The sequence below is a fragment of the Anomaloglossus baeobatrachus genome, chromosome 2, assembly GCF_048569485.1.
Source record: "Anomaloglossus baeobatrachus isolate aAnoBae1 chromosome 2, aAnoBae1.hap1, whole genome shotgun sequence".
Classification (NCBI taxonomy): Eukaryota; Metazoa; Chordata; class Amphibia; order Anura; family Aromobatidae; genus Anomaloglossus; species Anomaloglossus baeobatrachus.
This window is the reverse complement of record NC_134354.1, coordinates 198,851,509-199,139,866: the sequence shown is the minus strand read 5'-3', so window position 1 is coordinate 199,139,866 and position 288,358 is coordinate 198,851,509.

Below are 288,358 nucleotides of genomic sequence, written 5' to 3'. Positions count from 1 at the left end.
CAATAGCCACGTATAGGATGCCACTAGGTACACTGAGTGTGTGCTAGTATAATGGCTTAGTTATAATTAGTTGGAGTGTGCAACGCAGGCAGACGTGCTGCAAATGTCTTGGCACTAGTGGGACTATAGCAAAGTCCAATAGCCACGTATAGGATGCCACTAGGTACACTGAGTGTGTGCTAGTATAATGGCTTAGTTATAATTAGTTGGAGTGTGCAACGCAGGCAGACGTGCTGCAAATGTCTTGGCACTAGTGGGACTATAGCAAAGTCCAATAGCCACGTATAGGATGCCACTAGGTACACTGAGTGTGTGCTAGTATAATGGCTTAGTTATAATTAGTTGGAGTGTGCAACGCAGGCAGACGTGCTGCAAATGTCTTGGCACTAGTGGGACTATAGCAAAGTCCAATAGCCACGTATAGGATGCCACTAGGTACACTGAGTGTGTGCTAGTATAATGGCTTAGTTATAATTAGTTGGAGTGTGCAACGCAGGCAGACGTGCTGCAAATGTCTTGGCACTAGTGGGACTATAGCAAAGTCCAATAGCCACGTATAGGATGCCACTAGGTACACTGAGTGTGTGCTAGTATAATGGCTTAGTTATAATTAGTTGGAGTGTGCAACGCAGGCAGACGTGCTGCAAATGTCTTGGCACTAGTGGGACTATAGCAAAGTCCAATAGCCACGTATAGGATGCCACTAGGTACACTGAGTGTGTGCTAGTATAATGGCTTAGTTATAATTAGTTGGAGTGTGCAACGCAGGCAGACGTGCTGCAAATGTCTTGGCACTAGTGGGACTATAGCAAAGTCCAATAGCCACGTATAGGATGCCACTAGGTACACTGAGTGTGTGCTAGTATAATGGCTTAGTTATAATTAGTTGGAGTGTGCAACGCAGGCAGACGTGCTGCAAATGTCTTGGCACTAGTGGGACTATAGCAAAGTCCAATAGCCACGTATAGGATGCCACTAGGTACACTGAGTGTGTGCTAGTATAATGGCTTAGTTATAATTAGTTGGAGTGTGCAACGCAGGCAGACGTGCTGCAAATGTCTTGGCACTAGTGGGACTATAGCAAAGTCCAATAGCCACGTATAGGATGCCACTAGGTACACTGAGTGTGTGCTAGTATAATGGCTTAGTTATAATTAGTTGGAGTGTGCAACGCAGGCAGACGTGCTGCAAATGTCTTGGCACTAGTGGGACTATAGCAAAGTCCAATAGCCACGTATAGGATGCCACTAGGTACACTGAGTGTGTGCTAGTATAATGGCTTAGTTATAATTAGTTGGAGTGTGCAACGCAGGCAGACGTGCTGCAAATGTCTTGGCACTAGTGGGACTATAGCAAAGTCCAATAGCCACGTATAGGATGCCACTAGGTACACTGAGTGTGTGCTAGTATAATGGCTTAGTTATAATTAGTTGGAGTGTGCAACGCAGGCAGACGTGCTGCAAATGTCTTGGCACTAGTGGGACTATAGCAAAGTCCAATAGCCACGTATAGGATGCCACTAGGTACACTGAGTGTGTGCTAGTATAATGGCTTAGTTATAATTAGTTGGAGTGTGCAACGCAGGCAGACGTGCTGCAAATGTCTTGGCACTAGTGGGACTATAGCAAAGTCCAATAGCCACGTATAGGATGCCACTAGGTACACTGAGTGTGTGCTAGTATAATGGCTTAGTTATAATTAGTTGGAGTGTGCAACGCAGGCAGACGTGCTGCAAATGTCTTGGCACTAGTGGGACTATAGCAAAGTCCAATAGCCACGTATAGGATGCCACTAGGTACACTGAGTGTGTGCTAGTATAATGGCTTAGTTATAATTAGTTGGAGTGTGCAACGCAGGCAGACGTGCTGCAAATGTCTTGGCACTAGTGGGACTATAGCAAAGTCCAATAGCCACGTATAGGATGCCACTAGGTACACTGAGTGTGTGCTAGTATAATGGCTTAGTTATAATTAGTTGGAGTGTGCAACGCAGGCAGACGTGCTGCAAATGTCTTGGCACTAGTGGGACTATAGCAAAGTCCAATAGCCACGTATAGGATGCCACTAGGTACACTGAGTGTGTGCTAGTATAATGGCTTAGTTATAATTAGTTGGAGTGTGCAACGCAGGCAGACGTGCTGCAAATGTCTTGGCACTAGTGGGACTATAGCAAAGTCCAATAGCCACGTATAGGATGCCACTAGGTACACTGAGTGTGTGCTAGTATAATGGCTTAGTTATAATTAGTTGGAGTGTGCAACGCAGGCAGACGTGCTGCAAATGTCTTGGCACTAGTGGGACTATAGCAAAGTCCAATAGCCACGTATAGGATGCCACTAGGTACACTGAGTGTGTGCTAGTATAATGGCTTAGTTATAATTAGTTGGAGTGTGCAACGCAGGCAGACGTGCTGCAAATGTCTTGGCACTAGTGGGACTATAGCAAAGTCCAATAGCCACGTATAGGATGCCACTAGGTACACTGAGTGTGTGCTAGTATAATGGCTTAGTTATAATTAGTTGGAGTGTGCAACGCAGGCAGACGTGCTGCAAATGTCTTGGCACTAGTGGGACTATAGCAAAGTCCAATAGCCACGTATAGGATGCCACTAGGTACACTGAGTGTGTGCTAGTATAATGGCTTAGTTATAATTAGTTGGAGTGTGCAACGCAGGCAGACGTGCTGCAAATGTCTTGGCACTAGTGGGACTATAGCAAAGTCCAATAGCCACGTATAGGATGCCACTAGGTACACTGAGTGTGTGCTAGTATAATGGCTTAGTTATAATTAGTTGGAGTGTGCAACGCAGGCAGACGTGCTGCAAATGTCTTGGCACTAGTGGGACTATAGCAAAGTCCAATAGCCACGTATAGGATGCCACTAGGTACACTGAGTGTGTGCTAGTATAATGGCTTAGTTATAATTAGTTGGAGTGTGCAACGCAGGCAGACGTGCTGCAAATGTCTTGGCACTAGTGGGACTATAGCAAAGTCCAATAGCCACGTATAGGATGCCACTAGGTACACTGAGTGTGTGCTAGTATAATGGCTTAGTTATAATTAGTTGGAGTGTGCAACGCAGGCAGACGTGCTGCAAATGTCTTGGCACTAGTGGGACTATAGCAAAGTCCAATAGCCACGTATAGGATGCCACTAGGTACACTGAGTGTGTGCTAGTATAATGGCTTAGTTATAATTAGTTGGAGTGTGCAACGCAGGCAGACGTGCTGCAAATGTCTTGGCACTAGTGGGACTATAGCAAAGTCCAATAGCCACGTATAGGATGCCACTAGGTACACTGAGTGTGTGCTAGTATAATGGCTTAGTTATAATTAGTTGGAGTGTGCAACGCAGGCAGACGTGCTGCAAATGTCTTGGCACTAGTGGGACTATAGCAAAGTCCAATAGCCACGTATAGGATGCCACTAGGTACACTGAGTGTGTGCTAGTATAATGGCTTAGTTATAATTAGTTGGAGTGTGCAACGCAGGCAGACGTGCTGCAAATGTCTTGGCACTAGTGGGACTATAGCAAAGTCCAATAGCCACGTATAGGATGCCACTAGGTACACTGAGTGTGTGCTAGTATAATGGCTTAGTTATAATTAGTTGGAGTGTGCAACGCAGGCAGACGTGCTGCAAATGTCTTGGCACTAGTGGGACTATAGCAAAGTCCAATAGCCACGTATAGGATGCCACTAGGTACACTGAGTGTGTGCTAGTATAATGGCTTAGTTATAATTAGTTGGAGTGTGCAACGCAGGCAGACGTGCTGCAAATGTCTTGGCACTAGTGGGACTATAGCAAAGTCCAATAGCCACGTATAGGATGCCACTAGGTACACTGAGTGTGTGCTAGTATAATGGCTTAGTTATAATTAGTTGGAGTGTGCAACGCAGGCAGACGTGCTGCAAATGTCTTGGCACTAGTGGGACTATAGCAAAGTCCAATAGCCACGTATAGGATGCCACTAGGTACACTGAGTGTGTGCTAGTATAATGGCTTAGTTATAATTAGTTGGAGTGTGCAACGCAGGCAGACGTGCTGCAAATGTTTTGGCACTAGTGGGACTATAGCAAAGTCCAATAGCCACGTATAGGATGCCACTAGGTACACTGAGTGTGTGCTAGTATAATGGCTTAGTTATAATTAGTTGGAGTGTGCAACGCAGGCAGACGTGCTGCAAATGTCTTGGCACTAGTGGGACTATAGCAAAGTCCAATAGCCACGTATAAGGATGCCAATAGGTACACTGAGTGTGTGCTAGTATAATGGCTTAGTTATAATTAGTTGGAGTGTGCAACGCAGGCAGACGTGCTGCAAATGTCTTGGCACTAGTGGGACTATAGCAAAGTCCAATAGCCACGTATAGGATGCCACTAGGTACACTGAGTGTGTGCTAGTATAATGGCTTAGTTATAATTAGTTGGAGTGTGCAACGCAGGCAGACGTGCTGCAAATGTCTTGGCACTAGTGGGACTATAGCAAAGTCCAATAGCCACGTATAGGATGCCACTAGGTACACTGAGTGTGTGCTAGTATAATGGCTTAGTTATAATTAGTTGGAGTGTGCAACGCAGGCAGACGTGCTGCAAATGTCTTGGCACTAGTGGGACTATAGCAAAGTCCAATAGCCACGTATAGGATGCCACTAGGTACACTGAGTGTGTGCTAGTATAATGGCTTAGTTATAATTAGTTGGAGTGTGCAACGCAGGCAGACGTGCTGCAAATGTCTTGGCACTAGTGGGACTATAGCAAAGTCCAATAGCCACGTATAGGATGCCACTAGGTACACTGAGTGTGTGCTAGTATAATGGCTTAGTTATAATTAGTTGGAGTGTGCAACGCAGGCAGACGTGCTGCAAATGTCTTGGCACTAGTGGGACTATAGCAAAGTCCAATAGCCACGTATAGGATGCCACTAGGTACACTGAGTGTGTGCTAGTATAATGGCTTAGTTATAATTAGTTGGAGTGTGCAACGCAGGCAGACGTGCTGCAAATGTCTTGGCACTAGTGGGACTATAGCAAAGTCCAATAGCCACGTATAGGATGCCACTAGGTACACTGAGTGTGTGCTAGTATAATGGCTTAGTTATAATTAGTTGGAGTGTGCAACGCAGGCAGACGTGCTGCAAATGTCTTGGCACTAGTGGGACTATAGCAAAGTCCAATAGCCACGTATAGGATGCCACTAGGTACACTGAGTGTGTGCTAGTATAATGGCTTAGTTATAATTAGTTGGAGTGTGCAACGCAGGCAGACGTGCTGCAAATGTCTTGGCACTAGTGGGACTATAGCAAAGTCCAATAGCCACGTATAGGATGCCACTAGGTACACTGAGTGTGTGCTAGTATAATGGCTTAGTTATAATTAGTTGGAGTGTGCAACGCAGGCAGACGTGCTGCAAATGTCTTGGCACTAGTGGGACTATAGCAAAGTCCAATAGCCACGTATAGGATGCCACTAGGTACACTGAGTGTGTGCTAGTATAATGGCTTAGTTATAATTAGTTGGAGTGTGCAACGCAGGCAGACGTGCTGCAAATGTCTTGGCACTAGTGGGACTATAGCAAAGTCCAATAGCCACGTATAGGATGCCACTAGGTACACTGAGTGTGTGCTAGTATAATGGCTTAGTTATAATTAGTTGGAGTGTGCAACGCAGGCAGACGTGCTGCAAATGTCTTGGCACTAGTGGGACTATAGCAAAGTCCAATAGCCACGTATAGGATGCCACTAGGTACACTGAGTGTGTGCTAGTATAATGGCTTAGTTATAATTAGTTGGAGTGTGCAACGCAGGCAGACGTGCTGCAAATGTCTTGGCACTAGTGGGACTATAGCAAAGTCCAATAGCCACGTATAGGATGCCACTAGGTTCACTGAGTGTGTGCTAGTATAATGGCTTAGTTATAATTAGTTGGAGTGTGCAACGCAGGCAGATGCGCTCTGCAAATGTCTTGGCACTAGTAGGACTATAGCAAAGTCCAATAGCCACGTATAGGATGCCACTAAAAAACACTTAGTGTGTGCAAGTATAATGGCTTAGTTATAATTAGTTGGAGTGTGCAACGCAGGCAGATGCGCTCTGCAAATGTCTTGGCACTAGTGGGACTATAGCAAAGTCCAATAGCCACGTATAGGATGCCACTAGGTACACTGAGTGTTTGCTAGTAAAATTGCTTAGTTTAAAAAACTTGGAGTGTGCAATGCAGGCAGATGTGCTCTGCTAATGTCTTTGCACTAGTGGGACTATAGCAAAGTCCAATAGCCACGTATAGGATGCCACTAGGTACACTGAGTGTGTGCTAGTATAATGGCTTAGTTATAATTCGTTGGAGTGTGCAACGCAGGCAGATGCGCTCTGCAAATGTCTTGGCACTAGTGGGACTATAGCAAAGTCCAATAGCCACGTATAGGATGCCACTAGGTACACTGAGTGTTTGCTAGTAAAATTGCTTAGTTTAAAAAAGTTGTAGTGTGCAATGCAGGCAGACGTGCTCTGCAAATGTCTTTGCACTAGTGGGACTATAGCAAAGTCCAATAGCCACGTATAGGATGCCACTAGGTACACTGAATGTTTGCTAGTATAATGGCTTACTTAGAATGAGTTGGAGTGTGCAGAGGACAAGAGGGTACAGTGGCAGGATTGTGGTGCTCTGGGTAGAGGAATGGAAGCCTGCCTTTCTATTCCCTCCTAATGGTGAAATGCAGGGAGGAAATCCCTGACCTGGGCTACACAGACGCTGTTGCTGTTTGCAGGACCTGTCACTTATGGCTCTCTGACCCTGCCGCTTTGAGCCCTTAAAAGGACTGCTAGAATGTGCTCTCCCTAAGCTGTCTAACGCTGTGTATGCAGCGCATACAGCTGTATCGGCTATAGGACTCAGGAGGACAGAGCTGCGACACTGATGTCTGACACCAAAGACGCAGAAGGCAGATAATGGCGTTCGTGAAGAAAATGTCCGGTTTTATAATGCAGGGACATGTGACATGCAGATCCTATCACACATGCCGTTGCTTCTCTGGCTCAAAGTCCACTTAGGTGTGTGTGTGTCTGTGATTGGCTGACATGCTGGCCCGCCCCACAAGACGCGCGCGCTTAGGGAAGGAAGACAAGAAAAAAAAAAAAAAATGGCGATCGCCATTATAGAAACAGCAGTGATCTGAAGGCGCTGTTCACGCACACTATACACTGAAATGTGATAATAGTTTGATTCACAGAGTGACTTACACTATTACAGCAGAAACCAAGCTAGGATTTAGCTGTTTTTTGGCTGCTAGAACCGTTCTCGAACGTTTCTAGAACTATCGAGCTTTTGCAAAAAGCTCGAGTTCTAGTTCGATCTAGAACATGCCCCAAAATCACTCGAGCCGCGAACTGGAGAACCACGAACCACGAACCGCGCTCAACTCTATTTCAGACTAATATTATATTTTAAGCATTTTATTTTGTATTTCTTAAATTAATAATACACATGAAAAGGAGCAACTTTGTAATATACCTTATTAGACAAATTTGCTTCTTTCTCTGCCAGAATTGATCAGTCATTATCAAAATTCTCAATTCTGAGGTAAAATCTGTATTCAGTGAAGCCTTTCCCATTACTGAGATAGAAGATGGCAGCTGTTACTGATGAGATTCTATGTAGATAGAAGAGGGAGGGGGCAGAGCTATGATTATAGCCCCTCCCTCTAAATCTAGCTCCTCCAAAAGCCCTGAGCTCCTCCTAGGCATATAGCTTCTCCCTCCTCCTATTGTCATAGAATCTCATCAGTAACAGCTGCCATCTCCTATCTCAGTAATGGGAAAGTCTTAACTGAATACAGATTTTACTTCAGAATTGAGAATTTTGATAATGACTGATCAATTCTGGAGGATAAATAAGCAGATTTGCCTGATAAGATATATTACAGAGTTACTCATTTTCATGTGTACTATTGATTTAAGCAATAAAAACTAAGATAATATTAGTCTTAAAACATGAACAGTTGCTCATTTTCATGTGTACTATTGATTTAAGCAATAAACATTAAAATGACAATTCCGCTTTAAGTATAAATAAGACTTGCTTTTGGTCCTCTGACAACTGATACCAAGAAAGAAGAAGCTCCATTTACCCTTCTTGGAGAAAAAAAGAGTGCACATTGGCTCTCTCTGTTGGAATTATTTGAAGATTTAGAGCTAAAGGGTCTATAAATGGAGAGGTAACTATTATTTTGACAGAACAGCTCTTATGCTGAGTATTTTTAAAATTCCAACATTTTTTATTATGTAAAACATAAATGAAGTGAACAGCTAAGTTGCAAAAATATATCCTGAGGCACATAACTTTGCTGAATCGCACTCCTACCTAGATTTTTATTGTAGAGCTATAGTATTGCTATTTTAGCTGTGATTTTGATGATAATAAACAGATGATTCTTTAGCATATTCTGCTACAAACACCTCCATGCTGTTCCAGATTTAAAGTAAGTCAGAAAACTTAAGCTCAGTTCCCACAGAGAGCATTTGGTGTGTTTTTGTTGATTTCTATGTTCGCTGAGTAAAAGTGTATTACGGGTTCAGGGTTTGCTCCCACTAGAGAATAAAAATCAGTCCGATTTTCATCCTGAAAAGTTGGACGAGTTTCATGTATATTATTATTATTATAGTGCCATTTATTCCATTACACTTCACATGTGAAAAGGGGTACACATAGTAGGGACAAGTACATTAATTATAAACAAAGCAAGGCACATAAGGTACAGAAAATGAGTTTACCCTGCCCACGAGGGCTCACAGTCTACAAGGGATGGGTGAGGATATGGTAGGTGAGGGTAGAGATGATTGTGTGGCGCTGTATCAGACTGAGGGTTACGGCAGGTTGTAGGCTTGTCGGAAGAGGTGGGTTTTCAGGTTCCTTTTGAAGCTTTTCAAGGTAGGTGATAGTCTGATATATTGTGGCAGAGCATTCCAGAGTATGGGGGATGCACTGGATAAATATTGGATGCGATGGTGTTAAGAGGAGATGAGAGGGGAGTAAAGAAGGAGATCTTGTGAGGATTGAAGGTTATGTGTGGGTAAGTACTGGGAGACTAGGTCACAGATGTAGGGAAGAGACAGGTTGTGGATGGATTTGTAGGTCATGGTTCGTGTTTTGAACTGGAGTCGTTGGGCAATGGGAAGCCAGTAAAGGGATTGGCAGAGAGGAGATGTCGGGGAACAGAGGGGGGAGAGGTGGATTAGTCAGACAGCATAGATGTCGTCATGTACTGTATGTCATTCCGTATGTCCTGCGAGTTCTATGCGAGTGTGCTATTTTTTTCTTGCCGAGCTGTGAATGCCATCTTTATGACATGCAATTTTTTCTCAGCAAGTATTATTACACAATCCTTTACAGGACCATTTAAAGTGTTCTATGCTACAGGATGTTAATGTATCTGTAAAAATCGGATGGCATATGGATGGTCCATGTGACATTTGTTTATTTTCTTGCACTCATTGACTGCCCAGTCTTGGCATGTCACCATTAGAGATGAGCGAACCGGTCGCGGTTCGGCTCGAGGTTGGTTCGCCGAACGGACCTCCCGTTCGAGTTCGGTTCGTCGAACGTTCGACGAACCGAACTCGAACTGCATAGGAAACAATGGCAGGCAATCACAAACACAGAAAAACACCTAGAAAACACCCTCAAAGGTGTCCTAAAGGTGACAAACAACTCAAACACATTGGAAAGTGACAAGGACATATACTCATGCGAAAACAAAACAGCTGGACAAGGAAAAAGAGGAGGACACACAGATATAGGCATGGCACGCCCTTCTAAAATCATGTAAAACACCGCAAGGTGACTCCAAGCGGAGTCTCCCTTTTTTCCAAAAATTGGGCCACACACACACCCACCCCTTCAGTGGCAGCACTTGTGCCCCAGTTGTACACTTCACAGCTACATTTGCATCAAGCACATTCAAAAATACGCCATTCTTATCCGTCCCCAGGATGACACCGGGGTAGGTAGCAAAGTCTTTCCTGCTCCCAGCTCTGTTCATCTTGGCTTCTTTTAAAAACACAGCAAGCAAGGGTTACTCCAAGCGGAGTCTCCCTTTTTTCCAAAAATTGGGCCACACAGACACCCACCCCATCAGTGGCAGCACTTGGGCCCTAGTTGCAAACAGGATGTTTTGATTTGCATCAAGCACATTCAAAAATACGCCATTCTTATCCGTCCCCAGGATGACACCGGGGTACGTAGATAAAGTCTTTGCTGATCCATGACTTGTTCATCTTGGCTTCTTTTAAAAACAATGTAAGCAAGGGTTACTCCAAGCGGAGTCTCCCTTTTTTTCCAAAAATTGGGCCACACAGATACCCACCCCATCAGTGGCAGCACTTGGGCCCTAGTTGCAAACAGGATGTTTTGATTTGCATCAAGCACATTCAAAAATACGCCATTCTTATCCGTCCCCAGGATGACACCGGGGTAGGTAGCAAAGTCTTTCCTGATCCCAGCTCTGTTCATCTTGGCTTCTTTTAAAAACACAGCAAGCAAGGGTTACTCCAAGCGGAGTCTCCCTTTTTTCCAAAAATTGGGCCCACACACACCCACCCCTTCAGTGGCAGCAGTTGTGCCCCAGTTGTACACTTCACAGCTAGATTTGCATCAAGCACATTCAAAAATACGCCATTCTTATCCGTCCCCAGGATGACACCGGGGTAGGTAGCAAAGTCTTTCCTGATCCCAGCTCTGTTCATCTTGGCTTCTTTTAAAAACACAGCAAGCAAGGGTTACTCCAAGCGGAGTCTCCCTTTTTTCCAAAAATTGGGCCACACAGACACCCACCCCATCAGTGGCAGCACTTGGGCCCTAGTTGCAAACAGGATGTTTTGATTTGCATCAAGCACATTCAAAAATACGCCATTCTTATCCGTCCCCAGGATGACACCGGGGTACGTAGATAAAGTCTTTGCTGATCCATGACTTGTTCATCTTGGCTTCTTTTAAAAACAATGTAAGCAAGGGTTACTCCAAGTGGAGTCTCCCTTTTTTTCCAAAAATTGGGCCACACAGACACCCACCCCATCAGTGGCAGCACTTGGGCCCTAGTTGCAAACAGGATGTTTTGATTTGCATCAAGCACATTCAAAAATACGCCATTCTTATCCGTCCCCAGGATGACACCGGGGTAGGTAGCAAAGTCTTTCCTGATCCCAGCTCTGTTCATCTTGGCTTCTTTTAAAAACACAGCAAGCAAGGGTTACTCCAAGCGGAGTCTCCCTTTTTTCCAAAAATTGGGCCCACACACACCCACCCCTTCAGTGGCAGCAGTTGTGGCCCAGTTGTACACTTCACAGCTAGATTTGCATCAAGCACATTCAAAAATACGCCATTCTTATCCGTCCCCAGGATGACACCGGGGTAGGTAGCAAAGTCTTTCCTGATCCCAGCTCTGTTCATCTTGGCTTCTTTTAAAAACACAGCAAGCAAGGGTTACTCCAAGCGGAGTCTCCCTTTTTTCCAAAAATTGGGCCACACAGACACCCACCCCATCAGTGGCAGCACTTGGGCCCTAGTTGCAAACAGGATGTTTTGATTTGCATCAAGCACATTCAAAAATACGCCATTCTTATCCGTCCCCAGGATGACACCGGGGTACGTAGATAAAGTCTTTGCTGATCCATGACTTGTTCATCTTGGCTTCTTTTAAAAACAATGTAAGCAAGGGTTACTCCAAGCGGAGTCTCCCTTTTTTTCCAAAAATTGGGCCACACAGACACCCACCCCATCAGTGGCAGCACTTAGGCCCTAGTTGCAAACAGGATGTTTTGATTTGCATCAAGCACATTCAAAAATACGCCATTCTTATCCGTCCCCAGGATGACACCGGGGTAGGTAGCAAAGTCTTTCCTGATCCCAGCTCTGTTCATCTTGGCTTCTTTTAAAAACACAGCAAGCAAGGGTTACTCCAAGCGGAGTCTCCCTTTTTTCCAAAAATTGGGCCCACACACACCCACCCCTTCAGTGGCAGCAGTTGTGCCCCAGTTGTACACTTCACAGCTAGATTTGCATCAAGCTCATTCAAAAATACGCCATTCTTATCCGTCCCCAGGATGACACCGGGGTAGGTAGCAAAGTCTTTCCTGATCCCAGCTCTGTTCATCTTGGCTTCTTTTAAAAACACAGCAAGCAAGGGTTACTCCAAGCGGAGTCTCCCTTTTTTCCAAAAATTGGGCCACACAGACACCCACCCCATCAGTGGCAGCACTTGGGCCCTAGTTGCAAACAGGATGTTTTGATTTGCATCAAGCACATTCCAAATCCACAAGCATTTACTCTCCCCAGGATGACACAGGGGTAGTAAATTCCTTCTGGATCCATGACTTGTTCATTTTGATGAACGTCAGTCTGTCCACATTGTCACTGGACAGACGCGTGCGCTTATCTGTCAGCACACACCCAGCAGCACTGAATACACGTTCAGAGACAACGCTGGCAGCTGGACACGACAAAATCTCCAAGGCGTAACTGGAGAGCTCTGGCCATTTTTCTATGTTTGAAGCCCAAAAGGAGCAAGGCTCCAGTTGCACAGTCATGGCATCGATGTTCATTTGGAGATACTCCTGTATCATCCTCTCCAGCCGTTGAGTATGTGTCAGACTTGTTGTCTCTGGTGGCCTTGCAAAAGAGGGTCTAAAAAAATTATGAAAAGATTCCATAAAATTGCTGTTACCGGCACCAGATACGGTCCTACTGGTACGGGTAGACTGGTGAAGATGACGAGACCGTCCCATGTTTGTCAAGTTACAACTGGGAGATTCCCTCCCTGCACCTGCACGGTTGTTTAGTGGAAAAGCCGAGCTAAGATCGAGTAACAGCTTCTGCTGATACTCCTGCATACGTGCGTCCCTTTCTATGGCTGGAATTATGTCACAAAATTTGGACTTGTACCGGGGATCTAATAGTGTGGCAATCCAGTAGTCATCATCACTTCTAATTTTGACAATACGACTGTCATGTTGGAGGTAGTGCAACAAGAAGGCACTCATGTGTCTTGCGCAGCCATGCGGACCAAGTCCACGCTGTGTTTGTGGCATAGAGGTGCTAACCGTTCTTTCTTCCTCTGACATCTCCCCCCAACCTCTTTCAACTGAAATTTGACCAAGGTCTCCCTCATCCGCTGAGTCTTCCATGTCCATGGACAGTTCGTCCTCCATTTCTTCATGTTCTCCTGCACCTTGCTCAACATTTCGCCTGCTACTATGCGCCCTTGTCGATCCCTGTTCCCCATGGTCCCATGCCTGCTGCGTTGGTGATGATGAACGTCTGGATCTTGGTGATGTTGTTGTCCCTTGCACATATGAATCCTCCTGTAGTTCCTCCCCTTCATGTTGTCCCACCCCCTGACTCCGAATAGTGTTTAGCGTGTGCTCCAGCATGTAAATGACTGGAATCGTCATGCTGATAATGGCATTGTCAGAGCTAAACATATTCGTCGCCATGTCGAAACTGTGCAGAAGGGTGCATAGGTCCTTGATCTGAGACCACTCCATCAGGGTGATCTGCCCCACCTCTGCATCCCGTTGGCCCAGGCTATACGTCATGACGTATTGCACCAGGGCTCTGCGGTGCTGCCACAGTCGCTGTAACATGTGTAGAGTTGAATTCCAGCGTGTCGCCACATCGCATTTCAGGCGATGAACCGGCAGGCCGAAAGACTTCTGGAGCGATGCAAGTCGCTCAGCTGCGGCGCTTGAACGCCGGAAGTGAGCAGACAGTTTTCGTGCCCTGTTCAGAAGGCCATCTAGGCCGGGATAGTGTGTTAAAAATTGCTGCACGCCAAGGTTCAACACGTGAGCCATACAAGGTACGTGTCTCACCTTGCCCAGGCGAAGGGCCGCACCCAGGTTTGCAGCATTGTCGCACACGGCCTTACCAGGCTGCAGGTTGAGTGGAGACAACCATTTATTAAACTCGGACCGCAGAGCTGACCACAACTCCTCAGCTGTGTGACTCTTATTACCAAGACATGTCAAGCTAAAGACCGCCTGATGCCGTTGCGCTCGGCTGCCAGCATAGTAATGAGGCGTGCGTGATTCCTTCTGCGCAGTGAGAACGCTGGTGGCCTGACCAGGCAGGCTTGGGGCGGAGGTGGAGGACCCAGATGAGGTGGAGGATGCAGAAGCTGTGGCGGAACTTGGACAGACAGAGGATTGACACACAAGTCATGGGGATGGCAAGACTTGTGCAGCAGACCCTTCACCATCTATCACCATAGTTACCCAGTGCCCAGTCAGCGACATGTAACGTCCCTGTCCATGCTTACTGGTCCAAGTATCGGTGGTGAAATGCACCCGTTCACACACAGAGTTTCTCAAGGAAGCGGTGATGTTGTGTGAGACATGCTGGTGTAGCGCGGGCACACCTTTCTTAGAGAAGTAGTGGCGACTAGGCATCTGGTACTGGGGCACAGCGACAGACATAAGGTCTCTAAAATCCTGTGTGTCCACTAGGCGGAAAGGCAGCATTTCGGTAGCCAACAGCTTACAGAGGGATAGAGTCAACCTCTTAGCTTTGTCATGGGTCGGAGGAAGTGGCCTTTTATTTGACCACATCTGAGGGACAGAGATCTGGCTGCTGTGTGTAGACGGTGTTGAGTAGGGTGTCCCTGGAAAAATGCAGGTTTGTGAGGAAAGTGCAGGCGGAGACATGATGTTGCCTTCATCCAACGTTGGTGCTATCGATGTCTGAGAGAGCTGTACACACTCACTTGTTTCCCCTTCCAAACCAACTGACGACCTTACAAGCAAACTGCCTGTTGCGGTTACAGTGGTGGAAGTTTTGCGTGGAAAAACAGGTGTGACAGCTGTCCCCACAGTCCTAGAAGATGAAGAGCGCGCGGATGCACTGGAAGGGGCGGGCGGTGGATGGTTCGCTCCGCTAGCCGGCATTGCAGCACGGTGAGCTTCCCACCGGGACTTATGATATTTATTCATGTGACGATTCATGGAAGAAGTTGTCAAACTGCTGAGGTTTTGACCTCTACTAACAGAATCATGACAAATGTTACATATCACATGAGTTGGGCGATCTTTTTCGATGTGAAAAAAGGCCCAGGCTAGGCAAGGCTTAGAGGCCATGCGACCTGTTGATCCACCCCGAATAATGCTCATAGGCAGAGTGGTGGCTGAGGATGCAGTTGTAGACGTGCTACCAGTGCTCCGACTCTGTCCAGGAAGGCGCAAGGTAACTTCGTCGTCGGTTGCATCCTCCTCCACCGCCTCTGTTGACCTCCTCGAGTGCCTGACTGGGGGTTGACAGTAGGTGGGATCTAGAACGTCATCATCAATTGTTGTGTTTGCACTCCCCTCCCCCTCAGACCGAGCCTCTTCTTGCCCTGACCGAATATTTAAGTTGTCATCCCAATCGGGTATCTGCGTCTCATCTTCATCAGTATGTTCCTCATTGTCTATAACCACAGGTGTTACAGTTTGTGACAAAGGGTCAACATTATGCTCAGAAACTTGGTCCTCACGGCCTGAATCTGAGTCACAAAGGTTCTGGGCATCACTGCAGACCATTTCCTGTTCTGTACTCACTGTAGCTTGGGAGCAGACCTCTGATTCCCAGGCTATAGTGTGACTGAACAGCTCTGCAGACTCAGCCATCTCAGTTCCACCATACTGTGCAGGGCTGATGGAGACTTCAGAGCTGGGAGAAATCAAGTGTGATTGGGATGACAACTCAGAGGAATGGTGTTTTTTGGATGCGGTACTTGAAGTGGCTGAGAGGGCACTTGTTGGACCACTTGAGATCCATTCAAGCATTTTCCTTTTTTGCCCATCATCTACCTTTGTTCCTCTTGTTCGTGTCCGTAAAAAAGGGAGCACATCGGATTGTCCACAATAAGTAGTAGACATCTTACTTTTGCTAGTAGATGGTCTATCTTCAGCAGATGATAATGGAGCTTTGCCACCTTCCCCACTGACAAAACATTTTTTGCCTTTTCCACCACGCCTCTTCCCCTTTCCACCAGCATCTGTCATTTTGCCACTCATGTTGATTGCGACAAGATTGTGGACTGAAAATGTGGTAGTAAAAATTGAGAGGTGGTGAAGATTGCAGTGGTGGTCTAGCTTTATTAACAGCAGAATAATAAAGAATAAATATCCCTGACAATGTAACTTAGTTATAATTCGTTGGAGTGTGCAACGCAGGCAGACGTGCTGCAAATGTCTTGGCACTAGTGGGACTATAGCAAAGTCCAATAGCCACGTATAGGATGCCACTAGGTACACTGTGTGTTTGCTAGTATAATGGCTGAGTTTAAAAAACTTGGAGTGTGCAATGCAGGCAGATGTGCTCTGCTAATGTCTTTGCACTAGTGGGACTATAGCAAAGTCCAATAGCCACGTATAGGATGCCACTAGGTACACTGAGTGTTTGCTAGTAAAATTGCTTAGTTTAAAAAACTTGGAGTGTGCAATGCAGGCAGATGTGCTCTGCAAATGTCTTGGCCCTAGTGGGACTATAGCAAAGTCCAATAGCCACGTATAGGATGCCACTAGGTACACTGAGTGTGTGCTAGTATAATGGCTTCGTTATAATTAGTTGGAGTGTGCAACGCAGGCAGATGCGCTCTGCAAATGTCTTGGCACTAGTGGGACTATAGCAAAGTCCAATAGCCCCGTATAGGATGCCACTAGGTACACTGAGTGTTTGCTAGTATAATGGCTTCGTTATAATTTGTTGTAGTGTGCAACGCAGGCAGATGCGCTCTGCAAATGTCTTGGCACTAGTGGGACTATAGCAAAGTCCAATAGCCACGTATAGGATGCCACTAGGTACACTGAGTGTTTGCTAGTATAATGGCTTCGTTATAATTTGTTGTAGTGTGCAACGCAGGCAGATGCGCTCTGCAAATGTCTTGGCACTAGTGGGACTATAGCAAAGTCCAATAGCCACGTATAGGATGCCACTAGGTACACTGAGTGTGTGCTAGTATAATGGCTTCGTTATAATTAGTTGGAGTGTGCAACGCAGGCAGATGCGCTCTGCAAATGTCTTGGCACTAGTGGGACTATAGCAAAGTCCAATAGCCACGTATAGGATGCCACTAGGTACACTGAGTGTTTGCTAGTATAATGGCTTCGTTATAATTAGTTGGAGTGTGCAACGCAGGCAGATGCGCTCTGCAAATGTCTTGGCACTAGTGGGACTATAGCAAAGTCCAATAGCCACGTATAGGATGCCACTAGGTACACTGTGTGTTTGCTAGTATAATGGCTGAGTTTAAAAAACTTGGAGTGTGCAATGCAGGCAGATGTGCTCTGCTAATGTCTTTGCACTAGTGGGACTATAGCAAAGTCCAATAGCCACGTATAGGATGCCACTAGGTACACTGAGTGTTTGCTAGTAAAATTGCTTAGTTTAAAAAACTTGGAGTGTGCAATGCAGGCAGATGTGCTCTGCAAATGTCTTGGCCCTAGTGGGACTATAGCAAAGTCCAATAGCCACGTATAGGATGCCACTAGGTACACTGAGTGTGTGCTAGTATAATGGCTTCGTTATAATTAGTTGGAGTGTGCAACGCAGGCAGATGCGCTCTGCAAATGTCTTGGCACTAGTGGGACTATAGCAAAGTCCAATAGCCACGTATAGGATGCCACTAGGTACACTGAGTGTGTGCTAGTATAATGGCTTCGTTATAATTAGTTGGAGTGTGCAACGCAGGCAGATGCGCTCTGCAAATGTCTTGGCACTAGTGGGACTATAGCAAAGTCCAATAGCCACGTATAGGATGCCACTAGGTACACTGAGTGTTTGCTAGTATAATGGCTTCGTTATAATTTGTTGGAGTGTGCAACGCAGGCAGATGCGCTCTGCAAATGTCTTGGCACTAGTGGGACTATAGCAAAGTCCAATAGCCACGTATAGGATGCCACTAGGTACACTGAGTGTGTGCTAGTATAATGGCTTCGTTATAATTAGTTGGAGTGTGCAACGCAGGCAGATGCGCTCTGCAAATGTCTTGGCACTAGTGGGACTATAGCAAAGTCCAATAGCCACGTATAGGATGCCACTAGGTACACTGAGTGTTTGCTAGTATAATGGCTTCGTTATAATTAGTTGGAGTGTGCAACGCAGGCAGATGCGCTCTGCAAATGTCTTGGCACTAGTGGGACTATAGCAAAGTCCAATAGCCACGTATAGGATGCCACTAGGTACACTGTGTGTTTGCTAGTATAATGGCTGAGTTTAAAAAACTTGGAGTGTGCAATGCAGGCAGATGTGCTCTGCTAATGTCTTTGCACTAGTGGGACTATAGCAAAGTCCAATAGCCACGTATAGGATGCCACTAGGTACACTGAGTGTTTGCTAGTAAAATTGCTTAGTTTAAAAAACTTGGAGTGTGCAATGCAGGCAGATGTGCTCTGCAAATGTCTTGGCACTAGTGGGACTATAGCAAAGTCCAATAGCCACGTATAGGATGCCACTAGGTACACTGAGTGTTTGCTAGTATAATGGCTTCGTTATAATTTGTTGGAGTGTGCAACGCAGGCAGATGCGCTCTGCAAATGTCTTGGCCCTAGTGGGACTATAGCAAAGTCCAATAGCCACGTATAGGATGCCACTAGGTACAGAGTGTTTGCTAGTATAATGGCTGAGTTTAAAAAACTTGGAGTGTGCAATGCAGGCAGATGTGCTCTGCTAATGTCTTTGCACTAGTGGGACTATAGCAAAGTCCAATAGCCACGTATAGGATGCCACTAGGTACACTGAGTGTTTGCTAGTAAAATTGCTTAGTTTAAAAAACTTGGAGTGTGCAATGCAGGCAGATGTGCTCTGCAAATGTCTTTGCACTAGTGGGACTATAGCAAAGTCCAATAGCCACAGATAGGATGCCACTAGGTACACTGAGTGTTTGCTAGTATAATGGCTTAGTTAGAATGAGTTGGAGTGTGCAGAGGACAAGAGGGTACAGTGGCAGGATTGTGGTGCTCTGGGTAGAGGAATGGAAGCCTGCCTTTCTATTCCCTCCTAATGGTGAAATGCAGGGAGGAAATCCCTGACCTGGGCTACACAGACGCTGTTGCTGTTTGCAGGACCTGTCACCTATGGCTCTCTGACCCTGCCGGTACGAGCCCTTAAAAGGACTGCTAGAATGTGCTCTCCCTAAGCTGTCTAACGCTGTGTATGCAGCGCATACAGCTGTATCGGCGATAGGACAAAGGACGGAACTGCGACAGTGATGTCTGACACCAAAGACGCAGAAGGCAGATAATGGCGATCGTGAAGAAAATGTCCGGTTTTATAATGCAGGGACATGTGACATGCAGATCCTATCACACATGCCGTTGCTTCTCTGCCTCAAAGTCCACTTAGGTGTGTGTGTCTGTGACTGGCTGACATGCTGGCCAGCCCCACAAGACGCGCGCGCTTAGGGAAGGAAGACAAGAAAAAAAAAAAAAAAAATGGCGATCGCCATTATAGAAACAGCAGTGATCTGAAGGCGCTGTTCACGCACACTATACACTGAAATGTGATAATAGTTTGATTCACAGAGTGACTTACACTATTACAGCAGAAACCAAGCTAAGATTTAGCTGTTTTTTGGCTGCTAGAACCGTTCTCGAACGTTTCTAGAACTATCGAGCTTTTGCAAAAAGCTCGAGTTCTAGTTCGATCTAGAACATGCCCCAAAATCACTCGAGCCTAGAACTGGAGAACCACGAACCACGAACCGCGCTCAACTCTAGTCACCATATGCAGTATGCTACAGTTTTTTCCAAGGCTGAATACAGGGAAAAATTGCACTACCTTATTGAATAATATTGGTCTGAGTGCAATCTATTTCTTAATCAGATTGTACTTTTCTGATTTATATCCTAGTGTGAGAGAGACCTTATAGAAGTATACACAACAATATAAATAGTATATTTAATGCAAACAAGATAAGTGGATATTCTGAAATACATATACTGTACAGTAGATTAAGTTCCAAAAAGTTAACAGCCACAAAGAAAATATCTATAAAATGAATATTATTAATACATACAAAATGTAAAATCTTTACATTAAAAAGAAGAAAAAGAAGGGAGGCTAAATTAAAAAATGTTCTTGAAAAAAGTATCATGAACTTTCTTTTTGTTTATTTGGCCTTCTACATTTATAATGTAAAAATTTAAATTTTTTTAGGTATTAATAATATAACTTTTAGAGATAGTTTATTTGTGGCTGTTCACTTTTTGTAGGTTATTTAAAGAATTCTCATGCCCACTGTACTTTGCTTTGCAATGTAAACTGACTTGTTAGTTTTCTAAACCCGAAATATTCCAATTTCTCTTCCTTTTTTTCTGCTTTACTTACAGTTTTCCCCATAGATTTGAATGCAATGGCAAAATCCACAAGTAAAAAATGCAAAGTAAATACATAAAAAGCTTGTGTTATTATGCATAGGACTGTCATGAGTGTGTCATGCCCTGCTGAGACCTTGGGAGGGGGGATCTGGGATCAGATGGTCACAGCATTTAGTTGTTGATCACAGATCCTCTTCAGTGCCCACTTGTCATTTTTCCTGAGTTGGAGTGTATGTAATTATGTCCAGTACTGAAGGTGTTAAGGTTCCTTTCTATCCTGCAGTGATGACACATGTAGTTATAATCTCAGCTGCTGCCACTCCTTTCTCCTATAAATATCCACTCCTCATGCCTCCCTATGCCGGCTATAGTTCATTCTAACCTACCTAATAAGGAGCTACCTTTGGAGAAAGCAGTGGTGATCTTTCCAGCATATGGAGTGGAATCTTTCTCTGGAGAAGAATTGGAGTTCTGTGTTCAATTTGCTTTCCTTGCTTATTCCTCTTCCTCATGGTGTCTTTATAACAGAAGTAAGACTAGTGTCTTGATGGCTGGAACACTACACAGGGCTAGTCCAGGGGCAGCCAGGGCATGTAGTCATGCACGCGGGAAAATGCCCATCTAGGAATGTTAGGCAGCTAATATATCAGCCATAGGTGAGTTCAGGTGGTTTCCCCTCTCCCTATCATCAGGGTCTTATTTTACTTCTTCCCTGGTTTACTGCTTCTCTGGTGCTATACGGTGAATAGTCCTCGCTCTGGCATGACAATGACTTTATAAATAATATTTTATCAAAGCCAAATTTCAGGAAGTATCTAAAATAAAGCAATTTTATTTTAAACATGACACCAAAAACAGACAAAAACTGGAGCCGAAAAATTGTATTAAAAATGCATGTAAAAAAATCACTCAAAAATGCAATGAAAAAAACACAGGAAAGCAAATTTAGCTAAGACTGTTTGTAGACAGTGGGTTATCACTTTTTTGTGCATTTTTGAGTGTGCTTTTTTCACATAACTGCAAACAAATCCTGATGCCAGAAAAGTCAATTGGAATCCTGACGTATATTGCACACGTTGAGTATTTTCTCCTTGCAGATGTGCCTGTGTTTTTCATCTATTGAGTTAAATTGGAAAATGTTTGCAAAAACAGGAAGAATGAGGTAATAATGCAGCAAAAATGTATAAAAAAACTGAAAAAATATATGCTTTTCGCACTGCATTTTTCTTGCCAAGAGATGCAGAAATAGTGTAGAAATTTCTGCATCCAAATGCTCAACTTGTGCAGATATCCTAATTGATGCAAAAATGCTGTAGAGAATTTGAAGCCTAAAAAATTCACCAAATACTCATTGTGGGTACTTAGTCTAAGGGCTCATGCGTACGTAACTGTTGAATATTCTGCAGCGATTTGACAGCACATGTGTGCGTCAAATCGCTGCAGAAAGACTGCATAATGGATGCAGTTATTTTGTTAAAAAAGCCGATTTCATGCGCTCTGGCTGCTGCCCCCACCATAGACAGAGTGGGAGCTGCATCCAAAGCGCACAAAATAATTAACATGCTGCTTTTAGGAACGCACAGATTTGAGTCAAAATTTTAGCACCCAAATCGCTGCGTTCATAAAAGCAACGTGCGCACGTCTCATGCACAATCTTCATGGATTGTGCAGGGGACGCAGGACGCATGCATTTACGCTGCAGTGCAATACGCAGCATAAATGCATGTAATTACGCAACGTGCGTATGAGCCCTAAGGGTTCATTCAGACGTCAATGATTATTCTTGTATGCAAAGAATCGTCCAAGTTCATCAGTGTTTTTGATCAGTGTTTTTCTTGTCAGTTTTACAATCAGGATTTAGGCAGCATTTTAACAGTTTTTCTCGGATTAAAGGAAAAAATACTTAAGGATGTTTCTCATGCTTTTCCTATCAAAAAAACAGTGATCAACTAGCAGCACATAGATGGCAACAGTATACAGTACTGCTTTTTTTCATGGATCCATAGACTTGCAGTAGTAAGTTTGATCCAAGTTTGAGCAATATCACACAAGTCTCCATGCTTGGTAGACCACTGAAACTGAGGAAAATGTTGCACATGTGATCTGTCCTATAGATTAAAGGGGGCTTTATGCGCAACGACATCGCTAACGAGATGTCATTGGGGTCACGGAGTTCGTGACGCATATCCGGCCTCGTTAGCGACGTCGTTGCTTATGAAATGCACGAACGACTGCTAACGATCAAAACTACTCACCATATCGTTGATCGGTTACACATCATTCTAATCTCAAATATCGTTGCTGTTGCAGGACGCAGGTTGTTCGTCGTTCCAGCGGCATCACACATCTGTATGCATGACACCGCAGAAACGAGGAACAGCATCGTAATTGTGGCCGCCGGCAATGAGGAAAGAAGGAGGTGGGCGGGATGTTCCGGCCACTCATCTCCGCCCCTCCACTTCTATTGGGCAGCGATGTCGCTGTGTGTAAAGTGGCCTTAAGTCTTATTATATTTGTTTTTTTGGATTTGTTTAGCTTAGAAAAAAGACGTCTCAGAGGAGATCTCATTTATATGTATAAATACATGTGTGGTCAATATAAAGGACTGGCACATGACTTATTCCTTCCAATGACAATACTAAGGACCAGGCAGCATACACTGCGAGTGGAAGAAATGCGATTCCGGAAGCTAAATAGGAAAGGGTTCCTTATAGTTAAAGCAGTCAGACTGTGTAATGCCCTACCCCAATATGTGGTAATGGCAGACACTATAAAAACTTTTATAAAGGGCTGGATGATTTGCTCAGTACACATAACATTTTAGGTTATAAATTACATAAAGGGAACCTATCAGGTCCAATATGCACCCAGAACCATGAGCAGTTCTGGGTGTATATTGCTAATCCCTGCCTAACCATCTCTGTATACACTAGCATAGATAAATTGATCTTTAGAAAAAGGATTTCCAAAGATCTTATATCATATGCTACTGAGAGAGGGGACTAGTCCCCTGGGCATTAGTTCCCCTTGCTAGTCAGCTCCATTAGCATGTTACTACACCCCTGTGGGCGTACTAACATGCTAATGAATACGCCACGTCAAAGGATGATCTCACTCACCTCTCCACTGCCATTGTATCTGACACTGGATTTCGGCTCAGTGCACATAACCCTGGAGTTTGGGTCATGCGCACTACTTCAGTTTGAAGCCGGGACATGTCCACCTGGCTTCATAGTGCACATGACCGGAACTCTGGGATCATGCACACTGAGCCGATATCCAGTGTCGGGCAACGATAGTAGCGGAGAGGTGAGTGAGATCATCCTCTGATGCTACGCATTCATTAGCATGTTAGCACGCCCACAAGGACGAACTAACATACTAATAGAGCCGACTAGCAAGGGAAGCAATGCCCAGGAGATTAGTCTCCTTACTCATTAGCATATGATAAAAGATCTTTAGAAATACTTTATCTTAAGATCTCTTTATCTTTATCTATGCTACTAGATGCAGGGATTAGAAATATCCACCAGAACTGCTCATGGTTCTGGGTGCATATTGGACCTGACAGGTTCCCTTTAATGACAAAATGTATAATTGGTGGAGGAATGTTGAACTAGATGGACCTAGTTCTATTTTCAACCTATGTAACTATGTAACTATATGGAAAAAAAATACCTATAGCATTCGTATGGGAAAATCTGAATAAACTCTAAGGCAGAAGGGCACAAAATTGACACCTAGAATCTCACTATATTGAGCATAACCCAGGCACTCACTATTAATTCATATCAGTCTTTAAAAAAACCCTCTATCTTACATTTTTTCTCCTGTAATAGAACAGTAGACATTGAAAAAAAAAGTAGTTATATGGCTAAACCACATTTGTTAAATCACTTCTGTCAAAACTGCATCCCTGAATGCATATTCCGAATAACATGAGGTCCACCTGACATTTTGAGAAGTACTGTGCTAAACGATACTACACTGTAAGCAAAGTCAACCTTATTCTTCTCATTCTTCAGATTTATTGTAAATTAAATATGCAGTCTAAAAAGGATGAAACATGCTGTATCCTAATATTCATGTGTATACTGAGGGGAACATGTCAGGTCTGTTAAGCTTCACCCCCCCCCACCTTCAATGCCAAACATGACATTACATTGCCTATTTCTGCATTTTAATGAATCCCCTACCTCTCCTTTGCACGTGGAATGACCTGGCTTCATCAGGGGCACTGTGCACATTTGACAAAATGACAGTGCCAATGGAGATAATGGGAGTCACGCCTGGAAGGGTCAGGTTACAATATCTTTTAAGTTGACTACTCTGGGTGAAGCGATGGCCACCAGGACAGCTCTAACCTATTAAGCATGTGCCAAGCAAGTTTATTTAAAGATATTTTCAGAACAGACATGAATAGAACATTTGTTTGAAAAATAATGTAAAATAATTAAAATAAAGGAATAGAAAAAGTAATGTTACAGTTGTGGTTTGGGGCTTAAAAACCTGACAGATTCCCTTTAATTTACTCTTGAAGCAAAAAAACCCCCATAACTTTATATCAGTACAACTTAAGAAAGAAACTTTCTTTTATCGCTGATGCATACATTTCAAATAGTTCTTTCCAATTTCTTAGTCCTTTTACTTCTTTGACAGTTGCTTCAACCTATAGTCAAGATCATTATGTGTTGAAATCGAGTTTCCTTAATTGGTAAGAGTGTAACTAGCTGCCACTAGGTGAAAAACAGCAAAGTGGAAATCATGAAATAGAATCTGTAAGTGACCAGGAGATGTGTCATCTTAGATGTTAAGCATATTGATAACACTTGTGTAGGAAGAAAAGTAGCAAAGGTAGTTACTGTAAGCAAGCTTTTTTAACAAATGTAGAAGAAACTGGATTTTTGTATATTAACTCTTTTTTAGGCCTCTTTCCCACGTCAGTGATTATGATACGTATGTGACATTTTTTATACATACCATTAAAATCAATGGGTCTGCGCACACATCAGTGATTTTTCACTGACAGTGTCTCTGTGCAGTGTACATGCATGTCTGTGTTTCTGCATGGAAACAAGTCCATTTTTTTCTGGCATGACTGATGTTCCACGGACCACACTATGGTGTGATCCGTGAAACACTTACCAGAAAAAAACGTATCCTTGCACTAAAAATCTTTTTATACTCACTTTCTCCAGCAATGCTGTGTTCGGCTGCTGCTGCCTGTTGCTTCCTAGCCAGCTAATTACTCTCAGGAATATGCACTGCACCACGACCCATAAGTAGCAGCAGTAGTGACATAGTAGCGGCCAGATACAGCAGAGCGGGAGATTCCGCACCATGCACAGCAGGAGCAGTGACAGATGAGTTTGGAATACTTGATTTGCATGTGCTATCACTGATCACAGATCATGGATCATGGAAAGCACACAGAGAACACATGTCTGCCGGGAATTGTGACACATAGAGGGACATATGCATTTTTAACACGTCAGTGAAAAAGTCTGTGTTTTTCACTGATGTGGGAAACAAGCCTTAGAAAGATTTAAACCTGATCTCTGAAACATTATGAATTATCTAAAAGTGAATTGTTTGGAACATTTTATAATTAATTAAATGAACTTAAAAGGTCAATTTCCATTTAGCGGAAATGCTGATTTTTTTCACCATCTTTTTTGTGAAGAAAATCTGCATTTAACAATTAAAACAAAGTGGATGTGATTTAATCAAAATTCATACCCATTGTAAATTCAGAGGGTATCTGGCAGCAGGGTTTTGCTCCCTCATCTGAGAGCAGCATATTGTAGGAAAAGAGATTCTGATTATAATGATGTGTCACTTAGTTTTCTGGCTACATCATTTGTGAGTTTTTAGATGCAGCAGAGCTCAGAAATATAACCCCAGCACAACACAGCTTTCACTGTACATTGTCCATTGACAAAGATATGGGTGTGGTTGGACTAGTAGGCACATGAGCTGTAGTCTGGGCAGTGATAATCAAATAATGATAAATCTTTACTTGTAAGTAAACAACAGCGCACAGCCTGACCCCTGCATCATGATGTCCTCAGATTAAATAGCAAAAACCTGCTGACATTTAAAGCTACCATGGAACTTTACAATGTTAGTACATTTCTTCCTTATAGGCTTCTGAGGGGAGAAGGAGCACATTTAAAAAGTCTGTTCTGTCTTTTTTTAAGAGCGTAACCCCAGCATTTCTGCACTAAAAATACATTAAAACATTCTTGCATTAAATATTAACTAAATTACTATTAAGTTATTTGGTGTGGAAATTTGCAGAAAATGTAGAAGCATGGCTTTAGGGTCATATACTGCAAAATACAAGGCCTATTAATTGTATGTCTTTAGTCACACAAATTTTCAAGGTGCTTTTAACACATAATGTTTGACTTCTGCCAAAAATAAAAATTCTTAATAGATGTTTTTGGCCTTTTCTAGAGAATTTCCTAAAACAATGCCCCCTTAATAATAACTATAAAACTAATTGTATTTATAAAGCGCCAACATATTCCACAGCAATGCACAATTCAAAAATACATAAACAGACAATATCAGACATTACAGAGAAACACAGTCCAACAGAAACCAAGAGGAGCGAGAGTCCTGCCTTAACCACTTAGTGCCCTACAGGTACAGATATAAGCTATACGTCACAGACTTTGTATTCCACTTGCCCCCTGCATGTGCGATATACAACATACAGGTAATAATGTGAGCTGTGAACTCAATTTAAAGGGGTATTTCCATCTCACACATTCATGGCATATCCTATGGAGATGTGTAGCAGATTGGAGTCCCACTAATAGGACTTAAACCTATTTCAAGAACAAGATCATGATGTGCAACAGAAGAGAGGTATTTAGAATTCCCTTTCATACAGGTCATATTATAAGTACGCACACATCTACTATATCCTGTGGATATGCCATAAAAGTATAAGATTGAAAGAGCCCCTTTAAGGAAATGCCATCTCATGTTTCATTCAAATGAATGATGAACCATGTAATTGAAGTAGTGGATTCTAAAGCCATCCATGCCTTGTGTGAAACAAAATAGACAGAATATTCCAGGGCCATCATTAGACACAATTCATCAAAATCAATTGTTCTGAAATAATGCAGAAGTGTAGCTAGGCTGTCCTTCCTCCTGGGAAAAAAAATCTGTTTGGTGCCAGCTGCCACCTGAAACTGGCTATCATTCACCACCAATTAATGTCCTTGAAGACCTCCATGCTGCAAATCACAGAGCCAACTTGCTTTAATGGTGCCCCTTCCCATGTTGAGTGGATCAGCAAGCCTCCAATTTGCAAACTCGCGTATTGTATTTATGTGATTCCATTTTACCAGTCTGCACTGCAGTTCCAGCAACTCATTGGCTAAATGGAGAAACTCTGTTGTGCTACCACTATTGTAGCTAAATCTCACAGCTTTTTTAGGAAACAATTTTTTAAAAAATAAAAGTTAGCTTGAAAATTATTGATTGAAAACAACATCATCATACCGTGTCAAAAACTATGATTACGTAAAGAGCCACCAGGTAACAAAAGGTTAATTTTTATATTTTATTGTTTCTACTTCCCTGAGTATGCTATTGTTTGTTTGTTTAGTTTTTTTTTTCCTTTTTTAAATCCATCACAAGTTTCAATAGCTATGTGCCATTTTTTTTAGCACCAATTTTTATGGTTGTCACACAACTTTACACAATTTTAGGATTTTAGGTAGCTCTGCATTAGTAAAGGTTTCTTGATAAAGACAATAAAAATAAATTTAAATAAAAGTCCTATATCTTTGTAACCATGTTACATGGTGATTTAAAAAAAATGAATAAAACAAATAACAGAAAACTTGGGAGCATTGGAATTAAAATAGAGCAAAAATCATTCACTTTTCAACCAGTGAGAGGTTCTCTCTAAATGTAGTTTTATTATAAATAGTTCTTGCCAATAACGTTAACAAACCACTCATGGAACTTACGTAATTTTATAAGCAGGATTTAAGAAAAGAAGTTTCTTATAATTACATTAGTGGTATGTGAGCATGTTCAATACAAAGCGTTAATGCTTGAGTCCCCGCCCCACAATTTTTTTCATCTGTCTTTAGCGTCTAAACATGCGGGGATTGCTTCCCAATCACAGTAATGCCATATCCTTTTTAGCTACTGGCATTGCCCCGATTGCCAGGCTGCATCACATCATCGGGTCTTAAATGAGACCTGGAGGTGCGATACTTGGCACAGTGCAGTTTAGCTGTACTTTACTGCTAATCACAGTTGCCAGAGTTGCAGTCCTGCATTGTGGATTTTATCTAGGCTTCGTGGGAACTTTTGTTTTAATAAGTTAACTATTTTTATTCCTGTGTGTTTTTAATTTTACACTTACTGTGTTATTAATGGAGGAATCCGATAGATGCTTATCCATTACTAACCCCTGGGAACGATGCCAGCTGACATTATGCAGGTGATATCAATCCCATTAACCTATTACCCCATTTGCCTCCACACCTGAGCAATCAAAAGGAGTCAGGACAAAGCTTCACAATTTTCACATCTAGATCTGCTGCGGTGGCTGCTGGGCTGCTAATTTTAGGCTTGAAAGGGCTAAACAACTATAGACCTTCCTGTCCTAATAATACTAGCCTGCAGCTGTTTGCTTTACCTTTGCTGGCTATCATTAACAGCAGGGACCCCACGCCATTATTTAAAATGATTTATTATTTTATAGAAAAATAATAATAAAAAGTGTGGGTCTCTCTATTTTTGATTACCAGCTAAGATAAAGCAACCTTGGCTGGTTATCAAAAATTAGGGAACCCAACATTTTTTCTTTTAATTATAATTTTTTTAACTTTCCAGAAGCAGCCTAGGAGTAAAACATTCATCCAAGCATTGTCCTCATGCTGCTCTCATATGTTTTAAGATCTGTTTGTTTACATCCATTTCAGCTATTTTCCATCCTAGCCAGCCCTTCTAGGGGGTTTGCCAAAAAAATGCTTGCGTTCCCCATAGACTTCCATTATCCTCGTTACTCAATCAAGCAGGTCCAATCTGAGTAATGAGCACTTTAGCACTCATTCATCACTGAATTATATATTTGTTTCTTTTGTTGTTTTTCCACTATATTTCATATTTATCACTACTATTTCAGTTATGTTCCCATAATAGGTTTATAGTCTGCATGAAAAGAAGCAAACAATTCCTTGATGAGTTTTGCATGTTTGCCATGATAAACTGAATCTATAATATGTTCTAACCAATTAAAAATTGATAATTATTTACCTGCAGTAAGATTACCTACATTTTAAATTTGATTTATTCCTGAATTTTTATCATATTGTAATTTTTACATGTAAAAAACATTGCAAAATATTGTAATTCATTCTAAGTGTGAAATTGGGAGCTAAAACAATCTCATGCGATCTTCTTACACAAGTGTTTTATAAAAGAGTAAAGCCTTCATCACAGATGGATTTATTGTCATCCCATTGTACATCTGGAAAGTAAATATTGCTTTCTATAGCTAGGCCTGTTGTTCTATTCTCCCTGGATGTTACATGATGCAGAGAGTGTAGGAGGACAGTGAAAGCAAACAATTCCGACAGGTTGTTCAGTTAATAGATTTTTGATCCATGTTTGTCTGCCTTGTTGAATTAGGCTAGAATTTCTGCTGCGGGTTCTTATACGATGGCCTGGTGTAAAACATGGTTGTATGAAGACAAAAGGGTTCCTGTATTAACATATTACCAGTTTTAGTAATGACTAATGAGATATGGATGGTAAATAAATGATAATTTTATGAAAGAGGCAGAATTGTCATGGTTAGAGAAGAGCGAACTTGTTTGAAAAAGTTTCCAAATCTTAAATTTGAACATTTGCATGCTGATTCAGATTCCAGAACACTTTTCTCAAAATCAGCAATATTTGCCTTTGTTCAGTAACTTTTCACGTTTGCACTACTGGTTTTCTTCTACCTTATTATGAATTTGTCTAGGCTAGTGGTGCTGTATAATGAGCAGGGGGAGGAGAACTTACCAATCTTCACATGCGGCTGTCACACTGTATATTCACTCTTTTCTTTTCCAACCGTCTGTGACAATGTCTGTGATTGGTTGCAGTCGAAGTGCCATTGTGCCAGTGTGTATGATTGGTTACCATCATAGAGGCTGTCAGGGTACCTTAATGGAGTGAAAAAATTAATAAATGATTTAAACACAAAAACATGACAGGGTCTCCCGTATATTGATACAATGCACAGATAAAGCAAACAGCTACAGGCTGCAGCCCCCAGCTGTGCGCATTATGTTGGCTGTGTATCACAATATAAGGAACAACAAGAGTCTCTTTTTTAATTATTTAAATGAATAATTTTACAAATGACGTGGAGTCCCAGACAATTTTGATACTTGGCCAAGATAAAGCCGACAGCTTGGTTATTGGGCCCCCAGACTAAAAATAGCATCCCTCAGCCACACAGAATTGTCACATCCATTAGATGGGACAATTCCAGCACTTTACGTTGCTCATCCCGATTACCCTGATGCAGTGACAATCAAGACAATATAAAAAGTTAATGACAGCTGTGATTTGTCAAAAATCACAGCTGCCAATAAACCCTGGGATTATTATTATTCTTAAGTAAAAATAAACACAAAACACACAGAAACATTTTTAATTTGAAAAATCCCCCTCTTTCCCCAATTTATTAATCACCAAAACACCTAGGACAAACGTAATTCAGAATATGATGTCCCATGGCGATCCCGACTATGCTACATACTGAAGTTGCAGCACATGGGCACATTAGAGAACATGATTACCCTCTGCGGCTTCAGGCAAGATAATGACTGACCCACAGCTGTGAGCAGTGACGTCATTAAATTCACCTGGGGTCACAGCTGGAGGATCCCATGGTACCTCAACTGTGAACACATGTAAAAGCACCTCAGGTAAACTCATTATCTCAGTGAGCTCACTCATTGAACTCAGTGACCTCACCACAGGTAAACTCATTGAGTTCAAGGAGGAATTGCATCTTCTGGCAGAAAACTGCTGGGGTTGATGGAGATACTGTGCTGTAATTTATTCACCAAATACATGCATCAAATCTGCATCTCCTGGCAACAAAAAAATGCATTAAAACCGCATCATAGTTTGATGCATTTTTTGCCAGAAGAAGCAAAATTGGTGCAGGAATTTGGTGTATAAATTTCAGCACCAAATCTGCATCTCCTGAAAACAATGCAAATTAGGTGCAGTTTTCTGCGAGGAGATGCAGATTTGGTGCAGAAATGTCTGCACCAAATTTGCATCATGTGGCAGAAAACCGCACTCAAATGGCGTCAAAACCGTGTTTTTTTTGTATGGTTTTCTTCCAGGAGATGCAGATTTGGTGCTGGAATATCAACCAAATTTCTGCACCAAATCTTCATCTCCTAAAAAAAAACAACAACAACGCAGTTTAGGTATGGTTTTCTGACAGGAGATGCAGATTTGGTGCAGAAATATCTGCACCAGTTTTCTGCACCAAATATGTATGTCCTGGCAGAAAATCGCACTGAAAAGGTGTCAAAACCTAGTTTTTTATGTGGTTTTCTGCCACAAGATGCAGTAATGGTGCAGGAAATTGGTGCATAAATTCCAGTACTAATTCTGCATCTCTTGGCAAAAAACGCGGATTTCTATCAGGAGATGCAGGTCCCATTAGATTTATTGAGTTCATCCAAGGTGCATTTACCTGCAGTCACAAGTGGGATACCATGGAGACCTCCAGCTGTGAACAGGCAAACTCAGGTGCATCACCGCTCACAACTACGGCTCAGTCAGTGTCTGCCTGAAGCCACAGTGTGGGCGGTCCTGGTCTCCAATGTGCCCACGCTCTGAAACTTCAGTATGTAGCAAAGATGGTATTGTTGTGGGATGTCTTGATGGGGATTACATCGGACATGGGTGTTATGAAGGTTAATACATTGGAGAAAGAGGGTGTCCCTACCCATTACTTATCCAGGGTTTAGTGGCAGCTGTGATTTTTGACAAATGACATCTGTCATTAACCATTTATATTGCCTTTTATATTGCCTTAATTGCCACTGCAGCAGGGCAATTGGGATGAGCAGTGTAAAGCGCTGAATGTCCCATCAACAGTAATGAATGTGACAATTCTGTTTGGCTGAGGCCTGCTATTTTTAGTCTGGGGGTCCAATAACCAAGGGTCTTCCAAGCCTGACAATACCAGACCCCAGCTGTTGGCTTTATCTATGCCAAGTATCAAAATTGGCTGGGAATCCATGTCATTACTTAAAATTATTATTGTTATTATTATTATGATTAACACCAGAGCAGGGCAATTGAGATGAGCCAGGTAAAGCATCGAAATTGTCGCATCTGATGGATGTGTCAATTCTGGGAGGCTGCAGGCTGCTAGTTTTAGTCTGGGGAGGCCAATAACCATGGGCTTCCTCAGCCTGAGAATACCAACCCCAGCTGTCAGCTTTCTCAAAATTTGGGGGGAGCAAATGTTGTTTTTTTTATTATTTATTTTGAACCGTATTTCGATACACAGCCAAGATAACAAGCACGGCTCGGGGCTGTAACCTGTGGCCGACTGCTTTATCTGGGGTCGTATCAATATATGGGGGATTCTACGTCATTTTTTTAAGAATTAATTTTTTTTTACACTCCATAACGGGATCCAGACAGCCTCTGTGAGGTGCAAACAATCAGAGATGATGGCATGATGGCAGTCTGATTACAGACAATCACAGACGCTGTGTTAGACAGTGATACGGGTAAAGCAGTGAATATATATGAGATGTAATGAGTTGATCTGGAAGCAGTGTGACAGCTGCATGTATGGAGACTGTTAAATAATCCCCTTCCCTCATCAAAAACCTCCCTCTCGCTCAGCATACAGCATCTCTATACTAGTCAAAGTCATAATAAGGTAGAAGAAAAGCATTAGTGCAAACACAAACAGTTACCAACAAAGTGAATTTTTGCTGATTTTGAGAAAAGTATTCTGGAATCTGAATTTGAATCCGAATGGACAAGGCTCGTGCCGAATTTGAGATTTGCAAACTTTTTTGAACAAGTTCACTAATGTCTACTCCTAACACCAAGTATGTAATATTTCCATGAATTTCACAATCCCAACTTATCACCCAAATTATTATATTTAAATTATATATTGGGGCAACACTTTTTGTGTACTGAGCTCCCATTACTTATCTTTTAAGCATAGCAGAAATCTGCTACAGTCACCATAACTGAAATGTTGTTCCATACAAAACAAGTACAGTCACTGATGGGCATTAAGTATTTTGAGGGAGAGCAGTAAGCTGCAGGCAGGGAGAGGGTCTACGATGTGTGTGTATATCACACCAGAAAACTAAGACATGAACTTAGATAAGTAAAAGTTTTAAAAATAATTTACAAAATCATAATTAAAACTTTTTTCCTCACACATATTTGTCATAATTGCTTATGCATCACAGCACTGATCTGCACTTTAAATTTAACTTGTCACATACAGTATAAAAGTGAGACAGAATTTATAAACCATGATCTTGCACAAATTCTGCATCTTTTGGTAGAAAAAGCATCAAAACGTGATGCGGTTTTGATGTGTTATTGATGCAATTTTTTGCAGGGAGATGAAGATTTGGTGCAGGAATATGGTTTATAAATTTCAGCACCAAATGTCTATCTCTTAGAAAAAATGCACAAAAAAACAGTTTTGACACAGTTTCGATGTGGTTTTCTACCAGAAAATGCAAATTTGGTGTTGAAATGTCTGGATCAGATTTCTGAACCAAATTTGCATCTCCTGGGAGAAAAGTACACCAAATTAGTATGAAAACCACAATTTGTGTGTGATTATCTGTTAGGAGATGCAGATTGAGAGCTGGAATTTATAAACCTAATTCCTGCAACAAATATGCATCTTCTCATAAAAAATGCATCAAAACTAGAGATGAGCCAACCCCTAGAGTTCGAGTTCGGTTCGTCAAAAGGAGGACAAGTTCGTCGAACGTTCGACGAACGTTCGACGAACCAATTTGAACCCCATTAAAAACAATGGCAGGCAAACACAAACACATACAAACATGTAGAAAACACCTTCTAAGGTGTCCAAAAGGGGAGAAACAACTCACAAGACATCACAAATACATGGAAAAGTGACAAGGACATATACTCATGCGAAAACAAAAGAGCTGTATGAGTAAAAAGAGGAGGAGACACAGATATAGGCATGTCATGTCCTTCTAAAATCATGTAAAACACAGCAAGGGGACTCCAAGCAGAGTCTCCCTTTTTCCAAAAATTGGTCCACACACACCACTTCAGTGGCATCACTTGTGCCCCAGTTGCAAACTTGACATGTTGATTTGCATCAAGCACATTCAAAAATATGCCAGCCTTAACTGTCCCCAGGATGACACCGGGGTAGCAAAGTCCTTGCTGAACCATGATTTGTTCATCTTGGATCATTTTTAAAAATATAGCAAGGGGACTCCAAGCAGAGTCTCCCTTTTTTCCAAAAATTGGCCCACACACACCACTTCAATGGCATAACTTGTGCCCCAGTTGCAGACTTGACATGTTGATTTGCATCAAGCACATTCAAAAATACGCCAGCCTTAACTGTCCCCAGGATAACACTGGGGTAGCAAAGTCCTTGCTGAACCATGACTTGTTCATCTTGGATCATTTTTAAAAACACTGCAAGGGGACTCTAAGCAGAGTCTCCTTTTTTCCAAAAATTGGGCCACACACACCACTTCAGTGGCATTATTTGTGCCCCAGTTGCAAATTTGACATGTTGATTTGCATCAAGCACATTCAAAAATACGCCAGCCTTTACTCTCTCCAGGATGACACCGGGGTAGCAAAGTCCTTGCTGATCCATGACTTGTTCATCTTGATGAACGTTAGTCTGTCCACATTGTCACTGGACAGACGCGTGCGCTTATCTGTCAGCACACATCCAGCAGCACTGAAGACACGTTCCGAGACAACGCTGGCTGCGGGACACTACAAGATCTCCAAGGCGTAAGTGGTGAGCTCAGGCCATTTTTGAAGATTGGAAGCTCAAATGAGCAAGGCTCCAGTTGCACAGTCATAGCATCGATGTTTATTTGGAGATACTCCTGTATCATCCTCTCCAGCTGTTGACTATGTGTCAGACTTTTTGCCTCTTGTGGCCTTGCAAAGGATGGTCTGAAAAAATTATGAAACTATTCCATAAAACTGCTGTTACCACCAGATACGATGTTGCTGGTACGGTTTGACTGATAATGACGAGACAGTCCCATGCTTCGCAAGTTACAACTGGGAGATTCCCTCTGTGCACCACTGGTGTTTGGAGCTAAAATTGCTAAACAGCTTGTGCTGATACTCCTGCATATGTGCGTACCTTTCTATGGCTGGAATTATTTCGCCAAATTTGGACTTGTACCGGGGATCTAGGAGTGTGGCAACCCAGTAGTCATCATTACTTCTAATTTGGACAATCCGAGGGTCATATTGTAAGTAGAGATGAGCGAACCGGTCCCGGTTCGGCTCGAGGTCGGCTTGACGAACGGAAGTCCCGTTCGAGTTCGGCTCGTCGAACGTTCGACGAACCGAACTCGAACTGCATAGGAAACAATGGCAGGCAATCACAAACACATAAAAACACCTAGAAAACACCCTCAAAGGTGTCCTAAAGGTGACAAACAACTCACAACACAACACAAACACATGGGAAAGTGACAAGGACATATACTCATGCGAAAACAAAAGAGCAGGACAAGGAAAAAGAGGAGACACAGATATAGATATGGCACACCCTTCTAAAATCATGTAAAACACTGCAAGGTGACTCCAAGCGGAGTCTCCCTTTTTTTCCAAAAATTGGGCCACACACACACCCACCCATTCAGTGGCAGCACTTGTGCCCTAGTTGTGCACTTCACAGCTAGATTTGCATCAAGCACATTCAAAAATACGGCCTAATTAACCGTCCCCAGGATGACACCAGGGTAGGTAGCAAAGTCTTTCCTGATCCCAGCTCTGTTCATCTTGGCTTCTTTTAAAAACACAGCAAGCAAGGGTGACTCCAAGCGGAGTCTCCCTTTTGTTCCAAAAATTGTGCCCCACACACACCCACCCATTCAGTGGCAGCACTTGTGCCCCAGTTGTGCACTTCACAGCTAGATTTGCATCAAGCACATTCAAAAATACGGCCTAATTAACCGTCCCCAGGATGACACCAGGGTAGGTAGCAAAGTCTTTCCTGATCCCAGCTCTGTTCATCTTGGCTTCTTTTAAAAACACAGCAAGCAAGGGTGACTCCAAGCGGAGTCTCCCTTTTGTTCCAAAAATTGTGCCCCACACACACCCACCCATTCAGTGGCAGCACTTGTGCCTTAGTTGTGCACTTCACAGCTAGATTTGCATCAAGCACATTCAAAAATACGGCCTAATTAACCGTCCCCAGGATGACACCAGGGTAGGTAGCAAAGTCTTTCCTGATCCCAGCTCTGTTCATCTTGGCTTCTTTTAAAAACACAGCAAGCAAGGGTGACTCCAAGCGGAGTCTCCCTTTTGTTCCAAAAATTGTGCCCCACACACACCCACCCATTCAGTGGCAGCACTTGTGCCCTAGTTGTGCACTTCACAGCTAGATTTGCATCAAGCACATTCAAAAATACGGCCTAATTAACCGTCCCCAGGATGACACCAGGGTAGGTAGCAAAGACTTTCCTGATCCCAGCTCTGTTCATCTTGGCTTCTTTTAAAAACACAGCAAGCAAGGGTGACTCCAAGCGGAGTCTCCCTTTTGTTCCAAAAATTGTGCCCCACACACACCCACCCATTCAGTGGCAGCACTTGTGCCCTAGTTGCAAACAGGATGTTTTGATTTGCATCAAGCACATTCCAAATCCACAAGCATTTACTCTCCCCAGGATGACACAGGGGTAGTAAATTCCTTCTGGATCCATGACTTGTTCATTTTGATGAACGTCAGTCTGTCCACATTGTCACTGGACAGACGCGTGCGCTTATCTGTCAGCACACACCCAGCAGCACTGAAGACACGTTCAGAGACAACGCTGGCAGCTGGACACGACAAAATCTCCAAGGCGTAACTGGAGAGCTCTGGACATTTTTCTAGATTTGAAGCCCAAAAGGAGCAAGGCTCCATTTGCAAAGTCATGGCATCGATGTTCATTTGGAGATACTCCTGTATCATCCTCTCCAGCCGTTGACTATGTGTCAGACTTGTTGTCTCTGGTGGCCTTGCAAAAGAGGGTCTAAAAAAATTATGAAAAGATTCCATAAAATTGCTGTTACCAGCACCAGATACGGTCCTACTGGTACGGGTAGACTGTTGAAGATGACGAGACCGTCCCATGTTTGGCAAGTTACAACTGGGAGATTCCCTCCCTGCACCTGCACGGTTGTTTGGTGGAAAAGCCGAGCTAAGATCGAGTAACAGCTTCTGCTGATACTCCTGCATACGTGCGTCCCTTTCTATGGCTGGAATTATGTCACAAAATTTGGACTTGTACCGGGGATCTAATAGTGTGGCAATCCAGTAGTCATCATCACTTCTAATTTTGATAATACGAGTGTCATGTTGGAGGTAGTGCAACAAGAAGGCACTCATGTGTCTTGCGCAGCCATGCGGACCAAGTCCACGCTGTGTTTGTGGCATAGAGGTGCTACCCGTTCTTTCTTCCTCTGACATCTCCCCCCAACCTCTTTCAACTGAAATTTGTCCAAGGTCTCCCTCATCCGCTGAGTCTTCCATGTCCATGGACAGTTCGTACTCCATTTCTTCATGTTCTCCTGCACCTTCCTCAACATTTCGCCTGCTACTATGCGCCCTTGTTGATCCCTGTCTCCCATGGTCCCATGCCTGCTGCGTTGGTGATGATAAACGTCTGGACCTTGGTGATGTTGTTGTCCTTTGCGCATATGAATCCTCCTGTAGTTCCTCCCCTTCCTGTTGTCCCACCCCCTGACTCCGAATAGTGTTTAGCGTGTGCTCCAGCATGTAAATGACTGGAATCGTCATGCTGATAATGGCATTGTCAGCGCTAAACATATTCGTCGCCATGTCGAAACTGTGCAGAAGGGTGCATAGGTCCTTGATCTGAGACCACTCCATCAGGGTGATCTGCCCCACCTCTGCATCTTGTTGGCCCAGGCTATACGTCATGACGTATTGCACCAGGGCTCGGCGGTGCTGCCACAGTCGCTGTAACATGTGGAGAGTTGAATTCCAGCGTGTCGCCACATCGCATTTCAGGCGATGAACCGGCAGGCCGAAAGACTTCTGGAGCGATGCAAGTCGCTCAGCTGCGGCGCTTGAACGGCGGAAGTGAGCAGACAGTTTTCGTGCCCTGTTCAGAAGGCCATCTAGGCCGGGATAGTGTGTTAAAAATTGCTGGACGACAAGGTTCAACACGTGAGCCATACAAGGTACGTGTGTCACCTTGCCCAGGCGAAGGGCCGCACCCAGGTTTGCAGCATTGTCGCACACGGCCTTACCAGGCTGCAGGTTGAGTGGAGACAACCATTTATTAAACTCGGACCGCAGAGCTGACCACAACTCCTCAGCTGTGTGACTCCTATTCCCAAGACATGTCAAGCTAAAGACCGCCTGATGCCGTTGCGCTCTCCTGCCAGCATAGTAATGAGGGGTGCGTGATTCCTTCTGCGCAGTGAGAACGCTGATGGCCTGACCAGGCAGGCTTGGGGCGGAGGTGGAGGACCCAGATGAGGTGGAGGAGGCAGAAGCAGTGGCGGAACTTGGACAGACAGAGGATTGACACACAAGTCGTGGGGACGGCAAGACTTGTGCAGCAGACCCTTCAACATCTATCACCATAGTTACCCAGTGCCCAGTCAGCAACATGTAACATCCCTGTCCATGCTTACTGGTCCAAGTATCGGTGGTGAAATGCACCCGTTCACACACAGAGTTTCTCAAGGAAGCGGTGATGTTGTGTGCGACATGCTGGTGTAGCGCGGGCACACCTTTCTTAGAGAAGTAGTGGCGACTAGGCATCTGGTACTGGGGCACAGCGACAGACATAAGGTCTCTAAAATCCTGTGTGTCCACTAGGCGGAAAGGCAGCATTTCGGTAGCCAAGAGCTTACAGAGGGATAGAGTCAACCTCTTAGCTTTGTCATGGGTCGCAGGAAGTGGCCTTTTATTTGACCACATCTGAGGGACAGAGATCTGGCTGCTGTGTGTAGACGGTGTTGAGTAGGGTGTCCCTGGAAAAATGCAGGTTTGTGAGGAAAGTGCAGGCGGAGACATGATGTTGCCTTCATCCAACGTTGGTGCTATCGATGTCTGAGAGAGCTGTACACACTCACTTGTTTCCCCTTCCAAACCAACTGACGACCTACCAAGCAAACTGCCTGTTGCGGTTACAGTGGTGGAAGTTGTGCGAGGAAAAACAGGTGTGACAGCTGTCCCCACAATCCTAGAAGATGAAGAGCGCGCGGATGCACTGGAAGGGGCAGGCCGTGGATGGTTCGCTCCGCTAGGCCGCATTGCAGCACAGTGAGCTTCCCACCGGGACCTATGATATTTATTCATGTGACGATTCATGGAAGAAGTTGTCAAACTGCTGAGGTTTTGACCTCTACTAAGAGAACCATGACAAAGTTTACAGATCACATAATTTGGGCGATCTTTTTCTATGTCAAAAAAGGACCAGGCTAGGCAAGGCTTAGAGGCCATGCGACCTGTTGATCCACCCCGAATAATGCTCATAGGCAGAGTGGTGGCTGAGGATGCAGTTGTAGACGTGCTTCCAGTGCTCCGACTCTGTCCAGGAAGGCGCAAGGTAACTTCGTCGTCGGTTGCATCCTCCTCCACCGCCTCTGTTGACCTCCTCGAGTGCCTGACTGGGGGTTGACAGTAGGTGGGATCTAGAACTTCATCATCAATTGTTGTGTTTGCACTCCCCTCCCCCTCAGACCGAGCCTCTTCTTGCCCTGACCAAATATTTAAGTTGTCATCCCAATCGGGTATCTGCGTCTCATCTTCATCAGTATGTTCCTCATTGTCTATAACCACAGGTGTTACAGTTTGTGACAAAGGGTCAACATTATGCTCAGAAACTTGGTCCTCACGGCCTGAATCAGAGTCACAAAGGTTCTGGGCATCACTGCAGACCATTTCCTGCTCTGTACTCACTGTAACTTGGGAGCAGACCTCTGATTCCCAGGCTATAGTGTGACTGAACAGCTCTGCAGACTCAGCCATCTCAGTTCCACCATACTGTGCAGGGCTGATGGAGACTTCAGAGCTGGGAGAAAGCAAGTTTGATTGGGATGACAACTCAGAGGACTGGTGTTTTTTGGATGTGGTACATGAAGTGGCTGAGAGGGCACTTGTTGGACCACTTGAGATCCATTCAAGCATTTTTCTTTTTTGGCCATCATCTACCTTTGTTCCTGTTGTTCGTGTCCGTAAAAAAGGGAGCACATCGGATTGTCCACGGTAAGTAGTAGACATCTTACTTTTGCTGGTAGATGGTCTGTCTTCAGCAGATGATAATGGAGCTTTGCCACCTTCCCCACGGACAAAACCTTTTTTTCCTTTTCCACCACGCCTCTTCCCCTTTCCACCAGCATCTGTCATTTTGCCACTCATGTTGATTGCGACAAGATTGTGCACTTAAAATGTGGTAGTAAAAATTGAGAGGTGGTGTAGATTGCAGTGGTGGTCTAGCTTTATTAACAGCAGAATAATAAAGAATAAATATCCCTGACAATGCAACTACGGCCCTTAAACTGGCAGCATCAATTGCTAGTATAATGGCTTAGTTATAATGAGTTGGAGTGTGCAATGCAGGTAGAGGTGCTGCAAATGTCTTTGCACTAGTGTGACTAGACAACAGTCCAATAGCCACGTTTAGGATGCCACTAGGTACACTGAGTGTTTGCTAGTATAATGGCTTAGTTATAATGAGTTGGAGTGTGCAATGCAGGTAGAGGTGCTGCAAATGTCTTTGCACTGGTGTGACTAGACAACAGTCCAATAGCCACGTTAGGATGCCACTAGGTACACTGAGTGTTTGCTAGTATAATGGCTTAGTTATAATGAGTTGGAGTGTGCAATGCAGGTAGAGGTGCTGCAAATGTCTTTGCACTAGTGTGACTAGACAACAGTCCAATAGCCACGTTTAAGATGCCACTAGGTACACTGAGTGCTTGCTAGTATAATGGCTTAGTTATAATGAGTTGGAGTGTGCAATGCAGGTAGAGGTGCTGCAAATGTCTTTGCACTAGTGGGACTAGACAACAGTCCAATAGCCACGTTTAGGATGCCACTAGGTACACTGAGTGTTTGCTAGTATAATGGCTTAGTTATAATGAGTTGGAGTGTGCAATGCAGGTAGAGGTGCTGCAAATGTCTTGCACTAGTGTGACTAGACAACAGTCCAATAGCCACGTTAGGATGCCACTAGGTACACTGAGTGTTTGCTAGTATAATGGCTTAGTTATAATGAGTTGGAGTGTGCAATGCAGGTAGAGGTGCTGCAAATGTCTTTGCACTAGTGTGACTAGACAACAGTCCAATAGCCACGTTTAGGATGCTACTAGGTACACTGAGTGTTTGCTAGTATAATGGCTTAGTTATAATGAGTTGGAGTGTGCAATGCAGGCAGAGGTGCTGCAAATGTCTTTGCACTAGTGGGACTATAGCAAAGTCCAATAGCCACGTTAGGATGCCACTAGGTACACTGAGTGTTTGCTAGTATAATGGCTTAGTTATAATGAGTTGGAGTGTGCAATGCAGGTAGAGGTGCTGCAAATGTCTTTGCACTAGTGTGACTAGACAACAGTCCAATAGCCACGTTTAGGATGCCACTAGGTACACTGAGTGTTTGCTAGTATAATGGCTTAGTTATAATGAGTTGGAGTGTGCAATGCAGGTAGAGGTGCTGCAAATGTCTTTGCACTAGTGTGACTAGACAACAGTCCAATAGCCACGTTTAGGATGCCACTAGGTACACTGAGTGTTTGCTAGTATAATGGCTTAGTTATAATGAGTTGGAGTGTGCAATGCAGGTAGAGGTGCTGCAAATGTCTTTGCACTAGTGGGACTATAGCAAAGTCCAATAGCCACGTTAGGATGCCACTAGGTACACTGAGTGTTTGCTAGTATAATGGCTTAGTTATAATGAGTTGGAGTGTGCAATGCAGGTAGAGGTGCTGCAAATGTCTTTGCACTAGTGTGACTAGACAACAGTCCAATAGCCACGTTTAGGATGCCACTAGGTACACTGAGTGTTTGCTAGTATAATGGCTTAGTTATAATGAGTTGGAGTGTGCAATGCAGGTAGAGGTGCTGCAAATGTCTTTGCACTAGTGGGACTATAGCAAAGTTCAATAGCCACGTTAAGATGCCACTAGGTACACTGAGTGTTTGCTAGTATAATGGCTTAGTTATAATGAGTTGGAGTGTGCAGAGGACAGGAGGGTACAGTGCCAGGATTGTGGGTCTCTGGGTAGAGGAATGGAAGCCTGCCTTTCTATTCCCTCCTAATAGGGAAATGCAGGGAGGAAATCCCTGACCTTTGCTACACAGACGCTGTCACTGTTTTCAGGACCTGTCACCTATGGCTCTGACCCTGCCGGTACGAGCCCTTAAAAGGACGGATGGAAAGTGCTATCCCTATGCTGTCCAGCGCTGTGTATGGAGCGCATACAGCTGTATCAGCGATAGGACTCAGGACGGAGCTGTGCCAGTGATGTCTGACACCAAGGACGCAGAAGAGATAATGGCGTCCTGGAGGAAAATGTCCGGTTTTATAATGCAGGGACATGTGACATGGACATCCTATCACACATGCCGTTGCTTCTCTGGCTAAAAGTCCACTTAGCTGTGTGTGTGTGTCTGGGATTGGCTGACATGCTGGCCCGCCCCACAAGACGCGCGTGCTTAGGGAAGGAAGACAAGGGAAAAAAAAAAAATGGCGATCGCCATTATACAAACAGGAGTGATCTGAAGGCGCTGTTCACGCACACTATACACTGAAATGTCATAATAGTGTGAGTCACAGAGTGACTTACACTATTACAGCGGAAAGCCAGCTAGGAATTAGCTGTTTTTTTGCTGCTAGAACCGTTCTCGAACGTTTCTAGAACTATCGAGCTTTTGCAAAAAGCTCGAGTTCTAGTTCGATCTAGAACAGGCCCCAAAATCACTCGAGCCTAGAACTGGAGAACCACGAACCACGAACCGCGCTCAACTCTAATTGTAAGTAGTGCAGCAAGAATGCGCTCATGTGTCTTGCACATCCATGCGGACCAAGTCCTTGCTGTGTTTGTGGCGGCGGGGTGATAACCATTCTTCCTTCCTCTGAGATCTCCCCCCAACCTTGAACAACCGAAATTTGACCAAGGTCTCCCTCATCTGCTGAGTCTTCCATGCCCATCGACAGTTCATCCTCCATTTCTTCCTGGGCTCCTGCACCTTCCTCAACAGTTTGGCTGCTACCATGCGCCCTTGCTAATCCCTCTCTACCACCGTCCCATGCCTGCCGCCTTGGTGATGCTAAACATCTGGATCTTGTAGATCTTGGTATCACTTCCGCATATGAATCCTCCTGTACTTCCTCCCCTTCCTCTTGTCCCACCCCCTTACTCCCAATAGTGTTTTTAGAGTGTGCTCCAACATGTAAATGACTGGAATTGTCATGCTGATAATGGCATTTTCAGCGCTAAACATATTCGTCGCCATGTCAAAACTGTGCAGAAGGGTGCATAGGTCCTTGATCTGAGACCACTCCAGCAGCATGATCTGCCCCACCTCTGCATCTCGTTGGGCCAGGCTATACGTCATAATGTATTGCACAAGGGCTCGACGGTGCTGCCACAGTCGCTGCAACATATGGAGAGTCGAATTCCAGCGTGTCGCCACATCACATTTCAGGCGATGAACCGGCAGGCCGAAAGACTTCTGGAGCGATGCAAGTCGGTCAGCTGCGCCGGTTGAACGGCGGAAGAGAGCAGAGAGTGATCGTGCCCTGTGAAGAAGCACATCTAGGCTTGGATAGTGTGTTAAAAATTTCTGGACAACAAGGTTCAACACGTGAGCCATACAAGGCACATATGTCACCTTGCCCCGGCGAAGGGCCACACTCAGGTTTGCATCATTGTTGCACACGGCCTCCCCTGGCTGCAGGTTGAGTTGAGACAACCATTCACTAAACTCGGTCTCCAGAGCTGACCACAACTCCTCAGCTGTGTGACGCTTATTTCCCAGACATTTCAACGTAAAGACCACCTGATGCTGTTGAGCTCTGCTGCCAGCATAGTAAGGAGGTGTGCAGGATTCCTTGTGTGCAGTTACAACGTGGGTGGCCTGACCAGACAGGCTTTGGGTGGAGGTGGAGGACCCAGATGAGGTTGAGGAGGCAGAAGCAGTGGCGGAACTTTGACATACAGAGGATTGACGCACAATTTGTGGGGATGGCAAGACTTGTACAGCAGACCCTTCTCCATCCTTCACCATAGTTACTCAGTGCCCAGTCAGCGACATGTAACGCCCCTGTGCATGCTTACTGGTCCAAGTATCAGTGGTGAAATGCATACTGTCACACACAGAGTTTCTGAAGGAAGCGGTGATGTTGTGTGCGACATGCTGGTGTAGCGCAGGTACGCCTTTCTTGGAGAAGTAGTGGCAACTGGGCATCTGGTACTGGGGCACAGAGACGGACATAAGGTCTCAAAAATTCTCTGTGTCCACAAGACGGAAAGGCAGCATTTCTGTAGCCAACAGCTTGCAGACGGTGAAAGTCAACCTCTTAGCTTTGTCATGGCTAGGAGGAAATGGTCTTTTAATTGTCCACATCTGAGGGACCGAGATTTGCCTGCTGTGCAAAGACGGCGTTGAGTAGGATGTCCCTGGAAAACTGCTGGTCTGTGAGGAAAGTGCAGACAGAGACATGATGTTGCCTTCATCCAAAGTTGGTGCTTTCGATGTCTGAGAGAGCTCTACACCAGCATCTATTTCCCCTTCAAAACAACTGATGACCTGCCAATCAAACTGCCTGTTGCGGTTAAAGAGGTGGAAGGTCTGTGTCGAAAAGCATGTGTGACAGCTGTCCTCACAGTCATAGAGGATGAAGAGCGCGCGGATGACCTTTAGGGGCAGACGGTGGTTAGCCCACTCCGCTTGGCCGCATTGTAGCATAGTGAGCTTCCCACTGAGACTTATGCTTGTTATTCATGTGACGAAGTAGTCAAACTAGTGAGTTTTTGGCCTCTACTTACAGATTGGTGACAAATCTTACAGATCACATGAGTTGGGTGATCCTTTGTGATGTCAAAAAAGGACCAGGCTAGGGAAGGCTTACAGCCCATGCGACCTGCAGAGCCACCACGACTTTTGCTCAGAGGTAGAGTTGTGGCTGAGGATGCAGTTGTTGACGTGCTTCCAGTACTCCGTTTCTGTCCAGGAAGGCACAAGCTAACCTCGTCGCCAGTCACTTCCTCCTCCACCACCTCTGCTGACCTCCTCGAGTGGTTGACTGTGTTTTGATGGTAAGTGGGATCTACAAACTCATCATCAACCTGTATGTTTGCACTCCCCTCGTCCTCAGACCTAACCTCTTCTGGTCCTGACTGAATAGTTAAGTTGTCATTCCAATCAGTTATCTGAGTCTCATCATCATCATCATCAGTATGTTCCTCATTGTCTCCACCAAGAGTAGTTACAGTTTTGGAATGAGGGTCTACATTCTGCTTAGAAACTTCTTCATCAGGGCCTGAATCTGACTCACAAAGCTTCTGGGCATCACTGCAGATCATTTCCTGGTCTGTACTCGTAGCTTGGGAGCATACCTCTGATTCCCAGGCTACAGTGTGACTGATCAGCTCTGCATATAGAAAAAAGATTCCGGTCTTAGTGAGTGCTAGTAATAGATCTTTGGTGTTTGATCTTTTAAGAAATTTGGCTTTATTATTAAGAACATAAAGGGCACACAACCTAACCAGGTGAGCAATTCTATAATATAAATATACAGAAATCACTCCACGGGTGCTTCTCATATGCGCTATATTTTTATCTCTACAGTGAACAGCTCTGCAGACTCACCCATCTCTGTTACACCATACTCTGCAGGGCGGGTGGAGACTTGAGAGCTGGTAGAAAGCAAGGGTGATTGGGGTAACAACGCAGAGGACTGTTGTTTTTTGGATGTTGAAGTTGAGGTGGAGGAGAGGCCACTTGTTGGAGCACTTGAGATTCATTCAAGCATGTTCTTTTTTTGTGCATCATCTACCTTTCCTAGAGTTGTTTGGTTCCGTAAAAAAGGGATCACATCCGATTGGCCGTGGAAAGTAGTAGACATCTTACTTTGGATGGAAGATGGTCTTTCTTCAGCAGATGTTACTGTAGCTTTACCACCTACTCCATGGACACAAACTTTTTTTCCCTTTCCAATACGCCTGTTCCCCTTTCCACCAGCATCTGTCCTTTTGCCACTCATTTTGTTTGTGACGAGATTGGACACTTAAAATGTCATAGCAAAAATGGAGAGGTGGTGTACAATGCAGAGGTGGTCTAGCTTTATTAACAGCTGAAGAACCAACACTAACTATCCTAGACAATGAAACCTCTTAATGCCCCTTAAACTGGCAGCACTTTTGGCAATTAAAATTGAGTAGCACAAATGGACAGGTGCTGTACAATGCAGAGGTGGTATAGCTAAATTGTCAGCAGAGGAACCCTAACGTAGTATCCCAGACAATGAAACTATGGCCCTAAAAGTGTCAGCACTGTTTGCAATTAAAATTGCGTAGCAAAAATGGGCAGGTGTGTAGAATGCACAGGTGCTGTAGCTTGCTGGTCAGCAAAGGAACACTAAGTTAGTAGCCCAGACAATTTTAGTATGCTACTAAAGTGTCAGCACTGTTTGCAATTAAAATTGTGTTGCAAAAATGGGCAGGTATGTAGAATGCACAGGTGCTGTAGCTTGCTGGTCAGCAAAGGAACACTAAGTTAGTAGCCCAGACAATTTTAGTATGCCACTAAAAGTGTCAGCACTGTTTGCAGTTAAAATTGCATAGCAAGAATGGACAGGTGTGTAGAATGCACAGGTGCTGTAGCTTGCTGGTCAGCAAAGGAACACTAAGTTAGTATCCCAGACAATTTTACTATGCCACTAAAAGAGTCAGCACTGTTTGCAATTAAACGTGCGTAGCAAAAATGGGCAGGTGTGTAGAATGCACAGGTGCTGTAGCTAGCTGGTCAGCAAAGGAAGCCTCACTTTCTATCCCTGCCAATGAAACAATGCCCCAAGGAATTGACTGACCTGATGTAGCCAGACGCTGTGATATAAACCCCTGCACAGCGTTGGCACAAACTTGCCTAGCAGCAATGGCTATGAACGGCTGTAATGCAGCCCTGAAAAGGGCTGAAATTACAACTAATCCCTAATCCCTAAAGCACTGTGTAAATTGCACTGTATGGCTATAGCGCACACAGCAGCAGCGGGAGCGGTGACTGTCACCCACCCGCAGCAGACAGATAATGGTGGCGATGGGGAAAATGGCCGTGTCTTATAAGGCAAGGACATGTGACATGCACAGCCTATGACACATGCCCTTGCTTGTCTGGCAACTTTGCTGTGTTTGTGTCTGTGATTTGCTGACAGCCTGGCCTGCCCCTCTGTACATGCGGTTAGGGGAAAAAAAAAATGGTGATCGGCATTCTCTTAGCACTCAGCAGCAGCTCTGATCCAAGCCCTGCCCCCCCCCCCCGCGCACTATACGCTGAATTTTGATAATATCATGATTCACAGTGACTCACACTATTACATTGAAAAGCCAGCTAGTAACTAGCTACGCTTTTTGGTGATCGAACCATTCTCGAATGTAACTCGAACTGCCGAACTTTAAGCAAATCGTTCAAGTTCGTCGAACGACTCGAACACCCCCCAAAATCACTCGAACATGAAATTGGCAAACCGTTCGACTCGAACGTCGCTCAAGTCTAATCATAACTCAATACAATTTTGGTGCAGTATTGATGTGATGTTTTTGCTAGGAGATGCAGATTTGGTGCAGAGTTATGATATATAAATTTCAGCATCAAATCTGCATCTCTTGTCAAAAAAATTGGCAGAAATTTTTTTTGACCCCCTTTCAGTGCAGTTTTCTGCCAGGAGAAGTAAATTTGGTGCTCAAATGTCTTAGTCTTAAACTAAGTGACATCACCGCTCACAGCTGCAACTCAGTCAGTCTGTGCCTGAAGCAACAGCGTGTGGTCATGTACTGTGCCTGTGCAATGTGACTTCAGTATTTACAGTATGAGCTGGGATCATTGTGGGACCTCATGTAGATTATGTCTGAACTGGATTCCTGGGCTTAATAAATTGGAAAACAAGAGGGAGGGAATTTGTATTTATTTAAAAAAGGATTATTTTGGTGTCTGTGTTTATCTCTTTTCACTTAAAGTATTAGTAATGGGGGGTCTCAGAGTCACCTCCCAATACTAATCTAGGGCTTAGTGGCAGCTGTGAGCTGTAATTAACCCCTTATATTACCCCAATTGCCACTGCACTAGGGCAATCAGGATAAGCTGGGTAAAGTGCTGGGATTGGTGCATCTATTGGATGTGACAATTTTGGGCAGCTGCAAGCTGATAGTTTTTGGCTGGGGGGCCCAATAACCGTGGGCCTCCCCAGCCTGAGAATACCAACCCCTAGCTGTCAGCTTTATCATGGCTAGGTATCAAAACTGGGGGGACTGCATGCCCTTTTCTTTTAAATATGTAAATAATTAAAAAAGAAGCTGAATAGCATTCCTCTTATTTTGATATACAGCCAAGATAAGCACACAGCTCTGGACTGCAGCCTGAAGCCATATGCTTTATCTGCACAGGATAGCATAATATGGGGGGACCCAATGCCAATTTATTTATTTATTTATTATGCAATAGGTTCGCCTGAAATTCCACTCAGAGATGCTCTCACACAGGGTGGGACGTGGTGTGACTGCCACCAATCACAGATGCTAGCAGTGCTGGTGGGCAAGGGAAGCATTGAATATGCATGAGAGATAATAAGCAGACCTAGAAGTAGTGTTGCGCCGTGCAGAGACTTGTAAGTATGTTCTACTTTATACAATTTGCTTCTTTTTTTTTACAGTGATTTCCCTGGCCAAACACAGCCATGCCAACACTTAATATGGCTGTGATGGGGCCAGAAGTGGATAGTTTCTGCAATAGTTTAAACACGAACAGTTATCGAACCAAGCTGAACTTTGCCAATTTTTAAGAAAAGGTTTTTTTGAATCCGATCCCAACTGTATCAAACCAAGGCTCTTGCGAATTTCAGATTGGTGAACCTTTTTAGTTTGTTCAACTCTACTTAAGAGTGGTTTTCCCCCAAGACAACTATGAGTTACGCAGTGTGCATCACTGTTCTAGACTTCCAACCCCAGGAATGTCGAGTTGTCATCACAGAAACATTAGAAGCAGCAGTTTAAGTGGCAGAATCAACTTCTGTGACTTGTAGCACACATTTTTTTAGAATATCCTGTGCACCAGCAGAACTGAGTACCAGTCTGACAAATAGGGAATGACTGGAGAGAATGGTGCAGGAGTATCTAGAGCTCAAAAATGATGCCATAAAGGAATTGGACCCTTTTGCAGTTTGGTCTTCATAAAGGGAAGAGTGGCCTAAACTCGCCAATCATGCCTTGGAGGTTTTGTCATGGCCGGCAGCCAGCGTTCTCTCAGAATGTGTCTTCAGCACTGCTCGTGGTGTCCTGATTGATAAGCGCATCCAGCTGTACCATGAAAGTATAAACTGCCTAACTTTCATCAAGATGAACAAGTCATGGATCTCCAGTGACTTTTCTACCCCAGTGGTAAACTGTGAAGACTAGACGATTGTGTACTTCTCAATGTGCTGCATTGATCTTGAATTATTGCAGTCTGTGACATCTTTGTCATGGCTGCTCTTGCTACTGCTTCTGCTGTTAATAACAAGTGCCTTACTGGCACCACAATCAAAAGGTGTGTCCACCTCTGTTACGTTTACTATTTGGCTTCTTTTATGTAGGAAGCACCTAATATTCCTCCAATTCTTCCTCCTTTTGCTTCCTCCTGAGCTATGACAAGTAAGATTTTTTGTAAATCTAGACTCTTATTCGAGTCTCCTTGTTGTGTGTTGCCTCTAGTGGCAGGGGTCTCAGAGCACATATCCACAAAAGCATAATATCCACAAAATTAGTATTATTTAACAGTCAAAATAGAGAATTCAAGACATGAATTAACAACAAGCACCCCTGTGAAAAAAGGATTGTATTTTGGAATTTTAAGTCACTAAGTCTTTAAAATAAAAAAACACACAGTATTCTTACAGAAAATAATCTGATATCTATGGTGAACACAGAGTATCCCAAAGAAAAAAAACATTACTACTAAATGATCTATTATAATTAAGATGATTTAACCATCTAGATATTAGTTAAATAAGTTCTCCTGACCGTGCATAACAATAATACTAAGTGGTTACCTCATAAATATTAAGTATAGTACTTACCCATCAGAGCGTGCTGATGCTAAAACCACAGATTGGCCCTTGTTTTGCATAGGCTTTTTCAAGGGGTACTATGGATTTTAGTAGGGAGAGCTGCATATACCGTATTTTCTGGATTGTAAGATGTACTTTTTCCCCCAAAACTGGGGATAAAATGGGGGTATGTCTTACAAAATGGATATGGCTAACTGGGGCAGCGGTGGTGGAGCGGGTCATAGGAGGCAGGGTCAAAGGACAGGCTCGGGGGTGTTGCAGCGGGTATGTCACTGCAATGGAGCAACTCAGGAGAATCACAGGACAGAGTGTCTTGGTGGTGGGTGCATGGGGCTTACTGTGAGTTCCATTGAATCGTCCGGAGTTGATGCAATGGACTTCAAGAAAATGGCGCAGAGTCCTAGCTGAAAACGCGTCGCCTCCGCAGCCATTTTCTTGAAGTCCATCTCATCAATTGTGGGTGATTTAATGTAGCCCGCAGTCAGATCATTGGCACCCACCGCTAAGACAACCTGTCCTGTGACCCTTCTGAGTCACTCCATTGCAGTGTCACCCCCGCAGCCCTCCAGCAGATCATTGGCGCCCACCGCCGCAAGACTCTTTCAGCCCGCTGGCAGATCAAAGGTGCCTCCTGCTGCAACACTTCCGAGCCCGCAGTATTGCCAAACTTCCTGAGCTGCAACACCCCCTCCTCTGAGCTCGCAGCATCACCCTGCCTATTGTGACTTTCCTGAGCGTCTCTACCATTACCCCTTCCCCTGGTGAGCATTAGGATTAAGATGCACTAGAATTATGAGACAGACCCTCATTTTAACATTAAAAATTATTTTTTCCTATTTTCTTTCTTTAAATGTGGGGTGCGTTTTATAATCCGGTACGTCCTATAAAATGAAAAATACAGTATGACAGGTTACCTCTCATATTATTTTCTGTATAATAAACAAGCAAACATTTCCTTTGCTTGACTGGTCAGATAATCACAGACAAATAGAAAATATTAAGTAAGAACCATAAGACAACAATAAATAGTAAAAAGCAGCATACTATTATACCTCCAATGGATAGCTAAAACATAATGCATTGGGAAAACATGTCAAAAAACATAATACTTTGGCATACTGTATAATTTATAGATGACGACAACAATCTAAAATGTTTAGGCATCACAATGGGTAAGTCATACTAAACCTTCATTCATTTTAGGTCTATCTTGTCTGAGGATCTATTTCTATAATGGAAGTATCAATGTCTATCTCTGCATTCATTTGTCTCATAGCCTGTCATTAATGATCAGGCTTTAGATGCTCATATAATAGAGGGCAAAGTCCAATGGATCTCATCATAAGAATGTCTTACCTTGAATTTCTAAGTCATGTCCCTATCAAAAAGTTATCATCAGTAAAAGATTAGCCTAAAAAACATGTTAACTTTGTTACAAGCTGTAAAGAGGAGAAAGAATACCTGAAGGGGACTGCAACTGGGGTCTTAATTTACAATTCTGCAAATAATTACATTACATGCAAACACTATGTGTTTATATATCGATTTGCCAAAAGAAAAGCAAAAAATATTCTCGGAAATCCTTCAGCATTTTCAATAGAAAACACAAACACAAGCAATCAATTTCCCCCTTGGCTGAAAACAGCAACAAAACAAAAGGAAAATGTATAAAATTAATAAATAATCCTCAGTCCAGCACACAAAGATAATACACAATGTGAATTATTTATTACTGTAAGCCAAGAAACTCAAATTGAAATTAATGCAAGAGATAGGTCTCTGCAAATAGTCAGCCAGTGTTCAGGTATCCAATTTCTCTGTGCAAATTGCAGGCGACAGGGGGAAATGATAAAATTACTGTGTCCCCCCAGCCGTAGTGTTAGGTCTGGACTTACAATTGTGAGGGTGTGAAAAGATGGATATGCCTGCTTTCATTTTAATGTTTTAGCTTTGCCAGAAGTAAGAAACCAAGAAAAAAGAAGAAATATGGATGAAAATGAAATAATTCTAAGTTCTGTATGTAAAAGTTTTTGGTTGGTCTCCAAGGAGTACATATAAGTGCTGTTGAAGTTTTGCAAATTAGATTTTATTGAAGAAAATGGTAAATCAAGTTCAATGTACCCCATAAGATTAGGATATATTTCCTTTCTATTCCAAGGAAACAGCTATAAAATCTGATTCTGTGGAACAATTATTTGTTTTATGAAGCTTTTCATGAATGTCTGAGAGTATACTGCTTGTAATTTACTTGATATTATTCTCACTTTGACGGGCTTTTGAGTTTACTAGTATTTACCTATCTTGTTGAGTTATGATAGTTTTATAATATGGAAACATAGTTATTTTATTTATTTGATCTCATTATCAAAGTTAAAACTTGAAGTTAATTTCAATCTTCTAAGAAACTTCATAGTAGTAAAGGCAGATAAAAAAAGCTTTGTTGGAGGTGCTTTTTGTTGCTTATTACATAGGAATTGCATATCAATAGTGCAATGTGGCTGCAGTTTGCAATGCATCTGAAAATTTCAACATTAGTAATAACATTTTTTATTGTAAAATATCAGGCTTCAGTTCATATGTTCTAACAACTGAAAATATACAAAAGACAAATTTATGTTAAACATACATTTTGGACAAATTAAATTATTAGTTTCCATTTAGAGTACATTGCTTCAACCCTGTTCTGAGTACATTTATATCTGCTTAAATATATATGTAATTTTTCTGGACGCTTAGCTCAGGTGGATTGTAATGTCATATTGTAGGCTCAAAATGTAATAGATGGACGCAACTGGTGTTGGATCCAAAGTATGTATACATGACACACAAGGGGTCTCCCAGACAGAGCCTGCAGGGCTTCTTATATGTGGTCCTGTCCCTGCTGAATTTTGGTCTCTGACACTCAAGGACACAAGCCTCACACTCAGGATATGAAGGAAAGATGGATGAGATACTGATATCTATCAATCAAATGAACTGATCATAGACATATGGACTATTGCCTTGGAACTACTTCCCATATTGTAACGCCTGCCTGGATCAACAAACTCAGGGGGGATGCAATGGACAGACTAGAGGGAAGCCACTCACCAAGCAGGACCCCCAGAACCCTTAAACCCCTATACAGGGATTTGGAATTACACAGGGCCCAGGAGATCACTACCTGTGGAAGGCTGCAGTCCGATGAGAGTAGTCGTCAGGCAGGGTCAAACCAGGAACAGCAGAACAGTGACAGAATCGGCAGGCAAAGGCGTAAACAGAAAATGTAGCAGTGGTCAGATCCAGGTCGGGCAGCGAGGTACAAAACAGCAGGCAGAAGGGTAGTCAACAACAAGCAAGTCAGCGCACAGGAATCACAAAACAAACAGCACATGAGCCAGAATCAGAACTATCTCTGGCAGAGGCCAGCAGACAGGAGGGGGAATAAGAAGGGTGTGGTGTCTTCCCATTAGATGTAGCTGAATGATGGTACTTCAGCTGGGAGACACCCGCCACCTACAGTCAGCCAGCGGTACTGCACATCCCAAGATAACCCAGCCCAGTGGATGATCGGAGCCTGTGCCCACCGGTGCTGCTGGCATCAACTTCTCTCCCATCACCAGCACCATCCACGGCAGGAACATGGCTTCGCCTGGTGATCGGAGCAGAAGTAGCTGGAGAAGACTCCGGCGGTGACGTAACACATATTCTGTATTGTACTAAAATAATCCTTATTGAAAACAATCCAATAAAGCAATATATTTCTTTATAAGCATTATAATTGAAGTATCAAATCTATTAAATAAACATATATACAGTATATACACGACATGTATATTTAACCCCTTAAGGACAAAGCCAGTTTTGTACTGAATGCCCAGGCCATTTTTTGTATTTCTGACCAGTGTTACTTTATGAGATTATATCTCTAGAACGCCTCAATGGATCCAGATGATTCGGAGATTGTTTTTTCGTGACATATTGTACTTCACGTTAGAGGTAAATTTAGGATGATATTTTTGCTTTTATATGAAAAAAATCAGAAATTTGACAAAAACTGTGAAAATTTAGCAATTTTCAAAATTTTAATTTTTATGCCCATGAGAGTTATGCCACACAAAATAGTTTCTAAATTACATTTCCCACATCTCTACTTTACATCAGTGAAATTTTTAAAGCAACATTTTTTTGGGGTTAGGAAGTTAGAAGGGTTCAAAGTTCATCAGGAATTTCTCATTTTTTCAACAAAATTTACAAAATCATTTTTTTAGGGACCACATCACATTTGAAGTGACTTTGAGAAGCCTAGGTGACAGAAAGTGCCCAAAAGTGAGACCATTCTAAAATCTGCACCCCTCAAACTGCTCAAAACCACATCCAAGAAGTTAATTTACAATTCAGGTTACTCAGAGGAATAAAGCAATGTGGAATAAAAAAAATATATATTTTACCTAAAAATGTTGCTCTAGCGCCAATTTATTCACTTTTAGAAGAAGTAACAACAAAATTGAACGTAAAATTTGTTTCCTAGTTTCTCCTGAGTGCGCTGATACCCCACATGTGGTGGGAAACCTCTGTTTGGAGAAATGGGAGGGCCCAGAGCAGAAGGAGCAATATTTGAATTTTGGAAAGCAAATTTTGCTGAACTAGATTGCGGGTACCATGTTCCTTTTGCAGGGCCCCTAAGGTACCTAAACAGCAGAAACCCCCCACAAGTGACCCCATTTTGGAAACTAGACCCCTAGTTACCTAGGGAAATAGTGAGCATTTTGAACCCACAGATACTTTAAAGAATTTGATAACATTAGGCCGTCATATTGAAAATTTTAATTTTTTTAACAAAAATGTTTCTTTAGCATCAAATTTCTCACTTTCAATTGGAAACACCAAAAAGTGGACCACACAGTTTGTTATCCAATTTCTTATGAATGCAGGGATACCCCACATGTGGCCAAAAACCTCTGTCTGGACAAACGGGAGGGCTTTGAATAGAAGGAGCAATATTTAAATTTTGGAAAAGCTGAAATGGATTGCGAGCACTATGTTACGCAGGGCCCCTAAGGTACCTATACAGCAGAAACCCCCCACAAGTGACCTCGATTTGGAAAGTAAACCCATCAAGGATTTTGTTCAGTGGTATAGTGAGCATTTTGAACCCCCAAGGGCATCACAAAAATGTTGCTCTAGCAGCAAATTTCTCATTTTTAGGCTATGTGCCCACGATCCGGTGACACTGAGTCTGTGGAGATGTGAGTGTTGTCCATGGGAGAACGCAGCTGCCCATGACCACGATCCAGGTTCAGGCCGCTGTTGACTTTAGCTCTCTTCTCTCCATGGAGAACTCTCGTCTCCACAGCATAAATTGAAATTCTGCAGCGCCAGATGTGATTTTATACTGTGGAGAAAATAAGCACAGTAGCCAGATTTCTAAAAATCCTTCCACTGGATTGTGCTTCGACTGCACAGCACAGCATTATGAACACAGTGAAAACACAGTGTCCAAAATGCCTGAATCCCTAATTGCGGGCACCCACACTCCTCACATCGAGTGCAGACCCTCCATGTGAGGAGTATGGGTGCAATGAATCTGCACCTTCTCTCCCCGGGTCCACAGCAGCCATGGAATAAGCTTAGAATCTCACTGAACACAGGAAGCTGAGATGACAGCTGCTGAGCGCATGCGCCCAGCATTTATTTTGAAGGAAGAGGGATTGCAGGGGATCAATGCTGCACAAGGTACCAGGAAACACCGGGGAACACCAGCGGGGTATATAGGGTGGCCTAGCTGTTCCTGGGAAGGAGTTTTCTTTCCTTGTGTCATGGCACATGTGACATAAATCAGAGGACGAGGGTAAATGCGCTAATGTGCACGCCACCATCTTTAATTTTCGGGACGGGGTTGGGGCCCGGGGGAGTACTTTGGTGACACCAGGGGTCTGGAGGGGATTTATCTCCCATCTAACATGTTTGATCATGCCAGGTGGGAGAAAAATCATTTTTTACCGGCTCTGTCATTTACTATAACTTGATCACCGGTGATCACGTAACTGGGGACCAGAAAAACCGACCCGGATCGTGATCTCCAGGGTCTCAGCTACCCCCCGTAGCTGAAATACTGGAGATTTTCCAATGATAGGGGGCGCTATACACTTATTTTTGACTGCCGTAAAAAAGCGGCGGAAAGAAATAAGTACTTTCTTCTGCTGCCATTAAAAGGCGTATCGGCAGTCGTTAAGGGGTAAACATTTGAGGAACCCTGTAATATCTCTTATCTTGAAGAGAGAGGTAAGAAGTAGTGACCCACTGTCATTGCTTTACTCCGTAGCTCAATCCGGTGACCTCTGGTTGTGTGGTTGGTTTCCCTTTCTATTGGACAACAACCTGTTTTGTCTCTGTCCTTTTGGTAATAGTTCTCTGGTATTTTATTTCCTTTACTTTGCCTTTCTTTTTAATTCTATTTAGGTGTTTTCACTTCCTCATTTTGTTACCTCTATCACATCTTTGGAGGGGCAATTCATACTCACCATGCACATTCTTTCATTGCTGGCTATATTACAAGATAAATGGATGTTTGGAGTCCCAGATCTTCAGTTAAGGATTTTCTTGCTGAGTTATATCTATTGCTTTTCCATGCAGTTTGTTTGGGAGTTTCCCTTCCCAGCATTCTTTCTATTCTGTTACACTTAGGATTTGGGGGGTTTCCACACATTCCATAAGTCATTTGGATTTCTTCCATTTTTCTCCATGTTATCTGTATGTCTGTGTGAACACTTCCTTTACCCTGTGTCTCACCCTCTGCTTTTGTGCACTTCCTTTATGATTATTGTTGTTTTCTGTAACACTTTTTTTATAACTGAGGGTGCAGTTAAGGATACTCAGGGCCAGCCGACATTGTGTGTGGGTGCAATTTCCTTACCTTAAGGTGCCAACCTCCATGGTCAGGCAGTGATAATCATAGTGAGATTTAGGGCTTCTCCTAGTCTGAATAGGGACCTGTGGATTGCAGGTTTAATACATTTTGCCAGTTTGCTCATTCCCATGTGAGTAGCAGGGCTGATTCATAAAACACAAGCTCACAAAGAGTAAACCTTCAATGTATACTGAGTAAACCTAGAATTAACTTCTGAAGAGTACTGCAAAAGCCAGATTGGCTACAAGTGCAAGGATGATAGAAGACATGTTTCTGTAGCCTCTGCTGAAGGTGACCTTGTGTATTGTGACATAGGAAGTGAAGTAGGAAGAGACATAGGTGACGGAAGAAGGTCAATAGAAAAATATAGACTAAAAGCCACAGAAACCCAGTGCTGTTTAAAACTAGAGAATAATCTACTGTATTATGGTTGAGCAAAGGCATTCCAATATATGTTAAGAAAATCCATGTGTAGACATTTAGAGATATTTCTGATAAGGTTGATTTAACCAATGAGGAAAAAGATCAATAGTTTTAAATTTGGCTTCCTATAACACTTTCTAATGTGTTAAAAGTGTTTGTCTTGTGATATTGAGTCAAATGAGTATTTAAATGACATTCACAAATCCAGAAATTGGATTTGAGGTACAACAAATGAAAACTTTCCAATCTTTGAGATTCTTAAAGAATTAAAAATTGGCTGAAATGAATGTAGATTTGTATTCATGTCCACATTTGAAAGAACATACAAAACAATCATTGAAAATGTCAAATCACAGACAGTGATTAAGATACTTGTGGAAAAAGTTACAATGATTTGATTCTGTCACTGGCGCTCAAGCATCTCAAAAAGATTTGTTATTTGGAATATGTACAATTGCTAAATTTTGCTAAACAACATCAACATCTTGACAAACAAAGAAAAAGAGATAATTGTAAAAATCAGACATGGTAAGATCCTATCAAAAACAAGTGTCAAATTCTTCTAAAAATAAGTCATCAAAGTGATAAAGTGTATGAAGTTCATAAAAAACTACATATTTGCTATAAGCCTTTTCAAATGATTCTGTCATAAAAAGATTCTGTTTCGCAGAAAGAATTAAGTAATCAAACTGCTCATTTCATTTCATTAAAAAGATAGATGAAGACAGATACACAGAGGCAGGTGTTTTATCAGAGTCATGTTCCTACTGACATGGAAGGTAAACTGAAGACTGTTCAATTATCTGAATTCCTAAATTAATCTTTAAGTTAAAAAATTGGGATACTAAATAAAGACTTTAAAGACATTTTGGACAGAAAAATCAGGCATGGTTTAATATTTGACTAACTGATTGATTTGATTAGTAATGAGCGTCTATATTCGGCACTATTCATTACTCATACGAATACTAAAGGTTAGTGATAATAATAATAATAATAATAATCTTTATTTCTATAGCGCCAACATATTCCGTAGCGCTTTACAATTCAGGAGGATCATATACAAACAAGTAACAGTTATAGAAATACAATATTTAGAGGGGAAAAAAAAATACAACCCTGCTCGTGAGAGCTTACAATCTACAATGAGATGGGGGGAGAGGCAAGGTTCAAGTGCTTATTTACAATGACAATCCAACCATCTCACGGAAATGGGGCTGGATAATGGTTTCCTGGACCAGTGGGCCCGAGCCTTGAGATGCCTTTGGGTGCCATGGAGTTTGATGTGGAGCTATGTTGTGAGAGGTTGTAGAGGGACTATGTGAATCGAATCTGATGAGCGAGCATGCTTGTTACTACTCGGTACTCGCACGAGTATCACTGTACTCGGTCTACTCGGCGGGGACCGAGTAATCTCGCGATACTCGTGCTGTACTCGTGGTCTTCATTTCTGCATGTTGGCGCTCTTTTGAGAGCCAGCCCTCATGCAGGGATTGGCTGGCAGACCACTGCAATGCCACAGCCCTGTTAGTTGTGGAATTGCAGTGATTGGCCGGCCTGCACAGCGTGACCGAGCCTTTATACCGGCAGGCGCGCTGTGCTCTGCTCACAGCTAGCCAGACAGTCAGTGCAGGGAGAGTGTCGCTGCTTCAGGGAAAGGTTTGCGGCCCTTTATAACTATTTCCGTAGCAGGGCTGCAAACAGTGTGACCAAAAGTCCTTCTCAGGACTATTCTAGTTGTATACAGGCAGGCAGGGTATAGCCAGGTCGGAGTACGGTAGCAGAGTCCTTCTCAGGACTATTGTTGCTGTATACAGGCAGGGTATAGCCAGGTCGGAATACAGGCTAGTGACCAAAAGAGTCCTTGTCAGGACTATTGTAGCAGTATACAGGCAGGCAGGCAGGCAGGCAGGGTATATAGCCATTCCTAGTGGTGACCGTATACCAGCCTTCATCATATCTGGGGCTGGTGTACACAGTCTAAAACAGTCCACATAGTGTCAGAGTTCTCGTCATTAATTTTTGCTCCTAAAACCTGTTAGGTTCTTAGTGCGTCCGTGCTTGCATTTAAAAACCGCACGTGTGTGCCTGTCGGTGGCAGCGTACAGGTGCACTTGTGTGCGTTTTTACCAAACTATTATATAACGCACAAGTGTAGTGTATAATACACGTCAGTCAGCAGTGGCTGATAGTGTCAGAGTTCTCGTCAGTAATTTTTTCTCCTAAAACCTGTTAGGTTCTTAGTGCGTCCGTGCTTGCATTTAAAAACCGCACGTGTGTGCCTGTCGGTGGCAGCGTACAGGTGCACTTGTGTGCGTTTTTACCAAACTATTATATAACGCACAAGTGTAGTGTATAATACACGTCAGTCAGCAGTGGCTGATAGTGTCAGAGTTCTCGTCATTAATTTTTGCTCCTAAAACCTGTTAGGTTCTTAGTGCGTCCGTGCTTGCATTTAAAAACCGCACGTGTGTGCCTGTCGGTGGCAGCGTACAGGTGCACTTGTGTGCGTTTTTACCAAACTATTATATAACGCACAAGTGTAGTGTATAATACACGTCAGTCAGCAGTGGCTGATAGTGTCAGAGTTCTCGTCATTAATTTTTGCTCCTAAAACCTGTTAGGTTCTTAGTGCGTCCGTGCTTGCATTTAAAAACCGCACGTGTGTGCCTGTCGGTGGCAGCGTACAAGTGCACTTGTGTGCGTTTTTACCAACTATTATATAACGCACAAGTGTAGTGTATAATACACTTCAGTCAGCAGTGGCTGATAGTGTCAGAGTTCTCGTCATTAATTTTTGCTCCTAAAACCTGTTAGGTTCTTAGTGCGTCCGTGCTTGCATTTAAAAACCGCACGTGTGTGCCTGTCGGTGGCAGCGTACAGGTGCACTTGTGTGCGTTTTTACCAAACTATTATATAACGCACAAGTGTAGTGTATAATACACGTCAGTCAGCAGTGGCTGATAGTGTCAGAGTTCTCGTCATTAATTTTTGCTCCTAAAACCTGTTAGGTTCTTAGTGCGACCGTGCTTGTATTTAAAAACCGCACGTGTGTGCCTGTCGGTGGCAGCGTACAGGTGCACGATTTGCACAAACTTTGATATAACGCCCAAGTCTAGTGAATACACGTCAGCACAGCATTGCAAAATGCGCAAGGGCGTTGGCAAGGAACAAGGAAGTGGACGTGATGGTGGTGCAGGCAGAGGCCGAGGTCGTGGGCAAGCTCTAATTTTGCCACAACAAAGGGCCACATCTAGTCGCTTGCACGTCCTGTCCCAAATTCTTGGGGACCGCAGCAGTACACCGCTCTTGAACCAAGACCAGTGTCAACAGGTTGTTAGTTGGATAGCGGATAATGCTTCCAGTCAGATTGGCACCACCACAAACACTGTCTTCCACACGGTCAAGTGTCAGTAGCCGTGATACTGCACCGCACATTTCAGAACCTGATCCTCCTTCCTACCACAAGGCTGAGTACACGTCCTCGGACATTAATGATCCCACACTTGGACACTCGGAAGAGCTGTTCACGTTTCCATTCGCACATTCTGGCCTCTCGCCAGCTCATGTTGAAGTGGGTCATGAGGAGATCGTATGTACAGATGGCCAAATATTTGAGCAGCCACGTTCTCACGAAGTTGGCAATGTGTCTCAACAAGGGGTGGACGATGATGAGACACAATTGTCAGGACGTCAGGAGGAGGAGCAGGGTGCAGAAGAGGAAGACGACGTGGTGGATGATTCAGTAACTGACCCAACCTGGCAGGAGGATATGCAGAGCGAGGACAGCAGTGCACAGGGGGAGGGAGGCGTAGCATCCCAACAGGCAGTAAGAAGCAGGGTGGTGGCTCCAGGCAGAAGTCAGGCAACCGTTCCCCGGAACAACAACACGACACAAGGTGCCTGTACAAATGTTAGGTCTTCCCGAGTCTGGCAGTTTTTTAAGTTGGCTCCAGATGATTCTAAAAAGGCCATTTGCAACACCTGCCGTGCCAGCATCAGCAGGGGTACCAAAACTAGCAGCCTGACCACCACCAGCATGATCAGGCACATGTCAGCCAAGCACCCGACTTTGTGGGAAGTACAACAGAGTCGAGGAGCAGTGCTTGCTAATGTCACTGCTACGTCTTCGCTGGTTGTGCATGCGAGCCAATCCCCTGTCCATGCTGCCTGCGAACAAGCCTCCTCCACTCCTGCACCTGCAGTTGCCTACGCAGAAAGAACACCATCATCAAGCACGTCCTTGTCCCAGCGCAGCGTTCAGTTATCCATTCAGCAAACCTTTGAACGCAGGCGCAAATACACTGCCAACACCCCACATGCCACAGTTCTAAATGCTAACATTTCACGACTGCTTGCGCTGGAAATGTTGCCTTTTAGGCTGGTGGAGACAGAAGCATTCCGCGACCTGATGGCGGCAGCTGTCCCACGTTACTCGGTCCCCAGCCGCCACTATTTCTCCCGGTGTGCCGTCCCCGCGTTGCATAACCACGTGTCACAAAACATCACACGTGCCCTGAACAATGCTGTTTCACCCAAAGTCCACCTAACCACAGACACGTGGACAAGTGCTTGTGGGCAAGGCCGCTACATCTCGTTGACGGCACACTGGGTTAATATTGTGGAAGCTGGGACCCAGTCTGAGCGAGGGACGGAACACGTCCTTCCCACACCAAGGTTTGCAGGCCCTACCTCAGTCAGTGTTTCACCCACACTCTACAGCTCCGGAATGTCATGCTCTTCAGCCTCCTCCTCCTCCTGCGCATCCTCATCCACTGTACCCTCCACACCAGTCCCAAGCTGGAAGCACTGCAGCACTGCCTCGGCAAAGCGGCAACAGGCTGTGCTGAAGCTAATCTGCATAGGTGACAAACCCCACAATGCAGAAGAGCTGTGGACAGCTCTGAAACAGCAGGCAGATCACTGGCTCACACCTCTGAACCTAAAGCCATGAAAGGTCGTGTGTGACAATGGCCCGAACCTGGTGGCGGCTTTGAGGCGAGGCCATCTGACACATGTTCCATGCATGGCCCATGTGCTCAACCTCGTGGTTCAGCGGTTTCTAAAGTCATACCCAGAGCTGTCTGATCTGCTGGTAAAAGTTCGCCGCCTGTCTGCACATTTTCGAAAGTCACCTACTGCTTCAGCCGGCCTTGCCGGCTTTCAGCGCAGTTTGCATCTTCCGGCTCACAGACTGGTGTGTGATGTCCCCACGCGTTGGAATTCAACTCTGCACATGTTGGTCAGGATATGTGAGCAGAAGAGGGCAGTTGTTGAGTACCTGCATCACCTAAGCCGTCGGGAAATGGGTCAAACTCCACACATAACACCTGAGGAGTGGAGATGGATGTCCGACCTATGTACCATCCTCCAAAACTTTGAGGACTCCACCAAGATGGTGAGTGGTGATGACGCCATTATTAGCATCACCATACCGCTACTCTGCCTTCTAAAACGGTCTCTGCTCAAAACCAAACATGATGCATTGCAGGCGGAGCGCGATGAGTTGCAGCAAGAAACAGTAGTGGGTGTGGGTGATAACACACAGCCCAGCCTCGTCTCATCACAACGTGCAGTGGAGGACTATGACGAGGAGGAGGATGAAGACATGGAGCAAATCTCCGGCCAAATTGAGGATATGACATGCACACCAGTCATATCCTCGGTTCAGCGTGGCTAGCCAGAGGACAGGGTAGATGAGGAGGAGGAGGAGGAGGAGGAGGACAGCATGTTCAGTCAACGTGTTGGTCAGGCTACTGAAGTCCTGGCTGTTAAGAGTCTGGCGCACATGGCTGACTTTATGGTAAGCTGCCTGTCTCGTGACCCTCGCGTTAAGAACATCTTGGCCGACAATCATTACTGGTTGGTAACACTGTTAGACCCACGCTACAAGGAGAACTTTATGTCTCTTATTCCCGAGGCGGAGAGGTCAACCAAAATGCAGCAGTTCCGGAAGGCCATAGTCACGGAAGTAGGCAAAGCATTCCCCTCACAAAACGCTAGCGGCATAGGTCAGGAATCAGTGGACAACAAAGGCGTACAGCCGAGAGAGGCACAAGTCCAATCCGCCAGAGGTAGGGGAACAGTCTTTAAGATGTGGGACAGTTTTCTCAGCCCCTCACGTACCACAGCCCCTGAGGTGCTGGGTAGTGCCACAAGAAATCCTAAGTTTGCCCAGATGCTCAAGGAGTACCTTGCAGATCGAACAACTGTACTCCGACATTCCTCTGTGCCTTACAATTATTGGGTATCCAAGGTGGACACGTGGCATGAATTGGCTCTCTACGCCTTGGAAGTCCTGGCCTGCCCTGCCGCTAGCGTTTTGTCAGAGCGTGTTTTTAGTGCCGCAGGTGGAATCATTACAGATAAACGCACCCGCCTGTCAACTGAAATTGCTGATAGGCTGACTCTGATCAAGATGAACAAGGGTTGGATTGGGCCAGACTTCACCACACCACCAGCAAATGAGAGCGGAATTTAAAGTTTGTAACGGGAATTTGCCATATACCTCCAGTCACCCATGGGTACACACTTCTGGACTTTGGATAATCGCTGGACTGCTCCTCCTTCTCCTCATGCGCCACCATAATGACCGTTACAAGAGTTAGGCCTTTGTTTCAGGTATACCCCCAGTGGTACATTTTTTCGCCCATTCTTTGCAGAATGGACATTACAACGACAGGAGACCCGCTCCTTTGCAATGGGAACAATGTTTTGAGGCCCTCATGCACGTCTCTATGCAGGGACAACGTGGAGCCTCCCAATTTTTGGCTGCCCTGCCAAAGGGCTATACTATAATACACCCACTTCCTGACAATGGACACTTAATGTTTTGAGGCCCTCATGCACGTCTCTATCCAGGGACAACGTGGAGCCTCCCAATTTTTGGCTGCCCTGCCTAAGGGCTATACTATAATACACCCACTTCCTGACAATGGACACTTAATGTTTTGAGGCCCTCATGCACGTCTCTATCCAGGGACAACGTGGAGCCTCCCAATTTTTGGCTGCCCTGCCAAAGGGCTATACTATAATACACCCACTTCCTGACAATGGACACTTAATGTTTTGAGGCCCTCATGCACGTCTCTATCCAGGGACAACGTGGAGCCTCCCAATTTTTGGCTGCCCTGCCTAAGGGCTATACTATAATACACCCACTTCCTGACAATGGACACTTAATGTTTTGAGGCCCTCATGCACGTCTCTATCCAGGGACAACGTGGAGCCTCCCAATTTTTGGCTGCCCTGCCAAAGGGCTATACTATAATACACCCACTTCCTGACAATGGACACTTAATGTTTTGAGGCCCTCATGCACGTCTCTATCCAGGGACAACGTGGAGCCTCCCAATTTTTGGCTGCCCTGCCAAAGGGCTATACTATAATACACCCACTTCCTGACAATGGACACTTAATGTTTTGAGGCCCTCATGCACGTCTCTATCCAGGGACAACGTGGAGCCTCCCAATTTTTGGCTGCCCTGCCTAAGGGCTATACTATAATACACCCACTTCCTGACAATGGACACTTAATGTTTTGAGGCCCTCATGCACGTCTCTATCCAGGGACAACGTGGAGCCTCCCAATTTTTGGCTGCCCTGCCAAAGGGCTATACTATAATACACCCACTTCCTGACAATGGACACTTAATGTTTTGAGGCCCTCATGCACGTCTCTATCCAGGGACAACGTGGAGCCTCCCAATTTTTGGCTGCCCTGCCAAAGGGCTATACTATAATACACCCACTTCCTGACAATGGACACAATGTTTTGAGGCCCTCATGCACGTCTCTATCCAGGGACAACGTGGAGCCTCCCAATTTTTGGCTGCCCTGCCTAAGGGCTATACTATAATACACCCACTTCCTGACAATGGACACTTAATGTTTTGAGGCCCTCATGCACGTCTCTATCCAGGGACAACGTGGAGCCTCCCAATTTTTGGCTGCCCTGCCTAAGGGCTATACTATAATACACCCACTTCCTGACAATGGACACTTAATGTTTTGAGGCCCTCATGCACGTCTCTATCCAGGGACAACGTGGAGCCTCCCAATTTTTGGCTGCCCTGCCTAAGGGCTATACTACAATAGACCCACTTCCTTACAATGGGCACTTCAGGTTTACAGGCCATCATGCACATCTGTATGCAGGGGCATTGGTGAACCTCACAATTTTGGACTGCCCTGGCAAAGGAAAATACTACAAAGACTCAGTTCCTCAAAATGGGCACATTAGACTCAGAGGCCTTTATGTATGTCTCTACTCAGGGACATCGGAGTGCCACATAATGTTTTACGTAAAATCTTTCATGTATTGATCTCAAAAAGTAACATACATTAGCTCTATCTCACTATTGGGTATGTGCCCTTAACATTTCCGCCATGAAAAATCATTTTGGTGTCATTTTGGAAGGTTTTCTGGTGAGTCCGTAAAAATGGCGTAAAACGCGGACAAAATTGTTCACAGCTGTGACTTTTGAGTGATAAATGCTTCAAGGGGTCTTCCCCATGCTGTTGCCATGTCATTTGAGCACTCTTCTGAGACTTTTGTGCCATTTTTAGGGTTTCTACATGCTGCCGGTGGTCATTTCATAAAAATACTCGGGTCTCCCATAGGATAACATTGGGCTCGTTGCTCGGGCCGAGTACACGAGTATCTTGGGAGGCTCGGCCCGAGCTTCGAGCACCCGAGCTTTTTAGTACTCGCTCATCACTACTAAAGGTATTTGCGATATTCATTGCTCTTTGAGTATTTTAGTATTTGCCTTGTGAGTCTTGAGTCCCCTGCCCACATGTTTGATGCCTGATTTTCAGCTACCAAACATGCAGGGATTGACTGCTAATCATAGTAATTTCACAGCCATCTTTGCTACTAGCATTTCTATGATCATGAGGTGAAGTGAAAAAAAAAGTAGTGTGGTCATTAAATCAGGAGAATTCTATTCATTGAGTCACACTACTTTCGTGTCAGATCATGAAAGTTCATGATTATCCACTGCTTCCCCCGCCCACCCTCTGTAATATGGTCTGTGATTGTTTGCAATCCTGCTTAATTGGAAAATATGGCATAGGGTACCCTTATATTGATATCCAGGGCAGAAAAAATAGATGGCTTTAGGCTGCAGCCCTCGGCTGTGTGCGTTATCTTAGCTGTGTATGAAAATGCGAAGGACCCCATGCATTTTTTTAAATTATTTATTTAAAAAACATTGTGAAGTCCCACAATTTTGATACCCAGCCAAGTTAAAGTGAACAGCTGGTTGCTGAAACTCTCAGGCTGGGGAGGCTCATGGTTATTGGGCCCTCTACAGCCTAAAAATAGCAGATTGCAGCCACCAAGCTTTGTGGCATCCATTTTGTGCACCAATTCTGGCACTTTACCAGGCACTGAACTGGAGCAGTAACAATCAGAGTAATATAAGAGGTTAATGACAGCTGAAACTTCTTAAATCATCACAGCTGTCATCAAGCCCGAGGTTAGTAATGGGGAGGGTTTTATGATTATCCCTGTAAGTCGAAAGAAATTAACACAATGACACAAAAATCATGGTTGGAGGTCAATGCGGTGCACTTTATTTATCAATTTTCATTCCCATCTGTTCATTGGGTTTCATTTACTATTTAATAGCATATTTGCATTCTATACATTTCACTTATTAGGATTTTTAATAACTATTTAATAAATCAAGAGCTTTAAAGAGTGCACTTGTTTTGATTGTCTTTTTTTCTCCTTACCAATTAACATTTTTTTCTCTAAAAATAAAAGTGTTCTGGTGTTAATAAATTGGTGAAAAGAGTGTTTTCTTTATTTTAAATAAAGGAATTTTGTGTTTGATTATGTTTTATGTTAATTTCTTTTGACTTACAGGGTTAGGAATGGTGGGGTCTCATAGACCCCTCCCCATTACTAACCTCGGGCATCATGACATCTGTGATTTTTTTGACACCTCACAACTGTCATTAAACCCTTATAATACCCCAATTGCCACTGCTCCAGGGCAATCAGGATGAGCCGAGTAAAGCATCAGAATTGTCGCATCTAATGGATGTGATAATTGTGGGGCAGCTGCAAGCTGCTATTTTTAGACTCAGGAGGGCACAATATCCCTGAGTCTCCCCATCTAAGAAAACCAGCCAGCAGCTGTTGGCTTTTTCTTTACTAAGTATCAAAATTGAAGGGACTGCATGCTGTTTTTTAAATTATTTAATTAAATAATTTAAAAAACTAGATTGGGTACTCCGTATTTTGATACACAGCCAAGATAACATGGACAGCTTGGGCCTGCAACCTGTGGCCATCTGCTTAACTTTCAATATAAGGGGGACCCTATGTTATTTTTTCCAATTATTAATTTTTACACTCCACATCCTGCCCTGGAAATCTACTCTGCAGTCTGAATGCAGCCAAACACAGACGCTGTAACAGAGGGTGGGCAGGGGAAGCAGTAATTATGCATGAGATCTAATGAGGGGATCCAGAAATCATGTGACAGCAACAGGAATGTCATTAAGTGTAATATTCCTGATTTAATCCTCTTAATTCTCTTAAGGCTACTTTACACGCAGCGACATCGCTAGCGATGTCGCTCGTGAAAGCACCCATCCCCGTCGTTTGTTCGTCACGTGGCGCACAATATCTCTAGAACGCGTAACACTTACTTACCTTCCTAGCGGCATCTTTTTTAAGGGGGAGGTTTGTGCGCCGTCAGAGCGGCGTCACACAGTAGCCCGCCAATAGAAGCAGAGGGGCAGAAATGAGCCGCATTAACGACACGACCACCTCATTCCCGGAGGACGCAGGATTGCTGCTGTTCGTCGTTAGCTATGTGTGCTGCCTCAGGAACGACGAACAACCTGTGTCCAGCACCAGCAGCGATTTTTTGAAAATGAATGACATGTCAATGATCAAAGATTAGGTGAGTATTTTTGTTCGTTAACACTCGCTCATAAGTGTCACATGCAACAACGTCGCTAATGACGCCGGATGCGCGTCACGAATTACGTGACCCTAACGACATATCGTTAGAGATATCGTTGCGTGTAAAGCCCCCTTTACAATATTATTCCCAGCAACCAAATGTGAGTCAGAAATGCAACGAGGCATCTTCTCTTTGCTGTTCCCATTCAGTTTCAACTCTTTGGCATCCATTTTAGCATTTTTATCGCCAAGACTAACTTTCAAGGTCCTCCAGAAAATTATTTAAATTTCCAATTGACTTGCATTAGGTTTGCTATTCTGTATGAACACACGAATAATAGAAATTATTTGGCTCGAATATTTTAGCATTCACCCATCTGTAGTCAGAACCGCTGCACCCAGAAAACTAAGCAATATATCATTGGATTATAGGTTTCTCTGCATACATCATGCTGCTCTCAGGTGAGGTAACAACAACTTATTGACAGATTCCCATTAAAGAGAACATATATATATATATATATATATATATATATATATATATATATAGATATATATATATATATATATATCTATATATATATATATATATATATATATGAATTGTTCTATATATAAAATTTATTAAATCTTATATTCTATTTCTCCCTAGAATTTTAATTTTAAAGCAAGATTTAATGACAAATTACCTTGTGAATTTATGTCTTTCCCTACACAAGAAGTTGTAATAACTGCATTTTTTTGTTGTTATATTGAATACTTAAAAATAATACATAGCTAATCATTAGTTCAATGTGGGACTAACATGTCAAAGCTAAGACTTATATGAACTAAGGTTATTTTTGTGCTCACAATGCATTTTTTTACATTTTAAACGGTCATTTGCATCAAAAAAATATGGGTGATTGACAGAAGCAGCATGTAACATTTGAACTTATGAGTTAATGGTGAATACTATATGCCCTATCTTCTTGTTTCCATGTGTCTATTGATTGGTATGTAGAGAAAAAAAGTCTTATGTGTTATTTATATTTGGAGAATATTCAAAGAAAAACTTCATTTTCAAGTTAATAATTTTGCAATGCACATTAGCAATTAGCATAAAATGCTTAGGGTTAACATATGCACACCTTCTTATATGAAATATATGGTTAATCTGTAAATGAATGTGTAACAGACAGCATATAATTTATATACTTACATTTTGTGCGAAATAGTGCAAACAAGTTTAATGTTGAGATTATTAGAATAAATAATGAAATATAATATGTACAAAATATATTTCTACATTTCTTTATGCAAATATTCTTTTCATAGAAGAAGAGGACTTGGACTTTAGCGCCACCCATTGGAGCTAGCATTCCTAAAAGTCAATTTTGACTCTTTGACAAGGCTTAGGGGTACTTTACACGCTGCAACATTGCTACCGATATATCGTCATGGTCACGTCGTTAGTGACGCACATCCAGTGCCGGTACTGATATCGCAGCATGTAATACTAATGAGTGACGATCAACAATCGCAAAATCGATCCGAAACGATGATCTTTTACACATCGTTTATTTCCTTAATATCGCTGCTGCCACCGGTACAATGTTGTTCGTCGTTCATGCGGCATTACACATCGCTATCTGTGACACTGCAGGAGCGACGAACATCTCCTTACCTGCGTCCATCGACAATGCGGAAGAAAGTAGATGGGTGGCATGTTAAGTCCCACTCATCTCCGCCCTTCCGCTTCTATTGGCCGGCAGCTTAGTGACGTCGCTGTGACGCCGAACGCACCTCCCCATTGAGAGAGGGATTGTTCGGTGGTCACAGCGACATCACTGACCAGGTATGTGCGTGTGACGCTGACGTAGCGATAATGTTCGCTACGGCAGCGAGCACCAAATGTCGCATGAGCGACGAGGGCGGGTGCTATCACGCTCGACATCGCTAGCAATCGCTAGCGATGTCGCACCTTGTAAAGTACCCCTTACCATACAACTTAGAATAACAATAAACCAGATTCTAACACCATGTTTTGGGATGTTGCTTCCTCATCAGTGAAAAGCATAAGATCTGACTTAGCCGTATGAGAGGCTTTTGACATTGATCTAAATGGTTACATTTCTACTTCTGGAGAGTAACATGCCTGACATGTCAGTGTAAGAAAGCTTATAAGCCATGAAATGCTTTTAACAGAAAATAAAGATGCAAAATGCCTTTTCAGAGAAAGATAGGACTTGAATTCTAGTGCCACCTACTGAAAGTAGCAATCCTAAGTCATATGGGAAGGTTTGTTAAAGACTCAATATTGACTTTTAGAACTGCTTTTCCCAATAGGTGGCATGTAGAAATTTGCATAATTAACTTCCCCAAGGAGCATTGCATAGCTTATAAGCTTCCTTATATTCACATGGCAAGCATGCAGTTCTCCATACGGAGACGTGTTACCCCTTATATTTATTTAGCAATTATTTCCTTTAAATCCACAAGTGGTTTAGTAAGTATTTTACATTCTAGAATAGTTTATAAAATGGCAAATACTTTTATAAAATCCCATAGCTACACAAATCTTTTGACAAGTACAGCGAGGAGCAAAAGGGTAACAATGTTTTGAACTTTTTGAGTTAAAACTCCATATTTCACCATCCACTACATCTTTGAGAGCAAGACTACCTTATTTTTATAGTTATACCAAGTTGTCTACAGACATTTTTATAGACAATCATCTTGTTCCTGCATTGGTACTGTTTTGCTTCTGATGTTTGAAACGATTTTTTCTTCCTCTATACTACAAATTACAACCTGTTATCACATTTCCTAATAGCTCAGTGTTTTATAAGGTGGAAGGATATCCAAAACATTTGACCTAAGTCAATTTAAGGGCAATGGTACCAAATACTAATGAAATGTATGTAAACTTTTGTCTTTGCAGAAAGTACCGTATTTTTCGGACTATAAGACGCACCGGACTATAAGACGCACCCTGGTTTTAGAGGAGGAAAATAGGAAAATAAAACTTTAAGCAAAAAACTGTGGTCATGACACACTGTTATGGGGCGAGGATCTGCTGCTGACACTATTATGGGGGTAATGTCCCCAAATTCTCTACTAAGGTACCCCATCCTGGTAATGATCCTCCTGCCTTGTATATGATCCTGCTATAAACCCCCATCCTGCTCATATACCCCCATCCTGCTTATATACCAGCATCCTGCTCATATTCCCCCATACATCCTGCTCATATACCCCCATCCTGCTCATATTCCCCCATCCATCCTGCTCATATTCCCCCATCCTGTTCATATCCCCCCATCCTGTTCATATACCCCCATCCATCCTGCTCATATTCCCCCATCCTGTTCATATACCCCCATCCATCCTGCTCATATACTTCCATCCTGTTCATATACCCCCATCCTGTTCATATACCCCAATCCTGTTCATATACCCCCCATCCATCCTGTTCATAAACTGCCATCCTGTTCATATACCCCCATCCTGTTCATATACTGCCATCCTGTTCATATACTGCCATCCTGTTCATATACCCCATCCTGTTCATATTCCCCCATCCATCCTGCTCATATACCCCCCATCCTGCTCATATTCCCCCATCCTGTTCATATTCCCCCATCCTGTTCATATACCCCCATCCATCCTGCTCATATTCCCCCATCCTGTTCATATACCCCCATCCATCCTGCTCATATACTCCCATCCTGTTCATATACCCCCATCCTGTTCATATACCCCCATCCTGTTCATATACCCCCCATCCATCCTGTTCATATACTGTCATCCTGTTCATATACCCCCATCCTGTTCATATACTGCCATCCTGTTCATATACTGCCATCCTGTTCATATACCCCATCCTGTTCATATTCCCCCATCCTGTTCATATACCCCCATCCTGTTCATATACCCCCATCCATCCTGCTCATATACTCCCATCCTGTTCATATACCCCCATCCTGTTCATATTCCCCCCCTCCATCCTGTTCATATACTGCCATCCTGTTCATATACCCCCATCCTGTTCATATACTCCCATCCTGTTCATATACCCCCACCCTGTTCATATACCCCCATCCTGTTCATATACCCCCCATCCATCCTGCTCATATACTCCCATCCTGTTCATATACCCCCATCCTGTTCATATACCCCCATCCTGTTCATATACCCCCCATCCATCCTGTTCATATACTGTCATCCTGTTCATATACCCCCATCCTGTTCATATACTGCCATCCTGTTCATATACTGCCATCCTGTTCATATACCCCATCCTGTTCATATTCCCCCATCCTGTTCATATACCCCCATCCTGTTCATATACCCCCATCCATCCTGTTCATATACTGCCATCCTGTTCATATACTGCCATCCTGTTCATATACCCCATCCTGTTCATATTCCCCCATCCATCCTGCTCATATACCCCCCATCCTGCTCATATTCCCCCATCCTGTTCATATTCCCCCATCCTGTTCATATACCCCCATCCATCCTGCTCATATTCCCCCATCCTGTTCATATACCCCCATCCATCCTGCTCATATACTCCCATCCTGTTCATATACCCCCATCCTGTTCATATACCCCCATCCTGTTCATATACCCCCCATCCATCCTGTTCATATACTGTCATCCTGTTCATATACCCCCATCCTGTTCATATACTGCCATCCTGTTCATATACTGCCATCCTGTTCATATACCCCATCCTGTTCATATTCCCCCATCCTGTTCATATACCCCCATCCTGTTCATATACCCCCATCCATCCTGCTCATATACTCCCATCCTGTTCATATACCCCCATCCTGTTCATATTCCCCCCCTCCATCCTGTTCATATACTGCCATCCTGTTCATATACCCCCATCCTGTTCATATACTCCCATCCTGTTCATATACCCCCACCCTGTTCATATACCCCCATCCTGTTCATATACCCCCCATCCATCCTGCTCATATACTCCCATCCTGCTATATGCCCCCATCGTGCTCATATATCATCCTGGTATATGGCCTGTATCCTATAGCACAGAGAAAAAAAAACAAACATTTATACTCACCTTTTCCTCACTCCCTGCAGCACTGATCATCTTCCTCTCTGCGCCGCTGACCTGTGTGTGTGGAGCCGTTCCCCTGCAGCACACGATGTCTTCCTGTCTGTGCCGATCAGCTGACCGGCACAGATCAGCTGACCGGCACAGACAGGAAGACATCGCGTGCTGCGGGGGAACGGCTCCACACACGGGGACGGGTGAGTACACTGATTCACTACACCCCGCGCTGATGATGACCGCGCGGGGAGCAGTGAATACAGCCGCACATGATCACTCCAGGCTGTAATTGCCAGGGGTGATCATGTGGACCGGCTCTTTACTATGCGCGCGTCCCCACTCGTCCTCCCGCCCACCTGGCAGTGCCGGCTTCAGCGCTGAGAGATGGGTGGGAGGATGGGCGTGCATATGTAATGAGTGGGCTCACGTGGTCACGGCAGGCGCTGCTGCAGCCTGCTCGTGCCGCCGATGACCCGCTCCACCGCAGTACCCTTGTTCCTGGCCGCAGCCACAGTCAGACCATAAGACGCACCCCCAACTTTCCCCCAACATTTGGGGGGAAAAAAGTGCGTCTTATGGTCAGAAAAATACGGTAATATAAATTTCTTAAAACATTCTCTCTCTCTCTCTCTCTCTCTCTTTCTCTCTTTCTCTGCCTACTTTTTATGGTATTTGGCCCTCCTGCCAAATTATTATTTTTTTATTTTTCTATTGTTACCTACCAGGAGCTATAACTTTTTTAAAAAGTTAATTACCAATGGCATAATTTCTCTAGTACATAACATTTTTTAACCATCTTTTATAAACTCCGTATGGGAGCTGGACCACTGTCTTTAGTTTTACATTTTAGGCTGTTCACCATGCTCTACAAATAAAGTGTTACTTTTATGCTGTGGATCAGTACAAATATGGCAATAGCATATTTCTATAGTGTATTTTATGTTTTACTATTTTGTGCAAGAAATACACACTTGTAAATAAATTGTCTTGGTTTTATGTTGCCTTATTCTTAAAGTTATGTTATATTTTTAATCAGCAACACTATATGAGAGCTTATAATCTTGCAAGTTATATTGTAGGTTTATTGGTACCAATTTGTGGTATGTGCAGCCTTTTGAACTTTTTAGTACATTCTGTGGGAGGCAAAAATATTAATTCTGAATTTCATTTTTTGAACACCATTTATAATTTGGTATAATTACGATATATTTATTATATACAATCACGCCAGTACTAAATTTACATGGGTTTGAAACTTTATTTTTTTTTGCCAACACATACTAATACCCATCCTTTTTTTATTTTTCAGTAGATGAAGTTGAATGAGGTTGAGGTTTTGTCTGGTACCATTTAAAGGCACATAGGACTTTTTGATTGCTTTTTAATTTATTTTACAGTAGGATGCAAAGAACAGTAAAACTAAAATTGTTTTTAAATATTTTTGGGGGGCATTCACATTGCAGTTTCATTGACATGTTAATTTAAAAGTTTCTACAGTTATGGTGATACCACATTTATATGTTTTTTATGTTTAATACTTTTGCACAAGAAAATCCATTCTTCCTGCTATATCAGGACTTTTTTGGGGAATATGATGCATTGGTTCAACTTTAAGATACACATTATTTTTAGCACTTTTTTAAGGCAAGAAAAACAGAAACAGCAATTCTTGCTGAGTTGTTCATGTTTTTATTTTTACGCCCTTCCCTATGCATAATACAGGTACATACAAATATAGTGAAAACAAATATGTAATTGTCTGACCCAGGGCCATGGGGTACCCAGTCTTGGGCTTTTAGATTTCAGGGGATTGTCACAGGTGGCTGTGCCTGGTCCCGTGACCCTGGTGGAAGTTAAAAGAAGTCTGTTAAAAAATAGTAAAAATAAATAAATAAAAATGTCTTATGACGCCACCTACGGTTCCCGGTAATATTACCAGCGCTGCTTGCAGTCTTTCGGGTGATGATACAGCAGTTAGTTTGTAATGTTCCCCGTAAGTGGAGCAATGTCCCCGGGGCCCTTGGGAAGGATCAAGATTTTTACATACAGGCAAGCAGCTTACCACATGTGTCTTGATACCGGTTTCTTCACGGCCACTGATGTGCGGCTCCCCATGTTCAGGCAAACAAAGTCCATATTGAGAGCTGTACCTTTGAGAACATTAACTGTCACAAACACCGGGTCTTTCTTTCTGTACCTTTACTGATTTTATTAGCAAAGTTTAGTCCAGGGTACAGTCCGGGTGGTCAGGTGGAAGTTAGGACTTCATGAGTTATGAGACCTCCTTGTTACTGTATGTTTGTTTAAGTCCTGGGCGGTCTAAAACCTGGCCCTGACCTCTCTTGTATCTCTCACTTGTATAGCAGGTGATGAGAACTGTTCTCCTGGGCACCACTAACTCTGTTGCAGTCCCTGTCTCTACTGATAGCGGTGCTACAAGTGTTCCTGCGCCAGGAGACTGAAGGCCCCTTTGCTCTCCGGGCTTTTCTGTTGGGCCTGACTGAACCCGTTCCGACTCGGACTCTGGTATCTGGGTTGCTTTTTCTGGGGTGAACCGAACTGGTCCCTCTGCCTCTTTTCTGTATCGCCTCACCTCCGACCCTCACACAGGATCTCTCACACTTCACTCAACTCAACTGACTCTGCCAAATGTCTCTTTTGACTGACTCTGACTGGCACTAACTGGCTCTGACTAAAACTAACTGGCTTCCAGCCCTCTCACCTCAGGCACCTCACCCACTAACCTCCACCGCCAGGCTGCTTTCAGGGACAGTGCTCACCACTATACAAGTTCAACTGCACTAGACCCTAACCACGGTTTAGTGAAGTGTTGTGATGTGAGTCTGTGTGTGTGCGTGTGTCATGTGAATTCTCTTAATGTGGGAATCCCTTTCTGCCCCTACCAGGTGTTACTGTGGCTACCTAACCATAGGGTGCCACATTATATTTTTAGGATTTGAGTTTTCATTTACAATTAAAAGATTTTTAATTATCAAAACTGGTATTTGGGCTTAGATAGATAGACAGTGCCATGAAAAAGTAAGCATACCCTTGTGAAATGTTCCACATTTTTTCACGTTACATCAACAAAATTATAGCATATTTTTAATTTTTTAAGATGCACCAGATTATAAGACGCACCCCAAATTTAGAGTAAAAAAAAAGTTAAAAAAAATAAAAATGGGATCTGTCTTATACTCCGGTGTTGTCTTACCGGAGGGGGGCAGCAGTGGTGGTAAAGTGGGTCACAGGAGGCAGAGGTTGTGCTTGCAGCAGCAGCGGATCCGTGGCGGCATTGGGTCTGTGGCGGTTATAGTGGCGGCAGCAGCAGCGGCAGCAGTCAATGGCTGCGGTCAATGGCGGCAGCAGCAGCGGCGGTAAGTGGCCGCAGTCAGTGGCGGCAGCAGCGGCGGCCAGTGGTGGCAGCAGCTGCGGGTCCGTCGTGGCAGTGGCGACAACAGCGGCGGGTCAGTAGTGGAGCAGGCCGGTGCAGTGAGTGTCCCAGTGTCCGTGGTCCTAGTTCAAATGATGGCGCTGGAGTGGCACATGCGCAGATTGAGCTCCCATCAAAGAGAACCATCTGCGCACGCGCTGAGTCCCGACGCGGCGCGTGTGCAGATGCAGCTCTCATCCAAGGGCTCCATCTGCGCATGCGCTGACTCCCGGCGCCACCATTTGAACTGGGATACTCACCACACAGCCACCGCAATCCGTACAGCCACCTGCCCTCACGCACGCACAGAGTGGCAGCCAGAAGGCCGCCCGCCCACCCGCACAGAGAGGCAGCCAGCCTCCAGGACAGGCATCCGCACGCAGCCACAGGAACCCGACCGCCCGAACGCACTCGGTCGCTGCACAGACAGCAACCACGGTAACCTATATTCGGATTTTAAGACTCACCCCTCATTTTCCTCCAAAATTTTTGGGAGGAAAAGTTCATCTTTTAATCCGAAAAATACGGTATGCATTTTTGGGGGATTATATGGGTTATATCAACACTAAGGGGTACTTTGCACACTGCAACATCGCAGGTGCGATGTCAGTGGGGTCATGTCGAAAGTGACGCACTTCCTGCGTCGCTCTCGACATCATAGTGTGTAAATCCTAGATGATACGATTAACGAGCGCAAAAGCGTCGTAATCGTATCATCGGTGTAGCGTTGGCGAATTCCATAATTACGCTGACGCGATGGTCCGATGTTGTTCCTCGTTCCTGCGGTAGCACACATCGCTGTGTGTAAAGCCGCAGGAGCGAGGAACAACTCCTACCTGCGTCCACCGGCTATGCGGAAGGAAGGAGGTGGGCGGGATGTTTACATCCCGCTCATCTCCGCCCCTCCGCTCCTACTGGCCGCCTGCCGTGTGATGTCGCTGTGACGCCACACGACATGCCCCCTTAATAAGGAGGCGGTTCGCCGGCCAGAGCGACATCGCAGGTCAGGTGAGTGCATGTGAAGCAGCCGTAGCGATAATGTTCGCTACGGCAGCTATCACAATGATATCGCAGCTGCGACGGGGGCGGGGACTATCGCGCTCGGCATCACAGCATCGGCTTGCAATGTCATAGTGTGCAAAGTACCCTTAAGTAGTAAATATTTGTGAAGTCTAAAGAAAATTATACATGAGTTTCTGAATATTTTAAGGAGATCAAAGGGATGAGGCTTCTCCTTGTGGAGTATTTTAAGAATATAAATCTAAAACTTATGACATGCATTTTTATTCAGCCCCTCTGACTCAATACTTTGTAGGAACACCTTTTGCTGCAATTACTGCTGCATGTCTTTTGGGATTTGTCTCTACCAAGTATGCACATTTAGACATTAAAATTGTTTTTCATTTTTCTTTGCTAAATAGCTCCAGATCAGTCAGATTGAATGGAGAACACTTGTGAACTGCAATTTTTACATTTTGCCTCAGATTCTCAATGTGATTTAATGTCAGGACTCCAGTTATTCTGATTAAGTTTTTGGGCTTTTTTGCCCTCTTCCAAGATGGTGTCCCCTGCTTCATTTATCTCCATGTGTTTTTTGTCCTCTTACCTTTATAAACCACAGTCCAGCCTCCAGTCCTCTGCTTGAGTATTCTGCTTGGTTTCCTACTCCTAGTGGCATCTCAAGTAGAGATGAGCGAACCGGTCCCGGTTCGGCTCGAGGTCGGTTCGCCGAACGGAGGTCCCGTTCGAGTTCGGCTCGTCGAACGTTCGACGAACCGAACTCGAACTGCATAGGAAACAATGGCAGGCAATCACAAACACATAAAAACACCTAGAAAACACCCTCAAAGGTGTCCAAAAGGTCACAAACAACTCACAACACAACACAAACACATGGGAAAGTGACAAGGACATATACTTATGCAAAAACAAAAGAGCTGGACAAGGAAAAAGAGGAGGAGACACAGATATAGGCATGGCACGCCCTTCTAAAGTCATGTAAAACACCGCAAGGTGACTCCAAGCGGAGTCTCCCTTTTTTCCAAAAATTGGGCCCCAAACACACCCACCCATTCAGTGGCAGCACTTCTGCCCCAGTTGTACACTTCACAGCTAGATTTGCATCAAGCACATTCAAAAATACGCCATAATTAACCGTCCCCAGGTTGACACCGGGGTAGGTAGCAAAGTCTTTGCTGAACCATGACTTGTTCATCTTGGCTTCTTTTAAAAACAATGTAAGCAAGGGTTACTCCAAGCGGAGTCTCCCTTTTTTTCCAAAAATTGGGCCCCACACACACCCACCCATTCAGTGGCAGCACTTGTGCCCTAGTTGTACACTTCACAGCTAGATTTGCATCAAGCACATTCAAAAATACGCCATAATTAACCGTCCCCAGGATGACACCAGGGTAGGTAGCAAAGTCTTTCCTGATCCCAGCTCTGTTCATCTTGGCTTCTTTTAAAAACACAGCAAGCAAGGGTTACTCCAAGCGGAGTCTCCCTTTTTTCCAAAAATTGGGCCACACAGACACCCACCCCATCAGTGGCAGCACTTGGGCCCTAGTTGCAAACAGGATGTTTTGATTTGCATCAAGCACATTCAAAAATACGCCATAATTAACCGTCCCCAGGATGACACCAGGGTAGGTAGCAAAGTCTTTCCTGATCCCAGCTCTGTTCATCTTGGCTTCTTTTTAAAACACAGCAAGCAAGGGTTACTCCAAGCGGAGTCTCCCTTTTTTCCAAAAATTGGGCCACACAGACACCCACCCCATCAGTGGCAGCACTTGGGCCCTAGTTGCAAACAGGATGTTTTGATTTGCATCAAGCACATTCAAAAATACGCCATAATTAACCGTCCCCAGCATGACACCGGGATAGGTAGATAAAGTCTTTGCTGAACCATGACTTGTTTATCTTAGCTTCTTTTAAAAACAATGTAAGCAAGGGTTACTCCAAGCGGAGTCTCCCTTTTTTTCCAAAAATTGGGCCCCACACACACCCACCCATTCAGTGGCAGCACTTGTGCCCTAGTTGTACACTTCACAGCTAGATTTGCATCAAGCACATTCAAAAATACGCCATAATTAACCGTCCCCAGGATGACACCAGGGTAGGTAGCAAAGTCTTTCCTGATCCCAGCTCTGTTCATCTTGGCTTCTTTTAAAAACACAGCAAGCAAGGGTTACTCCAAGCGGAGTCTCCCTTTTTTCCAAAAATTGGGCCACACAGACACCCACCCCATCAGTGGCAGCACTTGGGCCCTAGTTGCAAACAGGATGTTTTGATTTGCATCAAGCACATTCAAAAATACGCCATAATTAACCGTCCCCAGGATGACACCAGGGTAGGTAGCAAAGTCTTTCCTGATCCCAGCTCTGTTCATCTTGGCTTCTTTTAAAAACACAGCAAGCAAGGGTTACTCCAAGCGGAGTCTCCCTTTTTTCCAAAAATTGGGCCACACAGACACCCACCCCATCAGTGGCAGCACTTGGGCCCTAGTTGCAAACAGGATGTTTTGATTTGCATCAAGCACATTCAAAAATACGCCATAATTAACCGTCCCCAGGATAACACCAGGGAAGGTAGCAAAGTCTTTCCTGATCCCAGCTCTGTTCATCTTGGCTTCTTTTAAAAACACAGCAAGCAAGGGTTACTCCAAGCGGAGTCTCCCTTTTTTCCAGAAATTGGGCCACACAGACACCCACCCCATCAGTGGCAGCACTTGGGCCCTAGTTGCAAACAGGATGTTTTGATTTGCATCAAGCACATTCAAAAATACGCCATAATTACCCGTCCCCAGCATGACACCGGGGTAGGTAGATAAAGTCTTTGCTGAACCATGACTTGTTCATCTTGGCTTCTTTTAAAAACAATGTAAGCAAGGGTTACTCCAAGCGGAGTCTCCCTTTTTTTCCAAAAATTGTGCCCCACACACACCCACCCATTCAGTGACAGCACTTGTGCCCTAGTTGTACACTTCACAGCTAGATTTGCATCACGCACATTCCAAATCCACAAGCATTTACTCTCCCCAGGATGACACAGGGGTTGTAAATTCCTTCTGCATCCATGACTTGTTCATTTTGATGAACGTCAGTCTGTCCACATTGTCACTGGACAGACGCGTGCGCTTATCTGTCAGCACACACCCAGCAGCACTGAAGACACGTTCAGAGACAACGCTGGCAGCTGGACACGACAAAATCTCCAAGGCGTAAGTTGAGAGCTCTGGCCATTTTTCTAGGTTTGAAGCCCAAAAGGAGCAAGGCTCCATTTGCAAAGTCATGGCATCGATGTTCATTTGGAGATACTCCTGTATCATCCTCTCCAGCCGTTGACTATGTGTCAGACTTGTTGTCTCTGGTGGCCTTGCAAAGGAGGGTCTAAAAAAATTATGAAAAGATTCCATAAAATTGCTGTTACCAGCACCAGATACGGTCCTACTGGTACGTGTAGACTGTTGAAGATGACGAGACCGTCCCATGTTTGTCAAGTTACAACTGGGAGATTCACTCCCTGCAACTGCACGGTTGTTTGGTGGAAAAGCGGATCTAAGATCGAGTAACAGCTTCTGCTGATACTCCTGCATACGTGCGTCCCTTTCTATGGCTGGAATTATGTCACAAAATTTGGACTTGTACCGGGGATCTAATAGTGTGGCAAGCCAGTAGTCATCATCACTTCTAATTTTGACAATACGAAGGTCATGTTGGAGGTAGTGCAACAAGAAGGCACTCATGTGTCTTGCGCAGCCATGCGGACCAAGTCCACGCTGTGTTTGTGGCATAGAGGTGCTAACCGTTCTTTCTTCCTCTGACTTCTCCCCCCAACCTCTTTCAACTGAAATTTGACCAAGGTCTCCCTCATCTGCTGAGTCTTCCATGTCCATGGACAGTTCGTCCTCCATTTCCTCATGTCCTCCTGCACCTTCCTCAACATCTCGCCTGCTACCATGCGCCCTTGTTGATCCCTGTCCCCCATGCTCCCATGCCTGGCGCCTTGGTGATGATGAACGTCTGGACCTTGGTGATGTTGTTGTGTCTTGCGCATATGAATCCTCCTGTAGTTCATCCCCTTCCTGTTGTCCCACCCCCTGACTCCGAATAGTGTTTAGCGTGTGTTCAAGCATGTAAATGACTGGAATCGTCATGCTGATAATGGCATTGTCAGCGCTAAACATATTCGTCGCCATGCCGAAACTGTGCAGAAGGGTGCATAGGTCCTTGATCTGAGACCACTCCATCAGGGTGATCTGCCCCACCTCTGCATCTCGTTGGCCCAGGCTATACGTCATGACGTATTGCACCAGGGCACGGCGGTGCTGCCACAGTCGCTGTAACATGTGGAGAGTTGAATTCCAGCGTGTCGCCACATCGCATTTCAGGCGATGAACCGGCAGGCCGAAAGACTTCTGGAGCGATGCAAGTCGCTCAGCTGCGGCGCTTAAAAGGCGGAAGTGAGCAGACAGTTTTCGTGCCCTGTTCAGAAGGCCATCTAGGCCGGGATACTGTGTTAAAAATTGCTGCACGACAAGGTTCAACACGTGAGCCATACAAGGTACGTGTGTCACCTTGCCCAGGCGAAGGGCCGCACCCAGGTTTGCAGCATTGTTGCACACGGCCTTACCAGGCTGCAGGTTGAGTGGAGACAACCATTTATTAAACTCGGACCGCAGAGCTGACCACAACTCCTCAGCTGTGTGACTCTTATTCCCAAGACATGTCAAGCTAAAGACCGCCTGATGCCGTTGCGCTCTGCTGCCAGCATAGTAATGAGGGGTGCGTGATTCCTTCTGCGCAGTGAGAACGCTGGTGGCCTGACCAGGCAGGCTTGGGGCGGAGGTGGAGGACCCAGATGAGGTGGAGGATGCAGAAGCAGTGGCGGAACTTGGACAGACAGAGGATTGACACACAAGTCGTGGGGACGGCAAGACTTGTGCAGCAGACCCTTCACCATCTATCACCATAGTTACCCAGTGCCCAGTCAGCGACATGTAACGTCCCTGTCCATGCTTACTGGTCCAAGTATCGGTGGAGAAATGCACCCGTTCACACACAGAGTTTCTCAATGAAGCGGTGATGTTGTGTGCGACATGCTGGTGTAGCGCGGGCACACCTTTCTTAGAAAAGTAGTGGCGACTAGGCATCTGGTACTGGGGCACAGCGACAGACATAAGGTCTCTAAAATCCTGTGTGTCCACTAGGCGGAAAGGCAGCATTTATGTAGCCAACAGCTTACAGAGGGATAGAGTCAACCTCTTAGCTTTGTCATGGGTCGCAGGAAGTGGCCTTTTATTTGTCCACATCTGAGGGACAGAGATCTGGCTGCTGTGTGTAGACGGTGTTGAGTAGGGTGTCCCTGGAAAAATGCAGGTTTGTGAGGAAAGTGCAGGCGGAGACATGATGTTGCCTTCATCCAAAGTTGGTGCTATCGATGTCTGAGAGAGCTGTACACACTCACTTGTTTCCCCTTCCAAAACAACTGACGACCTACCAACCAAACTGCCTGTTGCGGTTACAGTGGTGGAAGTTGTGGGTGGAAAAACAGGTGTGACAGCTGTCCCCACAGTCCTAGAAGATGACGAGCGCGCGGATGCACTGGAAGGGGCAGGCGGTGGATGGTTCGCTCCGCTAGGCCGCATTGCAGCACGGTGAGCTTCCCACCAGGCCATATGATATTTATTCATGTGACGATTCATGGAAGAAGTTGTCAAACTGCTGAGGTTTTGACCTCTACTAAGAGAACCATGACAAATTTTACAGATCACATAATTTGGGCGATCTTTTTCTATGTCAAAAAAGGACCAGGCTAGGCAAGGCTTAGAGGCCATGCGACCTGTTGATCCACCCCGAATAATGCTCAGAGGCAGAGTGGTGGCTGAGGATGCAGTTGTAGACGTGCTACCAGTACTCCGACTCTGTCCAGGAAGGCGCAAGGTAACTTCGTCATCAGTTGCATCCTCCTCCACCACCTCTGTTGACCTCCTCGAGTGCCTGACTGTGGGTTGACAGTAGGTGGGATCTAGAACTTCATCATCAATTGTTGTGTTTGCACTCCCCTCCCCCTCAGACCGAGCCTCTTCTTGCCCTGACCGAATATTTAAGTTGTCATCCCAATCGGGTATCTGAGTCTCATCTTCATCAGTATGTTCCTCATTGTCTATAACCACAGGTGTTACAGTTTGTGACAAAGGGTCAACATTATGCTCCGAAACTTGGTCCTCACGGCCTGAATCAGAGTCACAAAGGTTCTGGTCATCACTGCAGACCATTTCCTGTTCTGTACTCACTGTAGCTTGGGAGCAGACCTCTGATTCCCAGGCTATAGTGTGACTGAACAGCTCTGCAGACTCAGCCATCTCAGTTCCACCATACTGTGCAGGGCTGATGGAGACTTCAGAGCTGGGAGAAATCAAGTTTGATTGGGATGACAACTCAGAGGACTGGTGTTTTTTGGATGCGGTACTTGAAGTGGCTGAGAGGGCACTTGTTGGACCACTTGAGATCCATTCAAGCATTTTCCTTTTTTGCCCATCATCTACCTTTGTTCCTGTTGTTCGTGTCCGTAAAAAAGGGAGCACATCGGATTGTTCACGGTAAGTAGTAGACATCTTACTTTTGCTGGTAGATGGTCTATCTTCAGCAGATGATAATGGAGCTTTGCCACCTTCCCCACGGACAAAACCTTTTTTGCCTTTTCCACCACGCCTCTTCCCCTTTCCACCAGCATCTGTCATTTTGCCACTCATGTTGATTGCGACAAGATTGTGGACTGAAAATGTGGTAGTAAAAATTGAGAGGTGGTGTAGATTGCAGTGGTGGTCTAGCTTTATTAACAGCAGAATAATAAAGAATAAATATCCCTGACAATGCAACTACGGCCCTTAAACTGGCAGCAAAAATTGCTAGTATAATGGCTTAGTTATAATGAGTTGGAGTGTGCAATGCAGGCAGACGCGCTCTGCAAATGTCTTTGCACTAGTGGGACTATAGCAAAGTCCAATAGCCACGTTTAGGATGCCACTAGGTACACTGAGTGTTTGCTAGTATAATGGCTTAGTTATAATGAGTTGGAGTGTGCAATGCAGGCAGACGTGCTCTGCAAATGTCTTTGCACTAGTGGGACTATAGCAAAGTCCAATAGCCACGTTTAGGATGCCACTAGGTACACTGAGTGTTTGCTAGTATAATGGCTTAGTTATAATGAGTTGGAGTGTGCAATGCAGGCAGAGGTGCTGCAAATGTCTTTGCACTAGTGGGACTATAGCAAAGTCCAATAGCCACGTTTAGGATGCCACTAGGTACACTGAGTGTTTGCTAGTATAATGGCTTAGTTATAATGAGTTGGAGTGTGCGATGCAGGCAGACGTGCTCTGCAAATGTCTTTGCACTAGTGGGACTATAGCAAAGTCCAATAGCCACGTTTAGGATGCCACTAGGTACACTGAGTGTTTGCTAGTATAATGGCTTAGTTATAATGAGTTGGAGTGTGCAATGCAGGCAGAGGTGCTGCAAATGTCTTTGCACTAGTGTGACTAGACAAAAGTCCAATAGCCACGTTTAGGATGCCACTAGGTACACTGAGTGTTTGCTAGTATAATGGCTTAGTTATAATGAGTTGGAGTGTGCAATGCAGGTAGAGGTGCTGCAAATGTCTTTGCACTAGTGTGACTAGACAAAAGTCCAATAGCCACGTTTAGGATGCCACTAGGTACACTGAGTGTTTGCTAGTTTAATGGCTTAGTTATAATGAGTTGGAGTGTGCAATGCAGGCAGACGTGCTCTGCAAATGTCTTTGCACTAGTGGGACTATAGCAAAGTCCAATAGCCACGTTTAGGATGCCACTAGGTACACTGAGTGTTTGGTAGTATAATGGCTTAGTTATAATGAGTTGGAGTGTGCAATGCAGGCATAGGTGCTGCAAATGTCTTTGCACTAGTGTGACTAGACAAAAGTCCAATAGCCACGTTTAGGATGCCACTAGGTACACTGAGTGTTTGCTAGTATAATGGCTTAAATATAATGAGTTGGAGTGTGCAATGCAGGTAGAGGTGCTGCAAATGTCTTTGCACTAGTGTGACTAGACAAAAGTCCAATAGCCACGTTTAGGATGCCACTAGGTACACTGAGTGTTTGCTAGTATAATGGCTTAGTTATAATGAGTTGGAGTGTGCAATGCAGGCAGACGTGCTCTGCAAATGTCTTTGCACTAGTGGGACTATAGCAAAGTCCAATAGCCACGTTTAGGATGCCACTAGGTACACTGAGTGTTTGCTAGTATAATGGCTTAGTTATAATGAGTTGGAGTGTGCAATGCAGGCATAGGTGCTGCAAATGTCTTTGCACTAGTGGGACTATAGCAAAGTCCAATAGCCACGTTTAGGATGCCACTAGGTACACTGAGTGTTTGCTAGTATAATGGCTTAGTTATAATGAGTTGGAGTGTGCAATGCAGGCATAGGTGCTGCAAATGTCTTTGCACTAGTGTGACTAGACAAAAGTCCAATAGCCATGTTTAGGATGCCACTAGGTACACTGAGTGTTTGCTAGTATAATGGCTTAGTTATAATGACTTGGAGTGTGCAATGCAGGTAGAGGTGCTGCAAATGTCTTTGCACTAGTGTGACTAGAATAAAGTCCAATAGCCACGTTTAGGATGCCACTAGGTACACTGAGTGTTTGCTAGTATAATGGCTTAGTTATAATGAGTTGGAGTGTGCAATGCAGGCAGACGTGCTCTGCAAATGTCTTTGCACTAGTGGGACTATAGCAAAGTCCAATAGCCACGTTTAGGATGCCACTAGGTACACTGAGTGTTTGCTAGTATAATGGCTTAGTTATAATGAGTTGGAGTGTGCAATGCAGGCAGACGTGCTCTGCAAATGTCTTTGCACTAGTGGGACTATAGCAAAGTCCAATAGCCACGTTTAGGATGCCACTAGGTACACTGAGTGTTTGCTAGTATAATGGCTTAGTTATAATGAGTTGGAGTGTGCAATGCAGGCAGAGGTGCTGCAAATGTCTTTGCACTAGTGGGACTATAGCAAAGTCCAATAGCCACGTTTAGGATGCCACTAGGTACACTGAGTGTTTGCTAGTATAATGGCTTAGTTATAATGAGTTGGAGTGTGCGATGCAGGCAGACGTGCTCTGCAAATGTCTTTGCACTAGTGGGACTATAGCAAAGTCCAATAGCCACGTTTAGGATGCCACTAGGTACACTGAGTGTTTGCTAGTATAATGGCTTAGTTATAATGAGTTGGAGTGTGCAATGCAGGCAGAGGTGCTGCAAATGTCTTTGCACTAGTGTGACTAGACAAAAGTCCAATAGCCACGTTTAGGATGCCACTAGGTACACTGAGTGTTTGCTAGTATAATGGCTTAGTTATAATGAGTTGGAGTGTGCAATGCAGGTAGAGGTGCTGCAAATGTCTTTGCACTAGTGTGACTAGACAAAAGTCCAATAGCCACGTTTAGGATGCCACTAGGTACACTGAGTGTTTGCTAGTTTAATGGCTTAGTTATAATGAGTTGGAGTGTGCAATGCAGGCAGACGTGCTCTGCAAATGTCTTTGCACTAGTGTGACTATAGCAAAGTCCAATAGCCACGTTTAGGATGCCACTAGGTACACTGAGTGTTTGCTAGTATAATGGCTTAGTTATAATGAGTTGGAGTGTGCAATGCAGGCAGACGTGCTCTGCAAATGTCTTTGCACTAGTGGGACTATAGCAAAGTCCAATAGCCACGTTTAGGATGCCACTAGGTACACTGAGTGTTTGCTACTATAATGGCTTAGTTATAATGAGTTGGAGTGTGCAATGCAGGCAGACGCGCTCTGCAAATGTCTTTGCACTAGTGGGACTATAGCAAAGTCCAATAGCCACGTTTAGGATGCCACTAGGTACACTGAGTGTTTGCTAGTATAATGGCTTAGTTATAATGAGTTAGAGAGTGCAATGCAGGCATAGGTGCTGCAAATGTCTTTGCACTAGTGTGACTAGACAAAAGTCCAATAGCCACGTTTGGGATGCCACTAGGTACACTGAGTGTTTGCTAGTATAATGGCTTAGTTATAATGAGTTGGAGTGTGCAATGCAGGTAGAGGTGCTGCAAATGTCTTTGCACTAGTGTGACTAGACAAAAGTCCAATAGCTACGTTTAGGATGCCACTAGGTACACTGAGTGTTTGCTAGTATAATGGCTTAGTTATAATGAGTTGGAGTGTGCAATGCAGGCAGACGTGCTCTGCAAATGTCTTTGCACTAGTGGGACTATAGCAAAGTCCAATAGCCACGTTTAGGATGCCACTAGGTACACTGAGTGTTTGGTAGTATAATGGCTTAGTTATAATGAGTTGGAGTGTGCAATGCAGGCATAGGTGCTGCAAATGTCTTTGCACTAGTGTGACTAGACAAAAGTCCAATAGCCACGTTTAGGATGCCACTAGGTACACTGAGTGTTTGCTAGTATAATGGCTTAAATATAATGAGTTGGAGTGTGCAATGCAGGTAGAGGTGCTGCAAATGTCTTTGCACTAGTGTGACTAGACAAAAGTCCAATAGCCACGTTTAGGATGCCACTAGGTACACTGAGTGTTTGCTAGTATAATGGCTTAGATATAATGAGTTGGAGTGTGCAATGCAGGCAGACGTGCTCTGCAAATGTCTTTGCACTAGTGGGACTATAGCAAAGTCCAATAGCCACGTTTAGGATGCCACTAGGTACACTGAGTGTTTGCTAGTATAATGGCTTAGTTATAATGAGTTGGAGTGTGCAATGCAGGCATAGGTGCTGCAAATGTCTTTGCACTAGTGGGACTATAGCAAAGTCCAATAGCCACGTTTAGGATGCCACTAGGTACACTGAGTGTTTGCTAGTATAATGGCTTAGTTATAATGAGTTGGAGTGTGCAATGCAGGCATAGGTGCTGCAAATGTCTTTGCACTAGTGTGACTAGACAAAAGTCCAATAGCCATGTTTAGGATGCCACTAGGTACACTGAGTGTTTGCTAGTATAATGGCTTAGTTATAATGAGTTGGAGTGTGCAATGCAGGTAGAGGTGCTGCAAATGTCTTTGCACTAGTGTGACTAGAATAAAGTCCAATAGCCACGTTTAGGATGCCACTAGGTACACTGAGTGTTTGCTAGTATAATGGCTTAGTTATAATGAGTTGGAGTGTGCAATGCAGGCAGACGTGCTCTGCAAATGTCTTTGCACTAGTGGGACTATAGCAAAGTGCAATAGCCACGTTTAGGATGCCACTAGGTACACTGAGTGTTTGCTAGTATAATGGCTTAGTTATAATGAGTTGGAGTGTGCAATGCAGGCAGACGTGCTCTGCAAATGTCTTTGCACTAGTGGGACTATAGCAAAGTCCAATAGCCACGTTTAGGATGCCACTAGGTACACTGAGTGTTTGCTAGTATAATGGCTTAGTTATAATGAGTTGGAGTGTGCAGAGGACAGGAGGGTACAGTGCCAGGATTGTGGGGCTCTGGGTAGAGGAATGGAAGCCTGCCTTTCTATTCCCTCCTAATAGGGAAATGCAGGGAGGAAATCCCTGACCTTGGCTACACAGACGCTGTCGCTGTTTTCAGGACCTGTCACCTTAACTCTGACCCTGCCGGTTTGAGCCCTTAAAAGGACTGCTAGAAAGTGCTCTCCCTAAGCTGTCCAGTGCTGTGTATGGAGCGCATACAGCTGTATCAGCGATAGGACAAAGGACGGAGCTGCGACAGTGATGTCTGACACCAAAGATGCAGAAGAGATAATGGCGTCCTGGAGGAAAATGTCCGGTTTTATAATCCAGGGACATGTGACATGGACATCCTATCACACATGCCGTTGCTTCTCTGGCTAAAAGTCCACTTAGCTGTGTGTGTGTCTGGGATTGGCTGACATGCTGGCCCGCCCCACTACACGCGCGCGCTTAGGGAAGGAAGACAAGGAAAAAAAAAAAAAAAATGGCGATCGCCATTATAGAAACAGCAGTGATCTGAAGGCGCTGTTCACGCACACTATACACTGAAATGTCATAATAGTGTGATTCACAGAGTGACTTACACTATTACAGCGGAAACCAAGCTAGGATTTAGCTGTTTTTTTGCTGCTAGAACCGTTCTCGAACGTTTCTAGAACTATCGAGCTTTTGCAAAAAGCTCGAGTTCTAGTTCGATCTAGAACAGGGCCCAAAATCACTCGAGCCTAGAACTGGAGAACCTCGAACCACGAACCGCGCTCAACTCTAATCTCAAGTTTCTCCAGCTACTCCAGCTACTCCAGCAAATCCTGTGTGACGCACCTGTTCCTGCTCATTAGAGGTTCTGTCATCATCTGTTCACCTGCTGCTTCCAGCTGCTGTTGTCTAGCCCCCTGCTGCAGCTCTTGACTGATCTGCCTTGCTAACACGTAAGCTGGCTTGCTTAATTAACTGCATTGTTGCTTCCACATTTGAATTGATGCAGTAGCAGAGCATGAGACTGTTCTGGACATTATTAACTTCTCTGCATCTGTTTTCTGAACCTTATAAACTGTGCTGCATCTCGATCTGGACTTTTAGAGATTTCCTTCTGGAGCTTCAAACACAGCATTGCTGAATCACATAATCCTGTCAGGTTTTCAAGAGAGTTTCCTTAAAAACTTCATTTGATATATTCACTGTGTGTTTATGTGCTTGATTGTTTTTCCTCTGCAATTATTTGCTTATCACCATATGTTACAATACAAACTTTATCACCTATAAACTGGGGTCAGTTGTGTCTTTGCTCAACACAAATAGATTTCTGAGTTATCCATTATAATTATTACATCTAGGTCTGGACTTTGAGTTATTCAAGTGCATGGTTTGGTCTAAACCATTCCATTGCAGCTCCTGTAATATGTTTACGGCCGTTGTCCTACTGGAAAGTGAACCTTTTCCTCAGCACAAGTATCAAGTGTTTTGCAGTAGAGCTATCATCAGGTCATTACTGTCATTTCTGGTGTATGGGGTCTGGGCATACAAGAAAGAAACTGTCAATGTTTCGGGATTGGATACTTGACTAGGATCAATGGCTGTCTCAATGCTGAGCTATATGTGCGTATCCTACTAGATGAGCTACTTATTACACTCAACTCTTATGGATATGAAAAGGACTACAAAGTGTTACAGTGGGACAATGACCCAAAGCATACAACAGGATTTTTGAAGAAACGGTTCAATGATAATGAAGTAGAGGTGTTGAATTGGCACCCAAAGTCCCTAGTCCTCAACCCAATTTAACACATGAGTAGAATTGAAGAAAAAGCTGTATACATAGACAAGTAAGTTGTCCAGTATGCACCAACATTGGAACCATGTAGAAGAAAAGTAGGATCAGATTTTGGTTGAGACATGCTTGAATGTTATTGAGAGCGTGGTCAGAAGGATTCAGGCAATGCTGAAAACCAAAAATGAGTTTACAAAATGGTAGCAAAATCAATTATGTAATTTTCGTTTTTGTACCTTTACCCACATATACTTTTATTGTTGTGCCTTTTTTGGCAAGTACTGAATAATTGTGATTTAAATCATTCTCACAAGTCAATTGTAGAAATGTTAAAAATATATGGTAAAATAAAAAGTGGAAATGTCTATGACTGGAGTTAAATTAAAGAAAAAAATATATATTACAGCTACGAATGTGGGAGCAGTTAGAAACTGCAGAAGCGCCATGACCAGTACCACTGGCACAATTTTCCTCCCTTGCTTCCATCAAATGTATTAGTGGGAAAAAAGCCGAGGGTTTTATGGAATATTTGGCACATCACTTGATTATTTATTTCAGTTACAGCAGGATGATAATTACTTATTATGATGTTACATTTAAAAGCGACACAGGCAGGATGAGACTGTTATCTGTACAGAATGGTCTGCCTGTTTATAAATGACTAGGAGTGATTTATTTTTATTATTTTTTAAATATTTATAGCATGAAAACTCTGTTAGTGCACTGTTACTTATAAAATGTTTTGTTATGTGCCATCAGTTTCTATAGTGAGATCACTTTGTCATTACTTAGGGTATGTTCATGTTTATGATCTTAAAGAGGTTAAGTAAAGTCTTAAAGATTATCAATCTTACTTTTTTTAGAGAAATTAGAAGCCTTTCAGTTTTGCAATTTGCTGCAAATTGCCTATTTGTTTCAGGACAAATTTGGTGAACCTGTAAAAAATCCATTTTCAAAAGTTTTGTTCATCTCTATTTCCTCATCCTATAGATATCCAATATGGTGCTTTCTGAAGGTTTCAGATGGCTTGTTTGCTTTTTTAAAAGTAAGTATGATACCATCCAGGTTTCTAGGAAAGTGTAAACCAAAATATATTTTGATGGTTAAAAAGAGAAGACCCTCTAAATTAATCTATAACTATCTTCTACTCATTTGTAACTTGGTTGGCGCCCTTGAATCAAACCAGTACTGTACAGTCAGGGGCACAAAATCATTTTTTAGTCTATACATAAATAAGATTATTGCATGTTATTTTCTATGTTGCTTGCTTCTTTGTAGCTTTTCACAGATTTTCATTAGGACAAGGCTGTGATCTTTAAATTAGTTCAGAAATAGTAACCACATAGATTGTGAGGTATTTTGAGACAAACCGCCTGTCTAGTCACTGGTTCATGCTACTCCTTTATCCTTCTAGCTGATGCTATGGCTCATCATATTGGCTGCTGAAAATGAACCTGTTTTACAGGTTCTCAGATAGTCCGTGTATAGAGAGTTGGTTTCCATTACACCAAAGGTAGAATAATTGAAAAGTTTAGATTGCTAACACCAGTAAGAAAAAATGTAATTGCTGCATATGTAAAGAGATTATGGGCTCATTTGAACAAGTGTGTTAAAGCACACCAATCACCAACATTTTTTTTATATAACTTAAAGCCAGTGCTATGTTGGCACTATCAGGCTGATTCTATACATACCTTTAGTTGTTAGCTAGGATGTATAGGTTTGAAACAGAAGCAAGTACAGATGGTAAAATGAGCAGCTTTTTGATTTGCATTAGCTGCCGATCAGCTGATAACTGGGGTAGTATTCATACTGATTCCTTCCCCCTGCCTGTCCATCCTCCCCCTGATATTTATGCTAATTCTATTATAGAATCATTTTACTAAGTGACTAGAAGGACCTTTGCTGATATTATACCCATGTGACCATAAGGGGTGGGACCTCAGCCAACAGAAAAATAATGTTGCTTCCTGGTATCAGCTATGTTGGTTGAGGCCTCACCCCTTCTGGTCACATGGGGATGACATTAGCACAGGTCCTTTTAGTCACTTAGTAATATGCTTCTATAATAGAATTAGCATAAATTACAAATAGGATAACGGACAGGCAGGGGGCAGGAATCACTATGAATACCCTCCCTAGCTATCAGCTGATCGGCAGCTGCTGGTACTCAAAAAGCTGCTCATTTTACAAACTTTACTTGATTGTATTTCAAACCTATACATCTTAGCTGACAACTAAACATATGTATAGAATTAGCCTGATAGTGCCAGTATAGCACTGGCTTAATGTTATATAGGAAAATCCTGATGATTGGTGAGCTTTAAGCATCTGTCTACTGAGCAAAATAGGTAACATGCAACCAGCGTCAGACTGGCTACTGGAGGAATCTTCAGTAATGCCACCTGGATTCAGGTACCTGCATTGCACTCTAGAGCTCTCACCTGAGCTCCGGCGTGCAGCCAAGACTGTACCACGAGTGCCAAGTGATTGATTCCCCGGTGACTGCGGTTCAGTTCATGACAGCTGCAGACAGGCCGGGCTGATCTCCAGAGTTCAGGGAGAGCACCGGAGATCACCCCAGCCTGTCTGCAGCTGACATGAACTGAACCGCAATCACTGGAGAATCAATCCCTCGGCGCTCGCGGTACAGTCTAGGCTGCACTCCGGAGCTCAGGTGAGAGCTCCAGAGTGCAATGCAGGTACCTGATTCCAGACCTGGCATTACTAGAGATTCCTCCGGTAGCCAGTCCGACGCTGCATGCAACCAACACTATCACCAATCCAAGTCAATCCAAGTCAATGTGCTGCTTCACATGAATGCTCTTAGACATAGACCAATTGTCTGCATGTAAAAAAACACAGTATGACTCATTTTGTTCCATATTCAAAATAAGAGCTGCCCATCATAAGTCAATAGGTGTGCAAAGAATGGATGGCATATGGATTACCATCCTTATGTCATGTGTTTTTCATGAATCCACTACAATAATTAGTATAGGAATCTTTATTTGTCCATTATTTATTATTTTTATTGCTCATGTAAAAATTGTATCCTATATGTATGTAGAAAACGGACATCAGATGGTACATAGACATAAAAAATTGACACATGGATGCAACACGTATGTAAAAATCAGACATATAGAACACAATACAAATGTAAAGAAGTCATTTCTTCTGAACATCACCTTTCTAATTCTGTTTACTTATAATGAAGATCAATCTTGAACTTTCCATATGTGTGAAAACATCAATAAAGCATTTTTTTTGTGGTGTTCCTATTTCAGATGACTGGTTTTTGGCAAGCAACATTTTTCTCTATTTTTTACTAGTCTTCTAATAATTTAAGCAAGAGTAGACATTATAATTACTTTTTCTGTAGCTACATTTTTGCAGCCAACAATTTTAAAGAGCCGTCAGGCAGTAGGTAATTTATACAAACAATTTATGCTTACATTAATGAATTTACATTTTCTTTTTTTTTTAAAAAAATTGCACAATTGTGACCAAGGTCTTTTTTTGCCTCTTATTCTTTTTATGGAAAGTGCATTGAAGTATAACTTCATCTGCAATGTTATAATTGTTTTTCTGCCTATGTATGGCATGGTTGCAAGAGCTTTAATCTTTATTTTAATAAACATACTAATTAACAAAACATCATTCAGAAGCATTTAGTCAACAAACTACATTATTTTTTTAATACTGCAAAAGAAGGCATGGTGTTTTTTTCTGATAGGAGTTTTATTTCACTTTAAACTACTTTTACATTATTTTTATTGATATTTAAATTAAATGCATACATATATTTATTAGGCTGCATTCATACAGGTATAATTTTTCATCTATGTAAAACCTGTATTTAAATTATCCATATGGATGAGTGAATGTTAATCTTTTTCATATGTTTAAATATAGATTACATGTGTATTTAAAATACATGATGTCATTAGTAATTCTCAAATATAGCATTCATATTTCAATGAACCTGATTTATACTTGTCTTGTTCCTTCCAAGGAGACATTCCAAAAACATTACAGTGCCATTGAAATTGCAGTGTATTACAGAAGCAATCACATTATCACATTAAACAAAAAGATTTCAAGTTTGTTAAGAACTACAGATGAGTGGATCAACTGAAATTCTAATTTTCCAGCTTCTTAAACTTTACAGGCAAAAGAGAGGGAACCTCGAAAACCATGCAGGTGAGAGAAAAAAAGATAAAGAACCTCACTGAGCAAAAGAGCTTACACAGTACAAAAGAAAGCAGGAGAGGAAAAATAATCCCACTTACCAGAACATCTTATACTGTATTTTTCGTTTGATAAGCTGCACCAGATTATAAGACGTTCCCCAAATTTAGAAATAAAAAAAATGGAAAAAAAAGGGGGTCTGACTTATACTCCAGTGTTGTCTTACCGGAGGGGTGGCGGCAGCGGTGGTGGAATAGAGGCACAGGAGGCAGGGCCGGTTCTGGTGGGTTTGTGCCTGGCAGCGGTGGGGTCTGTGCCTGGCAGTGGTGTGTCTGAGCTGTGCTGTATGGGTGGAGCAGGCAGGTGCGGCAGGTGCCCCTAATGTTCTGTCGGCAGTCCGTTCTTCAAAGAAATGGCGACGTGTGACTCGCCCGCCCCAGGGCCTTAGGTGACTCGGTGTCGGGTCAGACTAGTCCGGGGTAGTCAGCGGTGGCGGGGCAGGACTCCGTGACTCGGGCAGAGTCAATTAAAGTGGTGGTATGGGGGAGGTGGTAATAAAGTTTATATAATATTCGTGACGCCACCTGTGGTATTTTGCGGCTATGAGGCCACAGCTGCTGGACGGGATATCCGGGGCTGGTATTGTGACAGCTGAGGTGTTTCTTGCTCCCCACAGGTGGAGCGAGTACCCCGGGGTAACCGTTAGAATAAAGTCTATGGTAGATATTGATGATGTGCAGGACAAAGCAGACGACACGGGGCTTGCGGTTAAGATGTTTTTACTCATTGTTTGTTCAATGCTGCAGCTGAACCGTGGTATGCCCGGATCCACTGTCGTGGGCCTCCACCGATCCCGGATAGTTAAAGGGTCAGTACCGGTGCACCCCTCAATGTGTCCTTCTTGGCCGTCTCACTAGCGCGGACCTTCACTAGACTGTCCTGCGCCTCCGCCACCGAGCCTGTCCAAAGGGTGGCTGACCTCAGTCTTATTATTGCTCCCCCTTGCAGGTGATGGGTGGCAGGTTGTGGCCTTAGGTGCCTGAAGCAACCTCCCGGGCCGTCGAATTGCTAAAGGAAATGTTTTTCTTCTGTAGCCTGGGGTCCACTCCCATTATTGCGACCAGATCCCTCCACCCCGGTGTTCTTGGTGGAACAAGTCCACGGAGGCCTCCCGCACATCCGTGGCACTCTGGAATCCATTCAGTCGGTGTCACCTTGGCCTAGCAAGACCCTAGGATCTTCACCTAAAACCTCCTTTTGGCTACATTGTTCTCTGAGTAGATCTTGTCAATTGTCACTTCTCTGACAGACTCCCTCACTCGGACTGAACTCCCCCTAACTGGTCGTAACCAGTTCTCCTCAACTGTTCACTTTTAAAACTTAGCTCCACCCACTTTTTCTACTGACCCACTGACTCCTCCTACACTCCCCCCACCAGGCTCCACCCCTTCAGGCCAGTGAATGGGACTTAAGGCTCCATAACCAGGTATACTGGTCGCTGCTCCTCAGCATTAATGGAGTACCTGCCTTAAACCCTGACCCAGTGTGTGACCTAACAATTAGTGTGTGCAGGTTTTGTCTGTGAACCGGTAGATGACCCCTTCTTACCCAGGATGGGATACCACACCTCTGCTGAGGTGCAGTACCTCTGTGGCAACAAAAGCCTCAGGGGTGCCACACATGCACAGATGGAGTTCTCAGCCGAGAGCTCCATCTGCACACATGCTGACTCCAGGCGCCATCATTTGAAGCCAGAGCATCTGGGACACCCTCCGCACAGCCACCTCAGCTTCCACTAAAAGAACAGGGAGTCCGCCGCCAAAACAGAGAGGCAGTCAGCTGGCCACCCATACAGAAAGGCAGCCAGCCAGCCACCCATACAGAGAGGCAGTCAGCTGGCCGCCCGCACAGACAGCCGGCTGCACAGAGAGCTGCCCTCACAGAGAAGTAGCTGACAATCCACATAGACAGTTACCCACATCAATTCTCACCTCCCAGTAAGGTATATTCAGATTTTAAGACAAACCCCTCATTTTCCTCCCAAATTTTTGTTACGAACAGTGCGTCTTATAATCTGAAAAATATGGTAATTTTTAGGTAGTGGATCTTTTAAAATTCAAATTTGGCGATTCCAACAAATTTTTCCTAAAATATTCAATTTGAAGCAAATACATTTCTTTGAATCTCAGCACTAGAAATCTTGCAGCTGCTCAGAAAATACACTTGTGAGAGATGAGACCATACAATCCTTCACAGTATAGGTGTCTTGCATGATTAGAGATGATTGAACCATAGGTTCAATGTTCAGTATTCGTACCAAACACAGGTTTTACAAAAAAAACAGTCTGGGGTTTGCTTTACATATGAAAATCATGCATGTGAGAATTGCTGTGCTCGAGTACACTTGGTGCTCAGCCCAGTGCAAGCCACTTGCAGTGTTTTAACAGCTCACACTGGGGATATAATGTGCACCAAAAAAATGGAAAAACCAGAGCTGCCCAATTAGTGACTTCAATTGGGGTTCAGTTCAAGTCTGCGTCCCAAATTGAACTTTAGCTAAAGTCCAGATGAACCAGCTAAACCTAACTTCCATGGGTCCGCTCATCTCTAGTCAGGATTAGGGATGGGTGAATTTTCAGATGTTTGGATTCAGTAGGTCTGGCTGCACCTAAAAAAAAAAAAAAGTCCAGTTCGGGATTGGACTGGAACCTGAACATCAGCCCAGAAGCCAAACCCCATATAAGTCTATGGAGACTCAAACTTGTGTGCAGTAAAAGGGTGTTAGTAAAGTCTTGGAGGGCTACAAAGCAGGGCAGTTTTACTTACCGAGTCACTCGCACGACAGACGCACTCATTCATATTCACTGCTTCTTCCATCCACCCTCTGTGACAGCCTCTGCGATTGGTTGCAGTCAGACTGTCATAGTGTGATTCATAGGGGAGTGTAAAAATAAATATGTAATTGTAAAAAAATGGCATACCGCATAGGTTTTTACACCCAGCAAAGAAAAAGCAGATGGCTACAAGCAGCAGCCTCCATCTGTTTGCGTTATTTTGGCTGTGTATCAAAATATGAGGGACCCATGTGGCTTTTTTTCAATTATTTCAAGAAATAATGAAAAAAAATGGTGTGCATTCCCCCTCAATTATGATACCCAGCCAAGGTAAAGTCTACAGCAAGGGCTGGTAATATCAGTTTAGGGAGGTCCATGGGTAATTCAACGTCCAACACAATCCACATGAGGTCCCAAGATAATCCCAGCTCTGCTACACCCTGAGGTCACAGTGTTTGGTCACTTTAGAAAATGTAACTGAATAGGATAACTGAAGTGAGCACTAATATATATATTATGAGTGCAAGCCAAAAATTACATACTATATACGGATAAGGCTGCACATCAAACTTAGATAATAGTATAATGCCTCAAGCATATGGACAAATATTGGAATATACAATGAAAAATGCTACTTGCTAATTTGAACATGTGAATAATGAATTGCATACCTGCCATGAATATTAGGAAAAAGGAGATATTTAGCAATCGCATTGATCAATGTAACTGAGCCCCAAGGCCTCGTCAAGGCATATCTCTATATTGGGGTCCCTAGCTCTGTGACCCTAACTGTGTGTCATCTCATTGCAATTAAAAACTGCTATGGTGGAGAGGGGTAACTAAGGACTTTCTTATATAGGAGATGGAAAAAACATGGCCGAAAGGGGCGGAGCTGTGTTCACATTCAGAAAAAAAACTACATGTAACTGAATAGGATAACTGAAGTGAGCACTAATATATATATTATGAGTGCAAGCCAAAAATTACATACTATATACGGATAAGGCTGCACATCAAACTTAGATAATAGTATAATGCCTCAAGCATATGGACAAATATTGGAATATACAATGAAAAATGCTACTTGCTAATTTGAACATGTGAATAATGAATTGCATACCTGCCATGAATATTAGGAAAAAGGAGATATTTAGCAATCGCATTGATCAATGTAACTGAGCCCCAAGGCCTCGTCAAGGCATATCTCTATATTGGGGTCCCTAGCTCTGTGACCCTAACTGTGTGTCATCTCATTGCAATTAAAAACTGCTATGGGTGGAGAGGGGTAACTAAGGACTTTCTTATATAGGAGATGGAAAAAACATGGCCGAAAGGGGCGGAGCTGTGTTCACATTCAGAAAAAAAAAAAACTACATGTAACTGAATAGGATAACTGAAGTGAGCACTAATATATATATTATGAGTGCAAGCCAAAAATTACATACTATATACGGATAAGGCTGCACATCAAACTTAGATAATAGTATAATGCCTCAAGCATATGGACAAATATTGGAATATACAATGAAAAATGCTACTTGCTAATTTGAACATGTGAATAATGAATTGCATACCTGCCATGAATATTAGGAAAAAGGAGATATTTAGCAATCGCATTGATCAATGTAACTGAGCCCCAAGGCCTCGTCAAGGCATATCTCTATATTGGGGTCCCTAGCTCTGTGACCCTAACTGTGTGTCATCTCATTGCAATTAAAAACTGCTATGGGTGGAGAGGGGTAACTAAGGACTTTCTTATATAGGAGATGGAAAAAACATGGCCGAAAGGGGCGGAGCTGTGTTCACATTCAGAAAAAAAACTACATGTAACTGAATAGGATAACTGAAGTGAGCACTAATATATATATATTATGAGTGCAAGCCAAAAATTACATACTATATACGGATAAGGCTGCACATCAAACTTAGATAATAGTATAATGCCTCAAGCATATGGACAAATATTGGAATATACAATGAAAAATGCTACTTGCTAATTTGAACATGTGAATAATGAATTGCATACCTGCCATGAATATTAGGAAAAAGGAGATATTTAGCAATCGCATTGATCAATGTAACTGAGCCCCAAGGCCTCGTCAAGGCATATCTCTATATTGGGGTCCCTAGCTCTGTGACCCTAACTGTGTGTCATCTCATTGCAATTAAAAACTGCTATGGGTGGAGAGGGGTAACTAAGGACTTTCTTATATAGGAGAAAGTCCTTAGTTACCCCTCTCCACCCATAGCAGTTTTTAATTGCAATGAGATGACACACAGTTAGGGTCACAGAGCTAGGGACCCCAATATAGAGATATGCCTTGACGAGGCCTTGGGGCTCAGTTACATTGATCAATGCGATTGCTAAATATCTCCTTTTTCCTAATATTCATGGCAGGTATGCAATTCATTATTCACATGTTCAAATTAGCAAGTAGCATTTTTCATTGTATATTCCAATATTTGTCCATATGCTTGAGGCATTATACTATTATCTAAGTTTGATGTGCAGCCTTATCCGTATATACTTTAGAAAATGTGACTCAGAACTGTGAGCTGCAAAATATACTGACGGAGACACAGCTGTGAGTGGTGTTGTCCATAAGGTCGCAGCTGGCGGTACCCCAGCTGTGACCCTAGGTAAACTGACCTTTGGTGAGCTCATTGAGCTCAGTGACCTCACCTCAGGTGGTCATAGAACTTAATGTCAGAATACCGGAATAGGTAATTTGTATACATTAGGTATTTAGTTGCAGACATTTCTACACCAAATCTGCATCTCCTGACAAAATAGCACCCACAACCGCCTATAGAAAAATTTAAAAACACCACTCTGGGTTTAATCATGTATTATTGGTGGCCCTAAAAAAAATTGTGAGTGCAGTATCTACACACTGTAGTTTGGCAATTTTCATCCCCTTTAGAAAAAATGTAAAACACCGCTCTGGGTATAACCGTGTATTATTGGAGGTCCTAAAAAAAATTGTGAGTGCAGTATCTACACACTGTATCTTGGCCATTTTAATTACCTTTCGAAAAATTTAAAAACACTGCTCTGGGTCTAATGATGTATTCTTGATTGACCTAGAAAAATTGTTAGTGCACTATCTACACAATATATCTTGGCATTTTAAATTGCCTGTGGAAAAATGTAAAAACACCACTTTGGGCATAGCCACGAATTATTGGCAGTCCTAAAAAATTGTTAGTGCAGTATCTACATACTCTATCTTGGCAATACAAATTGCCTGTGGAAAAATGTTAAAACACCGCTCTGGGTATAACCACGTTTTATCGCGGGCCTAAAAAAAATTGTTAGTGCAGTATCTACACACTGTATGTTAGTAATTTGAATTGCCTTTAGAAAAATTTAAAAACACTGCTATGGGTATAGCCACATAATCTTGATGGGCCAAAAAAAATTGTTAATACAGTATCTACACACTGTATCTTGACAATTTAAGTTGCCTGTAGAAAAAAATGAAAAAAAAAAAACGCTCTGGGTCTAACCACATATTATTAGTGGTCCTAAAAAATTGTTAGTGCAGTATCTACACACTGTATCTTGGCAATTTTAATTGCCAAGAACACACTAAATTGTACACAAAAAGATATCAAACACTAAAACTACTCAAATTCCCTTTTTTTCAATTTTTAACCTTTATTAATTTAGAATAAAAAGATCTAACTCGTTATTTTAGGGTGCCAACCTCCACGGCTAGGTAGAAATATAGGGAATTTACCCTGGGTCTCTTCCCCTCATGTATTTGTTCTTGTGTTTTTTGATTATGTAACATAATTTATGTTGCATGTTTAAGTTGCATCTACTCAGGTGTTTTTTTATTATAAATTAATGATTATTTATTTTATTTTTTTAAAGAAATTTGAGTAGTCTTACAATTTTAATTTCCTTTACAAAAATGTAAAATTACCACTCTGGGTATAGTCACGTATTATTGGCGGTCCTAAAAGAATTGTTAGTGCAGTATGTACACGCTACACGGGGGTTGGAGGTGTATGTGTGGGAAGTTCTTTTAGTCAAAGGTCTAGTGACCAAACACCGGCCCAGCCTGTCCCAAGAGAAATGGGAACAACTTATGTTACTGGATAGCCTACTATACTAGATTTCTTTGGCAGCCATACATTGATTCAACTTGGAAATGAGGCTCATCAACATCAGGTGGTAGATTGAGTTTCAAGCGCTGTGTGAAATAGCCTCTCCTTCTCTTCCTCTACCTCTACATCGCACACATTTAATTCCTCAGAGGTGCCACCCCAATTACGCTTGTTGGCACCCATGTCACAAATCTCCAACCTTCAAACTGACTGTAAGGAACCACAGATGGGTGAGTCTCGCTGTTCACACATTCTATCGCATGGAAATCTTCACAGGTCAGCTCCAAAGATTCCCTGACTGAACAGGAGGAAATCATCTGTACCGATGCCCAAAATAATTGTGAGTTGGATGCTGGCCCTGACGAAGTACTGTCCAAATAGTATGCAGACCCTCGTCAACTGTGAACCCACAGGGGGTTGAGGTGATGATGATGAGACTCAGATACCTGAAGTGCATACATATTGTGCTGTGATGTCAGGTCAGGAAGAGGAGGAGGTGGACAACATAAAGTATAATGACAAAGTTGGAGATCCAACTTTTTCTCAACCCATAGGCTTGCAGCTGAGTAGCTCAGCAGATGACGGAGGAGAAGGAAGCCGAGGATGTTAAAGTAGCGATTTCTGCTCAAACATGTAGTGATGCAAACATGAGAAGCACTGCAGTTGCAGGTCTGCAGTTCGCAGGAAGGTTTGCCTAGCCTGTGCCTTTTATACGACTGTGAAAGATGACCCAAATTTCGTTACCTTCCAGTGTTGTAAACAACAACTGAGTAGAGACAGAAATTGTAATAATTTAACCACTAAATGCATGACTAGGCACATGCGCAACCATCATGCATTACTGTAGGAATCTCACTTCAATAAAATGCAGACTACAGGCCTGGCTGAAATATCAACATCGTCTCCTGCTTCTTCCTCCTCCAGCATCATCACCGAAAATATTCGAACACAGGTCAGCAACCTCAGTAACTCATCTTGTTTACCCGCTACAGTCAGGAAGAGTGACGTACCATCAGGTGTTATGGAAGCGACCATGCCTGGTGTTTTAGATCGATGTGAGACATCGAGTTGTGGAACACTACCCAGGCCCAGTTTGATCAATCGCTGTCTCCACTGAACCTGGAGTAAGAGAAGGATGTGTGCAATAACGGTGCAAACCTGGTGACAGCACTATGCCTGGGCGACATCACATATGCACTGCATGGATCAACCTGGTTGTAATAAAATTTCTAGGGCACTATTCCAACCTGGATGAGCTGCTGTAGAAGGCACAGTCACTGTATGCTCACTTTTTAAAAATAAAATGCCAGCCCACTTCCTGCGTGTTGCATGGACCATACCTCTCCGGTGTGTAAACACACTATGGGAAAATGGAGGGGGCAATTGATACCAACAACTGTGCTGCTGTCTGCCTGAAATGGTTTTAAATATCAAGACCCCAAGATGAGTTTCCAAGTTGTGTCTTATCTGTACTAATAGGTGTATGGGAGCACCAGCCCTACACCTTTCTCTCATCTACCTCTATATTTTATATGTCAAAAGTCTAGAAAGCTATTGACTATTGATGCTCACTGTTAGTTCTGCAGACCCATAGGTACGCAGATGTGGCTAGCTACCACAAGTCAAAGAGAAAAAAATAAAGGTCCAGCACTAAAATTTTCCATAAAAAAAATCTTCTTCTTTATTGAGAAATCACATACATGATAAAATCAAATATGCGCCATGATGTGGACCTAATAAGACCAACATCTTATGCGTTTTAGAGATGACTTCTTACTCATAGGCATAAACAGATAAATAAAAATAAATCCATATTTCAAACCAACCTGGTACAAAACACACATGAATGCGATAATCAATTAACAACATTTCAAACATTAACCCTTTTGGAAAAACACCCCACTACCTAATTCTATAAAGTCCCACTATTTGTATACCTAAAAAGCTCTCTAAGCCCTAAAACACACATCCTTGATAACCACGCACGTGTAATACGGGCCATTTTTCATGTCCGCAATCCGTTTTTTGGTTCGTAAATAACGCACGTGTGGTGGCTGTGTGTTCGGCGTATGGTAACCACGTGTGCGTGTGGAATGGCCATGTGTGCGTGTGAAACTTAACTGACGTGTGTGTGTGTGTGTTGTCCGTATGAAATGTCCATATGTGATGTTAAATGTCGTTGATACATACCGGCTGACAGCAGACAGAGTCGCGCGCTGAGAATGAACTCGGGTGAACTTCACCCGACTTCATCCTCATACCGCGGCTCTGTCTGTGTCGCGTCCTGATTAGCGGTCACCCGTGAAGGACTCACTGGTGACCGCTAATCACCAGAGTGACTGAATGGAGTACCCCTCTTGCATACTCACCGTTCCCCGATCCCCGGCGCAGCGCTGCACGGCTGTTCTCTAAACTCCGGCGGCTTTTACTCTTTTAAAAAAGCCGGCCGCTCATTAATCAATCTCGTATTCCCTGCTTTCCCCGCCCACCGGCAAATATGATTGGTTGCAGTGAGACACGCCCGCACGCTGAGTGACAGCTGTGTCACTGCACCCAATCACAGCAGCCGGTAGGCGTGTCTATACTGTGCAGTAAAATAAATAAATAAATAATTAAAAAAAACGGCGTGCGGTCCTCCCAATTTTAATACCAGCCAGATAAAGCCATACAGTTGAAGGCTGGTATTCTCAGGATGGGGAGCCCCACGTTATGGGGAGCCCCCCAGCCTAACAATATCAGTCAGCAGCCGCCCAGAATGGCCACATACATTAGATGCGACTGTTCTGGGACAGTACCCGGCTCTTCCCGATTTGCCCTGGTGCGTTGGCAAATCGGGGTAAAAAGGAGTTAATGGCAGCCCATAGCTGCCACTAAATCCTAGATTAATCATGTCATGCGTCTCCCCGAGATACCTTCCATGATTGATCTGTAAATTACAGTAAATAAACACACACACCTGAAAAATCCTTTATTAGAAATAAAAAACACAAACACATTCCCTGGTTCACCAATTTAATCAGCCCCAAAAATCCCTCCATGTCCGGCGTAATCCAGGATGGTCCAGCGCCGCTTCCAGCTCTGCTGCATGGAGGTGACCAGAGCAGCAGAAGACACAGCCGCTCCTGTCACCTCCACGCAGCAAATGAAGAGAGCCGCGTGATCAGCTGAGCTGTCACTGAGGTTACTCGCGGCCACCGCTGGATGCAGCGGTGGCCGCGGGTAACCTCAGTGACAGCTCAGCTGATCGCGCTTTGGGAGGACCGCACGCCATTTTTTAAAATTATTTATTTATTTCTATACTCCATAGTGACACGCCCACCGACTGCTGTGATTGGGTGCAGTGAGACACCTGTCACTCAGCGTGGGGGCGTGTCTCACTGCAACTAATCATAGGCGCCGGTGGGCGGGGAAAGCAGGGAATATGAGATTGTTTAATGAGCGGCTGGCTTTTTCAAATTAGAAAAAGCCGCCGGAGCAGTGTGAACGCCATGCAGCGCTGGTGATCGGGGATCGGTGAGTATGAGAGAGGGGGGACACTTCAATCACTTGGGGGATTAGCGTTTACCGGTGAATCCTTCACAGGTGACTACTAATAAGTACACGGCACACAGACAGAGCCGCGGCATGACAATGAAGTCAGGTGAAGTTCACCCAAGTTCATTCTCATCCCGCTACTCTGTCTTCCGACATGTAGTATCTACATTTTGCATCACACACGGACATTTCTCACGGACAACATAACCACACATCCATGCAAGGAACGTTTTATTTGGACTCCCATAGGCTAACATTATGTCCGTGTGTGTGTGTTCCGTCCCAAAAATGAACATGCTTCCGTGCCAAACGGAACAAACAACGTGGGATGCACACGAACACACGGAAGATCAAAGAACACGCACGTATGTCTTTTAACATAGAACAACATATGTACACGTTTGGTCGTATCTCCGGTATGTACGGAAACGGACCAAACACGCACGTTTTCAACGGATGTGTGTTGCAGGCCTAAGGATCAGAGTAACAAATTCATCATATTAAACACACATTTTCCCAAGAATGAGGCAGATCATATAATATGCAATTATAAACATTTCTTCTGCCTGCATACCACACATGTTTGTAATATACATACAGAATTTTACAATTAAATAATTTTATTTCTTTCTTTGTCACCTCCTCTCTGAATTTATATTGCATTGGACATAAACTGTTTTTTAGTCTGATTGATGGTATACTGGATTGCCATGCTGCGGGCAAGGTCTAACAGGCCATTGTAGCCAGCAAACCCAGAGGTTCATACAGTCATATGAAAAAGTTTGGGCACCCCTATTAATGTTAACCTTTTTTCTTTATAACAATTTGGGTTTTTGCAACAGCTATTTCTGTTCCATATATCTAATAACTGATGGACTGAGTAATATTTCTGGATTGGAACAGAAAATGTGCAATCCGCATTTAAACAAAATTTGACCGGTGCAAAAGTATGGGCACCCTTATCAATTTCTTGATTTGAACACTCCTAACTACTTTTTACTGACTTACTAAAGCACTAAATTGGTTTTGTAACCTCATTGAGCTTTGAACTTCATAGGCAGGTGTATCCAATTATGAAAAAAGGTATTTAAGGTGGCCACTTGCAAGTTGTTCTCCTATTTGATAAGTGGCATCATGGGCTCGTCAAAACAACTCTCAAATGATCTGAAAACAAAGATTATTCAACATAGTTGTTAAGGGGAAGGATACAAAAAATTGTCTCAGAGATTTAAACTGTCAGTTTCCACTGTGAGGAACATAGTAAGGAAATGGAAGAACACAGGTACAGTTCTTGTTAAGCCCAAAAGTGGCAGGCCAAGAAAAATATCAGAAAGGCAGAGAAGAAGAATGGTGAGAACGGTCAAGGACAATCCACAGACCACCTCCAAGGACCTGCAGCATCATCTTGCCGCAGATGGTGTCAATGTGCATCGGTCAACAATACAGTGCATGTTACACAAGAAGAAGCTGTATGGGAGAGTGATGCGAAAGTAGCCGTTTCTGCAAGCACGCCACAAACAGAGTTGCCTGAGGTATGCAAAAGCACATTTGGACAAGCCAGTTACATTTTGGAAGAAGGTCCTGTGGACTGATGAAACAAAGATTGGGTTGTTTGGTCATACAAAAAAGTGTTATGCATGGAGGCAAAAAAACACGGCATTCCAAGAAAAGCACTTGCAACCCACAGTAAAATTTGGTGGAGGTTCCATCATGCTTTGGGGCTGTGTGGCCAATGCTGGCACCGGGAATCTTGTTAAAATTGAGGGTCGCATGGATTCAACTCAGTATCAGCAGATTCTTGACAATAATGTGCAAGAATCAGTGACGAAGTTGAAGTTACGCTGGGGATGGATATTTCAGCAAGACAATGATCCAAAACACCGCTCCAAATCTACTCAGGTATTCATGCAGAGGAACAATTACAATGTTCTGGAATGGCCATCCCAGTCCCCAGACCTGAATATCATTGAACATCTGTGGGATGATTTGAAGCGGGCTGTCCATGCTCGGCGACCACCAAACTTAATTGAACTGGAATTGTTTTGTAAACAGGAATGTTCAAAAATACCTTCATCCAGGATCCAGGAACTCATTAAAAGCTACAGGAAGTGACTAGAGGCTGTTATTTTTGCAAAAGGAGGATCTACAAAATATTAATGTCACTTTTATGTTGAGGTGCCCATACTTTTGCATTGGTCAAATTTTGTTTAAATGCGGATTGCACATTTTCTGTTAGTACAATAAACTTCATTTCAATCCAGAATTATCACTCAGTCCATCAGTTATTAGATATATGAAACTGAAATAGCTGTTGCAAAAATCCAAATTGTTATAAACAAAAAAGGTTAACATTAATAGGGGTGCCCAAACTTTTTCATATGACTGTAAATAAATTTAAAAATATCCCAAAAATTTGAAGCTTATCATTTTTATCATTGATGTATTGAAAACATTAGGGTAAAGAAGTATTATCACCTTGTCACTTGATGAGCACATCATCAAAAGCCTGTCATACCAATTGCAGTTGAAAGGATCTTGTGTGTGTTGTATGTAAAGTGTTCTTTCCCTTAATTTAGAAATCTGTTTCTAATAAATGGTGAGAATTTTGCCCCATAGAACAACCCTGACATTGCAAAATATTAACTTTTAAACAAAAAGTTGTATATAAATAGAACAAATTAATGTTGCCTATTCAATATATTCTATAAGATTGTTTGAATAATTTGTATATTTTTTTTAGCTGATCATTTACATCTGTAATGGCGAAGTAATGAGGAATAGAAGAAAAAAAACCCCAAACATTAATATCACATTTTATCCATATAAAATCTTCTGACCACTTCATTTGATCCACAATAGTAAGAATATGTTTGCTATCATGGATAAATATGCTATAAGTTGTAGCCTTTAGTACAGCCATGTACATACATTTTCTAATTTTGTCTTTTAACAAAATCTGGAAGAGAAACATGATATTGCACAGGATCAAAATGAAATTTTCCTGGCGTGGCTAATTTTTAGTTTTGGTGCTTTTTTCTTCCCTCTTATTTACCGCAAGTAATAACATTTTTATTTTTCCACTAACAAAGCCATAAAAGGACTTATTGTAGGTTGAGTTTTAGATTTCAAAAATACCATTCATTTTACAATACAATAAAAAAATGATTTGTATAAAATGGGGAAAAAAATCCAAGTGCATAGAAATTCTAAAAAAAACCCTGAATTATGCAATTTGTCTTTAATTTTGTTTTTATGGCAATCACTGTAGTGTAAAAATAATTCCACAGGCCTGTACAAGTACAGAGTTGCCCAACACATAGTTTATTTTTTTATTTTTTTCAGAAAATATTAGATAAGATCCACCAGTAGGACTTGTGTCTTGTTAAAAAGCCTTTTCCTAATTTAAACAATCATAAACTCATTTTGGAGCTTTGTCCTTAATTATTGGATGATTTTTTTTCTCTAAGTGGTGAAAGAGTTTTCAGGACGTTGTAAAAAAAATGATTTGCGTTACCATTTTCTGAGAGTAATACCTTTTTTATTTTTCCATTTCTGTGATGGCTTGTGTGCTGCTTAATGAACTGTTTTTTATTATTAGTATGCATATTAACTTCCAAACATTAGAATTGCAAATGTGAGGTGGAACATTGTGGAATTGTGGAACACACAGAATCAATAGACATGTTACTTATATTAAATGATTACAAAAATGAAAGACATCTAGATTTATTTAGTGTCTAGTATGAGCTCCACATTCTCTTTGCAATTGCTGAATATTGACACTTCAGATGGGTTTTATGATAGGCAAGTGTGGGCACCCTGGCAGCCATATTAGCGTATTTTGTCCACACAAGTAGCTTAGAGTAGCACTAAAAATAGAAGTTGTACCCGCATGATCGCTGCCAGCAGCTCAGTTTATGTGATAGCTGAGTTCTCGCCGTCACAGCTAAGGTTGGTGCTTGCACTGCCACTGGCTATTTAACCCTCTAAATGCTACAACCAATAGGGATCTCTGCATTTAGAAGGCAGTGAGAGGGATTGTGCTCCCTCCTCAACTGATTAGGACCCCCTGCGATATGATCATTGGATGCTGATTGTTACTGTAGCAACCTAAGGACAAATACAGTATCAGAGTAGTTAGGAGAAATTGCACAACAAATTGCATAATCCATTTTCTCTTGAAATCCTTGTAAAATGAAATATTTGGGATTTTTTGTGAGAAAAGGTATAATTTTTAGTTTTTTTTTTACCACATTGCTTTAGTTCTTGTGAATCACCTAACTAAAGGGTTAACTAACGTCTTGTTGCACTTTGTTGCAGTATTTAAAATGGTGTCAGGTTTAGGTATTTTTTGTCATGTAGGCCCCTCAAAGTCACTTTAAATGGGTTGTGGTGCCTAAGAAAAATGGTTATGTAAATTTTGGTGGAAAAATAAATTGCTGATAGACTTTGAACTCTGCTAACTTCCTAAAAAAAGATTCAACAATTGTGCTGGTGTAAAGTATACATGTGGGAAATGTTTTATATTAACTACTATCTGTAGTACCCGGGCGTTGCCCGAGATAGTAACTGTCTCTCTCCCAGTCTCTGTCTATCTGTCTCTGTCTGTCTGTCTCTGTCTCTCTCCCCGTCTGTCTCTTTCCCCATCTGTCTCTTTCCCTGTTTATCTCTTTCCCTGTCTCTGTCTATTTCCTTGTATTTTTTCCTTGTCTCTGTCTCTTTCCCTGTCTCTTTCCTTGTCTCTGTCTCTTTTGCTGTATTTTTCCTTGTCTATGCCTCTTTTCCTGTTTCTGCCTTGTTCCTTGTCTCTGACTCTTTAACTGTCTCTTTCCCTGTCTACTGCTGTCTGTCTGCCTATGTCCCTGTGTCTCTTTCTGTCTGGCTGGCTTTTTTTCCTGTCTCTGACTGTCTCTGTTTGTCTCTGTCTCTTTCCCTGTGAGCCTCTTTCTCTGTCTGTGCCTGTCTGTCTGTCTGTCTGTGTGTGTATGTGTGTCTCTCTCTCTGTGTGTCTGTCTGTCTCTGTCTGTCTCTACTGATATCATATTACGTCATAAGCTTCTTATACTAACAATTTCCTTTGTTCCTATAGAAACCACTCACAGCTGCTATTAATAACTTGTAGCTCACAGCTCCATTGACTTTAATGGAGGCATTTTTTTTAGAGAGTAATTGTAAAGTGTGGGGTTAAATTTTCCTGTCAAACATAGTTTACGATGTTCCCTGAGTCACATGAGGCGTCTCTGCAAACTTTCGTCATTATTAATGTGACGGTGCGGATTCCTTCAGTGGACATACATACACATACAGACACAAACACTCAGCTTTATATATTAGACTAGCTGTAGTAACCAGGCATTGCTCAGGATAGTAAGTGTCTCTCTGTCTCTCTTCCACTCTCTGTCTGTCTGTGTGTCTTTCTGTCTGTCTCCATCTGTCTGTCTGTCTTGTTCTGTGTGTTTCTGTCTGTGTGTCCCTGTCTGTGTGTCTGTCTCTGTGTGTCTGTCTCTCTCTGTGTGTCTGTCTGTCTCTCTTTGTCTCTTTCTTTGTCTCTCTGTGTGTCTGCATCTCTGTATGTCTCTTTCCCTTTTTGTCTCTGTGTATCTGTGTGTCTGTCTCTATCCATGTGTGTCTCTGTCTCTATCCATGTCTCTGTCTGTGTCTATTTCTTTGTCTGTCCCTGTATCAGTCTCTCTGTCTCTCTATCTCTGTGTCTGTCTTTCTCTCTCTATCTCTGTGTCTATCTGTCTGTCAGTCTCTTTCTCCATGTGTCTCTTTCCCAATCTGTGCACAAATGAAGAGTGGTCGTGCACCACTGCCTGTCACCTGCGGTACCGCATATGCCCGGGGTATTTACTTGCTGGTGATTCAGTCCAGAGCGGGGTACGTGTCACAAAACAATATCCAAGGATGATGATAAGGTAAGAAGGGTGGACCCATGGAAGCCTAATTGATAGGCAAAACGTCCGTCGTCCATAGCAGGAGCTGGCATACAGGTTGCCTCCAGCCTTTTACCTTGCACCTGTCTGAATAAAGTTTCCAGCACAGCGAAGGAGTGCGGTCCTCTTGCTTACCTTATTGTCTTTCCCCATCTGTCTCTTTCCCCATCTGTATCTCTTTCCATGTCACTTTCCCTGTCTCTTTCCCTGTCTCTTTCCTTGTATCTGTCTATTTCCCTGTCTCTGTTTCTTTCCCTATCTCTTTACCTGTCTCTTTCCCTTTATGTCTGTCTTTCCCTGTCTGCCTCTCTTTCCCTGTCTATCTGTGCCTGTGTCTTTCCCTGTGTGTCTGAGTCTGTCTGTCTGCCTCTGTCTGTCTCTTTCCCTGTCTGTCTCTGTCAGTCTTTCTCTGCCTGTCTCTTTCCCTATCTGCTTCTTACTCTGTCTGTCCCTATGTCTGTCTGTGTCTTTCTGTCTCTCTCCATCCGTCTCCTCACCGACATCTTATTACTTCACACATAAGCTTCTTATACTAATAATTTATTTTGTTGATATAGCAACCACTCAGAGCTGCTATTAATAACCTGTAACTCCTAGCTCCATTGACTTTAATGGAGGCAGGTTTTTTGGACAGTAACTGTAAAGTGTAGGGTTAAATTTTCCCATCAAAACAAAGTCTATGACATTCCCTGAGTCACATGGGGTGTCTGTGCAAAATTTCGTGGTTGTACATGTGACGGTGCGGATTCCTTTATCTTATCGGACATACATACATACACACACACACACACACACACACACTCAGCTTTATATATTAGATTTTGTGCTACATAATTCTCTGGGTTTTATTGCATAAAAATGAAAAGTTTGAAAATTGAGAAATTTTAAAAATTTGGCCAAGTTCTGATATTTTCACAAATAAATTGAAAACGTATTGGTCTAAATTTACCACTATCATGAAGTAGAATATGTCACTAGAAAACAGTCTCAGAACCACTGGGTTCTGTTGAAGCATTCCAGTTATTACATCATAAAGTGACACTGGTCAGAATGGAAAAAAGTTGGCCTGTTAAGGAAGGTGAAAACAGTCTCAAGTGTGAAGGAGGTAAAAAAAGGAAAAAAACAACAACAACAAACCCCCTCCCCCAAAAATATTAAAAAGTATTGGTTACCTTCTCCGCCTCTTCCACCTACACCTCCAAGTCCACCTTCACCGCCTCTACTTGAACCTCCTCTTAGTTTGACTTTATTTCTTGATCTATCTTAACATAAGTAATTTTTCTAAACAAAAACAAAACTGAAGAAAACCTCACAAAAATTAGTATTGGCTATGTTCTCCACCTCTTCCTTCTACACTACCCCTTCCTCCTCCACCTTTACCTCCACTTGTATCTTCTTCTCCTTATTCAAGCCTTTTTTAATTATATGCTATTTATAGTGTTTCTGGGTGCTGTGTTGGTCAACTGTGAAAACAGGCTCTTTTGGGGCTTTTGTAAGATTGTTGCTCTCTAAGAGAACTCTGCCAATCTTGGCTGTGTAGGTCAACTGTGAAAACAGGCACCGTAGGACACTATTTTAAAATTGTTGCCCTGCTGGGGAACTCTGACAATTTTGGCTGTGTGGGTCAAATCTGAGAGATCTGTAGGAGCCTTTTTGAAAATGTTTGCTCTGTTGGTGAATTCTACCCATCTTGCCTGTGTGAGTTAACTGTGAAAACGAGCTCTGTTGAGGCTTTTTTGAAAATCATTGCTCTGTGGGAGAACTCTGCTAATGTTGGCTGTGTGAGCTATCTTTGGAAACAGGCTCTGTTAGAATAGTGATGAGCGAATATATTCGTCAATATTCGCTATTCGCTGAATAGTATGGTATACGGGCTATTCGTCATATTGCAAGTAATGGGGTATTCGCCTTGCTATATTCGGATGTCCCATCCAGCTGTTTTGGCAGCTGATTTGCAGCCAATAAACATGCTGGGCTTCTTAATGAATCACAGTAATGCCACAGCCATTTTGGTTGTAGCATTACTGTGATTCCCTCACGGCTCAATGTCATAGGGTCTATAAAAAACCTTCCTCCGCCATTTTGCTCACATTGCATCCGGAGCCTGCATTGTATCAGCATAGGGAGGGAGCAACCAGCTGCTAGGGAGAGTGTAGGCCTCTTAATAACACAAAAATCCCTTTTCAGAACTACCTACAGTGAAGGTCAGTGTAGCATATGGAGGGACAGATTTGAAGGACAGTGTTTAAAGCAGTATGTGTCACTACCTCCAAAGTAACACCCAGAAACCAGAATACAATAGCTCTTTTAAGAGCTGATAGCAGACAGGCACAGTAAAGAGTGAGAGAATGTGGATTAGGTAGAGAATTGGGACCTGATTCCACAATATTTAGAGGTTACAATAATCCACAATAATCCACAATAATACACAGCTAGTGGCTTTTGCAAATAACTACAAAGCAGTACTCTAACAATTAGTGCTGCCTAATACAGAAAATGCACTGGTCCTGTTTCCACATTATTTAGGGGTTCACAGCCTTACTTGTGCCGTCCGTCCACATCAGCCATATTGATACGTTGCTAGTGGCTTTTGCAAACAGTTACAAAGCAGAACTCTAGCAGTACTGCTGCCTGATACGGTAAAGCACCATTCCAGTTTCCAAAATAGGACTCTACCATTTTGTGCTGCCTTGTACAAAGTACTCACTTGTACTTTGTCCACAATATTTTTGGGGTCAAAGTTTGCTTGTCTTTGGCTATCAACATCTACAAAATATGTCAGAAAGACCCAAAATGACAGAAAAGGCAGTTGTTAAGGGACAGCAACGTGGACATGGGCTTGGTGTTGTCATTGGTGGGCGACAAGGCACTGAGTAGGTATCAGGTCAGAAGAAACTTGATGCATCTACTATGTTCCTTGCCAAATTTCTCGGTCTGGAACATAAACATGTGTGGAAACCAGAAGATGGAGAGCAGATTCTGTCTTGGATGGCAGACAAGGCCTCTTCGAATTTGTCAAGCAGCAACCAATCTTCCACGACCACACAGTCTACTGTGAATACACAGAAGGGTAACCCATCGAATCCTGAACCTGGTTCTCCTTCCTCCCCCCATCATCAGTGACAGGAGACATATGACCCCAAGCTTGGCCACTCTGCGGATCAGTTTTGTACATATTCTTTGGTTGGCTCTGGCCTCTCACCATGCAGCATTGAAGAGGGATGTGAGGAGGTTGCTTGCATTGATGCACAAATATTTGAGAACCTATGCCTAGAAGAAAGCCATTTTGAGGAACATGAGTTACTGTCCCCAGAGGTGGAAGCTGATGACAATGAGACACAGTTGCCATCAGGTCGGCCTACAATCTCAAGTGGGAAGGAGGATGAGATGGAAGATGAGGTGGTTGATGATGAGTCCACTGATCCAACCTGGACCATTGACATGCATAGCCAGCACAGCAACACAGCGTAAGGTGTATATGTAGCACCAACACAGGCACAAAGGGTTAGTGGTTTGCCCATAGTGAGAACTGGGTCAACTGTTCCAAAGAGCACCTCAACTGTTGCCCAAGTCAGGGCATGGGGGCATTCGGCCACTGTCTGCAATTTTTTTTCTGAAAGTCCTTCAGAGAAAAACATTGTAATCTGTACCATCTGCCATATCAAGTTGAGCAGAGGCCTGGGTAAAGACAACCTGAACACCACCAGTATGTGGAACTCAATGGCAGCCAAGCACCCCAGTAAGTGGTCAGAACACAAGGGTACCAAATTTGTGTCTGCAGGTCAAAGCACTGCCATGTCACTTCTGATATGTCCTTCACAATTTGCTGTCTAGGAAGCAGACGCTCATACATCTGGCCCACGAGGTTCAATTGCACAGACACAGCTTGTCCAAGGGAAGTGTCCAGTTGTCCGTGCCTGAGATCTTGGAAAGGTAGCGTAAATACCCAGCCATGCACTCACAGGCACAAAACCTAAACTTGCACAATTTTCAAATTGCTAGCCATTGAGATGTTGCCGTTTAGGCTTGTGGGAACACAGTGATTCTGTGATCTCTTGGCTGTTGCTGCCCCATGATACAGTGTTCCAAGCAGCCACAATTTGACTATTTTACCATCCCTTTGTTATACAAGCCTGTGATAAACAATCTCAACCATGCTCCGACCAATGCCATAACCGGGAAGGTCCACATAACAACAGACATGAGGACAAGTTGTTGTGGACAGGGATGGTACATAACTGTCACAGCACACTGGGTAAACCTGGTGGAAGCTGGGACAAAGTCGCTGTAACATCACACATCCCATCCATGCAAAAAATAGCGAGCCCAACTTCTACCAGCATTTCCGCCTTATCATTTGCCACTTCCTGTCTCCCCTCTTCCTCCTCCTGCTCCTCATCCTCTGCTGAATTACCCTCCCTATCACTGCAAAACTGGGAGCTGTGCAGCAGCGCTTTGGCAAAGCAGTAACACGCTCTAGTGAAGTTTATCTGTTTAGGTCACAAACCACACACTGCAGCAGAGCTGTGGCAAGGTATAAAAGAGCAGACCGATCAGTGGATCTCCTCACTGCACCTCCAACCCGGCCTGGTCGTTTGCAACAATGGTCGTAACCTGGTGGCGGCTTTAAAGGTCGGCATGCTAATACAAATGCCATGCATGGCTCACGTGCTGAACATAGTTGTTCAGAAATGTATGAAAACATACCCTGACTTGCCGTACCTACTTGAGAAGGTGCGCAGTATTAGTGCCCAATTCCACCATTCCGCTACCACTTTTTCTGATCTTAGAGAGCTGCAAAAGCACTTTAATTTATCAAGTCACTGAGTCATGTGCAAAATGCCTATGCGGAGCAACTGTACATTCTATATGTTGGCGAGGATTACTGAGCAGCAGAGGGCAGTAGCTAAATACTAGCTTCAATATACCTGTCAGACTGAAAGTTAGCCACCACACATAACAACTGTTGAGTGGGTGTGGATCACTGACATTTGTGAGGTTCTTGAGACCTTTGAGTACTGCACCAAGCTCGTGAGCGGTGATCAGGCTATTATCAGCTTAACCATCCCACTGCTGTGTCTGTTGAAACAATCACTGTATAATCTCAAAGAGGAAGCTTTGAATGCACAGCATGTGGCTATGAACACAGATTTCCCAATGGGTGATACTACCCAGCCCAGCCAATATTCTGAGGAATCATTCCATGATGATGATGAGGATGAAGAGCATGAGGAGGAAGAAAACTTGTCTTTCTGTGCTACCCAGGGGACTCACAATGCTACACAGGGACCTCTCAACCCCAGCTTCATGTCTGTCCACCATAAATAGAGGAGGTGGAGGAGGAGGAGGCAAGTCAGCGTGAGGAGAGGAAGGGTATTCTTCCTCCTGGTGGGGACACAGAACCTTTGCCTGTTTGCAGATTGGCCCACATGGCACAATCCATGTGTAAGTGTCTGTGGCAAGACCCTTGCATGATACACATTTTATCCAACAACTTATACTGGTTGGCCACCTTTCTGGACCCACTGTACAAGGACAAATTTACTTCTCTCCTTTTGGAGTCACCAAAGGGTTGCACAATGGAATCCTTCAAGAGGATCGTTATAGATCAGTTGATGAAAACATCACCCTCAGACAATGGTGGTGGTAGAGCTACCGGCGGCAAAGCTACCGGCTGTTTTCAACACCAAGGATTAATGGGGGATATACCAACACCAAGTCCAGCAAAGGGGGTGGGGGAATGTGCGCAAACTGGGCCATTTTCAATAAAGCAGGACATCAGCAAGGGCTATCTGTACCTGTAATAATGCCAAGGAGGGAGACGTTGCCAACATGGTCAAAGGGTACTTAAGTGACCATGATATGGAAGGAAAAAGGGTTTGGGACTCAGCACCAATGCAGTAATATAAAACTTGGAGCTTTATTAGAAAATCTAAAACGAAGGTACACAGGTCATCCAAAAAATCACCATGCGATTTGCCTAGTGGCTTTACGCGTTTCGGACAAACATGGGAAATTAGGCCCGCTAGGCAAATCGCATGGCGATTTTTTGAATGACCTGTGTACCTTCGTTTTAGATTTTCTAATAAAGGTCCAAGTTTTATATTACTGCATTGGTGCTGAGTCCCAAACCCTTTTTCCTTCCATATCTACTCTGAATCACGGACCGGCCTGTCCGGGGGACTGCGGGCATCCATCCTTGCCTTGGAGACTTCATATGGGTGAGCTGAAACCTTCATTATTTTCCTACTTAAGGGACCATACCTGCATCCATTCTGACACTTCAGTTCCCTTTAATTCTTGAGTGTCCAAGCTGAACACTTTGCTCAACCTCTCCTTGGAGGTGCTGGCCTGCCCGGCTGCTAGGGTGATGTCAAAGCATGTTTTCAGTTCTGCTGGGGCAATCATCACTGATAGGCGCATACATCTCTCCACAAAAAGTGCAGACATACTTACTCTGATTAAATTCAACAAGGACTGTATTTCTCCACAGTTTGCTATCCATCCAGATAAACTAAATTCCCCCAAAAATGTTCATTATGACTACTGCTGTTAATGTCCTCCCCTTCCCATATAAAGCCATTTCTTTCATGTGTCAACCATGACTCAGCCCATAGGACTAATTTTTGTAAACACTATGCACATTGTGCAGTGGTGGACAAACTAGGACAATACTCTGCCTCAAGCCTAACTACTCTTTGTCACCAGAGGACCTTTTGTCTGTGACTCTCTGCGTCAACCATGACTCAGGCCACAGGGCTAATTTTTTTAAACAATGCACATCCGTGTGACAATCGCATCCGTTCCGTTCTGTATATGGTCAGTTTTACATCCTTGTGCCTTCCGGAATTTTTTTGCAGACCACATAAAAAATGGAAGGAGGGTTACATGCAGTCAAAAGCTAGAAAGATAGATAGCTGGATAGATAGATAGATAGATAGATAGAGAGATAATAGATAGACAGATAGATAATAGATAGATAGATACATAGATATAGATAGATAGATAGATAGATAGATAGATAGATAGATAGATAGATTGAAAGACATATATAATCTCCCACTCCCCTGCATTTTGTAATCTTGCAGTCTTTAGTGACTTTTATGTGGCACTAAAGGGTATTTAGTTTTGTTTTACTTTTATCGATTAGGAATATTACAGTACTCACTCATCTCTAGTTAGAACCTTATTGAAAATTGTTGCTCTGTGGAGAAACTCTGCCAATCTTGCTTGTGTGGGTCAAACCTGAAAGCAAGCTCTGTAGGTGCTCTGTATAAATGCTTCGCGGCCATGCAGTCATGCACCATCAACAGGAAAGTGCATCTTTTTTATTGGGCAGGTGGCAGGAAGTGTATAAGCTGCTTTGGTTTCGTTATTATTAATTGTTTTTTCCGTACATGGGATTGCATGGGGTCTTTTTGCATATGCTTGAGTGCGTTTTTGGCACAGGTTATTTTTTCATTGTTAGCACCTATTCATACTATTGCACTACGCACTTTTAGTTTGGATATATTCAAGATAAAATATGGGTGTATTATGAGCTCATATTTATTTACTGCCTAGGTACGGTGGATTTTTGACTGTGCCTTTACACGTAAGGAGATGATAGTGCCACATAAGGGATAGCCACCGAGGAACGAGAGTGTCAGTTCACATTAGGGTGTCAAACCCTCTGTTGCCAAGTAGGATCCACAGTATGGTATTTCCAGGGTTTGTATCAAGCAGTTTAATTGGTTATACCTATATGATATATTTTTTCTCTGCTGTGGTTGTCCTGACCCCTTCTTTCTGGCATCTTTTATATTGAGCACATAGTAACTTTTTCAAATTAAATATTGTTTTAAAGGGATTATTTTTGTATGTTAAATCATTTTCTGGACAAAGATTATGGAGAGCATCAAATAGGGGATGTGGCCATGGTGCTGCAGTTGGTGGAGGAGGTGGTGCTGCTGTAGGGAGTAGATCGATCTGTCGATCTGTGCCTGAAACACACCCAAAAGAAAAACACCTTGATTTAGTGCAACAGGATGTTCCTCAGCACACCACAACATCCAGCACCACCATATGATACCTGCCGTTTTAGCATGAAGCAGCATTTCAACAACATGGTGGAAGTCTATGTGTCCACTGTCCACAAGTTTTCATGTACGGAGTGATGGGTCTGCTTCATTTAGTTCCAGTTCCTTTGCATGGTCTTCCCTCTTAATCATGTTACCATTACCAACAAAAAAAATATAGAAACGGATACCTTTTCCGTTGTTTGTAGCCCTAGCATTAAGGCGTGGCTTCCTGTTTTCAACAATAATTTTTTTTCAAACTGAACGGTTTGTGCCCATGGGACACTTGGTCAACAGAATCATTGAGATGTAAAACAAAGACAAAAGGGTAGCAACTGGAGGAAGAAAAACTGGCTGGTGGATCGCCAGGTCGATACCAAATCCAACTACAAGCTTTTTAATTACAGCAGTTGTTGTGTACACTACTGGAGCTGAAATTTACGCTCTGTGAAATAGGGTCTGTGGTGGCATTCTTACAATTTTGGCTTTGGTGGGTCAACTATGAAAATAGGCTCTGTAAGGGCCTTTTTTAAATTGTTACTCTGTGGGTCAACTCAACCAATCTTGCGGCATCTTCAAACAGAAGGTGGAGGAGCACAAGGTCTCAGACATCCCCAGCTCCGTGATATCGTCATGGAGGAGTGGAAAAGGATTCCAGGGCCAATCTGTGACACTCAAGGACAGTGCTTTAAAATAATGATGGCCACACAAAATACTGACACTTTGGGCACAATTTGGTCATTTTCCCTTAGGTGGGTACTTATTTCTGTTGCCCGTGGATTAGACATTAATGATTGTGTGTTGAGTTATTTAGAGGGCACACCAAATTTACACTGGTACGAAAGCTGTACACTGGTTAATTTATATTGCATCAAAGTGTCATATCCTCAGTGTTGTATCATGAAAATATATATCTTTTTAAAAAAATGTGAGGGGTGTATTCTCTTTTGTGCTATTCTATATCAAATATATAGAAGCAATAAAAGGTTTAAGCGCTATTTATATTTCATATGCCAAAATTATTATTTCATAATGTATTGCCTTACGCATATTTATGGCACAAACTGGTATGACACATTCCAGTTCCTTTTACAGTATGAATAACAACTTCACACATAAATTAAATCTTTATTTTATTTATTTAATTATTCATTATACTATAATTTTTCATTCTACTTATTGTTATAATATTCCACTTTTTTCTGTCTAGTTCATGAAAATACTAGTAGCTTAATGGTAAGTCTTTCACTTATTGCATTACTTCCCCTTGTTTGTGGGTTTGCATTTCACCGGTTTAACTTAATTCTTTATTTATTTTTTTACCTTAGATGAAAAAAATGTAACCATTTTGTCAGAATTTTTATTCATTTTCCTTTTTTTTGTTTCCAATCCATTTAAATGTTAACAATGTTATTTGTTTAGAATTTTAACATGTTCGCTTCTATTTTTTTACTTACCGGCAATACTATTTTCTCACTCAATTTTTTCAATAGTGGGCAGTGATCCAGTTTGGATACTCCTATTTAAATCCCAATTTTTGGAATTCTGTATGGGATTATGTTTGGAATATCCGAAAGTGAGTTCCCAATAAATCACTTTCTGGATATGCCTAGATTGTCTCCATACATGGCAGCGTAGAATTTAACTCATTCATAGCGTCTTTAATCTCTAACTTCACGAAGGGCAGCAGCAGCCATGCAATATGTGCTGTATCAGTTGGTTGTGACTAGAAATGAGTGAATGTGTCAAGATTCGGTTTGGTTCGTGTTCGCCAACTTTCTGGTGTTCACCTAACAGCTTGTCAAACATAGCCAAACACCATTCAAAGGCAAACATTTTTTGTTAGTAAGAGCTAGGGAGCCAGTTATTAAGTAAGGACTAGTGTTAGTAAAGGTTAGAGGGGCTGCAAAAGAAAGAAAATAAGGAATAAAGCAGGACATTTACACTTAACAAGACTCCAGCATGGCTGTCACATTTCTTCTGGGTCTGTTCAGTAACCCTTTTATATATATACACTGCTTCCCCCACGAACTGTCAGTCACAGTGTCTCTGATTGGTTGCAGCTAGACTGTACCCCCAACCTGTGTGACAGCATCTGTGATTGGTTGGACACACTTGCTGTCTGGGTCCCCTAATGGAGTGTATAAATAAAGAAAAAAAATGGCCTAGGTCTCCTGTATATTGATAAAGCAAACGTTTGCAAGCTGCAGCCCCCAGCTATGTGCTTATCTTGGCTGTGTATCAACATTCGAGGGACTGCATGTGGATTTTTTTAAAATAGGAAAATATATAATTTTAAAATATGGCTTGCCATCCCCCCAAACTTTGATCCCCTGCCAAGATTAAGCCAACGACTTGGGATTGGTAGTCTCAGGCTGGGGACGCCCATGGATATTAGGCCACCCAGCCTAAAATAGCAGCACTCAGCCGCCCAGAGTTGTTGCATCTATTAGATGCAAAAAAACCGGCACTTTACCTGGCTCATACTGATTGCCCTGGTGCAGTTGGCAATCGGAGTAATATAAGAAGTTAATGACAGCTCACAGCTGCCACTAAACCCTTGATTAGTAATGGGAGGCATCTATGAGACCCCCTAATATTAATCTGTAGGGAAAAAGAAATAAACACAAACAGCAAAACATATTTTATTTAAAATAAAATGCAACAAAAATTTAGTTCTGAAATGTCTACCCCGAAATTTGCATCTCTTCGGAGAAAACCGCACTGAAACGGCATCAAAACCGTTTTTGTGTGGGGTTTTTTTTCCAAGATACGCAGTATTGGTCCAAGAATTTGGAGTATAAATTTCAGCACCAAATCTGCATCTCCTGCAAAAAAAAACACAGTTTTATGCCAGGACATGCAGGTCTCATTGAACTGAATGAGTTAATTTCAGGTAAAGTCACAGAGTTTTATGAGGTCACATGAGGTCAGTTTAGCTGCGGTCACAGGTGGGGTACTGTGGGAACCTCCAGCTGTGACTACAGATAAATTGAGTGGCATCATCACTCCCAACTGTGACTCAGTCAGTCGGTGCCTGAAACCGTAGCATGAGTTCATATTCTTTGGCCACTCTCTGTTACTTCAGTATGTAGCAGAGCTGGGATCATTGTATAGATTATATTGGAACTGGGTGTTTGGAGTTAATAAATTGGAGAAAGAGGATGTGAGTTTTTTCCATTTTATTTTAAATTAAGGATTATTTTTTTGTCTGTGTTTATTTCTTATCACTTACAGGAAAACTAATGGGGAGTTTCATAGATGCCTCCCATTACAAATATAGGGCTTAGTGGCAGCTGTGAGCTGTCAGTAACCGCTTATATTTTCCCCATTACAACTGCACCAGAGCAATTGGGATGAGCCTGGTAAAGTGCTGGGATTTTTGCATCTAATGGCTGCAACAACTCTGGGTGATGGTGGGCTGCTATTTTTAGGCTGGGGGGACCTCCTCAACCTGAGAATACCAACCCCCAGCTGGCGGCTTTATCATGGTTGAGTATCAAAAGTGGGGGTACCACACGTCATTTTTCTAAACTATTTATTTAAAATAATTTTTAAAAAGCTACAGAGGGTCTCTCTTATTTTGATACACATCCAAGCACATGACTTGGAGCTGCAGCCTGTAGCCGTCTGCTTTATTCACACTGGTTATTAAAACCTACGGGGGACCCTATGACAATTTTTTTATTTATTTATTGTCACACTCCATTAAGTGACCCAGAGAGCATGTATGATTCCAACCAATCACAGATGTTGTCACACAGATTGCGGGCACGGTCTGACTGCAACTAATCACAGATGCCAGGACTGTTGGTGGCAGAGGAAGCTGTGAACACATATGAGGATAAATGAGCAGACCTGGAAGAATGTTTACAGCTGCACAGAGACTGGTGAGTATGTTCAGCTTTAAGCATTTTGCTTCCTTATTTTTTTTCTACAATAATTTCCTTAGCCAATCACCACCATGCCATTGCTTGACAAGGCTATGATAGGGCTGGAAGTGGATGGTTTCTGCAATAGTGTAAACACGTACAGTTACCAAACAGAGCCATAGTTTGCAAAAGACTTTGTCTGCAACAATACAAGTATGCACCATATAAGTATGATGCATTGAATTAGGCCAGAGATATTATTATGATGCACATGGTATTCTACCATCACTTCTCTGCCATCATCTGATCACCATGTCTATCTCCCCACAGGTATGTCAATTCCTTCATCCTGCTTTTCCATGAACTGACCTGCTATCCCCTTCTGTCTGCTGTGTGTTTTAATACATGGTATGTCAATTCCTTCATCCTGCTTTTCCAATATATCTGACCTGTTCCCTCTTTGCTTCAATATCTCCCTGGCATGCTCCAGCATCTGTGACCTCCCCCCCATGTTCCCCCACCTTCCTTTTATGACCTTTGTTTATTTTGCCTATGTGATGCTGTATCTGGCTTCTTTGATTGAGTGATCAAGGGGTTCTTGTTGCACCCCACCCCCTTCACAGCTGAATGCACTTGTATGTGTATATACTGGGACAGCTCAAAGTCTGCCCAAAGACTTTGTCTGCACCAATACAAGTATGCACCATATAAGTATGATGCATTGAATTAGGCCAGAGATATTATTATGATGCACAATGGTATTCTACCATCACTTCTCTGCCATCATCTGATCACCATGTCTATCTCCCCACAGGTATGTCAATTCCTTCATCCTGCTTTTCCATGAACTGACCTGCTATCCTCTTCTGTCTGCTGTGTGTTTTAATACATGGTATGCCAATTCCTTCATCCTGCATTTCCAATATATCTGACCTGTTCCCTCTTTGCTTCAATATCTCCCTGGTATGCTCCAGCATCTGTGACCTCCCCCCCATGTTCCCCCACCTTCCTTTTATGACCTTTGTTTATTTTGCCCTATGTGATGCTGTATCTGGCTTCTTTGATTGAGTGATCAAGGGGTTCTTGTTGCACCCCACCCCCTTCACAGCTGAATGCACTTGTATGTGTATATACTGGGACAGCTCAAAGTCTGCCCAAAGACTTTGTCTGCACCAATACAAGTATGCATTATATAAGTATGATGCATTGAATTAGGCCAGAGATATTATTATGATGCACATGGTATTCTACCATCACTTCCCTGCCATCATCTTATCACCATGTCTATCTCCCCACAGGTATGTCAATTCCTTCATCCTGCTTTTCCATGAACTGACCTGCTATCCCCTTCTGTCTGCTGTGTGTTTTAATACATGGTATGTCAATTCCTTCATCCTGCATTTCCAATATATCTGACCTGTTCCCTCTTTGATTCAATATCTCCCTGGCATGCTACAGCATCTGTGTACTCCCCCCCATGTTCCTCCACCTTCCTTTTATGACCTTTGTTTATTTTGCCTATGTGATGCTGTATCTGGCTTCTTTGATTGAGTGATCAAAGGGTTCTTGTTGCACCCCACCCCCTTCACAGCTGAATGCACTTGTATGTGTATATACTGGGACAGCTCAAAGTCTGCCCAAAGACTTTGTCTGCACCAATACAAGTATGCACCATATAAGTATGATGCATTGAATTAGGCTAGAGATATTATTATGATGCACATGGTATTCTACCATCACTTCTCTGCCATCATCTGATCACCATGTCTATCTCCCCACAGGTATGTCAATTCCTTCATCCTGCTTTTCCATGAACTGACCTGCTATCCCCTTCTGTCTGCTGTGTGTTTTAATACATGGTATGTCAATTCCTTCATCCTGCATTTCCAATATATCTGACCTGTTCCCTCTTTGCTTCAATATCTCCCTGGCATGCTCCAGCATCTGTGACCTCCCCCATCATGTTCCCCCACCTTCCTTTTATGACCTTTGTTTATTTTGCCTATGTGATGCTATATCTGGCTTCTTTGATTGAGTGATCAAGGGGTTCTTGTTGCACCCCACCCCCTTCACAGCTGAATGCACTTGTATGTGTATATACTGGGACAGCTCAAAGTCTGCCCAAAGACTTTGTCTGCACCAATACAAGTATGCACCATATAAGTATGATGCATTGAATTAGGCCAGAGATATTATTATGATGCACATGGTATTCTACCATCACTTCTCTGCCATCATCTGATCACCATGTCTATCATCCCACAGGTATGTCAATTCCTTCATCCTGCTTTTCCATGAACTGACCTACTATCCCCTTCTGTCTGCTGTGTGTTTTAATACATTATATGTCAATTCCTTCATCCTGCATTTCCAATATATCTGACCTGTTCCCTCTTTGCTTTAATATCTCCCTGGCATGCTCCAGCATCTGTGACCTCCCCCCCATGTTCCCCCACCTTCCTTTTATGACCTTTGTTTATTTTGCCTATGTGATGCTGTATCTGGCTTCTTTGATTGAGTGATCAAGGGGTTCTTGTTGCACCCCACCCCCTTCACAGCTGAATGCACTTGTATGTGTATATACTGGGACAGCTCAAAGTCTGCCCAAAGACTTTGTCTGCACCAATACAAGTATGCACCATATAAGTATGATGCATTGAATTAGGCCAGAGATATTATTATGATGCACATGGTATTCTACCATCACTTCTCTGCCATCCTCTGATCACCATGTCTATCTCCCCACAGGTATGTCAATTCCTTCATCCTGCTTTTCCATGAACTGACCTGCTATCCCCTTCTGTCTGCTGTGTGTTTTAATACATGGTATGTCAATTCCTTCATCCTGCATTTCCAATATATCTGACCTGTTCCCTCTTTGCTTCAATATCTCCCTAGCATGCTCCAGCATCTGTGACCTCCCCCCCATGTTCCCCCACCTTCCTTTTATGACCTTTGTTTATTTTGCCTATGTGATGCTGTATCTGGCTTCTTTGATTGAGTGATCAAGGGGTTCTTGTTGCACCCCACCCCCTTCACAGCTGAATGCACTTGTATGTGTATATACTGGGACAGCTCAAAGTCTGCCCAAAGACTTTTTCTGCACCAATACAAATATGCACCATATAAGTATGATGCATTGAAGTAGGCCAGAATTGGGCCGGAAGTGACCGGAAGGTATTTGACCACATAGTCAATGTAAACCATGTTCGTGTGTCTATTAACTTTCACCTCTATGATACTTCACTTTCTATTTTCCCCTCTGATCCCTAAACCAAGTAATGAACTTTTCATCTCTCCTTCTATACTCCCCACCCATCTCACCTTCCCCTCAGACATTTTCCTCAATATTACACCCAGTGTCTCCAGACACTCACGGCCACCTCATGGCCTCTCCTGCTCTCACCTACTAACACTCTCACTGCTTCTCCTCACTGCTGGGGATATCTCTCCAAATCCTGGACCTCCTCACCACATCCCTATTGTCACTTCAAACCCACATCCACTACCTAACACAAATTTCCGCACCCTCTCAAACCTCATACACATTCACCCGACCCCCGCTCCCCCAGTCCCACTAAAAGGAGCTCTATGGAACGCTCGCTCTGTCTGCAACAAACTAGCCTACTTTCATGATCTTTTCATCACTAATAAACTCTCCTTCCTCGCCATCACTGAAACCTGGCTCACCCCCTCTGACAGTGCCTCTCCTGCTGCACTTTCTTATGGCGGTCTCCAACTCTCTCACACCACCCGCCCCAGTAACAAGCATGGTGGATGAGTTGGTTTGCTCCTGTCCGACCAATGCTCCTTTACACCAATTCCACTACCACCCTCGGTTACTCTCCCATCTTTTGAGGTGCACTCTGTTCGCATCTACGCCCCCTCCAACCTTCAACTGGCTGTCATTTACTGCCCTCCAGGGCCAGCCACTACCTTTTTTGATCATTTCACCACCTGGCTACTACACTTCCTTTCCAACGACATCCCCACCATCATCATGGGGGATTTCAATATCCCCATTGACACTTCCCACTCATCTGTCTCCAAACTTCTAACACTCGCTGCCTCCTTCGGCCTCACCCAATGGTCTTCTGCAGCTACTCACAAAGATGGCCACACGCTGGACGTCATCTTCACTCGCCTCTGTTCCCTATCTAACCTCTCTAACTCACCTCTCCCCCTGTCTGACCACAACCTACTCACATTCTCTTCCCTCTCTTCTCCAACTACGCAACCCCCCCTCCACAAACTTTCACACCCTTGCAGAAATATAAAACACATTGATTTACACGCCCTTTCTCAGTCCCTTCTCCCTCTCACAGACATTGCATTTTGTCACGCTTCCCGGTCCCCGTGCCCCGCTCTCCGGTCCCCATGGCCCACTCCCCGCTTCCCGGTGGTGTCCCCGACTCACCACTCCGGTCCCGGTCTCCTCTTCCTTGCCTGTGCCCTCCATGCGTCCAGCTCCCCGCTCCCGGCGCTCCTCAGCGACGTGGGACACCCTGCCGGGCACCCCTGCTTCCTCTGCACCGCTCCCTGGACTGGCTTCTGGCACACAGGCCTCGCGCATGCGCATTAGGGCGCGCGCGAGGTCATTGACCCTTTCTTAAAGGGCCAGCACCTTCAAACAGGAGATTACATAGACAGGTACAAGGTATATTAGGATTCTCTTTCCTGGTGGGCGGAGCCTGTTCTACGTGTTTAGTAAGCTAGGAGTTCAGGTCCCCGTATTGCTTTGCCCTGTAATTAACCCTGTCTGTCTCGCAGAGCCTGTCCTGCCACGCCAGCCGCTCCGAACCACGTCCATTCCTGACGGTGACTACGGCGGATGTTCCACCACCTCTGCAGCTCCGCCAGTCTCCAGTCCCTGGCTCCGTTGGGTGATCCGTCCCATCGCTCAGTAGGTTCCGGATCCCGCCTGACCCTTCAACCCGACCTTGGACCCTGAGCCTCGTCACCTGGACTACCATCCAGAACTCCGTGTGTTCAGCAACATCCACCTTTCCAGCTCCCCTACGGACTGTCTGGCTACCAATAGTGCTTTGGCTGCCGTGCATCAAGACCCTCTGGCGGGGTGACCGGCCTGGCTGCCTCCTCAGGGGAAACCGGTGTACGGTCCAGAGTTTCCACCACCCGGACGTAACACATTTCTACACGATGCAGATGCTGCTGCAACTTTATACAACACTACAATCTCTGCAGCTCTCGAATCAGCCGCCCCCCTCACACACACCAAAACCCGCACAATCAACAGGCAACCCTGGCACACCAGTCAGACTAAAGAACTGAGACGGGCTTCCAGAATTGCTGAGCGCAGATGGAAGAGGTCTCATTCCACTGAGCACTTCATTGCATATAAAGAGTCCCTCACCACTTTCAAGTCCACACTCACTGCTGCAAAACAAACCTACTTCTCATCCCTCATATCCTCTCTCTCTCACAACCCTAAACAGCTATTCAACACTTTTAATTCTTTCCTCCGTCCTCCAGCACCACCTCCCTCTCCTCTCCTCTCAGCTGAAGACTTTGCCTCTTTCTTCAAGCAGAAGGTTGACAACATCAGAGCAAGCTTTGGCCCACAATCACCACAGCCCCTCATCATAGCTACTCAGCCTTCTTCCTCCAAATCCAGCTTCTCCACCATGACAGAAAACAATCTTTCCACTCTACTCTCAAGATCACATCTAACAACCTGTGCACTGGACCCGCTCCCATCACACCTCATCCCCAACATCACCGCAGTCCTCATCCCAACCCTAACCCATCTCTTCAACCTATCACTAACAACTGGTGTATTCCCTTCATGCTTTCAACATGCCTCAATCACACCCATCCTCAAAAAGCCCTCCCTTGACCCATACTCTGTGTCAAACTATCGCCCCATATCCCTTCTCCCCTATGCCTCAAAACTACTAGAACAGCATGTCCATCTTGAACTGTCCTCACACCTCTCCTCCTGCTCTCTCTTTGACCAGCTACAATCTGGCTTCCGACCGCATCATTCCACTGAAACTGCCCTAACTAAAGTCACTAACGACCTACTAACCGCCAAAGCCAAGCGACACTACTCTATCCTCCTCCTCCTGGACCTGTCCTCTGCCTTCGACACAGTAGACCATTCCCTCCTATTACAGATTCTCTCATCTCTGGGCATCACAGACTTGGCCCTATCTTGGATATCCTCATACCTCATTGTTTGAACAAGTTCGCTCATCTCTAGTGGTGATTCGCACAACCCTTCAAGGTAAGCAGTACCTCTCTTTGTTTCTCTTTGTCCTCACTTGGATGATACTCTATTTGTGCTCCTTGTCTTCCAGCCCTTTCTGTTATATCTAATATATACAGTGAAGGAAATAATTATATGATCCTTTTCTGATTTTCTAAGTTGGCCTACTGACAAAGATATGAACAGTCTATTATTGAAGGGTAGGTTAATTTTAACTGTGAGAGATAGAATATCCAAAATAAAATCCAGAAAATCACATTGTATGAATTATATCAATTTATTTGCATTTGCAGAGAGAAATAAGTATTTGACTTTTCTGGCAAATAAGATTTAATACTTGGTGGCAAAACCCTTGTTGGCAAGCACAACAGTCAGACATTTTTTTGTTGTTGATGATGAGGTTTGTGCATATGTCAGGAGGAATTTTGGTCCACTCCACTTTGCAGATCATCTCTAAATCATTAAGATTTTGAGGCTGTTGCTTGGCAACTCGAGCTTCAGCTCCCTCCATAAGTTTTCTGTGGGATTAAGGTCTGCAGACTGGCTAGGCCACTCTATGACCTTAATGTGCTTCTCTTTGAGCCACTCCTCTGTTACCTTGGCTGTATGTTTTGGGTCATTGTTGTGCTGGAAGACCAAGCCACGACCCATTTTTAATGTCCCAGCAGAGGGAAGGAGGTTGTCACTCAAGATTTTATGGTACATGGCTCCATCCATTGTCCCATTGATGCGGTGAAGTAGTCCAGAGAAACACACCCAAAACATAATGTTTCCATCTCCATGCTTGACAGTCGGCAAAGTGTTCTTTGGGTCATAGGCAGCAATTCTGTTCCTCCAAACACGGCGAGTTAAGTTAATGCCAAAGAGCTCAATTTTTGCCTCATCTGACCACAGCACCTTCTCCCAATTACTATCAGAATCATCCAGGTGTTCATTCTGTAAACTTCAGACGGGCTTACACATGTGCCTTCTCGATCAGTGGGATTTTGCGGGCACTGCAGGATTTTAAGCCATTACGGTGTAATTTGTTACCAATGGTTTTCTTGGTGACAGTAGTCCCAGCTGCTTTGAGATCATTTAAAAGTTACGGCCGTGTAGTTTTAGGCAGATCTCTCACCTTCCTCATGATACCGGATACCCCACAAGGTGAGACTTTCAATGGAGCCCCAGATCGATGTCAATTGACAGTCATTTTGTATTTCTTCCATTTTCTTTCTATTGTACCAAGAGTTGTCTCCGTCTTACACAGTGTCTTACTTATGATTTTGTAGCCCATTCCAGCCTTGTGCTGGTCTATGATCTTGTCCCTGACATCCTTCGAAAGCTCTTTAGTCTTGCCAATGTTGTAGAGGTTAGAGTCTGACTGATTAATTAAGTCTGTGGGCAGGAGTCTTTTATACAAAACACAATTTAAGACAGCTGTCTTTAATGAATGTAACGAGTTGATTAGCAGCGTCTAACGGGTCTGTAGGAGCCAGAACACTAAGAGGTACTTTGCACACTGCGACATCGCTACTGCGATATCATCGGGGTCAAATCGAAAGTGACGCACATCCGGCGCCGGTAACGATGTTGCAACATGTAAAGCCTTGATGCGCCGATAAACGATTGCAAAAGCGTCGAAAATCGGTGATCTTTGTAGCATCGATCATTTTCATAATGTCGCACCAATAGAAGATACGATGTTGTTCCTCGTTCCTGCGGCAGCACACATCGTTATGTGTGAAGCCGCAGGAGCGAGGAACATCTCCTTACCTGCCTCCACCGGCTATGCGGAAGGAAGGAGGTGGGCGGGATGTTTATGTCCCGCTCATCTCCGGCCCTCCGCTTCTATTGTCCACCTGCTGTGTGACTTCGCTGTGACGCCGCACGACCCGCCACCTTAGGAAGGAGGCGGGTCACCGGCCAGAGCTATGTCGCAGGGCAGGTAAGTGCGTGTGAATCTGCCGTAGAGATAATGTTCTCTACGGCAGCTATCACAAGATATCGCATGTGCGACGGGGGCGGGTATTATTGCGCTTGGCATCGCTAGCCGATGCTAGCGATGTCGCAACGTGCAAAGTGCCCCTTAATAGTCGGCAGGCGATCAAATACTTATTTCTTTCTGAAAAATTCAAATAAATTTATATAATTTATACAATGTGATTTTCTGGATTTTACTTTTGATATTTGTGATATTCATGTCTTTGTCAGTGGGCAAGCTTAGAAAATCAACAAGGGATCAAATAATTATTTCATTCACTGTATATATATATATATATATATATATTTTTTTTTTTACGTATATACAGTATATATATATATATATATATATATATATATATATATATATATTTATATATAATATATATATATATATATATGTTCACACATGCACACATACACCACAAATATATATATAAATGTATGCAGCAGGTAAACCAGAGATTTGTAACGGTTAAATTTATTTTGCTGCACAGATTCACCTTCTCATAGGATTTGCTTCAGTGCCAGGACATTTTCTTCTGTTCAGCCGCCCTCTCATGCTCTTAAATAATGTGATTTGCCAACAGAAATCCCTTTTATCGAATTAAAAATCAATAATGTATTAAGTGGCTCAGGACACTATTAATCACTGAGTGAAACTGTGACCCAAAAAGCCAAGGTTGTTAAAACACATTCAAAGCCAACATCAATTTTGAAGTAACTGTATAAATCTGGTGGGTTTGTTTTCTTTGAAAGAAAAAAAGAAAGCATCATGGGGAGATAATTTGGGAATATGGGAAAGCAACAACTAAACTTCAAAATACAATTGCTCTTCTAGTCATACACATGTCCTGGTTATTGACTGGATCTACAGGGATATAGATCGCAAACTGCAGGTGTTGCATTGCACTGACAAAACTAAAACAAATGTTTCATACAAAAATTGTATTTTTATAGTTTTCTTTACAGCTCATAGAGACGCTATGTTCAGCAGCTGGTCAATACTCTGGGTCACAGGTAGTCAAACTGGCATGATAGACTGATCGCTAATACTAGTTCTATGCTACTTTCAAATTATGTACCTTTTAACATTGTTGATCACAAACAAGAGTCTTGCTTTATGCAAAGTCACTTCTATTTGATAATACTGCAGAATGAAAAATGAGAAATTCAAGCCTTTTATGTCATATAAGATAACATGTAGACAATGCTTGTTCCTTCATATAAATTTTGTAATCTCCAATATATTCTGAATGCAGCAACCAGGATCATATTTTCTTCCAACCACTACACTGCTGCCGGCACTCTGTGACAGAAATACTCATCTGATACATTGTACAACATAAACTTATATAAACTTAGCACTCATCCACAAAGCTCTCCGAAGATTCTTACTGTGGCACCTCTGAGGATTCAGTCACCACACATTATTGAAGCTCATTTAAGCTGCGGTATTCACCTCAAGGTAAGGAGGGGGTTAATCCCCAGTGTTCCACATTCACACTTTCCATAAAGCTTAGGAGCCTTCTCCCAGGGGTGATGGCTCAGGGTAGGCAGGGGCATGATCGTCATGGGACTTCCCCAGTCACTGAAGCTAGCCATCTGCGGGGTGGGTTCCACTTGGGGTAGAAGTAGGAGCACACTCAAACATTCATGAGTCAGTCTGCCCGGGACATCAGTTCCGGGACACAACACCATCATCTCTTTATTCTCTTCTCTTCACGTGGCTTGGGGCTTGAAGCGGAACGCTCAGCCCAGGTGTCTCAAAGCTGGAAGAGCAACTCTGAAAAAGAACTTTCTTCTTCTTTCAAACACTGGTGACTGCTTGTAACTTATCCGAGGTCAACAAGGCACATCAGAGCGGGTGACTGGTACTATCCAGGCGAGCGGCACAGACAAAGAGTGAGTAAAGACACATGGAACCACAGCCACTGACTCGGACTCTTATTTCCGGCAACGGCGCCCCACGCTTAAACGCCATCACTACTCCCCTCATCATCCTACCCGGGGCCCGCTCCACCTGTAGGGAGTGATACCATCTCTGGCTGCCACTACCATCCACCCCGGAGGACAGCGACAGCAGAGGCGGCTAAATCCCTGGCCGCATACCACAGGTGGCGACACAACATCCATCCTACTAACATCCACCTCTTATTCCCCCTTTTATTGTGGACAGCTCTGGGAATGAAACTGGGCCAGGCCACCTGTGACCTCGCAGAGACCTGCATCACCGACCGGTGCGGCGATGAGTAAAAGTAATCCCTTGCGCCCTGGGTGCTACATTACTACAATACATCTTCTCCCTCATCTCTTTCAATCATACTATAGATGCTCTCCAGCTTCAAGACTTCTTTTGTGACAGTTCTACATTTATCTGGATTGTGTTGCCCCAGACAATCCAGTTAATCCCCACTATCCATAGTTTAAGTGGGCACTAAAAAAGCATAAATCTCTGAAATATGTGATTTAGATAAATTTCTCAACAGAAAATTCACTGTAATGAGGCAGAGGGGGTCAGTTTGAACTCCCGTCTGTCCTGTGGTCCTGCAGCATCCATCCTTTTATGCGTCTTTTAAGGTATGCACAAAAGAACACTCATCAACAGTTTTGTTCACCTTTGAAAAGATGAATTCGCTGAACAGAGGCCAACACTGCGCATGCGCGCCACGGGCCCGGCCATTTTGGAAAAGGGCACAGAAAAGGGCAAACTGTATAACAAGCATGGATATGAAGAGAGGCTTTAAAAATAGCACGAACAATATCGGGGGGAACAACAAGGATCGATCCCAAGATGTCAGTCTATGCCAAATATAGATAATAAAACGAAAGATTTTGGGTGCCAACAAATGTATTCATCTCACCATTAATTCTTCCAGCGCACAAAAATGTGCATACTATCATGGCAGTAAGAATCGCTATAAAGATAAACATTGATACTATATACTTATGTATCTAGAACCAAAAAGGGGGGAACAAAAGAGGTACAGTTTGTCCCATTCTGTTTTCTAATTGGATATATGTCGCTGTTCATAGCAGTTTCCACAGGACACACAGACCATAAAGTGCACAAAGAAGTGTGGTTAACCAAAATCAATCAGGTTTTTAGTGAAAACCCAGAGCTTGTTTTTAATTCTGAAACAGAGGAGAATGCAAAAATGGTCAGCAGATTAAAACAACTGCTGAACCAAAAGACGAGATTATGGTGGAACATGACATTCATAGAGCGATACATTCAGAAGGGCCTCATCTCAAGGGGATTACGCATCCAGCTATTTACTTCCTTCGAAATAAAGGAAGATACTTTCAAAAAAGAATGGGAGGAGGCCTCTAATGTTTGTTCCATGACATTCATGAAACTTTTAGTCGGTCATAATGCCAGCACCCTTGAAGAGATAGAACTGGAAATCAATATGATCCAGGGGAACCTTATGGAGTGTTTCTCCAAAGAAAAATTAGCATCCCTCAATGCAGACCTGGATAAGGACTTCCTTAAATGGGAAAAAGAGATCACAGGAATAAAAACAAAAAAATATTAGAGGGATTTGTCAGATTATAAAAATGGAACAGTATATAGATGGAGGAGGAATCCAAAGAGAAAAAACAAAAGCATGAGTTCACGCTCCTTTTCATCCATGTCCTCTATGGAAGACGATGCCTCTATGGGAAGTGGTCTGAGAGATCAGTTTGCGGAGAGACTGGGTATACAGATGGGATCCAAGCATCAGGGGGGAAAGGAACTCCGAGATGAAAAGAAAACTGACTCCTCCACAGCCAAAAGATAAAAAGAGCAAGCAGGTGATGGAGGTAATAATCTGTCTAAACACAACCTAACTAAAACCCAGGTTGAGGTCTTGAGTCTGGGTTTATCTTTTGCCCCTGATGCGGATTTTGATCTTTTCACAGTGACCAAAGATTTACAACTATCTGCTAGGAAATTGGTCTTGCGCAAACTGCACTCGAAAGGTGATATGGACAATCAAGGACTAACACCTGAGGGCTTGGAGGTATTAAAAATCTTAAAAGGAGCTTGAGGAAGAATTTACTGGTACATCTTCAGGTAAATTCCCTACCTCGATTTATCCATGTTCTACTGCCTTTCCACCTTTCTCCCTTTGCCCGCAGGTCGATATTTTTAATAAGCTAGTTCTGGACGATCTACGGAACCTTAAGAGATCTACGGGTGGTCACAATCTCTCTTTGAAACATAAAAAAACAATTAATGAATTGAAATCATTAGAGAGAGTTATGATCAAACCTGTGGACAAAGGGGGAAATGTGGTAATCTGAGCCACGGTTATGTATGAACGTGAGGCCTTTAGGTAGTTATGAGATCGTGACACCTATATTCCACTATCCGGCAATCCCACAAAAGGGTTTGAGTCTGAATTAGAGGATATTCTTGAGGCGGCCTTACTACGTGGTGTTTTTACAAAAAAGGTATATGAGGGTCTCCACACCGAATTCCCAGTAATGCCCACATTCTATTTATCCTAAAATACATAAGAATCCTTTGTGTACCCCAGGACGTCCGATTGTCTCTGGCATCGGAGGGCTTTGCAATAATATTTGTAAGTTTATTGAATTTTATTTACATCCATTGGTTGAAACGCTGCCCTTCTTTGTCAGAGACACCTCGGATGTCCTGAGGAGGATCAATGGTATTTCTTTGGATAGTGGTGTGTTGCTGGTGACAGTTGAAGTGGAGACCCTATACTCATGCATTCGGCACTGCGATGGTATGGCCGCTACAAAATGTTTCCTCCAGATGAGCAATTGGGATGTTGAAATGCAGAACTTGATTTTGGAATTGTTGGAATATATACTTACCCACAGTTTCTTCTTGTTCAAGGATTGGTTCTTCCTCCAGAAGTGCGGCACTGCAATGGGTGCAGCGTGCACCCCATCATATGCCAACCTCTTTCTGGGGTCCTGGGAGAGGGAGGTCCTATGGTGACGGGGCCTGCGCTGCCTCCCCAGTGCAGTGCTGGCTAAGATATATTGACAACATCCTTATCTTCTGGAGGGTAACCGACCTTGAACTACAGGAGTTTGTCACATCCCTAAATTGCAATGATTTAAACATCAGACTCACCTATAAATGGGACCCAGTAGAAGTGGATTTTCTGGATATCAAGGTGATGACTTTACCTGTCCGAACAATCCAAACCACCATTTTTAGAAAAGAAACTTCTGTAAATAGTCTCCTGCACGCATCATCAGTACACTTGCCCTCCACAATCAGGGCAATTCCAACAGGGCAGTTTTTACGTGCACGGAGAGTCTGTTCTACGGACGAATCCTTTGAGCATCAGGCCCTGGTTCTAAAAGACTGATTTAGAGACAGAGGTTATAGTCTCAGGGACATTAAACGAGGCTATCATAGAGCCAAAACCACGCCTAGAGAACAACTTCTTTTACATAGTGACAAAAATAAACATCAGGAGACCACTATTCGATTCATTTCGACCTATAATAATCAGTGGGAGGAGATTAGGAGAATACTGTGTCAACATTGGTCAATCTTACAGAACGAACCATCACTTAGAACGGTGCTCCCCAAATATCCAGCATTGACAGCTCGGAAGAATCGTAACTTAAAGGATCATTTAGTACACAGTCACTATGTCCCCAAGACCTCGTTCCCCTTTGATGTTGGATCACCCCGGTGGGGATGTTTCCCTTGTGGAACATGCCTGTCATGTCGCAATATTGAGAGGACAAAAACTTTTGTGTTGGCGAATGGCAAAAAGGAGCTTTGAGATCAGACACTTCATTACTTGCAGTACTGAATACGTGATCTACGCAGCCAAATTTGGATGCGGACTGTTATACGTAGGGTTAACATCTAGGCAGTTCCGGGTCCGGGTGCGTGAGCATGTTAGAGACATCATTGCTGCAAAGGAGGTGTCTGATCTTGAGGCCCTGAAAACCATCCCCCGACACTTCAAATTATACCACTCTTGCAACCCTACCTCTTTGAAAGTAAGAGGACTTGACAAGCTAAAACTGGGAATAAGAGGGGGCAATCACAAAAAGGTTTTGGCGAAGTTAGAATGTCGCTGGATCATAACATTAGGGACAATGACACCATCTGGACTCAATGAAAAATTGTCCTTTGCACCATTTCTTTAATACTCAATTCCTAAATTATCATTATTCTCTCATCTGTTCTGTTTAATGGTGTGTTTACTATTCTTATTTTTCATTCCAATTTTATTTTTCATTTTTGTTAGTTGTTTTTCATCCATGATCAAGAGGGTTCTTTTTGGTCTTTTGGAAGCATTTGTCCTGGATATTGGACTTCTTGAATATCTCCAAGATGGCTCTCGAGCACTAATAAACGGGATGGCTCTCTCGCTGCATTATCGATTTTATGTACATAAATATTTGCCTATTATCTGTATATTGGATGTTCTTAATCATCTAGGATTTATACCTGGTATTGGTTTTTACCCTGTACGGTTGATATTTACCTTTGTGGACTCCGACCCTATCTCCACTATGTGGACAGGAGCCGTGGTTCACATCATATCAAATTCTTGATGTGTTTTTCCTTTCCATACTTTAGATATGTTTACATAAAGGAATAACATATGGTAGTTTATTGGGTGAATCTATCTGTACCTCTTTTGTTCCCCCCTTTTTGATGCTAGATACATAAGTATATAGTATCAATGTTTATCGTTATAGCGATTCTTACTGCCATGATAGTATGCACATTTTTGTGCGCTGGAAGAATTAATGGTGAGATGAATACATTTGTGGGCACCCAAAATCTTTCGTTTTATTACTAATTATCTATATTTGGTATAGACTTACATCTTGAGATCCTTGTTGTTCCCCCTGATATTGTTCGTGCTATTTTTAAAGCCTCTCTTCATATCCATGCTTGTTATACAGTTTGCCCTTTTCTGTGCCCTTTTCCAAAATGGCCGCACCCGTGGCGCGCATGTGCGGTGTAGTCTTCTCCAGAGTGTCTTTGAATGACGGCTTCCTTAACGGGATGGGGCGGGCACAGTGTGACGACACTATTGGTGCCCGCGTCATTTCCGGGAATGACCCGATGACTGACGCTCTAGACGAGATCCCACCCCTCATGCGGCCTGAATGGTCGTTCAGCGTTTTCCTGATAATTGGGCACAGATAAAAAGCCCCCTCTTGTAGCACACCATGTCGCAGTACCCTGAGGAAGACCACGAAACGCGTTGGGGTGCGGTGGCTGTTGGTCTGCATAGGATTCACCATGGGTAAGCAGAAATGTATATTATAATGAGGACATGTGCAACTATCACTATGATGTAATTGGCACTTGTCTGCTGTAACCCTGCTTTTACTCCCCATGATAATCCACCAGGCCTAACGCTTTGCTCTGGATTTTTATCTGTTATCTAGATGTGACTTACCTTGTAATTTTAGATCACTCTCTATGCAATTTATAATATGTTTATCTTTTTGTATTTAATAAAGATGTTGAAGCTTATTATATGAGTTGCTCTTGTTTGAAATTTACTTCTCAAACACATGACTCTGGTTGCTATTCCCTTTCCTTTCTCAGTTTTCTAAGTTATCCAGTCTGCTAGAGGGTGCATTTTTTGACAATTACAGAACGCAGCGTGCGCACATATCATTACTCAAATTTCTGTAAGTACATTTTACGGTCTCCAAAATAGTTAAACAGCTATTGCTTAGATGGCATAATTGATTTGTTGCAGTATTGTTTATTAAATAAAACACAAAAATGAACAATGGGATACAAAACACACTCATCTAAAATGAAAGTACTCCTTTAAATTTAAGACTTTGCAAAAAACCTGGAGTCACATCATCAATCTTGCAGTTAACTAATCAGAAACTCTGGGGGAGATAAGCAATGTGTTCTAAATACTTTCTTAGGCTACATTTGTGACCAATGTCATGTGCCTACACTCTAAAACTATGCTTCCTACAGTGATCACAATCAAGATGTATGCATCGGCATCCATCCACCACTAGCTCCCATCATTAAAAAAAATATACAATATGGTATAAGTTTCTTTACAAAAGCTCTCTATATAGGAGAGTTTATGCACAGTTCCACTCACCAGAAAATTAGTTTTAATGTACATTGCCAAATCCCATGAAAACAATATAAAAAGAGTTATACTATGTTAAAAATCTTTTAGATTTGCTCATTTCCAGTCTGTTTTCTTACACAGCAGTTTGAGTCATCTAATAGAGCACTGATAACAAAGTAGGTAGCTCGGCCATTTTTTTTAAAGCATACTTGTGTGTAAAACCATTCTTATGGCTCAGTTATTTCTCTCATTTTCCATTAAATATTGAATATATGCAGGTTTATCACATTCTGCATAGCTTGGTGGTGCGATATTGATAACATATTCCTTATTTTGCAGGTTGATATAAATGCTCTCCTTAAAAGATTTAATTTCAAATTCTATCATTATTCATATATTTATATACTAACAATTTTGAGCATAGATACAAACAAATGAGCATACAGTAATTTTTTTTCAACTGGAACACAAATGTTTGGACAGTGTAAAATCAGTAATAAAACATCAAATTAAGTACTTGTCCCCATGCTAAAGCCTAAAATAACTAGTGTAGACCTCCTATAGCTTGCAAAAACATTCACATTAGAATGATAATTCCAAAAGGTTTAATTATAAGGCAGTAATGTGCCCTAATGTGTCCTGGTCATAACTTGTCTTCTTTGTATTGCGTAGAAGTCCCATGTCTGAGCTTTCCATCTTGACACTCTGTAATAAGTCCTTCATTCGATCTAGGCTTGTTGATATTTATACTGTTTCATCTGCATTTTGACTACTGTCAAGTATGGCCAGAGCACATTTGAGATGGACCGCGATGAATTGGAAGTTGTAAAGTACTTGGACCGACTTAGATTAATAATCACTCAAGATGCAACAATGACATTGGAAGTTAATAGGAGAATAGGTAGGGGCAAATCAACAATGAAGTCACTCAATAAGGTCCTTAAATAGTTCACTGGTCACAGAGACAAAGTTCGTACATAGTCTGGTCTTTTCTGTAGTAATATGTGAATATGAGCCTTATCGATATAGAAACAAGACAGAAGAAGAATGAATGCCTTTGAAATGTTGTGCTTGAGAAGAATGTTATCCATACCATAAATAGCAAAAAAAAATAATAATATTGGAATAAATAAAGCCAGACATGTCATTCAAAGCAAGGATCACCAAGATATGACTTGCCAACTTTGAACACAAAAAATCCGGTAAAAACGCACCCACAATTTTACAGCGGTTTGCCGCGGATTTGCTGTGGTTTTGCCACGTGTTGGTCCCTGTCGTATTTTACCATTATCTATGTGACATGCTACTTATTTTTTACAGCAGAAAATCTGCAGAAATTCTGCAGCAAAACCTATAGCAAAAAAACCGTAGTGTGCGCACAGCATTTTGGTTTTCCCATAGATTTTGCTGGGGAAGGACTGTAGCAAGGTTATGAACAAAAACCGCACCTTTTCTGCAGCAAAAAGTGCAGCGAATCCGTTGCAAAAAATTGCAGTGTGCGAACAGGGTCTTACTGTTTCATTTTTCATTTTTGCATTTCTCACTGTTGCAAGTAACAGCTTAGAGGGAACACCAGGCCACAACTTCTGGTCACTTGTAGGTCACTGCACATCATTGAGGCTTTCTTGCTACCATAAGCCACAGCCAATAATAATCACCAGGCCAGAGATGCAACTCAACAAAGGCACAGAAAACCACATAGTGGACAGGGGACAACAGAGATGGCTAAAAAAATGAGCAGTGAGGTGTTCATGCTTATTTTTTCTTTGTAGCCTTTTTTCCAGCCGCTTACCATCCCCATTGCTACTTGCTTCCTGACTGTCCAAAGTTGCTGCGTAAAATGAATACTGGGCCGTAATTTCCAGCTAGATACCTTGGCGGTCACTGTGCATACAGTACATTACAAAATTGAGTACACCCCTCACAATTTTGTAAATATATTATTATATCTTTTCATGGGCCAAAAGTAAAGATTTGACACTTTGATCAAATGTAAAATAGTCAGTGTACAGCTTGTATAACAGTGAAAATTTGATGTGTCCTTTAACTAACTCAAAATACAGACATTCACGTCTAAACTGCTGGCAACAAAAGTGAGTACACCCCTAAGTGAAAGTAGTAAAATTATGCCCAATTAGCCAATTTCCCTCCATGGTGTCAAATTAGTTTTGCAAGGTCTCAGGTAGGAATGGGGAATGGAGCAGGTGTATTATAATTGGTATTATTGCTCACACATTCTATCATACTGGTCACTGGAAGTTCAACATGGCACGAGTGACCCGATCCTTGGTCACTGTGATTTGAGACAGAATTAACCACACACTTTTTCCCTACCTACATAACAATACTATTGATCAGAAAACAGCAACGTTCCTCATCAACCTTTATCTGGTCACTCCTGTCTTTTCCACGTTACCTAAGATCCATACATCTTTATACAGTGCACCAGCCCGCCCAATAGTAGCTTCAACTGACACAATTCTATCTCTTCTATCCATCTACCTGGAGAAGATACTCACTCCCCTTACCAAACACACAGTCTTACATCCTGGTCATTTCCTACAAAAAACAAATACAAGCTTACCTGTAACACTTGATGTTAATAGCTTATACACTTCAGTCACTCATGAGAAGGGCTTGGAGGCCATCTCCTTGAAACTAACCAACTTTGACATACACTACAATTCTATACATGCATACATACATACATGCAACAGGCCTCCTCCACTGAACTTGACAGTTCCTTCAATTTTTCGATCAGTTTATCCCTTTTTCCCATGTTTCTTCCAGACTAGAGATGAACAGACCCATGCAAGTTCGGGTTCTGTAAGTTCAGCTAAACTTTAAATAAAGTTCTGATCTGGACTCAAACTTGTCCCGAACCTTATTGAAAGTCATTGATTGGGTAGTTTGGTTTTCGGTCCACATACAGCCAGCCATAAAAAATACACTTCCATGGAAGGGGTGAGTCAGCATTTTTTTCTTAGTTTTTTGTACACAATACATCCAATAATGCTAGTTTCACCCCCACTGAGAGCCATTTAAACAATGCAAGTGGCTTGCACTGAGTGTACCCGAGCACAGCGATGCTCACTAGAGTGGTTTGCCTACACAAAGCACCCAAACTCCAAACTCAAACACTAATTTTCTTGTAAAGTCTGGGTTCAGTATGAACACAACTTTAAAGTTTGGGTCTGCAAATCTCTTTTCAAGATCCATTTGCACTCATCAAAGCCTAGTCGGGAGCAAAACAGTAATAATGCAATGACATGAAAATAATCTCCATAGATAATCATATGCTAAATAGTTACAAGTCAAATTTATGTACAAAATAGCCAAAATTATTGTCTGTGAAATTAAGGTAGACTCATGCTCAAAGATGTAGTGGATCGTGAGTTATGGAACCTAAAATTCAAAAGTTCAAAGAATTGTTACCCTTTTTGCTTGTAATTGTATGTCCTCCATTGTGGTGTATACTGTATATCCCCCATCCTGATATGTATGATCCCCATCCTGGTACACATGAGCCCCCATCCTGGAAAGTATGTTCTCATCCTGCTATATTTGTGACCCATCATAGGCCCATCAAGGTATACATTCCTTTTGTTATCCCGCACACATAAAAATAAACAAATATACTCATCTTCCCTCCTCTCTCAGCATGCCCATCTGAAACTAGCAACTGACGTAAACCAAGGCAGCGCATGACGTCACTGCCATGCAACCCCAATCACGCCAACATCAGTAGCCAGCTAATCCAAAATGAAAATTCACTGCTTCCACTGCCCAGCACTATGCGTGTTGGGAGCAGGGAATACTAATTTTCATTAATAGTGGACATACATTTGCCTCAGCCGTTGCAGAAACCTGGCAGCTGAGGCAAACCTGTGTGCCCCCTTTTAAAGAAAATTACTTTTCACTACTCCCCATACCCATTATCTCACCCACCTCTCAGTTCTAGATGCAGTGAAGAACACAGATGCAATTATCTCTATACTGTGTTCTTTCTCAAGCTTATACCCTGAGCCCTGATCTCATGGACTTCAACAAATTAGACCAGTGGTAAGAACTGTCTCAATCTGCTATGAGCATATTGTCCTTGACCATCCTCCAGTGTCATGCCAAAGAGGGTATTCATTGCGGCCCATAGATTTGATACCAAAGCAGAATAGGTTACCTGCCACAAGTATGGAAAACCTAACATTTGTACCAATGAATCAGGCATGGATCAGTCTAGGCTTTCATGCGCTAACTGATGAAGCCAATGATTACATCTTTCATGTCATATGTCAGGCTGCCTTTCCATTGACTATTTTATAAACCGACTCTTCAATTTGAAAACAGTTTATCTGTTTTATCTCCTGTGAGATTCTTGTGGGATTAGTGGATGAGTGCAGGTATATCTCACCCCGGTATCGGTCCTATGTGACTTAGCCTGGTCAGGATCACCTGGTTACTAATGGATTAATGGGAGGTGAAGGACTGATGTAAAAGGAGTCTGGGAAGTTGGGGGAGGCTGCTTCCAGCTGGGAACACAGAACGCCTGTCTGTGTAGGAGACACTTGTGAGTGGGAGCAGTGCTTTATGTCTGTATGGTTTAGCTGGAAGGGAGAAGCCCTCCAGTTGGTAGTTAGGATATCATCCTGTATAGTTAGCGCCGGACAGGCAAGGATTTATTTTGTTGGTGTTTTTCTTTTGTTTATGCTTCACTGCAATAAACCTGACCAAGCGTCAGTTACACCTTGAATTCGGCTGTCTGCCTGAGGTGAATACGTGCCCTTTGAACCCAGCAAAGGCGATCCCTGAGCGTGTTATCACACTCCATAAAGTGGGGATCATTTTTGGATGACTTGTAAAAAAGTATTTTTAATTGTTCATTCATTTTGTGATGCATATACCAATATCAATCTCCAAAAAAGGGAATATTTTTTACTCTTACTTGAGAAAGAACAACTTTTTTTACATTTAAATGAGTACACTTATTTAGTCTACGTAACTAAGGGTACCATCATACTTAAGCGATGCTCCAGCGATCCCACCAGGGATCTGACCTGGTCAGCATCACTGGTGCGTCGCTACATGGTCACTGGTGAGCTGTCAATCAGGCAGATCTCACCAGCGACCAGTGACTAGCCACCAGCCAGCAGCGACTCGTGGAAACGATGCTGCGCTTGGTAACCAAGGTAAATATCTGGTAACTAATCAAAATGCTTTGCTTGGTTACCCGATATTTACCCTGTTAACAGTGCACACCGCTTAGCGCTGGCTCCCTGCACTCGTAGCCAGGGTACACATCAGGTACTAAGCACAGCGCTTCACTTATTTACCTGATCTGTACTCTGGCTACATGTTCAGGGAGCCACTACTGGCAGCCTGAGAGCGGCGGACGCTGGTAACCAAGGTAAATATTGGGTAACCAAGCTAAGCGCTTCGCTTAGTTACCTGATGTGTACCTTGGTTACCAGCGTCTGCAGCTTCCAGACGCCGGCTCCCTGCTCCCTGCACATTCAGATCGTTGCTCTCTCGCTGTCAAACACAGCGATGTGTGCTTTACAGCGGGAGAGCAATGAGCAAAAACTGAACCAGCACTGTGTGTAATAATCAGCAATTTCACAGCAGGGACTAGGTCGCTGCTTAGTGTCACACACAGCGAGATCGCTAATGAGGTCACTGGTACGTCACAAAACCTGTGACTCAGCAGCGATCTCGCTAGCGATCTCACTATGTGAGAAGTACCCCTAAGGCACCGTACAGTATGTGTTTTATCTTTTAATTAGCTTTTATCCTTAGACATAAGATATGTGTCAACCTCACTGCCTGCAGCTCTTGTTGTAGCTGGTGTTTCCCTACTAAGGACATACTCCTGTTTTTCATTTACCTCAATTGTTAGCATTGCCCTGCCCTTCATATGCTAATGCACTCTATTTTCCTTTATTTACCACTTATCTGAAAATGAGAGGTTTTATTCACAGTTTATGTCCAGACAGGCCAGTTCTGGACTCATGGATATACACACGTAAAAAGTTATCTCATCAGTGCAGGGTGACTTGAACGTTGACCCACAAACTTAGGCTTGTGGGCTCTTTGATCACATGTCGTGGGGAAGTCAGTCATGTTACCTCCCCTTCTATATAGTGTGTGCTCACTGGACTATTCCATTAATGCCTGGTATAGTTTACCTACACTGGTCTTTTGAGGTGTTATGATGCTGACTTACTGGTGGTTATTGTGCACTATTGCAATGAGTGGTTGTGGTGCTTAACCATGTTGTCCTTTTGTTGCTGCCTTTCTGCTCTTGCTTTTTACTTTAGTCACTTACTGTTTATTCCTATGAGTTTGCAGTATGTATGAGTTTTGGATTAGGGATAGGAGGTATAAGATAGGAGGTAAGGGATAATTTTTGACTGGTTTGTGAAAGAGTCATCAAATCTTTGTTTGGCAAAATGCTAAGCTCTGGATACTGACCAAACAGGATTAGTGCTAACATTCAACTGTACAAAAAAAGCCAAAGCTTCTTCTATTTGCACCGCATATATTTAAGCAACAGCAAGGCATGCATCTGTGTTATAAAGAATAATTTTGGGACTGTTTATACTTACTAAGGATACTTACAGCATACAAGGTCTGAAACGGCTGTGCGTGATTAAATAGGCTACTGTTACAAATGCTAACCATGCATTTTACTCAGCCAGATAACCAGTTGGCAAGTTCAAAAGATCCGCTGATCTCTTGTGATATTACTTTATCCATCTGTACAACTGTGTAACATTTTGGTGCCACATGAAAACTTTTTCCTTTCAATATCTAGCTATATATGAATCTACCTGTAATGAACCAGTAGGGGAAGCTGGAACATAAGGAGAATGCTAGGTAGGGATTCCCCACTAGATGGCACTAGACTTAACAAACCAGCAGGAGGAGCTGGAGCCCCAGGAGAGTGCTGACAGCAATCCTCCACTTGAGGGCACAAGTCTCCCCAATGGAAGAAGTGGATGGTCGTACGGTCCGAAGTCAGAACCAGGAGGTTGACAAGGTACCAATGGTGAGACAGAGACAGAGTGTAGGGAGAGCTGAATCAGGAAGTGGAGAGGAAATGTCAAAGACCGGAGGAGCATGGAAACACAGAGATTATTCACAAGCTACAATCGGGAGCAGGAAGAGCAGGTAATAGCAGGGAGTACATGAGGACAGAACAACAGAGGAGGGAGGATGGGAGTCAGAGAGGAACAGAGATGGTCAGGATGGAAAGGAGAGGGGACGGAAAATCTGGACGGGAGGCAGGGAGAATGTATACAGGCAGGACAAGAGACGGGGGAGCAGACGCAGTCAGGATGTGAGGCAGGGAGGACAAATGTAGTCAGGACAGGAGGCAGGATCAGAACTTACAGGTACCAGCGGCACACTGCAGATCAGAATTATAACTGGTACCGCATGAACGGAAGTGCCCTGAAGAGAAAGGCGCCGTGATTCCAGGAATGAGACACGGAGGAAGGGGCGCTCCAGGAAACACTGACAGCCGGGGTCATGACACTATCTATCTCTCTCTGCCTTTCTGTCTATGTGTTAACACATTTGTTGTAATAATAGTACATATACACTGGACATATGAGGTTGCTCAATGGTCTACTAGAGTCTATGTCTATCCTTGTTTAACATCACAATACAAACTGGCAAACCATAATAAATGTTAATAAGTTCTATTTTATCTGTAGTGTGATAGCACTACCACTGTTGTGATTTTTGTTATTTTCATGGGAGTTATGGAGAAAGATGGGAACAGGGGCTCCTAGACTGGCCCTCAGCCTAGGGGGGCCTAGCCATCCGTGATCTCAGAGTTACCTCCGAAGGTGAGGATGTCTGAGCCACCACAACAGAGATAAACAAACACAGAAAGCACCGTCACACAGGTATAAGACAATAAGAGGAAAGGAGGAAAATAAGAGCAGGGAGGAAAGAGCAAGACAACTGGAGAATTCAACAACAATTCCAAGCACCACACAATATAATCACCAGCAGGACTGGGACAACAGCACACAGACCAACACAGCAATAAACCATAGTTGGAATGTGAAGAAAGATTCCACCATCTTAAATAGGAAGAGAGCCAATTTGGTTTCTAATAACATGTGATTCCAGAGGTTAACGCTTGCTAGCCTGATCATGAATGAGACCAAGGCTAGTAATTGCCTAAGTCTGCCTATGTGGCTCAGAACTACCAGAGAAACCATTGGGTGGAGTGTTAGGAACTGTAATGTGAACAGCGTTTGATGCCGCTATGACAATAGATGAGTTTTAAGCAAAACTCCCAGTGACAGTTTACATTAAAATGACAGTGTCAATTAAATCAGAGCTGTATTACTTTAAAAGAAATAAAGATAACATTCTTTTGACAAATAAACTGTCATGTGGTGCACCGGGAAAGGGACACAAATTATTATAGAATGATATATTACTTAATCTTTGCAAATAAGCTAGTGTTCATGAGCCACTAACCACTATATTTTAAATAATTTCTCTGGTCGAAAATACAATTTTATCTGCAGTTATTTGTACAACAGCCATAATTAGTTTTAGGATGACTACAACAGATTGCAGTAAAATGTGAAAAATAAACAGAAAGAACCAATAAAATATTAATGGATCAATGGGAATCGTAGACTTGACAGCTCCAGAAGTTTATCTTGACTGAGTAGGCAGTTTAAATTTTAAACAACAAATAATCCTCCACAAGCATTGAATCAGCTGAAACTTAACTTTATAAATCACATTTCTTGACATTTTTTCTGAATGAGTCGAAGTATGCAACTACATACATTTTTTATGATGTCATACAAAATTTAGAATTGCTTTAAACTTTGCGGAAGTAATGCTGAGAAGCAACTGGCAACTGCCCAGCATTTGGTGCAGTATTATTTCTGAACAGTGGGATATCTAACAGCAAAACTAATCATTTATACATATTTTGGAGCTTATTTAATAATAATAATAAAAAAAGGACGAATTAGTGCAGCTGTGAGGAACTGAAAAGTCCTTGACCTTTGGGTATATTTCAGTGGTGCTATTTGAAGGAGTGAGTTAGCAGCCCATATGCTAGCACCCTAATATAACATGCCTGCCCTGCATTCTATAGAACTGACAATTTTTGGAGAAGCTGAACAGTGGAATTTAGGCTGGAATCACACTTTCGAGTGACTCGCGTAAGTGTCGCATCGCATCACCCGACACAGCCTGCCACTCTTTGGACTGGAGCGGATCAGCTGCATGTATTTCTATGCAGCTCACCCGATCCTTTCGAGAGAGCAGCAGGCCATGCTGAGTCATTTGCAAGTGTGACTCCGGACTTATAGGAATAATTTAGGATTAAAAAAGGCTGTGCGTGTCTTAAAGGTTGAGCTACAGTATTGAAATGCTATAGTTTTACTTTATTACTATGCAGAGGATTGAAACTCTGAAAAATATTTGTTCACTGCTAGGAAGATATAATGGAAAATACACTCAAAGAATCTTTTATAGCTAGAAACAAAACAAAGAAACACATTTCACCACTCCACCAAGTTCACTTAGTTTATCATTATGAATGATTAAACAGGAACAGGAGCACTCTAATACAAAAATGGTTTGAAAGAAACTTCTTCATTACATCAAACATGAAAAAGACATGTTTCCACTCATATGAGTCTTTATCAAGATAATTAAATATGTCAAATGTTCAGATGTGTAAAGAGAATGTGACAAATAGTCAAAAGACCTGTCAACAGAGCTGAAGGTTTCACTGTCACAGACTACATCATCCTTATGTGTGTGAGATAAGCAATGGGACATATACTCCATTATGGCCTACACATAAGGGTGCTTTACATGCTGTGACATCGCTAGCGATTACTAGCGATGTCGAGCGCGATAGCACCCGCCCCCGTCGTTCGTGCGACATTTGGTGCTCGCTGCCGTAGCGAACATTATCGCTACGGCAGCGTCACACGCACATACCTGTGCAGCGACGTCGCTGTGACCGCCGAACAATCCCTCCTTCAAGGGGGAGGTGCGTTCGGCATCATAGCGACGTCACTGCGGCGTCACTAAGCGGCCGGCCAATAAAAGCGGAGGGGCGGAGATGAGCGGGACGTAATATCCCGCCCATCTCCTTCATCCGCAATGCCGGTTGTCGCAGGTAAGGAGTTGTTCCTCGTTCCTGCGGTGTCACATATAGCGATGTGTGATGCCGCAGGAACGAGGAACAACATCGTACCTGTGGCAGCAGCGATATTAAGGAAAGGAGCGACGTGTCAACGATCACTGTTTTTGAACGATTTTGCGATCGTTGATCATCGCTCCTTGGTGTCACACGCTGTGATGTCGTTACCGGCGCCAGATGTGCATCACTAACAAACGAGAACCCGACGATATATCAGTAGCGATGTCGCAGCGTGTAAAGCACCCTTTACTCCTCACTAATGCACTGGTCAGAGTTTGCAATGGAGGCTAAATGTGATTTGCATTGGGTATTACTACTGTTGAGATAGTTGCTGCCAGCACTTCCGCTTTTGTTAGAGTTGCTGCTAGCTGAAATTACATGCTTACCTAGATATTTGGCTATTATTCTATTGCTCTGCTTCATCCTTCGTCCATTCAGTGTTTGGGTTTAACATACATTTTTGACAAAAGTATAACATTTAATTTCCTCCTAAACTTTGCTAACAAACTTAACTAATTTTTGATTTACACTTCTCCCACCCTTGGCAAAGAAAATGTAACTATAAAAAAAAGCACGCAATATTGTTGTGTCATTGTTAAATGTGAATAGTCAAACATTTACAAAACCTTAAATTCATATTCTGTTTTCTTTATTTTTTTCCCAACAAAATGAAAAGTATATTAATAAAACCTTAAAATGTTGGATTGTGAAGCAGATACATGTATATTCATAACTAGAGATTACCGGACCAGTGAATGTTTGGATTCGCCAAATCCGCAATTCTCAGGCTGCTGTGGGCTAGTATTTTTAGGCTGGGAGGAGCCAAAAACAATGAGCCTTTTCCACAATGATAACACCAGCCCCCACTGGCCTGCTTTACAGTGGCTCCTTGTAAAAAATGGGGGGTGGGGGTACCCTACACCATTTTTTTAAATTACTTATTAAATTAATTTATAAAAAAAAATGTTATGGTATCCCCTCTATTTGTGATAAGCAGCCATGGTAAAGCTGACAGGTACGGGTTGCAGCCTATAGCTGCTGCTTTACCTGCATTGGTTATCAAAAAGAGAGCAGGACCTCACCTCTATTTTCTTTGTACAGTAGTGCACCAGCCAATCACAGCCATCCCAATACTTGACATGGCTATGATAGGCCCAGAATTGCCCACAAAGGAAAAGCTAGCTGAGTGGCTGCTCTGCAACCTTTCAACAAGCTTTATCCGGGTGAAAAACCTGAACAGTAATCGAACGTAAAGGTAAATGTCTGTGTTTGCATTTGAGACCCAAACTCCCAGTGTTCGATACAAATCCCGAACTTTACAGTTTGGGTTTGCTCATCACTATTCGTAAATATAGATGAGCTGACCCATGGAAGTTCGGTTCAGAAGCTTTATCTGGACTTTCGATAAAGTTTGGTTTGGGACCCAGACTTCATCTGAAAGCCAATGAAAGTCACTAATTGGGCAGTTTGGGTCTCTGCCCACATACAGCCAGACATAAACAGATCACTTTTAAGGGTGGGTGGTCGGAGTTTTTCCATTTTTTTTTTTTACTGCAGACTACATCTGATCATGCTCTTCTTACTCTCTGTGTGAACCGATCAAACACTGCAAATGGCTCATCCTGACCTGAGCACCAAGTGTGGCCAGACACAGTGATGCTCATGTGAGTGGTGTTCATATGTAAAGAACCGGATCTTCGAACGTGAACTCTGTTTTTTTTGTCAAGTCTGTGTTTGGTATGAACACTGAATACTAGAACCTTGGGTTTGCTCATCTCTATTCATAACAAATACAATATGTGGCAACAATAGCCTTATGTCCAGAGTACACAATTTAACCAGGTATCAGAAATAAAGACTTCTATTATATAAAAAAATAAAGAGAAAAATAAGGACATGTGCCTTTGCAAAAGCGGATGAGACCAGTAAATGTAGGTAGAATCACTTGCCACAAGCAAGCACATACAACTGGTCGCTTTACCCAAATGATGGGTGTACAACTCTAATTTTGGACATATTGGAAAAATATTTAAAAAAATCAAATATAAGAAAAATTAAAAAAGTCTACTTACCTTAACCAATTAGGATGACACCAGAAAATGAATCACATGACACAAACAAGCACATGCAACTGACTACTGTATTCAGGTGGCATGTGTACAGTTAGGTCCAGAAATATTTGGACAGTGACACAATTTTCGTGAGTTGGGCTCTGCATGCCACCACATTGGATTTGAAATGAAATCTCTACAACAGAATTCAAGTGCAGATTGTAACGTTTGATTTGAAGGTTTGAACAAAAATATCTGATAGAAATTGTAGGAATTGTACACATTTCTTTACAAACACTCCACATTTTAGGAGGTCAAAAGTAACCCATGGACATCACCAAACGCTGGGTTTCCTCCTTCTTAATGCTTTGCCAGGCCTTTACAGCCGCAGCCTTCAGGTCTTGCTTGTTTGTGGGTCTTTCCGTCTTAAGTCTGGATTTGAGCAAGTGAAATGCATGCTCAATTGGGTTAAGATCTGGTGATTAACTTGGCCATTGCAGAAGGTTCCACTTTTTTGCACTCATGAACTCCTGGGTAGCTTTGGCTGTATGCTTGGGGTCATTGTCCATCTGTACTATGAAGCGCCGTCCGATCAACTTTGCGGCATTTGGCTGAATCTGGGCTGAAAGTATATCCCGGTACACTTCACAATTCATCCGGCTACTCTTGTCTGCTGTTATGTCATCAATAAACACAAGTGACCCAGTGCCATTGAAAGCCATGCATGCCCATGCCATCACGTTGCCTCCACCATGTTTTACAGAGGATTTGGTGTGCCTTGGATCATGTGCCGTTCCCTTTCTTCTCCAAACTTTTTTCTTCCCATCATTCTGGTACAGGTTGATCTTTGTCTCATCTGTCCATAGAATACTTTTCCAGAACTGAGCTGGCTTCATGAGGTGTTTTTCAGCAAATTTAACTCTTGCCTGTCTATTTTTGGAATTGATGAATGGTTTGCATCTAGATGTGAACCCTTTGTATTTACTTTCATGGAGTCTTCACTTTACTGTTGACTTAGAGACAGATACACCTACTTCACTGAGAGTGTTCTGGACTTCAGTTGATGTTGTGAACGGGTTCTTCTTCACCAAAGAAAGTATGTGGCGATCATCCACCACTGTTGTCATCCGTGGACACCCAGGCCTTTTTGAGTTCCCAAGCTCACCAGTCAATTCCTTTTTTCTCAGAATGTACCCGACTGTTGATTTTGCTACTCCAAGCATGTCTGCTATCTCTCTGATGGATTTTTTCTTTTTATTCAGCCTCAGGATGTTCTGCTTCACCTCAATTGAGAGTTCCTTAGACCGCATGTTGTCTGGTCACAGCAACAGCTTCCAAATGCAAAACCACACACCTGTAATCAATCCCAGACCTTTTAACTACTTCATTGATTACAGGTTAACGAGGGAGACGCCTTCAGAGTTAATTGCAGCCCTTAGAGTCCCTTGTCCAATTACTTTTGGTCCCTTGAAAAAGAGGAGGCTATGCATTACAGAGCTATGATTCCTAAACCCTTTCTCCGATTTGGATGTGAAAACTCTCATATTGCAGCTGGGAGTGTGCACTTTCAGCCCATATTATATATATAATTGTATTTCTGAACATGTTTTTGTAAACAGCTAAAATAACAAAACTTGTGTCACTGTCCAAATATTTCTGGACCTAACTGTATATGTCTAATGTTACACTATTAGAAAAGTCACAAGGGCTCAAAAATATTTTCAAATGATAGACACAATTTAGCAGGTGAATATTTGTTTTTAAGGGCTCGTGCGCATGTTGCGTAATTGCATGCATTTACGCTGCATATAGCACTGCAGCGTAAATGTATGCGTCCTGCGTCCCCTGCACGTTCTATGAAGATTGTGCATGAGATGTGCGCACGTTGCTTTTATGAATGCAGCGATTTAGGTGCTAAAATTTTGACCCAAATCCGTGCGTTCATAAAATGAGCATGTCAATTAATTTGTGTGCTATGGATGCAGCTCCCACTCTGTCTATGGTGGGGGTAGCAGCCATAGCGCATGAAATCAACTTTTTTTGTACAAAAAACCACATCCATTATGCAGTATTTCTGCAGCAATTTGACGCACACATGTGCTGTCAAATCACTGTACAATATTCAAAAGAACAGAGAGTCCTCAGTGGTTGATACCTTTTAATGGCTAACTGAAAAGATGGTAATAATTGCAAGCTTTCGAGACTACTCAGGTCTCTTCATCAGGCATGGTATAACACAAAATCTGAAGAGTCACATATTTATATACAACAGGACTTAGAATAGTGCAGTAAAAAAAAAACTGCACTATTCTAAGTCCTGTTGTATATAAATATGTGACTCTTCAGATTTTGTGTTATACCATGCCTGATGAAGAGACCTGAGTAGTCTCGAAAGCTTGCAATTATTACCATCTTTTCAGTTAGCCACTAAAAGGTATCAACCACTGAGGACTCTCTGTTCTTTTAAACAATTTTTTTATCTCTACTGGCTAACACGGTACAAAGATATATTTTACTTGTACAATATTCAGCAGTTACATGCGCATGAGCCCGAAGAGTCCAGATTTTAAAGATTTTGCTTGAAAAAAAATGGTGGATCTCAAAACACAGGTATTGCTATTTCATTAACAATCAAAAGAAAACTTTGAGTTCAGATATAGTGGCAAAATCTCCAATGAGTGGTTTAATCCTTGCTTATGTAGCGCCCCACAGGGCAGGTGGTTAATTTATTAATTGCCGGAATGTCACGGGTGGCCTTGCCCGGTTCCGTTGCCCTGAGGCATACAGTAAATGGTGGGGGAAGCGGGTATTTGGGAGAGTTTGTTTTGACGCCATCTGTGGTATGCGGCCAAGGAATAGCCACCGCTGCCGGGTTCCTCACCGGGGCAGGTGTTAAGGCAGCCGGGATGGTATCGCTCCCCACAGTTCGAGCGGGCCCTGGGTGGATGATGAGAGTTGTAATGGCCGTTGGTGCCTAAGTAGTGGGCGGTGGCGCCGGTAAGGACAAGCCAAAACAGTCTCTGCGGCTTCAGGGAATAGTTTACTCACAACTTCAGCTGCCAGCCCAGTCACACTGGTCACTGCTGTATTGGGCTCAGGTCAATCCCAGATTCGGTAAGGGGTCACCACCGGTGCTTTAGAAGAGAAGGAGTGAGAGTCCTATTCCTAGGGTGTCCCCCTCCGCAGTTAGGTACCCAGGCTGAGCTCCTGCTCCAAGCCACAGGCCCAGTAAAATCCAGATTTTCCAGAAATGTCTTGCCAGAACTATGGTCCTGACAGGTCTGTAAGAGTCTGCTAAGAGTCTCCTCTAATGTGAGTGTGTTGCGCCTATTTCTACACCAGGTGGAACCCGCCTCCCAGGCAGCTGGCTTCAATGGCCGGTTAGTCCCATGACCTTTATGACCACCCCCCTGCCTACTATAACAGCAATCCACCCACTAATCAGGACCCTAAGGTACCCAGAAACTCTTTAACCCCTATACAGGGACCTAGAATTACTGCAAGGTACAGGTGTTCACTGCCTCTGGTAGGCTGCAGTCTAGAGATGGGGATAGTCAACAGGCCGAGGTCAAACCAAGATGTCAGGTGAGGTACAAAACAGCAAGCAGGAGGAATGTTTGGAAAACAGGCCAAGGTCAAACCGAGATGTAAGGCGAGGTACAGAACAGCAGGCAGGAGGGACGTCAATAAACAAAGCCAAGTTCATATGAGACATAAAGCAAGGTACACAGTACCAGGAAGGATGTGGCTGAAAGCAACACAAGACTATATCTGTCAAAGGTCCAAGAACACTGAAGGATATAAAAAGGGTGTGGTGCCTTCCCATAGGCTGAAGTACGAGCTGATACTAGCTGGAAGGCACACATCCCTACAGTCAGTCAGCAGTACTGCAAGTTCCAGCCAGACCAAGCTTGGTGAATGTGCGGCAATTACACTCACCAGAGCCACTGGAACTGACTTCTCCCCCATCCCCAGCACTGCCTGGTGTGTGAGCAGATCAGCACCTGGTAACCGGGGCAGACCTCACCGGAGCAGGCTCCGGTGGAGACGCGACAGTAGAGTGACGACTGGTGACCGGGGCAGACGTCACCGGAGCAGGCCCTGGAAACCTGACACCTACCCTAAACCAAACCACCCTATGTGAAGGCTCCTAAGCAGTATCTAGTGTGTGAATGTGGAACACCAGTGATTAACCCCATCCTTCCTGAGATAGATACCGCACATTAATTGAGGCGCAGTACCCTGTGGCAATTAGAGCCTCCGGGGTGCCACATTCCCCCACAGCAACTGGCAGCACTCCCGGGCTGCAACAAAACACAATTAAAACCTATTTTTATATATGCATGTAACAGGTTAACAAGAAAAACATTATTTTCCTCTTTTTGGGAAGCAGCATTGACTTCAAATGTTTCAAACATGTTCAACATTACCGGTCACAGGTCAACAAAACATTTCATATCAGAAAATATCAGCAATAAGAAAACATTCAGCATAGAAAAACATTAACAATTATTCTTGCTTGGTTGCTGGGGTTGTTTCCAGAGGATTGGTCTAGATCTCCTGGCTTGGCACGATCACTGGACATCCTCTGACATAATTTCCTGACTTGCCACACCGGCGGCAGATGGGCTGCCCGTCAGCATCATAACGATCAGTGGCTGGGGGTGGTGGGTTCTTCCCACGTTGCCGCCAGGGAAGATCATCAGTAGAGATCAGCGGTGTTCGAATCGAACTGTTCGCCAATCTCAAATTCGACCTGTTTTAGGCAATGTTCGAGTAGTTCGACGAACGCGAACAATTAGCTTCAAATTCGACAGTTCGAGGTTATGTTTGTAACAGTTCGATCACCAAAAGCGTAACTGGCTTTTCACATACAGATTTTGCTGCATGTTTTCTTCAGCAAAAGTAATTGCATATCAATTCTTTTCCGCAGGTCCCTGCGGTATTTCACTCCATTGTCTGTAATGTAATCCTGAAATACTGCAGGGAATAACGCAGGTAGCAAATTCTGTGCGTTTCATTGTGTTTTCCTATGTTATTCCCTGCGTTATTTCGTGTTTTTGGAACATAGTGATCATCACTTCCCTGCATTTTGCAAGAAAAAGATGTCACTAGAAGAGGAGTATGAAATTGATCAGATGGTAAACACACATATCACACTCACACACAGACACATACATGTACAGTTAGGTCCAGAAATATTTGGACAGTGACACAAGTTTTGTTATTTTAGCTGTTTACAAAAACATGTTCAGAAATACAATTATATATATAATATGGGCTGAAAGTGCACACTCCCAGCTGCAATATGAGAGTTTTCATATCCAAATCGGAGAAAGGGTTTAGGAATCATAGCTCTGTAATGCATAGCCTCCTCTTTTTCAAGGGACCAAAAGTAATTGGACAAGGGACTCTAAGGGCTGCAATTAACTCTGAAGGCGTCTCCCTCGTTAACCTGTAATCAATGAAGTAGTTAAAAGGTCTGGGGTTGATTACAGGTGTGTGGTTTTGCATTTGGAAGCTGTTGCTGTGACCAGACAACATGCGGTCTAAGGAACTCTCAATTGAGGGGAAGCAGAACATCCTGAGGCTGAAAAAAAAGAAAAAATCCATCAGAGAGATAGCAGACATGCTTGGAGTAGCAAAATCAACAGTCGGGTACATTCTGAGAAAAAAGGAATTGACTGGTGAGCTTGAGAACTCAAAAAGGCCTGGGCGTCCACGGATGACAACAGTGGTGGATGATCGCTGCATACTTTCTTTGGTGAAGAAGAACTCGTTCATAACATCAACTGAAGTCCAGAACACTTTCAGTGAAGTAGGTGTATCTGTCTCTAAGTCAACAGTAAAGAGAAGACTCCATGAAAGTAAATACAAAGGGTTCACATCTAGATGCAAACCATTCATCAATTCCAAAAATAGACAGGCCAGAGTTAAATTTGCTGAAAAACACCTCATGAAGCTAGCTCAGTTCTGGAAAAGTATTCTATGGACAGATGAGACAAAGATCAACCTGTACCAGAATGATGGGAAGAAAAAAGTTTGGAGAAGAAAGGGAACGGCACATGATCCAAGGCACACCACATCCTCTGTAAAACTGTAAAAAAAAAATGGTGTAGGCAACGTGATGGCATGGGCATGCATGGCTTTCAATGGCACTGGGTCACTTGTGTTTATTGATGACATAACAGCAGACAAGAGTAGCCGGATGAATTCTGAAGTGTACCGGGATATACTTTCAGCCCAGATTCAGCCAAATGCCGCAAAGTTGATCGGACGGCGCTTAATAGTACAGATGGACAATGACCCCAAGCATACAGCCAAAGCTACCCAAGAGTTCATGAGTGCAAAAAAGTGGAACATTCTGCAATGGCCAAGTCAATCACCAGATCTTAACCCAATTGAGCATGCATTTCACTTGCTCAAATCCAGACTTAAGACGGAAAGACCCACAAACAAGCAAGACCTGAAGGCTGCGGCTGTAAAGGCCTGGCAAAGCATTAGGAAGGAGGAAACCCAGCGTTTGGTGATGTCCATGGGTTCCAGACTTAAGGCAGTGATTGCCTCCAAAGGATTCGTAACAAAATATTGAAAATAAAAATATTTTGTTTGGGTTTGGTTTATTTGTCCAATTACTTTTGACCTCCTAAAATGTGGAGTGTTTGTAAAGAAATGTGTACAATTCCTACAATTTCTATCAGATATTTTTGTTCAAACCTTCAAATTAAACGTTACAATCTGCACTTGAATTCTGTTGTAGAGATTTCATTTCAAATCCAATGTGGTGGCATGCAGAGCCCAACTCGCGAAAATTGTGTCACTGTCCAAATATTTCTGGACCTAACTGTATAATACACAGACACATAGAAATCAGGCAACATACATTCGGAGGGCTGGTATTTGGCCAGATACTGCTCCCCATATAAAGTCTATGGGGACCAGAATCGGATGCAAAGGGGTAGGAGCAAGCGCTTCATACTTACCGATCACCGGGCGGCTGTCACACTGATCCTGTGGCAGCTCTTTCATCTTCCCGAACCGCCGCTCTTAAGTCACATATGCATGCCTTCCCTGCTCACCGGTAGCTGGGATTGGTTGCATTCAGATAAGCCCCCACACAGAGTGACAGCTGTCTCACTGGAACCAATCACAGCCGCCGGTGGGCGGGTCTATATCATACAGTGCAATAAATAAATAAATAATTTAAAAAAACGGCATGCGGTCCTCCTCAAATTTTGATACCAGTCAAGATAAAGCCTCACGTATGAAATCTGGAATTCCCAGGATGGGGAGCCCCACTTTATGGGGAGCCCCCCAGCCTAAAAATATCAGCCAGCAGCCGTGCGGAATTGCCGCATCTATTAGCTGCGACAGTCCCTGGACTCTACCCGGCTCATGCGATTGCTGTGATGCGGTGGCAATCAGGGTAAGAATGAGTTAATGGCAGCCCATAGCTGCAACTAAGTCCAAGATTAGAAATGGTAGCGTCTAAGACACGCCATGACAAATCTGTAAGTAACAGTAAATAAACATATACACCAAAAAATCTTTTATTTAAAATAAAACACAAAAAAATCCCCCTCTTTCACCACTTTATTAAAATCCCCAAATACCCCTCCAGGTCCAACGTAATCCACACGATGTCCCACGACGCTTGCATACTGATCCAGCGGCGTCTGACATAGCAATGAATGCAGCCCTGTGAACGAGGCTGCAGGGGTAACTCCAGGACATTTCTCATGGTCGGTGAGAAATAGAGTGACGTCACTGACCGGCAGTGACCCTGCGAGAACTCAGAACCAAGGTCTCACAGGGTCACTGCTGTATGAGAAATACTGTTGAGGGGGGAAACACATACATCACAAATAAAAGCTGTAATATCTATCAACAATTCCATTATCTATCTATCTATCTATCTATCCATCTATCCATCTGTTATCTATCTATCTATCCATCTATCCATCTATCAATCTATCCATCTATCATCTATCTATCCATCTATCTATCCATCTATCTATCCATCTATTATCTCTCTATCTATCCATCTATTATCTATCTATCAATCTATCTATCTTTTATCCTTTATCTTTCTATCTATCTTTCTATCTATCTATATATTATCTATCCATCTATTACAGTATCTATCTATCTATCCCTCTATCCCTCTGTCTATTATCTATCTATCTATCAGAAGGAAACAACACTTTTTTTTTTTTAATCAATGTGCTTTAATGCATTGAATGCATTAAAAACACATGTACCAACCTGCGGTAAAACCACGGCAGTACCGCGGCAATACCACGGTAAAACCATGTGTTTTCCATGTGTTTGTTGTGTCTTCTGAGTAGTTTGTCACCTTTTGGACACCTTAGAAGGTGTTTTCTATGTGTTTTCTATGTTTTTGTGTTTGCCTGTCATTGTTTTCAATGAAATGATGTTCGACGGTGTTCGAAAGTGTTTGACAAACGTTCGATGAACGTTCGTCGAACACACCCCAAGTTCGACGAACTGAACACGAACACAAGGGTGGTGGCTCATCTCTAATCATCAGCACTGGAAACCAGTTCAATGGTCACCGGTTGCTGAGTCCCAGTCTTGGTTTGCATTACCTTGATCACGCTGGCCATGCCCTTGCTCAGTACCAGGATCTAGGGCCGTAATTCGTTGATGGAATCTTTACCCAAGGCTTGTTCTTTAGCATCTGCTACCACTGGGGCAGCTGGTATCATCCCAGGTGGTTGCAGTACAGCGTTGTTTTGAGCCGGTTCACGCAGCACAGGGATGGCCTCATCTTTGAACTCTGCAAAGCTGAGGTTGCAGTGCTGCATAGCCAGGATTCAGAGCTGAGTGCGATGATTATCAGACAACAGTCCGTCAATAAACTTGTCAATTAACAGGCGGCATTCATCTGTTATTTCTCCTGGATACAGCTGTTGCACTGCTTTTATTGCTTCTTGAAGGTTGAGAGCATAATCTCGGATACTGCACTGTATCCTTTGTGTGCATCCATAAAATCGCCTGTGCGAGTGTGAAATGTTTCTTTGAGTTTAGCCAAAATATCTTTGAAAAGCCTCTTATTGGTCTCCGGCCAGGACTTAACTTCATGCCGAGCCACCCCGGTTAGTTGGCCAATAAGGATGCTGGTCTTTTGATCCTCCGACATCAGATACACCCGGAATAAACTGTACCGTCTCTCCTTAAAATCGGTCACAGTGTAGGCCTCCCCCAAATACTAGGGTAGCCAGGCTGCTCCTGGGAGGTACAGCATGGAAAATTGTATCACCGGAGCCACTACTGGTACTATGGCCTCAGCAGCAGGAGCAGCTTAATTTGCCTCCTCAGACATCCTTCCGGCAGCGGGACTCTCTCCTTTTGCGTGTTTATCTGGGCTCCTCCCACACCTTTGCGCTCTTTTACGGGCTCCGTCCACAAAGCACACCCCACCTTTTCCCACACGGAATAATAAATGGCGACTGTCCTTTTTGCAATTGAATGATTCAACACCAAAATATCCAGTTTAACACAAGTCTATAAGTGCACAGTACCCGGTTTAATGGGCACAATATCCTGTTCATGACTCCAAATGTAGCGCCCCACGGGGCAGGTGGTTAACCTACTCGTTGCCGGACCATTTCAGGTCGGGTTAGGCGATGTCACGTGTGGCCTTGCCCGGTTCCGTTGCCCTGAGGCATACAATAAATGGTGGGGGAAGCGGGGTATTTGGGAGGGGTTTGTTGTGATTCCACCTGTGGTATCCGGCCAGAGAATAGCATATGTGAAGGCAGCCGGGATGGTATCGCTCCCCACAGTTGGAGCGAGCCCTGGGTGGATGATGAGAGTTGTAATGGCCGTTGGCGCCTAAGTAGTGGGCGGTGGCGCCGAAAGGACAAGCCAAAACAGTCTCTGCGGCTTCAGGGAGTAGTTTACTCACAACTTCAGCTGCCAGCCCAGTCACACTGGTCACTGCTGTATCGGGCTCAGGTCAATCCCAGATTCAGTAAGGTGTCACCACCGGTGCTTTGGAAGAGATGGAGTGAGAGTCCTATTCCTAGGGTGTCCCCCTCCGCAGTTAGGTACCCTTGCTGAGCTCCTACTCCAAGCCAGGGTCCAGTAAAGTCCAGGTTTTCCAGAGATCTCTTGCCAGAACTATGGTCCTGACGGGTCTATAAGAGTCTGCTAAGAGTCTCCTCTAATGTGAGTGTGTTGCACCTATTTCTACCCCAGGTGGAACCCGCCCCCTAGGAGGTTGGCTTCAGTGACCGGGCAGTCCCAGGACCATTATGACCACCCCCCTGCCTACCCTGAGCCAACCCACATTATGTGAAGGCTCCTAAGCTGTATGTAGTATGCACCATAGGCCAGGTGGGTAAGCAAATGCAGCTCAGAGTGGGTGGCCCCACACGTATCGCTGCCAGAGCAGCTTCATCAGGGAAGATTAGAGATGGGGCCACGATTAGAGATGAGCGAATCGGCTCGAGCTCGGTTCGCAGAACCGAGGTCTGGTTCGAGTTTGGTTCGTCGAACCATTCGAACCCATAGGAAACAATGGGAGGCAAACACAAACACATAAAAATGCATTATAAATGTACACATACAGTTAATAAACATTGCCATAACACTTACATGTCCCCTGGATGCGTCCTGCACTCTGTCTCCCGCAGCTTTTCCATCGGTAATCGCTGCGTCCTCCGGGAACACCAGCAGTGATGCAGGACCTATCGTGACGTCAAAATAGTCATGTGACCAGTCCCGTGTCTATTATCTCATTGGCTACAGACTGGTCACATGACTATGACGCGTCATGCTAGGACCTGTCACTGCATCTTTTTGTTACACGGTGCACATTTGTGTATCGCCGTGTACCGGCGACATGCTCTAGCACAAGGTCGACTCCCCGCTCTGCTTCCTCGTTCCCTTAAGGTACCATCACACTAAGCGATGCTCCTGCGATCCCACCAGCAACCTGACCTGGCAGGGATCGCTGGAGCGTCGCTACATGGGTTGCTGGTAAGCTGTCACACAGGCAGATCTCACCAGCAACCAGTGACCAGCCCCTAGCCAGCAGCATGCGTGGAAGCGATGCTGCACCTGGTAACTAAGGTAAATATCGGGTAACCAACCCGATATTTACCTTGGTTACCAGCCCACACCGCTTAGCGCTGGCTCCCTGCACTCCTAGCCACAGTACACATCGGGTTAATTACACGATGGGTAGTCTGGCTATGTGTGCAGGAAGCCGGCACTGGCAGCGTGAGAGCCTGCGGATGCTGGTAACGAAGGTAAATATCGGGTAACCAAGGAAAGGGTTTCTTGGTTACCCGATGTTTACCGTAGTTACCAGTGTCCGCAGAAGCTGGCTCCTGACTGGCTGACACAGCCGGTCAATAACGGAGATCACTGTTGCCATAGCAACGCGCTTGGTAGCGGTGACGGTGACGTCCCGCTACCAGCATGCAGCGGCACCGGAATCACGTGATCGGAGCAGCGTTGCTATGGCAACCCGTGCCACCGCTTACAGCCGGGAGCCTGTGGTCACTCTCACAGAGTGATTTCTGCACGGAGCACAGCATCCTTTCTCCCATGCAGCTGTGCTGTCTGATGTAGCAGAGCTGCATGTGTTAAAGGAGAAAGAAGACAGAAGAGCAGGATCGTGGAGGGGTGACAGGGGGTAATAAAGATGGAGTCTCTAATGTGTCTGTGTATTTATTTCTATTAAAGTATTTTTTCTCTGTGTGGTGCTTTTTTTTAACCCTTTATTGGAGATTCTTAATGGCCGGGTCAAACGTGCCTGACATTAAGAATCTCTGACTTAATACTAGCTACTAAAACATAGCTGATATTAACTCATTATTACCCAGCAAGCCACCCAGCTTCATGGCTGCTGGAAGAGTTGGATACAGCGCCAGATGATGGCGCTTCTATGAATGCGCCATTTTCTGGGGCGGCTGCGGACTGCAATTCGCAGCAGAGGGGCCCAGAAACCTCGGGCTAACCTGTGCTGCACATCCAATCCCCAGCTGCCTAGCTGTACCCAGCTGGACACAAAAATGGGGCGAAGCTCACGTCGTTTTGTTTTTTTTTAATTATTTCATAAAATTCATGAATTAAGTAAAAAAAGGGCTTCCCTATATTTGTAGTTCCCAGCCGGGTACAAATAGGCAGCCGGGGGTTGGGGGCAGCCCGTAGCTGCCTTCTGTACCTGGCTAGCATAAAAAAATATGGCGAAGCTCACGTCATTTTTTTTGTAGTTTTTTGGCAAAAAAAATATAAAATGCTTCCCTGGATTTTCCATTGCCAGTGAAGGTAACACCAAGCAGTGGAGGTTAGCAGCCAGTAGCTGCTTGGATTACTTAGGCTACTTTCACACATCTGGTTTGAGCACTGCGGCTCAATCCGGCTGTGAAACCTATGCAACGGATGCGGCGAAAACACTGCATCCTTTGCATAAGTTTTTACATGCGGCCCGTCCGTTTTTTTCCGGTTGCGGCACGCTACTGAGCATGCGCAGTGGAAAAAAAAACGCATGCGGCGACCGGATGCGTTTTTTTCCGCTTCGCGCCGCATCCGGTGTCCATAGGCATGCATTGAAAAATGCGCCGCAGCGGCCGGATGCGGCGCGGTGCATTTTTTTTTGCCGGAGCAAAAAACGTTGCAGGGAACGTTCTATCCGGCCGCGGCATCGGCTAAATCTGCCGCATGCGGCAAAAACCGGACCAAACGCAAGCCCCTGCGGCACAATACGGCACTAATGTAAGTCTATGAAAAAAAAAAACGCAACCGACGTAAAAAAAACGGTTGCGGTTTTTCTGCAGAACGCCGTATTGTGCCGCAGAGCAAAAACCGGATGTGTGAAAGTAGCCTTAGCTAGCAATACAAAAAATGCAGTGGGAACCCATATATATATTTTTTTTTTATTATTTATTTAAATAACTAAAAACAAAAAAAGGCTTCCCTGTATTTTGATTGCTGGACATCACATTGCTGTAAAAATTATTCTTTAAAAAAAATGACGTAGCGCTCCGCGGTATTTTTGATTCTCAGCGCAGATAAAGCAGACAGCTAGGGGATGTCACCCCCATCTGCCTGGCGTTACCTTGGCTAGCAATCAAAATGCTGGGGAGCCCATTAATTTTTTTAATTTAAAAAATAGTTAAAAAAAATGATGTTTGGTCCCCCATTTTTGATAGCCAGCTAGGGTAAAGCAGACGACTGTAGCCTGAAAACCACAGCTGGCAGCTTTACCGTGGTTGGGGATCCAATGTGGAGGTCACCCTAGGCTCTTTTTTTATAATTATTTTATAACTATTAATAATTACAAAAAAAAAGTAGGGTCCCCCCCAAATTAGATCACCAGCCAAGGTAAAGCGGACAGCTGTGGTCTGGTATTCTCAGGGTGGGAAGGTCCATAGTTATTGGCCCTTCACAGCCTTAAAATAGCAGGCCGCAGGCGCCCCAGAAGTGGCGCATCCACTAGATGCGCCAATACTGGCGCTTCACCCCAGCTCATCTCGTGCCCTGGTGCGGTGGCAAACGGGGTAATAAATAGGATTGATACTAGCTGTAAAGTCACCTGACATCAAGCCCAGCAGTTTGTGATGTCATGGCGTCTATCAGATACCCGACATCACAAACTGTCAGCACTAACAAAACAAATAGACGAAAAAAAATGTATTTGAAAAAACACTCCCCAAAACATTCCCTCTTTCACCAATTTATTGTAAGGAAAAAAAGCGGTCCCACGATGACTCTTGTCCGTCTAGAATATGGGTAGACATGTTCATGGAACGTATCCCCCATTTTCTAGGAGTGCAGACCCTCCATGTGAGGAGTGTGGGTGCAATGAATCTGCACCCACTCTCCCCGGGTCCACAGCAGCAGAGTCCATGTCGTAACTGTTGCTACCAAAGCTGCAATGTCCTGCTCATGAGGTAAGGGCATGCCTAATCAGGAGAACTATTCTACATTTATAAGTATTGGTATTTGCTGATATTATTGCAATTCGACCTACTATATATTGGGGACAGGATCATGGAGATGGTATACCCCTTTAAGTCCAGTTATCCAGCTGAATGAATACTAAACAGAGCTCGCTTTTTTAGACATGATTTCTTGTGACGTATAACGGACTCTCATGTTTGGTAGTCGTTCAGCAGGGCAACAGAAATAGCAAATCTCTCCATTTGGAAATGTAGTATAGCTCTCCTGATCAACTATGTTCCTTACCTCATGAGCAGGGCATTGCAGTAGCTTACAGATGCATGGCTACCGCCACTCACTGTGTCTGAACATAGGAAGCTGAGCTGACAGCCGCTCTGTGCATGCAGCAGCGTCTATTGTGAAGGAGGGGGCCACGGGGGATCAACACTGCACAGGTACCGTGGGACACCGGGGAACACCGGTGGGGTTATAGGGGGTGACCTGGCAGGGCCTGGGGAGGAGTTTTCTGTCACATGTGTCATGGCACATGCGACAGAAATCAGAGGAGTAGGGTGAATGCGGCCAGCGCACTGCTGTGCGCGTGCCCATCTTGGATTTTCGGGAGGGGGTTAAGGGGGCACTTTTTCGACACCGGTGGACCGGGGAGGAGATTATCTCCCATCTGACATGTTTGTTCATGCCAGATGGCAGATAAATAACTTTTTACCGGCGCTGTCATTTACTGTAACATGATCACTGGTATACGGTGTATACTGGTGATCACGTGAGCGGGGACCGGAAAAACCGACCTGAATCATGATCTCCAGGGTCTCAGCTACCCCTAAAACCCCGGAGATTTTCTGACGCGGGGGGGGCGCTATTAACTTATTTCTACCTGCTGTTTATAAACGGCAGATTAGAATAAGGCTACATTCACATGACCAATCCGTTTTTGCGGTCTGCAAAAAAACGGTCTGTTTTTTTCACAGGTGCATCCGTGCGGCATCCGTTTCTGTTCCGTATTGTTAGGTCCGGGTGGTGGATCCACTGGGCCATGCACCCCACCGGAGGCCTGGGTGCTTGGTAGCCTGAGCACGAGCGTGGCAGGGACTGCGTCCCACAGGGGACGGGTAGAACAGTCACTGGGGCTTCAGAGTTCCTGGAGACAGTGCAGGAATCTGGCACAGGTGCCGGGTGGGAATGTCAGGCAATAATATTGATCACAGGACATGGCACAAGGGGGACCTGAGCACCTAGCTTTCAAGACAAGGCTTACAAGACACGTTGATCAAGCCCCGCCCACATGGCAAGGCCATGTATATACCCAGCACAGCCTCATGTCATATCCTGCTGCAGCAGTGCTGGGCCCGTAAGACCAAGTGAGTGGGCGCGGCCCGACTCTATACAGAAGCATGAGTCAGACACATGAGACTGGGGACAGGACACAGGAAAACACGAGCGGGAGCGGCAGCCGTGACCAGTGGACACGTGGACCGGATCAATGGGTAAGGAGCCGAGGCATCGGGAGCGTGACAGGTATACGGTCTGTATGTCATCCGTTTGTCATCCGTGCGCCTTCCGTTTTTTTAGCGTACTGCCAAAAAACTGAAGGAGGAAAATACATAAATTTGTACACTTCATATCAGTCTTTTCTGTCATTATAATGGCAGAAAGACACAAAATGTCCCACTCTCCTGCATTTTGTAATTTTGCACCCTTTGGTGTCTTTCATGTGGCACTAAGGGGTGCTTAGCCTTGTATTTACCAAAAAAAAAATAAATTTAAAAAAAAAATGACGTGGGGTTCCCGCTATTTTTGTAGCCAGCTAGGGTAAAGCAGACAGCTGCAGCCTGCAGACCACAGCTGGCAGCTTCACCTTGGCTGGTAATCCAAAACTGAGGGCACCCCACGCTGTTATTTTAAATTAAATAAATAATTAAAAAAAAAACACGTTGGGGTCCCCCCAAAATTGGATTACCAGCCAAGCTAAAGCGAACAGCTGGGGTCTGATATTCTCAGACTAGGGAGGTCCATGCTTATTGGACTCTCCCCAGCCTAAAAATAGCAGGCCGCAGCCACCCCAGAAGTGGCGCATCCATTAGATGCGCCAATCATGGTGCTTTGCCCCAGCTCATCCCGTGCCCTGGTGTGGTGGAAAACGGGGTAATATATGGGGTTAACACCAGATGTGTAATGTCACCTGGCATCAAGCCCTGGGGTTGGTGAGGTCAGGCGTCTATCAGATACCCAACATCACCAACCCAGTCAGTAATAAAAAAAAAAAATAGACGACAAACACATTTTTATTAGAAAAAACACTCCCCAATACATTCACTCTTTCACCAATTTATTAGAAGGAAAAACAAATCCAGGTCTGCTGTAATCCAAGGGGTTCCCATGACGATCCATACCATAGTCACTGTCCCAGTCCATGAAGAACAGAATGTTCCCCATTGGCTGGGAGAGCAATGCAGTGACCTGAGCTAACATCAATAGGTCAGCCCAGATCACTGCAGGGCATGACAAGTGCTGCTGTCAGGAGCGAGGTACATTACCTGCGGTGACAATCTCCTGCACTGCTGACAGCAGAGCTGTCACTGAGTTCAATGACCTTCACAGCCAAGTATCACGAGAGCCTGTGTCGTTACCGCTACTGACAGTCTCGGGCCGCAGTGATGGATGTGAAGCGGTGGCCATGGAAGACAGTGTCAGCGTTGAGGTTGGGTGGGTGGGACTTCATCACCGCAGGTAAGCCGAGCGGGGTAATGTGTGCGGAGTGCGAGGTGGGCGGAGTCTAGCGGGGTAATTTGTGCAGAGTGCCAGGTGGGCGGACCCTAGTGGGGCCATGTGTGCAGAGTGCCAGGTGGGCAGAGCCTAGCAAGGCCATCTCCGCCCCTCCGCTTCTATTGGCCGCCTGCCGTGTGACGTCGTTGTGATGCCGCATGACCCGCCCCCTTAGTAAGCGACGTTGGAGCGACGTTGCAGGGTAGGTGAGTGCATGTGAAGCTGCCGTTATGATAATGTTTGCTACGGCAGCAATCACAAGATATCGCTGCTGCGACGGGGACGGGGACTATCACGCTCGGCATCGCAAGCATCGGCTTGCGATGTCGTAGTGTGCAAAGTACCCCTTAGAATAGATCATCAATGTCTTATCCAACCGATCAGCTGTTCTTGGTCCCAATGGTGGCAGCAGGAAGCCAGTATTGCTCAGTTCTTGCGCTGCTCTGTCTTCTGATAGTGGCCAAGGCTGGTTTCTGCACATTCACGTCCTGTTGATATGAATAGGAGGCAGATATGCAGTACTCGTCCGCGGCAACTATGAGAAGATGGAGCAGCTCCTGAACTGAGAATTTCCGGCCACCTGCTGCTGCCACCAGGACTGAAAAGAGCTTATTGGTAGGGTTCCTGGGTGTCGGACCCCGGTCAATCAGACATTGATGACCTATCCTACGGATAGGCCATCAATGTTAAAGTAGTGGACAACCCCTTTAATTTAGAAAATTTGAATGCAAATAGGTAATATAATTTTTAGAAAATGTTGAAATACTTAAAGACATAAACTAAAACTATAATGAGAATTTATATCTAGGCTAATGATGGTTCTTATTGACTAGATCTAAGTGACTGTAGTAAACCTTTATGATGCTAAGTGTTATCCCAAAGCACTATGATGAGCTGAACTGTGGGTCACTATTCACTGGGCTGTTGGTGCCAATCCTCATGTATTCTGTTTGTACACAGGCAATGTTCTTACTTCAAAGCATTAAGTGTCATTTTTCTTTTCATCTGCCAAGCAATTAGAATGTTGATTGCTGGGACATCTCTGGTGTCTCTCATTTTCTTATGAAGGTCAAACTTGGGTGATGCGTCTGGGGATATACTGGCATATTAATTACTTGTGTTGACTCTGGTAAGAGTCTACGTGCTAAGTATAGTTTAGATATGGAATAGGAATGTGACAAACGTTTCATTGTTTCTTATAGAGAAATATGCTAGAACTACCATGTAGAAAGGGATATTGCTATGAATTTAGAATATCTCATACATCCTCAACCCAATCCAATTAGTGTAAGGCCGCTTTCACATTGCATTTTTACCTACATTCACTGGTCCTGTCGGGGCATCCATCCGAACTCCCCCTGTCCCTCCTGCAAAACCGGTTTTGGACACATACGCCAGTGGGGCCATTGACAATAATGGAGCAGATGGAGTCAGCGTGTGCTACTACATAGTCTATGTTTGGGTGTCCGCCTTCAGAAAACATATATGCCCGAAAATGGTGCAAGACCGAGCACACGCTGACTCCGCCTACTCCATTATGTCAATAACCCTGTCAGCGCATGCGTCTGAAACCCGTTTTATGGGGGGAGGAAGGGTTCGGACGGATGCCCCGACGGGACCAGTGAACGCAAGTAAGTACGCAATGTGAAAGTGAACCCGAACTGTATAGTTCAGGAATTGTACCAGACAACTAATGTACTGTGCTCAAATCTGAACACGGACTTCTCAGATGCTGAACAAAGCTTGTTGAAAAACTGCAGCGTATCCGATCGACTGTGGGCACTTTTGCAACCATGAGGACCATGTCAAAGATTGGCATGGCTGTGATTAGCTGGCGCATAACCTGACCCGGCCACTATAAGCGCTGGAACATGAGTGGCACAGCCATTTTGCTCTGAATATCATACGAACAGGACATTGCTTGACAAAGGAACAGTGTTAGATTACTGTGGGGGTATTTTAAAAAATGCTCTGTGTGTCCACTATGCACCAGGAACTGTAGGGTTACTTGTAAAAAAAGACCCTGTGTGGCCATACTACACCAGGCACTGTGGGGGTACTTTCAAAAAAGGCTCAGTGATACCACTTTGCATCAGACTTTGTGGGGTTAGTCTTAAAAAAGTGTTTGTGAGAATCCTCTTAAAAACAATTTGTGGATGTCCTCTTAAAAAAAAAAAATCTGTGTACTCAATCTGTATCAGGCTCTGTGGGGTTACTCTTAAGCGAGCTTTACACGCTGCGATATCGTTAACGAATTATCATCGGGGTCATGTTGTTTGTGACGCACATCCGGCTTCATTAACGAGATCTCAGCGTGTAACACTTAAGAGCGATCTTAAAAATCGTTTTCAGGATGTTAGCTATGTTGTTCGTCATTCCTGCGGCAGCACACATCGCTGTGTGTGACACCGCAGGAGCGACGAACATCTCCTTACCTGCCTCCACCAGCTATGCGAAAGGAAGGAGGTGGGCGGGATGTTTACGTCCCGCTCATCTCCACCCCTCCGCTTCTATTGGCCACCTGCCGTGTGACGTCGCTGTGACGCCGCACGACCCACCCCCTTAGAAAGGAGGCAGGTCGCTGGCCAGAGCGATGTCGCAGGGCAGGATAGTCCATGTGACGGGGGTAAGCGAGGTTGTGCGACATGGACAGCGATTTGCCCATGTCGCACAACCAACGGGGGCGGGTACAATCGCTTGCGATCTCGCTAGCGAGATTGCAGCATGTAAAGCCCGCTTTAACCTCATTATGATACATGAAGTACTGAGTATGACATGAATTGTGTCAGTAATAACCGCCAGCTGCTGCGACGAGCTGGCGGTGAGTCCCGCATAGGTCAGCTGATTTGAACAGCTGATATGTGCGGCTATCAGGCGCGGTTGGATGCTTGATCACTCACAACTATTAACCCCTTACCCGCTGCCATCGGAAGTCATATGACGTGATCACATGGAGCCGATGGTTGTCATGGTAGCACAGGGTCATGTGATTACGCCTGTAGCTATCATGAGTAACTTAGGCGGGCTTTGCACACTACGACATTGCAGGCCGATGCTGCGATGCCGAGTGCGATAGTGCCCGCCCCCGTCGCAGCAGCGATATGTGGTGATAGCTGGCGTAGCAAAAGTTATCGCTACGCCAGCTTCACACACACACTCACCTGCCGTGCGACGTCCCTGTGGCCGGCGACCCGCCTCCTTGTTAAGGGGGCGGGTCGTGCGGCGTCACTGCGACGTCACACGGCAGGCGGCCAATCAGAGCGGAGGGGCGGAGATGAGCAGGATGTAAACATCCTGCCCACCTCCTTCCTTCCGCATATCCTACGGAAGCCGCAGTGAGGCCGGTAGGAGACGTTCCTCGCTCCTGCGGCTTCACACACAGCGATGTGTGCTGCCGCAGGAGCGAGGAACAACATCGGACCGTCGCGTCAGCGTAATCATGGATTACGCCGACGCTGCACCGATGATACAATTACGACGCTTTTGCGCTCGTTAATCGTATCATCCAGCCTTTACACACTGCGATGTCGCATGCGATGCTGGAAGTGCGTCATTTTCAATTTGACCCCACCGACATCGCACCTGCGATGTCGCAGTGTGCAAAGTGCCCCTAACTCTTACAGCCAGCAGAGTGCTGACTGTTAGAGAAGAACAGCATTTTTGCAGATCAGAGCAATGCAGCTGTGATCTACAGAAACAAACAAGTGACCATTGTTCTAATCCTCATAGCGCCCTAGGGGAATAGTAAAATAAAAAAAAGTTAAAAAAGATTTAAACAATTAATAAAAAATAAAAAACCTAAAAGTTCAAATCACCACCCATTTGCTGCAATGAAAATTAAAGGGTTAAAAAAATAAAAAATATACAGATATTTGGTATCATCGCATTCATAAAGGCCTGATCTACCAAAATATAAAATCAATTAATCTGATCGGTAAACGGCGTAGCGGCAAAAAAAAATTCCAAATGCCAAAATTACGTTTTTTGGTAGCCTCTAATTTTGCAAAAAATGCAATAACAGGAGTAGAGTTGAGCGCGGTTCGAGGTTCGAGGTTCTCCAGTTCTAGGCTCGAGTGATTTTGGGGCCTGTTCTAGATCGAACTAGAACTCGAGCTTTTTGCAAAAGCTCGATAGTTCTAGAAACGTTCGAGAACGGTTCTAGCAGCAAAAAAAAACAGCTAATTCCTAGCTGGCTTTCCGCTGTAATAGTGTAAGTCACTCTGTGAATCACACTATTATGACATTTCAGTGTATAGTGTGCGTGAACAGCGCCTTCAGATCACTCCTGTTTGTATAATGGCGATCGCCATTTTTTTTTTTTTTCCTTGTCTTCCTTCCCTAAGCGCGCGCGTGTAGTGGGGAGGGCCATTATGTCAGCCAATCCCAGACGCACACACAGCTAAGTAGACTTTTAGCCAGAGAAGCAACGGCATGTGTGATAGGATGTCCATGTCACATGTCCCTGCATTATAAAACCGGACATTTTCCTCCAGGACGCCATTATCTGCCTTCTGCGTCCTTGGTGTCAGACATCACTGGCGCAGCTCCGTCCTGAGTCCTATCGCTGATACAGCTGTATGCGCTCCATACACAGCGCTGGACAGCATAGGGATAGCACTTTCCATCAGTCCTTTTAAGGGCTCGTACCGGCAGGGTCAGAGCCATAGGTGACAGGTCCTGAAAACAGAGACAGCGTCTGTGTAGCTAAGGTCACGGATTTCGTCGCTGCATTTGCCCATTAGGAGGGAATAGAAAGGCAGGCTTCCATTCCTCTAGCCAGAGCCCCACAATCCTGGCACTGTACCCTCCTGTCCTCTGCACATTCCAACTCATTATAACTAAGCCATTATACTAGCAAACACTCAGTGTACCTAGTGGCATCCTAAACGTGGCTATTAGACTTTTGTCTAGTCACACTAGTGCAAAGATATTTGCAGCACCTCTGCCTGCATTGCACACTCCAACTCATTATAACTAAGCCATTATACTAGCAAACACTCAGTGTACCTAGTGGCATCCTAAACGTGGCTATTGGACTTTTGTCTAGTTACACTAGTGCAAAGACATTTGCAGCACCTCTACCTGCATTGCACACTCCAACTCATTATAACTAAGCCATTATACTAGAAAACACTCAGTGTACCTAGTGGCATCCTAAACGTGGCTATTGGACTTTGCTATAGTCCCACTAGTGCAAAGATATTTGCAGCACCTCTGCCTGCATTGCACACTCCAACTCATTATAACTAAGCCATTATACTAGCAAACACTCAGTGTACCTAGTGGCATTCTAAACGTGGCTATCGGACTTTTGTCTAGTCCCACTAGTGCAAAGATATTTGCAGCACGTCTGCCTGCATTGCACACTCAAACTCATTGCTACTAAGCCATTATACTTGCAAACACTCAGTGTACCTAGTGGCATCCTAAACGTGGCTATTGGACTTTTGTCTAGTCACACTAGTGCAAAGACATTTGCAGCACCTCTACCTGCATTGCACACTCCAACTCATTATAACTAAGCCATTATACTAGCAAACACTCAGTGTACCTAGTGGCATCCTAAACGTGGCTATTGGACTTTTGTCTAGTCACAATAGTGCAAAGACATTTGCAGCACCTCTGCCTGCATTGCACACTCCAACTCATTATAACTAAGCCATTATACTAGCAAACACTCAGTGTACCTAGTGGCATCCTAAACGTGGCTATTGGACTTTGCTATAGTCCCACTAGTGCAAAGATATTTGCAGCACCTCTGCCTGCATTGCACACTCCAACTCATTATAACTAAGCCATTATACTAGCAAACACTCAGTGTACCTAGTGGCATCCTAAACGTGGCTATTGGACTTTGCTATAGTCCCACTAGTGCAAAGATATTTGCAGCACCTCTGCCTGCATTGCACACTCCAACTCATTATAACTAAGCCATTATACTAGTAAACACTCAGTGTACCTAGTGGCATTCTAAACGTGGCTATTGGACTTTTGTCTAGTCCCACTAGTGCAAAGATATTTGCAGCACGTCTGCCTGCATTGCACACTCAAACTAATTGTTACTAAGCCATTATACTAGCAAACACTCAGTGTACCTAGTGGCATCCTAAACATGGCTATTGGACTTTGCTATAGTCCCACTAGTGCAAAGATATTTGCAGCACCTCTGCCTGCATTGCACACTCCAACTCATTATAACTAAGCAATTATACTAGCAAACACTCAGTGTACCTAGTGGCATACAAGAAGTGGCTGTTGTACTCCATTAGTGCCCCACTGGTGCAAATCTATGTGCAGCACCTCTGCATGACACCCTCCTGCTCTGTTTTTAATAAGCTATAATGATAGCAAAAAATACTGCCATTTAGTGGCATCATAGAACTGGCTGTTGTATTCCATTAGTGCCCCACTGGTGCCAAGCTATTTCTAGCACCTCTGCATGACACCCTCCTGCTCTGTTTTTAATAAGCTATAATGATAGCAAAAAATACTGCCATTTAGTGGCATCATAGAACTGGCTGTTGTATTCCATTAGTGCCCCACTGGTGCCAAGCTATTTCTAGCACCTCTGCATGACACCCTCTTGCTCTGTTTTTAATAAGCTATAATGATAGCAAAAAATACTGCCATTTAGTGGCATCATAGAACTGGCTGTTGTATTCTATTAGTGCCCCACTGGTGCCAAGCTATTTCTAGCACCTCTGCATGACACCCTCCTGCTCTGTTTTTAATAAGCTATAATGATAGCAAAAAATACTGCCATTTAGTGGCATCATAAAACTGGCTGTTGTACTCCATTAGTGCCCCACTGGTGCAAATCTATGTGCAGCTCCTCTGCATGACACCCTCCTGCTCTGTTTTTAATAAGCTATAATGATAGCAAAAAATACTGCCATTTAGTGGCATCATAGAACTGGCTGTTGGACTCCTTTATTGTGCCACTTGTGCCAAGCAATCTCAAGCACCTCTGCATTCTACCCTCATGCACATTTAGCTATGCTAATTTTATAGCAAACTCAGGGAATTCCTTGCTGCATTTGATCATTAGGAGGGATAGAAAGTGAGGCTTCTTTTACTTTCCTGGTACCCACAGAACACGGCCACTGTACCCATCTGTCCACTTTTGCCACGCTATTTAATTTGCACAAAGAGCTGACTCTTTTTCTGCCTTCCTAAAATTGTCTGGAATACTAAGTTAGTGTTCCTTTGCTGCCAAGCAAGGTACAACACATGTGCATTCTGCACTCCTTTCCATTTCTGGAATGCAATTATTAACTGCAGGTAGTCCAGGCAATCTGTGACGAAGGTGCAGGCGTGGATATAATGTAGCCTGCATCCAATGATGGTTCTCTCGATGTCTGACAGCTCAACAATACGTTCTGTTTCCACTTCCAACACAAGTGATGACCTGCCAATCACACTCCCTGTTACGGGTTAAGGAGTGGAAGTTCAGTGTGAAAAACCATGTGTGACTGCTGTCCCCACAGTCACAGAGGATGAAGAGCACGCAGATGCACTTGATGGGGCAGGCGGTGGTTGCACAGGCACGCTAGGCCGCATTGTAGCACAGTGAAATTCACATTGCGACTTATGCTTCATTTTAAGTCGTGTACAGGGTGGGCTCCCCAGTATGCAGCAAACCCAGGCAACAGGAAAAGGACTCTAGGCAGTTGGGTTGATAAATGATTGTTTAACTTTACCAAAACAAACAATAAGAACCATGCATACAATTTAAATAATTGAACAATCTATTCTGTTGCCTACTACCTGCTAATCCCTCTGTGTAGCAGTAATTGTGTGTTTGTGCATGTGTGTGTGTGTGTGTGTGTGTGCGAACACGACTTACCAGTGGCGCATCACAAGAGCTTACAAGTTATCTACCTAAACATAGTCAAAACACATGACCCCCCCTGAATACCCTTGTTAGCTGAAGCCTCACAGATAATGCAGATGATAACAGTGTGAATGCAAACCACACAGCTCTGCAACACAGTCATGGAAATCTTGAAAAGCAACAGTCAATGCAAACATGTGTTGCTGTCCCTCTATGATTTAAACTGTATGTGACAATTTGACAGTGCAGAGGCAGCAAGTCTTATTGTCTATAAATAGTCGGCCTACCCAGAACAGATATGTGTTTTGCTAATAAAACAAAGTGTTGCGTGCCCGCATTATTGTCTGGGCACAGCCTACCGTACCCGGGTACTGTGATGTCCAGTTGCCAGAAATACAGACTTTACGCTCCTCTCACGGTAAACAGTATAGACAGCACCATAAGAATGTTGGTCTGTGGCACAGGATGCTGCTCACTGACGTTACAGTGCTCATCATCAAAGTACAACACAACTCCCCTCACAATTGAACGAAGTGTTTCCGCGGTGGCTCCTTGCTGTAACACACACCTTTAGCCTTTCCTTCTGTTCATAGACAGCATCTCCAAGTTCACACCCGAAGAGCAATTTTATATTGCTATAGTGACCAAAGGCAGATCCAAAAAAACAGCAGCCCCTTGTGTGTAGTCTGCAACAATGCATGCAATGAACGGCAAATAAGCATATTGCGTTGACAGTTGCTAAAGCTGAGCAATACACCTTCACGCTGTCAATTCATATCCATGTGATACTTCATGGAGGAAGTACTCAAAAGTGTGAGTTTTTGCCTTCTACTTACAGATTGTTGACAAATCTTACAGATTACATGACTTTGGTGATCCTTTGCGATGTCCAAAAATTCACAGGCTAGGAAAGGCTTACAGCCCATGCGACCTGCATAGCCAACACGACATCTGCTCAGAGTCAAAGTTGTGGTCCAGGATTCAGTTGTTGACGTGCTTCCAGTACTTTGTCTCTGGCCAGGAAGACGCAACGTAACCTCGTCGTCAGTAGCATCCTCCTCCAACTCCTCTGCTGACCTCATCGACTGGCTGACTTTGGTTTGACAGTAAGTGTTGTCTCCAACCTCATCAATAACCCTGTGTGTTTTCATTCCCCTCGTCCTGAGTCCTCCAAGACAACCTCTTCCTGCCCTGACCGAATAGTAAAGTTGTCCTTCCAATCAGGTATCTGTGCTCCTCATCATGTTCCCCATTGTCTCCACCAGGAGGATTTAATTTTTGGAAATGAGGGTGTAGATTAGGCAAAGCACCTTCTTCATTGGGGCCTGGATCCCAGTCACAAAGCTTCTGGCTATCTGCGCAGATCATTTCCCCTGTCTCATGGAACTCGCTACCTCAACATGTTAGATTATATGCTACACACGCAAGCTTCAAACTGAATCTGAAAACTCATGTGTTCAGAAATGACTATAACCTTCAATGACACCACCACCATGCGTACTTGACGCTCAACCTAAACAACTCCTACTGTCTCCTCCCAAAAATCCTTTAGAATGTAATCCCGCAAGGGCAGGGCCCTCTTCCCTCTGTACCAGTCTGTCTATAGTTACTTGTATATGTATTCTGTATGTAACCCCCTTCTCATGTACAGCACCATGGAATCAATGGTGGTCTATAAATCAATAATAATAAAAATAATAATAACTTCCTTGTCTGTACTCATTGCAGCTTTGGAGCAGACCTCTGATTCCCAGGCAATAGTGCGACTGAACAGCTATGCAAACTCAACCATCTCTGTCACCCCATACTCAGCAGGGCTGGTGGAAACTTGAGAGCTGTTAGGAAGCAAGTGCGATTGGATTGACACCACAGAGGAATGGAGTATTTGGGATCTTGAAATTGGGGTGGAGGAGAGGCCACTTTATGGAGCAATTCAGATCCATTGAAGCAGCTGCTGATTTGGCCTCATCTACATTTGTTAGCGATGGTCGTGTCCATGAAAAAAGGGATCATATCAGATTATCCATGGGAAGAAGTACACCTGTTCTTTTTGATGTTATTTGTTGTTACAAAACGGTGACGCCTTAAACGCAAGCAGCCTGCTGCGGTTTCAGTTGCGCCCAGGCATCAGCTGCCATTTAGGCCTGTGCCTTGGGTTGTCCAGCTGGCTGCTTTCTCCTCCACGTCTAAGTGTGGAGAGGCAGCTAGTGCGCATGCGTGTGCCGATTTACCCCAGCCGCAGCCTAAGTCCAGTGTTTCGCCTAGTGAGTATGCTCAGCCTGGCTGTGCAATTCCTGAGGCTAAGTCTTCATTTCGGGCTACAGCGCATGCTCCCACACTTAGTGCGAAAATCCTCTTTGCACAGGTACTTGCACTCTGTGCCGGGTCTAAGTCCTGTGTTGTGCCTAGACACCATGCTAAAGCTGATAGTCTTTTTTCAGAGACTGTATTTCATGCAACTGACCATGGTCAGGCACTTACTGCATCAGAAACTACGTCCGGTAATGAACTCTTTGGCCCTGCCCCTGATGTGGGGGGCCCATTTAGACCACAGGGCATCAGGTGTCCAGATGATGTGGCCAGGCCACTCCCAAATGGCTTGCAGAGGCCCGCCCCTATGACTTGTCACCTCATTATTGATGGTCAGACGATGACTGGTGAGGTGTTTGGGTCATGACAGCCATGAGGTCATCATTGAAGTTGCGGTTCCAAATAGGACGCTAGTTATGCCACTCATGACGTATCACTCTGCTTTTGTCTCCAGGAGGTGCATTGTGGTCCACCCTGGTTTGTGGCGGACCCAGGTTATAAAAGGGGCTGGAGACAACAAGGAGGTGCGCAGTCTTCTATTATGCTCCGAAAGAGCACACCTCCATGTGTTGAACCCATTGTGGCTTTAGGCCAGAGGTAGGCAGGGATAGGGCGTCGATGCAGGCCGCCACCACAGTTGGTAACGCAGAACGGTTAAGACCAGCTCCTGTCCTACAAGTCCTGCGTGTGCAGCCCAGTGGCATTAACAGGCCTGCTGCTGCTGATGCGCCTGCTGTTCACAGGTGTGGCCCCAATGCACACGGTCAGCGTCCTGAATGGCCCCTGTGATCTTAACAGTGAGTTCCTGGGCTGGGTGGGCGTGTGGACCCTGTTACGCTAACAGGGCTCCCAGTCTCAAGATCCGAGTGGCGTCTAACTTGGTTCAGGCTACCATTAGTTTCATAGCCACACAGCTCTGTATCCTCAACCGAACCTTCCAGTTGCCAACCTCTCCTTTTCCATCTGGGAGCACGGTGGACACTGACTGCTGATGGGGATATATACCTTTCTCTTTCTTTTCTTATTAATTTTCGTTATATAGCGGTAACATAGTATATACCACCTTATCCAAATCTGCCAGTCCCACCGTAACAGATGGTGTTTCTTCATCAAATGTTACTTTTGCTTAACCACCAAACCCACGGACCAAAACTTTTTTCCCCTTTCCAACACACCTGTTCCCCTTTTCACCCGCATCTGTCCTTTTTCAACTCATTTTGTATATGACCAAAAGTGCAACTCTGCAGGGACACCGTACTCAATGGCATCTCAGCACAACAGCCAGCCCTCGGTCCCTCTGATGTGGACAAGTAAAAGACCATTTCCTCCTATCCATGACAAAGCGTTGAGATTCACTCTGTGCAGCACTGGTGTTTAGTGGAAAAGCAGATCGAAGATTGCGTAACACCTTCTGAAGATACTCCTGTACACGTGCATCCCTTTATATGGCAGGAATTATTTCGCCAAATTTTGTCTTGTACCGGGGATCTAACAGTGTGGCAACCCAGTAGTTAGCATTACTTCGAATTCCTACAATCCGAGGGTCATGTTGTAGGTAGTGCAGCAAGAAGACGCTCATGTGTCTTGTGCATCCAGGAGGACCAAGTCCTTGTGTGTGTTGGTGGCAGAGAGGTGAGAATCGTGCCTCCTTCCTCTGCCCTCTCCCCCCAACCTCGCACAACCGAAATGTAAGCAAGCTCTCACTCATCTGCTGAGTCTTCCATGCCCATCGCAAGTTCGTCCTCCATTTCTTCATGGCTCCTGCACCTTCCTCAACAATTTTTGCTGATACTATGCGCCCTTGTTAATCCCTATCCCCCACCATAACTGCTGCCTAGGTGCCGCTTACCGTATGGACCTTGTAGATCTTATTATCCCTTCTGCATATGACTCCTCCTGTACTTCCTCACCTTCCTCTTGGACCAATACCTGACTCCGAATAATGCTTACAGTGTGCTCCATCATGTAGATGACCAGAATTGTCACGCTGAGAATGGCATTGCCAGTGCTAAACATCTTCGTCGACATTTGTAAACTGTGTAGAAGGGTGCATAGGTCCTTGATCTGACACCACTCCAGCAGCGTGATCTGCACCACCTCTGGATCAAGTTAGCCCAGGGTATACGTCATACCGTATTTCAGCAGGGCTCTGCGGTGCTGCCACACACGCTGCAACATGTGCAGATTCCAATTCCTGCATGTCGGAACATCGCATTTCCGGTGTTTAACCGCCAGACCCTAAGACTTCCGGAGCGATGACAGTTGTTGAGCTGCTGGGTGCGAAGGATGAAAGTGAGCACACAGCAGCGTGCCCGCTGCACAAGGCCATGTAGGCCGGGATGGTATTTTAAAAATTGCTGGACAACCGTGTCACATTGCCCTGAAGAAGGGTCGCAGACTGGTTTGCATCATTGTCGCACCCGACCTTCCCTGACTGCTGGTTGACTGTAGACAATCATTGATGAAACTCTGTCTCACTCTCCAGAGCTAACCGTACACAATTCCTCAGCGGTGTCTCACATTTCCCCTACATTTCAAAGTAAACATTTGACCGCCTGATGGCCTTGAGCTCTGCTGCCAGCATAGTAAGGAGGTGTGTGGGATTCCTAGGGCGCAGTTACAAGAAAGGGTGGACTGACCACACAGGGTTTGGGCCGAGGTGGAGGACCCACACGAGGTTGAGGAGGCAGAAGCAGTGGAGGAACTTGTACATACAGAGGAAGGATTGACACACAAGTCGTGGGGACGGCAAGACTTGTACAGCAAACCCTTCTCCATCTCTCACCATAGTTACCCAGTGCCCAGTCAGCAACATGTAACTCCCCTGTCCATGCTTACTGGTCCAAGTATCTGTGTTGAAATGCACCCTGTCACACACAGAGTTTCTCAAGGAATTGGTGAGGTTGTGTGCGACCTACTGTGGTAGCACGGGCACGCCTTTCTTGGAGAAGGAGTGACGACTGGCCATCGGCTCTTGGGGCACTGCAATGGGCATAAGGTCTCGAAAATCCTCGGTCTCAAAAGGGTGTAAAGGCAGCCTTTCTGTTGCCAACAAGTTACAGATGATGAAACTCAACCTCATAGGCATGTCATGCCCTTCGAAAATCATGTAAAACATAGCGAGGGGACTCCAACCACAGTCTCCCTCGTTTCCACTAATTGGGCCACACACACCCCACTTGACTGGCATCAGTTGACCCAATTTTCAAGATGAAAAAGATGCTTTGCATGAAGCACTCTCAAAAATATGCGTGCCTTTCCCGTCCCCTGGCTGACCCAGGGGAAGAAAAGTCCTCTGAGAGCCATGACTTGTTCATCTTGGTTCTTTTCGGAAACACAGTGAGGGGACTCCAACCACAGTCTCCCTCATTGCCACTAATTGGGCCACACACACCCCACTTGACTGGCATCAGTTGACCCCCCTTTTGAAAAAGAAAAAGATGCTTTGCATGAAGCACTCTCAAAAATACGCGTGCCTTTCCCGTCCCCTGGCTGACCCAGGGGAACAAAAGTCCTCTGAGAGCCATGACTTGTTCATTTTGGTTCTTTTAGAAACACAGCGAGGGGACTCCAACCACAGTCTCCCTCGTTTCCACTAATTGGGCCACACACACCCCACTTGACTGGCATCAGTTGACCGAATTTTCAAGATGAAAAAGATGCTTTGCATGAAGCACTCTCAAAAATACGCGTGCCTTTCCGTCCCCTGGCTGACCCAGGGGAAGAAAAGTCCTCTGAGAGCCATGACTTGTTCATCTTGGTTCTTTTCGGAAACACAGCGAGGGGACTCCAACCACAGTCTCCCTCATTGCCACTAATTGGGCCACACACACCCCACTTGACTGGCAACAGTTGACCCCCCTTTTGAAAAAGAAAAAGATGCTTTGCATGAAGCACTCTCAAAAATACGCGTGCCTTTCCCGTCCCCTGGCTGACCCAGGGGAAGAAAAGTCCTCTGAGAGCCATGACTTGTTCATTTTGGTTCTTTTAGAAACACAGCGAGGGGACTCCAACCACAGTCTCCCTCGTTTCCACTAATTGGGCCACACACACCCCACTTGACTGGCATCAGTTGACCCAATTTTCAAGATGAAAAAGATGCTTTGCATAAAGCACTCTCAAAAATACACGTGCCTTTCCCGTCCCCTGGCTGACACAGGGGAAGAAAAGTCCTCTGAGAGCCATGACATGTTCATCTTGGTTCTTTTCGGAAACACAGCGAGGGGACTCCAACCACAGTCTCCCTCATTGCCACTAATTGGGCCACACACACCCCACTTGACTGGCAGCAGTTGACCCCCCTTTTGAAAAAGAAAAAGATGCTTTGCATGAAGCACTCTCAAAAATACGCGTGCCTTTCCCATCCCCTGGCTAACCCAGGGGAAGAAAAGTCCTCTGAGAGCCATGACTTGTTCATTTTGGTTCTTTTAGAAACACAGCGAGGGGACTCCAACCACAGTCTCCCTCGTTTCCACTAATTGGGCCACACACACCCCACTTGACTGGCATCAGTTGACCCAATTTTCAAGATGAAAAAGATGCTTTGCATGAAGCACTCTCAAAAATACGCGTGCCTTTCCCGTCCCTTGCCTGACCCAGGGGAAGAAAAGTCCTCTGAGAGCCATGTCCACATTGTCAGTGAACAGACACGTGTGCTTATCTGCCAGCAGACTCCCAGCAGCACTGAAGACAGGTTCCGAGAGAACGCAGGCTGCAGGACACGACAAGATCCCCAAGGCGTACGTGGCGAGCTCAGGCAATTTATCAAGATTGGAAGCCTAAAATGAGCAGGGCTCAAGTTGCACAATAATGGAATCGATGTTTCCTTGCATATACTCATATATCTGTGTGTCCTCCTCTTTTTCCTTGTCCAGCTGTTTTGTTTTCGCATTAGTATATGTCCTTGTCACTTTCCCATGTGTTTGTGTTGTGTTGTGAGTTGTTTGTCACCTTTTGGACACCTTTGAGGGTGTTTTCTAGGTGTTTTTATGTGTTTGTGAATGCCTGCCATTGTTTCCTATGCGGTTCGAGTTCGGTTCGTCGAACGTTCGACGAACTGAACTCGAACGGGACCTCCGTTCGGCGAACCTACCTCGAGCCGAACCGGGACCGGTTCGCTCATCTCTAAACAGGGGATCAAAACGTAGCATCTCTGCAAAAATTGTACCATTAAAAATGTCAGCTCAAGACACAAAAAATAAGCCATCACTGAGCCCCAGATCCCGAAAAATGAGAATGTTACATGTTTCAGAAAATGGCGCAATAATTGCGCCACTTTTTTTGGACACATTTCTGAATTATTTTTAACCCCTTAGATAAAAGTAAACCTATACATGTTTGGCGTCTGCGAACTCATACCAACCTGAGGCATCACACCAACACGTCAGTTTTACCATATAGTGAATAGGGTGAATAACATATCCCAAAAAATAATTGTGCAATCACACTTTTTTTGCAATGTTTCTCCGCTTGGAATTTTTTTGCCGTTTTCCAGTACACTGTATGGTGAAAGTAATGATTTCATTCAAAAGTACAACTTGCACCGCAAGAAATAAACCCATAAGTGGCAAAATTGATGGAAAAATTAAAAGTTACGGCACTTGGAAGAAGGAAAGCAAAAAAAAATGGAAAAATGGAAAATCGTCCCGGGGGAAAGGGTTAAAAAAGGGTTTTTGGAGCCCTGTTAAAAAAAAAAAAAAATTGTTATGTAGTTTTTTGGGGTCCTGTTATAAAAGGGTTTGCAGCGTTAAGGCCGCTTTACACGATACGACATCGCTAAAGCGATGTCATTGGGGTCACGGAATTTGTGATGCACATCCGGCCGCTTTAGCGATGTTGTTGCATGTGAACTCTATCAGCGATTTTGAATCGTCACAAAAACGTTCAAAATCGCTAATCAGTGACATGCCCCCCTATTCTCAATTATCGTTGCTGCTGCAAGTACGATGTTGTTTGTCGTTCCTGCCGCAGCACACGTCGCTATGTGTGACACCGCAGGAACGAGGAACCTCACCTTACCTGCAGCTACCGGCAATAAGGAAGGAAGGAGGCGGGCGGGATGTTACGTCCCGCTCATCTCCACCCCTCCTTTTCTATTGGGCGGCGGTTCAGTGATGCTGCTGTGACATCGCTGTTACGCTGAACGAACCACCCCCTTAGAAAGGAGGCGGTTCGCCGGTCACAGAGATGTCGCAGAGCAGGCATGTGCGTGTGACGCTGCCATAGCGATAATGTTCGCTATGGCAGCGATCACGACATATCGGCCGTACTATGGAGGTGGGAGCTATCGCGCTCGACATCGCCAGCAAATGCTAGTGATGTTGCAGCGTGTAAAGTGGCCTTTACTCTTAAAAAAGGCTCTATATGGCGCTTCTGCACCAGGCTCTTTGGGGATACTTATAAAAAAGGCTCTGTGTCCCCACCTTGCATTAAGCTCTGTGGTGGTACTTTTAAGAAAGGATTTGTGGGAGAACTGTGCATACAGGCATTGTAATAATCTCTTGGGCAATCTCTTCCTCTGTATACAGGCCATGTAACACTTGCCACTTTTTTTGATGACAAGAAAAAAGGCATCAAAAAGGTGACATGGCCATATAAAAATATAAACATGAAAAATGGTAAAGGATTACTGCTATAGGGATACTATGAACAATGAAAAATACATTTAGCTATCTGTAAAACATAAATATATGAAAATGGTATTGCAAAATTGCTATGAGTATTTTAAAGTAGTAGCGATATTTAGCAAATGTATTTATCAAACCCAGCACTCCGCCCTGTTATCATACTCTATTCATGATCCTATACGGCCAGGAGCCTGTCTGCCCACACTTGCAGATTTTTAATAGCACATGGAGGCACTAAGGTTAGGTTCCCGAAAAATTAGAGATTACCTTGTTGTTGGTTTTCGGGCTCATTTACATTGATGAATACATTTGATAAATATCTCTTGTACTTTCAACTAATCATAGGAGTTTTGCAATACCATTTTCATATATTCATTTTTTCCAGATAGCTACATGTATTTTTCATTGTTCATAGTATCCCTATAGCAGTAATGCTTTACCATTTTATATGTTTATATTTTTATAGTGGTTAGTGTGCAGCTTATTATCTGTATTATAGCTGGTACATTTATTAATATATTTCCTGCACAATGGTATTTACTAAGACTAGTATTTACTAAGACATACTGTATTAGCAGCACCAAAAGGTTATCTTTACGCTAAAATCTGCAGTGTACAAATATGCACACGGATTTATTTGTTCCTGGTTACTTCCATATTATAACTGATAGGGCAATGAAATATGGAGCTGTGTGAGGATACTTTTGTAGGAAAGTAATTGCTATACAACAAGAAACAGGAGTGTAATTAAGGCATTTCTGTTATGGGATTGATGGCTTTGGAAGAAAGGTGAGAAAAATCCTAAGCGCAACCTGGGGTCCACCGTGCTATGGATGAAATATAGCTACTAAGAGCCCAGAGAGCGGGATGGACAATAGCAGATTAAAGGAAAGCTAAGTAATAATGAGCGCACAAGGTTCTATGTTAATTGCACAATGACTGCACAAGCAGTAGCAGAAAAGTAAGCAGAAAAGTGACCTGCCTACAGTGCTGGCCAAAAGTATTGGCCCCCCTGCAATTCTGTCAGATAATACTCAGTTTCTTCTTGAAAATGATTGCAATCACACATTCTTTGGTATTATTATCTTCATTTAATTTGTCCTCAATAAAAAAAAAAAAATTGTCATAAAGCCAAATTGGATATAATTACACACCAAACATAAAAAGGGGGTGGACAAAGGTATTGGCACTGTTTTAAAAATCATGTGATGCTTCTTTAATTTGTGTAATTAACAGCACCTGTAACTAAAGGCCCCTTTACACACTGAGACTTTCTAGCGATCCCACCAGCGATCCCAACCTGGCCAGGATCGCTACAAAGTCTCTGGTGAGTTGTCAAACAGGCAGACCTGGCCAACGACGCAACAGCGATCCGGACTTGCAGAACGACCTAGCTAGTCATTGGGGACGTTTTCAGACCTAAAACACACATCCATGAAAACCGTGAAAACCACCGTGAAAACCACCGTGAAAACTGTCGGCAGACAGCAGACAGAGTAGCGCGATGAGAATGAACTCGGGTGAACTTCACCTGACTTCATTGTCATGCCGCGGCTCTGTCTGTGTGCCGTGTACTGATTAGCGGTCACCTGTGAAGGATTCACCGGTGATCGCTAATCCCCCGAGTGACTGAAGTGTCCCCCCCTCTCTCATACTCACCGATCCCCGATCACCGGCGCTGCACGGCGTTCACAGTGCTCAGGCGGCTTTTTCTAATTAAACAATCTCGTATTCCCTGCTTTCCCCGCCCACCGGCGCCTATGATTGGTTGCATTGAGACACGCCCCCACGCTGAGTGACAGGTGTCTCACTGCACCCAATCACAGCAGCCGGTGGGCGTGTCACTATGGAGTATAGAAATAAATATACAGTATTAGAAATAAAAAACACAAACACATTCCCTGGTTCACCACTTTTAATCAGCCCCAAAAAGCCCTAAAGTGGTGAACCAGGGAATGTGTTTGTGTTTTTTATTTCTAATAAAGGATTTTTCAGTTGTGTGTGTTTATTTACTGTAATTTACAGATTAATCATGGAAGGTATCTCGGGGAGACGCCTGACATGATTAATCTAGGACTTATTGGCAGCTATGGGCTGCCAATAACTCCTTATTACCCCGATTTGCCAACGCACCAGGGCAAATCGGGAAGAGCCGGGTACTGTCCCAGAACAGTCGCATCTAATGTATGCGGCAATTCTGGGCGGCTGCTGGCTGATATTGTTAGGCTGGGGGGCTCCCCATAATGTGGAGCTCCCCATCCTGAGAATACCAGCCTTCAGCCGTATGGCTTTATCTGGCTGGTATTAAATTTGGGGGGAACCGCACACCGTTTTTTTAAATTATTTATTTATTTCTATACTCCATAGTGACATGCCCACCGGCTGCTGTGATTGGGTGCAGTGAGACACTTGTCACTCAGCGTGGGGGCGTGTCTCACTGCAACCAATCAGGAAAACATTACAGGATCGTAAAAGATCTAAGTTTATACGGGACCAGGAGGATTACTCCAAGAACCGTGTCTACAAATGGCGCTTTCAGGACTCTCAGGACCGTAGACAGTCATATTATGGACCATACTCGGGCACCAATAGCTCCGACAGCGACCATAGTCAATCACGTGGACCATCGTCCTCTTTTTTAGGACCCCGTCGCCCTCAAAGAGAAAGACGAGGAAGGGGAAAGGGAAATCAAGGGGCCCCCTACAAGGTGACGACTCGTTCTCAGGTAGGACAAACATATTGTACAACATTTCATCCTACCACTTATCACCCACAGAGTCGAACATATTACAGAAGGGTCTCTCCTTCTGCCCCACCCCAGCTTTCAATGAGTTCACTCTTGACCAGGAGCTCAGACGTTTCTTCTGGTCCCTTAGACTGAAGACACATTTTTCCACACTAAATCCCAGTGAGCTCACCCCTCCCACGGATATCCTGGGCACTTTTAGACTTAGGGATCTTAAATTAACTATTCCTAGTACTTTTCAGCCCCCTAAAACACATCATCCAGTTGAAACTTTCATTGGTTTTGTCACGGCGGACACAAAGAAAGTCATTAGTGATATCAAAAATGGTGATTTGCACATTCGTAGTAATCTTACACCTGAGGAGTCTCATGCCCTCAATAATTTGAAGAGTAACCAGAAATTGGTAATCAAACCGGCTGATAAGGGCGGAGCAATTGTCGTGATGGACAAAGATTATTATGTCTCGGAGATACTGGGTCAATTGGAAGATCTTACAACATACAGACCAATTCCAAGAGATCCTACGAATAAGATTAGGGAACTTATTAGACATCTTATTGATGAACATTTAGGACTTGGTACTATTGACAAAAAATTATCAGAGTTCCTTATAAAAGATTTTCCAATTACTCCAGTATTTTATACGTTACCAAAAATTCACAAGAATCTTAATCATCCTCCGGGACGCCCTATCGTGGCCTCTACGGAGTCAGTGTTATCACCTCTGGCGATCACTCTCGAAAGAATTCTCACTCCCTTGATACCTTCTATCTCTTCGTACATCAAGGATACTAATGACTTTCTTCAATTTCTGCGCACCATTAACAATATCTCTCCTGACGATTTTCTAGTGACACTTGATGTCACTAGTCTCTACACAAGCATTAACCATCAACAGGGGATAGATGCAGTTTCCTCTTTTCTTGATCAGCGTGATAGTATATCCCTTCAACAGAAAAAGTTTGTAATTGATCTCCTGACAGTAGTGTTACATAATAACTTCTTTCTCTTTCAGGATCAGTTTTATGTACAGGTACAGGGGACTGCTATGGGATCAAACGTAGCACCAACTTATGCCAATATATTCATGTCCCATTTTGAAGAAACTTTTGTTTACACTCATCCAATGTATTCTGCGCATGTGGTCACATGGCGCAGATACATTGATGATATTTTCATGGTGTGGCATGGTGACAGATCCCAATTGGAGACATTCCATTCTGATCTCAATGCATGTTTACCGAAACTAAAATTTACCCTGAACTTTGACCAGCATAAAATGAATTTCCTGGATGTTCTCATTTTGAAATCTACTACAGGGACCATCTCTACGGACCTTTACACTAAGCCTACAGATAGGAATAGTTTGCTGCACTATACCAGTGCACATCCTGCCCATATCAAAAAAGCGTTACCAATCTCACAAAAAATGCGGGTGGATCGGATCGTATCTGATCCTGGTACCCGTGAGAGACGCCAGACGGAGATGAGTGAGAAATTCATGGCAAGAGGGTACCCACAGCAGATTGCTACTGCAGGGACCTCATACACACGAACAGATACAATACAGGGCCCGCGAGCAACTTTTGTTGCAACATATCATCCCTTCCAAGCACACATTAGGGGTGCTATTCTCAAACACTGGTCGTTGTTGGGAAGGGCCTATCCTGGCATTCCTGAATTCCAGAATAGACCCCTCTTTTGTAATAAACGCCCTAAGAATTTGAGGGATAGATTGGTACGGGCAGACATTGGGTCACAGACCAGAACAATACGGCAAACCACCTTACAGACAACTCGTACTGGCACTTACCCGTGTCTGCATTGTATCCAATGCTCCAATATCACGAAAGGGAGTACTTTCACTCACCCTCGTACTGGCATGGTTTTTCATATTAAGAACTTTTTCACATGTGATTCATCATACGTCGTGTACCTAATTAAGTGTCCGTGCGGTCTCGGATATGTTGGGGAGACTACCCAACATATCCGAGACGGCATAAGTAAACATAAATCTACCATTAGGTGTAAGCAGACACTCCTACCCATCCCAGCACATTTTCATCAGATGGGTCACACGGTAGCACAACTTAGATACCAAGTTCTCGAACATGTGTCACAACCTAGGAGAGATGGCAACAGGATACAGAAATTAAAAGAACGGGAGGCTTTTTGGATATATACCTTACAAACATTGGAACCATTAGGTCTTAATCGTGAATATGAGGTCTTTGTTTAGAATAAGGAATTTTCTATATTTGGTATTTATCCTCTATGACACCCCCTTTTTTTCCCCCAACCCCCCCCTTTCCCCCCCCCCCCCTTTTTTTCTGTTCTATCATTTTTTCTTTCTTTTTTTCTCTATTTTCAGTTTCTATTTTTTTTTTTTTTTTTTTTATTTTCTTCTTCTTACTTAGGTTTTTTCTCTTTGGTTTAGACATCTTGACGAAGTCATCTTTTAGCTCTGACTATTCTCCTTATTTCTTTCTTTTAATTGTAGAATGTTATTTATCCTTTATTATTTATTTTATTCCCTATATTTATTTTTATTTACATTTTAATTTTTAGGTCATTTTTTCAATTTTTTGTTTTATTTTTTATTTTTGATTAAGTTTTTAATTTTTATTTATTTTATTTTTTATTTTTTACTTATTTCTGTTTATTTCATTTTATTTCATTTTATCTACTTTTGGCTCTGTTCAATTTTCTTATGTATATTACAACTTTTTGTCACTCATCTTTTCTTCCCCCTTTTTGTTTCTTTTCTAAAAATATTCTTTTTCTCTCATTTCTTCTTTTTCTCATCTTTGCCTTCCTCTATTTTCTTCTTCGCTTTTTTTCTTTTATAATAACTTCTTTAATTCATTTAATATTGTCGTTCTGTTTTTTTTCACTTTCCACTCTAATTAATTTTATTATCTTCTTCTTTTCAGGCGCAGTGACCTTTGCACGATCTCACATCACAGGCGAAATAGTTATCACACGGATCGTCATGACTGCTTCACGTTAATGGGGAGAAGTGAGCCCGCTCATACGTGGTCATGTCCTTCACGACGGCCAGTCTGCGCGTGCGCCCGGCCCGTTTCTCCTCTTCCCCATTAGTCTCGGATGTTCGCCGCTTGCGCATGCGCCGATCGGCCTTGGGGGCCCTTCTGCGCATGGGTGATCGGGCGTTCCACGGTGCGGTTCACAGACCGGATGTCCCGCCCCATTGACACCGCTCGGACTTATGGGCTGTCTGTGGACGCGGCAGGCGCATGCGCCGATGAACCTCACTGGTTTCTCCGCGCATGGGCAGCAAGCGCCACGGCGAGCCCTGACGTCACATATTTTGAATCACAGCTGATCTGGCTTGTATAAAAAGGCGGTTTTCCTCTTATCCTGTGCACCACGTCGATTCACATGGAGATTGCTGTCACCACCTATGCTTTTGAGATTTTCTCTTATCCCAGGTACTGTTACGTCTATGGTCCTGGCTGACTTTTTCTTACTGTTGGTTATCCTCTATCCCTCACTTATCCTTTATTTCTAGGAATGTGACAAGCTCTACTTAAATCCTCTCATCTTTGATCTTTGTCAGCATACCAGGTGTGTTATAACGTCTTTGCATTTCCCTTTTTTTCTCACTCTCTTTGTGCTTATGCTGTTGATCTGATATTGCGATTTGTATGTGCGTCTTTCAGGCAGCACATTGCGATACATTGTAGTACTTCAACCATCAGTGTGATTATTGTCCAAGGTGCCCATGAGAACTCAGCTTACTTTTAAGCGGTATGTATTACCGTATAATACTTGAGATCCTCTACTGGAGATAATTATGTGCACACGTTGATGTATACATCTCTTTATTTATAGTTTACTGATAGGAGAACATCAGTCATAATACCAGCCATAAGGATTGCAGTATCACCAGCAGACTCATATAGATCTGTATCTATGCACACTTGAGTGGTCTGTAGCCTCTTATATCACCATATGGTTGTTCTTCTTTTGGGGATATGCACCTTTGTATTTATATTCATTTATAATGTTAGGTCTCAGTACGTGGACATCACGTTATCTCTGTATTCTGAGGAGGTCACCTAATTTTCAGTATATACCCTTTTGGTACGTATATTCTTTTATAGCACCATTCATGGTCTATGCAGCTGTATGACACCATACAACTTACTTTGTATATTTCTTATCACAGCACTATTTAGTGGATACCACAATACCTTTGGTCATCTGTGGAACAGGTGCCCTCACCCCCGTTTCTTGATATACTAATATTGATCAACGGCAAAGGTAGTTCTATCCAGATCTATTTTGGTTTCCTATGTTGTCATTCTATCTCTATTTTTCTTTCTGTTTACCTCCTTTACTATTTTTTTCCCCCTTTTCCTTTATAATCCTTTTTGGTTTTCTCTTTATCATGTATTCTATGACCTCACCTCTGTATCTGTCACCATACCTCTGATTTTTCCCTTGCCGCTTTTCCCTGTAGAGAAATTAAAAGGTTTTTTTTCTCTCTATAGCAAATTTGCCCAGAAAGACATGCTGGGTTTCAATACTTTCTCTAAAAAATCTATGTCTATTTTTTAGGCAAATTAATAAAGTCATATCAGGACCTCCTTTATGTGGGAATTATACATATTTATCTTCTCTGATCATATAGGTACGTTCGCATATTTATCTCAGTGTGGTTGTTTTCTCCTTTGTTTATGAAATTTATGAAATACTAACATACTGTATATGGAATACATGACTCTTTATTTCTTGTCTTGTTTTCATGTCTTATTTATTTTTTGGTTTTGGTACCTACTTTGTACATGATTCATCATGTTTATATATGTTGCGGTTGAGTGATATCATGATTATGTCTTTATAAACATGTTCTTTTTTCTTTCTGTATACTTTCATTATAGACTTCTCTGACGAAGGCCTATAGACTGAGGCCGAAACGTTAGAAAAAAAGTGAATTGAATAATTTTGACCTTTGCACCAAAATAAAAAATAAGCAGATTGTTTCACCAGCAGCATTTTGTCTCAGACTTTCATTCTGTGTGCCTGAGCTAATCTTTTTGCAACCAATCATAGGCGCCGGTGAGTGGGGAAAGCAGGGAATACGAGATTGTTTAATGAGCGGCCGGCTTTTTCAAATTAGAAAAAGCCGCCGGAGAAGTGTGAACGCCGTGCAGCGCCGGTGATCGGGGATCGGTGAGTATGAGAGGGGGGGGACACTTCAGTCACTCGGGGGATTAGAGGTCACCGGTGAATCCTTCACAGGTGACCGCTAATCAGTTCACGGCACACAAACAGAGCCGCGGCATGACAATGATGTCGAGTGAAGTTCACCCGAGTTCATTCTCATCCCGCTACTCTGTCTTCCGACATGTAGTACCGACATTTTGCATCACACACGGACATTTCTCGGAATATCAAATAACACGCACGTGTGCCTTTAAACATAAAAAAACATATGTTCTCGTTTGGTCGTATCTCCGGTATGTACGGAAACAGACCAACCACGCACGTTTTAAACGGATGTGTGTTGCAGGACGAAAGCAGCTTTTTGAAACGGAAGTCGCTAACGAAGTCGCTGTAAAGTCCCCTTTACACACTGAGACTTTGCTGCACAGCGGGAAACAAAGGACCAAAGAATGGTCCTGAAGGATTTGTAGCGATCAGCAACTTCACAGCAGGGGCCAGGTCGCTGATGTGGTTCACACACTGCAATGTCGCTGGGGAGGTCGCTATAACGTCACAAAACTGGTGACGTTACAGCGATGTCGTTTGCGATGTTGCAGTGTGTAAAGCCACCTTAACTCACCTGTGGCACCTAACAGCTGTTGGCAATAACTAAATCCCACTTGCAGCCAGTTGACATGGATTAAAGTTGACTCAACCTCTGTCCTGGGTCCTTGTGTGTACCACATTGAGCATGGAGAAAAAAAAGAAGACCAAAGAACTGTCTGAGGACTTAAGAATCCAAATTGTGAGGAAGCATGAGCAATCTCAAGGCTACAAGTCCATCTCCAAAGACCTGAAGGTTCCTGTGTCTACGGTGTGCAGTGTCATCAAGAAGATTAAAGCCCATGGCACTGTGGCTAACCTCCTTAGATGTGGAAGGAAAAGAAAAATTGATGAGAGATTTCAACACAAGATTGTGCGGATGGTGGATAAAGAACCTAGACTAACATCCAAACAAGTTCAATCTGCCCTGCAGTCCGAGGATACAACAGTGTAAACCCGTACTATCCGTCGGCGTCTGAATGAAAAGGGACTGAATAGTAGGATACCCAGGAAGACCCCACTTCTTACCCCGAGACATAAAAAAAGCCAGGCTGGAGTTTGCCAAAACTTACTTGAGAAAGCCTAATACATTTTGGAAGAATGTTCTCTGGTCAGATGAGACAAAAGTAGAGCTTTTTGGGAAAATCCATCAATATAGGGTTTACAGGAAAAAAAAAGAGGCATTCAAAGAAAAGAACACGGTCCCTACAGTCAAACATGGAGAGGTTCCCTGATGTTTTGGGGTTGCTTTGCTGTCTCTGGCACTGGACTGCTTGACCATGTGCATGGCATTATGAAGTCTGAGGACTACCAACAAATTTTGCAGCATAATGTAGGGCCCAGTCTGAGAAAGATGGGTCTTCCTCAGAGGTCATGGGTCTTCAAGCAGGACAATGACCCAAAACACACTTCAAAAAGCACTAGAAAATGGTTTGATAGAAAGCACTGGAGACTACTAAAGTGGCCAGCAATGAGTCCAGACCTGAATCCCATAGAAAACCTGTGGACAGATATCAAAATGGAAGTTTGGAGAAGGCACCCTTCAATTCTCAGGGACCTGGAGCAGTTTGCCAAAGAAGAATGGTCTAAAGTTCAAGCAGAGCATTGAAAGAAATTCATTGATGGTTACCGGAAGCGGTTGTTCGCAGTTGTTTTGGCTCAAGGTTGTGCAACCAAGTATTAGGGTAAGGGTGCCAATACTTTTGTATGGCCCATTTTTGGAGTTTTGTGTGAAATGATCAATGATTTGATTTTTGTTTCATTCTCTTTTGTGTTTTTTCATTGCAAGCAAAATAAATGAAGATAATAATACCAAAGAATTTGTGATTGCAATCATTTTTAAGAAGAAACTGAGTATTATCTGACAGAATTGCAGGGGTGCCAATACTTTTGGCCAGCACTGTATGTGCTGTGTACAGCACGCTTAACCAGCATACACACCAGTACTAAAGATGAAATTCAAGTGACCTGCCTATATACGGTGCAAAGCACGCTTAGCCTACGTACACACCGGTACTATAGACACAATTCAGATGACCTGCCTATATGCCGTGGACAGCACTCTAATTAACCATCGTACACATTGGTACTATAGATGAAAATCAAGTGACCTGCCTGACACCTTCACGCCATAAGGCTGTAAATGACTGAGCACCATCCAGCATCGGCGGTGTCCTTATATAACTTAAGCATCTGCACTTAGACTCTAGCTGAAAAGATTCAGACCGCTCATGTACAGTGGCCCGTTTTCTGCACTTAAACTCTGGCAGAGCAGATTCAGCCTGCACATGCTCAGTTTCCTATTTCCTGCACTTTCTGCAGAGCAGCCAGCAGAACGTCACGAGGTTCAGCTAGTCGCTGAAACAAGCGCCTAGACGGAGGAGTGGCCGCAACCATAGAGGGAATCTCGGGCAAGGGAGAGACAGAAGGCACCCGGAGTCTGACCCGTGTGGGAGGCCGCCTAAGGTGCATAACAATTTCTCTCCTCAGAAGAACATTTTTACAATATTGTTTATAATATGTAGGGAATATTAAAGAATTATAAAGAGTGATAATTTTTGTATCACTGTTGTAAATGTGGCACCTCTGACCTGGTCAGGTGCCACTGAGTACTGCACCCATGCTCGGGCAGCACTTCCAGGTAATACTGAAGGCTGGAAAAGGGTGTGTATGCACAGACACATAGCAGCCAGGTCTTCCACACCATTAGATGGGACCCTTGGGCAGACCCAAGAGGGGGCTTGCCTCCACATCTCATCAAGGGGTGTAGTGGAGGGGCTGGGATCTAAAGTTGCAGAGGCTGTCAGGAAAGTAGGAGGAGAGCCAGTCTGGTAGCAGTGAGCGGTGGTTGCTAGGAGACGCAGATGCGCGCACACTCTAGTCAGACCCTGCACGTGAAGTAGCCGTTAGTGGGGAGGACAGTTAACAGTCAGTCAGAAAGACGCTGAGGGAGTCAGTCGGTCAAGTATGGAGACTCCTAGTGACTAGGCATGCACGGTGAACAGGTCCCTAGAGTAGACATCCATTTATTGATCTGCTAAACCTGCCGGTGAGGGGAACTACAAGTCCCTCACCAACCATCTAAAGTCCGAGCCTCAGCAGCAACGAGGGGGCCCATAAGAGGGATCGAGCCTGGAGCCATCTCACTTGGTCCCTTAGACTGGATTAAAGGTTACCTGGTTTCACCTGGTTTAATCTCAGCATCACCCGGGTACCTCACAAAACATCTAAAAGGGAGTAAAGATCAGTTGTAAGAAATTTTGGACTGAGAATGAGTTATTCTGGGACCTGTTGTTCTACACACCCGAGCCCCTGGGATTATTCTCACTCACGGGAGGCCACACCATCCGACTGCAGACTCCATCAGCCCCAGATGCTCGTTAAACCTGCAGTGGCGGTCACCCATATCCCTGACCGCAAACCGTGAGTGGCGTCACGACTCATACATATACAAAACCAACATACCTGTTGCCAGAAATACCAAAGTGAGGACCCTGTGGCGTCCCTGAAGGTGGAGTGATGTCCCTGGGGCGACTACTGCAGGTGGGCTCAACATCTGGTGTAACGAACAGGATCAAAGACTAGACCTGTTTAGACAGAAGACAGTGTGCCACAGCGATCCGATCGAAAAATTTAAACCGCCGCCATTTTGTTGCCGTTAAAAGCGCGCAATTTTAAAGTTGCAGCCCGCACAGAAGAAAAGGTAACCGCTCACGAAGAGGAGTGGCTGACCCAACATAGGGGGAGTGCTCTGACACAGTGGAAGGAGAAGATGGGGCGGATCTGTCCCCGGACCGCAGGGACGTCCCAGTCCTGTGGGAGGAGAAAAACCAAAAACGAAACTAAGACAGAGGCGTTACCAGAAACTGCTGAGTGGAGATGAGCGAACCGGTCACGGTTCGGCTCAAGCTTGGTTTGCCGAACGGAGGTCGCATTCGAAATCAATTCGGCGAACCGGTTCGGTGAACCACTCGAAACTTATAGGAAACAATGGGAGGCAATCACAAACACATAAAAACACCTAGAAAACACCCTCAAAGGTGTCCAAAAGGTGACAAACAACTCACAACACAACACAAACACATGGGAAAGTGACAAGGACATACACTCATGCGAAAACAAAAGAGCTGGACAAGGAAAAAGAAGAGGAGACATAGATATATGAGTATATGCAAGGGAACATCGATGCCATTACTGTGCAACTTGAGCCTTGCTCATTTTAGGCTTCCAATCTGGATAAATTGCCTGAGCTTGTCACGTACGACTTGGGGATCTTGTCGTGTCCTGCAGCCAGCGTTCTCTCGGAACCTGTCTTCAGTGCTGCCGGGAGTGTGCTGACAGATAAGCACACGCGTCTGTCCACTGACAATGTGGACATACTAACATTCACCAAAATGAGGAAGTCATGGGTCACAGAGGATTTTTCTTCCCCTGGGTCATCCAGGGGAGGCGAAAGGCACACGTATTTTTGAGAGTGCTTCATGCAAAGCATCTTTTTCATTTTGAAAAGGGGGGTCAACTGATGCCAGTCAAGTGGGGTGTGTGTGGCCCAATTAGTGGAAACGAGGGAGACTGTGGTTGGAGTCCCCTTGCTGTGTTTCTAAAAGAACCAAGATGAACAAGTCATGGCTCTCAGAGGACTTTTCTTCCCCTGGGTCATCCAGGGAAGGCGAAAGGCACGCGTATTTTTGAGAGTGCTTCATACAAAGCATCTTTTTCATTTTGAAAAGGGGGGTCAACTGATGCCAGTCAATTGGGGGGGGGGTGGCCCAATTAGTGGAAACGAGGGAGACTGTGGTTGGAGTCCCCTCGCTGTGTTTCTAAAAGAACCAAGATGAACAAGTCATGGCTCTCAGAGGACTTTTCTTCCCCTGGGTCATCCAGGGGAGGCGAAAGGCACACGTATTTTTGAGAAAGCTTCATGCAAAGCATCTTTTTCATTTTAAAAATGGGGTCAACTGATGCCAGTCAAGTGGGGTGTGTGTGGCCCAATTAGTGGAAACGAGGGAGACTGTGGTTGGAGTCCCCTCGCTGTGTTTCTAAAAGAACCAAGATGAACAAGTCATGGCTCTCAGAGGACTTTTCTTCCTCTGGGTCATCCAGGGGAGGCGAAAGGCACGCGTATTTTTGAGAAAGCTTCATGCAAAGCATCTTTTTCATTTTAAAAATGGGGTTCAACTGATGCCAGTCAAGTGGGGTGTGTGTGGCCCAATTAGTGGAAACGAGGGAGACTGTGGTTGGAGTCCCCTCGCTGTGTTTCTAAAAGAACCAAGATGAACAAGTCATGGCTCTCAGAGGACTTTTCTTCCCCTGGGTCAGCCAGGGGAGGCGAAAGACACGCGTATTTTTGAGAGTGCTTCATGCCAAGTATCTTTTTCATTTTAAAAAGGGGGGTCAACTGATGCCAGTCAAGTGGGGTGTGTGTGGCCCAATTAGTGGAAACGAGGGTGACTGTGCTTGGAGTCCCCTCGCTGTGTTTCTAAAAGAACCAAAATGAACAAGTCATGGCTCTCAGAGGACTTTTCTTCCCCTGGGTCAGCCAGGGGAGGTGAAAGACACGCGTATTTTTGAGAGTGCTTCATGCCAAGTATCTTTTTCATTTTAAAAAGGGGGGTCAACTGATGCCAGTCAAGTGGGGTGTGTGTAGCCCAATTAATGGAAACGAGGGAGACTGTTGGAGTCCCCTCGCTGTGTTTCTAAAAGAACCAAGATGAACAAGTCATGGCTCTCAGAGGACTTTTCTTACCCTGGGTCATCCAGGGGAGGCGAAAGGCACGCGTATTTTTGAGAAAGCTTCATGCAAAGCATCTTTTTCATTTTAAAAATGGGGTCAACTGATGCCAGTCAAGTGGGGTGTGTGTGGCCCAATTAGTGGAAACGAGGGAGACTGTGGTTGGAGTCCCCTCGCTGTGTTTCTAAAAGAACCAAGATGAACAAGTCATGGCTCTCAGAGGACTTTTCTTCCTCTGGGTCATCCAGGGGAGGCGAAAGGCACGCGTATTTTTGAGAAAGCTTCATGCAAAGCATCTTTTTCATTTTAAAAATGGGGTTCAACTGATGCCAGTCAAGTGGGGTGTGTGTGGCCCAATTAGTGGAAACGAGGGAGACTGTGGTTGGAGTCCCCTCGCTGTGTTTCTAAAAGAACCAAGATGAACAAGTCATGGCTCTCAGAGGACTTTTCTTCCCCTGGGTCAGCCAGGGGAGGCGAAAGACACGCGTATTTTTGAGAGTGCTTCATGCCAAGTATCTTTTTCATTTTAAAAAGGGGGGTCAACTGATGCCAGTCAAGTGGGGTGTGTGTGGCCCAATTAGTGGAAACGAGGGTGACTGTGCTTGGAGTCCCCTCGCTGTGTTTCTAAAAGAACCAAAATGAACAAGTCATGGCTCTCAGAGGACTTTTCTTCCCCTGGGTCAGCCAGGGGAGGTGAAAGACACGCGTATTTTTGAGAGTGCTTCATGCCAAGTATCTTTTTCATTTTAAAAAGGGGGGTCAACTGATGCCAGTCAAGTGGGGTGTGTGGAGCCCAATTAATGGAAACGAGGGAGACTGTTGGAGTCCCCTCGCTGTGTTTCTAAAAGAACGAAGATGAACAAGTCATGGCTGTCAGAGGACTTTTCCTCCCCTGGGTCATCCAGGGGAGGCGAAAGGCACGCGTATTTTTGAGAGTGCTTCATGCCAAGCATCTTTTTCATTTTGAAAAGGGGGGGTCAACTGATGCCAGTCAATTGGGTTGTGTGTGGCCCAATTAGTGGAAACGAGGGAGACTGTGGTTGGAGTCCCCTCGCTGTGTTTCTAAAAGAACTAAGATGAACAAGTCATGGCTCTCAGAGGACTTTTCTTCCCCTGGGTCATCCAGGGGAGGCGAAAGGCACACGTATTTTTGAGAGTGCTTCATGCCAAGCATCTTTTTCATTTTGAAAAGGGGGGTCAACTGATGCCAGTCAAGTGGGGTGTGTGTGGCCCAATTAGTGGAAATGAGGGAGACTGTGGTTGGAGTCCCCTCGCTGTGTTTCTAAAAGATCCAAGGTGAACAAGTCATGGCTCCCAGAGGACTTTTCTTGCCCTGGGTCATCCAGGGGAGGCGAAAGGCACGCGTATTTTTGAGAGTGCTTCATGCCAAGCATCTTTTTCATTTTGAAAAGGGGGGTCAACTGATGCCAGTCAAGTGGGGTGTGTGTAGCCCAATTAATGGAAACGAGGGAGACTGTTGGAGTCCCCTCGCTGTGTTTCTAAAAGAACGAAGATGAACAAGTCATGGCTGTCAGAGGACTTTTCCTCCCCTGGGTCATCCAGGGGAGGCGAAAGGCACGCGTATTTTTGAGAGTGCTTCATGCCAAGCATCTTTTTCATTTTGAAAAGGGGGGGTCAACTGATGCCAGTCAATTGGGTTGTGTGTGGCCCAATTAGTGGAAACGAGGGAGACTGTGGTTGGAGTCCCCTCGCTGTGTTTCTAAAAGAACTAAGATGAACAAGTCATGGCTCTCAGAGGACTTTTCTTCCCCTGGGTCATCCAGGGGAGGCGAAAGGCACACGTATTTTTGAGAGTGCTTCATGCCAAGCATCTTTTTCATTTTGAAAAGGGGGGTCAACTGATGCCAGTCAAGTGGGGTGTGTGTGGCCCAATTAGTGGAAATGAGGGAGACTGTGGTTGGAGTCCCCTCGCTGTGTTTCTAAAAGATCCAAGGTGAACAAGTCATGGCTCCCAGAGGACTTTTCTTGCCCTGGGTCATCCAGGGGAGGCGAAAGGCACGCGTATTTTTCAGAGTGCTTCATGCCAAGCATCTTTTTCATTTTGAAAAGGGGGGTCAACTGATGCCAGTCAAGTGGGGTGTGTGTAGCCCAATTAATGGAAACGAGGGAGACTGTTGGAGTCCCCTCGCTGTGTTTCTAAAAGAACGAAGATGAACAAGTCATGGCTGTCAGAGGACTTTTCCTCCCCTGGGTCATCCAGGGGAGGCGAAAGGCACGCGTATTTTTGAGAGTGCTTCATGCCAAGCATCTTTTTCATTTTGAAAAGGGGGGTCAACTGATGCCAGTCAAGTGGGATGTGTGTGGCCCAATTAGTGGAAACGAGGGAGACTGTGGTTGGAGTCCCCTCGCTGTGTTTCTAAAAGAACCAAGATGAACAAGTCATGGCTCTCAGAGGACTTTTCTTCCCCTGGGTCAGCCAGGGGACGCGAAAGGCACACGTATTTTCGAGAGTGCTTAATGCAAGCATCTTTTTCATTTTGAAAAGGGGGGTCAACTGATGCCAGTCAAGTGGGATGTGTGTGGCCCAATTAGTGGAAACGAGGGAGACTGTGGTTGGAGTCCCCTCGCTATGTTTCTAAAAGAACCAAGATGAACAACTCATGGCTCACAGAGGTCTTTTCTTCTCCTGGGTCATCCAGGGTAGGCGAAAGGCACACGTATTTTTGAGAGTGCTTCATGCCAAGCATCTTTTTCATTTTGAAAAGGGGGGTCAACTGATGCCAATCAAGTGGGGTGTGTGTGGCCCAATTAGTGGAAACGAGGAAGACTGTGGTTGGAGTCCCCTCGCTGTGTTTTACATGATTTTCGAAGGGCATGACATGCCTAAAAGGTTGAGTTTCAGCCTCTGCAACTTGTTGGCTACAGAAAGACTGCCTTTATACCCTTTTGCGACTGAGGATTTTTGAGACCTTATGCCCATTGCAGTGCCCCAAGAGCCGATGGCCAGTCGCCACTCCTTCTCCAAGAAAGGCGTGCCCGCGCTATCATAGCAGATCGCACACAGCATCACCGATTCCTTGAGAAACTTTGTGTGTGACAGGGTGCATTTCACCACAGATACTTGGACCAGTAAGCATGGACAGGGGAGTTACATGTTGCTGACTGGGCACTGGGTAACTATGGTGAGAGATGGAGAAGGGTCTGCTGTACAAGTCTTTTCGTCCCCACGAGTTGTGTGTCAATTCTTCCTCTGTATGTACAAGTTCCTCCCCTGCTTCTGCCTCCTCAACCTCGTGTGGGTCCTCTACCTCGGCCCAAACCCTGTGTGGTCAGGCCACCTTTCCTTGTAACTGCGCCCAAGGAATCCCACACACCTCCTTACTATGCTGGCAGCAGAGCTCAAGAGCATGATGCGGTCGACTCTTTACTTAGAAATGTCTAGGAAATGTGAGTAACACCGCTGAGGAGTTGTGAACGGTAAGCTCTGGAGAGTGAGACCGAGTTACATCAATGGTTGTCTCCACTCAACCAGCAGCCAGGGAAGGTCGGGTGCGACAATGATGCAACCAGTCTGCGGCCCTTCTTCAGGGTAATGTGACACACAAGCCTTGTATGGCACACGTGTTGAACCTGGTTGTCCAGCAATTTTTAAACCACTATCCCGGCCTACATGGCCTTCTGCAGAGGGCACGGTGTAACGCCTTCCTAGATTGACACACTCAGACGGGCTGTAAAGGATAGGCTAGAGGGAAGCCACTCACCAAGCTGGACCCCCAGAACCCTGAAACCCTTTAACCCTTTTACAGTGATTTAGAATTACACAGGGCCAAAGTTGATCAATACCTGTGGAAGGCTGCAGTTCCAGAGAATAGTAGTCAGGCAGGGTCAAAACATTAATTGAGGAAGAGGAACAGAATGGGATGGCCAGGACTTAATCAGAAAACAAGCAGAGGTGAAATGCGGATCGGCCAACAAGGTGCATAAACAGCAAGCAGGAAAAGTAGTCAGGTAACAAGCACACAAAATCATAAAACTGAACTGGGGGTAACAGTAACAAGAGGTTCATAGCTTTGTCTGGCAGTGGTCTGCAGACAGGATGGGCCTAAAAAAGGTTTTGGTGTATTCCCATTGGTTGTAGCTGAATGATGGTACTTCGTCAGTGAGATACCCACCACCTACATTCAGCCTGTGGTTCTGCATCTGTCAAGGTAACACAGCCCAGTGGGTGAGCATAACCTGTGTTCACCTGCGCCGCTGGCATCGACTCCTTTCCCATCATCAGCACTATGCACGAAAGGAACACGTTGTCACCTGGCGACCGGAGTACAAATTGATTGAGCAGACTCCGGTGGTGACTTAACAGCCGTGTGCGGCAATGATGCAGACCTGGCTGCGGGCCTTCGTCAGGGCAATGTGACACATGTGCCTTGTATGGCTCACGTGTTGAATCTGATTCTCCAGCAATTTTAAAAACACCATCCCGGCCTACATGGCCTTGTGAAGCGGGCACACTCACTATGTGCTCACTTCCATCGTTCGCACCCAGCAGCTAAACAACTTTCATCGCTCCAGAAGTCTTTTGATCTGGCGGGTCAACGCCTGAAATGCGATGTGCCGACACGCTGGAATTTGAATCTGCACATGTTGCAGCGTCTGTGGCAGCCCTGCAGAGCCCTGCTGAAATACGTTATGACGTATACCCTGGGCTATCTTGATCCAGAGGTGGTGCAGATCACGCTGCTGGAGTGGTGTCAGATCAAGGACCTATGCACCCTTCTACACAGTTTACAAATGTCGACGAAGATGTTTAGCACTGGCGATGCCATTCTCAGCATGACAATTCTGGTCATCTACATGATGGAGCACACTGTAAGCATTATTCGGACTCAGGTGTTGGGACAAGAGGAAGGGGAGGAAGTACAGGAGGCGTCATATGCGGAAGGGATAACAAGATCTCCAAGGTCCAGACGGTCAGCGGCACCTAGGTGACAGTCATGGTACGGTGGGGGGAGAAGGATTAACAAGGGCACATAGAATCAGCAAAACTGTTGAGGAAGGTACAGGAGCCCATGAAGAAATTGAGGACGAATTGGCGATGGGCATGGAAGACTCAGCAGATGAGTGAGAGCTTGCTAACATTTCGGTTGTGCGAGTTTGGGGGGAGAGGGCTAAGGAAGGAGGCACGATTTTCACCTCTCCGCCACCAACACAGCAAGGACTTGGTCCTCCTGGATGCACAAGACACATGAGCGCCTTCTTGCTGGACTACCTACAACATGACCCTCGGATTGTACGAATTCGAAGTAATGCTGACTACTGGGTTGCCACACTGTTAGATCCCCGGTACAACACAAAATTTTGCAAAATAATTCCGGCCATAGAAAGGGACGCACGTATGCAGGAGTATCAGCAGAAGGTGGTACGCAATCTTAGATTTGCTTTTTCACTAAACACCTGTGCTGCACAGAGCGAATCTCAACGCTTTGTCATAGATAGGAGGAAATGGTCTTTTACTTGTCCAGATCTTAGGGACCGATGGCTGGCTGCTGTGCTGAGACGGCGTTGAGTACGGTGTCCCCGCAGAGTTGCACTTTTGGTCATATGCAAAATGAGTTGAAAAAGGACAGATGCTGGTGGAAAGGGGAACAGGTGTGTTGGAAAGGGGAAAAAAGTTTGTGTCCGTGGGTTTGGTGGTTAAGCAACAGTAACATTTGCTGAAAAAACAACATTTGTTATGGTGGGAATGGCAGATTTGGATAAGGTGGTATATACTATGTTACCGCTATATAAAAAAAATTAAGAAGAAAAGAAAGAGAAAGGTATATATCCCCATCGCCAGTCGGTGTCCACTGTGCTCCCAGATGAAAAAGGAGAGGCTGGCAACCGGAAGGTTAGGTGGAGGATACAGAGCTGAGTGGCTATGAAACTAATAGTAGCCTGAACCGAGTTAGACGCCACTCAGATCTGGAGAGTGGGAGCCCTGTTAGCGTCATAGGGTCCACACGCCCACCCAGCCCAGGAACTCCCTGTTAACAACACAGGGGACATTGGGTACGCTGTCCGTGTGCGTAGGGGCCACACCTGTGGACAGCAGGCGCATCAGCAGCATCAGGCCTGTTAATGCCACTGGGCTGCACTAGCAGGACTGGTAGGACAGGAGCTGGTCTTAACCGTTCTGCGTTACCAACTGTGGTGGCGGCCTGCATCGACGCCCTATCCCTGCCTATCTCTGGCCTAAAGCCGCAATAGGTTCAACACATAGAGGTGAGCTCTTTCGGAGCATAATAGAAGACTGCGCACCTCCCTGTTGGCTCCAGCCCCTTTTATAACCTGGGTCCGCCCCAAACAAGGGTGGACCAGAATGCACCTCCTGGAGTCAAAAGCAGAGTGACACGTCATGAGTGGCATAACTGGCGTCCTATTCGTAACCGCCACTTCAAAGATGACCTCATGGCTGCCACGACCCAAACACCTCACCAGTCATGTCTGACCAACAATAATGAGGTGACAAGTCATAGGGGCGGGCCTCTGCAAGCCAGTTGGGAGTGGCCTGGCCACATCGTCAGGACACCTGATGCCCTGTGGTCTATATAAGCCCCCCACATCAGGCACAGGGCCAAAGAGTTCATTACCGGACCTAGCCTCTGATGCAGTAAGTGCCTGAGCATGCTCAGTAGCATGAAATACAGTCTCCGAAAAAAGACTATCCGCTTCAGCATGCTGTCTAGGCACAACACAGGACTTAGACCCGGCACGGAGTGCAAGTACCTGTGCAAAGAAACTTTTCGCACTAAGTGTGAAGCCCCACAGGTGTTGTGTCGGTGCGTTACCTTCAGGGACTCCACGTGGAGGAACAGTCTGGTCATAGGTATAAAGGTTGCTTCTTTATATGTAGTTTCGTGACGCCACTCTCCGTATTGCGGTCAGTGGGGACCGCCACTGCAGTGTAAGGGGACACCTGGGGCTTATGTTGGTTGCAGTTAGTTGTAGTGGCCTCCCGAGAGTGAGGCAAGCCCCAGGGCCCTGTGTAAGTGTGTGGAACCACAGGTCGCAGAATGACTCAGGCACAGTCCAAACGAGCATGCACTGTAGCCTGAAATGAAGACTTAGTCTCAGGAATGGCACAGTCAGGCTGAGCATACTCAGTAGGCGAAACACTGGAGTTAGGCTGCGGCTGGTGTAAATCGACACACATGTGCATGTGCATGTGCATGAGCATGTGCACTACACATGTGCACTACATGTGCACTACACACTACATGCACATGTGCATGAGCATGTGCACTAGCCGCCTCTTCACACTTAGACATGGAGGAGAAAGCAGCCAGCTGGACAACCCAAGGTACAGCCCTAAATAGCAGCTGATGCCTGGGCACTACTGGAACCGCAGCAGATTGCTTGCGTTTACGGCGGCACCGATTCGTAACAACAAATAACAGCCAAAATAACAGGTGTACTTCTTCCCGTGGATAATCTGATATGACCCTTTTTTCACGGACATGACCATCGCTAACAAATGTAGATGAGGCACCAAAACAGCAGTGGCTTCAATGGATCTCAAGTGTGCCATAAAGTGGCCTTTCCTCCACCTCAAGTTCAATATCACAAATACTCCATTCCCCTGTGGTGTCAACCCAATTGCACTTGCTTCATAACAGCTCTCAAGTTTCCACCAGCCCTGCTGACCATGGGGTAACAGAGATGGTTGAGTCTGCAGAGCTGTTCAGTCACACTATAGCCTGTGAATCAGAGGTCTGCTCAAAAGCTGCAGTGAGTACAGACAAAGAAGTTATTATTATTATTTATTTATGGAGCACCATTTATTCCATGGTGCTGTACTTGAGAAGGGGGTTACATACACAATACATATAAAAGTAACAATAGACAGACTGGTACAGAGGGAAGAGGGCCCATCCCTTGCGGGATTACATTGTAAAATATTTTGGGGAGGAGACAGTAGGTGGGGTGTAGGTTAGGCGGCAGCTACGCACGGTGGTGGGGTCATTGAAGGTTGTAGTAATTTCTGAACAAATGAATTTTCAGGTTCCGTTTGAAGCTTACGGGTGTAGCAGCGAGTTCCAGGAGACAGGGTAAATGATCTGCATAGATGGTCAGAAGCTTTGTGAGTCAGATCCATGCCCCGATGAAGAAGGTGCTGAGCATAATGTACACCCTCATTTCCAAACCGTACATCATCCTGGTGGAGACAATGAGAAACATGATGAGGAGACTCAAATACCTGATTGTAATGACAACTTTGCTATTCAGTCAGGGCAGGAAGAGGTTGTCACGGAGGACTCAGGACGAAGGGAATGGAAACACACAGGGTGATTATGAGGTTGGAGACCCCACTTACTGTCAAACCAAAGTCAGCCAGTCGATGATGTCAGCAGAGGAGGTGGAGGAGGATGCTACTGACGACGAGTTTACGTGGTGTCTTTCTGGACAGAGACAAAGTACTGGAAGCACATCAACAACTGAATCCTCGGCCACAACTCTGCCTCTGAGCATAAGTCATGTTGGCTATGCAGGTCACATGGGCTGTAAGCCTTGCCTAGCCTGGGACATTTTGGACATAGCAAAGGATCACCCAAGTCATGTAATCTGTAACAATCTGTAAGTAGAAGGCAAAAACTCACAACTTTGATTACTTCCACCATGAAGTGTCACATGGATATGAATTGATAGCGTGAGGATGTATTGCTCAGCTTTAGCCACTGTCAATGCAACATGCTTATTTGCCGTTCATTGCATGCATTGTTGCAGACTACACACAAGGGGATGCTGTTTTTTTGGATCTGCCCTTGTCTGTTTGGTCACTATAGCAATAGCAAAATGGTCTTCGGGTGTGGACTTGGAGATGCTGTCTATGAACAGAAGGAAAAGCTAAAGGTGTGTGTTACAGCAAGGAGCCACCGCAAAACACTTCGTTCAATTGTGAGGGGAGTCGTGTTGGAGTTTGGTGAGGAGGACCGTAACGCTAGTGAGCAGCATCCTGTGCCACAGACCAACATTCTGCCGGTGCTGTCTATACTGATTACCATGAGTGGAGCGTAAGGTCTGTATTTCTGGCAACTGGACATCACAGTACCCGGGTACGGTAGGCTGTGCCCAGACAGTAATGCGTGCACGCAACACTTTGTTTTATTAGCAAAACACATATCTGTTCTGGGTAGGCTGACTATATAGACAATGAGACTTGCTGCCTCTGCACTGTCAAATTGTCACGTACAGTTTAAATCATAGAGGGACAGCGACACATGTTTGCATTGACTGTTGATTTTCAAGATTTCCATGACTGTGTTGCAGAGCTGTGTAGTTTGCATTCACATGGTTATCATCTGCCTTATCTGTAAGGCTTCAGCTAACAAGGGTATTCAGGGTGGGTGATGTGCTTTGTCTATGTTTAGGTAGATAACTTGGAAGCTCTTGTGATGCACCACTGGTAAGTTGTTTTCACACACACGCACAAACACACAATTACTGCTGCTACGCAGAGGGATTAGCAGGCAGTAGGCAACTGAAGAGATATTTCTATTATTTCAATTTTATGCATGGTTCTTATTGTTTGTTTTGGGAAAGTTAAACAATCATTTATCAACCCAACCGCTTAGAGTGCTTTTCCTGTTGCGTGGTTTTGCTGCATACTGGGGAGCCCACAAAGTACAAGACTTAAAATGAAGCATAAGTCGCAATGGGAATTTCACTGTGCTACAATGCGGCCTAGCGGGGCTGTGCAACCACCGCCTGCCCCATCAAGTGCATCTGCGTGCTCTTCATCCTCTGTGACTGTAGGGACAGCAGTCACACATGCTTTTTCACACTGAACTTCCACCCCGTTACCCGTAAGCGGGAGTGTGATTGGCAGGTCGTCACTTGTTTTGGAAGTGAAAACAGATGGTATTGTTGAGCTGTCAGACATCGAGAGAACCACCATTGGATGAAGGCAACATTATATCCACGCCTGCACCTTCGTCAAAGATTGGCTGGACTACCTGCAATTAATAATTGTGTTCCACAAATGGAAAGGAGTGTAGAATGCCCATGTGTTGCACCTTGCTTGGCAACAAAGGAACCCTAACTTACTATTCCAGACAATTTTAGGATGGCAGAAAAAGAGTCAGCTCTTTGGGCAAATTAAATAGCGTGGCAAAAGTGGGCAGGTGGGTACAGTGGCCGTGTTCTGTGGGTACCAAGACAGTAAAGGAAGCCTCACGTTCTATCCCTCCTAATGATGAAATGCAGCAAGGAATTCCATGAGTTTGCTATAAAATTTGCGTAGCAAAATGAGCAGGAGGGTGTAATGCAGAGGTGCTGGAAATGGCTTGGCACCAGTGGGACATAAATGGAGTACAACAGTCACTTTTTGGATGCCACTAATTTTCAGCATTTTTTGCTATTATAATACCTTATTAAAAATGAGCAGGAGGGTGTAATGCAGAGGTGCTGGAAATTGCTTGGCACCAGTGGGACACAAATGGAGTACAACAGCCACTTTTTGGATGCCACTAAGTTTCAGCATTTTTTTGCTATTAAAATAGCTTATGAAAAAAGAGCACAAGGGTGTAATGCAGAGGTGCTGTAAATTGCTTGGCACCAGTGGGACACAAATGGAGTACAACAGCCACTTTTTGGATGCCACTAAGTTTCAGCATTTTTTGCTATTAAAATAGCTTATGAAAAAAGAGCACAAGGGTGTAATGCAGAGGTGCTGGAAATTGCTTGGCACCAGTGGGACACAAATGGAGTACAACAGCCACTTTTTGGATGCCACTAAGTTTCAGCATTTTTTGCTATTATAATAGCTTATTAAAAATGAGCAGGAAGGTGTAATGCAGAGGTGCTGGAAATTGCTTGGCACTAGTGTGACACAAATGGAGTACAACAGCCACTTTTTGGATGCCACTAAGTTTCAGCATTTTTTGCTATTATAATAGCTTATTAAAAATGAGCAGGATGGTGTAATGCAGAGGTGCTGGAAATTGCTTGGCACCATTGGGACACAAATGGAGAACAACAGCCACTTTTTGGATGCCACTAAATTTCAGCATTTTCTGCTATCATAATAACTTATTAAAAATGAGCAGGAGGGTGTAATGCAGAGGTGCAGGAAATTGCTGGCACCAGTGGGACACAAATGGAGTACAACAGCCACTTTTTGGATGCCACTAAGTTTCAGCATTTTTTGCTATTATAATAGCTTATTTAAAATGAGCAGGATGGTGTAATGCAGAGGTGCTGGAAATTGCTTGGCACCATTGGGACACAAATGGAGAACAACAGCCACTTTTTGGATGCCACTAAATTTCAGCATTTTCTGCTTTCATAATAACTTATTAAAAATGAGCAAGAGGGTGTAATGCAGAGGTGCAGGAAATTGCTGGCACCAGTGGGACACAAATGGAGTACAACAGCCACTTTTTGGATGGCACTAAGTTTCAGCAATTTTTGCTATTATAATAGCTTATTAAAAATGAGCAGGAGGGTGTAATGCAGAGGTGCTGGAAATTGCTTGGCACCAGTGGGACACAAATGGAGTACAACAGCCACTTTTTGGATGCCACTAAAATTCAGCATTTTTTTACTATTATAATAGCTTATTAAAAATTAGCAGGAGGGTGTAATGCAGAGGTGCTGGAAATTGCTTGGCAACAGTGGGACACTAATGGAGTACAACAGACACTTTTTGGATGCCACTAAGTTTCAGCATTTTTTGCTATTAAAATAGCTTATTAAAAATGAGCAGGATGGTGTAATGCAGAGGTGCTGGAAATTGCTTGGCACCATTGGGACACAAATGGAGAACAACAGCCACTTTTTGGATGCCACTAAATTTCAGCATTTTCTGCTATCATAATAACTTATTAAAAATGAGCAGGAGGGTGTAATGCAGAGGTGCAGGAAATTGCTGGCACTAGTGGGACACAAATGGAGTACAACAGCCACTTTTTGGATGCCACTAAGTTTCAGCATTTTTTGCTATTATAATAGCTTATTAAAAATGAGCAGGATGGTGTAATGCAGAGGTGCTGGAAATTGCTTGGCACCATTAGGACACAAATGGAGAACAACAGCCACTTTTTGGATGCCACTAAATTTCAGCATTTTCTGCTATCATAATAACTTATTAAAAATGAGCAAGAGGGTGTAATGCAGAGGTGCAGGAAATTGCTGGCACCAGTGGGACACAAATGGAGTACAACAGACACTTTTTGGATGGCACTAAGTTTCAGCAATTTTTGCTATTATAATAGCTTATTAAAAATGAGCAGGAGGGTGCAATGCAGAGGTGCTGGAAATTGCTTGGCACCAGTGGGACACAAATGGAGTACAACAGCCACTTTTTGGATGCCACTAAAATTCAGCATTTTTTTACTATTATAATAGCTTATTAAAAATTAGCAGGAGGGTGTAATGCAGAGGTGCTGGAAATTGCTTGGCAACAGTGGGACACAAATGGAGTACAACAGACACTTTTTGGATGCCACTAAGTTTCAGCATTTTTTGCTATTAAAATAGCTTATGAAAAAAGAGCACAAGGGTGTAATGCAGAGGTGCTGGAAATTGCTTGGCACCAGTGGGACACAAATGGAGTACAACAGCCACTTTTTGGATGCCACTAAGTTTCAGCATTTTTTGCTATTATAATAGCTTATTAAAAATGAGCAGGAAGGTGTAATGCAGAGGTGCTGGAAATTGCTTGGCACTAGTGTGACACAAATGGAGTACAACAGCCACTTTTTGGATGCCACTAAGTTTCAGCATTTTTTGCTATTATAATAGCTTATTAAAAATGAGCAGGATGGTGTAATGCAGAGGTGCTGGAAATTGCTTGGCACCATTGGGACACAAATGGAGAACAACAGCCACTTTTTGGATGCCACTAAATTTCAGCATTTTCTGCTATCATAATAACTTATTAAAAATGAGCAGGAGGGTGTAATGCAGAGGTGCAGGAAATTGCTGGCACCAGTGGGACACAAATGGAGTACAACAGCCACTTTTTGGATGCCACTAAGTTTCAGCATTTTTTGCTATTATAATAGCTTATTAAAAATGAGCAGGATGGTGTAATGCAGAGGTGCTGGAAATTGCTTGGCACCATTGGGACACAAATGGAGAACAACAGCCACTTTTTGGATGCCACTAAATTTCAGCATTTTCTGCTATCATAATAACTTATTAAAAATGAGCAAGAGGGTGTAATGCAGAGGTGCAGAAAATTGCTGGCACCAGTGGGACACAAATGGAGTACAACAGCCACTTTTTGGATGGCACTAAGTTTCAGCAATTTTTGCTATTATAATAGCTTATTAAAAATGAGCAGGAGGGTGCAATGCAGAGGTGCTGGAAATTGCTTGGCACCAGTGGGACACAAATGGAGTACAACAGCCACTTTTTGGATGCCACTAAAATTCAGCATTTTTTTACTATTATAATAGCTTATTAAAAATTAGCAGGAGGGTGTAATGCAGAGGTGCTGGAAATTGCTTGGCAACAGTGGGACACAAATGGAGTACAACAGACACTTTTTGGATGCCACTAAGTTTCAGCATTTTTTGCTATTGTAATAGCTTAGTAAAAATGTGCAGGAGGGGAGAATGCAGAGGTGGTGGGACTTGCTTGGCACAAGTGGCACAATAATGGAGTACAACAGCCACTTTTTGGATGCCACGTACTGGCAGCACTCTTTTAAATTAAAATGAGTTTGCAAAAATGTGCCGGAGGGGAGAATGCAGAGGTGGTGGAACTTGCCTGGCACAAGTGGCACAATAATGGAGTATAGCAGCCACTCTTTGGATGGCACTAACTGGCAGCACTCTGCAATTAAAATGGCTTTGCAAAAAAGGGCAGGAGGGTACAGTGTCTGGGTTGTGGGTCAGTGTAAAGGAAAGGAAGCCTCACTTTCTATCCCTCCTGGTGGTGAAATGCAGAAAGGAATTCCCTGAGCTTAGCTACACAGACGCTGTTATCTGAAGCTGAAAAAAGCGTTTCCACGGACCTTACTGTCACCTATGGCTCTGAGCCAGCTGTAATTAGCCCTTAAAAGGGCTGAAATAAACTTCTGTCCCTAATGAGTAGAGCGCTGTGTGTATAGCGTACACAGCAGGATCGGCGACAGGAGCTGCGTGAGCGGTGACTGACACCCAGACGCAGAAGGCAGATAATGGCGTGCTGGGGGAAAATGTCCATTTTTATACTGCAAGGACATGTGACACGGACAGCCTATGACCCATGCCCTTGCTTCTCTGGCAAAAAGTACACTTAGCCGTGTGTGTGTTTGGGATTGGCTGACATGCTGGCCCACACCACTACACGCGCGCTTAGGGAAAGAAGGAAAAAAAAATAAATAAAAAATGTCGATCGCCATTTTCCCAGCAGCTGTGATCTAAACGCGCAGTTCTCCGCACACTATACGCTGAAATTTGATAATAGTGTGAATCACAGAGTGACTCACACTATTACAGTGAAAAGCCAGCTAGTAAGCAGCTTGGCTTTTTGCTGATAGAACTGTTCTCGAACGTAACTCGAGCTAACGAACTTTTAGCAAAAAGCTCAAGTTCTAGTTCTATCTAATCACAGAAGTTATTATATTATTTCTTGAGGTGCGCCCAACTTATGTGTGCCCTCTTGTGTATGGATATGTGGCGCCCCTGACCTGGTCAGGCACCACTGAGTACTGCACCCATGCTGGGGACAGTACAATACAGGTAATCCAGAAGGCTGACCGGGGTGTGGAACACAGGCGCATAGTGATCAGGTCTCACACATGTACCCATGAGAGGACCCCTGGGGATCCCAGGAGGGGGAAAAGCCTTCACCTTCACTGGAATAGTGGAGGGGGCCAAAAGCCTCCATCTCCTCTCAAGGGGTGTGGTAAGAGAATCTGGTTGCTAGGTGGCGTAGGCAGGCACAAAAGGGAAAAGAGAAGGAGGAGTAAAGAGTCTAGAGTCTGCAGCAGAGTGTGGAGGAGTGAGGAGCAGGAAAGTGAAGCTCAGACAGGAGCAGCAGTGAAGGTCCCAGATGTGAGCCGGTTCAGGGCAGAGTCCAGGGAGCTCGAGTGAGGAGCAGATCCCGTGGGCTGCTGTAGTCTGACAGCGTCCGCGCAGTGGCTACCGACGGGGGAGAACGGTCAACTAGGAGGGCTACCCGAAATCCATCTTCAGCTAAAGAGAGAGCACGGAGTGGGAAGTAAGGAGACTGCTAGAGAGTACCAGGCCCAAACGGGCGGCAGATCCCGAAGCGGAGATAGATCCAGCTTTCTTTTGCTAAACCTGCTGGTGTGGGGCTCTCCAAGCCCACGCCACAACACCACAAAAGCCGCAGCCACGTAGCCACAGTTAGGGCCCATAGGTCACAGGAGGCAAGCAGCTGGAGTGGCCTGGTCCAGGCGACAAGCAAACGGCAAACGAAGGGGAGAGAGGCTGCAGCATCTTCCCTGGGTGACCCCCATAGGGACTAAAAGTCGGGGTTACCCCAAACCACCAAGGGCTAAGGAAGGCGAGTTGGTAGTCACCCTCACAAGTCAGCCTGAAGGACACTTGGTTCCCACTTGGTTCATCCCAGCTACGCCCGGGTTACTCACCCTGCCACCAACTGTGAGTAAAAACCCTGAAAGACATCCTGCCTGTGTTGAGTCATTCTGCGCCTTGTAGTTCTACACATCTACACAGGGCCCTGGGGCTTGCCTCACTCTCAGGAGGCTACTACAACTGACTGCACCCACCATCAGCCCCAGGCGTCCCTTAACCTGCAGTGGCGGTCCCCACTGACCGCAAATCTGAGAGTGGCGTCACGACAAACTACAAAGAAGGTTTCCTACCTGTGACCAGACAGATCCATCTACGTGGAGTCCCTGAAGGTAATGCACCGACACAGCGTCCCCGGGGCTCCACATCTGGCGTCACGAACAGGATAAGGACTAGACCTGTCTAGACAGGTGACCATGTGCCTGGGCGGTCCGCTTGAAAAATTGGAAGCGCCGCCATATTGCCACCATGAAAAGCGCGCTGAAAAACAACAGCAGCCCGCGCTGGGAGAAGTTACCACCCACGAAGAGGTGTGGCTACCCAGAGATCCCCTGCAGAGTTCTGACCTCGCTTGTGAAGAGAGCGGAGGCGTCCAGAGACGTCGGGACAGAAAGGGAGCCAGAAGCCTGCTGCTGGGAGAGGAGCTGCTGAAAGAGGCAGAGCGGAAACTGAACAGCTTGCTACTAGAGGCAACGGCGAGTCCACTGCTGGGAAATCGTGCAGAAGAGGGCGCAGAAGAAATGGCGTCTGACCGCAGAAACCCAGAACCGGGCTCCGCTGCCTGGTGGTATCGGGAGCTGGCCCAGTTCTGCGACCGACTGGAGACCCGGGTCGTGGAGCAGATCAGGGAAGAACGCATGGAACTTCTGGAGATGGCTGCCGCGGTTCAGGCCTATGAGAGGGGAACCGCACGACGAGTGCCAGACCGGACGGCGACGACTCAGACCCCGATGCTGCCACCGATGGGTGAGTCCAGTATTACCCCTGCCGGCCCGGATGCCCCGACCCCTGCTGCCACGCCCGCGGTCCCTGAAGAGGCGCCCGGCGCGGCGACGCTGAGCCAGGCCGCAGCCACGCCAGGTGCGGCCCGCCAAGCCCAGGCCGCCGCAGCGATGCCCTGCTCGGCCCGCCAAGCCCCGGCCGCCGCAGCGATGCCCTGCTCGGCCCGCCAAGACCCGGCCGCCGCAGCGATGCCCTGCTCGGCCCGCCAAGCCCCGGCCGCCGCAGCGATGCCCTGCTCGGCCCGCCAAGCCCCGGCCGCCGCAGCGATGCCCTGCTCGGCCCACCAAGACCCGGTCCCTGCAGCGACGCCCAGCCCAGCCTGCACAGATCCCATCGCAGCTGCGACGCCGATCCAGGCCGCCGCCATACAGGGCGCGGCCCGCCTAGACCAGGCCGCCGCCATACAGGGCGCGGCCCGCCAAGACCAGGCCGCTGCCATACAGGGCGCGGCCCGCCAAGACCAGGCCGCCACCATGCCAGGCGCGGCCCGCCAAGAGATTGCATCACCATTTTCCCCGGCCTGCAAGGCCAGAGCAGACACCGCTCCCCAGTCCAAAGAGGTCCCTGCTGGAAAGCCCACGCTGGGGGAGGACCCCGCATACTGGCAGCTGAAGGCTGACATGGAGGCCAAGTTTCCACAATGGTTGGTGGACCAGTACATGCTCCCTCCGCATACCCCCAAGAGGATTCCAGCAACCCCTGCAGCAACCACGCCAAAGAGTCCCCCGCCTGGGCCTGCTGAAGAAAGCCCATCCCCAGCACTGCCACCAAAGGAGTGCCAAGAAGAACTAAGGGGGAGAGGAGGCCAGGAAGATGAGGAGCTGACTCAGGAGCCACCAGCAGTGGATCCATGCCCCGAGCCAGAGATGCTGCCGTATTCCCGCTGGGATGAAGAAGACCTGACACCTTCTGCTGAGGAAGATCTGCCCCAAAGCCTCACCTGGGAGCTTGTAAGCTGCACTTCGCAGAATCCAGCCCGCAAGACACAGCGCCGCAGTAGAACCCAGTCTTTCCCTGCACCGCCATCCCCAGAGCAGAGAGAAGTCACGGCCAGAGACCTACAAGAAAAACGGTTCCTGAGAAGAGCCAAAGCACAGGTCAGAGGACCCCTTTGTAGGGGAGTAGTGGAGGACTTCAGCCTAAAGTCAGGATACGGGTTCATTGTTGCACCTGGTATCAAGGAAGGTATCTTCGTCAATAGGAGAGATGTGAGAGCTCATCTGCCCAGAGGACACCCTGGCAGAAACTTAAAAATGGGAGACTCCGTACAGTTTACCCTGCATCGAGGCGAAAGAGGCTGGTACGCGCTAGATGTAGTACCATGTCCCAAAGAAGAAAGGAAAGACAGTAATAAAGAAAGAAAAGACCAAAGACCTAATGATGAGACCACTACAGATGAGGAAAAAGGTCAAGAAACCAACAGGTGCCGCAGCCCTACAGGCCCAAGCCCTGGTGAAGAGGAGTCTGCATAAGTTTAAGTAAAGTACAGCAAGTTTTGACCAGTTTGGAAAGTTTGTTTTGCAACGTTTTAAAGTTCAAGAATGTGCCCACATAAACTATTGTGAGAAATAAACCTTAAGGCTATGAACTGGCTATAGCCACAAACTCTCGCAGTGTAAATAGTTACACCAAAAGGGCACCACCACCACCAGAGTCAGCCTGTTTAGGGGCTTGGCTCGTCTGCAACCAGGAGGAGCCCGTCCGTATATAGGGCCTTGGCTCGCCTGCGACCAGAGAGCATGCCTGTTTATGGGGCCTGGCTCTCCACCACAAAGAGGGTACCTGGTCAACACCAACTGTGGAGGCCGCCTCTACATCCTGCCAGAAGTGGCTGAAGGCGCGGATCCACCAGGCCAGGTATACCCTGAAACCACCAGCCCATGAAAGCCGCCTCTACATCCTGCCAGAAGTGGCTGAAGGCGCGGCCAACGTGAGAGGGTTTTGGGTGGGTTAACGGACTTGTGGGTGGAGGGTGGTGATGTATGGTACCTGGTGCTTTTAAAAATGTTTTACATGTTTTAATGTTTTATGCATTTTAAAATGTTGTCTTGCAGCCCGAGGACGTGCTGGTGATAACTAAGGGGGAATGTGGCGCCCCTGACCTGGTCAGGCACCACTGAGTACTGCACCCATGCTGGGGACAGTACAATACAGGTAATCCAGAAGGCTGACCGGGGTGTGGAACACAGGCGCATAGTGATCAGGTCTCACACATGTACCCATGAGAGGACCCCTGGGGATCCCAGGAGGGGGAAAAGCCTTCACCTTCACTGGAATAGTGGAGGGGGCCAAAAGCCTCCATCTCCTCTCAAGGGGTGTGGTAAGAGAATCTGGTTGCTAGGTGGCGTAGGCAGGCACAAAAGGGAAAAGAGAAGGAGGAGTAAAGAGTCTAGAGTCTGCAGCAGAGTGTGGAGGAGTGAGGAGCAGGAAAGTGAAGCTCAGACAGGAGCAGCAGTGAAGGTCCCAGATGTGAGCCGGTTCAGGGCAGAGTCCAGGGAGCTCGAGTGAGGAGCAGATCCCGTGGGCTGCTGTAGTCTGACAGCGTCCGCGCAGTGGCTACCGACGGGGGAGAACGGTCAACTAGGAGGGCTACCCGAAATCCATCTTCAGCTAAAGAGAGAGCACGGAGTGGGAAGTAAGGAGACTGCTAGAGAGTACCAGGCCCAAACGGGCGGCAGATCCCGAAGCGGAGATAGATCCAGCTTTCTTTTGCTAAACCTGCCGGTGTGGGGCTCTCCAAGCCCACGCCACAACACCACAAAAGCCGCAGCCACGTAGCCACAGTTAGGGCCCATAGGTCACAGGAGGCAAGCAGCTGGAGTGGCCTGGTCCAGGCGACAAGCAAACGGCAAACGAAGGGGAGAGAGGCTGCAGCATCTTCCCTGGGTGACCCCCATAGGGACTAAAAGTCGGGGTTACCCCAAACCACCAAGGGCTAAGGAAGGCGAGTTGGTAGTCACCCTCACAAGTCAGCCTGAAGGACACTTGGTTCCCACTTGGTTCATCCCAGCTACGCCCGGGTTACTCACCCTGCCACCAACTGTGAGTAAAAACCCTGAAAGACATCCTGCCTGTGTTGAGTCATTCTGCGCCTTGTAGTTCTACACATCTACACAGGGCCCTGGGGCTTGCCTCACTCTCAGGAGGCTACTACAACTGACTGCACCCACCATCAGCCCCAGGCGTCCCTTAACCTGCAGTGGCGGTCCCCACTGACCGCAAATCTGAGAGTGGCGTCACGACAAACTACAAAGAAGGTTTCCTACCTGTGACCAGACAGATCCATCTACGTGGAGTCCCTGAAGGTAATGCACCGACACAGCGTCCCCGGGGCTCCACAGATATATATACATGCTCTTGGGTCACACTTGCTACTTCCCCTGACGAAGCTGCTTGCCAGCGTAACGCGTGGGGCTTTTCTCCATGGCCTCATCCTGCTCCATATACTCCTCTACTCCAGCATGCAGCTTTTTTGACCATACCAGGCCTGGTTGGTAACTATGTCACTCTGACCTCTTTTTACCCTGAGTGAATCCCAGCCTTTGCACTATTTTTTTTTGATCTGACTCTGCCTCTGCAGGATCATGTTTACAGCAGTGTGCATGATCCACAATTCTGACTGGCTGCTCATTATAGCATGACTCCTCCTATAGCTGGGTTTATGATACAACTCCGTCTGTACACATTGTTATATTCTCTATCTTACTACTGAGACATTATAAGTTTGTATTATCTGGTATTGTTAGTCTGAATTTTTTTGCATGCTTCTGGTCACTCTTGCACTGTGCCTACCGTTTATCATTTTGGGGTTTAACTATTATTTGCCATATAATCATAGCCACTCTTAATGTACATTGATATTCATAGTTTTTAAGGTTGAAGGGAGACTCTAAGTCCATCTAGTTCAACCCGTAGCCTAACATGCTGATCCAGAGGAAGGCAAAAAAAACCTCAATGTGGCAAACAAGCTCCAATGGGGAAAAAAATTCCTTCCTGACTCCACATACGGCAATCAGACTAGTTCCCTGGATCAATACCCTGTCATAAAGTCTAATATACATAACTGGTAATATTAAATTTTTTAAGAAAGGCATCCAGGCTCTGCTAAAATGTTAGTAGGGAATCACTCATTACAACATCATGCGGCAGAGAGTTCCATAGTCTCACTGCTCGTACAGTAAAGAATCATCGTCTGTGGTTAAGATTAAACCTTCTCTCCTCGAGATGTAGCAGATGCCCCCGTGTTCCAGTCGCAGGCCTAGGTGTAAAGAGATCTTTGGAAAGGTCTCTGTACTGTCCCCTCATATGTTTATACATTGTGATTAGATCCCCCCTAAGCCTTTGTTTTTACAAACTAAATAACCCCCAAGTTTAATAACCTGTCTTGGTATTGCAGCCCACTCATTCCTCTAATAATCTTGGTCGCTCTTCTATCTACCTGTAAGATTATGCTATTTATAACCTTCTATACTTTTGCTATCAAGAAAAGCATCCATTCCTCTCTTAATTTCATTCAGTGTGTTGGCCATCAGCACTTCCTCAGGAAGAGAGTTCCAGAGCCTCACTGCTCTTACCGTGAAGAACCCTCTTCTATGCTGATGTAGGAATTCTCTTTCCTCCAATCGAAGAGAATGCCCCCTTGTTCTTGTCATAGTCCTTAGTACAAACAGATCATGGGAGAGATCTCTATATGGCCCTCTGATATATTTGTACATATTTATTAGGTCTCCCCTAAGTCTTCTCTTTTCTAGAGTAAATAGACCTAATTTTGATAACCTTTCCGTGTATTGTAATGCACCCACTCCATTTATTATTTTAGTAGCCCGCCTCTGAACCCTTTCAAGTTCAGTAATGTCTTTCTTGAGCACCGGCGCCCAAAATTGCACACAATACTCCAAGTGTGGTCTGACGAGTGATTTGTACAGAGGGAGAATGATGTTTTCATCTCGTGCCCCCAGACCTCTTCTAATGCATCCTATCACCCTATTTGCTTTGGTGGCTGCTGCATGACACTGGGCACTCCAATTTAGCTTCTTATTGACTAATATGCCTAAGTATTTTTCCATGTCTGATTTCCCCAGCAGTTTTCCATTTAGTAAGTAATCGTAGCATCTGTTTCTCCTTCCCATGTGCATAACCTTACACTTATCGGTGTTAAACCTCATTTGCCATTCTTCAGCCCAATTCTCCAATTTACTCAAATCCATCTGTAGTTGCAAACTGTCCTCCTTTGTGTTAACTACCTTACATAGTTTTGTATCATCTGCAAATACTGATATTTTACTCTGTAAACCATCCACCAGATCATTAATAAATATATTAAATAGTAGGGGGCCCAATACAGACCCCTGTGGCACCCCACTAGTAACCCTGGCCCAATCTGAGTATGCGCCATTAATAACCACTCTTTGTTTTCTATCACTAAGCCAGCTACCTACCCATCTACACACATTTTCCCCGAGACCAAGCTTTCTCATTTTACTTATCAGTCTTTTATGTGGGACGGTGTCAAATCCTTTACCGAAGTCGAGATAAATGACATCCAATGATTCTCCTCGGTCCATGTGAGAGCTTACATCCTCATAGAAGCTGATCAGGTTAGTTTGACATTGAACCAAACTATGTTTGTAGTACTAATTAAGAACCTTGATTCTATATGAGTGGATATCTACTCTTTGCAGTGTTTGCAATGTTTTGTAATTCTGTCCTCTATCCCCATTGGTAACTCAATCTGCTCAGTGTCCCTCACACATTTGTGCATACAACTACTGCATGCTGCCTGTATACTTTGTTAACCAATTTGAGGAGTACTAATATATTTCTGTAATATTGCTTGAATTTTCAAGATATTTATTTCTAATAGTGGTACCAATTGGTATATGATCCTGGAGCCATATGATGAGATTTTGAGGCCTTGTTTGTCATTTTCTGTCCTTTTAATGGTTTTTAATTGTGTTTTTTCACTTTTTGACCCAATAAAGATATTTAACATATAACAGAATTTATTATATTATTTCTTGATGTGCGCCCAACTTATGTGTGCCATCTTTTTCCATTGTACTAGTTCTATCTAGAACACCCCCCAAAATCACTTGAACCGCGAACTGGAGAACCATGAACCGCGCTCAAATTTACTGATGAGCAACGTTAGAGACAAGATGGCATTAGCGGCAGGTGACAAGGGAGAGCAGGGATGGACCAGGCCCATGACTGCAGAGGAGCTGGAGGCAGAAGTGGGAAGAATCGCCGATGGTATGGAAGAGCATAGCAGGTGAGAGATAGCCGCTTGGAAGAAGAAGATGACAATGGCAATTAGAAACTTGCAGTTGTCAGTACAGCAGGCCCGCCTGGAGGCACCGCCCATGCTCAACTGGAGTCATCGTCGGCAATAGCGACCCTGCTACGGGATGTCTCCAGCATGAATCTGAGCGAGTGCAAAACCGCCCCTGTACCACCTGGTATGCTGACCCCACCGGCATTGTCATTAGAAGCCGGTGCGATGCCTGATGCGATGCCTGATGCGATGTCTGGTGCGATGCCTGATGCGATGTCTGGTGCGATGCCTGATGCGATGTCCGGTGCGATGCCCGATGCGATGTCCGATGTGACGTCCGCGGTCAGACCTGAGCAGGCCACAATGTCTCCTGTTTGGTTGCCCAACCAGATATGGTCACAGCACCCGTCGCTGACTGAGGATCCAGCTCCTATCCCCAGACCTGAGATGGTCCCAGTACCCCAGTCGCTGACTGAGGATCCAGCTCCTACCCCTAGACCTGAGATGGTCCCAGGGCCCCAGTCACTGACTGGGGATTCAGCTCCTACCCCCAGACCAGAAGCGGTCACAGCGCCCCAGTCGCTGACTGGGGAACCAGCGTTTGCGCTCCGACCTGAAGCGGACAAAGAATTGGCTCGGCTAAAGAGAGATTTGAATGCTCTGTACCACACACACCTGGTGGAGAGGTATCTGATCCCCAAGCTGCCATCCCGACCTGAAGTGGTCACAGCACCTTCTACGCTGGAGAGGGATTCATCGTCCTGCCTGGCTGCTGAAAGCTCATCCCCAGAGCTGCTACCCAGCTGACTGGAGGAGGACGCAGCACCCTCTGAGAGAGAGGGAGGCCAGGAGGCCACGCTGCTGTTCCCCCAACGACCGGAAGAGGTCGCAGCACCCTCCACCAGGGAGGGAGATAAGGTTCAGCCACGATCACTGCTGTTCCCCAGCCGACCAGAGGATGTCGCAGCACTCTCTGAGTGAGGGAGAGGCCAGGAGGCCACACTGCTGTTCCTCCACCAATCGGAGGAGGTCGCAGCACCCCCTGCCAGGGAGGAAGAACTGGTAGCATATAGTCCCAGCATGTTTGTTACCTGGTTGCCTGCTGATAACCAGGTGATAGTAATGCGGAGACCAGCCCGCAGAGAGCGGCGGCGAGTAAGAGCTAGACCCCCACGCCCCATTGTAAATTTCACCCTGGATCATGAGAGAAAGCAAGTGGAGACCCGGGACTTGCAGGACAAGCAGTCCCTGCGGCGGACCAGATTCCAGTCTCGAGGTCCCCTCCAGAGGAGTAGTGGAGGAGTTGAACTGCCGCATAGGGTATGGCTTTATAGTGGAGGCCGGAGTGAAGGAGGGGATCTTCGTATCCAGGCGGGACGTACAGTCCCACCTACAGCGGTGTCACCCTGGTCGTGATCTATATGTGGGGGATGTAGTTGAGTTCACGAGACATATGGGAGAGAGAGGCTGGTTTGCCTTGGATGTAAGTGCAGTGTCCAAGGGAAACCTTAGTTAGCCCAGGCTCCACCTCCACCACTTCTACCAGGTCCCCAGAGTCATCACCACCAGGGGAAACCCAAAAGCCAACCTCCAGGTATCAGAGCACTGAAAACATGAGCCTTGGTCTTGAGAGGAGAAAATCTGTCTAGTTTAAAATGTCTATATAGCAAAACTTTAGTTTAAAATGTTTAAAAATGTTTTTCTGAAAGTTAAGTAACGTTCAAAAAATTGTGCTCGCAAGGACGGTTGCGAGAACTTGTTAAAATATTCCTTAGCACCTGGCTATGTGCACCTTAAAAATGGACCACAGGTTATGAACTGGCTATAGCCACAAACTTTCGCAGTGTAAAAAGTTACCCCAGAGGTACCAACCCCAGAGTGTGCCTGTTTATGGGGCATGGCTCTGCACCACCAGGGAGCATGCCTGTTTATGGGGCCTGCTCTCCAACACCAAGGGAGCACGCCTGTTTATGGGGCCTGCTCTCCAACACAAAGAAGCTGGTATGTCTGTTTAAGGGGCCTACCCTACACCGCCATCCTCAGGAGAGGAAGATTGGAGGAAAGGTCTGGGATACAGATGGCCCAGACCTGGTCACCAAGGAACTGGTGACCTGCCTCCTGGAACTTTCTGGGTGGGTCCAGGACGTGTGGGTGGTGGGTGGTGGTGTAATGGTACCTGGTATGTTTTATATGTAAATAACTCCCCTGTATGGGAAAAGATTGTATTTATTCTTTTCTTGTCTTTGCAGCCCGAGGACGTGCTGTTGATAACCAAGGGGAATGTGGCGCACCTGACCTGGTCAGGAACCACTGAGTACTGCACCCATGCTGGGGCAGTACTTCCAGATAATCCTGAAGGCTGGAATAGGCTGTGTACGCACAGACACATAGCAACCAGGACTCCCACACCATTATATGGGACCCTTGGGCAGACCCAAGAGGGAGCTTGCCTCCACTTCTCATCAAGAGGTGTAGTGGAGGGGCTGGGAGCTAAAGTTGCAGAGGCTGTCGGGAAAGTGGGAGGAGAGCCAGTCTGGTAGCAGTGAGCGGTGGTTGCTAGGAGATGCAGATGCGCGCACACTCTAGTCAGACCCTGAACGTGAAGTAGCCGTTAGCGGGGAAGAACGGTTACCAGTCAGTCAGAAAGACGCCGAGGGAGTCAGTCGGTCGAGTATGGGAACTCCTGGTGACTAGGCACGCATGGGGAACAGGTCCCTAGAGTAGACATCCATTTATTGATCTGCTAAACCTGCCGGTGAGGGGAACTACTAGTCCCTCACCAAACATCTAGAGTCCGAGCCTCAGCAGCAACGAGGGGGCCCATAAGAGGGATCGAGCCTGGAGCCATCTCACTTGGTCCACGCTGCCGGCAAACGGGCCAAAAAGGGGAGAAAAGGCAGTATCGACTTCCCTGGATGAATCCCACGGTACTTCAAGTCAGGGGTTATCTGAAACAAGAAGTGCTAGGAAGGCGAGTTAATGGTTACCATTAGACCGGCCTAAAGGATACCTAGTTTCACCTGGTTTAATCTCAGCATCACTCGGGTACCTCACAAAACATCAAAAAGTGAGTAAAGATCAGTTGCAAGACATTTTGGACTGAGACTGAGTTATTCTGGGACCTGTTGTTCTACACACCCGAGCCCCAGGGGTTAGCCTCACTCACGGGAGGCCACACCATCCGACTGCAGACTCAATCAGCCCCAGATGCTCATTAAACCTGCAGTGGCGGTCACCCATATCCCTGACCGCAAACCGTGAGTGGCGTCACGACTCATACATATACAAAACCAACATACCTGTTGCCAGAAATACCAAAGTGAGGACCCTGTGGCATCCCTGAAGGTGAAGTGATGTCCCTGGGGTGACTACTGCAGGTGGGCTCCACATAAATGTTACCAATTTCAAGGACAGGTCTCTGAAATTCAGAGTTGCAATGGAGTTGTTACTACTGGACTGGCAGATATTGCCAAGTGAACTTCCATTTACAGTAACTGTGTTATTGAGACACATTTTCATCCATCACTGTAGTCAAGTGAGGAACTTAAGATGCCTCCATTTTTTTGGTGTGTGTGTGTGTGTGTGTATGTGATGTTAGTTGGGGGTCCTAGCTGTGGGACTCCAAGTGTTTAACAAGTTATCACATACAGTTGAAACTAAAAGTTTACATACACTATCTAAAAAGACACATCTGCATGTTCTTCTCATCATCTGGCATGAAATCAGAAAAAACATTTACCATTTTAGGTCAATTAGGAACCAAAATGATTTTTATTTGCCAAATGCCAGAATATTGAGAGAGAGAGAGAGAGAGAATGTTTTAAAGCATTTTTATTACTTTCTGCAAAGTCAAAAGTTCACATACACTAAGGGGTACTTTACACGCTGCGACATTGCTACGGATATATCATTGGGGTCACGTTGTTAGTGACGCACATCCGGCGCCGGTAGCGACATTGCAGCGTGTAACACTAATGAGCGACGATCAACGATTGCAAAATCGTTCCAAAACGGTGATCATTGATACGTCAATCATTTCCTTAATATAGCTGCTGCCTCCGGTACGATGTTGTTCGTCGTTCCTGCGGCATCATACATCGCTATATGTGACACCGCGGGAGCGACGAACATCTCCTTACCTGCGTCCACCGGCAATGCGGAAGGAAGGAGGTGGGCGAGATGTTATGTCCCGCTCATCTCCGCCCCCCCGCTTCTATTGGCCGGCAGCTTAGTGACGCCGCAGTGGCGTTGCTATGACGCCGAACGCACCTCCTCCTTGAGGGAGGGATTGTTCGGCGGTCGCAACGACTTCGCTGACCAGGTATGTGCATGTGACGCTGCCGTAGCGATAATGTTCGCTACGGCAGCGATCACCAAATGTCGCACGAGCGACGGGGGCGGGAGCTATCGCGCTCGACATCGCTAGCAATCGCTAGCGATGTTGCAGTGTGTAAAGTACCCCTAAGAGTACTATGCCTTTAAACAATATGGGACAGCCCATATGATGATGTCATATCTTTAGTAGCTTTTGAAAAATGTATTGGCAACATCTGAGTTAATTAGAGACACACCTGTGGATGTGGTTTAAAGCACATCTGAAACACACTGCTTCTTTGTGTAGAGTCATTGGAAAGTTAAAAGTAATCAGCCAAGATCTCAGGAAGAAAATCGTGGGCATATGCAAGTCTGATTCATTCTTGGGTGCAATTTCCAGATACCTGATGGTGCCTCATTCATCTGTACAAATAATTACATGCAAGTACAAACAAGATGGGAATGTCCAGCCATCATACTGCTCAGGAAGGAGACGGGTTCTGTGTACCAGAGATGAACGTGCTTTGGTCACACATGTGCATATCAACCCACGAAAAAAAAAAGTGAAAGACTTTGTGAATATGCTGGTGGAAGCTGGTAAGATTCTGTCATTATCCACAGTGAAATGAGCACTCTATCAACATGGGCTAAAGGGCCACTTTACCAGGAAGAAACACAAAAAGAAACACAAAAATCTAAATTAATGTTTGTAAATGCACACAGGAAAAAAGACCTTAATTTTTGGAGACATTTCCTGTGATCTAACAAAACTAAAATTGAACTGTTTGGCCATAATAACCATTGTTACCTTTGGAGAAAAAAAAGGAGAAGCTTTGAAGCCTAAGAACACCATCCCAACTGTGAAATACAAGAGTGGCAGCATCATTTTGTGCGGTCGATTTTCTGCAGGAGGGACTGGTGCACTTCACAAAATAGATAACATTATGAGGAAACAGAAGTGTCAGAGTTCCGGGTTTTCCAGTTTTCTTTTGAAAGAGCTTGCCCTTTGTTAACATGGAGTTTTCTGTTCTGTTGCCCTACTTCCTGTCCATCTGCTTAAAAGCCGCCCCTAAAGCTTAGTCCAGTGCTTGAGTATATTGCTTCCTGTGTACTCCTGCCCTGCTGCTCTCATCTCCTGATTGCTGTTTGGATTCAGTGGAAACACCAGACACCAGCTCTGGACTTCACCTCTCATCCAACTGTGCTCGGACTCAGTCTGCTGTCTCTGGTCGGCATTTCTGCCTGGTCCCTTCCGTTCATATCCACCCTAGGACTCACATCACGTACGGACATTTTTTGGACTATATCTGTTGCCCTTTTTGTGTCCCGGCTGCTGTGCATTTAGGCCTTCTGGGGTGATTGCCGGACAGCCCCTGTATAGGGGTTCGCTCCTGGTGGTCTCCCTGGGGGAGTCCGGTGTGCAGCCCCGGGAATTCCCTTTTGCTCTGAACCCAGCAGGTATTTACTGTGTTTATGTTCCACTGTGTATATACTATTCTGTGTGCATATTGCGGTTACATGTTACTGTGTATATCTTGTTCTGTTTACATATTGCGGTTACTTATTATTGTGTATATTCTGTTCTGTGCACATTTTGCGGTTACATATTATAAAACGTCTTTTGCACCAAGAACTCGTCTCTGGTTGTCATTGCCCTAAAGCAATCGAAATCCTCAGTACATACAGTAGTATTACAAGAAGATTATGTAGCAATACTGAAGCAACAGCTCAAGACATCAGTCAGGAACGTAAAGCTCGGGGGAAAATATGTCTTCCAAATGGACAATGACATGAAGCATACTGCTAAACTGGTTACATAGGGGTTTAACGATTACAAAGCTAATGTTTTGGAGTGCTATCACAAAGCCTTGACCTCAATCCTATTGAAAATTTATGGGCAAAGCTGAAAAGGCTGGTGCGAGAAAGGCTACCTACAAATATGGCTCAGTTACACCCGTTTTTTCAGGAGGAATGGGCCCAAATACCTTCCAACTATTGTGAGAAGCTTGTGGAAGGATATCTGAAAATTTTGACCTAAGTCATACAGTATTTGGGCAATGGTACCAAATACTAATGAAATGTATGTAAACTTTTGACTTTGCTGAAAGTAATAACAAAAGAATAGATAATGAAGACCACTGTGCTACCCACATGTGCATATAGTGGGAGAAACTTAAAAGTGAGTCAAGAGGCTCCTGATGATCTGTATATATACACAGTATATGCAAAAAGGTCAGATAAATTAAAAGTCAGATTAAGTAATATGAGCAGCAATATTCAAAATCAGCAAAATATTTAAATACCTGAATTGGTGACTCTGTAAATGCCTTGCTAACAGGTATGGTGGTTTAATCAGTATACCAGTGTGGCAGCTGATAATAGTTTTAAGAAATAAAGTTCAATAAATTGAAGAGTAAATAATGAAAAAATATAGTTGTCCAATTATAAAGGATACATCAATGCAAATGTCCAGTTCAGGACTTGATGGAGTTAAATGGTCGTTGTGATCTGAATGTATACTACTAGTGATGACTTGTTTGAAAAATGAATGATAATAGGTTATGCAACCAATTTGGTTGATCCCAATAGGGCTGCTGTGCACCTGAGAAAAAGATAGAGTGAGATTTAGAAAGAACCCAAAGGGTTAATGCACAAACAGATGAACGCTGAGATGTATATAAACAGGATGAAAACGAAAGTGAAACCGCTTGTTGTGTATCTTGATAATAGCCCAAAGTGTATTTCACATTGTATTAGCCTCTTTAATTGAGGCTGGGATAGATTCACAGTATTAGTATAAGGCTGGGGCCACACGGGCACTACTGCGATCCACTTGCATGACACTCGGCTCGTGGTGGCAGTACAGCAGAGCCGAGTGTCATGCCTGTGTCTTTGCAACTGAGGTCCGTTCGTGCGAGCAGACCTCAGCAGCGGGGGGCGGGCCGGCACTGAGGAGGGGAGGGAGGGATTTCTCTCCCTCTCTACTGCGTAGCCGGTTATTGCCATTCTCGTACTGCACTAGCAGTACACCGGTGTACCGCGAGTGCAGTGCGATTTTTCTCTCACCCCATTCACTTGAATGGGTGCGAGAGAAAGAGACTCAGCTTACAATCGCAGCATGCTGCGATTGTTTTCTCAGTCCGATTAGGGCTGAGAAAATAATCGCCCATGTGTGCTGACACACAGGCTAGAATTGGTCCGAGGGGAATGCGATGTTTTATCGCACTCCACTCGCACTGTTTTTCTCGCCGTGTGGCTTAGCCCTTAGAATTCAATATGCATCTTGTAAACAATGTCCAGGATACACAAACAGATCATAACGTGGCTTTACTGCAGGCACCCTAGTGCAGGTGAGAATGGATGGAAGTAAATGCAAACTCACCGTTACTTGTGGCTGCAATGACAGGGGTCTGTATATTTGCTGTAGTGGAGGGGCGGGTGGTCGCTCTGTTGCAATGGATACCCCCCACTGTTTGAGGAGCTAGGCTGCTGGGGATGGATGTGCGCTGGCTGTGTCCGGGCACACCGGCCGGATGTAATCCCAGACACTCACCTAGCGCGCGATCAACTAACCGAGTGACGTCACACACACGTTGAAAGCAATGAGCTACAGAAGCTCACTGGGGACAAAAGGCTTTCCAACGCGTTTCGGAGGGAAACGTACCTCCTTCCTCAGGGAATGAACGCAGCCTGTTCCAAAGGATATTTACAGTTAGGTCCAGAAATATTTGCACTTCCCTGCATTTTGCAAGAAAAAGATGTCACTAGAAGAGGAGTATGAAATTGATCAGATGGTAAACACACATATCACACTCACACACAGACACATACATGTACAGTTAGGTCCAGAAATATTTGGACAGTGACACAAGTTTTGTTATTTTAGCTGTTTACAAAAACATGTTCAGAAATACAATTATATATAATATGGGCTGAAAGTGCACACTCCCAGCTGCAATATGAGAGTTTTCACATCCAAATCGGAGAAAGGGTTTAGGAATCACAGCTCTGTAATGCATAGCCTCCTCTTTTTCAGGGGACCAAAAGTAATTGGACAAGGGACTCTAAGGGCTGCAATTAACTCTGAAGGCGTCTCCCTCGTTAACCTGTAATCAATGAAGTAGTTAAAAGGTCTGGGGTTGATTACAGGTGTGTGGTTTTGCATTTGGAAGCTGTTGCTGTGACCAGACAACATGCGGTCTAAGGAACTCTCAATTGAGGTGAAGCAGAACATCCTGAGGCTGAAAAAAAAGAAAAAAATCCATCAGAGAGATAGCAGACATGCTTGGAGTAGCAAAATCAACAGTCGGGTACATTCTGAGAAAAAAGGAATTGACTGGTGAGCTTGGGAACTCAAAAAGGCCTGGGCGTCCACGGATGACAACAGTGGTGGATGATCGCCGCATACTTTCTTTGGTGAAGAAGAACCCGTTCACAACATCAACTGAAGTCCAGAACACTCTCAGTGAAGTAGGTGTATCTCTCTCTAAGTCAACAGTAAAGAGAAGACTCCATGAAAGTAAATACAAAGGGTTCACATCTAGATGCTAACCATTCATCAATTCCAAAAATAGTCAGGCCAGAGTTAAATTTGCTGAAAAACACCTCATGAAGCCAGCTCAGTTCTGGAAAAGTATTCTATGGACAGATGAGACAAAGATCAACTTGTACCAGAATGATGGGAAGAAAAAAGTTTGGAGAAGAAAGGGAACGGCACATGATCCAAGGCACACCACATCCTTTGTAAAACATGGTGGAGGCAACTTGATGGCATGGGCATGCATGGCTTTCAATGGCACTGGGTCACTTGTGTTTATTAATGACATAACAGCAGACAAGAGTAGCCGGATGAATTCTGAAGTGTACCGGGATATACGTTCAGCCCAGATTCAGCCAAATGCCGCAAAGTTGATCGGACGGCGCTTCATAGTACAGATGGACAATGACCCCAAGCATACAGCCAAAGCTACCCAGGAGTTCATGAGTGCAAAAAAGTGGAACATTCTGCAATGGCCAAGTCAATCACCAGATCTTAACCCAATTGAGCATGCATTTCACTTGCTCAAATCCAGACTTAAGACGGAAAGACCCACAAACAAGCAAGACCTGAAGGCTGCGGCTGTAAAGGCCTGGCAAAGCATTAAGAAGGAGGAAACCCAGCGTTTGGTGATGTCCATGGGTTCCAGACTTAAGGCAGTGATTGCCTCCAAAGGATTCGCAACAAAATATTGAAAATAAAAATATTTTGTTTGGGTTTGGTTTATCTGTCCAATTACTTTTGACCTCCTAAAATGTGGAGTGTTTGTAAAGAAATGTTTACAATTCCTACAATTTCTATCAGATATTTTTGTTCAAACCTTCAAATTAAACGTTACAACCTGCACTTGAATTCTGTTGTAGAGATTTCATTTCAAATCCAATGTGGTGGCATGCAGAGCCCAACTCGCGAAAATTGTGTCATTGTCCAAATATTTCTGGACCTAACTGTACTAGATGGATTGCAGCTGGTGTAGGATACTTGGTGCTGTGCCCTAGTTATTGCTCCTATGGCCATTTAAGATTATTGTATATATTGGGCCCTAAATGAGATACATCCTGCAGCAAAAATTATAGTTATATGTAAATAATGAGAACATGAACCAGAACAAGTGAAAAGATGAAGTGTACACATATAGAGATATAATTGTAAATTATATGTATAAGAAGGTATATGTGAAAATAAGAGGGGGGGGGAAGAAGAAAGGAGATATAAAAAATATATATGTATATAAAAATGTGTATTTTCTCTAAAAAGAAGACAAAATGTATAGAAAACGCCAGTTTTTTAAAAAAATATAATTATTAAATATTCATCTAAAAAATAGATATGAGATAATAGATATAATAGAGCATGAAAAAATATGTATTAAATGCAAAATATATAAGAAATATATAAAAATATATACATTTATTAAAAGAGGGGGTAGGGTTACCTCTGTACCACAGAACTAAGTACATATATATACGCATATATATATATATATATATATATACATACATATACATACCCTTGCGACATAAGCGTGCACGCATACATGCACACACGCGCCCCCGCACATGCGTGCATGCACACCTGAAAGAGCTTAAAAAATGACACAGTGTAATCTAAAAAATCTGATCATAGTAGTTTCCCTGTTGCCTATTTGGATTAAAGGTATTTTAATATATTATAGTGGTAGACACTCCTGTTGTTTAGTCAAAGGCAAAAATCCCCATTTCCGAGTTCAGGCCTTTCGGTATTAGAGTATCTAATGTAAATATCCATTTGGATTTGACTCTGGATAGTTGTTTAATATAATCACCACCCCGCCAATGTTTTGGAATTTGTTCAATACCCCAAAATTTAATATTTTTGCATGATTTACCATGTATCAACGCAAAATGTAATGAAAGGGGGTGACCAGAAAAGCCTTTCTCGATATTTTTAAAATGTTCCTTAATTCTGATCATGAGGGGTCCCTTTGTGCGTCCTATATATAATTTCTTACATGGACATGTGATGGCATATATCACACCTTTAAGGCTGCTTTACACCAGACAATCTATCGTGCGATAGATCGTCGGGGTCACGGTTTTTGTGACGCACATCCGGCATCGCTGGCGATGCCGGCCTGTGTGACACCTCCTAGCGACGCAGTATCGCTCACAAATCATGAGTCGTGTACTGGTCGCTAGGTTCCATAATATCATTTAATTTAGTTGTTCATCATTTCCGTGGTAGCACACGCCACTCCGTGTGACACCCCAGGAACGATGAACAGCAGCTCACCTGTGTCACGCGGCCGCTGCCGGCTATGTGAAGGAAGGAGGTGGGATGTTTACATCCCGCTCATCTCCGCCCCTTCGCTTCCATTGGCCAGCGGCCGTGTGACGTCGCTGTGACGCCGAACATCCCTCCCACTCCAGGTAGTGGACGTTCGCCGCCCACAGCGTGGTCGCACAAGAGGTAAGTACGTGTGACGGGGGGTTACCAACTTTGTGCGACATGGGCAGTGATTTGCCCGTGACGCAAAAAGGACGGGGGCGGGTACGATCGATTGTGAAATTGCACAATCGGTCATACCATGTAAAGCAGCCTTTAGTGTTACAATTGATGTTTTGATTGATGTGATAGTGGTCACTGACTATGGAATTAGTAAATGACGTTGTTGGATATTGTTTTTGTTTTCTGCAATTGTAGCAGAAGCCGCATGGAAAAAAAACACTAGTATTGTGTGTCGCTCCATATATAGTATTAATCTGCCCGAGTGATGAATCGAGTTTGGTTTTATTAGTTTTTTTGGTTGTGGGGGCTAATAAGCTTTTCAATGTCTGCGTCTTACTGAAGATGAAGGGTGGCTTCTCCGGCATCAAACGGCCTATGATTTTATCCTCTGATAGGAGAAACCAATATTTATTCACAATCTTTCTAAAGACACGATTATTATCATGGTACTCCATTATGATGGCCAATTTGCTGATCTCAGAGGCAATATCGGAGTTGTCCGCTGATTTTATTGAGTCAGCAATAAGGGTGTCCCTACACATAGAGGAAACTACAGAGAGTTCCCTCTCAACATGAGTAGGGTCATATCCCTTACTTATGAATTGTGCCTTGAGTCGACTTGCCTCCTCATGAAAGTGCTGCAGATGAGTACAGTTTCTGCGGACTCTCATGAATTGACCTCTTGGAATATTCAATAGCCAAGAGGGTAGGTGACAACTAGATCTATGAATAAAGCTGTTACAGTCAACTTCTTTATTAAATGTTCTTGTGGATAACTTAGACTCCTCCACAAAAATGGTCAGATCAAGGAAGTTGACTTGAGCATTGCTGGTAGTGACAGTGAACTCCAGCCCATAGGAGTTGTTATTAATCATGAATTAGAACTCTCCCAGGGAACCCGTTGAGTTGTCCCAAATAAAAAGGATATTGTCGATAAATCTTCGCCATAATACTAGGCCCTCAATTAATTTATTGTCTTTGAAGATATGTTTCTCTTCCCAACTGCCCAAGTAAAGGTTGGCATAGCTAGGGGCGAATCTAGTACCCATAGCTGTACCCCACATTTGACGGTAATATTGTTCATTATACATAAAATAGTTGTGGTCTAATATAAATGAGATTCCCTCTATGATGAAATCAATCTGAATTTGTTTATAGGTAGTTGTTTTTAAAAGGGCTGAATGTGCAGCTTCACAACCCTTTTCCTTTTCTATCACTGTATATAGGGATTTGATATCCAACGTGCCCAGAATAAACTTAGATTCCCATTGAATCCCATTGATGACCTGAATGGTATGTTTGGTATCTTTCAGGTACGCAGGTAACTTGGTGACACATGATTGTAAATGGCAGTCTATATATTTTGCTAAATTGGCTGTTAGACAGTCTATTCCCGATATAATGGGCCGTCCTGGGGGAGTATTTTAATTTTTGTGTATTTTGGGGATGTGATAGAACACTGCCAGTTTTGGGTTCTTATTCCAAATGAAGGCTGCTTCCTTTGTATCCAAAATACCTAGGGCTAGACCTTTTAGGGTAAAATCGCCTAATTCCTTACAAAATGATATGGTCGGATCTGCTGGTAATTTTTGGTATGTTTTTGTGTCTCCTAATAGTCTGTTGGACTCAGTAATATAGTCCGCTGTGTTCATTAATACAATCCCTCCCCCCTTATCAGCAGGCCTGATAGTTACTTCTTGATTTTTCTGTAGAGATCTAATGCTCAATCTCTCTGCTGCAGTTAAATTATGGCAAATGTATCTATTATTTCTGGGTTTAAGATTCCGGATCTCCCCTGTCACCATTTTTTCAAAGGTAGTAAATGCACTAGAATATTCATTACTAGGGTTAAAATTGGATTTGTTTCTCAATGAGGTGTGTGAATTCAGAGGTGCCTGAATAAGTACACCCTTTGAAAACAGGTGTTTTCTTGATGAAGTACTTTTTTAAGGCTAAATTACGGAAACACTTCTTAATACCAATATATAGTTGAAAAGGTTGTGGTTCTCTTGAGGGAGCAAATTTAAGACCTTTTTTGAGAAGTGAAATTTCCTGATGTATAGGGATATAAGAGCTGAGATTAAATATGGCTTGTGTGTCTGCTGTATCTAAATCCTGTGTTATCTTATGAAGTGATTTCCCCGCCCTGGTTCCTCTCCTGGTTTTCTCTGTCGGGCCTTGAAAAAATCCTTCTTGGGAGGTAATTGTGCTTTCATGGGAGCTCTACTGGTGGTTTGTTGGGTAGAACCACCAGCTCTGTGGTTAAGCCACGTAGGTTTGTGGAATCGAGAACCTGTAGCACTAACATGTTTATTACTCAATACCCTAGTAATTTTGGTTTGAGTAGTGCTCTTGACTGCTTGCGAATAGGATTTACTGTTAGTGTGATTACTTTGGGACTGGGTAATAAGTTGAGAGGTTAGTTCCTCTACCACCGATGGCAGATTGCGATATCTGTTTGTAGTTGGGATATTGAAGATATCATTATTTACATATAACTATAATTTTTGCTGCATGATGTATCTCATTTAGAGCCCAATATATACATTAGTCTTAACTGGCCATAGGAGCAATAACTAGGGAACAGCACCAAGTATCCTACACCAGCTGCAAACCATCTAGTATATAAATATCCTTTGGAACAGGCTGCGTTCATTCCCTGAGGAAGGAGGTACGTTTCCCTCCAAAATGCGTTGGAAAGCCTTTTGTCCCCAGTGAGCTTCCGTAGCTCATTGCTTTCAACGTGCGTTTGACGTCACTCGGTTAGTTGATCGCGCGCTAGGTGAGTGTCTGGGATTACATCCAGCAGGTGTGCCCGGACAAAGCTAGCGCACATCCATCCCCAGCAGCCTAGCTCCTCAAACAGTGGGGGGTATCCATTGCAACGGAGCGACCACCCGCCCCTCCACTACAGCAAATATACAGACCCCTGTCATTGCAGCCACAAGTAACGGTGAGTTTGCATTTACTTCCATCCATTCTCACCTGCACTAGGGTGCCTGCAGTAAAGCCACGTTATGATCTGTTTGTGTATCCTGGACATTGTTTACAAGATGCATATTGAATTCTAATACTAATACTGTGAATCTATCCCAGCCTCAATTAAAAGAGGCTAATACAATGTGAAATACACTTTGGGCTATTATCAAGATACACAACAAGCGGTTTCACTTTCGTTTTCATCCTGTTTATATACATCTCAGCATTCACCTGTTTGTGCATTAACCCTTTGGGTTCTTTCTAAATCTCACTCTATCTTTTTCTCAGGTGCACAGCAGCCATATTGGAATCAACCAAATTGGTTGTATAACCTATTATCATTCATTTTTCAAACAAGTCATCACTAGAGTATACATTCAGATCACAACGACCATTTAACTCCATCAAGTCATGAACTGGACATTTGCATTGATGTATCCTTTATAATTGGACAACTATATTTTTTCATTATTTACTCTTCAAGTTATTGAACTTTATTTCTTAAAACTATTATCAGCTGCCACACTGGTATACTGATTAAACTACCTTACCTGTTAACAAGGCATTTACAGAGTCACTATTTCAGGTATTTAATTATTTTGCTGATTTTGAATATTGCTGCTTATATTATTACTAGAGATGAGCGAACCGGTCGCGGTTCGGCTTGAGTTCGGTTCGAACGGAGGTCTCATTCGAGTTTGGTTCAGTGAACCGGTTCGGCGAACCACTCGAACCGCATAGGAAACAATGGGAAGCAATCACAAACACATAAAAACACCTAGAAAACACCCTCAAAGGTGTCCAAAAGATGACAAACAACTCACAACACAACACAAATACATGGGAAAGTGACAAGGACATATACTCATGCGAAAACAAAAGAGCTGGACAAGGAAAAAGAGGAGGAAACACAAATATAGGCATGGCATGCCCTTCTAAAATCATGTAAAACACCGCAAGATTACTCCAAGCGCAGTCTCCCTTTTTTTTTAAAAAAACTGGGCCACACAGACACCACTTCAGTGGCAGCACTTGTACCCCAGTTGTACACTTCACAGGTAGATTTGCATCAAGAACATTCAAAATTACGCCATCCTTAACTGTCCACAGGATGACACCGGGGTAGGTAGCAAAGTCTTTGCTGAACCATGACTTGTTCATCTTGGAACCTTTTAAAAAACACAGCAAGCAAGGATTACTCCAAGCGGAGTCTCCTTTTTTTCCAAAAATTGGGCCACACACACACCCACCCCTTCAGTGGCAGCACTTGTGCCCCAGTTGTTCACTTCACAGGTAGATTTGCATGAAGCACATTCAAAAATATGCCATCCTTAACCGTCCCCAGGATGACACCGGGGTAGGTAGCTAAGTCTTTCCTGATCCTAGCTCTGTTCATCTTGGATCATTTTTAAAAACACTGTAAGCAAGGGTTACTCCAAGCGGAGTCTCCCTTTTTTCCAAAAATTGGGCCCCACACACACCCACCCGTTCAGTGGCAGTACTTGTGCCCCAGTTGTACACTTCACAGGTAGATTTGCATCAAGCACATTCAAAAATACACCATCCTTAACCGTCCCCAGGATGACACTGGGGTAGGTAGCAAAGTCTTTCCTGATCCCAGCTCTGTTCATCTTGGATCATTTTTAAAAACACTGTAAGCAAAAGTTACTCCAAGCGGAGTCTCCCTTTTTTCCAAAAATTGAGCCCCACACACACCCACCCCTTCAGTGGCAGTACTTGTGCCCCAGTTGTACACTTCACAGGTAGATTTGCATCAAGCACATTCTAAAATACGCCATCCTTAACCGTCCCCAGGATGACACCGGGGTAGGTAGCTAAGTCTTTCCTGATCCCAGCTCTGTTCATCTTGGATCATTTTTAAAAACACTGTAAGCAAGGGTTACTCCAAGCGGAGTCTCCTTTTTTTCCAAAAATTGGGCCCCACACACACCCACCCCTTCAGTGGCAGCACTTGTGCCCCAGTTGTACACTTCACAGGTAGATTTGCATCAAGCACATTCAAAATCCACAAGCATTTACTCTCCCCAGGATGACAAAGGGGTAGTAAATTCCTTGTGGATCCATGACTTGTTCATTTTGATGAACGTTAGTCTGTCCACATTGTCACTGGACTGACGCTGGCAGCTGGACACGACAAAATCTCCAAGGCGTAAGTGGAGAGCTCTGGCCATTTTTCAAGATTTGAAGCCCAAAATGAGCAAGGCTCAAGTTGCAAAGTCATGGCATCGATAATTATTTGGAAATACTCCTGTTTCATCCTCTCCAGCCGTTGACTATGTGTCAGACTTGTTGTCTCTGGTGGCCTTGCAAAGGATGGTCTAAAAAATTATGAAAAGATTCAATAAAATTGTTACCAGCACCAGATACGGTGCTACTGGTACGGGTAGACTGTTGAAGATGACGAGACCGTCCCATGTTTGTCAAGTTACAACTGGGAGATTCACTCCCTGCACCACAGTTGTTTGGTGGAAAAGCCAAGCCTAGATTGAGTAACAGCTTCTGCTGATACTCCTGCATACGTGCGTCTCTTTCTATGGCTGGAACTATGTCACAAAATTTGGACTTGCACCGGGGAACTAATAGTGTGGCAAGCAGGTAGTCATCATTACTTCTAATTTTGACAATACGAGGGTCATGTTGGAGGTAGTGCAGTAAGAAGGCGCTCATGTGTCTTGCGCAGCCATGTGGACCAAGTCCACGCTGTGTTTGTGGCATAGAGGTGCTAACCGTTCTTTCTTCCTCTGACATCTCCCCCCAACCTCTTTCAACAGAAATTTGACCAAGGTCTCCCTCATCCGCTGAGTCTTCCATGTCCATGGACAGTTCGTCCTCCATTTCTTCATGTTCTCCTGCGCCATCCTCAACATTTCACCTGCTACTATGCGCCCTTGTTGATCCCTGTCCCCCATGGTCCCATGCCTGCCACGTTGGTGATGATAAACATCTGGACCTTGGTGATGTTGTTGTCCCTTGCGCATATGAATCCTCCTGTAGTTCCTCCCCTTCCTGTTGTCCCACCCCCTGACTCCGAATAGTGTTTAGCGTGTGCTCCAGCATGTAAATGACTGGAATTGTCATGCTGATAATGGCATTGTCAGTGCTAAACATATTCGTCGCCATGTCGAAACTGTGCAGAAGGGTGCATAGGTCCTTGATCTGTGACCACTCCATCAGTGTAATCTGCCCCACCTCTGCATCTCGTTGGCAAAGGCTATACGTCATGACGTATTGCACCAGGGCTTGACGGTGCTGCCACAGTCGCTGTAACATGGGGAGAGTCGAATTCCAGCGTGTCGGCACATCGCATTTCAGGCGATGAATCGGCAGGCCGAAAGACTTCTGGAGCGATGTAAGTCGCTCAGCAGCAGTGGTTGAACGGCGGAAGTGAGCAGACAGTTTTCGTGCCTTGTTCAGAAGGCCATCTAGGCTGGGATAGTGTGTTAAAAATTGCTGGACAACAAGGTTCAACACGTGAGCCATAAAAGGCACGTGTGTCACCTTGCCCAGGCAAAGGGCCGCACCCAGGTTTGCAGCATTGTCGCACACGGCCTTACCAGGCTGCAGATTGAGTGGAGACAACCATTTATTAAACTCAGTCTCCAGAGCTGCCCACAACTCAGCCGCTTTGTGACTCTTATTTCCAAGACATTTCAAGCTAAAGACCGCCTGATGCCGTTGTACTCTGCTGCTGTAATACTTATTATATGTTCTGAGGATTTCGATAGCGTAGGGCAATGATCAGCAGAGACGAGTTTTTGATACAAGATGTTTTATAATCTGTAACCACGGTAGATAACAACGGAACAAACACAGCAGTACAAATACACAAATATCTTCCCGAAACGGAGCGGAGGGAATTCCCGGGACCACGCACCGGACTCCCCCAGGGAGACCACCAGAGCGAACCCCTATACAGGGACTGTCCGGCAATCACCCCGGAAGGCCTAAATGCGCAGCAGCCGGGACACAATGGGCAAGCGGTAAAAGTCCAGGAGTGTCCGTACGGGATGATTGTCCAGAGTGGTTACGAACCAGAGAGAACCGGGCAGAGTGCTGACCGAAGATGGCAGACGGAATCCGGGCACAGCTTGAGAAACCGGGTAAGGTCCAGAGTCGGTCGGTCGGTAGTCTTTTAGGAGGATCCAAAAGCAATCAGGATTAGCAGCAGGAGCACACAGCAAGCAGTATACTCAGGCACTGGACTGGGCTGAGAGGCGGCCTTTTAAGCAGCTGGACAGGAAGTAGGGCAACAGAACCTTAAACTCCATGTTAACTGAGGGCAAGCTCATTCAAAAGAGAACTGGAAAACCTGGAAACCTGACAGCTGCCAGCATAGTAATGAGGGGTGCATGATTCCTTCTGCGCAGTTAGAATGCTGGTGGCCTGACCAGGAAGGCTTGGGGCGGAGGTGGAGGACCCAGACGAAGTGGAGGAGGCAGAAGCAGTGGCGAAACTTAAACAAACAGAGGATTGACACACAAGTCGTGGGGACGGCAAGACTTGTGCAGCAGACCCATCACCATCTATCACCATAGTTACCCAGTGCCCAGTCAGCGACATGTAACGTCCCTGTCCATTCTTACTGGTCCAAGTATCGGTGGTGAAATGCACCCGTTCACACACAGAGTTTCTCAAGGAAGCGGTGATGTTGTGTGCGACATGCTGGTGTAGCGCAGGCACACCTTTCTAAGAGAAGTAGTGGCGACTGGGCATCTGGTACTGGGGCACAGCGACAGACATAAGGTCTCTAAAATCCTGTGTGTCCACCAGACGGAAAGGCAGCATTTCGGTAGCCAATAGCTTACAGAGGGATAAAGTCAACCTCTTAGCTTTGTCATGGGTCGCAGGAAATGGCCTTTTATTTGTCCACATCTGAGGGACAGACATCTGGCTGCTGTGTAGACGGTGGTGAGTAGGGTGTCCGTGAAAAAATGCAGGTTTGTGAGGAAAGTGCAGGCGTAAACATGATGTTGCCTTCATCCAATGTTGATGCTATCGATGTCTGAGAGACCTGAACACACGCACTTGTTTCCCCTTCCTAGAAGATGAAGAGCGCGCGGATGCACTTGAAGGGGCAGGCGGTGGATGGTTCCCTCCGCTAGACCGCATTGCAGCACGGTGAGCTTCCCACTGGGACATATGATATTTATTCATGTGATGATTCATGGAAGAAGTTGTCAAACTCCTGAAGTTTTGCCCTCTACTAACAGAATCACGACAAATTTTACAGATCACATGATTTGGGCGATATTTTTCTATGTCAAAAAAGGTCCAGGCTCGGCAAGGCTTAGAGGGCATGCGACCTGCTGATCCACCCCGACTAGTGCTAAGAGGCAGAGTGGTGGCTGAGGATGCAGTTGTAGACGTGCTACCAGTACTACTCCTCTGTCCAGGAAGGCACAAGGTAACTTCGTCGTCAGTAGCATCCTCCTCCACCGCCTCTGTTGACCTCCTCGAGTGCCTGATTGTGGGTTGACAGTAGGTGGGATCTAGAACTTCCTCATCAATTGTTGTGTTTGCACTCCCCTCACTCTCAGACCGAGCCTCTTCCTGACGTGAACCAATATTTAAGTTGTCATCCCAATCTGGTATCTACGTCTCATCATCATCAGTATGTTCCTCATTGTCTATAACAACAGGTGTTACAGTTTGTGAATAAGGGTCAACATTATGCTCAGAAACTTGGTCCTCACGGCCTGAATCAGAGTCACAAAGGTTCTGGGCATTACTGCAGACCATTTCCTGGTCTGTACTCACTGTAGCTTGGGAGCAGACCTCTGATTCCCAGGCTATAGTGTGACTGAACAGCTCTGCAGACTCAGCCATCTCAGTTCCACCATACTGTGCAGGGCGGATGGAGACTTCAGAGCTGGGAGGAAGCAAGTGTGATTGGGATGACAACTCAGAGGACTGGTGTTTTTTGGATGCGGTAGTTGAGGTGGTGGAGAGGGCACTTGTTGGACCACTTGAGATCCATTCAAGCATTTTCTTCTTTTGGCCATCATCTACCTTTGTTCCAGTTGTTCGTGTCCGTAAAAAAGGGAGCCCATCGGATTGTCCACGGTAAGTAGTAGACATCTTACTTTTGCTGGAAGATGGTCTATCTTCAGCAGATGTTAATGGAGCTTTGCCACCTTCCCCATGGACAAACCCTTTTTTTCCTTTTCCAACACGCCTCTTCCCCTTTCCACCAGCATCTGTCATTTTGCCACTCATTTTGATTGCGACAAGATTGTGCACTTAAAATGTGGTAGTAAACATTGAGAGGTGGTGTAGATTGCAGCGGTGGTCTAGCTTTATTATTAGCAGAATAAACAACAATAACTATCCCTGACAATGCAACTACGGTCCTTAAACTGGCAGCATAGTTTGCTAGTATAATGGCTTAGTAACAATGAGTTTGAGTGTGCAATGTAGTGGTGATGCAAATAGCTTTGCACCAGTGGGACACTAATGGAAGTCCAACAGTCACTCTTAGGATGCCAGTAAGTTTACTCAGTGTTTGCTAGTATAATGGCTTAGTAACAATGAGTTTGAGTTTGCAATGCAGAGGTGCTGCAATTAGATTTGCACAAGTGGGACATTAATGGAAGTCCAACAGCCACTTTTAGGATGCCACTAAGTTTACTCAGTGTTTGCTAGTATAATGGCTTAGTAACAATGAGTGTGAGTGTGCAATGCAGAGGTGCTGCAATTAGATTTGCACTAGTGGGACAGTAATGGAAGTCCAACAGCCATTTTAGGATGCCACTAAGTTTACTCAGTGTTTGCTAATATAATGGCTTAGTAACAATGAGTTTGAGTGTGCAATGCAGGGGTGCTGCAAATAGATTTGCACTAGTGGGACACTAATGGAAGTCCAACAGCCACTTTTAGGATGCCACTAAGTTTACTCAGTGTTTGCTAGTATAATGGCTTATTAACAATGAGTTTGAGTGTGCAATGCAGAGCTGCTGCAAATAGATTTGCACTAGTGGGACACTAATGGACGTCCAACAGCCACTTTTAGGATGCCACTAAGTTTACTCAGTGTTTGCTAGTATAATGGCTTAGTAACAATGAGTTTGAGTGTGCAATGTAGTGGTGCTGCAAATAGCTTTGCACCAGTGGGACACTAATGGAAGTCCAACAGCCACTTTTAGGATGCCAGTAAGTTTACTCAGTGTTTGCTAGTATAATGGCTTAGTAACAATGAGTTTGAGTGTGCAATGCAGTGGTGCTGCAAATAGCTTTGCACCAGTGGGACACTAATGGAAGTCCAACAGCCACTTTTAGGATGCCACTAAGTTTACTCAGTGTTTGCTAGTATAATGGCTTATTAACAATGAGTTTGAATGTGCAATGCAGAGCTGCTGCAAATAGATTTGCACTAGTGGCACACTAATGGAAGTCCAACAGCCACTATTAGGATGCCACTAAGTTTCCTCAGTGTTTGCTAGTATAATGGCTTAGTAACAATGAGTTTGAGTTTGCAATTCAGAGGTGCTGCAATTAGATTTGCACTAGTGGGACACTAATGGAAGTCCAACAGCCACTTTTAGGATGCCACTAAGTTTACTCAGTGTTTGCTAGTATAATGGCTTAGTAACAATAAGTCTGAGTGGGCAATGCAGTGGTGCTGCAAATAGCTTTGCACCAGTGGGATACTAATGGAAGTCCAACAGCCATTTTAGGATGCCACTAAGTTTACTCAGTGTTTGCTAATATAATGGCTTAGTAACAATGAGTTTGAGTGTGCAATGCAGAGGTGCTGCAAATAGATTTGCACTAGTGGGACACTAATGGAAGTCCAACAGCCACATTTGGGATGCCACTACGTTTACTCAGTGTTTGCTAGTATAATGGCTTAGTAACAATGAGTTTGAGTGTGCAATGAAGTGGTGCTGCAAATAGCTTTGCATCAGTGGGACACTAATGGAAGTCCAACAGCCACTTTTAGGATGCCACTAAGTTTACTCAGTGTTTGCTAGTATAATGGCTTAGTAACAATGAGTTTGAGTTTGCAATGCAGAGGTGCTGCAATTAGATTTGCACTAGTGGGACACTAATGGAAGTCCAACAGCCACTTTTAGGATGCCACTAAGTTTACTCAGTGTTTGCTAGTATAATGGCTTAGTAACAATGAGTTTGAGTGTGCAATGCAGAGGTGCTGCAAATAGATTTGCACTAGTGGGACACTAATGGAAGTCCAACAGCCATTTTAGGATGCCACTGTTTACTCAGTGTTTGCTAATATAATGGCTTAGTAACAATGAGTTTGAGTGTGCAATGCAGAGGTGCTGCAAATAGATTTGCACTAGTGGGACACTAATGGAAGTCCAACAGCCACTTTTAGGATGCCACTAAGTTTTCTCAGTGTTTGCTATTATAATAGCTTAGTAAAAATGAGCTTGAGCGTGCAATGCAGAGGTGCTGCAAATAGATTTGCACTAGTGGGACATTAATGGAAGTCAAACAGCCACTTTTAGGATGCCACTAAGTTTATTCAGTGTTTGCTAGTATAATGGCTTAGTAACAATGATTTTGAGTGTGCAATGCAGAGGTGCTGCAAATAGATTTGCACTATTGGGACACTAATGGAAGTCCAACAGCCACTTTTAAGATGCCACTAAGTTTCCTGTGTTTGCTAGTATAATGGCTTAGTAACAATGAGCTTGAGTGTACAAAGGGCAGGAGGGTACAGTGAGAAAAACCACAAAGAACTATATAAAAAAAACACCAAAAAAGGAGCCAAGACAAATGATATGTGCACACACAGAATGTGGTGAGCCTTCCTCATAAAGATGGCTGCAGCCAAGGTGCAAGATGCTGATGTCACAGCCACTCAACCTCCACACCAAAGGGGAGGTGCGACTGCTTAGCATAAGACATGCACACTAATAAGGCTTGCACTGGGAACCCATCATATAATGAGTGAAATGCACAGTGTCTGAACTGTAACCTATAAATGACGCCAGAAACCCAGGTCAGGCGGGCTAAACAGCACTATATAGGTGCATCTCGCACGGATACACGAGACGCACAGTGTCTGAATTAAGGCCTATAAATGACGCACAACACCAGGTCCAGGCGGGTCAGTTAGCACTATATGAGTACATAACACATGACAGGCTCACCATTTAACCACCTGAATTCAAAAGGTCTACACACATCCTGCAAAAATGGATAAAATGTGCCATACCTCATATAGTGAGATATTAGTTTATATTTTGGCCCAAAATATGTAAGCTCGCAATCCGTTCATCAAGGATTCTCACACTTGCGAGTCCCTACACTGAGTTAGTTAGAAAAACCACAAAGAACTATATAAAAAAAACACCAAAAAAGGAGCCAAGACAAATGATATGTGCACACAGAGAATGTGGTGAGCCTCACTAACTGTCAGCACTCTGCAATTAAAATGGCTTTGCTAAAAAGGGCAGGAGGGTACAGTGGCAGGGTTGTGGGTCAGTGTACAGGAAAGGAAGCCTCCCTTGTGTGTAGAGCGTGCACAGCAGTTTCGGAGACAGGAGCTATGCCAGTGGTGACTGACACCCAGACGCAGAAGAGATTATGGCGTCCGGACGGGCAGATACCCGTTTTTATAATGCAGGGACATGTGGCATGGACATCCTATCACACATGCCGTTGCTTCTCTGGCTAAAAGTCCACTTAGCTGTCTGTGTGTCTGGGATTGGCTGACATGCTGGCCCGCTCCACTACACGTGCGCGCTTAGGGAAGGAAGACAAGGAAAAAAAAAAAGTGTCGATTGCCATTATCCCAGCAGCAGTGATCTGAATGTGCTGTTCCCGCACACTATACGCTGAAATTTCATAATAGTGTGAGTCACAGAGTGACTTACACTATTACAGCGGAAAACCAGCTAGTGATTAGCTTGGCTTTTTGCTGCTAGAACCGTTTTCGAACGTAACTAGAACTATTGAGCTCGAGTTCTAGTTCTAGAACAGCCCTCATTATCACCCGAACTGCGAACTGGAGAACCACGAACCGCGAACCGCGCTCAACTCTAATTATTACCTAATCTGTCTTTTTATTTATCTGACCTTTTTGCATATACTGTGTATATATACAGATCATCATATTTTGGTCAAAGTCACTAGGAGCCTCTTGACTCACTTTTAAGTTTCTCCCACTATATGCTCATGTGGGTAGTGCAGTGGTCTTCATTATCTATTCTCTAGTTTGTATCCAGAGGGTGTTTTGCACGCAACCCTCCCTTGACCTACTGCAGCTCCACATAGTTCCCATATTTAGTGCCTCAGCGCTGCCGTTTTTAATATATGTATGAAAGAAATAACAATTGCCTTAAAACATTTTCTCCCTCTCGTTATTCTGGCAATTGCCAAATATAAATAATGTTGGTTCCTGCTTCACCTAAAATGGAAAAGGTTTATTCTGATTTCATGTCAGATAGTGAGAAAAACATGCATATATGCCTTTTTAGATAGTGTATGTAAAATTCTGGTTTCAACTGTATTATCTAAATAGGTAAATTGCTGAAAAGGGATTAAAGGGGGCTTTACACGCTGCGATATCGTTAGTGAATTATCGTCGGGGTCACGGTGTTTGTGATGTACATCCGGCATCACTAACGATATTGCAGTGTGTGACAGGTACAAGTGACCTTAAACAATCGCATAAGCAGTCAAAATCGTTTGCCGCGGAGAGGTCGTCCTGAAACCAAAAATCGTTCTCTGCTTATTAGCGATGTTGTTCCTCATTCCTGCTGCACCACACATCGCTGTGTGTGACACCGCAGGAGCGACGAACATCTCCTTACCTGCCTCCACCGGCAATGCGGAAGGATGGAGGTGGGCGGGATGTTACGTACTGCTCAACTCCGGCCCTCCGCTTCTATTGGACGCCTGCCGTCTGACGTCGCTGTGACGCCGCACGAACTGCCCCCTTAGAAAGGAGGCGGTTCACCGGCCAGAGCGATGTCGCAGGGCAGGTAAGTCCGTGTGATGGGAGTAAGCGACGTTGTGCACCACAGGCAACGATTTGCTTGTGTCGCACAACCGACGGGGGCGAGTACAATCGCTTGCGATCTCGCTAGCAAGATTGCAGCGTGTAAAGTACCGTATACTCTATATGGTTGCTTTGTCATGATTGTTTTCTGAATTTAGTTCTTCTTCAAAATAAGTATATATATTTATTTTCTAAAAACATAAATGCAAAATATCTACCTTTTCAGATGATATCAATTATCATTACAAAAAAAGCCAGTAGCACATTGATCTCTCAAAGAGGATCTGTCATCACCAGCTTCTGAGAGGGAAAATTGAGGCCTCAATAATTAATTTATAAAAAAGACTATTGCCAAGGGGTAAAATTTCAAGTCTGACTTTCATATATCTCTACAGTACACTTTGCTTAAAAAAATTAATTATCTTTCCTAGATAAAACAAAGTATTCCTATTTTTATCAATTATTCATTGAAAAGATGGATTGTAGTTTGATTTGCATTTGTACTTGATATACCCATCTACCCTAAGAAAAAAATTACATTTATATTTACCGTATATAATTTTATTTTTATCATGTAATAATAAAAGATGAGCTAATTTATTTGAAAGGAATTGAAGTGTACATAAATATACAAAAAAAACTAGTAAGAAACATCTCACGACTTCGATACAGTACCAATTTTTCAAGTGTTCAGACCTAAATAGTATGGAGAGGTGAGAAATTTTGTTGTAGGTACAATTCATCTATGAGAGACAGAATTAAAGGGAAGGTGTCGCGGTTTTTTATTTTTGTATTAAAAATAGTGATGATGAAATCAAGTATTTCTAATACAAAATGAAAATCGCAGCTTATTTAGTTTTTATGTAATTCTTATTTTACTGGAGGCACTGGGGGCTGCCATGCTGGATTTGCCGTGTGTGTAACGACAGTAACTCCTTCCTTTATGGCAGCCCCTGTGCATAGACTCTGATAGTCGGGGTCTGACCCCATGAAGTTCGTTACAGTGGGCATCTGCTGTGACCTGGACGCGCCCCCTAGGCTGTCCAGAACACAACAGAGGGAGGAGTTCAGCGCCATTATTGTGGAGCTCACAGCGTGTGCTGTTTGCTCCACTTTACCCCTGTCACCCGCCGGGATGTGTGAGTACGGGCCGCCTCCCCTCCCCTCGTTACTGTCTCTGATGACATCCCATCCCTCTATTCTCCCCAGCCCCTGCTCTGCCCCAGCTACTGACGCTGCCCCTCCCCCCGCCATTACCGTCTCCAATGACACCCCCTTCCCTTCGTTCTCCCAAGTCCCCGCTCTGCCCGCTGCCGCAGCTCCCCCAGCTCTGCCCGCCGCAGCTGTGTGTGTGTGTGTGTGTGTCACAAGGTCCCCATCAGGGATGATTGTGAGTGTGTGTCGGCACGTGCGATGCTGTGCAGTGAGCTTCCAGGACCTGCGAGAGGATCACATGGGAAGCATGTGATATCTCCGGATATTGTGATTGTGTGCGCGCGATTGTACAGGTATGTGCGATATCGTGAGTGTATGCGATCGGATGTGTGAGTGTATGCGATCGGATGTGTGAGTGTATGCGATCGGATGTGTAAGTGTATGCGATCGGATGTGTGAGTGTATGCGATCGGATGTGTGAAATGTCGGCCGGATGCAGGGGAGGATAGCATGCAGCACAGCTGCCTGGAGCACCCACCGGAGGTCACAGGGAGGAATGATGTGAAAGGTGTTTGTGTGGCACAAGGTCCCCATCAGGGGTGATTGTGTGTGTGTGTGTGTGTGTGTAGCACAAGGTCCCCATCAGGGGTGATTGTGTGTGTGTGTGTAGCACAAGGTCCCCATCAGGGGTGATTGTGTGTGTGTGTGTGTGTCGCGGGCGGAGGAGGGGACGCTGCGCTCTCCCACTGCTCGAGTTCGGCTGCTGCTGCTCGGTGGTGGCTCGAGCGGTGAGCCGGATCCCGGGGACTCAAGTCGCGCTCCTCGCCCGTGAGTGAAAAGGGTGCGGATTGGATTGTGGGGATTTGGTTATTGTCCGTGACGCCACCCACGGTTGTGGTGATATTGGTGACACCACCGCTGCTCTGGACGGGGATCCCGGGAGCGATGACAGGGAGCAACTTTGATGTTAGTTCTCCCCTCCGTGGGTAGGGGGTTGGTTGTCCCGGGGCCCGGTGATGGGGTAGGGATGGATGGCAGGCGGGTTACGGGGCCTGGTGAGGTGCAGGGTCGTGGGGGCAGCGCTGTGCCGCACGGCACGGTGGTACTCACTCAGCCAATGATGAGGATACAGTTCTCGGTAAAACACACGGCTGGATGGACGGGTCCCACAGACGGCTGCGGTGTTGTTTCTCCTGGCAGGTTGATGGTGACTGCCTTTCCCTGCACCTGTGTACTGTAAACGGTCCCAATGGGTTCCCACCGGTAACCCGCTCCCCAGCTTGGATGGTTGCTGAAGGAGCCCCTTTTGCCCGCAGGCTCTGGCCCTGGGAACTTTAGCCTTGGCGGTGACTGTGTTTCCCTCTCTCGGTTGGACGGTTGCCTTCTGACGGGACTTGGCTGCTGGGAAACCCAGGAGGTTCCCTTTGCTAACGGATTTGGCAAATTCACGGCGACTCCTAGCCTTGCTGGGGTCCGTAAGCCCCTGCCAGATGGTGCTGGCTTCTCTTTGCGTACTGGTCCGGTACCGCCGGGCCACCGCCCGTCCACGGTCCTTACGGCTAGCTCCAACAGGCCACTCCTCCAGACGGTCACCACCGTCTGCCAACCTTGCTGATCCGTCCGGCCCACACACCCGGACCAACTTCAGTCTTCTCTACTACCACTTTCCTTCCTCTCACTTTCCACTCTCAAACTGGTCTGTCTCCTTTTCCCGCCTCTAGAACTGTGAACTCCTCGGTGGGCGGGGCCAACTGCCTGGCCCACCCCCTGGTGTGGACATCAGCGCCTGGAGGAAGGCAACAAGGGTTTGTGTCTGACTTCGGTGTGCCTGACCGGGAGTGTGGGGTGTGTAGGTGTTGTTCTCTGTGGCCCCTGGCTTGTCCAGGGTGCCACATGTGTGTAGCACAAGGTCCCCATCAGGAGTGATTGTGTGTGTGTGTGTAGCACAAGGTCCCCATCAGGGGTGATTGTGTGTGTGTGAGTGTGTGTGTGGCACAAGGTCCCCATAAGGGGTGATTGTGTGTGTGTGTGTGTGTGTGTGTGTAGCACAAGGTCCCCATCAGGGGTGATTGTGTGTGTGTGTGTGGCACAAGGTCCCCATCAGCAGTGATTGTGTGTGTGTGTGTGTGTGTGTGTGTAGCACAAGGTCCCCATCAGGGGTGATTGTGTGTGTATGTGTGTGTGTGTGTGTGTAGCACAAGGTCCCCATCAGGGGAAATTGTGTGTGTGGCACAAGGTCCCCATCAGGGGTGATTGTGTGTGTGTGTGTGTGTGTGCGCGCCACTGCATGTGAGTACCTGTGTGTGTACCGGTGATACTGTCTGCAGGGTTGTGTATCTAATCCTCTCCTGTGTGATACTGTCTGTACGACTGTGTATCTAATCCTGTCGTGTGATACTGTCTGCTGAGCTGTGTATCTAATCCTGTCGTGTGATACTGTCTACTGAGCCGTGTATCTAATCCTATGTTGTCTGATACTGTCTGCAGGGCTGTGTATCTAATCCTCTCCTGTGTGATACTGTCTGCTGAGCTGTGTATCTAATCCTATCCTGTGTGATAATGTCTGCTGAGCTGTGTATCTAATCCTATCCAGTGTGATACTGTCTGCTGAGCTGTGTATCTAATCCTATTGTGTAATACTGTCTGCAGGGCTGTGTATCTAATCCTATCGTGTGATACTGTCTGCAAGGCTGTGTATCTAATCCTATTGTGTGATACTGTCTGCTCAGCTATGTATCTAATCCTATCCTGTGTGATGTCTGCAAAGCTGTGTATCTAATCCTCTGCTGTGTGATATGGTCTGCACGGCTGTGTATCTAATCCTATCCTCTTTGATACTGTCTGCAGAGCCGTGTATCCAATCATATCGTGTCATACTGTCTGCTGAGCTGTGTATCTAATCATGTCCGGTGTTATACTGTCTGCTGAGCCGTGTATCTAATCCTATCCTGTTATACTGTCTGTAGGGCTGTGTATCTAATCCTATCCTGTGTGGTACTGTCTTCTGAGCTGTGTATCTAATCCTATCCTGTGTGATACTGTCTGCTGAGCTGTGCATCTAATCCTCTCCTCTGTGATACTGTCTGCTGAGCTGTGTATCTAATCCTCTCCTGTGTGATACTGTCTGCACAGCTGTGTATCTAATCCTATCCTGTGTGATACTGTCTGCTGAGATGTGTATCTAATCCTATCCTGTGTGATGCTGTCTGCAGAGCCGTGTATCCAATCATATCGTGTCGTACTGTCTGCTGAGCTGTGTATCTAATCCTATCCTGTGATACTGTCTTCTGAGCTGTGTATCTAATCCTATCCTGTGTGATACTGTCTGCTGAGCTGTGTATCTAATCCTATCCTGTGTGATACTCTATGCTGAGCTGTGTATCTAATCCTATCCTGTGTGATACTGTCTGCTGAGCTGTGTATCTAATCCTATCCTGTGTGATACTGTCTGCTGAGCTGTGTATCTAATCCTATCCTGTGTGATACTTTCTGCTAAGCTGTGCATCTAATCCTCTCCTCTGTCATACTATCTGTTGAGCCGTGTATCTAATCCTATCCTGTGATACTGTCTGCACAGCTGTGTATCTGATCCTATCCTGTGATACTGTCTGCACAGCTGTGTATCTAATCCTATCCTGTGTGATACTGTCTGCAGGGCTGTGTATCTAATCCTATCCTGTGTGATACTGTCTGCTGAGCTGTGTATCTAATCCTATCCTTTGTGATTCTGTCTGCAGGGCTGTGTATCTAATCCTATCCTGTGTGATACTGTCTGCTGAGCTGTGTATCTAATCCTATCCTGTGTGATACTCTCTGCTGAGCTGTGTATCTAATCCTATCCTGTGTGATACTGTCTGCTGAGCTGTGTATCTAATCCTATCCTGTGTGATACTGTCTGCAGGGCTGTGTATCTAATCCTATCCTGTGTGATACTGTCTGCTGAGCTGTGTATCTAATCCTATCCTGTGTGATACTCCAGCTGTCCTTGGTGACACTTTAGACATTTCTGGTCACCAGGAAAATGGCTGTGCACTGTGTCCTACATGTTATATTCACTGTTATCTGTTGTAACCACTCAGATTAGGAGAGGGGGGAGGCGACATCACACACAGGAGAGCAGACTCCGCCCACTTTACGGCAGGCTGTAATCTGAGCTTTTTATACAGTGGAAATTCAGTAGGATTTCAGCAGCTGCTCCCCCTAGTGTTTAACAGTGGAAAATATCAAACTTTTTAATTTTTTTTTTATATTTTGCACAATTAAAAAAAAAAATATTTAAACAAAACATTTAAACATTATTACTTTACATTTTTTCAGTTATTATTATTATTTTTTTTTGACGATACCTTCCCTTTAAAAAAAAAAACAAAACAGAAAATCACATTGTATGAATTTTAAATAGTTAATTTGCATTTTATGCATGAAATAAGTATTTGACACAGTAGAGAAACATAACTTAATACTTGATATAGAAACCTTTGTTTCTAATTACAGAGGTCAGATGTTTTCTGTAGTTCTTGACCAGGTTTACACACACTGCAGCAGGGATTTTGTCCCACTCCTCCATACAGATCTTCTCCAGATCTTTCAGGTTTTGGGGCTGTCACTAGACAACATTGAGTTTCAGCTCCCTCAAAATATTTTCTATTCGGTTCAGGTCTGGAGACTGACTAAGCCACTACAGAACCTTGAAATGCTTCTTACAAAACAACTCCTTAGTTGCTCTGGCTGTGTGTCTTTCCTCATTGTAATGCTAGAAGACCCAGCCATGGCTCACCTTCAATGATCTTACTAAGGGAAGAAGGTGGTTGGCCAAAATTCATGACAACATCCATCCTCCTTTCAATATGGTACTGTCGTCTTGTCCCATTAGTAGAAAAGCAGCTCCAAAGTATGACATTCCCCCCCCCCCCCATTCTTCACAGTTGTGACAGTGTTCTCCAGGTTGGACTCATCCTTCTTTTTCCTCGAAATGCAGTGAGATGAAATGATACCAACAAGTTCTATTTTGGGCTCATCTGACCACATGACCTTCACCCATGCATCCATTGGATCATCCAGAAGGTCATTGGTGAACTTTAAATGGGTCTGGACTTGTGTTGGCAGGAGCAGTGGGACCTTAGCGTGCCTTGCAGGATTTTATTCCATGACTGCATAATGTTACTAATAGTAATCTTTGATTGGCCCAGCTCTCTTCACAACATTGACCAGGTCCTCCCGTGTAGTTCTGAACTGATTCCTGACCTTTCTCATCATCATCCTTACCCTAGGAGGCGAGATATTGTATTAAGCCCAAGACTGTAACGCCTGCCTGGAACCACAGGCTCAGATTGACTGTAATGGACAGGTTAGATCAGTCATGGCGAACCTTTCACAGGCCGAGTGCCCAAACTGTAGCCCTAAACCCATTTTTTTTTCCGAACTGCCAACCAATCCTATTATGTAAATAGTTGATTTTAACCTTACCTTTGCCGTCTTCCCTTCTCTTCAGCAGGGGGCATCACGCTCATGCTTACCACACATTGAAGCTGAGCTCCTGCCCTTTCCAGACACAGCAGCTGGATTGATCTTTCTGGAAAAAATTGCAGCATATTAGACAGAGATTTTAGCCTGGAATGCAATCAGATGTCACCCTGTAATCCACATCTACATTTCAAAGTCTGAACATCCTGAAATCCCATAAAGATGTACTAGTTGCTCCCCCCCCTTCATTGTGTAGTTATGTCCCCCTTCCTGGCCACTTTTTTACTTTTTGGTAAACATGTCCCTCATCCTGATATATATTTCCTACATTCTGGTATATTTGTCCCCATCATGGCCCCATCCTGGTAAATGTACCACATCCCGGCATATTCCCCATCCTTGTAAATGTTCCCCATTCCTGGTAAATGTACCACATACTGGTAAATGTACCTCATCCTTTTAAATGTACCCCATCCTGGTAAATGTACCTCATCCAGGCATGTTCCCTTATTCTGGTAAATGTTCCCTTTCCTGGTAAACGTACCACATCCTTGTAAATGTACCTCATCCTGATAAATTTCACCCTTCCTGCTAAATGTTTCCCATCCTGGCATTTTTCCTCATCCTGGCATGTTCATGTACCCCATCCTGGCATGCTTCCCCCCATCCTGGTAAATGTACCCCATCCTGGCATGTTCCCCCATGCTGTTAAATGACCCCATCCTGGTAAATGTACCCCATCCAGGCATGTTCCCTTATCCTAGTAAATGTACCCCATCCTGGTAAATGTCACCCTTCCTGCTAAATGTTTCTCATCCTGGCATGTTCATGTACCCCATCCTGGCATGTTCCCCCCCATCCTGGTAAATGTATCCCCCATCCTGGTAAATGTATCCCCAATCCTGGCATGTTTCCCCCCATCCTTGCAGCCATGTTCCCCCCATCCTTGCGTGTTTCACCCATCCTTGCAGCCATGTTTCCCCATCTTTGCATGTTTCTCTCCCTCTTTGCACATTTCCCCCATCCTTGCAGCCATGTTTGCCCCGTGCTCTCTTTGCCCCGTGCTCTCCATGTTTGCCCCCGTGCTCTGTATGCCCGGTGCTCTGTTTGCCCCGTGCTCTCCATGTTTGCCCCGTGCTCTGTATGCCCTGTGCTCTGTTTGTTTGCCTCTTTGCTCTGTTTGTTTGCCCCGTGCTCTGTTTGCCCCGTACTCTCCATGTTTGCCCTGTGCTCTCCATGGCTGCCCCCGTGCTCTGTTTGCCCCGTGCTCTCCATGTTTGCCCCCGTGCTCTCCATGGCTGCCCCCATGCTCTCTATGTTTGCCCCCGTGCTCTGTATGCCCCGTGCTCTCCATGGCTGCCTCCGTGCTCTGTTTGCCCCGTGTTCTGTTTGCCCATGCTCTGTTTGCCCCGTGTTCTGTTTGCCCCGTGCTCTGTATGCCCCCGTGCTCTGTATGCCCCTGTGCTCTCCATGGCTGCCCCCGTGCTCTCCATGGCTGCCCCCATGCTCTCCATGTTTGCCCCGTGCTCTGTATGCCCTGTGCTCTGTTTGTTTGCCCCTGTGCTCTGTTTGTTTGCCCCCATGCTCTGTTTGCCCTGTACTCTTCATGTTTGCCCTGTGCTCTCCATGGCTGCCCCCGTGCCCTGCTTACCCCGTGCTCTCCATGGCTGCCCCGTGCTCTCCATGGCTGCCCCCGTGCTCTGTTTGCCCTGTGCTCTCCATGTTTTCCCCCGTGCTCTCCATGGCTGCCCCGTGCTCTCTATGTTTGCCCCTGTGCTCTGTATGCCCCATGCTCTCCATGGCTGCCCCCGTGCTCTGTTTGCCCCCGTGCTCTGTATGCCCCGTCCTCTGTTTGCCCCATGCTCTGTTTGCCCCATGCTCTGTTTGCCCCGTGCTCTGTATGCCCCCATGCTCTGTATGCCCCCTGCTCTGTATGCCCCTGTGCTCTCCATGGCTGCCCCCGTGCTCTCCATGGCTGCCCCCGTGCTCTCCATGGCTGCCCCCGTGCTCTCCATGTTTGCCCCCGTGCTCTCCATGTTTGCCCCCGTGCTCTCGATGTTTGCCCCCGTGCTCTCCATGTTTGCCCCGTGCTGGCTCTGTCCCCCGTGCTCCCATGTTTGCTCCGTGCTGGCTCTGTCCCCCGTGCTCCATGTTTTCCCCGTGCTGGTTCTGTCCCCCGTGCTCCGTGTTTGCCCCGTTCTGGCTCTGCCCCCGTGCTCCATTTTTGTCCCGTGCTGGCTCTGTCCCCATGCTCCATGTTTACCCCATGCTGGCTCTGTCCCCCATGCTCCATGTTTGCCCCGTGCTGGTTCTGTCCTCCGTGCTCCATGTTTGCCCCATGCTGGCTCTGTCCCCCGTGCTCCAATGTTTGCCCCGTGCTGACTCTGTCCCCTGTGCGCCATGCTTGCCCCGTGCTTGCTCTGTCCCCCGTGCTCCATGTTTGCCCCGTGCTGGCTCTGTCCCCCGTGCTCCATGTTTGCCCCGTGCTGGCTCTGTCCCCCGTGCTCCATGTTTGCCCCATGCTGGCTCTGTCCTCCGTGCTCCATGTTTGCCCCGTGCTGGCTCTGTCCCCCCACACCTTGGCCGACACAGCCTAAAAATAAAATAAAAAAAACCTCACCTTCCAGCACAGGTTCCCGCACGGCCACAAGACGCCGACGCTGCTTTCTGACGCTCCTCCGTCTCCTAGGCAACAGGCCTGCAACCCAGGAGAGGAGGAGTGAGAGGGAGGAGAAATGTCTCCTCTGCTAAAAACCACTTTGTACAGTCGGCGCGATCATACCGACAGTACAAAGTGTCTCAGTGTGGCGACAGCGCTCGTGCCAGCACAAAGGGCTTTGCGTGCCCTGTTTGGCACGCGTGCCATAGGTTCACCATCACTGGGTTAGAGGAAAGCCGCTCACAAACCAGGACCCTGAGAATCTGAAACCCTTTAAACCCCTATAAAAACAAAGCAGAGGTCAAATCCAGATCGGGCAGCGAGGTACAAATACCTCAGGCAGGAGAATAGTCAGAGAGCAGGCCGGGGTCAAAGCAGGAATCAAAAAATCAGAGTAGGGAGAACCAGAGACTAGCAGGAATACAATCTATGTCTGGCAATAGCCAGCAGACCAAAGAGGGGCTAAAAAGGGTGTGTTGTCTTCCCATTGGCTGTAGCCAAACCGTGGCAACCTGAGCTGGAAGACACATGCCACCTACACTCACCCAGTGGTACTGCAGGCTCCCGGAAAACCCAGCCTAGTGGATGAGTGAAGCCTGCGCCCACCAGAGTCACCGGCACCAACTCCTCCCCCATCACCAGCACTGTCCACAGCGGGAATACGGCGGTGCCTGGTACTGAAGCAGAAGTTGCAGGAGCGGACACTAGTGAGGATGTGACACAGACCAAGTAAGATTGAAAAGTTATCTTGTGTTTCTTTCATTTGCTAATAATTGCACCAACAGTTGTTGCCTTCTCACCAAGCTGCTTACCTATTGTCCTGTAGACCATCCCAGCCTTGTGCAGGTTTTCAATTTTGTCCCTGGTGTACTTAAACAGCACTTTGGTCTTGGCCATGATGGAGAGTTGGGGTTTGATTGATTACGTGGACAGATGTCTTTTATACAAGTAATGAGTTCAAGCAGGTGAAATTAATACAGGTAATGAGTCCAAAGTAGGAGGGTTTCTAAAATAAAAAAATAACAGGTCTGTGAGACACAGAATTCTTGCTGATTGGTAGGTGTTAAAATACTTCATGCAACAAAATGCAAATTTATTATTTAAAAATCTCAAAATGTGATTTTCTGTATTTTGTTTATTCTGTCTTTCACAGTTGAAGTTTACCTAAGATAAAAAATTACAGACCTCTCCATTCTTTGTATGTGGGAAAATGTGAAATTCAAAATTCAGATAACTAAGGGTAGTGTGTGAACGTGTATCATAATGAAAAACCCTTTGAAATTACAAAATTTATTTAAGATAACTCTAAAATCAATACCCCAACCATATATAAACACATATAGAGTTAAGTGCACAGAAGAGAGAGCAGTACTGACCGTGCTGAGTCACTCCCTCCCCAAACCATCCCTAAGCTAACACAATCCACCTGATACCATAAAAGTGACGATTATGGCCAAGGTAGAACACATGCCAGAAGCCCATTTTTATGGTATCAGGTGGCTTAGGAATGTTTTGGAGGGTGGGGTCTTTTGGGGCTTGCTGTTTATAAAAATGGTCATCCTTGTCATTGTCATTTGGACCATAAACTATCTCTGGTACAGCCATCATGCTGCATGTCTGAAGTATCAGCTTCTGCTATCTGAATATAGACTTGGATAAATCTTCTCTATATTACTCCTGGACCAAAATAATAGTTTGGATTAAGAGAAAACCATGGTTCCAATATTGGCCTCCTTTGTAACCATTTACAGGGGCTTTGAGACTTGCAGTGATAAGTAACCCAGTTGTTTAACATTACCAAGTTTAATTATACAGGGATGTCATCTTTCCTGTGATTTATTGCAGAAAATGCCCTATACCTGTCCTAAATAATTTAATATATTTGTAGTACTGTGCACTTTTTGTTTAAGCATCACACTTTATAGGCACAGCACGTTCTCTGTGACAGGAATATTTAGGGTGATTAAGGGAAAGACGACTGTGAATGGGTGCGCCATATTGTTTTTTAGGTTGCCAACCTCCACTTTCAGGTACGGCACAGGAGGGAGTGACTCAGCAGGGTCAGTACTTCCCTCTCTTCTGTGCACTTAGCTCTGTATGTATTTAGATATGTTTGGGGTATTGATTTAAAAAGAGTAGAGCCAGCTCATTAGTTCGAAAAGCATACACCGGACAGTGTATATGTTTTAATGTATTTTTTGAAGAATAAAGCAAAGGTTTTTAATATTACCTGAGGATGCAGACTCCACTCTTCTTGGATAGTTTATTCAGGAACCGGCCTGTTATTTCACTATGCACCGCACTGCCAGAGAGTCTCCTTCTATTGTGGTCAGCTGAACTGTTCCTTCCTTCTTCTTGCTTATTGGAGCATTGATTTTAGATTTATCTTAAATAAATTTTGTGATTTTTTTTTTTTTGTGATTATTATAGGTGGGAAAATGTGCAAAATTGAGAGTGTATCAAATACTTATTTTCCCAACTGTAGCTCCTCTGCATCTCAATGCCCACCATATGGTTCTCAAGCCCTTTTCTTTCTGCTGTCATAGCTCTGGACTGTCCTTTATAGGCTGGGACTTGTGGCCGCAATCAGTCCTCAGAGGTTATTGCACACCGAAGGTCTGAGAAGTCGAAAGCTACTACACACAGTAACCTCTGACTTGGTTGCAGGAAAAAGTACCAGCCTACAGAGTAGTCATTCTCCTAGAATTGAATGTCTTAAGTTATGCTTTGGAGTTTTGTCCCTTGTGTCCTTAAACAGCTCTTTGGTCTTGGCCATGCTGGAGACGTTGAAGTGTGTTTGATTGCGTGTGTGTACCAGTTCTTTTATATAGTTAACAAGTTCAATTAATACAGGTAGTTAGTGCAGAGTAGGAGGTCTTAAAGAAAAAATAGATTTGTGAAAGCCAAAAATCTTGCTGGATGGTAGGTAATAAAATACTTATTTCATGCAAAAAATGCTAATAACTTTTTTAAAAGTCATAGAATGGGATTTTCTAAAATTTGGGGGGGATTCTGTCTGTCACTGCTGAAGTGTACCTATGATAAAAATTGCAGACCTTTCCATTCTCGGTAGGTTGGAAAACTTGCCAAATTGGCAGTGTATAAAATAGTTATTTTCCTTATTGTGCATTTTTGGCCATTTTTTTTAACATTTTCTACTATTTGCACTTCATTACTTCTTCAATATTTATTTATAACTAATAATGAGGCAGCATGCTCACCACTGCTCGATACTTTATCGAGCACTCAGGTACTCGGGTACCCTCAGAACTCAGCCAAGTATTGTGGGTGCTCCAAAGTGTCATTTGTGAACTCTCTAAGGCCCCCTTCACACGTCCGTGATACACGTGCGTGTTTGGTCCGTTTCCGTATATACCGGAGACACGGCCAAACGTGCACCAATGTTAATCTATGATTGTGGTCACAGGTGCGTTATTTCATTATGTCCGTGTGTGCGTGTCCGTGATCCGTATGTGTTTGCGTTTTGCACGGATGCATGTCCGTTATCTGCACGGAGCACGCACACGTGGACACAATGAAAGTCTATGGGTATGTGCACACACGTTAGTAAACACGTATGCATCTACCTATAGTCCGTGTCCGTTTGGTGTTTTTATTTCTAGTGATGTCGGCTATTCTTTCTATTTCTGTGTATGTCGGTCAATCTCCCTGAGTCCGTCGGTCGGTCTCTATGTCGGTCTCTCTGTCTGTCTGTCCCTCTCTCACAGTCTGTCGGTCAGTTTCCCCCCCTCTCTCATACTTACCGTTCCCCGATCACCGGCGCGGCGCTGCACGGCAGTCACACTGCTGCGGCGGCTTTTACTATTTTGAAAAAGCCGGCCGCTCATTAAACAATCTCCTATTCCCTGCTTTCCCCGCCCACCGGCACCTATGATTGGTTACAGTGAGACACGCCCCCACACTGAGTGACAGGTGCCTCACTGCACCCAATCACAGCAGCCGGTGGGCGTGTCTATACTGTGCAGTAAAATAAATAAATGAATAATTTAAAAAAACGGCGTGCGGTCCCCCCCAATTTTAATGCCAGCCAGATAAAGCCATACAGCTGAAGGCTGGTATTCTCAGGATGGGGAGCTCCACGTTATGGGGAGCCCCCCACCCTAACAATATCAGTCAGCAGCCGCCCAGAATTGCCGCATACATTATATGCGACAGTTCTGGGGCTGTACCTGGCTCTTCCCGATTTGCCCTGGTGCTTTGGCAAATCGGAGTAATAAGGAGTTAATGGCAGCCCATAGCTGCCACTAAATCCTAGATTAATCATGTCAGGCGTCTCACCGAGATACCCTCCATGATTAATCTGTAAATTACAGTAAATAAACACACACACCCGAAAAATCCTTTATTAGAAATAAAAAACACACACATATACCCTGGTTCACCACTTTAATCAGCCCGAAAAAGCTCTCCATGTCCAGCGTCATCCAGGATGGTCCAGCGTCGCTTCCAGCGCTGCTGCATGGAGGTGACCGGAGCTGCAGCAGACACAGCCGCTCCTGTCACCTCCACGCAGCTAATGAAGACAGCCGCGCGATCAGCTGAGCTGTCACTGAGGTTACCCCCTGTTACTGGATCCAGTGACAGCGGGTAACCTCAGTGACAGCTCAGCTGATCGCGCTACTCACCTCATTTGCTGCGTGGAAGTGACCGGAGCAGCGGTGTCTTCTGCAGCTCCGGTAACCTCCATGCAGCAGCGCTGGATGCGACGCTGGAGCATCCTGGATTCCGGCGGACATGGAGGGCTTTTTGGGGCTGATTAAAGTGGTGAACCAGGGTATATGTGTGTGTTTTTTATTTCTAATAAAGGATTTTTTCTGGTGTGTGTGTTTATTTACTGTAATTTACAGATTAATCATGGAGGGTGTCTCATAGACGCCTGACATGATTAATCTAGGATTTAGTGGCAGCTATGGGCTGCCATTAACTCCTTATTACCCCGATTTGCCAAAGCACCAGGGCAAATCGGGAAGAGCCGGGTACAGCCCCAGAACTGTCGCATATAATGTATGCGGCAATTCTGGGCGGCTGCTGACTGATATTGTTAGGGTGGGGGGCTCCCCATAACGTGGAGCTCCCCATCCTGAGAATACCAGCCTTCAGCCGTATGGCTTTATCTGGCTGGCATTAAAATTGGGGGGGACCGCACGCCGTTTTTTTTTATTTAATTATTTATTTCACTGCACAGTATAGACCCGCCCACCGGCTGCTGTGATTGGGTGCAATGAGACACCTGTCACTCAGCGTGGGGGCTTGTCTCACTGCAACCAATCATAGGCGCCGGTGGGCGGGGAAAGCAGGGAATAGGAGATTGTTTAATGAGCGGCCGGCTTTTTCAAAATAGTAAAAGCCGCCACAGCAGTGTGAATGCCGTGCAGCGCCGGGGATCGAGGAACGGTGAGTATGAGAGAGGGGGGGAAACTTCAGTCACTTGGGGGATTAGCGGTCACCGGTGAATCCTTCACAGGTGACCGCTAATCAGTACTCGACACAGACAGAGCCGCGGTATGAGGATAAAGTCGGGTGAAGTTCACCCGAGTTCATTCTCATCGCGCAACTCTGTCTGCTGTCAGCCGACATTTATAAACGACATTGTGCATCACACACACGGACATTCCACACGGACATTCCACGTACACATACACGTTAATTCCACACGCACACACGGACGTTCTACACACAAACACGGCTAGCATATGCAATTCACACAGGTGCCACACGGACCATAAAAACGGACACAAAAACGGGACACGGACCCGAAAAACGGCCCGTAACACACGTGCGTGTTTTTCACGGACGTGTGAAGGGGGCCTAACACAAAGAGCTGGCTCCCTTCAGTGAATGATGGGAGCTGGCGCACCAGTGAGACTCGCTTGCATGGCTCTCACTGAGAATAAAATCCACATATTCTGATGTACCTTGGATGGGAGTATGTATATAATTTTTCAGTCATGGTTAGTTTTTCTTTCGATGTATTGATAGATTTTTGGTTATGCCTCATGAGATAGCCATCTTTTTTTTCATTGGTTGTATTTACAGCATTGATGTTTATTATTTTGTCTGTTTGTTTTCTTTTCTTTATATACTTATGTCTACTTGTATTGTTGCTTATTCAGCATGACTACTGAATCTTTTATTATTGCAATACACCCCACATATTTATGAGTGGTGAACTTTAGCTGTTGGGTTCCTACCTCTTAAGACAGCAATCATATCAATGTACTGTCATATATTGTAGTGTAAATAATGTCTTGTATCTTTTGTAAATATTGTGTTATGTGAATTGTAGTGTTGATAATTTAAGGTATAATATTTATATTAAGATATTTGGTAAGGAAGAAGTTGCTGGATGACAAGGGCAGAAATAGTCCAGCAATTAGCCCACCCTGGGAGTGGTCAGCTGAAGGGGAAAGTAACAGTTAATTCTTGAACAGTCAGTGAAGGACTAGTGAGCGAATGTAAGAGACATGTAGCCTGTCGGACATGAAGGTCGTGAAGAAGATGTGACTGAAGGCAATACTAGCGTGAACATCAAGCGTGGCAGGAGACACAGGGTGAGAACAGCATTGTAGCTACAGACTGATCCTCAATCAGAATGGCCCCACATGATAGGAACCGGAGGAAGGAAACCTAGAAGCCAGGCCTTTTGAACTGTCAAGTAGAGATGAGCGAACCGGTCCCGGTTCGGCTCGAGGTCGGTTCGCCGAAAGGAGGTCCCGTTCGAGTTCGGTTCGTCGAACGTTCGACGAACCGAACTCGAACCGCATAGGAAACAATGGCAGGCATTCACAAACACATAAAAACACATAGAAAACACCCTCAAAGGTGTCCAAAAGGTGACAAACAACTCACAACACAACACAAACACATGAGAAAGTGACAAGGACATATACTCATGTGAAAACAAAAGAGCAGGACAAGGAAAAAGAGGAGGAGACACAGATATAGGCATGGCACGCCCTTCTAAAATCATGTAAAACACCGCAAGGTGACTCCAAGCGGAGTCTCCCTTTTTTCCAAAAATTGGGCCCCACACACACCCACCCCTTCTGTGGCAGCAGTTGTGCCCCAGTTGTACAATTCACAGCTAGGTTTGCATCAAGTACATTCAAAAATACGCCATAATTAATCGTCCCAAGGATGACACCAGGGTAGGTAGCAAAGTCTTTCCTGATCCCAGCTCTGTTCATCTTGGCTCCTTTTAAAAAACACAGCAAGCAAGGGTTACTCCAAGCGGAGTCTCCCTTTTTTCCAAAAATTGGGCCCCACACACACCCACCCCTTCAGTGGCAGCAGTTGTGCCCCAGTTGTACACTTCACAGCTAGATTTGCATCAAACACATTCAAAAATACGCCATAATTAACCGTCCCCAGGATGACACCAGGGTAGGTAGCAAAGTCTTTCCTGATCCCAGCTCTGTTCACCTTGGCTCCTTTTAGAAAACACAGCAAGCAAGGGTTACTCCAAGCGGAGTCTCCCTTTTTTCCAAAAACTGGGCCCCACACACACCCACCCCTTCAGTGGCAGCAGTTGTGCCCCAGTTGTACACTTCACAGCTAGATTTGCATCAAGCACATTCAAAAATACGCCATAATTAACCGTCCCCAGGATGACACCAGGGTAGGTAGCAAAGTCTTTCCTGATCCCAGCTCTGTTCATCTTGGCTCCTTTTAAAAAACACAGCAAGCAAGGGTTACTCCAAGCGGAGTCTCCCTTTTTTCCAAAAATTGGGCCCCACACACACCCACCCCTTCAGTGGCAGCAGTTGTGCCCCAGTTGTACACTTCACAGCTAGATTTGCATCAAGCACATTCAAAAATGCGCCATAATTAACCGTCCCCAGGATGACACCAGGGTAGGTAGCAAAGTCTTTCCTGATCCCACCTCTGTTCATCTTGGCTCCTTTTAAAAAACACAGCAAGCAAGGGTCACTCCAAGCGGAGTCTCCCTTTTTTCCAAAAATTGGGCCCCACACACACCCACCCCTTCAGTGGCAGCAGTTGTGCCCCAGTTGTACACTTCACAGCTAGATTTGCATCAAGCACATTCAAAAATACGCCATTCTTATCCGTCCCCAGGATGACACCAGGGTAGGTAGCAAAGTCTTTCCTGATCCCAGCTCTGTTCACCTTGGCTCCTTTTAGAAAACACAGCAAGCAAGGGTTACTCCAAGCGGAGTCTCCCTTTTTTCCAAAAACTGGGCCCCACACACACCCACCCCTTCAGTGGCAGCAGTTGTGCCCCAGTTGTACACTTCACAGCTAGATTTGCATCAAGCATATTCAAAAATACGCCATAATTAACCGTCCCCAGGATGACACCAGGGTAGGTAGCAAAGTCTTTCCTGATCCCAGCTCTGTTCATCTTGGCTCCTTTTAAAAAAACACAGCAAGCAAGGGTTACTCCAAGCAGAGTCTCCCTTTTTTCCAAAAATTGGGCCCCACACACACCCACCCCTTCAGTGGCAGCAGTTGTGCCCCAGTTGTACACTTCACAGCTAGATTTGCATCAAGCACATTAGAAAATACGCCATAATTAACCGTCCCCAGGATGACACCAGGGTAGGTAGCAAAGTCTTTCCTGATCCCAGCTCTGTTCATCTTGGCTCCTTTTAAAAAAACACAGCAAGCAAGGGTTACTCCAAGCGGAGTTTCCCTTTTTTCCAAAAATTGGGCCCCACACACACCCACCCCTTCAGTGGCAGCAGTTGTGCCCCAGTTGTACACTTCACTGCTAGATTTGCATTAAGCACATTCAAAAATACGCCATAATTAACCGTCCCCAGGATGACACCAGGGTAGGTAGCAAAGTCTTTCCTGATCCCAGCTCTGTTCATCTTGGCTCCTTTTAAAAAACACAGCAAGCAAGGGTTACTCCAAGCGGAGTCTCCCTTTTTTCCAAAAATTGGGCCCCACACACACCCACCCCTTCAGTGGCAGCAGTTGTGCCCCAGTTGTACAATTCACAGCTAGGTTTGCATCAAGCACATTCAAAAATACGCCATAATTAACCGTCCCCAGGATGACACCAGGGTAGGTAGCAAAGTCTTTCCTGATCCCAGCTCTGTTCATCTTGGCTCCTTTTAAAAAACACAGCAAGCAAGGGTTACTCCAAGCGGAGTCTCCCTTTTTTCCAAAAATTGGGCCCCACACACACCCACCCCTTCAGTGGCAGCAGTTGTGCCCCAGTTGTACACTTCACAGCTAGATTTGCATCAGGCACATTAGAAAATACGCCATAATTAACCGTCCCCAGGATGACACCAGGGTAGGTAGCAAAGTCTTTCCTGATCCCAGCTCTGTTCATCTTGGCTCCTTTTAAAAAACAAAGCAAGCAAGGGATACTCCAAGCGGAGTCTCCCTTTTTTCCAAAAATTGGGCCCCACACACACCCACCCCTTCAGTGGCAGCAGTTGTGCCCTAGTTGCAAACAGGATGTTTTGATTTGCATCAAGCACATTCCAAATTCACAAGCATTTACTCTCCCCAGGATGACACAGGGGAAGAAAATTCCTTCTGGATCCATGACTTGTTCATTTTGATGAACGTCAGTCTGTCCACATTGTCACTGGACAGACGCGTGCGCTTATCTGTCAACACACACCCAGCAGCACTGAAGACACGTTCAGAGACAACGCTGGCAGCTGGACACGACAAAATCTCCAAGGCGTAACTGGAGAGCTCTGGCCATTTTTTTAGATTTGAAGCCCAAAAGGAGCAAGGCTCCATTTGCAAAGTTATGGCATCGATGTTCATTTGGAGATACTCCTGTATCATCCTCTCCAGCCGTTGACTATGTGTCAGACTTGTTGTCTCTGTTGGCCTTGCAAAAGAGGGTCTAAAAAAATTATGAAAAGATTCCATAAAATTGCTGTTACCAGCACCAGATACGGTCCTACTGGTACGGATAGACTGTTGAAGATGACGAGACCGTCCCATGTTTGGCAAGTTAGAACTGGGATAATCACTCCCTGCACCTGCACGGTTGTTTGGTGGAAAAGCCGAGCTAAGATCGAGTAACAGCTTCTGCTGATACTCCTGCATACGTGCGTCCCTTTCTATGGCTGGAATTATGTCACAAAATTTGGACTTGTACCGGGGATCTAATAGTGTGGCAAGCCAGTAGTCATCATCACTTCTAATTTTGACAATACGAGGGTCATGTTGGAGGTAGTGCAACAAGAAGGCACTCATGTGTCTTGCGCAGCCATGCGGACCAAGTCCACGCTGTATTTGTGGCATAGAGGTGCTAACCGTTCTTTCTTCCTCTGACATCTCCCCCCAATCTCTTTCAACTGAAATTTGACCAAGGTCTCCCTCATCTGCTGAGTCTTCCATGTCCATGGACAGTTCGTCCTCCATTTCTTCATGTTCTCCTGCACCTTCCTCAACATCTAGCCTGCTACTATGCGCCCTTGTTGATCCCTGTCCCCCATGGTCCCATGCCTGGCGCCTTGTTGAAGATGAACGTCTGGACCTTGGTGATGTTGTTGTGTCTTGCGCATATGAATCCTCCTGTAGCTCATCCCTTTCCTGTTGTCCCACCCCCTGACTCCGAATAGTGTTTAGCATGTGCTCCCGCATGTAAATAACTGGAATTGTCATGCTGATAATGGCATTGTCAGCGCTAAACATATTTGTCGCCATGTCGAAACTGTGCAGAAGGGTGCATAGGTCCTTGATCTGAGACTACTCCATAAGGGTGATCTGCCCCACCTCTGCATCTCGTTGGCCCAGGCTGTACGTCATGACGTATTGCACCAGGGCTCGGCGGTGCTGCCACAGTCGCTGTAACATGTGGAGAGTTGAATTCCAGCGTGTCGCCACATCGCATTTCAGGCGATGAACCGGCAGGCCGAAAGTCTTCTGGAGCGATGCAAGTCGCTCAGCTGCGGCGCTTGAACGGCGGAAGTGAGCAGACAGTTTTCGTGCCCTGTTCAGAAGGCCATCTAGGCCGGGATAGTGTGTTAAAAATTGCTGGACGACAAGGTTCAACACGTGAGCCATACAAGGTACGTGTGTCACCTTGCCCAGGCGAAGGGCCGCACCCAGGTTTGCAGCATTGTCGCACATGGCATTACCAGGCTGCAGGTTGAGTGGAGACAACCATTTATTAAAGTCGGACCGCAGAGCTGACCACAACTCCTCAGCTGTGTGACTCTTATTCCCAAGACATGTCAAGCTAAAGACCGCCTGATGCCGTTGCGCTCTGCGGCCAGCATAGTAATGAGGGGTGCGTGATTCCTTCTGCGCAGTGAGAACGCTGGTGGCCTGACCAGGCAGGCTTGGGGCGGAGGTGGAGGACCCAAATGAGGTGGAGGATGCAGAAGCAGTGGCGGAACTTGGACAGACAGGGGATTGACACACAAGTCGTGGGGACGGCAAGACTTGTGCAGCAGACCCTTCACCATCTATCACCATAGTTACCAAGTGCCCAGTCAGCGACATGTAACGTCCCTGTCCATGCTTACTGGTCCAAGTATCGGTGGTGAAATCCACCCGTTCACACACAGAGTTTCTCAAGGAAGCGGTGATGTTGTGTGCAACATGCTGGTGTAGCGCGGGCACACCTTTCTTAGAGAAGTAGTGGCGACTAGGCATCTGGTACTGGGGCACAGCAACAGACATAAGGTCTCTAAAATCCTGTGTGTCCACTAGGCGGAAAGGCAGCATTTCGGTAGCCAACAGCTTACAGAGGGATAGAGTCAACCTCTTAGCTTTGTCATGGGTCGCAGGAAGTGGCCTTTTATTTGACCACATCTGAGGGACAGAGATCTGGCTGCTGTGTGTAGACGGTGTTGAGTAGGGTGTCCCTGGAAAAATGCAGGTTTGTGAGGAAAGTGCAGGCGGAGACATGATGTTGCCTTCATCCAACGTTGGTGCTATCGATGTCTGAGAGAGCTGTACACACTCACTTGTTTCCCCTTCCAAACCAACTGACGACCTACCAAGCAAACTGCCTGTTGCGGTTACAGTGGTGGAAGTTGTGGGTGGAAAAACAGGTGTGACAGCTGTCCCCACAGTCCTAGAAGATGACGAGCGTGCGGATGCACTGGAAGGGGCAGGCGGTGGATGGTTCGCTCCGCTAGGCCGCATTGCAGCACGGTGAGCTTCCCACCGGGACATATGATATTTATTCATGTGACGATTCATGGAAGAAGTTGTCAAACTGCTGAGGTTTTGACCTCTACTAAGAGAACCATGACACATTTTACAGATCACATAATTTGGGCGATCTTTTTCTATGTCAAAAAAGGACCAGGCTAGGCAAGGCTTAGAGGCCATGCGACCTGTTGATCCACCCCGAATAATGCTCAGAGGCAGAGTGGTAGCTGAGGATGCAGTTGTAGACATGCTACCAGTACTCCGACTGTGTCCAGGAAGGCGCAAGGTAACTTCGTCATCAGTTCCATCCTCCTCCACCACCTCTGTTGACCTCCTCGAGTGCCTGACTGTGGGTTGACAGTAGGTGGGATCTAGAACTTCATCATCAATTGTTGTGTTTGCACTCCCCTCCCCCTCAGACCGAGCCTCTTCTTGCCCTGACCGAATATTTAAGTTGTCATCCCAATCGGGTATCTGCGTCTCATCTTCATCAGTATGTTCCTCATTGTCTATAACCACAGGTGTTACAGTTTGTGACAAAGGGTCAACATTATGCTCAGAAACTTGGTCCTCACGGCGTGAATCAGAGTCACAAAGGTTCTGGGCATCACTGCAGACCATTTCCTGTTCTGTACTCACTGTAGCTTGGGAGCAGACCTCTGATTCCCAGGCTATAGTGTGACTGAACAGCTCTGCAGACTCAGCCATCTCAGTTCCACCATACTGTGCAGGGCTGATGGAGACTTCAGAGCTGGGAGAAAGCAAGTTTGATTGGGATGACAACTCAGAGGACTGGTGTTTTTTGGATGCAGTACTTGAAGTGGCTTAGAGGGCACTTGTTGGACCACTTGAGATCCATTCAAGCATTTTCCTTTTTTGGCCATCATCTACCTTTGTTCCTGTTGTTCATGTCCGTAAAAAAGGGAGCACATCGGATTGTCCACGGTAAGTAGTAGACATCTTACTTTTGCTGGTAGATGGTCTATCTTCAGCAGATGATAATGGAGCTTTGCCACCTTCCCCACGGACAAACCCTTTTTTTACTTTTCCACCACGCCTCTTCCCCTTTCCACCAGCATCTGTCATTTTGCCACTCATGTTGATTGCGACAAGATTGTGCACTGAAAATGTGGTAGTAAAAATTGAGAGGTGGTGTAGATTGCAGCGGTGGTCTAGCTTTAATAACAGCAGAATAATAAAGAATAAATATCCCTGACAATGCAACTACATCCCTTAAACTGGCAGCATCAATTGCTAGTATAATGGCTTAGTTATAATGAGTTGGAGTGTGCAATGCAGGCAGAGGTGCTGCAAATGTCTTTGCACTAGTGTGACTAGACAAAAGTCCAATAGCCACGTTTAGGATGCCACTAGGTACACTGAGTGTTTGCTAGTATAATGGCTTAGTTATAATGAGTTGGAGTGTGCAATGCAGGTAGAGGTGCTGCAAATGTCTTTGCACTAGTGTGACTAGACAAAAGTCCAATAGCCACGTTTAGGATGCCACTAGGTACACTGAGTGTTTGCTAGTATAATGGCTTAGTTATAATGAGTTGGAGTGTGCAATGCAGGTAGAGGTGCTGCAAATGTCTTTGCACTAGTGTGACTAGACAAAAAGTCCAAAAGCCACGTTTAGGATGCCACTAGGTTCCATGAGTGTTTGCTAGTATAATGGCTTAGTTATAATGAGTTGGAGTGTGCAATGCAGGCAGAGGTGCTGCAAATGTCTTTGCACTAGTGTGACTAGACAAAAGTCCAATAGCCACGTTTAGGATGCCACTAGGTACACTGAGTGTTTGCTAGTATAATGACTTAGTTATAATGAGTTGGAGTGTGCAATGCAGGCAGAGGTGCTGCAAATGTCTTTGCACTAGTGTGACTAGACAAAAGTCCAATAGCCACGTTTAGGATGCCACTAGGTACACTGAGTGTTTGCTAGTATAATGGCTTAGTTATAATGAGTTGGAGTGTGCAATGCAGGCAGAGGTGCTGCAAATGTCTTTGCACTAGTGTGACTAGACAAAAGTCCAATAGCCACGTTTAGGATGCCACTAGGTACACTGAGTGTTTGCTAGTATAATGGCTTAGTTATAATGAGTTGGAGTGTGCAGAGGACAGGAGGGTACAGTACCAGGATTGTGGGGCTCTGGGTAGAGGAATGGAAGCCTGCCTTTCTATTCCCTCCTAATGGGGAAATGCAGCGACGAAATCCCTGACCTTTGCTACACAGACGCTGTCTCTGTTTTCAGGACCTGTCACCTATGGCTCTGACCCTGCCGGTACGAGCCCTTAAAAGGACTGATGGAAAGTGCTATCCAGCGCTGTGTATGGAGCGCATACAGCTGTATCAGCGATAGGACTCAAGACGGAGCTGCGCCAGTGATGTCTGACACCAAGGACGCAGAAGGCAGATAATGGCGTCCTGGAGGAAAATGTCCGGTTTTATAATGCAGGGACATGTGACATGGACATCCTATCACACATGCCGTTGCTTCTCTGGCTAAAAGTCCACTTAGCTGTGTGTGTGTCTGGGATTGGCTGACATAATGGCCCTCCCCACTACACGCGCGCGCTTAGGGAAGGAAGACAAGGAAAAAAAAAAAAAAATGGCGATCGCCATTATAGAAACAGCAGTGATCTGAAGGCGCTGTTCACGCACACTATACACTGAAAATGTCATAATAGTGTGAGTCACAGAGTGACTTACACTATTACATAGGAAAGCCAGCTAGGAATTAGCTGTTTTTTTGCTGCTAGAACCGTTCTCGATCGTTTCTAGAACTATCGAGCTTTTGCAAAAAGCTCGAGTTCTAGTTCGATCTAGAACAGGCCCCAAAATCACTCGAGCCTAGAACTGGAGAACCTCGAACCTCGAACCGCGCTCAACTCTACTGTCAAGGTATTGGGTGACTTTTACTGGTGCAGAACTCTAGTTGGCAGGCCTTTTCATCATCAAGGTACCAGATTAACCTTAACTGGTATGAGAATGTAGTCAACTAACTAAGCGGTTTCCTGCTAGACATTTGGGAGTGTATCATTATGAGACAACTGAGGAGATTGAACACGGTACTGAATGAGAGGTGTGTACTATAACGCTGGACTGGGTTGTACTGAGACTCACCTGCCTAGTCATATCTGAGGCAACCCAGAGGAAAGTGAAACTGTGTGTGATAATGCTGAGTAAAACTGTAATGTGCTGCAAGATATGTAACAGCTATTAGGAACGTAAAGTTTTGAAAGAGAGCAACCTGTACAGTAAGGAATATTGAAAGTGAACTGTTGGTCTCATTGAGAGTGTGAGCCATCATCTGGTTCTGACCAGCAAACGTCAGCAATACAATGTGGCTTACATGATTCACAGCCCACACATCCAGCTAGGACCATATATTTTCTGTACCCTTCTAGTATGTCCAGAGTCAACCCTTGGCCCCCGACTATCGTACCTCAACGTTCTACATAAGCAAATGGGTGTTTTCATGTGAAGCAGTGAATATGTATGTGGTAATCAGCGGCTCCGGAAGTAGTGCTACAGCCACACGGGGGACTCAGCAAGTATAATACTCCTGCTTTATTCCCTATTTTCTTTCTTTTTCCTTTATTTTTTTTAATTATCCAGGAGAACTGTGTCCGGGTTTGGGGCACAGATACTGGGATTCTCGTATGGATCCCGCATTTTACAGTCCAAATTTGCCTATCACTAGTTATAATCAAAATAAGGCTGTGCATTATTCCTGAGTTTTTCTATTTCAAGTTTGTGAGATACCCCATTAAGTATGTAACTCATATACTTTGGTCTATATATGTTTTGCTGCATCAGGGTCTGGATAGAACACTATTATAATATCCACTATACATTGGTTGCTGTTCTTGATCAGCTTAAAACATCTGTCATAAGATTCAAGCTCATAGAGAAACCCTAACAAGTGATTAGTGAAAACAAGGAGAAGGAAAGTTATTGAGTGATCTACATCCAATTAAGATGCTGAGGAGAATTTCTTGTGTGACGCCCTGGCAAAACCAGGTAGTCACACAAATAGGCCCCCGCACAACACCTTTCCTCGCAAGGTTAAACCTTGCCAACCAAATCCTAGTCACCCCCCCAAAGTAGGAAAGGCACACCAGTGGGCGAGACCAGGCGGATGGAGAATGCCCACCTAGGGGTCTGGAGAACCCGGGGTGGGAAAAAGCAGTAGTTCTGACTGAGGTTCAAGTGGAGAGGAGTGGAGTAGTTGAGGAGGAGAAAGTGCAGTCTAAGAGCAGAGGCGCCAGGGTTGGAGCCCCGGTGTATTGGCTAGGTGGCAGACGGTAGTCCGTGCCTGACAGGAGACGGGAAGACATCAGCCGGAGATCCATGGTGAACCGGGGCAGGGTTGGAGCCCACCAGTACTGACACCGGAGACCCAACCCGGAAACCGTGCACAGAGGGGGTACTTGGACCCTGAAGCCAGAACCGGAACCAACGGCCTAGCTAATTAACCAATTGAGGGCAGGATTACAGGTCCTGTCCCAACCAAACTCCCAAAAGTAGACAACCACCCACAGAGAGGGATAGGGCATCCGCCAGGGCTCAGTAGATCCCACAGGTCAGTGTCAGCGGGCACAGCTCCCAACAGAAGTACTGGAAGCGGACTCCCGTGTTCCACACCGGGAAGTCCACCATATCACAACACAGTGCAGAGGAAAGTGACACAGACCATCACCCCGGGTGAGGGACCAGAGTACAACCGGCCGTGGCGGCCGTCCACCAGCACCTTGGTTAACCATTGGACTTGCCTGATTTATTTTATCGTGAGTAAACTGAGACTCCCTGGTCTGACCAGGCGCACCGGCCCTTGCCATCACCGTCCCCGCACCAAGTTACTGGCCCCGGGGCAACCATACCTACCCACGGAGGGGTTAACAACCAGCTGCCATCCCATCGCCCCCGGGTGTCCGAAAACAGCAGCGGTGGTGCCACACTTCCCCACACACCATGGGTGGCGTCACAGACTGATTACGGCAAATCTCATACAAATACGTCCCCTTTTATTTGTAGTGTCCGCGTGACCCCTGGGTCCGGAGAACCCCTCGAGCCACACTGCGGATCCGGATCTGAGCAGCCCGGCTGCTACTGACGTGAGGGTGGCACACTTACTCTCAATAAGTGCAAGAAACTTTTGAAAGCTCAAAAAGCTGGTAAAATTTCCAATGAAAGAGTAGGAAATAACTTCCCTGTCAACGTCAGAGGCTAATAGACAGTTATAACAAGGTTTCCTGGGGTTGTTTAGGCCAAATAGGATTTACAAGGTATTCAAGCACAGAAAATGTGCATTTTTTTTTTTTAATTGTATAATTAGTCATTTTCTCTTGCTTCATTTCTTTTATATTGTTTATATGGGATGTTGTTACCAGTTCATGTTAAAAATAGTTGTTGGTTATTATGAATAAAGAATAGTCAATTAACCCTAGAACGCATGACGTTAAAAATATACATATTAACGTATTGGGGGCCTTTTAGGCCCCCATGTACATAATGTAGAAAAACACACTTAAATAACTTTCACAAGTTTATTTCAATATTACTCAATAAAATATGAATAGTGGACACAATTTTAATTATAATTTTCACCGAAAACAGCAAAAAAATCTTTTTTTTTCCCCAAATTTCACGCAAAGACATGAAAACACACAAAAACGCATAGAAATCTATAGCAAACTAGCTGCAGCTACATTTTTATTCTAACTTTCTTTTCTATTATATTAGTCTTCCAAACAATTCTGACATGTTATTATTTCAGAAGAGTGTTCTTTGCAAACAGTTTCCTTACAAGTGGAACAATATCGCTCAGTTTTCCTCTCTATGTTTCTTGGACACATGAAATAATGCTTTCGTTTTCTTTCTCCTGGCTCTGGAATAATCTGAAACTTATAGTGTGGATCAGAAAGTGGGTCCAGAAATAATTCTCGTATTGGGACATCATACGATTTTTGACTCCCTGCCAGCAGTAAAAGTCCAATATATGCATAAAGTTCCTCTTTTGAGATATTTTTCCAGGACTTATTTTTTGCAGAAACGATACGTCTTCCTTCTAGGTTTGAACATAATAGGACCTCGTCTGCAATATTGTCAGAAAAATAAGTACAGAATACATCTTTAGGGGTAAAGTAACTGGGACTTCCCACAGCTCCTTGAGCCTCACAATATTGTGTATTGGAGTACGTCCGACTAATGTAGGATTACTGTTCCAAAAAACATTCGTTTTGGATGTTCTACTTATCACTTCTTGAGGATACACTAGATTCACTTCTTCATCATCAGAAGAATCACTGGATGAGGATGTTTGATTAGCTGGTGGCAGATATTCTTCATCAGACAAAGATAGTTCACTTCCATCATCACTTTGAAACATAATCGCTTCAATCTCTTGATCAGTAAGACACTTGGAGGAAGACTGTGCCATTGCTGACTAGATGTTAGCAAACTAAAAGAAAAAACAATGAACACAATCAGAGTTGTCCACTCTTTGCTTGTGTGTGACACACTGTAAGGCTATGTTCACACTAGAAAAATGATTTTTCTTAAGAAATTTCTTAAGAAATTTCTTAAGAGTGCACCTGTGTTAAAAAACGCACCAAAAACGCACCTGCGTTTTCGGTGCGTTTTCGGTGCGTTTTTGGTGCGTTTTCGGTCCGTTTTTGGTGCGTTTTTACCGCTGGTTGCTCCCTGCGTTATTGTGCCAATTATCTATGGCAAAAAACGCAGTTAGCTGCAGAAAAGAAGTGACATGCTCATTCTTTTTCTTAAGAAAATCTACTGAAAGAATTTTCTTAAGAAAAAAACGCAGTGTGTGCACAGCTAATTTTTTTTGCCATAGGTTTTGCTGGGGAATGTCTGCAGAAAGGTTACAAGAATTTCTCAAGAAATTTCTGCAGCAAAAACGGACCCAAAACGCAGGTAAAAAACGCTGTGTGTGAACATAGCCTAAGTGTAATGTCCCCCCTTCTTCCTCTCACCCTCAGCAGCTCTTACCTTTTATACTTTTAGGTGGTGTACAATTCTCTGGATTTTTGTGGCTCACAAGCTCTAGCCTTTGCAACCTTCTTAGAAACAGAAACTGAAAATGAATCAGATTTCCTCTCAACAGCTTATCTAATCACAGGTCCTTCAGCTATTAGCTCACAGTGTATACTGTCCTCAGTACTCTATACACAGCTCATTACTGTGTTCAGAGGACCTGAGGTGATGTCATGGCCTTATCACTCCCTCCAAAAATCACATGACATCCTCACATGTTATTATCCACACCCTGGCCCCTCCACCAGCATTACTGAGTACAAATAAAGTAACTTGAGACCCAAACACTTCTGAGAACATGATAAAAACAGCGGGGGCCTAAAAGGCCCCCAATTCGCACAGATGTAGTTTTCACCAAACAAGCATTGTTACACCCTAATGCCTATGAAAAAAATTATATGAACAACTGGATATTATCAACAACAACATACTTGAGGAATACCTGGAGTTTCAAAATTCTAACTAAAGTAATTTTGCAGATAATAGCCAAAATGTAAGCATGGGGGCCTAAAAGGCCCCTAATATGTGTTCTAGGGTTAATCTCATAGGAAAGATTTACATTGTGACATTTATTTCAGTTTCAGATATAATTTTTTTTTAAAGTCTCAAATATTAAAAAAAAATGTTTTTGGACACTTCTCATTGACTATATTAATGTCCAAAGTTAAACCCTTACTGTCATTGTAAATACTGGGTACATCATGATTGTCAGTGCCTGAACGACACATGATGTACCCAGTATGTTATGTCGATCAAAGGGATTCAGGTGCTGAATCATCACAATCACCACCAGGTCTGTGGCTTATCTTGTAGCAGAGACATGGCTGTCATTGCCAGGAGTGGTTCCTGCACCATTTCTGGCAGTTTAATCCCCTTAATTCTGTGATCAAAAGCTTCACAGACTGTGCTAGATGCGTGGTGTAGGAGGCAAACTGTACGTTCTGTGAGTGCAGCATTGACATATAATCGACTGCAACGATCGTGCATTGCAGTGGATTATATGACCAATCAAAGTGCTAAAAAAGTATTGTCCCATAAAGGGACTAGTTAAAAAGGTTAAAAAAGTTTTAAAAAATTGGTAAAATATAAAAAGTGTTAAAAAAAAGAAAAAAATGTATTACATTAAATATATAAAATTATGTAAAAAATAAACAAAAAATGTAGACATATTTGATATTGCTGCTGTATCAACCCATTTTACAAAACTGTCACACTATTTAACCCCTTTAGTGAATACAGTAAAACAATCAAATTAAAAATGTAGCAAAAAAGTCTTTTTATCATACAGTTGATAAAAAAGTGGAATAAAACGCAAACAAGAAGTCATATATAAATAAAAATGGTACGGATGAGAACGTCACCACATGGCTCCATCAGCAGAAAAGTAAAAAAGCTATAGCTTTCAGAATACAGCAATGCAAAAACTATTTTTTTTCCCACAAAAACTGGTTTTTATGGTGTAAACGGTAAAACATATAAAAATTATTATAAATGTCGTATCACTCCATTCGTACTGACCCAAAGAACAGAACTATCTTATCACTTTTTCACCATGGGGAATGGCATAAAAAAAGAAAAACCTCCTTAATTGCTGTTTTCTCATTTTTCTGCCTTACAAAAAGTAAAATAAAAAATGATCAAAAAATATAATGTGATCTAAAATAATACTAATAAAAACTCCAACTCATCCCCTAAAAAACGAGCCCTCACATAACTCATAACTGTTGGCAGAAAAATAAAAAAGCTATTGCCTTCAAAATTCGGGGATGCAAAAAAAACCCATTATTTTGTAAAATAGTGTTTAACAGTAGCAAAACCTAAAAAAAATACACCTGGTATCCCTGCAATCGTACTGACCTAAAAAATAAAGGCGCCTAAGCACTTATACTGCACTATGTTCTGCATTAAAAATATATAAATGAAAATACTTCAGCTGCTGTTGATTTGTTTATTCTGCCTCCCTTCCATGGGCAGTCCTCAATTTTGATGTGTGCATGCGTAGGTTTGTCACTGCAACTTCACAGTGCAGATCAGGAGATTAAGGCTGTGGAAAAGTAGCCAATAGGGTCTTATCAGATAAAACAAGAAGAATAAAATAGGTAGACTCACCTCTAGCTGTTGTGTCAGTCACAACTCCTATATTTGTGTAGTAAAGAGGTTAAGTAGCTGCAGCCCCCAAGGATTCAAGGGGATATGTATAAAGGAAACCCGGTGTCTTGCCGTGGCGAGACACCCGGTTTCCTTTATACATATCCTCTTCACAGTGCAGGGAAGAGATGGCAAGCAGAATGCACAGGTGTGGGATTTCCAGATGTGTACCTGATGTCACAGAAATACTAAACAGAAGTGGAGGCATACAGATGTGGCTAATTTCAGCTCTATGCTACATGTATGCCCATATTAATAAGTAAAAAAACTTAAAAGGGTGAAAGATTCCCTTTAATATTTTTTCATTTACTCTTAGCATCACTTTGGGTCTTAAAGGGGATGTCCCGGACTTTAAAATTGGTAACCTATCCTTGGGAAAATCGCCAATGTCTGACCAGTGGGGGTGCGACATTAGTTGTCTCTGATGCCGCTGCTGACCGGAACTACTGCAGAGCACAGCTTCGTCAACAGAATATTGGCCATAGCGATGTACCGTACATCCATTCCCTATTGATTGTAACAGGGGGCAGATTTGTAGTAACCAGCAATAGTTACTATAAAGTTGATTGAGCTGTGTTGTGCTACTCAATTGACTTGTTCTGGCAGGCAGCAGCAGAAGATCAGCTGATCAGAAAGGATGCCGAGTGTCCCACTGTCAGACCTTGATGATCTGTTACAAGGATGTTATCGGTTATAAAATCCCGGACAACCCCTTTCATTAATCTTTTTGTCAGTGTTAGGAAATAAATGCATTGCTGAGATATGAAATTAAATTACAGAATATGTCTAGCTTGACCTAAATTCTTCAAAAGGTTTTCAACTATACAACTGCTCCTTCACATACAGGAGAAACACTATAAAATACAGCATACATTAAACATTCTACATGAATCAAATGAATATTGCAAGCTTAAAAAGAAGTGTTGTCCATTGATCTATTATATATAACCCACCAATTCATCCACTACTGTAAGTGCCTCCAACAAAAGAATAGTAAAGGGTGTACAATAATCTTTAATCCAATTGTAAAATATCTTTACACAAGTGAAATGATTGAAAAGTCCAAATATTTTTTTTCTTTGCGTTACAATATTATTATTATTATTATTATTATTATTATTTTATTTTTATTATTATTACATTTACTTATTTATTTTTGGAGTACTATTGATTCTTTGGTGCTGTACAAAAGAAGGGGTTATAAAATACATATATAAATTACAGTAGACAAATTAACAATGACAGACTAGTACAGTGGTGAGAGAGCACTATCCTTGCAAGCTTACATTATATAGGATAATTAGGAAAAAAAAGTAGGTTTGGGGGTTTGTGGCAACTCCAAAAGGTGATGAGATAGCAGTGGGGTCCCTGAAGGGTGTAATCTTTCATGAAGAGATGAATTTTCAAGTTCCCTTCGAAGCTTTGGAATGTGGTGGATAATCAAACTTTTTGGGGCACAGAAATCTAGAGGACGGGATATAATTGGTACAAGTCTTGGGGAGGTCAGAGGAGAAATGAATAAGTGTGGAGGAGAGAAGGAGGTCTTGGGAGGACCGGATATGATGTGTTAAAGTATACTGGAAGAGTAGATCAAAGAAAGAGGAAGGAGAACAATTATGGACGGCTTTGCAGGTAAGTGGATATGCTGGTTAATTTGAAGCTGATGAAGGGATTTGCAGAGGGGAGAAGTGGAGCAGTAAAGAGGAGAGAGGTGGATTAGTTGGGCAGCAAAATTAAGGATGGACTGAAGAATTACCAGAATAATTTCATGGAGGTCACAGAGAACAATATTGCAGTAGTTAATGCGGGAGATGATGAGGGCAACCATTAGCATATTTGTAGCTTGAGGGTTGAGAAAAGTACAGATGCAATTATTTTTCATTTGCAGTCGCTAGGAGGTGGTGGGAGCTTGAATGTGTGGTTTGAAGGACAAGCGGGGTCAAGGGTTAAAGAAAGACAGTGAGCTTTGGGTATTGTGGAGAGACTGGTGTCTTTTATTCTAATAGATAGATCAAGTAGGGTAGAAAAGAGAGATAGAGGTATAATCATAAGCTAAATTTTGGCACATTGAGATTTAGGAAGCGAGAGGAGAAGAAGGATATGGCAGATAGACACTTCGGGATTTTGGACAGCAAAGAGGTGACATCTGGAAAAGAAAGATAGATCAGAGTTTCATCAGCCTATACAGTCTATAGATGGTAATGGAAGCCATGGGACTTTATGAGTGGTACAAGGCCAGAGATATAGATTGAGAAGAGTAAGGGTCGCAGGGCAGGGTCTCTGGACAGAGCCTTATGGAACCTTAACAGAGACTGAGCGGGATGAGGAGTTAGTGTGGCTGTTGGAGACACTTAAAGTGCTGTTGGAAAGGTATGAGGAGATCGAGGAGAGGGTGATGTGTCTCTGACACCAAGGGAAGAGAGGATCTGTAGTAGGAAGGAGTAGTCAACAGTGTCAAAAGCAGATAACAGGTCTAGAGGGAGTAGTATAGAGAATTTTGACAATAAGTAAATAATAATTTTGTTCAGGTCAGTTATGGTGGAATGGTGGGGATGGAAGCCTTATTGTAGTTTGTCAAAGAGTGAATTGGATGAGAGGTGGAGGTAAGTTCAGCAAGGATATGCTGTTTGATGAGTTTGAGAGTGAACATGAGCAGTGATTTGGGACTATAACTGGTACTAGAGGTCAGGTTGAGGAATGGTTTATTAAGGATAGATGTGATTGTGACATGTTTGAAAACAGAAGGGAAGATACCAGAGGTACAATAGGTTGAAAAGATACGTTAAGTCTGGGATAAGCATGGGGGTGAGGCTGGGGATGAAGTGGGATTCGATTTAATAAAGTGTATAAGTGGTGAGGTGTGATATGGAGAGGAGATGAGTAAGTTCTTCTTCAGGGATGGTGGGGAGGAAGGTTATGGTGGAAGATCAAGGGTCGGTTATATGGAGGAGTTGTTATTGGGGGGTATCAGCTTTGAGGTTACAGGATTGGGAGAAATAGCACCATCAGTGAGAATAGAAAGGGAGATTAGGTTAGAGAAGTAGAGTGGCTTGCTTGTTTTGTGTTTTAGTAGGAGAGTTCTTTGGTTTAGGAGTAGGTCAGCAGATTACATCAGGTGGGGAGGTAAGAGTGAAGGTAAGATAATTATTTGTTTGGAGAGTGCAGGGGTTTGAGCATGGTTAAGGAGAGTAAGAACTAGTGGAGAAAAGACTATAAGGGCCAATGTGAGCATAGTGAAAGAGTAAGTTTGGAAAAATGCAAAGAGAAATACAATTAATAAATGAAGTAGGCTCTTATTTTGTGGTCCCTTCTGGGACATTTCTGGTATATCTTTGCTGTACACTTGTGAGCCACACTTATGGAGCTGCATGCACAGACCATGGTCGCAGACTTGATTCACCAACCTAGAACAGATTGTCTTCTATCCATCTTTGCAGTGGAATTTAACAAATAATAATGTGGTAGATATATGTTACATCTCGTGGCTCTCCTGAGGCAAGGACCGAGGCAGTCTCCCATTCCTTGCCTGCCACGAGCACTCCTGCTCTGCAGCGCAGAAGGTCTGCCAGACTGTGCAGTGTGCAGGAGATACCTTCTCAGAGAGGCAGCAGAAGGGTGACACCTAGTGGTTCTCCTGTTACAAGGAGTGAAGAGGTCTCCCATTCCTGGCCTGCCGCAGACTCTGCTGCTCAGCGGCCCCGAAGGTCTGCGAGGCTGCGCAATGTGCAGAGGTTTACTGCTCAGGGAAGCAGTGAGATTCCCGTTATCTTTTCACATTGTGAGACCAAGGATCCCACCTCTATTTCCCAGAGGCAGGAGGGTGAGCATGTGCAATGCGTGGTGGGTCCTGATTCGCTCACTGACGTCACACGGCTTGATGACAAGGCTGGTGACGTGGTGAATCCTGACTGGCCAGGCTGGGACGTCGTGGACCCTGATTGGGTCAAATCCGTCATCTCCGCCTCGCGCCCGCCCTCGGGTGGAGCTGCACCTCCTTAAAAGCTCCCCCTGCCATCATGGCGGCGCGCGACCGTCCTTCTATGTTTGGATGTCTGGCAGCGTGCTGCCACGCCACTGCTCAGGCATTACTGTCTCTTGTGGGCTTGGCCCTTGCTGCTCCGGCAGTACCTCGTTTGCAGGCCGTGTTCCTGCCTTGCTGCTCCGGCAGTACCCCCGTCAACAGGCCGTGTTCCTGTCCCAGGTGAGCTCCTCAAGTCTCCATTGGACTCACCTGGTTATTGAAAGCACACGTGCGTGGGCACCTCTGTGCTACCCTCGTGCCATATTCTCGTGACTTCCACTGGCACACGTACGTGGGCACCTCTGTGCTTCCCCGTGCAACAGGTACACTGAGCCGTGAGATCTGTGCCATACAACCCTCACGGGTTAGGGCAGATCGGTGTACATAGATCGTTTGTGACATTCCAGACGATCGCTAGCAGCAACCCGCTCACTCTTCACCCACCATAGCGGCGGTCCCTTACACCACACAGTGGACCTTGACCGGCGGAAGCAGTCCATTTCCCATCTTGGCACGCTTCCCCGGGTCCCCCTCGTAACATTACGGTCGCGCCAAAGGTCTGGCTATGGCTGAAGAGCAGCAGCAGTTGCTGCGTTATGTGCAGCAGTTGGAGTCACGATTGGCAACAGTGGAGCAGTCTTCCTCCGATAAGACTACTCTGACGACAGTCGCCACCCAGGCGGCTACCCAGGCTGTGCTATTGGGCGGAAGGTCTCCTCGCCTTGCGCTTCCAGAGCGCTTTAGCGGCAACAGCTCTGAGTGCCGTGGTTTTATAAACCAGGTTACCACCTACTTAGAGCTGTCCGCAACTCTTTACGCTACCGAGAAGGCGACGGTAGCCTTCGTCCAGTCCCTGCTCACAGGGAGAGCGCTGAAGTGGTCCACGCCGTTGTGGGAGCGCGGAGATCGTGTGGTGAATAACTTAGCAGCTTATCTTGGGGCCATGAGAATGGTGTTCCTCGGGCCTCAAGTCACCCACGATTCCGCGCTGCGCCTCCTACGACTTCGGCAAGGGTCTGCTTCAGTCGGGGACTTTGCTGTACACTTTAGGACACTGGCCGCAGAGCTGAACTGGCCGGATAAGGTCCTTGTCCCTGTGTTTTGGGAGGGCCTGGCAGGGTTTGTCAAAGACGCACTGGCCACACGTGAGGTGCCTGCCACTTTAGAGTCCTTGATTCAGGTTGCCTCTCGCATAGACATCCGCCAGGCGGAGCGAAGGCTCGAGGTCTCTTCAGCACCCACGTCTTCTCGGCCTAAAAAGCGTCTGACTCCCGTCTTCCATCAGACAGGTCCCCCAGCCAGTCCTGTAGGCGACTCCGTGGAGTCAATGGAGGTGTCCAAGGTGGTCTCCTCTGCCCCAGGTTCTCGGTCTTGTGTCATCTGCTTTTCCTGTGGGCAGAGGGGACACATAGCAACCCTATGTCCCAAACCGTCGGGAAAAGACAGCGTCTAGTTTCTATCAGAGGGGGGACTCTAGACGCTACTTCTCCCTCTAGGTTGACTATCAGCGCCCAGTTGGAGTTCGGCACTACTCTCTTCTCTGCCCTGGCTTGCTTGGACTCAGGCGCTGAAGGCAATTTCATCTCGACCTCCCTGGCAACCCGATACTCAGTTCCCCTGGTTCTGTTGCCCAAGCCACTCAGGGTCCGGGTAGTCGACGGGTCCATACTACTCGATCCTATCACCCAGATCACCATCCCTCTCAGGATGGATGTACCACCGGGACACCATGAGCAGGTGTCCTTCCTGGTGCTTCCAGGGGGGACGGATGAGATCCTACTGGGCCTTCCCTGGTTGAGACAGCATGCTCCTATACTCAACTGGGCAACAGGGGAGATCTCATCCTGGGCAGGATCCTGTAGAGAGCACCTCGTGACTACCGAACCACCCGCTACCATTAGGTCGGTTGGGTCCTCAGGGAATACTGAGGGGCCGGGTTTACCGACACCGTATGAGGCCTACAGGGATGTCTTTTCCAAAAGGGCCGCAGATACTCTTCCTCCCCACCGGCCATATGATTGCCGAATAGACCTGAAGCCAGGCTCCGAGCCCCCTAGGGGCAGAGTGTATCCACTCTCTGCTCCAGAGACGGAGGCTATGTCCAAATATATTCAGGACAGCCTGGCGAAGGGGTTCATTCGCAAGTCTATTTCACCGGCTGGTGCAGGGTTCTTTTTTGTGCAGAAGAAGGAAGGGGATCTACGCCCCTGTATCGATTACAGGGGATTAAATGCAATCACAATCAAGAACAAATACCCTTTGCCCCTCATTACTGAGCTTTTTGATCGATTCCGCGGGGCAAAGGTCTTCACAAAGCTGGATCTACGCGGGGCGTATAATCTAGTGCGAGTCCGAAAGGGCGATGAGTGGAAGACCGCCTTTAACACCAGGGACGGTCACTACAAGTATCTAGTAATGCCCTTCGGACTCTGCAATGCCCCCGCCGTATTTCAAGACTTTGTGAATGACATTTTCCGGGATTTGTATCTTTCCGTGGTTGCATACCTGGATGACATTCTTATCTTCTCCCCCGATCTTACCACCCATCGGAGGGATGTCATCCGAGTACTTAAGAGGCTCCGCACCCATTCGTTATATGCTAAGCTGGAAAAGTGCGTTTTTGAACAGGAATCCTTGCCGTTCCTGGGGTACATAGTGTCCAGTCAGGGGTTAGCAATGGATCCGGGGAAGTTGGAGACAGTGATGAACTGGCCTGAGCCCCGCTCGCTGAAGGCGATCCAGCGATTCTTGGGGTTTATCAATTATTATCGCCAGTTCATTCCCAACTTCTCGACGGTGGCAGCACCCATCATTGCCCTTACCCGCAAGGGCGCTAATCCCAAAGCATGGACACGGGAAACGGTAGAGGCATTTCACACTCTCAAAACTCACTTCTCCAGAGCTCCCATCCTTCATCGTCCAGACATCTCCAAACCCTTCCTACTAGAGGTAGACGCCTCTTCGGTCGGTGCAGGTGCAGTCCTGTACCAGAAAAACGAACGAGGAAGGAAACATCCGTGTTTCTTTTTCTCCAAGACCTTTTCTCCGGCCGAGAGGAACTACTCCATAGGGGATAGGGAGTTACTGGCGATGAAACTAGCATTCCAGGAATGGCGGCATCTCCTGGAGGGTGCGAAGCATCCATTTGAGTTTTTTTCTGACCACAAAAACCTCACATACCTCCAGACAGCACAACGCCTGAACCCAAGGCAGGCCCGTTGGTCTTTATTCTTCTCCCGGTTCCGCTTTATTATCCGCCACCTGGCCGGTGAGAAGAACGTACGGGCCGATGCCTTGTCACGTTGTATGGTTGTGTTGGAGGAGGACGAGGAGGACGAGGAGGAGCCTCGTCTTATACTACCCCCGGACAGCTTGAGGATGGTCACTCCCACTTCTTTGGACCAGGTGCCACCTGGCAAAACCCTCGTTCCCCCTGAACTACGGAACGAGGTGCTATCGTGGGCCCATGCCTCCAAGGTCGGGGGTCACTTCGGGGTCAAAAGGACCAGAGACCTGGTGACCAGGCATTATTGGTGGCCGAGACTACCCCAGGACATACAGGAATATGTGGGAGCCTGTATGTCGTGTGCTCGGAATAAGCCGTCCCGGCAGAGACCGGCAGGTCTTCTTCACCCACTGCCAGTGCCGGATCGTCCCTGGGAAGTGGTGGGGATGGACTTCCTGGGAGATCTGCCCAAGTCAGCAGGGCACAGGGTCGTATGGGTCATCACGGACCACTTCTCTAAAATGGTCCACTTGGTGCCTCTCCCACGACTCCCGACGTCACGTGCTCTCGCCACCTTGTTCATTCGGCATGTATTTAGGTTGCATGGCATGCCTGACAAGGTGGTGAGCGACCGGGGTCCCCAGTTCGCGTCTCGCTTCTGGAGAGAGCTCTGTAAGCTCCTGCAGATAGAGCTGAACATCTCCTCCGCATACCATCCCGAGACCAATGGACTAGTGGAGAGGACTAATCAGACCTTGGTAACTTACCTCCGCCATTTTATATCCGCGCACCACGACAACTGGGCTAACCTCCTTCCTTGGGCCGAATTTGCCATTAACAATTCGGTCCATGAATCCTCTGGCCAGACTCCATTCCTACTCAATAACGGACAACATCCCAGAATCCCGGTTCCGATGCCCATTACGTCACCCGATACTAGAGTGGAGGATTGGGCGACCAAGGCCCGGGAGATCTGGGATGACACTCAAGAGGCTCTTAAAAGGGCTAAAGACCGGATGGTGACAACGGCTGATGTTCGCCGCCGCCCTGCACCATCCTTCGCCCCTGGTGACCTAGTATGGCTGTCCTCTAAGAATGTTAACCTACGGGTACAGGCAGCCAAATTCGCCCCTAGGTATCTGGGTCCGTTTAAAGTACTACAGCAGGTAAACCCAGTGGCATATCGACTCCAGCTCCCTCCACGCTGGGCTATAGCCAACACCTTTCACGTGTCCCTCCTGAAACCCGTATGACTTAATAAATTCTCGGGGTCCCTGCCGGCTCAAACCGACTCCCCGTCCGACGACCCTGAGGTGGCAAAACTTGTGGAGACAAAAGTCATACAGGGCAAGAGGTACTACCTCGTGGAGTGGGCCGGCCGTGGTCCAGAGCATAGATCCTGGGAGTTGGAGGATCATATCCGCGCCCCGGGTTTGATAGCGGCCTTCGAGCACGGACAGGGGGGGGGCCTAGACGGGGGGGTAATGTTACATCTCGTGGCTCTCCTGAGGCAAGGACTGAGGCAGTCTCCCATTCCTTGCCTGCCACGAGCACTCCTGCTCTGCAGCGCCGAAGGTCTGCCAGACTGCGCAGTGTGCAGGAGATACCTTCTCAGAGAGGCAGCAGAAGGGTGACACCTAGTGGTTCTCCTGTTACAAGGAGTGAAGCGGTCTCCCATTCCTGGCCTGCCGCAGACTCTGCTGCTCAGCGGCCCCAAAGGTCTGCGAGGCTGCGCAATGTGCAGAGGTTTACTGCTCAGGGAAGCAGTGAGATTCCCGTTATCTTTCCACATTGTGAGACCAAGGATCCCGTCTCTATTTCCCAGAGGCAGGAGGGTGAGCATGTGCAATGCGTGGTGGGTCCTGATTTGCTCACTGACGTCACACGGCTTGATGACAAGGCTGGTGACGTGGTGAATCCTGACTGGCCAGGCTGGGACGTCGTGGACCCTGATTGGGTCAAATCCGTCATCTCCGCCTCGCGCCCGCCCTCGGGTGGAGCTGCACCTCCTTAAAAGCTCCCCCTGCCATCATGGCGGCGCGCGACTGTCCTTCTATGTTTGGATGTCTGGCAGCGTGCTGCCACGCCACTGCTCAGGCATTACTGTCTCTTGTGGGCTTGGCCCTTGCTGCTCCGGCAGTACCTCGTTTGCAGGCCGTGTTCCTGCCTTGCTGCTCCGGCAGTACCCCCGTCAACAGGCCGTGTTCCTGTCCCAGGTGAGCTCCTCAAGTCTCCATTGGACTCACCTGGTTATTGAAAGCACACATGCGTGGGCAC